This window comes from Carassius auratus, chromosome 28 (assembly GCF_003368295.1).
Source record: "Carassius auratus strain Wakin chromosome 28, ASM336829v1, whole genome shotgun sequence".
Classification (NCBI taxonomy): Eukaryota; Metazoa; Chordata; class Actinopteri; order Cypriniformes; family Cyprinidae; genus Carassius; species Carassius auratus.
This window is the reverse complement of record NC_039270.1, coordinates 9986575-10272387: the sequence shown is the minus strand read 5'-3', so window position 1 is coordinate 10272387 and position 285813 is coordinate 9986575. Positions and strand designations below refer to the sequence as shown.

The window sequence follows — 285813 nt, the reverse complement described above, 5'->3', positions numbered from 1 at the left end:
CAAATCCAACAAGTAGTGTTTTATCAAACTGATTCACAGCAACATCCTGGATTTTTAAAATAGTAATTTAAAGATCAATGTACCCCATTCATGAACATGTTCAGGGACATTTCATTTATAAAACTGCAGCAAAATGATCAATTTTATAATTCAGTTGTCTACTTTCTGCTTTTCAGTTTTATATCCTTTGAATTTATGTCCTTTCACTTTTTCTTTTCTTTTTTTTTTTAAAGTTAATGAAAATATACTGTTTTTACTTTTGTTTCAGGGTTTATTGAAGATAATGAGGAGAAAGAAGAATTGAGTGAATCTCAGGAGATAAATCAGGGCAGAAGTGTAGAAAAACCCAAACAGAAATATTTAAAGAAAAGGAAGAAGAAGAAATCTTCCACCTGCACTCAGTGTGGAAAGTGTTTCGCATACAAATGTCTTCTTAAGCGACACGTGACCATTCATACGGGAGAGAAACCATTTACTTGTGATCAGTGCGGGAGGAGATTCTCACGACCATCAAACCTTATGTTACACATGAACATCCACACTAGAGAGAAACTTTACACATGTGATCAGTGCGGGAAAATGTTTTTGTGTTTTTCAAACCTGACAACACACCTGAAACTTCATACAAAGGAGAAACCACATTCATGTCAATTGTGTGGAAAGAGCTTTCCATTAATACAATATTTGAAATTACATCAGAAAATGCATGCAGCTGTGAGAGAGTACATGTGCTTTGAGTGTGAAAAGACATTTACTTCAGCACAGTGTTTAAAAGTGCACCAGAGGATCCACACTGGAGAGAAACCGTACAAGTGTTCACACTGTGACAAGAGATTCAGTGTGTCAGCAAATCTGAAAACACATGAGAGGATCCATACTGGAGAGAAACCGTATCACTGCACTGAATGTGGGAAGTGTTTCAATAATTCATCTTCTCTACATAGACATACAAAAAACATTCACAGTTAGTAGATCATCTTCAGATCCAGCTCTTTTAGATCTGATGCTGTGTCCTCAACAAATGAGACATGATATTGTCTTTTGTATTGTATACTGTTTTATGCATGCATTATGATAATTAAAATAACCTCATCTATACCATGTTTGGTCTCTTTGAATTCTTGTTTTGATGATCTAAGTGAGAGTGTACATATGTTGATACGTACCCAACATGATAATGCTCCGAGAATCTTTAGTAGTTTTGCATCAACACCCAGTGCCATTAAATATGCAAAATACCATGCTGCGAAGACAGAGTCTTAAACTTTTCCTCCGAAAGTGTAGATCTCTGTTGGTACAGAAATGTGTTCGACTAGTTTGTGTTTGTGTTTAGTTAATAAAACTCTTGTTCACAGATTACATGAGTTTCTGATTGTGTCACTGCTTGAGAAAAATGTCCCTTTTACGAAACGATGTAGCTACATGCCCTAATGCATTAGTTCTGTAAGAAACTTATATTCTGTGGCCATGAAAATATCCTTTCTTGGAGTAAATATGAAATCACACTGAATGTTTGCTGGACAAACAGATTAGTTCATGGCAATTTAATTCTTTTACATTTACTACTGGCATCTGATATACATAAGGTTAAATAATCATAATTAATTGTAATTATTATATGCATTTCCCTTTTGAGCTGATTTGCTACAAAATCTTACCGATACGCATTCCCACTTGTAATATGAGTTACTGATTAAATGTAAACGTTTTTTTATTAATACATTGTTATTAATTCATAAAACATTGTAGGGGAGGGGGGGGGGACTCATTTACCCACAATCTATCACTTAAAGGGTTGGTTCACCCAAAAAAGAAAATTATGTCATTAATAACTCACCCTCATGTCTATCCAAACCAGTAAGACCTCCATTTCTCTTCGGAACACAGTTTGTGTACCCTTCATAACTATTACAGTGTCAGTTTCAGTTCAATCTACATAAAATGTTGCTTGATTGTTTAGAATCATGTAATGCATGTAGTGTGAAGTAAGAGAAATTGGCCTGTAATCACTTGGACTATTACCTTCTTTCCCAGCTTTATGTATTGGAACTACTACAGCTTCTTTCCAGCACCTAGGTAATTGTCCCTTTTCCCATACCTTATTACACAATAAAAAATGCTGGGTTTTTTTTTTTTAACCTAACCATTGGGTTACACATATTGTGTCAATGTGTTGGGTTATCTTAAAATTTGTTGGGTCATTTTTTTCCTTACTTGGGTTATTTTTAGTTATAACCCAACTGTTGTTTCCCGCTTCATTCCTGTTAAAATTTTAACGGTCCAGTCAGCGACTCGATCAGCGCGGACATCAGCGGCAGCCTGCCTGATTATGAAAGGTAAGTAACTGTTAATGTAATCGTATAATGTATATAACTGTTATAACATTAAGTAATCTGTCTGATACGTTCATTTTTTTTATTTTTTTTTAAACGTTAAGAAAAGTTTTAATTCCCTTTAGTCGGTTTGTTTACGGAGAATCAGATCGATTGTAAATTAATGCCATTCCTGTTTGTTCGCCAGCATAAATACATAAAAAGATTAGCTGCAAAACTGTTTAGATAAGTATAACTTAAAGTTAATAAAAATGTCTGGTGAAATGTGAAAGTTTGACGAAATCATTAGAATTAAACTAGAAAAGCCGCACGGACCATTTATAAGATTGGACCAGTGAAAGAAGCTGCTTGAGCAAGCTGAGCTCACACATCAGTCACGCCTGTATCACACATTCCCCATCTGCAGTGCGTCTGCAGTCCGTGTGTGTTACGTATGTGGTGCTGAAGCAGCACGGACTCATGTGCTTTCACACAGGACACGTTTGCAGTCTGCTACTGATCCGCGGCTGTTTAAGACACAAAATACAACATTTGAACATTATTTTGATATCAAATCATGTAAAAAAAAAAAAAAAAATTCAAAAAGCTTGTTCAGCTTTGTGATACTGTTTCATCACAGTACTGTAACAATCTTTCGTAGACATAAGTAAATTCAAATATAAACAGCGTATTACTCATGCATTTGACTGCTAGGTTTTTATAATAAGTTGCTGAAACAAGCTGCAACACATTTAAACACAACATTAGCCTACTTTTCTTGTTAGGCTATCACAAACATTTAAAATTATAAATCACCACTGACAGAAACAGTCGACTCTCGTGCCTTTGGCATTTAAATCTTTATTACACGCAATCCAACAGGTCTTAAATAACTTTGTTTTTCAGCCTCTATAAAAGTGCATATATATAATGTTGCCTTGTTTCTCTAAAGTTGCTCTTTTTCTTGTTTTAAATCTATCCAAAACCCATGTAGGCTTTGATTAGTAGGCTTTGATTAGTATACATTTATTGTGAAATGACTGCATTTCCGTGTCAATCCATGTTCATTTTTACCACGAACAATGCGTTGTCACTTTAATTCAGTACATGCATCACAGCAAAAATAGACTCGGTATATAAACGATCGCCGATCACTGCACTGCTGCAGACGCACTGCTCCTGGAACGCAGTGACGGACCGCAACCTCGTGCAGTATGAACACTGGAATCCGTTAACATGGGTGCGTAAAAAAATATGCAATGCATACGCACTGCAGGCGGATTATGTGTGAAATGGGCGTCATGCAACAAACAACTGACTCTGTGAGAATCGTTTGAAAAAAACGCAATTTTCAGTTATAAAAGTTCAAAACCCAGACAAAAGAAAAGAGTGCAGTTGTGAGACAATCCGCTCTTTCAGCTGAAATGTATACCAGTGCCCCAAATTTACATAACGTTAACATTACTCCTACAGCAAACCTTTAAGAGGGGAGCGTAAAACAGAAGCCATATTCGTCTTAGTGCACCAGCACTAATTAATTGTACAGTAAAAGTGTTTTTATGGTTTATTCATATTGAATATTGATATGCATCTATTAGAATACCCTATAATTACAGCAATTTTTGCAATAGAATTTCTGCTTGTTAATTGAAACATTTCAATGTAAGTAACCTATTTAAATGAATGATGCATACGTTTACACTTTTATTTAGACCTATGACTTGTGGTGAAATAAGTGTATTGCTGCATTCCATCCAACAAAGCTTACTTTCGTTTACAGTTTACTTTTGTTCCTCCCTACAAGTCCAAATCAGTCAAAGGGTAAAGGGTGTTACAATTAACTTGCATTAGCCTCAAATATTGCCACAAATTTTCTGGAGAGAGTGAAAACTGGCTTAGTCTGTCTCTTAGTGCAAATGATAGTATATCCCTACAAAGACTTAAAAAATTTAAAATGTAAGCTTAGTTATTTTTTTTATTTGTGCTTTTTTCTGTACTTTTGGCATTTAAAGGCCTATTGTGCAGAAATTGTCTCAAAAACCCTTCCTGCCATCTGCACCACACCACACAAATGGAAAAATGGTGTGCACATCATACATGGAAATGAAGCAGTCCTTTATTGACATTCAACCTGTAAGTAAAAGCAACACTTAAAATTACAGTGCCCTGTGTAGTCAGGTCACCTTTATTTATTTTGTATAAGACACATGTTGTGCACTACAAATTGTTCCAAGAAGATATTTTGAAAAACAAAATGATGACAGAATTTTCATTTATGGGTGAATTGTTGTCAGGGATCAGGCAAACCCGGTCTCAGCCAATCCACAATGCTCTAACCACCCACACCTGCTTCACATTAATGATCTCATCAAGGCACTATAAGACATTCACCCCAACTTCAGTTCACCGTCAAGCCTCCAACAGGAACAGACCATACGCAGTTTTCTCCTGAGCCCGACACATCGCTACCACCCAGACGTAACGTATACTCACCCTTTTGAAATACTAACCTGTGTCCTTGTTCCACTGCCCCCAGGATCCCGGAGCATTCTATCGCTACCTGTGATCCACCGGTCTCTGTAGTCTCCTGCGTTTATCCCGAGCTGGAATTAACTTTGGCATCTGTCAGGGAAGAGAACGAATATGAGAGATCTGTGGCTGTGACACTTCTGAAACCGATGTACTCACTTTTCTACGATCCAGTACCCTGTGATCATCGCACTGCCCGCACTTGAAACACAAAGTATTCACCATGCACTTAAATCACAATAAACACTGTGTACTGAATTCACCTACCTTTTGTCTCCTGTGCATATCCTGACAGCAGGCTTGACCAACACCAAAAATGAATTCAGCACAGCCTGAGAACAGCGCTTCCGCAAGCCCCGCTTCCACATTGGTGTACACGCCAAGCTCAGTTTCGCGACCAGCGCCCTTCTCCGGTCGGGCGGAAGATTGCAATGGGTTTTTATTACAATGTTCACTCTTACTTGAGCAACACGCACACCAATACCCCACGGAGAGATCGAAAATCTCATTTATTATACAGCAACTATCCGGACCAGCATTGAGATGGGCCGAAGCTCTGTGGTTTCAGGAATCCACGGTCACCTTCTTAAAGAATTTCATCGGCCACTTCAAGGAAGCGTTTGGACGCCCTGTGGGAGATTCTAATTTCAGGGAAATTCCAAGACCCATCGCCTCCAAAGAACCCGAACTACAAAGCCATACTCCATCTATGCAGTGACAGGCGAGATGATCAATAAAGGGTACATGACATTGCAGAGAGCACTAATCACCCTCTGTGTTGAGCATACCAACCAAGAACAATTCACCCCATTCATTCGCACTAATACCCGAGCTAAACTGATTTTAGGCCGCCCTTGGCTGATCCAACATCAGCCCACAATAGATTGGACCACGGGGAAAATTCTACAGTGGGGTTGTAACTGCCATGTCACTAAGAAAGCATGTCCCATACAATCTGTCGATGACCATCCAGTTTCCATGTCAGTAAATTCCACACCGATTGAGAGTCCCAAAGAGAACCTATCTGTCAATGTCCCATCTTATTATGCCTCTTTTGCAGACATCTTCAACCCCATAGCAGCCTCCAAACTACCGCCACATCGCCCCCTGGGACTGCGCTATCAACCTAGTCCCTGGAGAGACCATTACCAAGGGTCGAATTTACTCATTGTCCATCCCGGAACAAAACGCCATGAAAGAATACGTCGAAGAAGTATTTATTTTACAGGCATTTTCTAAATTATTACTGTCAGACACCTTCAATAAAGTGATAGTACTAATAGTTTTATAGAGAAATGCTGTTATTTTACAGGTTTTCCCTAGATTATAATGTCCAAACACCTTCAATAAAATGACTGCACTAAAGGTTCTAATGACAAACACCATTATAATTTAGAAAAGATCGGTTAAATAACAATCAAACACATTCAATAAATTGTGTGCTCAAGATTGTAAATTAACAGTTTTATTTTGGAAGACAACATAAATCTGTAAAAAAAAAACTCTATAAATTGGATTAAAATAATCTCTGTAAACATGTAATCTAAATAAAATGGAGTGATTCAGTTGATAAATTACAGTATATATTTTCAATTAAATACAACATTTTAACTCCTACCGTATTTTCCGGACTATAAGTCACACTTTTTTTCGTAGTTTGGCTGGTCCTGTGACTTATAGTCAGATGTGATTTATTAATCAAAATTAATTTGACATGAACCGAGAGGAATAAACCAAGAGAAAACATTACCGTCTGCAGCCGCGAGAGGGCGCTCTATGCTGCTCAGTGCTCCTGTAGTCTACCACTAAAAACATAGCATCAGTGCATAGCAGAGTGAGTGTGCTGCTTATATGTGTGTGTAAATGAGGTGCAGGTGTGGCAAGGAGATTGACTGAGGAATGATGTGCAGGTGTGGCAGGGTGATTGTGATGCAGAGACTCATGGGAAATGTAGTTAGGGTGTGGTGCAACAGATAAGAGGTGCTAGAGTACGAGTGACATCTGGTGGTGAGTGTGGAATTGTCCTGATTGGAGTGCCCTCTACAAAAGTTCATGGGCACTCCATGTAATGATCGTTGACTTTGCTCATGAAGATCGTTGGTGACTTGACTTGGTTCCTGATGATCAACTGTGACTTCCCTTGGCTCATGAAGTTTAACTGTTGTTTTACTTGACTCTTAGGTGTTAGAGGTGACTTGACCCATCTCTGGATGGTCAACGGTGACCTGACTAGAATCCGGGAAATCAACAGGGACCTGATCAACGGGGACCTGACTTGACTCTGGAAAGTCAATGGGGACCTGATCAACGGTGACCTGGCTAGATTCTGGGAAATCAACGGGGACCTGATCAACGGTGACTAGCCCTGACTCTGGAGGGTCAACAAACACCTGACTCGACTCTGGAGGGTCAACGGGCACCTGCCTCGACTCCGGAGGGTCCACGGGCACCTGCCTCGACTCCGGAGGGTCCACGGGCACCTGCCTCGACTCCGGAGGGTCCACGGGCACCTGCCTCGACTCCGGAGGGTCCACGGGCACCTGCCTCGACTCCGGAGGGTCCACGGGCACCTGCCTCGACTCCGGAAAGTCCACGGGCACCTGCCTCGACTCCGGAAAGTCCACGGGCACCTGCCTCGACTCCGGAAAGTCCACGGGCACCTGCCTCGACTCCGGAAAGTCCACGGGCACCTGCCTCGACTCTGGAGAGTCAATGGGCACCTGACTTGACTTTGGACTGCCTGTAGAGACGTGAGACGCATCGGCTTCGGGCACCGCCTCTGGAACGGCCTCGGGCACCGCCTCGGTAACGATCTCCGGGCTTTGAGCAACGGTAGACGCCCGTCTCCTCCTCCTCCGCCCTCTATGGTGGTGAGTCGGTGGCTCCTTGTCTGGAGGCTCAGGCGTTGAGTCGGCCATCTTGTGCTGTGGCGCTGGGCTGGCTGTCATCTTGTGCTGTGGCTCTAAGCTGGTGGCCATCTTGTGCTGTGGCGCTGGGCTGGCGGCCATCTTGTGCTGTGGCGCTGGGCTGGCGGCCATCTTGTGCAGCGGCGCTGGGCTGGCGGCCATCTTGTGCAGCGGTTTTGGGGCTTTAAAGTCCTCTGCCTCTCCCACAGTGAAAGGAGAACCACAGAACAAGAGCGAAAAGTCCATTATATCCCTTAAGCTGCAATTAAACTCCCCTCTAGGTAACCATGATTTTACTGGTTCATTGAGTCCAAAAACGGAATAAATCCTTAAACAAGATTTCATCGTCTAGAGGAACTCGATACACCAATTCACAGAACTGTTGAACATAGTCCTCAATAGATCGAACTCCTTGCTTAAGATTTAACAGCAGGTCAACTGGATCTGTGGTTAGGCTGGATTGGTGATATGCCGACATTGAAACAGAAACTGATACCTCAGTGACAAGGGGATACCGGGCTGCTGGATCCTGGTATGGCGAAGTCTTCTGTAATGATGAGACAGAGAGGTTCGGATCCATGTGCAGAACTTTTAATGAGAATGGTCAGACAGGCAATGATCAGAAACAGCGTGAGGTGTATATAGGGATAACCAGAATCGAAAACAGGAACAAGCAGATGTCGGGGGCAGGCAGCAGAGAATCAGAGTCAGTATAAACAATCCAAAGGTCAGGTACAGAGAGATCAAACACAAGGAAAACGCTCGGAAATGACAGACACAGCAAATCAAGACTTCGCAGAGAGTGAGAGTGAGTGTGCTGCTCATATGTGTGTGTAAATGAGGTGCAGGTGTGGAAAGGAGATTGACTGAGGAATGATGTTCAGGTGTGGCAGGGTGATTGTGATGCAGAGACTCATGGGAAATGTAGTTAGGGTGAGGTGCAACAGATAAGAGGTGCTAGAGTCCGAGTGACATCTGGTGGTGAGTGTGGAATTGTCCTGATTGGAGTGCACTCTACAAAAGTTCATGGGCACTCCATGTGATGATCGTGACACAAGTGCAATGGTATTACGCTGCGCATGAAAAATTAATGCCGGTCTTTTTGGAAGTTACCTAGCTGGGGACTATTTTCAGGCTCTGCGTAATATCATTGCATCACCCATGCACCGCAGCAAAGTGCATTGATTATTACGCAGGAATGAGAGTAAAGTTCCTAGTCAAATCGGCCTAGAAAATCGCAACTTTTACATTTAAAAAAATATAGAAACTCTTTAGTAATTTTTCTGAGCGAGATTCTAACTTTCTATTCATATTCAATTATCTATGCCAAGCTATGCTAAAAGTGGTACTGCCAGACCCGGAGATTGGCTGAATGGATTTGAAAACGGTAAAACTGTTTAACTCTGAGGAAGTTGGAGAATTTTCCTATTTCCAATAAAAGTGGATTGTTCCTTAACATTTTTAGTATTCTGATGTAAATTACCATTATAAACCAATTCTTCTCAAACAGCTCTTCAGAGGCCCCAGGAGGAACTGAAAAACTAAAAATATGATTTTTAAAGTGTCTTGTTGGTTGGGGTTCCCATCATGATTTCACATTTGAAAAGGGAGGTGAAAAAAACTAATTGTGCTGTTTTTGGCTTGTATTTTCTAAATCAGTTTTATATATTGTTTTCACAATATTCTCCTGACCTCTAGAGGCCATGCATAGATCTGATAATAAATATGCCTTTAAACAAGCTTAATAAATTGTATTAAATTGTCTGTTTGTCTAGTATCTTAAACTTTTGTCTGATGTGATAAAAAGTGCATCACCAAAAGGAACATGTAGATTCACAACAATGGACATTCTTTTCCAGGGGTATCATTGTGAAGTAAACACCTAAAAATGTAAATTTGTATTATAAAATAAACACACAATATTTGTATTAAATGGAGGTGTTTTCAGACTGCTATGATATTGGTAATGAGGGACTTTCTCTCAATATTCTCCAGGAAATAAATTTTTGTTCACTCTAAATCATATCACTCTCCACGTTTATCTAGATGTTTCAAATCTTCTACATAGTAAATTTGCCAGAGTAAAATTTACAAAAATTTAAGAAAATGTTACTCTATTTCAGATAACATTTTGTCCCTCTCTGAAAAGAGTAAAAGTTATTCTTTTGATACAGTTGTTTTTTAAGAGTTAATTTTGCTTAATATAGTGTTAATATTTTACTCTTTTAGTGTTATTTTAAATTAACCCTTATACTATTTTACTCAGCTCAGAGGTAAAATAAATTGACTCTACTACTTTTTAACTGTTCAGAGGACATTCAAATTTACTCTACCACAATTTACCTCCCCTCCAGAGTTATTTACCATCATTATGAGTGAACTTTAAAGAATAGCTAACTCTATCCAGAGTTCATCTTCTAAATTACACCCTTCATGTTTTATTCTCAAAAAGCCCTAAAATATAAATGGAAAACTGTAAATCTGAAAATAAAGTCGAAAACAAACTGTATACTCATGTCCCACAATTTTATTTTCAAACTCCTATTTATACACTATTACATTTAATTCACTTGTGATAATGATCACATGTATCATATGCAGTGTTTTGCAGAAACCTATACACTGCTCAATTCCTGGGTAGGGCCATAATGGCATCATAAGGCCTTACAGGGTAGGGCATGTTTGACATTTGCAATAAAAAAAGATTGGACCCTACTTCTCTTCAGCCCAACAACAAGTAGATATAGCTGGAGACACTCCAGTGCTATCTAAGTGCTCTGGGATACTGGTAACAATCTGCAAAAGGATGAAAACACATTAGTGCCAATATGACTTAAGAGTTAATGTTAGAATGCGGCATGAATAAACACAGTGATGTAGGGCTGCAGGATTCTGGATAAATTGAGAACCACAATTTTTTTGGTCTCGTATTGAGATCACGATTCTCCTACAATTCTTTTTCATTATTATTATAACTATTACTATTATTATATGTTTTATAATATTTTAATATTATTACTATTATCATGTTTTTTTGAACAGCAAATCATATTAGAATGATTTCTTAAGATCATGTGACACTGAAGACTGGAGTAATAATGCTGAAAATACAGCTGCGCATCACACAAATTACTAATTTATAATACCTTCAAGTAGAAAGTAAGTTATTTTAAATTGTAAAAATATTTAAAAACTGTGGATCAAATAAATGCGGGTTTGGTGAGCAGAAGAGACTTCACACATTACACCTCTTATGGTTCAAAAACTTTTGTCTGGTAGTGTATATATATAATATATTTAAAACCCCAGTTATTTTCTATTAGAATGATGAAAAAGTTGTTTAAATCACTGATTCAATGACTCACTCATAAACCTCATACACTTGTTTCATTACTGGATGAATCAGCGTTTTTGAACGATTCTCTTGAATGAAAAGTCATTCATTGACAAATAAATGAAGACACTTCTCGCCACCTAGTGGTGAAACAATGCAATCGACACAAACGTTATTTGAAGCGCAGTACTTTCAAAAGGGTGTTTGCTCTATTTTGATCGCTGTCATATAGACATCAATGTTTATATCTGAAATATAAACCATATCCCAGTATTTCTGTGATAATATAAATGACGGCAAGACAGAAATAATACTGTGTAGTTGAAAAGACCATTTGTGAAGATGTTTTTTAACCAAACATGGTAACTGTTCTCTCTGTGTCAGCAGCAGTGCAAGCACGGATTTGAATGATTCAGTAAGACTTTGTCAAAGGTTTAACAGACTGGGGAATCATTGTCTTTTAGAAATGAGATCGAGAGGGTGTCTGAATCGAGATCGCGATCTTTTAACGATTAATCATGCAACTCTACAGTGATGTCTGTCTTTCACCAAAGTTTCTCTTTAACATACTTCCAAAAGAAAATAATAGCAGAAAAAGGATTGTTCTTCCAAAAATTCCAAACCCATAAGACTGTCATTCATCTTCGGAACACAAATTAAGATTTTTTTATTTCCAAAAGCTCTCTGACCCTCCATAGACAGCAAGGGTACTACCACAATGCCCAGAAACAAAGGACAATGTTAAAATAGTTAATCTGACATCAGTGGTTCAACCGTAATTTTATGAAGCTACACAAACACTTTTGTGCACAAAGAAAACAAATATAACGACTTTATTTAACCAAGTCACTGTCCTCTACCATTTATGGGAGTATCAGGACACATGTTCATGCATGTTTGATGTCCGCAGCTTTACACACATACATGGTGGTATTCTCGATAATGGCTGAGGATGCTGACGTGAAGGAGAATAATTGTTGAATAATCGTTATTTTAGTTTTCTTTGCACACAAATGTATCATCGTTTAATAATGGTTGAAACACTGATGTCACATTAAATTGTACCAAATCACAGAAGTGAACCGCTATTAATGACATATGTGTTTCACTCACAAGCGTATATCTTTCCAGATGCGCTATATATCTCATTTCTGTTCACCTTCAGCATTCTTTAAGTGAAGTGAAAGTTACATACAGCCAAGTATGGTGACCCATACTCAGAATTTGTGCTCTGCATTTAACCCATATGCACAAACACACCATGAACACACACCTGGAGCAGTGGGCAGCCATTTATGCTGCAGCACCCAGGGAGCATTTGGGTGTTCGGTGTCTTGCTCAAGGACTCCTCAGTAATGGTATTGCTGGCCCGAGACTCGAACCCACAACCTTAAGGTTAGGAGTCAAACTCTCTAACCACTAGGCCACAACTTCCACGACTTTAGACCATTTGAAGTACATTCGATAGACAGATGCAAGTGGCATTATGTACTGAAGCTTTGTAAACAAAATGAACGGTTAAAAAATGGAAATACATGTGCATAGAGTAATGTTATGCATATGCCGCCTTCTCTTGCACCACCATTACTAAGCAACAGCGTAAACAGCTGCTGGCTTGATGACGCAAGCGAACCACGGTTCGGACCAATATAAAATGATATGAATGCAGTCCAGTGGGGGCAGGGGGAGGGGAGAGCAATTGAACTCTGCTTCGGACCAGGCAAGTGAACCAATTGTGAAAGCACCCTTACACTGCTGCCGTGGGTTATTATTCAAGTTGGTGATTCTAAATTCAAATAAATAAGCGCCAACAGCACATGACATCATGAAAATAGGGGGTAATATTAACAGTCAGTGAAATATCTACAGAGAAAATATAATTGTTATATTATATACCATATTTATTATATATTGTATACCCTCGGTGTACCCACTTGTTTTGTTGCTTCGCAAGTCCCTAATCTACCGGGATCGGGACATTTCTGGACCGGTGCACTGGTCGAGTTGAGACCAGATCGACGAGGCGAGGGAGACTTCCCCCACATTAGACACTAATTTTAATTTGCACCAAAGTGCAAAAAGCAAAAACTCAGAATCAGAATCAGAATCAGAATGAGCTTTATTGCCAGGTATGTTTACACATACGAGGAATTTGTTTTCGTGACAGAAGCTCCGCAGTACAACAGAATGACAGCGACAGAACATAAAACACATAATAAAAGAATAAAAAATACAAATATGTAGACAGTGAATGACAATATACAAATGACAATTGTAGGCAGGTATATTACAAAGTGAAGTTATGTATGTACATATATATTGTGTGCAAAATTTAAGTGTATACTAAGTATGTGTGTTAGATAAATAAAGTGTATGTGTATATAAATATAAAGTGTAGTGTGTTCGTAGTTATTGTCAGCTGTTCATAAGATGAATTGCCTGAGGGAAGAAACTGGTCCTGTGTCTGGTCGTTCTAGTGCTCAGAGCTCTGTAGCGTCGACCAGATGGCAACAGTTCAAAGAGGGAGTGTGCTGGATGTGAGGGGTCCAGAGTGATTTTGACAGCCCTTTTTCTCACTCTGGATAAGTACAGTTCTTGAATAGATGGGAGAGTTGAACCGATGATTCGCTCAGCAGTCCGGACTACTCTCTGTAGTCTTCTGAGGTCAGATTTAGAAGCTGAGCTGAACCAGACAGTTACTGAAGTGCAGAGGATGGATTCAATGATGGTGGAGTAGAACTGTTTCAGCAGCTCCTGTGGCAGGTTAAACTTCCTCAGCTGGCGGAGAAAGTACAACCTCTGCTGGGCCTTTTTCACAATGGAGTCAATGTGAATGTCCCACTTCAGGTCCTGAGAGATGGTGGTGCCCAGGAACCTGAATGACTCCACTGCAGTCACAGGGCTGTTCATGATGGTGAGTGGGGGGAGTGCAGGGGGGTTTCTCCTGAAGTCCACGATCATCTCCACTGTTTTGAGGGTGTTAAGCTCCAGGTTGTTGAGAGTGCACCAGACAGCCAGCTCTTTTACCTCCTGTCTGTAAGCAGACTCGTCACCGTCCTGAATGAGGCCGATGAGTGTGGTGTCGTCTGCAAACTTCAGAAGCTTGACAGAGGGGTCCTTAGATGTGCAATCGTTGGTGTACAGGGAGAAGAGCAGTGGGGAGAGAACGCAGCCCTGGGGAGCTCCGGTGCTGATTGTACGGGTGCTGGATGTGTATTTTCCCAGCCTCACTAGCTGCTGCCTGTCTGTCAGGAAGCTGTTGATCCACTGACAGACTGAGGTGGGCACGGAGAGCTGATTTAGTTTGGGCAGGAGGAGGTTTGGGATGATCGTGTTGAAGGCCGAGCTGAAGTCCACAAACAGGATCCTCACATAAGTCCCCGGTCTGTCTAGGTGTTGCAGAACATAATGCAGTCCAATGTTTACTGCATCGTCCACAGACCTGTTTGCTCTGTAGGCAAACTGAAGAGGATCCAGCAAGGGCCCAGTGATGTCCTTCAGGTGGGCCAGCACCAGTTTTTCAAATGACTTCATGACTACAGACGTTAGAGCCACAGGCCTGTAGTCATTTAGTCCTGTAATTTTGGGTTTCTTAGGGATGGGGATGATGGTGGAACGTTTGAGGCATGAAGGGACTTCGCACAGCTCCAGCGATCTGTTGAAGATCTGTGTGAAGATGGGGGCCAGCTGGTCAGCACAGGATTTCAGACAGGCTGGTGTAACACAATCTGGGCCTGGTGCTTTTTTCCTTTTCTGCTTCCGGAAGACCTGGCGCACCGCATCCTCGCTGATCTGAATTGCAGGTGTGGGGTAGAGGGGGGATGCAGGAGGTGTGAATGGTGAGAGTGCTTGATTGTAGAGGTGTTCAGGATGGGTTGCAGGAGCTGTTAATGGTGTCAACGGTAGTTTGGAGAGGCATTCAGGGCTGGTTGCAGGAGTTGTGGATGGTGTGAATGGTTGTGTGGGGAGTCGTTCAGGGCAGGTGATGGGTGTTCTTTCAAACCTGCAGTAAAACTCATTCAGATCGTCTGCCAGTCGTTGATTCTCTACAGTGCTGGGGGGTGGTGTCTTGTAATTGGTGATGTTCTTTAGACTTTTCCATACTGATGCGGAGTCGTTGGAAGTGAACTGAGTCCTTATTTTTTCAGAATAATTCCTCTTTGCCACTTTGATCTCCTTTTCCAATGTGTATTTAGCCTGTTTATACAAGACATTGTCCCCCTTCACGTAAGCATCTTCTTTGGCCTGACGGAGCTGTCTGAGTTTTGCAGTGAACCACGGTTTGTCATTATTGTAAATTAGTTGAGTCTTTGTAGGAATACACATATCCTCACAGAAACTGATATATGAGGTTACGGTCTCTGTGAGTTCATCCAGATCGGTGGCAGCAGCTTCAAAAACACTCCAATCAGTGAGGTCAAAACAAGATTGTAAATCCTGCTCTGCTTCATTAGTCCATCTTTTTACAGTCCTTGATACAGGTTTAGCTGATTTTAGTTTCTGCCTGTAGGACGGTATTAGATGAACCAGAAGGTGATCAGAACGTCCCAAAGCTGCTCGTGGAACAGAATGAAATGCATCCTTTATTGTGGTGTAACAGTGATCCAATATATTACTGTCTCTGGTGGGACAAGTAACATGCTGTCTGTATTTTGGCAGTTCACGGGACAGATTGGCTTTATTAAAGTCCCCGAGAATGATTAAAACAGAGTCCGGGTGTTGTTGTTCTGTCTCTGTGATCTGATCAGCGAGTTTCTGTAAAGCTGAGCTCACATGAGCTTGCGGATGGATGTAAACACTGACCAGAATGAACGAGTGAAACTCCCGCGGAGAATAGAACGGCTTGCAGTTAATGAAGAGAGTTTCGAGATTTGAGCAGCACGTCTTCTTTAACACAGTTACATCTGTACACCACCGTTCATTGATGTAAAAGCATGTCCCGCCACCACGCGATTTCCCCGTTGATTCTGTGTCACGATCCGCTCTAAACAGCTGAAAGCCCGGCAGATGGAGCGCGCTGTCCGGTATGGTGTCATTCAGCCAGGTTTCCGTGAAACACAGAGCAGCAGAGTGTGTGAAATCCTTATTAGTCCGAGAAAGCAGAAGGAGTTCGTCCGTTTTGTTGGGTAGAGAGCGGAGATTTGCCAGATGGATGCTAGGCAACGGCGTTCGAAATCCGCGCTTCCTGAGTCTGACGAGCGCTCCCGCTCGCTTCCCCCGTCTGCGCGTCCTGAAGCGCTTGATCAGCGCCGCCGCTCCTCCGATAACAACGTTCAGTAAAACGTCTGAATAATTGAAATCCGGTAAAATATCCTGTGGTGTGTTCTGCCGAATGTTCAGCAGTTCTTCCCTGGTGAAACTGATGGCAGGAATATAACTAAAGACAGGACAAACTAACAAAAACACAAAAACATATGCGGAGCTCGTCACGGAGGCAGCCATCCTGTATCGGCGCCAACTACCAACTCCCCAAAAACATTTGAAGCGGCACTATGCAATGCATCTGCCAGCCACATGCAAGAGCAGAGTGTCCCAGCTCTACGTTTGTGCCACAATGTAAGGTGATAAACAGCCCAAGTCACTTCATCCATTCAGATGTGACAGAATTATTGTTATAGTCTTGTCGTGAGATTATATGAAAACATTAAAGGTTCTGTAGTGGTGCTGGCAGAAAACAACCACGATAATGCAAACCGCATGAAGAGGTAAACCAGAAAACACCGACAGGCCTTCATAGGCTTGTCAATTCAGCACCATAGCAATATACCATGGATTTGTTTCTTGTGACCACCATCGTCATTAATTGGCGTACTAATTACAGTATAAGCAAGAACTTCTCTCTTTAGAGGTTCAGTTTTAATTAATCTGAATGGAAGTAAAATGTTGATTCAGTAAGAGCCAGATTAAATATAAATATCAGTGTCTTTTATAATTTAGTTGTATATTACAAGAATGTGTATTATTATATTATGCGGCAGCAAGATTAATTTTTAATGAGCCAAAAAGAATACATGTAACACCTCTGTTTATCAATTTGCACTGGTTTCCAATAGCTGCTCGCATAAAATTCAAGGCATTGATGTTTGCCTACAAAACTACCAGTGGCTCTGAGTACTTAGCCATCGTCAAGAATCAGCTTAAAACACATCTCTTCCATCTTTATTTGACCATCTAACTTTAACACTCAATTTGCCGTGTTATATAATATATATATGTGTGTGTGTGTGTGTGTGTGTGTAAATACCTCTTAACACTAGCTTGCTCTATTCTTTTTTTATTCTATCTGTTTTCTTTTTATTTATTATATTATTTAAAAGCCCATGCTACGTGTTCAGTACTGTGTTAACCTAACTGAGACTTGTTATAGCACTTATATATCATTGCTCTTTTTGTTGTTTTTGATTGCTTCTACTGTCTTCATCTGTAAGTCGCTTTGGATAAAAGCGTCTGCTAAATGAATAAATGTAAATATTTACACATTTTAAGAAAGTTCTTAAAAGAATAGTATACCCAAAAATGAAAATGACCGTCTACTCAACATAATTTCATTCCATATCTGTATGAATTTCTTTCTACTGTGGAACAAAAAAAAAAGATAATTTGAGAAATCCAAGACATTATTGTCCAAACAGTAGAAGCCAAGGGTATAAGCAAAATGGTTTGGTAACATTCTACAAAATACCGTCTTTTGTGTTCCCTAGAAGAAAGCAAGTCATACAGGTTTGCAATCACTTGAGGGTGAGGAAAAGATGACAGAATCCATTAGAAGAAGGCCTAATGTTTTAAATTCAGATGTATCTCTTATTTTCACAATTAATATAATTAAAAAGAAACATGTTGAAACTATAAAGAACTGTAATAATGTGTCGACAAATGGGCTGGAACAACCTGGAAAGCATGCTGTGGACTACTTGTAAAATAATCTGTTGATCAAATTTAGAGTGCACTGTATTGATATGACTAAATTGCTATTTAAATCACTATTGAAACCAACAACAATAAAAAAATATATTTTAAATTTTTTGTGGTGGCGGATTAAATTCATTATTTTCCACAAAATTCTATAATACACCATAATGAATTTACCACAGGTTGACTCCATACAAGTTGTAGAAACATCTCAAGAATGATCAATGGAAACAGGATGCACCTGAGCTCAATTTTGAGTGTCGTGTACATGTGATTTTATCGTTTTTTTTGTTTTGAATAAATTTGCAAAGATTTACATTGTCATTTGGCAAACTTACAAATGAGGACAATGGAAGCAATCAAAAAAAAAAAAAGAAAAAAAGATTTCAAACAAACTTCTTTCACGTTGTCATTATGGGATATTGTTTGTAGAAGTTTGAGGAAAATTATTAATTTAATTCATTTTGGAATAAGGCTGTAACGTAAAATGTGGAAAAGTGAAGTGCTGTGAATGCTTTACAGATGCACTGTAATTAGATGCACTTGATGACTAGTTTGACTAAAATTTTACTGGACACTAGAAGCTCTTACCATGTAAGAGAGTATTTTTGACAGAACTAAATATAAGGAACAGCTAGGATAATTGTGACTTTTTAAACTTAAAGCTTTGAAATGTTGACTCAAACATTTAGATTTTGTAAATATAGTGGATGAGATATATATTGTTTAATTAATCTATTTATTTTTTGTCCACAGTTTGACAGCCAGTGGTCAATGTCATTTTAATACAGCAGTTTAGGAATATTATATATTTAAAAGATTGAGAATTGTAATAATTTAGTCAATATAAATAAAACTTAATTGGTACTTCAGGTTTTGTTTTTGTTGTTACACTAAAAAACCTCTCATCTCTGTTTGAGGGACATTATGACCATCACAAGCAGTAGTTTTGTTGTTGACTAACATAGTATGCAAGTGTGTTAATCAGGAAACACATGACTTTGATGCAAACAATATGCAAACTCATGTGCATGCCCTAAGGCTGAGATTGTGTTCATGAAGGACATGATAACCTGTACAGGTGCTTCTTAATAAATCTGAATGTCAAGGAAAAGATCATTTATTTCACTAATTCAACTCAAATTGTGAAACTCATGATACAAAATAAATGAAATGCACACAGACTGAAGTAGTTTAAGTCTTTGGTTCTTTTAAATTGTGATGATTTTGGCTCACATTCAACAAAAACCCAGCAATTCACTATCTCAACGAATAAGAATATGGTGACATACCGATCTGCTTATCAACTCAAAACACCTGCATCCGGGCTCAAGGTTATGATGGGGTTGCGAACATGAGTGGGCACTATAGTCCAGAATCCCAAAGCAAAATCCAAAGGCTTTGTATGTGCACTGTCAGGCACACTGCCTTAATCTGGGATTGGTAGAAAGTGCAAAGTCAAACATCTGTTTTGTCAACTTTTTCAATCTGGCTGCAGCATATAGCATTGTTGATAAAGTTTTAAAGAGGCTTGCCTACAGCAGAACAGAAGAAGAGTTTGAGAACATTTATAAACAGGCTACAGAGAAGGCTGCATCAGTGGGTCTGGATCCTGCACCTGAGGTCCCTGGTCAAGCTAAGAGGAGGAAAGTGCCGGAGAAGTTAAAGTTTGCTGCCACATCAACTACGACTGACCATGCTTTCCCAACTTTGCTGGAGTACTACCACATTAAAGTGTATTACGTTTCTGTGGACACAATGATACAACCGCTTCAGAGACGCTTTAAAGGAGGAGAAAGTTCCAAGTGGGAAATCTTGCATGCCTTCCATTGCCTGGCAGTCCCAGAGAACTGCAAAACAGCAGCATTCCAACAGCAACATTCCAGGCTGTGAAGAAACTGTGGTTGTGCATCTCAACAACAAAATATGATCAAAGTGAAAGTATCCCCAAACACGCCATCTACGACAACGCATCTATGACAAAAATAATTTCTGCCTTTACTGTGAAAAGCCTTATGCAAAAATCACATGAAATCTGATACAGACACATTCTAGAGAGGTTGAAGTTGCAAAGGCACCGTCATGTAAGCAAGGCTCAGCCAAGCGTAACCTTTTTTTAACCAAAATAAGGAACATGGGAAACTACCACCATAATAGTTCAGTCCTATCCTCTGGAAAAGGGGAGATCATTCAAAAAAGACAAGCAACATCTGTGTCAACAGCAACTGGCTCTCTGACTTGCAAGTTTTTCTTGGCTATTTATATCAAAACAGACCTCTGGAGAAATCATAAGCATTGCAAATTACAGCGGAAGGTTCAGGCAAGCTGTTCCCTGTTGCCCATGGACACAACAATTTCCAGTGGACTTCAAAAATAATTGTAGACAGTACATATGATGATATAACACAGGTGGTAAAATCGGATGGAGAAGTTGGTCGATACCTGGGAGATATTATAAATAAGATGAGGCAACTTCCCAGACTTCTTCTGATGGCAATAGCCATTGACAAGGACATTGTTGCTTTAAAGGACTTTATTAACCCATCAAGGTTAAACAGAGTACTTGAAGCTGTGAAAAAGATGACCGGATTTGATAGCTCTACAAACAGATTCTCAGTTCCTTCAACAGCAACGAAACTGCAACATTCCCTTGTCAAAGTGTCATATATTTAGCAAGGAGAGGCTTTACGTCAAGAGGATGATGCTTTAAAGGGAAGAGCAGTGCACTTTAGCAAGTTAATTGAGCTGGAATGGACAATCTATATGTTACCAAATGCACTGAAAACATTATACCAGAAAAAAATGGAATAGCCCACAAACGCTGCATCTAACTGAAGACATCAGGAAGCTTCAGGATCATTTAAAGTGTCTAGAGAAGGTCAACAAAAAAGCACTCATTGACCATCCATCCCAAAGGTCATGGAGTGATCTCTCGCAAGTGACTCTGGCACAGCTCATTTTATTAAATTGACGTCGTGAAGGTAAGGTTTCTAGGATGGAAGTTACAACATATCTGAAGAGATAGCAACACAATATGCAGGATGAAATTCTGGAGAGTCTTTCACCTTTTGAGAAGAAACTATGTGAGAATCTCACCAGAGTAAAGGTACGAGGGAAAAGAGGTCGCAAAGTACCAATACTGTTTCCAATAAATGTAAAAGAATTAGTGGACCCATGTAATTAAAACTAGAAAGGACGCTGGGATTTCCCCTAGAAATCCCTACATAATCTTCTACGTCCTTATTATGGATCACAAGAGAACGTGTGGATGTGACAGCTTAAAGCGATATGTCGAAAGCTGTGGAGCGAAACATCCAGAAAATATATCTTCCACTTCCACATGTAGCCACAGTTTCTCAGCTACTCAACTTAAAAACGCATGAACTCGACCAGCTAGCCACATTCATGGGACATGACATTGACGTCCATAGGGAGTTTTATAGACTCCCTGAAGAAACGTTGCCAATAGCAAAAGTGAGCAGAATTATTTTTGCCTTGTATATTGCAATTTTTTAAACGAGCTCCACACTTTGTAAAACCTTTTCATTTAAAAAAAAAAAATGTACAGAGTATTTGATCATTTTGATACAGTTGAGGTGGATTCCATCTCAGAGGCAGATGATGTTAATTAAAAACAACAGACAAATCAAGAAGGTAAGTTTTATTGGTAATTTTTGAATTAAGAATTAAAAATATAGAATAAAAAGTAATTTCCATTAAATGCAATATCAGTTTCATCTATTCTGTCATTTTAAGTAAGTGCTGCTGTCCATGTGGTTTCAGGAAATAGTGACACAAATGATGATCTTTCTGAAATAAAGGCTGCCAACTAACGAAAGACTTCAGCCTTCAGCCTTGGATACATCCGTAAATCACGACTGCCTTTAATCAAAAAGGCATGTTCCAGTCACCAAAAAGAATACAGAAGATCTGAAGATCGTGGTCTTTTCATGTTGAGTATACATTACTGACATTACATTTTGTTCATTCATTCATATATTAATTTACAATATATATATATATATATATATATATATATATATATATATATATATATATATAGTACAGACTAAACTTTTGGACACACCTTCTTATTCAAAATTGTAGATTCACACTGAAGGCATCAAAACTATGAATTAACACATGTGGAATTATATATGGAAATATATAGATAACAAAAAAGTGTGAAACAACTGAAAATATGTCATATTCTAGGTTCTTCAAAGTAGCCATCTTTTGCTTTGATTACTGCTTTGCACACTCTTGGCGTTCTCTTGATGAGCTTCAAGAGGTAGTCACCTGAAATGGTCTTAAACAGTCTTGAAGGAGTTCCCCGAGAGATGCTTAGCACTTGTTGGCCCTTTTGCCTTCTGTCTGTGGTCCAGCTCACCCCTAAACCATCTCGAATGGGTTCAGGTCCGGTGACTGTGGAGGCCAGGTCATCTGGCGCAGCACCCTATCACTCTCCTTCTTGCTCAAATAGCCCTTGATGCCTTCAGTGTGACTCTACAATCTTCATAGTCATGAAAATAAAGAAAACTCTTTGAATGAGAAGGTGTGTGCAAACTTTTGGTCTGTACTATATATATATATATATATATATATATATATATATATATATATAAATATATAAATATATATATATATATATATATATATATATATATATATACACACATATATTTACACACACACACACACACAATTGCATAATAAATAAATAAAATTAACTACCTTTCTAATATTTTTGTATTCTATTTTCTTTTCTTTTTTAAGAATTAAGATGGTCAAATAAAGATGGAAGAGATGTGTTTTAAGCCGATTCTTGAAGATGGCTAAGGACTCAGCTGCTCGGATTGAGTTGGGGAGGTCATTCCACCAGGAGGGAACATTTAATTTAAAAGTCCATAAAAATTAATTTGTGCTTCTTTGGGATGGCACAATCAAGCGACGTTCATATATATAAAATGTATATATATTACCTCCAAAGATCCAAATGGACATCTGTTTGCTTGCCTTTACATTTAACAGTTTATATTTTACATTAAAGTTTTGCATATTTTGACTATTTCTGATTGTAATGTCAATGTTGATAATAAAAATGGAGCCCCTAAATCAAGTGCTGGTCTGAAAAATGTCAGTGTGTTAAACAACTAAAGTGCCAATTATTGAAGTGCCGTCCATACAAAACCTGACACTAATACACTTGTGGAGGTCAAAACTCGAATTGGGATTAGGGCCGGACGAAAAAAAAAATTACATTGCGATATAATTTTTCCCAAAGATATATATTGCGATATTGAGAGCCATCAATCCAGGCTAAAGTCAATAATTACCATTCTATGATATTAATAATTTCACTAATAAGCAAGCTTCATTACAAGTGACAAAAAGGTCACTTTATATTTTATTCCAAAATTAAAACATTTCTGTAAACACAAAAGCAGAACACATTTTAAAATAAAACAACAGCTTTACACCAACCACCCTGATTGGTTTACAACAATATAACTTAAAATAAATATTTTTTATAAAACAACTTCTAAGCATTTTGGTTCACAATCTTTTAAGTTAACTTTTCTTAGCCAAAGTAAAACAGTGTTGGTCATCATAATCATAGCCCCATTTTTTTGGCATTCTGAGATGAGACAATGTGATGGTAGATTGAGTTCCTTCTGGACTTTTGCCAGGGCATCGCTGGCCTTCCAGCTGTGAGAGAAGTGGCTCACCAGCTTCTTGCAGACTCCTACAGCACGATCAATGCACCCATCCTTTTTCACTGCATTTTCTAAGCGGAGAAAACAAACAAAACATTGCGAACTTTATTTATTGAAACACACTTTTATTTTAAACAATAAATGAACAGCTTTTTTCCAAAACGCAATAAAACGCCAATAATAATTTCCTTGTTTAAAATGTACTGCAAGATGCAGTTTCTTTCCAAACTGCAATAAGCGCCGAACTTATTTTTTAGCCTAAACGCGAATTCGGTGAACGTTCTATGCAATCCAACGTGGCTGCGCTTTTAACAGATGTTTAGGCTATAATTCCTCAAAATAAAAAAAAATAAAAAAATCTTATTCTCTCTCTTTCTCTAAGTTTTCGGTGCTGATGCAGTGACGCGTTCATGTAAACGGCACCTAAAAGCTGTCACAAAGAACCAGCAAAAGTAATGATTAGGAATATGTAAAATATTGCAATGATACATTTTAATTGTTTATTAATAAAAAGTGTTTTCTGTGTTGGCTGCAAAGATAAAGTTGACGATACTGACTCCCAATCTTCGCAGTAGTGAACGCGCCGGATAAATGCACATTTCATACAAATTACATAGTTTTATTTTGTTTTGAATGGTTCTGTTTAAAAGTAGAGATTTCTGTAGATAATAGAGATAACTTTTTTTTTAGGTGTGTGAGGCGAGTAGGCTGAATTTCGGTTCATGGATGATAAGTTCCAGTTCAGGCGCTGGTGCCTCCGTGTTGTGAATATCTATTGTCTGCTATTACTTTTTATTTATTAATAGGAAATTGGATAAATGAAACACTGATTGAAATTAAGAAACAATTAATACAAAATTAGCTTTAAATAAAGGCTTTGTGCTTTCTGTTTCAGGTCTCTGTAAAAGTTTTAGTGTCGCTTTCAGAGCAGTCACTTCCATTACGGAGAACTGTCACATAACATTATTTTTTCTCATAAATGCGAACATGGGAACCTAGGTGTGCTACTTGATCGCAATCTGTCCTTAGAAAGCCACGTTTCTAGCATTTGTAAAACTGCATTTTTCCATCTCAAAAATATATCTAAATTACGGCCTATGCTCTCAATGTCAAATGCAGAAATGCTAATCCATGCATTTAAGACTTCAAGGTTAGACTATTGTAATGCTTTATTGGGTGGTTGTTCTGCACGCTTGGTAAACAAACTACAGCTAGTCCAAAATGCAGCAGCAAGAGTTCTTACTAGAACCAGGAAGTATGACCATATTAGCCCGGTCCTGTCCACACTGCACTGGCTCCCTATCAAACATCGTATAGATTTTAAAATATTGCTTATTACTTATAAAGCCCTGAATGGTTTAGCACCTCAGTATTTGAATGAGCTCCTGTTACATTATTATTCTCCACGTCCGCTCCGTTCTCAAAAGTCAGGCATTTTCATAACACCTAGAATATCAAAATCAACTGCGGGCAGCAGATCCTTTTCCTATTTGGCGCCTAAACTCTGGAATAACCTACCTAACATTGTTCGGGAGGCAGACACACTCTTGCAGTTTAAATCTAGATTAAAGACCCATCTCTTTAACCTGGCATACACATAACATACTAATATGCTTTTAATATCCAAATCCGTTAAAGGATTTTTAGGCTGCATTAATTAGGTAAACTGGAACCGGAACACTTCACATAACACCGTACTTTCTACATCATTAGAAGAATGGCATCTACGCTAATATTTGTCTGTTTCTCTCTTATTCCGAGGTCACTGAAGCCACCAGATCCAGTCTGTATCCAGATCAGAGGGTCACTGCAGTCACCCGGATCCAGTACGTATCCAGACCAGATGGTGGATCAGCACCTAGAAAGGACCTCTACATCCCTGAAAGACAGCGGAGACCAGGACAACTAGAGCCCCAGATACAGATCCCCTGTAAAGACCTTGTCTCAGAGGAGCACCAGGACAAGACCACAGGAAACAGATGATTCTTCTGCACAATCTGACTTTGCTGCAGCCTGGAATTGAACTACTGGTTTCGTCTGGTCAGAGGAGAACTGGCCCCCCAACTGAGCCTGGTTTCTCCCAAGGTTTTTTTCTCCATTCTGTCACCGATGGAGTTTCGGTTCCTTGCCGCTGTCGCCTCTGGCTTGCTTAGTTGGGGTCACTTCATCTACAGCGATATCATTGACTTGATTGCAAATTAAAACAGACACTATTTCAACTGAACAGAGATGACATAACTGAATTCAATGATGAACTGCCTTTAACTATCATTTTGCATTATTGAGACACTGTTTTCCAAATGAATGTTGTTCAGTGCTTTGGCACAATGTATTTTGTTTAAAGCACTATATAAGTAAAGGTGATTGATTGAATGATTGATGAAAAAAAAAGACAAAAGACTTTTTAAAAAAGACAACCATCCATTTTTGGAAAAAAATGTATGGATTTACAGCATTTAAAAAAAAAAAAAGTAATTTTGAATTTATCAACAACAATACAGTTTGATTTAATAATAATTTTTCAACATGTTCAGACTGAGCAAAAAAAAAAAAAAAACACATTTTAACACGATGAATTGAATATTCACAAAATGTGTTGGTCTAGGTAAAAATTTAATTTCCCCAGAAAACTACTGAAATGGAATTAACGCGTTTTGGAAAAGAGCTCCTCAAATGTGCTCATAAATGTGCTCCGGGGAAAAATGCCGTCTGCAAACATCAACTTCTAAGCTCAAAGTCCTTTGTGATGAAATGGACCGTCAGACTCATGTAGGGCTCCGTTGTCCTGCTGGACCACAAGTCTGTTGCACAGTATTCTACGTGCGACAGTTCTGCTTCATTCTTAGATTTTGGTGCCAGTGTGGTCTGGTACCAGAAGACAACACACCAACACAACTTCAATTATAGGTAATTTTATTGATAGAGGGGACTGCAGGTGGGGCTAACCTCCACTTGAAAAGCCTTAGGGCAGTGTACCACAAATTCACTTCATCTGTGAAAATCCATAAAATCCACTACAAACCGTGACACTTCAAACTCAAATAAAACCACATGTCAAACAGGTGAAAAATCTGCTCCCAAACCATGCCTGTTTCAGTCTTACCCCCCTCACTTATCACCCTCTAATTTTACAAGAGACATAACTTTTTTAACCATAAACCATAAAACCACTTAACTTCCCCTACGGCAACACTCCCTCTTCGGGGGGTGGGGTGCTGGAGGTTGAAGGAGCTTATTGCTAGGGATGTAACGATATTGACGATATCGCGCTATCGCGGTGGTAAACGTGTCTCGATATCGTCGTGGTTGGGTTACAATATTAAAAGGACAGGTCTCCGCCAAAAAGCAAGAGGAATAAACACAGTCCCGCGGAACAAATCATTGTTAACTACATATACCATGATCCTTTGCGCTGCGTCGTCACAGCAACCGTTGTTAAGCCAATAGGATTGCACGCTGTCCACACAAGCTCACAGCATGGCCGACAGCGATACTGGATGAAAACAACAAAACCGAAGTTGAGATCGTGCCAGCCCCTGCAGCTTTTAAATCAGATATCTGGAAACATTTTGGTTTCGCCGTGTCAAAAAACGCAAAAGGAGAGAAGGTGGTGGACAGAAAATGGACTATGTGCAAGCACTGCCACAGTAAACTGCGATACAACACAGGAAACACAAGCAACATGAGTCAGTTTGGGGATCCCGAATCATTTGAATCAGTTCGGGAGTTCATAGCGGGTTCGCGAATCATTTGAGTCAGTTCGGGAGTTCAAAGCGGGTTCGCGAATCATTTGAGTCAGTTTGGGAGTTCGTAGCGGAAAAGAAAGTTTCTAAAGAAAAGCTTGAACATTAGCTAAAGGATAGTTAAGTGTTTTTCTGAAGGCTTTTTGCCAGACTGTTAAGGATTTGTTTTACTGTTTTTTTTTCCCTTCTCCCTTGCAATGTAGATATTTTGATCTTTCTGATGAAAAACGTGAACATAAGCTAAATGATAGGCCAGTGTTTATTTTTTAAAGGCTTTTTGACTGACTATTTTAATTAAGTTTAAGTTATGTTCCTAAATACCAGTTTTAAAAGACTGCTTTTATTTGCCTTGCACATTTAAACCTGACTTAACTTGTTCTTTGTTTGCACTTTAAGTGAATTCCCTATTGTTTACAATTGTTCTAGTTGCTTCTTAACTTGAACATTGCACAGAAGAATCAGTTATGCAACCAAATATTACAATACAGAATATTGATGTTCCTGACTACAACTTGCACTTTAAAAGCACTATGTGATCAGCGTTTTATGTTGTCATGGATCCATAAATACAACAATAAATCACCTGTTGACTGGCAAAAGCAGAATAAATGTCAATATTTTTTCGCTATTATCATCACAAACACTATCGTGAGCTATTTAACAATACCGTGAGCTTTTACACAATATCGCAATAAATATCGTACCGTGAGGTCAATATCGAAATTGTATCGTACCATGAGATTTTGATATCGTTACATCCCTACTTATTGCAGTCTGTGGAACTCTACTTGTTGTATTCCAATCAGTAAAGGCAAATACGAGCCGTGAGTCGTTACTTCAAACTCACAAGGACTTATGCACATATCAATCTCATCGGCAGAAACAGCAATCAGTCTGATCAGAATGGGATTGGTCCATACGCTAGCGTGCTCTGACCGTCCAGCAGTTTAATTAGACACAGCACGACGGCTCTCCTAACTCCCCGTCCCTAAACTTACTCTCATGCCGTCCCTGCTATCTATCTATTTTCATCGCCGGCGGCCCTAAACGACCGCGAATGACAGCCTCCCAACGATGTCTGAGTACCACTGTCCTATTTTGGCTTGTATATAGATCGACCGCCAGCCCGCTTTCATTCTCTCTTTTTTTTGCGGCGGATCCTCTTCGTCATGCATTTTAAGCCGTGAATGTTGGCTGTGAGCGGTGAACAGCGACACAGCGAACCAATCACTGTGCAGGCACACGGAACATGCATGTCACCCCAACAACAAGCCATACAACAAACTTGTGCTTACTGTGTGCTACCCTGGTGCTACCATTCTCTTAATACATCATGGGCTACTACGCTACTACCCTTCACATCACATATTCCGGCGATGTGACTATCGCTCATACGCACATCGCGATGTCGATTTGTTAAAAAATAATATCGTTCAACCCTAATTGGGATCCCAATTTGTCGGTCGTTACCGACATAACGTCGAGAGTGACCGACTGAAATGGAACTCCGTTTCACAAATTGAACATAGAAATAAACACATAATAACATAAAAATAATTGTATTAAGTAGGAACAATAAGTCAAAGTGCAAATAGAGCCAATTTTTTCAGGCAAAATGCAGATCTATAGACAACTACAAAACCTGTTATAACCTACATACTAATAACAGTCTACATATGTTATGTAGCCAAATTTGCGTGCATCAGTGAGTTGCTATCAAAATGTGAGGCATTAAAATCACTTTTAAATGCACGCGCACACTTCAATTTAATGATCGCGGGAACATTCGTCGATGCTGAGTGTACATTAGACATTACAAGAAATTAATTTTGTCAGACACTGCAACAAATCCTCCTTTGATATTTCCGGCCAGTGAGGGTCATTTTTATTTGTGCTGGGAAAAAAAAGTCAAATAATAGAAACAATTCCACACAGGCTAAACTGTACATGCTAATCATACACAGCAACAGGTATGTGCATTTAGTGGTGATTTCACTAGACTAAAGGACACTGGTCCCCTGTTATATGGTGAAGTGTGACGCCTGACCTTACATTTAACATTTTTTTCACATTCTCAATATCTCTGAATGCTATGGCAAGGTTGATAATACAATGTTACAATATATGTTGATTGTAACATTGATTTAGAAATTTAGCCAATTAAACATTTTCAAAGTCAACATATGAAATTGGCAAGAAATGTCAAAGCAACCAAAGAGATGTCGCAGTTTACCATTTAACAGGGGACCTAAGTGTTTTGATGAACATTAGCACTATGTGATGATTGCATTCATACACTGAGAAGTGTATTGGGGTTAAGCCAAGAAAATGTTAAATAAATGTTAAATAAAACAAATAATATTGTTAATTATGAGAGGCATTACCTCTGCCCTTGAACTGTTGCCAGCTGGCTGACTCTAATTTTATTACTATGATTATTATTATTATTATTTGAAAAATAAGTGTGTGTGTGTGTTTGACTAACTATAATAAAACTTCCCAATGTGTCAGTATTATATGTACATATAATGAATATATACATATGTACAGTAAAAACTAAATTTATTCAGACACCTTGATCATTTCACAGAAATGTTTTAATAAAAATGTTAAAATGTGTCTGAACAAATTCATCTTGATAATGTCAGATAGCACTTAAGCTAATTTGACTCAAGTCAAATGTCAGAATAAGTTTTGGTCCCAAATGTTTATCAAATTTACTGGTAGTCCACTGTATAAAGAATGTTTTTTTTTTATTATATATTGATTGTTGCATTTTAAATTTTCAGTTGGTTCTACAAATGTTAAAATACATTCAGTTCATGTAATTAACTGGAGCAAACTGAAGATTTTAATGCATAAAATAAAATAAAAAAATTGGCCTCCAAAGATCAAAACGGTCCCCAGTTAGATAGTGATAGTTAGTGAAGTGTGACATGATCTGTTTGGTTGCCTTTACATTTAACAAATTACATTTTATATTTATTTATTTATTTCTGAATATGATGGCAATGTAAATAATACCCTAAAAAAAATGGAGCCTCTGAAATGTGTCAGTGTTAAACAACTAAAGTGCCATGGTTAAAAGGTATTTTACTGAGCTCAGTTGAAAATTTTCAATGCAGCAAGTTAACATATAATACTATTTCTTGACCTCCATATTTTTTACATTATGTCTGTGATGCAAGAAGAGGTGGTTGAGCCTAATGGTGCTTTCACACCAGACATGAATGAAGCATTAAATGAAATTTTGCACCGCATTAACCAATCAGGAGCTTGCTCTAGTAGTGACGTGATTACGATGCAGCAAACAGAGGGAAAATCCAAAACAACAATGGAGGACAAAGTCATCGTCGCTGTATGTGGAGACCTGGAGCTGTATGATACTTCATATTTCTACAGAAACAGTAATAAAAAGGATCTTGCTTGGAATAGATTAATTGAATAAAGACCAAAGATTACCTGTTAGATTTACCCAAAACGGGTTATATTTTATCTCGAACCACTAAAGAGACATCAGAGCCAGTGGCAAACATCAGAAGGACTAGCTGAGATGAAACTTCTCTTAGTGGATACATGATCACTGAGCTCCCGATGATCGCATGGAGCTCATCTTCAAAATCGGCGAAACATATTTTTAAATAGTCGCTGTCTTAATAAATAAACCACGTATGAAGCTTATAAAACTCAAAATGTTCAAGCGTCCAACTATGTGCGAATAGCGCAATTTATTCACGTATGTCACGTCTGGTGTGAACGCAGACAAGAGACACAGGCGTCGCACTTCACCATCTGAGGACAAAAGTCCATTTATTTAAACAAATGCACTCTTTACTGTCAAAAGTATTGGATGCAATGGTTACCTTAAAGAGCTCTTTATATTACTTTATTTTTGCTATCCTCAAATTAACTATAGAGTCTTGCTTGTTTTGTCTTAATAGTTTTTTGTTTGACTGAATGTTATATACATATGTGTGTGTGTGTAATTGCATTCTTATATTGAGAAGTGTATTTGTATTGGTGTCAAGCCCAGAAAATATCTGCATGTCATACTAATTTATTGAAGAAACTGATCTGCTTGTGCGCAAAGTTAAAGCTGCAGTAGGTAACTTTTGTAAAAATATATTTTTTACATATTTGTTAAACCTGTCATTATGTCCTGACAGTAGAATATGAGACGGATAATCTGTGAAAAAATCAAGCTCCTCTGGCTCCTCCCAGTGGTCCTATTGCCATTTGCAGAAACTCCATCGCTCCCGGTAAAAAATAACCAATCAGAGCTGCGGTCCGTAACTTTGTTTGTATTCAAAATGTAGAAAAATGTATATAATAAGCGAGTACACCATGAATCCATTTTCCAAACCGTGTTTTTAGCTTGTCCTGAATCACTAGGGTACACCTATAATAAGTGTTTATATTCGGACTGTTTTAGATTGCTTCGGGGGTACCGCGGCAGAGTAACCCAGTACCTTTGTGATTCTTCATAGACATAAACAGAGAGAAGTAGTTCTGGCTACGATGTTCTTCCGCAAGACGCAAGCAGTTCTGTTTATTAACCGCTAGAGCGTAAAAAGTTACCGACTGCAGCTTTAAAGCGTGCGAGCAGATCCTCTACAGAACAAGCAGGAATCCACCAAAGCTCTGTGCAATGATTCAGTTAATATATATGTGTGTGTATTGGCATGATTGTTCAATTAATTAGCCAATTTCATTCATCATTATAAGTAGTAATAGGCTGAATTGCAAATAGGTAGCCTAATTATAATACATGCAATGACTATCCATCATTAAATTTGTATATTTATGTAGCCTACACAATACTATTCTTATACAATGTAATCCTTTTGTTTTTAATATTTGGCATGATTGTGTGATGCGCATCCCTGTGTGTAATAAGCAAAGTCAACGCACTCTGTGGACCCGCCCAGAGGGGAATTTTCTTCCGATGCGTTCTTTAAAAAACAAAATCATATTGTAGAGTTAGAGTCCTCTCTTAGGAACACATGTACGTGTATATCATACTGCAGGTCCTATAATATACTGACTTGCCTCTTCGAATTTAGGTATCTTTCTCTTCACTGCATATAGTATATGAAGAACTTTATTCTAGGACAGAATGAGATGCTGTTCCAGCATACAGTAGGTGGACAACCAGAATGGGTAATACCGCCGCCACAAAGCTGCGGTATTCACTGTAAGTCAGTTGCGTGTTAAAATAATTCGGTCTGGGCCTAATCTAGGCTATGTGTTAACGATTTACAAGTTTCGTGTGTTTTTATCCAGGTTTTTCTTTTTCATTGCATCTGAAAATTACTTTGCGCATCACATTCACTTTGCCTGCTCTGACGCAGAAACTGCCTCCAGCGTTGCTCAGTTTAGGATGATTTCATTACAATTTACAAGTTTTGTGTATGTTTTTATCCATTTTTTTCTTTTTCTTTTTCATTGCATCTGAAAACTTATTTTGCGCATCACATTCACTTTGCGTGCTCTGGCGCAGAAACTGCCTCCAGTGTTGCTCAGTTTAGGATGATTTCATAATTGATATAAAGGTTGCTGTCCCATTTTATACAGGAATCATTCTTCGGATACGATACAAGATACAAGTCCATTTAACATGCACTGTGACATTTTACAGTTTCAAACTCCATGAGATTTTAAAGTCAGTTTAATAGTATTGAAAATCAAGTTGAATCTAGTATAAAAAAGGTTTTAATTGCTTAAATTATTTCTATGATTTAATCATATATCTTTTTTTACAAGCTGTATTAGTTTTCCATTTCGTAAACCAAGCACCCACTTTTTCAATCCATTATTTACTACATATCTCCTACAACTGAGGGATTTTTTTTTTTAGGAAGGTGCCACCGTCAGGGGAGTTAAAGATGTAAAAAAAAAAAAAAAACTACATTATCATTAGAGTTGCCAATTAACTTTAGAAATGGGAAAATAAGGGCTAGTTGAGATTCTTTATTTTATTCCTTATTTATGTTTATTCTTGTTGAGAATAAGTGTTTATTCTTTAAGAAAATAAGGGAAAGAATAAGGGACAATGCAAATATAGTCCAATGACATAGGCCTATATCTGCCTGTAGTTAAAAGTTATATTTGTTTTGATTCACCCATTTATGTATGCTACGATTATTCGATTATATATTATATTAATAATATATATATATTTTAAATGCCATTGGCCTGAGTAAATTCTACCATCATAGAATTGTGACTTTACAAGGTTAGTAATTTAGGAGGTGAAAATTCAGTGAAATTTTTTTCAAATAGACTGAAAGTTTTCTTGTTTTGCTAAATGTTGGGCTCATGATCAATAAGTTGTTTTCACCTCAAACTGATTTTGTAATATCAAACCATGCACGGTGAAGCTCAGTCAGTGCGAGTCACGCTCACTGTGAGGCGGAAATAGTTGGCAGAGGATTCTGCTTGGTCTTAAACCCTTCCTAAATGCCTACGTTCACAAATAACAATGATTTTCGCAAAAATAATGATTAATTATCAATTCATAATTTGTTATTATTGTGGTCTAGTGAAAATAATAATATGGACTGTGGGAAAATAATGAATAAAAAGAGTAGGGTTTGATGTGAGTGCAGACAGCATATATCAGTAACATGACAACACACCGTTCCTCACAGCCAAAAAACAGACCGAGTTGAGTTCAGCCGGAGGGGGTTGGGGTTTTTGGGATAGTTCTGTATAGCTTGTGATATAAAGGGGTTGATATAAAGGTGAGAATCTTTTGCTCTTTCATATGGATCTTATGACAGTTTCGAACTTGCAGAACAGGTTTATGTTTTAGGACAACTTTGAAGAAAGGTTTTGATCCACTTCAAATTTTCAATACTGTATAGCGCAATATAGTTTATTAGTTATTATAACTTAATTTCAGAAGAAGTTGCCTTAACTCCATAAAAAATGATGTAAACGGTTGCATTAATTTTATTTGTTGCGTCCATACAATATTAGATATAAATTCTCACAGAATGTAGCCTATTCATTACCAATATATTGAACACTCTCTTTATGTTTTTCTAAATCCCAAACAGAGCCCACACATAAGTAAAGTATCCATCTATGATGTTTTATTGAGAATGAAGAGTCACATGCCGATTTGTGTTGATTTGTGCGGGGTCTTAGCCGGTTGGCCATGACGCTAGGAGACACTATCGGTTGCCAGGGGCAACACCTTCAGAACTTCACAGAGACGTGACTAAACATTTCAGAGCTCTTTCATTTTTGCGCATTTATTTTTTCGGTGGGACAGAGGCAGATCCACGAATACGAGAAAGAAAAGGAAGAAAGTAAAGAAATGCAAAAAGATAAGACGAAAGAAAAGGGACCTTACAGGAACATGCTCACACCAAGCGTTGTACTGGCCAAGGTGTAACCGTTTCTTCACATGCGTTTTAGTGTGTTGTAATTACATTGCATTTAGCTGAAACTTCTTGAGCAAAATGAAAAGTAATTAACTGCGACTTTTTCATAAACATTAGATGTTCAATATACACAAACGTTTCCAGCATGTTTTGATGTACACTAAAGCTGTGTATGTTTAGGTATTTAGTTGTTATTTGATTTTAGCCCAATGACACATACTGTACCAGGTTTTTGTGTTGGGAGCTGCAAAGTGGACAAACCAGTTCTGGTTTGGCTAGGGTAGTTAAATGTGTGATTGCAAGATGTAAATGTCCTGGTTAGATTAAAGCCATTAACAGTGTGAATGCAAGGTGTATGAGATTCAGATGAGGCTGCAGATTGATGCTGTGTTCATTTCGGTAACCTAAAAAACGATTCCATTGTTCCTATGTTTTCCATATGTATCGTGTGAGCAGTGTTTGCAATAACGCCGTTTAAAAGAACGGCGTTAGGTAGCGACGTTATTTTTTCAGTAACGGGGTAATCTAACTAATTACTTTTCGCACCGTTATAACGCCGTTAACATTACTGGACATTAAATGCGGTGCGTTACTTTGCTTTGATTTAATAAACTATGTAATCCGAACGCACCCCTGCCTCACCCAGCGAGTGAGCAGGTGAGTTAATAAAGATATAAGCAATTATGATTGGCTAAGGCAAAGTCATGTGTTTCATGGTAGCCAATCAGAGCCAGTGTTTTTACGCCAGCGGCGTCAAACACACACACACGCACGCACGCATGCGAGATTCGCAGCAGCAGCAGCAGAGATGGCGAGTCGGGAGCAATCCGATGAAAAGTTGGCATTTTCAAGGTGGAGATATACTGTAAGGACTAATTCAAATTCATTGTGGTCAAAGGCAAGAACGTGCATGTAATGTGTACATGTAATATGTGACACACGCATCTACAAAGCTAGTGGCCAAAAACACTTTTCTTACAAAGATAATACTTAGAAGTGCAGGATAAAACTCTTGCTGTCTGTTGACGTGTAATAAATATTGAAAGTTATGTACGAACACCTGTCTGTTCTACTCATTTTAACTGACTTGTGAAAACTGCTCCAAAAAGAAAAAAAATTAATCTTTAATATATAGCAACTTTTTTTTCTTTTTTTTTTTTTTTACAGTAACGCAAATAGTTACTTTCCCTGGTAATGAGTTACTTTTATTATAGAGTAATTCAGTTACTAACTCAGTTACTTTTCGGAACAAGTAGTGAGTAACTATAACTAATTACTTTTTTAAAGTAACGTTCCCAACAGTGCGTGTGAGGCACTGGAGCATATTTTAACTCAGCAGCATTGACTACCAGGCATGTTAAAACAGTGCGGAATTTGAAGAACCTCTTTTACTACCGAGTTAACAACACCCGTAAACAATCCTGTTTTGTCGCCGGAATCCTGCCAACATAGTGGAGAGGGTGATATCGAGGGGAGGGGCTCTGTACCATGACGACAACTCCTCACTCTCAATAGGCTATTTTAGATTTGGGAAACACACATGCATTACAGACGTGACAAAAAACTGTTTTTGGGAGACAATATATTTTCTAGATTTTCTGTGATTTACAATGCACAAACCAGAAGCAATAATATCTCCAGTGAAGGTTTGGCCATTCTCAAAACATCATAATCGTTTTTGTGTTTCAGAGGAAAAATCTATATTAAGGAATCTCTCCATTACAGATGCATATAAAATAGTTTAAAACTTTTAACAGAGATGTCTAGATGGTATTTAATAGGTCTGCATAGCCCTTTAAGAGAAAAATACAAAATATGCAGATCAGTAGGGCGTGAGGACTAGAACTGAGAACTGCTGACCTACCCCAACCCTAAACCTACCCTTACAGTAGGATAAATATAGTTTGGTAGCAAAATCTGATATGTAACATTATTTGTTAGAACGCCGGGACTCGACATCACAGTATGTTAAGGGGATAATCACAATGCACTGGATAGCTGGCCAATCAGAGTACACCTCGCTTTTCAGACCAATGAGCTTTGTAAAAATCAAAGTTTCAGAAGGCAGGGCATAGAGGAGGAACAATAATGTACATAATATGGAAAATAATGTGTTTTTTAACTTTAGACCACATAAACACTTTGCATTACACCAAATAAACAAAATAATGTTATTTTTTAAGCAACATCATATTACCTCTTTAAAATATCCTTAGAAATGCACACCTCAAATGAATGATATATATATCCCTGGACCACAAAACCAGCCTTATGTAGCATGGTATATTTGTAGCAAAAAAAAAAAAAAAAAAAAATGGTATGGGTCAAAATGAATGATTTTTCTTTCATACCAAAAATCATTAGGATATTAAGTAAATATCATGTTCAAATTGAGATATTTTATACATTTCCTGTCATGAATATATCAAAATGTAATTTTTGCTTAGAAATATGCATTGCTAAGAACTTCATTTGAACATCTTTAAAGGTGATTTTCTGGGGGAAAAAATGTTTTACATCACTGGAAAGCCTATTAATTCAGCTTTCAGATGTTGTTTGTGGTCCACGTTAATTAAATAGTTTTATTGGTTTTAGACAATAGAGGTAGGTGGCAACTGAAATACAGGTGCTTTTCAATAAATTAGAATGTTGAGGTAAAGTTAATTTATTTCAGTAATTCAACTCAAATTGTGAAACTCGTATTAAATAAATTCAATGCACACAGACTGAAGTAGTTTAAGGCATTGGTAATTTTAATGATTCTGGCTCACATTTAACAAAAACAACAATTAAATAACACTCAACAAATTAGAATACTTCGTAAAACAAATTTAAAAAACTTTTAGTTAATTGTTGGCCTTCTGGAAAGTATGATAATTTACTGTACATGTACTCAATACTTGGTACGGGCTTTTTCTGCTTTAATTACTTCCTCAGTTTGGTGTGGCATGGAGGTGATCAGTTTGTGGCACTGCTGATGTGGTCTGGAAGCCCAGAATTCTTTGACAGTGGCCTTCAGCTCATCTGCATTGTTTGGTCTCGTTTCTCATCTTCCTCTTGACAAAAGCCCATAGATTCTCTCTGGGGTTCAGCTCTGTTGAGTTTGCTGGCCAGTCAAGCACACCAACACCATGGTCATTTAACCAACTTTTGGTGCTTTTGGCAGAATGGGTAGGTCCCAATTACTGTAAATGAAATCAGCATCTCAAAAGCTGATCAGCAGAAGGAAGCATGAAGTGCTCCAAGATTTCTTGGTAAATGGGTGCAGTGACTTTGATTTTCAAAAAACACAATGGACCAACACCAGCAGATGACACTGCACCCCAAATCATCAGAGACTGTGAAAACTTAACACTGGACTTCAAGTAACTTGGGCTATGAGCTTCTCCACCCTCCCTCCAGACTCTAGGAACTTGGTTTCCAAATGAAACACAAAACTTGCTATCCTCTGAAAAAAGGAGTTTGGATCAATGGCAACAGTCCAGTTCTTCTTCTCCTTATCCCAGGTAAGACGCCTCTGACATTGTCTGTGATACAGGAGTGGCTTAACAAGAGGAATACGACAACTGTAGCCACATCAATTCCTTGACACATCTGTGTGTGGTGGCTCTTGATCACTCAAATTCTTGGATCGACTTTGCTTGACAATCCTCATAAGGCTCCAGTTCTCTCGGTTAGTTGTGCAACCTTTTCTTCCACACTTTTTTCCTTCCACTCAACTTTCTGTTAACATGCTTGGATACAGCACTCTGTGAACAGCCTATTGTCAATAATTTTTTGTGACTTACACTCCTTGTGAAGGGTGTCAATGATTGTCAGAGACCATTTTGAAGGCCCAGGAAATCTTTGCAGATTTTTTTAGTTGATTAGCTGATTGGCATGTCACCATATTGTAATTGTTGGGATCTTTAATTGGTGGGTTTTTGTTAAATATGAGCCAAAATAATAACAATTAAAAGAACCAAATACTTAGACTAGTTCAGTCTGTGTGCATTTAATTTATTTAATACATGGGTTTCCCAATTTGAGTTGAATTAGTGAAATAAATGAACTTTTCCTTGACATTCTAATTTATTGACCTATCATGACCTTCATGAACACAATCTCAGCCTTAGGGCATGCACATGACTTTGATGCAAACAATATGTGTTTCCTGATAAATACTGCAGTCACCTGGAAGATTGGACAGGTCATCTCCAGACACAAGAAGAACTCAAAATTTATGCTTCTAGAAGTATCATTGCATCACCAGCTGAAGAGTCTGGAGGATCTTGTTGTGTCATTTCCGCAAGGAACTTCATGACAGTTGGGAGGACCTTCACCAGAGTTCTAAGTGCACTCTCTCTACAGGTCAACAGAGTATCTGACAGTTTCTTCAGCTCCAGTGGATGCTGATCGGGGTGCTTCCTCTTCTGCATTTCAATAAATGCAGAGTGCTGTTTTGATGAGTTGGCCATAAAAGTGTAAAGTTTTTCAACTAGATTAAAAAAGATGACAAAACAGATGTTTGACTTTGCACTTTCTACCAATACCAGATTAAGGCAGTGTGCCTGACAGTGCACATACAAAGCCTTTGGATTTTGCTTTAGGATTCTGGACTATAGTGCCCACTCATGTTCGCAACCCCATCATAACCTTGAGCCCGGATGCAGGTGTTTTGAGTTGATAAGCAGATCGGTATGTCACCATATTCTTATTCGTTGAGATAGTGAATTGCTGGGTTTTTGTTGAATGTGAGCCAAAATCATCACAATTTAAAAGAACCAAAGACTTAAACTACTTCAGTCTGTGTGCATTTCATTTATTTTGTATCATGAGTTTCACAATTTGAGTTGAATTAGTGAAATAAATGATCTTTTCCTTGACATGCAAATTTATTGAGAAGCACCTGTACAGGTTATGATGTCCTTCATGAACACAATCTCAGCCTTAGGGCATGCACATGAGTTTGCATATTGTTTGCATCAAAGTCATGTGTTTCCTGTTTAACACTCTTGCATACTATGTGAGTCAACAACAAAACTACTGCTTATGATGGTCATAATGTCCCTCAAACAGAGATGAGAGGTTTTTTTAGAGTAATCAATAAAATAAAATAAAATAAAATAAACCTGAAGTACCAATTAAGTTTTGTTTATATTGACTGAATTATAAAAATTCACAATCTTTTAAATATATAATATTCCTAGTCTGCTGTATTAAAATGACATTGACCACTGGCTATACAGTACAGACCAAAAGTTTGGACACACTCATTCAAAGAGTTTTCTTTATTTTCATGACTATGAAAATTGTAGAGGCATCAAGGGCTATTTGAGCAAGAAGGAGAGTGATGGGGTGCTGCAGATGACCTGGCCTCCACAGTCACCGGACCTGAACCCAATCGAGATGGTTTAGGGGTGAGCTGGACCGCAGACAGAAGGCAAAAGGGCCAACAAGTGCTAAGCATCTCTCGGGGAACTCCTTCAAGACTGTTGAAGACCATTTCAGGTGACTACCTCTTGAAGCTCATCAAGAGAATGCCAAGAGTGTGCAAAGCAGTAATCAAAGCAAAGGGTGGCTACTTGGAAGAACCTAGAATATGACATATTTTCAGTTGTTTCACACTTTTTTGTTATGTATATAATTCCACATGTGTTAATTCATAGTTTTGATGCCTTCAGTGTGAATCTACAATTTTCATAGTCATGAAAATAAAGAAAACTCTTTGAATGAGAAGGTGTGTCCAAACTTTTGGTCCGTACTGTATATCTCATCCACTATATCCCTAGAATGACACTGATATATTAGTTTAATCATTTTTTTATTTGTCTTTGTGTACTTGAATTTGCTTGTCATTAGTAATGAATAATCAATGTAAATGTCCAAATGTTTGAGTCAACATTTCAAATCTTTAAGTTTAAAAAGTCACAATTATCCTAGCTGTAAAATACTCTCTTACATGGTAAGAGCTTCTAGTGTCCAGTAAAAATGTAATTATAATACTAGTCATGAAGTGCAACTAATTACAGTGCATCTGTAAAGTATTCACAGCACTTCACGTTCTACATTTTATGTTACAGCCTTATTCCAAAATGGATTAAATTAATAATTTTCCTCAAACTTCTACAAACAATATCCCATAATAACAACATGAAAGAAATTTGTTTGAAAGCTTTTTTATTATTATTATTGCTTCCATTGTCCTCATTTTTTAAGTTGCTTAAGATCAAAGAGTCTGCCTAATGACTAAATGCAAATCTTTGCAAATTTATTCAAAAAACAAAACAAAAAAACGATAAAATCACATGTACACGACACTCAAAATTGAGCTCAGATGCATCCTGTTTCCACTGATCACTCTTGAGATTTTTCTACAAATTGTTTGGAATCCACCTGTGGTAAGTTCATTATGGTGTATTGTTTTTAGAATTTTGTGGATAATAATGAATTTAATCCATTCTGGAATAAGGCTGCAATATAACAAAATGTGGAAAAAGTGAACTGCTTTGAATATTTTCCAGGTCCCATCTATTGGTCTATAAAGACTATAAAAGCTATAAAGTCTATAAAGCTATAGTCTTTTTGAAATTGTCTTTAGTAATCAAAGACTGTGTCTGAAACGCCATACTCCTTGGTACTCTACAGCCAAATCTCATTGAGTAAGAATGTAATCCATACATCCTCCGCCATGTTTACATTATGATATGATCTACGAAGTAATAACAAGCGCAAAAACTTAAAAGATATGAGTGACAGGTTTAATACCTCTATCTGTAAACATTTTGATGTTGATGAATTTTGCTTATTTTGTGAAGAAACAACTGCCCTTTCATTGTGATTGTAGTATAAGCAATACATTTTGGTTGACCCTAATAATATAACCCACAGTTTAATCCTTAAAGATATTTAATTTTTACTACGAAAAAAACCCAAATCATTAACTCTTGAAAATTTTAACAGTAGAACTGCCAGAGGTCGCTGTATACCTAAAACCAACAGTGGGTACATTTTACCCACGCACATTGGGTACACTGTATAAATATGGGTAAAGAACATAATATTTCACTGTATTATGCCATTGTCTTCACAAAGAAGTGTCTAGAGACATGAAATTATTATATCTAGTCATCAACTACAGGTGCATCTCAAAAAAATTAGAATGTCGTGGGCAATAATGATAAATAATAATTCACCACACCGCATAGGATGATGCAATGACAAATTCAAGCGCATAGAATTGCATCATATATATTGGATTTTTATTTAATTTTTCTTCTTCAGCAAATGGCCAGACTACAATAGCAACACAGTAGCAAACAATAAATGATATGGCAAGACAAAAATTAAACAATTAAACCAAAGTTTGACCAATTAGAGTAACTCTAGGTTTAAACATGTAAATATGATATCTTGATCACTGTCAGATGAGCCATCAGATGCTGAGTCGACCCAGGACGCATCAGACTCTCCATCACTCATGGCATTTAGTGTTTCTAACATCTACCTTCCATAAATCGCCTTTTTAGTCATTTTGACTTAATTTCTGAAACTGATAACCGCTAAATCAGTAAGTCAAAGGCGTTTCCTAGAAATGTACAATGTTAAAACGTAAGCTACAAGAAAATATATAGCGGGTAAATTTGACCCGCTGGTGCTTATAGGAATAAATGCCCTGTTTTTTATATCGAGCGCAGTGTTAGTTCAGTCAGGCCACAGAGGCAAGGCTGTGAACAGCTGATGCGGTCAGCTGTCAAATCGCTCCAATCACCACCTCTCTCCTATTAGACACAGGACATATATACGTGGCACTACTGCTCGGTAAGTATGCTCAATGGCTTGCAACCCTACCTCCCTCCCCATTATAAGCATGAGCACATTACTGCGCACCTTCTAGCAGTAGTCTAGTTTGTTTCAGATCACTAAGGCTTCCAAAATCTTAGCTGGTGGACCTCACTGCAGAGAGACACTCATCTTCATAACCAGGCTACGGGATAGGCATCCCACTGCCACATCTACATGATTATCACTGTTTGCTTTAAAGACTTTATTAAAAGTCTTAATTGTTATGTTTTTCTAAATTCATGTTTCCAGGGGGTTAATGTTAAAGCTCTTGTATGTTCAGTTATTCTGGGAGCAAGAAGCCCCATAAGGAACCATACCGCCAAAGATAAGTTGTGTTCAATAAACTCAAGTAAACTTGCCAAAGTGGTTCCTGTCTGAACTGGTTTTATCGAAATAATTTTGAATAACATTGGATTGTAAATTACATCATTTTAGTCAATGACTGGGAGACTGGGAGAATGTTTTATTTTAAATCTGTCATGTTCATTTGAAAAATAGCCACAGGTAAAATTCACCCCGTGGTGGTTCTAGTGTTAATTTATTTGTGTAAATTTGTTCATCTACATTGAAAACTGTCTAAATCTCCTATTTTTTCCTCTTTGTGTTGTTGAAATTCTCTTTAGTTTCATCCTTTAACCTTATAAATAACAGAAGTGTATATAATCTCATACTTTGATGTACGTAAACCTTTTTTGTCATTATGATTGTTCGTTGTTAAAGATACTACCATCTTTCTTTGAGCTTTTATGTAATTATAAGTTCTGCAGTAACAATAATAAAAAGAAAATGATAAAGGTGCACAAACACCTCTCAAAAAACAAAAACACCTAGCTAAACTACCAGTGAAGTTTTGTTTTATTGACTGAATAAAAAAACAATCCGTCTTTCAAATATTTGTTTCAGTTGGAGGTCATGGGAACACTTATTCACTATTAACTTTTCCCTCAATAAATTCCTAATTTGCTGATTAATAGTTAGTAAGGTAGTTGTTAAATTTAGTCATTGGGTAGGATTAGGCATGTAGAATAAGGTCATATAAAATAAGGCATTAATATGTGCTTGTGATGTGGTTCTACACCAGGGCCGGCCCGCGGCATAGGCGGTGTAGGTAAATGCTAAGGGCGCCACTCATCCGTATGGGCGCCAGAATGAGTGAACGAGTGAATTTTTTTTTTATTTATTTTTTTTTATTACATATATATTTTTTATAATAGGCTACTATTTAAAAACATTTAATTCGAAATACTACCAAATAAAGCAAAAAAAAAAAAGTCCGGCTCTTCAATCTTCCCCCGCCCATCGAGTGCTTGAAGTGCGTCAGAAACAGAGCGCGCGCACGATCAGTTGTTGGTAATTTGTTGTGTAGCGTGCCCGACGCCGCATCTAATGTAGACAGCACTGCTTTTGTTAACACACAGCTCGTAGAAACGAGAAAGTTTCCTGATTGTGACGGAAGGACGAATTTACATGACACATTATAAATGAGCATAGTCTGCGATAGATACAGTGCCAAAAAGAAGAGAAGAGGATAAAGACAGAGGTAAAGAGATGTAGTGAAAGAACAATTTATTGCATAGGAGTAAGATACTATAATTTCATGGCAGTTATTTTTACCTTAAACTTAATGTTAGCAGTTGTTCTGAGTTATGAGTCCCTAGACTGTGATTTTGTACAATCATGTCAGATTTAAGACGCATTTTTTATTATCACTTTTTTATTAATGTTTTACTCTACAGTTGTGTAGTTTTGGGGGGATACAGTACAGGCCAAAAGTTTGGAAACATTACTTTTTTTTTTTTTTTTTTTTTAATAATTCAAGTTTTTATTGTTTTTGTTCGGTACATGACAATATCATACAAAACAAAGAGTACAGATTTACACAGATACTGCATGTATGACCAGGATAAATACAGTGGCTGAGACTAACAGAGATTGGAAAGAAAAAAGGCAAAAAAATAAAAACTAAATTATAACGTTACATTGAAAGACAGCGTCACGTAAGACCAGAAATCCTCCCAAACCGGAAAACCCACAGTGACCCCTGCTCTGGTCTTATTATGTAGTTTGTTAAGCAAACGTTCATACGAAGATGTCATAGTCATTATGTTGACCCATTCTTTTAGCTCTGGGGTTTTGGGAGACTTCCAGTTTTTCAAGATGACTCTGGCCATCACCGAGACCCCCACCATGATCACTGCAAACTCTACATTTGTAATATTTGGCAACTGCTCCTTATCCCCCAGTAGACACAGCCTTGGTGATAATGGTATTGTACTTCCAAGCCATTTGCTCAGAATATTTAAAGTTTGTAACCATAAAGGCTGAATAAGCGGACATTCCCAAATACAATGCATAAAAGTACCTCTGTCTTTTTGACATTTCCTACAAACATTATTATTTGTCAGACCCATTCTATTGAGTCTGAGAGGTGTCAAATAAAACCTGTGTATGATATTATACTGTGTTAATTGACCTCTGGCTTCTCTTACAAATTTACCTGTATTTGACAAAATTATTTTCCACTCTTCGTCCCCAATTACAGTCCCAATGTCCTTTTCCCATATTGTCTTTAAATTAATGCAGTCATTACTGAACACATGGTTGGCCGTCCGGTAGAATATAGAGGATTTTTGTTGAGGATGAGGCAGTTTTAGAAAGTCCAAGATATGGTTTCCGTCGGTGAGCTTTGTTATTGTGGAAACACAATTTCTAATTTGAAGATATTTCCAGAAATGGTCTTTTCCCTTTAAATTATACTTCTGTACAAGATTATTATAAGACAGAAATACACCCTGCTCAAACAAATCTTTCACAGTACACAAGCCATTCAAATGCCATTTCTTCCAGTATATGGGTGATTTCCCGACACAGATAGCAGAATTATACCATAAAGAAGAGTATGGTTGCCTACAATGTGATAATTTGTGCATCTTGTGAATCTTTGCCCATACCTCTCTTGAGTGCTTCATGATAGGATTTGTGGTTGTGTTTAAACACTGAGACAAGTGCTCAATAGAACTGTATGGCCAAGATAAGGTCTTCTCAATAGTAACCCAATCTAATTGAGTATTATTATTCCAATGCTTGGCCAATTTGGCCATTTCAAAGTATATCTGATAGAGCCGAGGATCTGGTAGTCCTAACCCTCCCTTATCCCGAGAAGCACATAATTTATTAAGCTTTATCCTGGGCCTTTTCCCATTCCATAGGAAACGTTTAACCATCATATCATATTGATTAAAGATCAACTGTGGTACTGTTATTGGTAGCATCATAAGCACATAGTTAAGCTGAGATGAGACTGCCATCTTAATTATATTCACCTTTCCCCATAAAGTTAACTGAATTTTCCCCCATTTGTCTAAATTATTTCTTATGTTTTGTAGCAGTGGTGCCAAATTAAGCATAGGAATCTCTTCTAACTCCCTGCTTATCTTGATACCCAAATATTTTATCCCTCTTGGGATCCAGCTAAAGCCAAATTTAGTTACCATACTTGCATTACATATTCCGGATATAGGTGAGGCTTCCGACTTTTTCCAGTTAACTTTATATCCAGATACTTTAGAATATGATTGAACGGTCTCCATTAAGTGGGGTAAGGACTTATCTGGATCTTTCACCAAGGCCAGAATGTCATCGGCATATAAAAACAATTTGTGCTCTTTATTGCCTCCCTGAGTGCCTGAAATGTTTGTATTAGCCCTAATGGCAATGGCCAGTGGTTCCAGTGTGATATTAAACAATAATGGCGACAGCGGGCACCCCTGTCGTGTCCCCCTGGTGAGGTCAAAAGATGGGGAAACTTTACCATTAGTAATCACGCATGCCTTGGGTGTCTTATATAATGTTTGAACCCACTTGATGAAACAGGGCCCAAACCCAAAATTTAACAGAGTTGTGAATAGAAATTCCCAGTGAACCCGATCAAACGCTTTCTCTGCGTCAAGTGAGAGGGCAACAATTGGGTCGGTTTTTTCTCTGTTTAGCCAGATTAGATGAAGTAATCTTCTCATGTTATCTGTTGATGACCTATTCATCATAAATCCAACTTGATCAGGGTTTATAATATTGGATAACACCTTCTCTTACCGTAATGCAAGAATTTTACTAAGGATCTTACAGTCTACATTGATCAAACTTATTGGACGATAATTTGAGGGTTCGGTGGCGTCCCTATCTTTCTTAGGAATCACAGATATTAGTGCATCGTTAAAAGAAGAGGGGAGGGATCCGCTAGCACATGCCTCATTATATACTTCTGTTAAAGTGGATGCAAGTAAATCTATATACTGCTTGTAATATTCAACAGGGAGCCCGTCTAACCCTGCTGACTTTCCATTCCGCAAAACAGATACAGCTTTTCTGACTTCAAGTTCTGTTACTGGGCCTTCTAACTTATTCATCTCCTCTGGGGACAACTTAGGCATTTTGAGCTTGGAGAAAAAACTAAGCAATTCTTCTTTTTTAGGACTAATATCAGCAGTATATAAATCTTTGTAAAACTGTAATACATCATTTATCTCCTTTGTTGATGTTACTATTGTGTTTCCTTTCTTAATACCTGTTATTAAGTTACATGGATTCTTTTGCTTCAACTGTCTGGCAAGCAGTTTACCAGTTTTCTCCCCTTCCTCATAGAAAGTAGTTCCCAATCTAAATAAGGAATATTCCACCTTTTTATTATAAATTTCCTGGAGTTCAAATTTAAATTTACAAATATCTTGATACAATTGGTTTGAAAAACCATTTCCTTTTAGATGCATAAGCTATTATCTTCCCTCTGACATATGCCTTAGATGCCTCCCATTCAGTTGATCTTCTATCAGTACTATGTAAGGGAAACAGGTAAATTTAGCTCAAAGGGAATCATTTAAGATTTTAAAGGGAATTTGAACAGAATCACTGTTTCACGGCTGGTCACTTAGACGCTCTGCAGTTCAGTGAACGAGCCGTTTAACATCAAATCTGCGCTGGATACTAATATCCAAACTATAGTGAAACACTATCAATTAGCACAGTAACAAGATCGGCAGTTTAAGACATTAACTTGTAAGCACAAAACACAAGATACTTCTCTTTTCAATATGAATAAGGCTTTATTAGATAAATCTAAGACATATAAAATAATCTAACACATAAACGCACGCACTCACACATTCACACAAGTTGCAGGAAGATCGAAAGTTAGGAAAAGATGAGTTTAAGAGAATGAAAATATGGAATCCCAAGTTTACAGCAATACGTTAAATTGCATAGACATGAACAACCATCAATCACGTAATTAGCCCTCGCATTGAGTTCCTCAGTGAGGTTAAAATTATATTAGATACACCAGCAAAGGTCACAGTCTGGAGGTACCGTTACTTGCGTCTCCTGTGAAAGAGTCCCGGTAAAGGGCTATCCCGAGGTCGTTGATTGGCTGGAAGTTCAGTCGCTGAAGTGACGTCTTGGGGAGCCCATGCTTGGGCGTTGGCTGAAGCTGGAGTTGTGTGGCTGGTTGGAGTTGAAACGCGCAGACGAGGTTGACGTTACAAAACTTAACTCAGAACACGAAACTCTCAAACGGAAAAGAAAAGAAATAAAGTTTGACGAGACTAGGTTGTGTTCCTTCTCATCGTGGCTAAGTAGCAGGCGTGCAGGCCGACGCACGCTGCAACCGCGCTTAGCAGACACTAAAAGCAGACTCTGAAAGCAGACTAAAAAGCCAGATTTCATGGTGTCCAAAGTATTTAAAGTGGCCTGTTGGCCACACCTCAAATTTTGTCTTGACCAATCAGATATTGTGTTGGCTCGGGGGGGTATCATAAATCATATGTTTATCTTACCAAGCATGTGGTCCGAATGTTCCTGCTCTGGCAGGGTCTAATTTTCGAAATGATTCCTATAACACGATTATGATATATTTTACAAAAAAATGATTGTCAGGACAATATCAAGCAAGCCAATTCGATTATATCAATACTAGACATGACTATGTATCCTATAGTTATCAAAAGACATACACAATAAGTGATTATACATGATAGTCAAATGTGTGGTTTACACATAAATGAATATGGAGTTAAGCAATGGAATGATTCATTTATAAGTCTTTTTGAGTTCATTCTGGTCCATATACATGTACAAAAGAAGTTTCTTTGCCATTCTCTGGCAAAGGACTTTTCTGTGAAGACAGAGGTTTAAAGCCCTTCCCCCTTAGGAATTTCAGTCTGGTTCTGCTTGGTGGGGGGGAAGTCAATGTAAGTGTTTAACTCATGGGTTTCCATGTGATGTCCAGCGTTGCATTTCAATTACGAACAACAAATTTGACACCAAATTTCTCTTCTTCGAATTGAAATTGTAAATAATTGCTCTTGTGGTGTTCATGTTGAAAGCTGTTGTGTGAACAAGTTGGTTGGTCATCTTGCTTGGTTCTTGTGGCACTAGAACTGATTTATGACTTCCTGAGGAATTCGGCTCTCGTGTTTCAATGCATACAGCTTTGATAGACTCTTTAATTTGTCTGGTTCGACTCATTTCTGCTACAACTACCAGTATTAATTTCGAAGAAAGACTTTAAATCTTCCTTCAACGATGCCACAAAGGCCTCATGGGACAGCAGTGAGGTGTTTAATCTCCATCTGCCTTTCCTCTCTTTGTCGCAGTTAATATCAATGCCTAACTTCACGGCTGCATGATCGGATAAGGAAATAGCATTTATTTTGCAGTGTGTAACATGCTTTGTCATGGTTCTCGAGATCAGAAACATATCAATTCTGGAATGAGATTTATGACAATGTGAGTAGAAGGTGTATTCCTTCTCGCGAGGATTCACCAGGCGCCAAATATCCACTAATCCATTATCTTCACTCATCATGTGAATTGCCGTTCTGTCTTTAGGATATGTTTGCTCTCTAAATTTACTTTTATCTATAAAAGGATCCCAAACTTGATTAAAATCTCTGGCTAGTATTATTTGGGCATCCATATACCCCAAAGTCTTATTTAATTCATAGAAAAAATTAGGATCCCCTATATTTGGAGCATAGATGTTACATAGCACCACTGCAGTACCATTTATTGTGGCCTGTACACAGACCATTCTCCCCTCATCATCTTTGACCTCACCAGTCGGAATAAAATTTAAATTCTTATTCACTAATATAACGACGCCATTCCGTTTGCTGGAAAAAGAACTATGAAATACGTGTCCAACCCATCCATACTTAAATTTTAGAGCCTCTTCCCCTTTAAAGTGTGTTTCCTGAATAAATGCTATATCCACTTTGTGATGTTTCAAATAAGTCATAACTTTGCCTCTTTTTATAGGACTCTCACAGCCTTTTATGTTCCAAGACATGCATATTATATGATTTCCCACCATAGTGCACTATGTAATATTGATATCAGGGTAGAGGGAGAAAAAAAAAAAAAACACTGTATATTTGTGTATATTCACCTATATAGACATTGTTGCCTAGCCAATAAAATAATGATTTCTTACTAGTAAACTTTGTCATGACCGAACCTTTTTTTATGAAAAAAAACACAAAAACCAATACAAACTTAAAATGCTCCCGCAAAACACGAACTGGGAGCTCTGACTGATCTATGGTCTTTAAGCCAAAATATAAAAACACAAGTGTTGCAATTATAACACGCAACAACAGAAAATAACTCCTATTGGTCCGTGAGGCACCCCCCATGCAGCTGGTTATGTCGCTGTCCAGCTGCACGCTGCTCAGGCAGCATACCATCTAAAGCCCAAAACCCACTCGCGTTTGATTTCCACCCATGGTTGACTTTTATATGTTCCTCATCGTCCATAAGCATCACTGTCTTATAACAGCATACCTGTTTCTGTCGCATCTTTACGCAACGTGCTAATGAAGCGTTCTGCTTCCTCGGTGCTGGTGAAACTATGATTTCTACTTTTCCAAGTAAATCTCAGTGTAGCGGGGAAAGCAAGCGTGTATCTTAAATTTAGCTGTTGAAGCGCTTTCTTGGCAGGAAGGAACGTCTTTCTTTTTTCAGCCACGACAGTCTACGATCCTCCCACAAAAGTCCACGACACTCCCGCGCTGACTGCCTCAAAAACCTGATCAGCACCGGTCTCGGCGGTTGATCCTCACTTGGCATGAGGGCCAATATTTGATGAACCCTCTCAATTTCGAACTCCCCCTCCATATTGATCCCCAGACCTTCACTCAGAACCTTCTTCACACATGTCTCCAGGGTGCCATTCGTCCCGTACTTTTCTTTCAGCCCCACAAGCCTTACATTGTTCCTCTTGCTATGGTTTTCAAGCATTTGAACACGTTCCCACAAAGCATTTATCTTCTTTTCTTTGGCGTCTTTGTCTGTCATCAGCCCTCCTGTCACGTCTTCCAATTGTGAAATATGGCCTTCCGCCTCCTCCATTCTGACCTGCAGCCTGTTCACAGACTCTTTTAACTCCGTCATTGTCTCTTTAATGGCGAAATTGGTCAGGGCCGGCCCTGTTCTACACAGTCTTAGTAAGGAAGGAAGAAGACAGGGGTCGGCTTGAGGCTGGGACGCTCGTTTATTTGAAGATAAAACAAGTAACGGTGCCCTCTTGGCACAAACAGCGTACTTCTGCACAATCACAGTCAATAACTCAGAATTCTTTTTCTGCAGGTTTTCCCAGCACTGCACGAGGTCCCAGCGTGTCTCTCTCCCTCTCTCTCTGCGGTGTTTCGGCTTATAACCGGTCTCGCCACGCCAATTACTGCAATCAAACACACATGTTCATTATTTGCACTTGACCTACTTACGCCTCGCTCTGCTCCCTCGTCTCTCTCCCTCGTCTCTCTCCCTCGTCTCTCTCCCGTTGCAGATTCCGCCAAACTACAAACTACTATCTTACTTCCACTCGCCCAATTGGACACTTCTTTGGATTAGCTGTAAGCCCAGCCCTCCTCAGCGTCTTCAGGACCGCTCGCAAATGCTGCATATGTCGCTGCCAATCACCACTGTAGATGATGATGTCATCCAGGTAGGCGGCGGCATATGCAGTATGCGGACGGAGAATTTTGTCCATTAGACGCTGAAAAGTGGCTGGAGCCCCGAATAAACCAAACGGAAGAGTAACAAATTGGTGTAATCCGAACGGCGTTGTGAAAGCTGTTTTTTCTTTGGTCATGGGAGACAAGGGGATCTGCCAATAACCCTTAGTTAAGTCCAGCGTCGAATAAAAGCGAGCAGTGCCTAGTCGATCAAGCAATTTGTTCACCCTGGGCATTGGATATGCGTCGTATTTTGACACAGCATTCACCTTTCTGTAATCCACACAGAATCGCACTGAGCCATCCGTTTTAGGAACTAACACTATCGGGCTCGCCCAGTCACTGTTGGACTCTTCTATTACTCCCATTTCTAGCATCGCCCCTAACTCCCCTTGAACCACCTTTTTTTATGTTCGGTTAATCTATATGGCCGGCTGCGAACCACCAGTCCCGGCTCAGTCTCAACATGGTGCTGAATGAGATTCGTTTGAACACCTCAGCAAAATCTGCTTGAATGGACTTTATATCAGTGAGCTGCGAGGGCGAGAGGTGGTCTCCTCCAGGGGCCAGGGCGAGAGATTGGGATTTTGAACTCACTTCTGGACCGAGATCCTCCTCCCCACTCACTACCGTCGCCAGCATCACTGATTCAGCCTCAGACCAATTTTTGAGTAGGTTGAGGTGATATATTTGATGTGCCCCCTATCCGTTCGAGCTACCTCATAGTTGAGATCACCAACTCGCCGTGTGACTTCAAAGGGTCCTTGCCACTTCGCGAGTAACTTTGAACTAGACGTAGGGAGTAATACAAGCACTTTATCCCCCGGTGCAAATTGACGTAGTCTAGCCCCCCTGTTGTACAACCGACTATGCTTGTCTTGAGCCTGCAACAAATTCTCCATTGACAGCCGCCCCAACGTGTGGAGTTTTGTTCTCAGGTCCATGACGTATTGAATTTCATTTTTACTATTAGAAGGTCAGTCCTCCCAAGTTTCTTTAAGGACGTCAAGGACCCCGCGGGGCTGACGCCCGTAAAGAAGCTCGAAGGGGGAAAACCCCGTGGAGGCTTGCGGGACCTCCCGTACAGCAAACAAGAGGGGTTCTAGCCACTTATCCCAATTTTTTGCGTCTTCTTGTACGAACTTACGAATCACGGATTTTAACGTGCGGTTAAATCGTTCGACCAGCCCGTCTGTTTGTGGGTGATAGACGCTTGTTCGAATCGATTTAATGCCCAATAACTCATAAAGCTTGCGAATAGTACGTGACATAAAAGCCGTGCCCTGATCGGTGAGGATCTCCTTTGGGATCCCCACCCGGGAGATTGATTGAAACAGTGCACTCGCCACACTCTTAGCGGAAATAGAACTAATTCCACCAGAACTAATGCAAAGCGATGTCCCCATGCTGACCACTCTAATGGCCCGATGAGGTCCATGCCAATTCGTTCGAAGGGGACCTGCATTAACGGTACGGGGCACAATGGTGCTTTTGGGGTGGCCGGTGGATTCACCAGCTGACATTCACGACAAGCCGCGCACCACCTGGGGGGCCACCCTCGAGCCTCTAACGACTTTTCGAAAAGGTCCAGGAAGGCCTCCGGATCATCGTGAGGCCCCATTTTGTTGAGCGGCAGAGGAGATGTGCTATCTTCATGCTGGAGGAGTGCCTCGAAGCGTTTGTCCTGCTCCTCCTCGATCGCCAGCATGTGTTGGTGTTGTTCCTGATGAAGACCGACGAGCGACTGGATGATGTCCGCAAATGGTGTACCTGACGGAGATTGCATGGCGGCGGCGATCTTCTTCCTTCCCGGGTTTCGGCACCAGTGTGATGTGGTTCTACACAGTCTTAGTAAGGAAGGAAGAAGACAGTGGTCGGCTTGAGGCTGGGACGCTCGTTTATTTGAAGATAAAACAAGTAACGGTGCCCTCTTGGCACAAACAGCGTACTTCTGCACAATCACAGTCAATAACTCAGAATTCTTTTTCTGCAGGTTTTCCCAGCACTGCACGAGGTCCCAGCGTGTCTCTCTCCCTCTTTTCTGCGGTGTTTCGGCTTATAACCGGTCTCTCCACGCCAATTACTGCAATCAAACACACCTGTTAGTTATTTACACTTGACCTACTTACGCCTCGCTCTGCTCCCTCATCTCTCTCCCGTTGCAGATTCCGCCAAAACACGCCCCCCTCGCCACAGTGCTTAATTAGTACTAATAATTGGCTAATATTCTAGTAATATGTATTCTAATAAGCCACTAGTTGAGAGACCCTAAAGGTCACTTTTATGTCAGCACATTCAGTACAAGCAAATATATTGTGCTTGAAGTTACATTAAATTCAAAAACATAGTTTGTTAAAACTTATTTAATCTTATTTAAGGTTACTCTTAGATTAATCTACAGAGACATATATTTCTATCCTTTTATAATTTTTCAAACATGCATTTGTCATCATCATATATAATTTGATGTACTTGTATAAAGCAAGTCACTAGTGGAGGACAGGGGCAGTGTTTCTGTATATGACATTCTCCCTGCTGTTTCTGCAAAGTCTTTATTTATTCAGAAAAACAGAATTAGTTTTTCAGTTTTTGGGGGGGGCTAAAGAGTGGAGATTCAAAACATCAGAATAGTGGAAAACCAGTGAAACACTGGGTGGTCTGCACTGCAGAATGTTCAGCAATGTCACTGATTGCAGTAATTTAGCTTAAAGGGGAGGTGAAATGCTCATTTTCACTCAATATCCAGCTAATCTTGAGTACCTATAGAGTAGTACTGCATCCTTCATAACTCCAAAAAGTCTTTAGTTTTATTATATTCATAAGAGAAAGATAGTCTGTACCGATTTTTCCCGGAAAAACACGACCGGCTGGAGGCGTGACGTGTGGGCGGAGCTAAAGAATCACGAGCGCCAGTAGGCTTTTGCGTTGAGTGCGTTTGGAAGCTGTGCCTGTGACATTACTGTGAGGACAAACCAACCAAAACAAACCATGGCTAACAGTCAGATTCAGCGTATATTTATGATCCAGAATCAGATCCAGAGGCTGAAATTTAACAAGAGCAGCATCAGCAACGACGTCTTTATGTGGTATGTACTGAAACTGTATATATTTGCTTAGCGGTTTTGGAAAATGGTTTTTTTTTTTTTTTTTTTAAGCTGTACATGTGGAAAGTGCAGTTTGATGACAACATCGCATGTTGTTTACTTGATGTGCTTACGCGCCGATAGCTAAGTTAACAACACAGAGATATTTGAAGCAGTTTTACTCACCGCATGCGGTTCCAACACACGATCGTGACCCTTTTTCGTTGGGACTGCATTATCCTTAAGAAATAAACGATGTGCAAATCCGGCGTCAAACTGGGCCTTGTTTGTAAAACAAGCATCTTCTAAATGCAGGGAACAAACAAAAACACTTGCACAACTCCGTTGATGCTCTGTAAAAATAAACTCCATCCACTGGTCCCTTAATGCTGTTTCTCTTTTGGTAATCTGTGCAGGGTTGTCTTGCCCTGGCAACCAAAAACACACTCCTTTTGTGACTTTTCGCGACGCTCTCGCTCTGATCAGTGAATGTCTGTGCTCAGCCTCTCAGTGCTCTGCTATACGGGAGCGCGCGCTCTTCCGGCAGAAGTGCCCTTAGGACCCATATAAGGAAATTCCGCTCCATGTAACGTCACACAGAGCCATACTCGAAAAAAACTTTCCGAAACTTGTGACAAACCGGAAGGAGTATTTTTGGAACAGAAATACTCCTTCAAACGTGCAACTTAATTTTTGAAACTTTGTCCATGTTTAGCATGGGAATCCAACTCTTTAACAGTGTAAAAAAACTCAGTATGCATGAAATAGCATTTCACCCCCCCTTTAAAACAGGGTAAACTAGCAAAACAAAAACAACTATGTAGTACACACCACTGTGGTAGCCATCTACTGTGCCATCTTGGATGTTTGTATCAGAAAGGAGTGAACAAAATGAAGTCAACGAATTCAGATGATAATGCATACACGTGAGATTTGGTTAAAGTCCCTGTGAATATCCCCATGTTAACCTTAATGTTATCATCTATAAGCTAGTGTGCTCCAAAACAATGAGGTAAAAGGAGGAAGTAAAATAAACAATAACATTAAACATTGTAACATCTTTAAAAAAAAACATTTATTTATTTTACTGTGAGTTAATTTCAAAACGTAGGATAGTCTTAGGCTACAGTCCAAGTCTAAATTAAAAGAAGACCTTTACACAAAGGATCATATGTATGCTATTGTTAATAAACAGTAAATAAATATATATATATATGTGTGTAGTAAGTTCGTGAAAGGAAAGGAAGAGGACAAAGGGGTCGGCTGGACAGCTGACGAATTTATTAACTCAAATTCAAACTCAAACTTTATAAACACCAATGGTGACTTTTACTCTGACATCAACACAGAACTAAAACTATCGGGCTCGCCCAGTTACTATTGGATTATTCTATTACCCCCATGTCAAGCATTGCGCCTAATTCAGCCTGAACTACCTTTTTCTTGTGCTCAGGTAAGCGATACGGCTGGCTGCAAACTACCAAGCCCGGCTCGGTCTCGATACAGTGCTGAATCAGGTTAGTACGGCCCGGTAGGGGCGAGAAGACGTCGGCAAACTCTGCCTGTAATTTAGTTAAATCAGTGAGTTGGGACGGCGAGAGGTGATCTCCCCCTGGGGCCAGGGCGAGGGATTGTGGTTTGACATTCACATCTGGTCCGAGATCATCCTCCCCGCCAATCACCGTTGCCAATATCACTGATTCCGCCTCATTCCATTTTTTTTAAGAGGTTGAGGTGATAGATCTGACGGGCCCCGTTCCTATCGGACCACATTACCTCATAATCGAGATCTCCGACTTGTCGTGCGACCTCAAACGGTCCCTGCCACTTAGCCATTAATTTAGAGCTCGACGTTGGGAGTAATACAAGTACTTTCTCTCCCGGTGCATATTTGCGTATTCTAGTTCCCCTGTTATACAGCTGGCTCTGGCGGTCCTGGGCTTTTAACAAATTCTCCATTGATAGCCGCCCCAACATTTGGAGTTATGTTCTCAAGTCCAGCACATTCGTTATTCCAGCTGAATTTCGTTATTGCCCTGAGATGGCCCTCCTCCCAAGTTTCTCTCAGTACATCCAGCACCCCTGGGGGCTGACGTCCATAGAGAACCTCAAAGGGGGAAAACCCTGTGGAGGCTTGTGGGACCTCTCGCACAGCCAATAACAAGGGTTCTAGCCACCTATCCAAATTATTGGCGTCTTCTTGAACGAATTTACGGATCATGGATTTAGGGCCACTGCTTCAGGATATCGTGTTGCATAATCAACTATGCATAGTCAAACTCAAACTTTATAAACACCAATGGTGACTTTTACTCTGACATCAACACGGACACGTTTCCAGTTCACGTCAGCAGTCCGTCTCTCTCTCGACGGCTTCTGTCTCTCCTGGCGTTTTATACTCTCTCTGCACCAATTACTGAAACAAGAGACAGATGTTGATAGTTTTTGCCCAAACCACTCACTTACCACTCGTCTCCTGATTCTCTCTCCTGTTGCAGACTTCGCTAAACCACGCCCCCCCTGCCACAATATACATATGGATAAAAAGCTAAACGTTTTCATTTCATTTTCATTTCAGTTCATTCTTGGTTTAAAAAAAATATTCAGGTTCCATATGCAGAGCGAAATGAGAACGGTCCAGCATTTAGCAATAATTATTATTAACTCTTGATTTATTCTTGATTTTCGAATTATGCCTTTATTATGTGACCAAAAATTGAGTACTTTCTGCTTCTGCTGTTTGATCGTGCTGGTGCCTAGCGCATATACTCATTGGAAACAGCAGTCATTCACTGTGACATTCAGCGCGAGCGGTCCACTTTGGCATATTGCTCATTATGATTTTTTTTTCAGTTGATACTGAAACACGCATGAACTACACAGCCTATTTTGCCTCATGAGTAATAGTTACACTTCAAATGGGCAACATCACGAATATAAAAACGTTTGTATTTCTCCTGAGTGAGAGAGCCCAACCTTACCTTATGCTTAGCTTTAAATTATTATTATTTTTTGTTTGTTTATAGCTAAGCCTATATTATCATATATTGCAATTATATTTATCCATTAGAATTATATATTTTTAATTCTTGTTTTGTTCTGATAAATTTGTTCAATTTAAAGGATTTGTTGTAAAGTTAAGGGAACTAAAAATGTCCTCTTGGTACATTATAACATTATTAGGCCAGCCGTTATTATTTCTAAATGTTATAAAATGCAATATATACATGGCTTATATATTTTTTCCTCTCACAAACGTAATTTATTTTTTAGCGTGTTTATAAAAAAAAAGAAAAAAAGAAAGAAAACATGCAGCAAATGAAAAGAGCCGATTGATTGGTTAAAATGTGTTACTTTGGGTTAACAGTAATTATAATTATTATATACTTCAGAACAGAGTCTGGGCCTAATCTAGGCTATCCAGGTTTTTTTTTTTCTTTTTCATTGCATCTGAAAATGACTTTGTGCAGCATATTCACTTCGGGTCCTCTGGCGCAGTTCCGCCTTTTAAATTTTTTTATTACTTAAATTATTTTTATGAATTAATAATATGTTATCATGTTTATTCTTGTAGAAAATAATTGTTTATTCTTTAAGAAAATAAGGGGAAAAATAAGGGATGATCCAAATATTTGTTTTGCTTCACCTATGTATATATGCTACAATTACTCGAAAAAATATATAATATATATATACAATAATAAAATAATAATAAAAAAATGCCATCGGGTAAATTTGACCATTATAGAATTGTGACTTTAAAGGTTAGTGATTTAGTAGGTGAAAATACTGTGAAATTACAAATGGCATTGGATTTTAGAGCATAACATCTGAAGGTCTATGAAACGTTAGCCAATAAAGCATCTTTTCAAACAATGGAACTTAAAGTTGTGAACTAAAATATTATTTCAACCATATAGCATGTGAATAAATGGTGGTGTTTGGATTTGTACTTCAATATAATGAGCTCCAAGTTTAAGAATAGCCCTAGACTAGGTTTTCTCTCTCTCTCTCTCTCTCTCTCTCTCTGTTTAACTCTCTATTTAACAGCATTAGCTTAATGAAATTCGTCTTTCTTCAGGCAGACTGAATGTTTCCTGCCTTGCTAAATGTTGGTCTCATGATCATGACATACTTTTCCCCAGTCTTTGAAGCATTTCCTATATTACTTATTATTTTATTTTTTTTCTCAGTCATTTAATTTGAATTTGTATTTGTATTTTTTCTGTTATTTTAATTATTTCATTTATTAAAAAAAAAAGAAAAAAGAAACAGAGTCATAAAGTGTACAATAAAGCACAATCAAATCTTTATATTATAATCACATTGCACTTGAATCAAGGTAAAGGTGTAATCTGCTGATTGTCCTGCAGGTGACTGCATAAATCTGTCTTCTTATCATGCACTTAGGGCTTTACGATTACTCCAGGTACCCTTAGATCTATGATTTTCAAGTGCTACTTAAGTTACGATGCTTTTGGGAAACAGACTGTAATATTAAGATCAGTCGTACAATCGTTTTTACGAACTTCTTAGGGTTACAAAGCTTTTGGGAAACTCAGCCCTGGGTAAGTTTGACCATTTAAAGATTAGTTATTTAGGAGGTCAAAATACTGTGAAATTACAAATGGCATTGGATATTAGAGCATAACAACTAAAGGTCTATGACACGTTAGCCAATAAAACATTTATTTAAACAATGGAACTTAAAGTTGTGAACTAAAATATTATTTCAACCATACAACATGTGAATAAATAAAATGTATACTTTTCAACGAAAGAACAGAGTGTAGGTTGCTTCTGGTGTTTGGACTTGTTCTTGAGATCCAAATTTAGTAATAGCCCTTGACTAGGATACGTCTTCCTTCAGGCAGAATGAATGTTTTTCTGCCTTGCTAAATGTTGGTCTCATGATCAATAATGTCACAGTGTCTGGTCTGTGTTTCCCTGGGTGTCCACTAGTGGTCTTACTTTCACATAGTCACCCCACAGCAGGCACTATATTTCCCACAAGCCTTTGTCCCATTCATTACTGTTAATTGCACACCTGGTAATTGCACTCAGCTGTCCCCACTTCATCGTTTTCACCTGTCCATATAAACCGGTCTGTTTCTATCTGTTTCATGGAGTCCTTGGTCTTAAAGCCTTCCGCAAGCATCTACCAGGCGTAGGTATGTTTCAGCCCAGTAACATGAAAACACATCGTTCCACACAGCCAAAAAACAGACCGAGTTCAGCCGGAGGGGGTTGTTTTTTTTTGGGGGGTAGTTCTGTATAGCTTGTGGGGGTCGAGATAAAGGTGTGAATCTCTTGGTCTTTCATATGGACAGTGTTTTATGAGGGTTTCAAACTTGCAGAGCAGGTTTAGGTAGGACTGGTCATATTGGTTATACACAGGGCTGTCACAAGTGTGGTGAAAGGTGGTGGCCTGTGGTTGGAGGGGGGGACCTCTGGCGACCTCAACCGTCTGGCTGAGGCCAGTCTAAAAAGATGCTTAGGACAGTTGACAGAACGCTGCTTCGTGTCGTCATGTAAACGTATCGTTTTCACATGTAAAGCCTTGCCACTTGCCGATTTAAACATTAAAAAGAGTTTAAAGCATTCAAACACAAGATGCGGAAAAGCTCAACAGAGCAGCTGGTTACTCGCGCGTTACTCTCGGGGGCGCATGCGGAGAAAGAGCTGCATCTCACAGATAGCAACACTGAACCGAGCTCTCCTTTGCGAAGTTCTCCTCGAAGTTCCTCCTGCACCTGAACGAACAAATACAAATCCCAGTTTGAACAAACAGAAAAGGATGTGAAAGAGCCCAATTCAGCACCCACAGTTTTCTGGTGTTCAGGGTTCACGCAGAGAGTGGCGGCTTAAAACGCTTGAACACCGATTTTGCCTCTTTTTGCTCTTGTACCATCAAATAGATCCAAAATATGTAAAAAGTCTTGTGTTGGAAAGTATGTTCGAAAAAACTGTCAGTTATGTCTCATTGTCTCTTAAAGTGACCGTGCCAAATTTAGCTAGTAGATGCTGTAACGTTAAAGCTGCAGTAGGTAACTTTTGTAAACATTTATTTTTTACATGTTTTTTGAACCTGTCATTATGTCCTAACAGTAAAATATGAGACAGATAATCTGTGAAAAAATCAAGCTCCTCTGGGTCCTCCCAGTGTCCTATTGCCATTTGCAGAAATACACCGCTCCCGGTAAGAAACAACCAATCAGAGCTGCGGTCCGTAACTTTTTTTGTGTTAAAAATTTACAAAATGTATATAATAAGCGAGCACACCATGAATCCATTTTCCAAATCGTGTTTTTAGCATGTCCTGAATCACTAGGGTGCACCTATAATAAGTGTTTATATTCAGACTATTTTAGATTGCTTCGGGGGTACTGCGGTGGAGTAACCCAGTGCCGTTGTGATTCTTCATAGACATAAACAGAGAGAAGTAGCTCCGGCTACAATGTTCTTCCGCAAGACGCAAGAAGTTCTGTTTATTAACCGCTAGAGTGTCAAAAGTTAACCAACTGCAGCTTTAATTGAAGAAAATAAAAGAAAGAAAATTACTCACTGCTCTTGACTGAATTGCTTTGTACTGAATTGCTTTTCACAAGAATTAACGCACAGTCAAACCAACAATTATTCAGATACCAGATATAATTTTTTTAAATATATTTTTTACTAGTAGGTGCATGACACTCTAATATATTTGATTATAGTATAATAAAGCAAACTGTGACATATTATATTTGACATATTATTTGTGACATACTACCATAACAAAATTAACAATTCATCTAACTCTCGCATGCTTTTTAAAACAATTTCCTCACTTCTTTGTCCTCCTCCTCCCCCTCCTGCTTCATCTCTAATAGCTGACGACGTTGCAACGTTTTTCATTAATAAAATTAAACACATTAGTGCACAATTTTCCACACCACAATCAGTCAAGCTCATATCACCAGCAAACTTACACTCATTTACATCCTTCTCTTCACTCTCTGAGGCAGACGTCTCAAAACCCATTCTAAAAAATTCTAATCACCCTACTACTTGCCCGCTTGATCCTATTCCATCTCATCTCCTTAAAATCATTTCTCCTACAGTTATACCTGCACTCACTCACATCATCAACACTTCCCTCCACACTGGTGTTTTCCCCTCATCATTTAGACAGGCACGTATAACTCCAGTACTTAAGAAACCCAACCTCAACCCATCTCTTTTAGAGAACTACAGACCAGTTTCTCTTCTTCCTTTCATTGCAAAAACACTTGAAAGAGCTGTGTTCAAACAAGTCTCTACATTTCTCACATACAACAATCTCCTTGACAGCAACCAATCTGGCTTCAGAAGTGGACATTCAACTGAGACGGCCTTGCTCTCAGTTGTTGAACCTCTAAGACTGGCAAGAGCAGAATCCAAATCTTCAGTACTTATCCTGCTTGATCTGTCCGCTGCTTTTGACACGGTTAATCACCAGATCCTCCTATCAACCCTACTGGCAAATGGCATCTCAGGAACCACACTTCAATGGTTTGAGTCTTACCTATCAGATAGGTCCTTCAAAGTATCTTGGATAGGTGAGGTGTCCAAGTCTCAACATCTAACTACTGGGGTGCCTCAGGGCTCAGTTCTTGGACCACTTCTCTTCTCTGTCTACATGGCATCATTAGGTTCTGTCATTCAGAAACATGACTTTTCATACCACTGCTATGCTGATGGCACTCAACTCTACCTCTCATTCCATCCTGATAATCCGACGGTAGCTATTCGCATCTCAGCTTGTCTAACTGACATTTCTTCCTGGATGATGGACCATCACCTTCAACTCAACCTTGCCAAGACAGAACTGCTTGTGATTCCAGCAAACCCATCGTTCCATCACAATTTCACCATCAAGTTAGGCACTTCAACCATAACTCCTTCAAAAACAGCTAGAAGCCTTGGAGTTATGATTGATGATCAGCTGACTTTCTCAGACAACATTGCTAAAACTGTCCGATCCTGCAGATTTGCTTTATTCAACATCAAGAAGATCAAGCCCTTTCTTTCGGAACATGCTGCACAACTCCTTGTTCAAGCTCTTGTTCTGTCCAGGCTGGACTATTGCAATGCTCTCTTGGCAGGTCTTCCAGCCAATTCTATCAAACCTTTACAATTAATTCAGAACGCGGCAACAAGATTCATTTTTAATGAGCCAAAAAGAATACACGTCACACCTCTGTTTATCAATTTGCACTGGCTTCTAATAGCTGCTCGCATAAAATTCAAGGCATTGATGTTCAGACTTATGTGCCCTCTAGAAGCTTGCGTTCTGCAAGTGAACGTCGCTTGATTGTGCCATCCCAAAGAAGCACAAAGTCACTTTTACGGACTTTTAAATTAAATGTTCCCTCCTGGTGGAATGACCTCCCCAACTCAATCCGAGCAGCTGAGTCCTTAGCCATCTTCAAGAATCAGCTTAAAACACATCTCTTCCATCTTTATTTGACCCTCTAACTTTAACACTCACTATTCTAATTCTATTCTTAAAAAATCTAACTACCTTTCTAATCTTTTTGTATTCTATTTTTCTTTTCATTTATTATGCAATTATATATGTGTGTGTGTATGTGCAAAGACCTCTAAATAGCTTGCTCTATTATTTTTTTTATTCTATCTGTTTTCTTTTTATTTATTATATTATTTCAAATCCCATGCTACGTGTACTCTGTTAAACTAACTGAGACTTGCTATATCATTGCTCTTTTTGTTGTTTTTGATTGCTTCCACTGTCTTCATCTGTAAGTCGCTTTGGATAAAAGCGTCTGCTAAATGAATAAATGTAAACATAAATGTAAATGTATATTATACCAACATATTCTTCATACAGTGGACTACTAGTGAAACTGATTATTATTATTATTATTGTGTATTATTATTATTATTATTATTATTATTATTATTATTAATAATAAAATTGGGACCAAAATTATTCTGTCCCTATATAAAGCAATAATGTTTTTTTCTTAATTTATGCGATCTGAAGAGCTAAAACAGCTAAAAGAGCTAACAATTACTCTCCTCTTATTGATTCGCGTCAGCTATGACGTCAGTGCAATATCATACGTTTGTAAAGCTGTCAATCATCTCACGTGAACCACGTGACCAAAAGGATGTCCATCTGCAATGAAGCTGTCTGTGTCATTGCAGTCTGTGTCATTGATAAAATATATGAAAGACAAAAGTAAAAAAATATTTGATTCCAGCTTGTTAAATGTGAATATGTTCTAGTCTCCTCTGTGACAGTCAACTGAATATCTTTGAGTTGTGGACAAAACGAGACATTTAAGGACCATTCCTGGGCATTTGGGGAAACACTGATCTACACTTTTCTGACATATTATAGACCAAACAACTAACCGAATAATTGAGAAAATATTCAACAGATTAATCGACTATGAAAATAATCCCTAATCATTACGTACAAGTGCATTGCATTGGAACCCCTGGATATAAGCCTCCCTCTCTATTCCTCTTTAAAAAAATTGTTCTCTCTGTTTTGTCATTTAGTAAACTTTATAAATTTCAACTTTATTATTCCTTCTTGAGTCTCTTTAACAAGAACTTAGATTAATGTATGAATTGAATAGTGATTGTGTGACCTATATGAGGGAACAACTAGTGATACCCTTGGTAGTAATATCAAATGATAGCCTATAGCGATGTCATCAGGATACACATACACCGGTAGGCAGTGGCCCACCTTACCGTGACCACGATGTGGTCACCCATAATTTATAGTTTACCCACCTCTTTTTTTACCACTACACCTCTGACTGTAGTGTGATGTCATCAAAATTTAGACACACTTTTAGCGCAGTGGGGTGGGGCGGCACAACCAGATGGAAATCTAGACTAGAAAATATATTTACACTTGCTCTGTCTTCCGTCCATGACACTGATTCACTGCGAAGCTTCCAGTTTTATTCTGAACAGCTCTTAACGCTGAGTGGATGATTAGATGCAGTAACAAAATAAATAAATAAATATATAAAATAAAGGTCTTTCCAGCATTAAGGTAATAACATTACACAACATTTTTTTTACTGTTTTTTTTTTTTTATCATCTTGTCTCAGTTATAAATTTGACTGGTAAATGAATGATAAAGAACTATATTAAAACTTGTTTTGAAAAATGTCTTTGTCATTTGAATATTGATTTTAAAATAAATGTAAATCATACATTTGATTTTTTCTGGAAAAATCAGGGAATTTTTTTTAGGCCATATGCTATTGCCCAGCCCTAAAAGCAGGTAAAGAAGGCTTTTTTTTGTTTATTTGTTACTCGTTTTAATTAAGCCTACATAATGGGAGCAAAATTATACAGTGCCTCACATTTTACTAAAATAAAGGAAATCATTTATAAAACACGCAACAATTTCTTAGTCCGTGTACAGACAAATATCTTTTCCACAAGATGTTATCCGTCAGAATAAAGGACAGGTAACTGTAACCTGCACAAGGTTACTGGAGTGCAACTCTCTACCCTGCCTGTGGGTGGCGCGCACACCCCAGGGAATTTACTAAAACACGCCTATCCTCCGGTGAAGACACTGCTAGACAGCAACAAGGGCTGGTTGAAGTCCTTGTTGGAGAAACTACATTTTGGCGGGAGAAACTACATTTTGGTTGGCCACCTACTGTACACTGTTAAAATGTTGAGTATAAATCTTGAATATCGAAATCATGGTCTGCTATTCTAAACGAACATTAAATCTATTAGCTAGAATTAGCTTGAACATCTGTATGCATGAAAATATTAATCTTTATTACTCACCAGATGAAGCATGTTTCCAGGTCGCAGAGAAGACAAGATGTTTCCGACATTACAGGAAAAACTCTTCTCTTGACCACATCAACAGTATAATACTATGTAAACAACGGAAATCATTTATAGTGTAATCTGATCATTCCCCTTATTTTAGAGATGATATGATGTTCCAACTCCATTCTTCTTCCATCTCTTTCTGTCCGTCTTCTTTTGCTTTTTAACTTTGCGGCTCCAGTCTTTTTGGATTCCTTGGATAAGTAAATTTCTAGTTTACTTGGTTCACTGAGAATTGATCAGGGGATTGCATATTTACTTGGGTAATCTGATTTCAAACTTGTAACGATAAGAGCTCCCCAATCTCACCATTAGGGAAATAACAGGACAGATTTGATGGTAATTAAACGTTCTTGCTTCCAACATTGTCTTAAAATTTGTTTGCTGAAGACAGCAACCACACGACTGGTGCGAAGCGTGCTGTGAAACGTCACATACGTCACATGGATCTATATCACAAAACAGTGCATGCTGATAAGTGTTGTAGTTTAAATAATTGTTTAAAAGCTAAATAAATAAATAATAGATACATTATTGTTTTCCTTACAAAATGTCAGGCAACGATACAAATGATATCCATCTGAACCGGTTTCGAATGGTCCAGAGAGCACCATTTACTTAAAGAGCCACACAGATGGGAAATCAGAAATTACCTGTATTACAGTGTATGATGTAGCTGTCCATCAGTGTAAACAATGTGCAAAGTAATTAAACCAAAAAGTATACGATTTATAAAGTTATTGGCTTCTAAAGTAAGGAGTCGATTCTGAATCGCTGAAACGAGTCGTTATAGATTTCAAATCTTTTGCCCATCTCTATGTACGTCACTAGGAACACTTTGCATAATAATCTCCGCCTACCGTCTTGGGAGAAACGAAACTCTGACCTGCCCCACCCCCCACACAGACGCTCTGGTTGGTGTGATAGCATCATGTCGAGGAGACAGTGTGTTTTTAATTGTAAAGGCAAGTTTGTTTTATTTTCACTGCCAAAGAATGAAGATCAGAAGAACCAATGGCTAAAACTCATTTTTTCCACAATACCAGAGCAGTACAACAAATCCTTGTTGTGTTCACAACATTTCACTGATGACTGCTTTTCTAATCTCGGTGTGTACAAGGCGGGGTTTTCAAAGCGTTTGGCCATAAAAGAGGGTTCATTACCAACTTTATTTAGACCAACGAGCATCTCCGAATCACAAGGCGAAGTATGATTATGAAGTTACGTGTTTGTTTTCTCCCGAGCGTCTTATAAGATTGTGTGCTGTCTGCAGCCTATCTGCGCTGATCTTCATTTACAAAAACGTCATTAAAATGAAGTGTAACTCAACGAAGAGACATGAGAGAGATATCTATAGAAAGCTTGACATGTCTACTTTAAAACTAAACAAGTGCTGCCGAAAACAGATATTCAGTGATAAAGTAATCCATATGAAAACAACGCGATGTCTGTTTTTCACGCCTCCCTTCGTTATATCTAATGTGACCACGCCCCCGCGCTGAACGCGCTATTCAGATTCAAACTGAAGCACGCGGCTTGAATACACCCACACAGAAGAAAAAGCAGCGAGACTGTTCAAGTTTTTTATTTTACTGTTTGCTTCGCGGTAAGAGGAATAAGACATAATTCACCCCAAACAGATGCTAACGCATTGTTTACCGTGAAGTTGTGTGCGGAACAACCAATCAAAACTATGTCAGTTGACCAATCAGAACACAGTATGCAACCGAAAGGTGGGGTTTAAGGAAACTGAATCTTTTGAACCGCTTCGCGCAAACCGTTTGGGGATCTCTGAGAATTGAGGTAATTTTAAAATGATATTTTGACAAAATGACAATGTTTTTTAACCTTTGATGGATTTAAACCTAATGTACAGGACTTATAAACAGTGATAGGAAGCTTAGAATTTTCATCTTACTGGCTCTTTAACACCCCAACACACTGTATTTTCATATTATCACTTTAGTTAATACTACATTATGAAATAGTATAAATGAAAGTGTATAATTACTACAGTTTTTTTCGTGAGGGATATGACCTTTTATGGCACTACCATTTTTTGTTTATGCACTAGAGGGCTTTTGCCTGTGAGAAACATTCTCAGCTAAATGTTATTTAAGAGTGTGTTATAATTAAATTAACAGTACATTTCGATATTTTGTTCAAGTACTGCGTCACTTCATGTACCCCAGTTTGAGAATCACTGTTTTAGACTATGACAGGACACAAGATATATTTTATTTAAATACTCTTGATTTTCTTGATGTTTTTGAAAGACACTTGATTTTCAAGAAGTGACACTGGTTAATTATATATTTATTCATAAGCCCCTGGGTAAGCAGGACGTGGCAGCTGTGAAAGTAGCAGAACATTTCTACCAAATTCAAAAACTTAAGCCCTTTTCACACTGCAAGGTTGAGCGTCACTGTTGCTCAGGGGTGTTAAACTCAGTTATTGAAGACCACAACTCTGCAGAGATAAGATGAGCAATGTGTGAATGCACTCATTTGTTAATATGCACGCTGAAGAAACTATGTGCTGCTCATGCTTGTGGTGTGAAACCAGCCTTAAAGTAACTTCAACTAAAGAATAAAACTAGAAAGTTATATTTTTGGACTCCATAATGTTTAGGACTGAAAAGAGAGGAAGAAATTTGAGCATGATACTTGCTGTCATTCTCAATTCCCAGGGAATGCATGACCTGATGAAATGTAAACCCTGTTTGCAACTGAAATTAGTTAGTATAAAAATGTAGTCCACTCAGAATTAAAAACTGGAGAGAACTGAAGGAGAAATTAAGTTCCTACCCTAAATCACTTTTTGTCTTGACAGGGAACTTACTAAAACAAAGACCTTTGGTCTGTGAGAGCGGATCTCTCAATGGCTACACAGAAGATAAACTTCATCACCTGGAATGTAAATGGACTTAGACAAAACAGAGAACAGAAACTTCACGAACTGCAAAGTGCAGATGTTGTTTTCTTACAAGAGACACACATTGGCATAGGAGATGAAAATATTGTAGAAGCCTATAAGGATGAGTGGTACATTTTCTTCACAACGTACACCTCCTCCAGCAAGGGAACAGCCATACTAGTGAGGAAAGAACTAGATTTTGAACACACAAGTAATGAGAGGGATCATTGTGGCGCTTATGTTGTGTTGAAGTGTAAACTGGGAGGTCAGCTGTACACTCTGGTTAGTGTTTATAATCATGAAACAGACACAAAAACTCTTGATAATCTTTCAAGATACCTGCAGTCAATGGCCACAGGGCTGCTGGTGATCGGTGGAGATTTCAACACGGTTCTCAATCCATTTATTGACAGACAATGTAACACCAACATAAATCATAGGAAGCTGCTGTCTCTGGAGAGGTTCATGAAATCTCTTCAGCTGGTTGATGTGTGGAGAAGAAGGAACCCCATGAAGCAGGATTGTACGTACTTCATAAGAGACTCTCCTGTGTCCAGGCTGGATTACTTCTTTGTTCCAGAAGAATGTATGTGGCGTGTCAGAAGTTGTGAAATCAGAGACTCAAGAATTTCAGACCATCGGCCTGTGTCTTTAGAGCTCAACATCCCTGCAGAGCCTTTTAAGGAGCATCTCCAAAAACAAACAAGCTTGGAACTGCTGAATTTAAAAAAGGATCTTTTGCCAGAAGAGATGGGTTTATTATTGGAAGAAGAAAGCTCACATGCAGTCAGTGAAGTTGACATTGTGTCAGCTGTAAATTCTCTTCAGGTGTCAGACACATCGAGACCAGATGGCATCCCAGTTTCCTTCTATCGAGACAACATTCAGCTCATAATTCCATACATAAAGATGCTCTATGAGGGAATCCACAGAGGTGCATTTAACTGTCCTGAGAGATATTTTAATGAATCTCTGAAAAGTATACTTAAAGATAGTCATCACTTTTTTAACGTCGACTATCTAATCATCGCAACTATTCTGGCAAGATATCTAGATGATTTCTTGAAGCCTGTTTCAAAGGGGAAGCTAAAAGATCCAGCTATTGTCATGATCACTTCTAAAACGCCCTGCACTCAGAGAATGCTGTGCCATCTTAAGGATGAGTTAGAGGAGCAAAACCAGTCAAATTCAACTCTTTATCGAGACTTTCTTACTGTGGAAAATCTCCTTAGAGATTCAGAAAAGTTTTCTGCTCAGGAAGACAACTTGCTGTGTCAGGGCTGCCCTTTGACCCCAGTACTCATACCTTCAACACTAAAATGCTATGCATTAAAGCTATGCAAGGATTTAGAAAATTATGCAATTCATGTTTTTGAACCAAATGTGATAGTCTGCATTCCACCCGAGGACCTAGATAAGGTAGTTACAATGGGAAACGGGACCAATGAAGAATATTATATTGAAACACTATCCAGCGGAAAAAGAGATAAACTGCATAATGAGTCTCCAGGTGAGGAGTGTGATGAACTGAAGGAAGATGAAGACAAAAATTTTCCTGAAAGTGAAATGGAGAGTCAGGAGTGTGAAGAAAGTGATTACAGGTCTAATGGACATGAGAAAAAATATAAATCAATGGATGGAAGGTGAGGATTGCGTATCAATTATCAAGAAGATAACTAATAATATTTGGTGGACTTAATTATTAGAGAAATAAAACACCCAATGTGTGTGTTCCTGTATTGGACAAACATTTTTTATTCTCACCTACAGTAGGTGGACAACCAGAATGGGTAATACTGCACAGGTGTTAACTGCAAGTCAGTCGCGTGTTAAAACAATTTGTGAAACTGCCGCCAGGTGGCGCAAAGGGGGGATTGGAAACTGAACCTAATTGTAAATGTTGGTTTGTAAACGGAGATGAAAGGACGAAGTAAAACAACAATAACATTATAATATAACATTGTAACATCCTTAAAAACCATTAGAACATTTACAGTTAGTCAATTTCAAAACATGGGATAGTCTTAGGCTACAGTCTATGCATCAAAAGATTAAAGAAAGACCTTTACACAAAGGCTATATATATATATATATATATATATATATATATATATATATATATATATTATATATTATATATATATATATATATATATATATATATATATATATATATATATATATATATATATATACATTCACCTAAAGGATTATTAGGAACACCATACTAATACTGTGTTTGACCCCCTTTCGCCATCAGAACTGCCTTAATTCTACGTGGCATTGATTCAACAAGGTGCTGAAAGCATTCTTTAGAAATGTTGGCTCATATTGATAGGATAGCATCTTGCAGTTGATGGAGATTTGTGGGATGCACATCCAGGGCATGAAGCTCCCGTTCCACCACATCCCAAAGATGCTCTATTGGGTTGAGATCTGGTGACTGTGGGGGGCATTTTAGTAGAGTGAACTCATTGTCATGTTCAAGAAACCAATTTGAAATGATTCGAGCTTTGTGACATGGTGCATTATCCTGCTGGAAGTAGCCATCAGAGGATGGGTACATGGTGGAAAAAAGGGATGGACATGTTCAGAAACAATGCTCAGGTAGGCCGTGGCATTTAAACGATGCCCAATTGGCACTAAGAGGCCTAAAGTGTGCCAAGAAAACATCCCCCACACCATTACACCACCACCAGCAGCCTGCACAGTGGTAACAAGGCACGATGGATCCATGTTCTCATTCTGTTTACGCCAAATTCTGACTCTACCATCTGAATGTCTCAGCAGAAATCGAGACTCATCAGACCAGGCAACATTTTTCCAGTCTTCAACTGTCCAGTTTTGGTAAGCTGGTGCAAATTGTAGCCTCTTTTTCCTATTTGTAGTGGAGATGAATGGTACACGGTGGGGTCTTCTGCTGTTGTTTCTCACAGGACTGCTGCATACTGGATGTTTTCCCTTTTCACACCATTCTTTGTAAACTCTAGAAATGGTTGTGCGTGAAAATCCCAGTAACTGAGCAGATTGTGAAATACTCAGTCCAACAACCATACAACGCTCAAAATTGCTTAAATCACCTTTCTTTCCCATTCTGACATTCAGTTTGGAGCTCAGGAGATTGTCTTGACCAGGACCACACCCCTAAATGCACTGAAGCAACTGCCATGTGATTAGTTGATTAGATAATTGCATTAATGAGAAATTGAACAGGTGTTCCTAATAATCCTTTAGGTGTGTGTGTGTGTGTGTAAATGTATATATTAAAAGCTAAATGTTTTCATTTTGGTTCATTCTTGGTTAAAAAAAAAAATCTTCAGGTTCCATTTGCAGAGCGAAATGAGCACGGTCCAGCATTTAGAAATAATTCTTATTAAGTCTGTTATTATTCTTGATTTTTCAAACTGCTAACAGTTTGCATTTTTGAATTATGCCTTAAATGTGTGACCAAAAAAATCGCGCTGGTGCCATGCACTTTGCAGACGCAGCGACAGCACTCGCGGTGGCAGAACAATCATTTTGGTTGGCCACCTACTGTACATGCGAAAGTTGCACTTTATATATACAAGTGCTGGTCATATAATTAGAATGTCTTCAAAAAGTTGATTTATTTCACTAATTTAATTCAAAAACTGGAACTTGTATATTATATTCATTCCTTACACACAGACTAATATATTTCTAATGTTTATTTCTTTTAATTTGGATTCTGACAAGATTCTACACTGACAAGATCTAAAGCACTGAAAAGTCTGTATGCCCTCTTTGAGAAAATCTTTGAATCTAAAGATTTATTTTGAAGAACGTCAACGCTGTTATCACAATATCAAAGGAAAATGTACTTCTGATCACAAATTGGCTGATTTAAAGGTATTTTTATCATGATTTCATTAGTGTCATGTCCTCTTAGCATTTATGCTAAGGGTGAAGGGCTTGGCAAAAAAAAAAAAAAAAAGTTTCAATTCAGTTACTATCAAACTCTGTTACTAAGGTAGAGTAAACAAAGCTGACAACAGTGTAACAGAACTGACAGTCCATCAGATAATTCTTTAAATTCAGTTACTTTACAGTTCTGTTACTTAAAAGATCAACTCTGTTTATGAACTATTTTCACAAAAAACTATACAATTGTTATTTAAAATCTCATAAACATTATTGAGATATAATGCACCTTTATGATATCTTAACAACATTTCTCTTTTTTATTGGATATTGTATATAATACATTTTCAGATGAAAAATATTTGCTCCAAACAGACAATTCTGTTAAGACATAGTTATTTTTATTTTGCATAGGTGAAATATTATTTCAGTACCAAATGTTGGAATGTAAGAACCGTTTGTCTAGTGATACAAGGATTTTTCATGTCATGATGTATTGTTATTTCTACACATTGCCTAATTTGGCCGTAATGGAGTCGACAAAAATATCATAAAGACATTTTTTTTTTTCGTTAAAAGTAAAAAAAAAAAAAAAAAAATGAAGTAACTTGTGTTTGGCAAGCACTGGATTATTAAAACTGAATATGTTTTCAATAAGATACTGGAAAGAATTTCTATTAGTGAAGTTTTTTTTCTTAACTTGAGAAATGACAAATGACAAATGTATCTCCAATTATAGGATCACCCATACACACACACACACACACACACACACACACACACACACACACACACATATATACATATATATATTCTTTTGTTCAGATGGCAAATTTTGTACAGCTTTTGATTCATTGATTGACTGATTTAGTTGCTTGCTTACTCATATTTAATTCTTTATTGCAGGACAACCATGTATGCAGTTGTTATCTTGCATGACTCAGATGAGTTGTTGGTGGCACCAACAAACTGGTTGAGCGAAGACAAGAAACAGTGTTACTGGCCCCCATTCAAATCACCAGAGAAGTGCATGGAAGCTGTTGAGAACCGTCTTGAGCCCTCAACAGGAGAGAAACCATGGGAGAAATTAGCTATTCTGTTTCGATCAGAATATGGTAAGTTACTACCTTAACTATCTCTCTCTCTCTCTCTCTCTCTCTCTATATATATATATATACATAGATATAATTTTATTTTATTGTAGGCACTTATGAGCAGGCCAAGGAAATGCAAGCAGAAATGAGTGAGCAGAAAGAACAGTATGTAATAAACTCTTATACATATAATATAATAAAATAATATATAGTTATTTGTTAGTTATATTGTTATTTTACGTAAACAGACCTGTAACACAAAACAATCAAGTAATAGAAACATCTCCACTTTCTCCTAGGCCATCACAGTCTGCTCTGTCAGGAATTTTCTCTCATGGTAAGCCAACTAATTGTGTACTATCAGTTTAAATGAGAGATTGTACTTTTCATTTTTATATCCCTACAACTGATTTTGCACAACTGATTTTGTTTTAAGAGGGGAAAGATTTTCAAATTCTTAAAAAACAAAAAACAATCGATGTAAGGTGTTTCTTTTTTTGTTGTTGATTTCTTTAGGCATTTTGGCCAAAAACATTCAACCCATAATGGCCTTTTATCAATAAAACAATTATTGTGCTGTTGATTTAATAGAAAATTGATGTGTATGAATTATCTTACAGGTACTAAGAGAAAACTTGAAACATGTGATTCACATACCTGTGCAAAGTTACATCCAGGCAAGTCATTCTGAGTGTGTAAAAAAAATCTGAATCCGATTCTGATTTATCTCTTATCTCCCATTTATATATATATATATATATTGGTATTCGTATATTAAAAAAGACCAGAGTCGTTGTAACACATGATTAGAAGTAATCTGCCGGTCAAGGCATTTAAGTAAGAGGGGTGAAATCAATATTACACATGATATCCATCCTCCTGATGTGACAGGAGAAGCTGTAAGTCTGTGTGTACAAATCTAATGGATTTACAGGACTAATCATGTAGTCAATTTTATTTTGTGCCTATTAATGATTTCTTATATTTTAACTGAAACCAAACATGAAAAGGCAAAAATCAATGGATTATCGAGATATATCATACATTGTACTTAGACATTCTTAGTGAACTTTCAGTGCTTTTCCATCAAAAATTAAATACACAAAAATGTGACTTGGGCCTGGTGGGGGGGAAAGGGAGGAGGGAAAAGAGAAAGCGAGCTTCAGGATAAGGGGAGAAGTTTGTGCAAGGCAGTATCTTGCTCTTTCTGTGAGATCCTCTCTCCATTTTAGTGAGATTTATTGCAGCCTGTTTGCTTTTGTGTTGTGTCTTAGCAGGAAACCCATCCTTTAAACAGAATACAGATATGTTCATATTGAAGAGTGCGAAGCAGATCATGATGGAAGTTAAAATTAGAATTCAAAATATTAACAGCACAGACCAAACATCAATTGAACAAAAAAACAACATATTGTAAGTACTTGTGAATCATTATGTAAAAAATATATATAATTCCAAAGCAGTGTCCAGTTACATTTATTTTCTTCATGATTTAGAGATGCCATTGCAAAAATGGACAAGATGGATAAAGACCAAAGAAGAAAGGAAACCATAGGTGTTTTTGGAAAGACAGGACAAGGAAAAAGCTCCCTATTAAATGCAATCTTGGGATTAAATTATTTCCTGCCATCTGGTAGTTTTGGTGCCTGTACATCTGTTGTAACTCAGGTGGAAGCAAATCTGATCGATTCCAACTACACAGCAGAGATTGATCTCATCTCTAAAGAGGTTATTTATTAACCTTTATCTTATCATATGTATGTATTAGGGGTGTATGATATACGAATTAATTTGAACCATTTGGTACGAGGCTTTAGGTTCGGTACGCATTACAAACTGAATAATTAATTGGACTAATCCTATTACATTTGTACATGTACATGTATCTGCCCAGTGGTGTAGCAGACAGGCACGCAGGGCACTATTACTATTATAATTATTAGAACTATTATTATTATGAAGTTACTTTTATTATTAATTTAAAATTATAATTAATTTGCCCCGCAATATTACCGCATAACTGACACACTGCGAGGACAACAAAATATTAAGCTATTTACTTCTCTAAATGTTTTTCCAAAAGGTCTTTTTAAAGCAGGTTTATTATACAATAAATTAAAGGCTTATCATTAAAAATTTAACACTGCAGTCATCCATAAAAATCTATGAAATAAAAAGTTTTAGCCTAGTTCAAGCACCAACTTCCAAAAACAACCTGTTTAACACAAAACAGAAATATGCTTCTTCTAATTTTTTTTTCACAATGTACTACGGCCACAAGAGGAAAGTAAAGGGTATAAATGAAAACAGTAAGCTATATACTGTTATCAGCATTTGTTGAAGTATACAGATAATATGCAGCGTCAGATGCCGATAGCTCAGTCATTACTCAGTCGATCCGTTTTTACTTTCACTTTCTGCATTGAATTGACTGAAATTAATATGCACACCTGCATAACTCTTGCCTTCTTGAAGAAATAATTATTCTGGTTAAAAGAAATATTACCCACATTGCGACATAGTCCTAAGCAAAAACAATTACAACCCCCCGACATACCAAAAATATTTACACACACACACATATATATATAATCAAAAGTTGGTCACACAATAAATATTAAGATTTTTTTTCCCCTGGTAGTCTTTCAAATAATTATGAACATTTTTATTATATTTAGATACAGAAGAACTTTGAATATAAAAAAACTTAAACTCCAAGTCTGCCAATCAAATCAACTGTTCCTGCTCCTTCCTAGACTGGATCTCTTCTCTCCACTTTCCCTAATTGCAGATTCAGTTATTAGCTCTGTCAGCATTAATATTTTTATACTTAGATTTTTTGGGGGATGGATCAAACTGTAACACCGTTTGTCCCAACCAGACGTGATGCGAAGCGATATCTTTTCCATGTAGTTTTTGTCCTAACCACCCCTGGGCTACACCCCTAGTATGTATATATAAACACATTGTGAAGGAAATAGTCTTTTGTTTGTTTTGCAGGAATTGGAAAATGAGATTACTTCAACTGACAACAGGACCGAAACTGTTATAGAAAGAATCACTGCACTGTATGGAGCTGATGCAGTTAAGAAAACACTGGAAGAACTGAAGAGAGATGACAAATATGCCAAAATTGATAACTTTTTGTCTACCACGACAAAAACTATTTCACACACTGAAGTAAGAGCTGAATATATATGGAGTAGTCATATGGTCATATGGCACCTGGTCAAACTTTTAGTCCATTAAATATTTCTCAGGTTTTATTTAATTTAGCAGGTTAGGTACATAGGCACTCAGCTTGAAGTCATTGCTATAAGAAAAAAAAAAACGATTAAACTATTAAAAACTAGTAAACATTTACACCGATATAATAGTTATGACTAGTGATGCCACGATACCAAAATGTGTTAGTATTTGGTACCAATACCACTGAAAATCCACGGTTCTCTGTACCAATTTTGGTACCAAAGCAAAAGACAAAAACACTTTAATTTAGTCCAAACAGCATTCATTTCAATTTGACATTCAAATTAAAATATTTAATAATATTCATAACAGAATGTGTTTCCCACAGCCTTGTAGTCTTATTTGTGCTGGCATACATATATGCAAATTCATTCTCTGCCAGCAGGAGGCGCTTGTACAGCGCGAGATAGAGGTTTCCCTGGTAACGGCTGTAATCAAATAAGTGCACAGCCTGCAGCTGCTCAGGCATTACAGGCAAGATGAAGTCAAAATGACATCCATCATTTTCTGAAGACAGTCGGATTCCTTCAGAAATACATTGATATAAAAACAACCGCACTGGGTTTAGACTTTGACTTGTGCAGTGCTCCTGTTTATTCAATAAAGTCAAAGCCTTTTGGAAAATCTATTTGTGGCGGTGAGTTTTGATATTGTGGCAGACGCCTCAAATAAATCATTGTATGGGAAACACAATGAAACTTACCTGTTTGAATGCTTTCATTTGATCCAGGTGTCTGTCTGTATTTTGGTGTGTTTCCTCCTGATTTCATCATCTCTAAGTGCTTTATGAAGAGAGCGCATCTGCACACCTTCCAAGAAGCTGGTTAACTGGGTACTCAGTACCATAACATTTACATTTTTTTTAGAACCGACTTGGTACCGAAGTACTGGGTCTTTTGACATCACTAGTTATAACTAAGCCTTTTATTGTACTATAGAGGTTGTTATGAGGGGAATGGAACGATATTATGTACTTTTGTGCAAAATTTTAAAACTTATGAAGAAACAATTCATAATTGGGCAAAACTGTGTGGATGATAGCATTCACAAGGATTAATCAGATTTAAGAGAGAGATGATTTAGATGCTTTATAGCAACATAAAACTGCCGTTATAGAAGACACACATTTGTTTGATTGGAGCTTAAAAACCTTTTTTAACACTGCTGATAACTAGCCCCATCTTCCTCTATTTTCATATATAAATAAAATAAATATAAATGTTTTCTGACTATTAAATCAGCGTTATTTACTTGAACAGGTCTCCAAGGAATTTACCAATGATGTTGCTCATTACATAAAACATGGTGACTGGTACTGGCCTCTTGTGAAAAGTGTGACAATCAAGATACCAAACCGTCGTGAACTCCTGGAGCACATTGTGCTTGTTGATCTTCCTGGGACTGGAGACTGCAACAAAATTAGAGATGACCTGTGGAAAACTGTAAACCCTGCGCTCTTTAAAACTATGAAATATGTAAATTCTGTCATGATTTACTCACTGTCACCCTCATGTAGTTCCAATCCAGTACAAGATCCTTTCTTCATTCAAATTTACATGATGAGCTCTGATTCATGAACAAATTATTCTGTTGAGTCATGACGATGATGGTATTAGATGGCAAAATTTTCATATTTGGATGAAGAATTTCATTAACAGTGGAATACATATAAAATTCAACCTCAGCAATGTGCAGTTTAAAGCACTACTACAGGTTTGCCAGGTATATTTTACTCAGTTTTTATCTTTCTAATTCCACAGAAACTGAGAGAGTGCTCTTCTGTGTGGATTGTAAGTAATATCAGTCGAGCTATTGATGACACAGACCCCTGGAGTATAATACAGCACTGCATTCAAGACCTGGGACCAGGAGGAGAGTGCAGAAACATTGACTTCATCTGTACTAAAACTGATGACATTGATCCGGAAGAATATATAGGGTTAGAATAAAGAGATCCTTGTCAAGAATCTGCATTTCTTGTATTAAAATAGGAAAATATTCTAAGTAATGTTTTTACTTTTTTTTAAATTATTTAATATATCTTACATATTTATTTCAGATCTGTACCCCACCCTGAAGAACAAATGTCTTTAGACAAGGTTTGGTAAATTTACAAGCAAATGTATAATATGTTTTTCTGTATTATTTTAATGCAGTCTTCTAAAAATTCAGTGCACTTTAAAAGGCTAATAATTAACAATGGATTGCTCTACAAAGTTTATACATGCCTGATCTGACTTACTGGCTAATACATATATAATAATCTTGCACACTTTCATCCATTTAATTAAATATCACTGGATTATCTGATTTGTATATATATTGTTTATATTTTTCAGAACCCAACATGGTGCATAATTCACAGGAACAACCGTGCAAAGGAACTTGTGAAAAATAAGTTTAAAAATCTTGAAATCATGGTATATATGTGAACTCAAACATTCTTATTCTTATTCAAACATGTACGTATTCTTATTCTTATTGTTATTCTTATTCAGAAATCAAAAGCCAGATTCATTATTGACGTCTTCACTGTCAGCTCCAAGGCATACTTAAATAAAATTCCACATCTGGAACCTGCTGAAACAGGTAATCAAGTGAATTTTTGTTTGAACAGTTTGTGTGTCTTATTACTCCTGCTCACTTAAAAAATTACATTTTGCCAATAATCTGTAGAAATCAAAAAGCTGCAAGACTTTCTGAAGAACACTAACAGGAGAATTAACCGAGAACTGACCAGAGATTATGTCAATGAAGCAAAGGGAGTTTTATCTTTCATTCAAAGTGTCCAACTAGATACAGATGAAAAAATGGTCTGAATTATTGATATTTTACTTGTCTTCTGAAATCAGCCAATAGGTTTGTTGAGAAATTTACTGCTACATTGCTTTGTGTTTTAGGTGGAGAAAAAAGCTGAAGTCCATGAAGCTTTGCTGAAGAATCTAGAAGAGGCACTGAAGGAGTTGGATTGTCAGTTGGATTCACTTTCTAAGATTTTGGATCAATGTCTCTCCAAAGGAGTGGAGGAATCAGTGGAACAGTGTGTTAACACTAAAAACTCCATGATTGCATCTGTAAGTGTGATTCTGTTGTATGTGAAATGTAGAAATGTTTGAAAAGCCATTTTTTTGGGCTTTCTATTGGGAATGATATTTGTGCTTTCTGAATCAGGTTGCACCTCCTGATAAAAGGGGATTCCATAGAACCCTTCAAGCATTGTACAAGAACAAAGGATTCTACTGGCCAAAGAACAGGGATAAACCGCTAGATCTAAACATGTGCTTGGCCAAACACATGCACGACAACATCTTTGAGAAATTTAATTTAATTTTTCCGTAAGTTCTGCTGTCATTCCCCATCCACTATAACTTCAGTTGATAAAAATAAAACAGTTTAGAGTGTTAGATGAGCAGTGTATTGGAATATATGAGCACATCTATATCAGCTAGTGGTATATATCTGAGCCTGGAGCACAAAACCAGTCTTAAAGGCCATTGGCCATAAGGTAGCCTCAGCCTAGTATGAAATGTGGCATACCCGTAACCCATGTTTTTCCAACCTTAAACCCATGAAAGTGCACTGGAATGGCAGTCAAACCCATGAACTTGTACTAGATTGATGTACTCCGAGTTCCGACGTCACACAGCACACGAAATAACGATGGCAGCCCCTACGAATAATACTGCCTATGGATGCAGTGTTTATGCAGGTGGTACACGTTGAAAAAACGATTTTAGGTCAATGTAACGTTGCAATAAAATTAATAATCTAGCTACATTTCCTTGCGCTCAGAAAGTTTTACATAACTTGCCTAGAATGGTACAAAGTCGTTAGTAGTGGTTACGAGCATCAGAACTAACGTTATAGCGACTGACTGGGATGAGGAAGAGGTGGCAAGAGCCAACATGTATGATGGCCCACAGCCGTGTAATTTCGATCGAGCCAGTCGTGAGAGGGCAAATGAGGAATTGCCAAGAACTGATGTCCGTCAAAGCCTATGCATGGTCCGAGGAGAATGAGTGGAGAGTTGGAGAAGAGTCCTGGTGAGATGCTATCATTTAGCATCGCAGCAATGAGCACTGGAGCTAGTCTACGAGCAGCAGTGCACAATAACGACACAATTTTTTTTTACTGTCATTGAGTAGCACAGAGTGAAAAAAATCAACGTTTTCTTTATATCTAGTGGCAGTGATCCTGTTGTTAGTTCAGATAAGTACCAGTAACCTTTGTCATAGTGTCATAGAACTGATAAACTTTGTCTTTGTCATCTAGAAATAGAAGGCATCATGCTAGCTATATGGACGTTTCTACACGTTTATCTCTTCCTCCGGTGAAAATGTTGTTGCAAACGTAGCCGCGTGTGTGTCACTGTGTTTGGCAGGTGCTTGTGTGGGCGGTGCTGTCCATGGAAACTGCGCTGAAAAGCTTGTGCTGTAGGGAAGTGAGTGCGTTTGGGTCGCTGTTGGTCGATATCTCTCTATCTATCTGTCTGTCTATCTATCTATATATCTAATCTATCTATCTATATCTATCTATGTATTCATCTATTTATCTATAATCTGCGCTATCTGAATACTCTCGTCTACTACTCGTCTCTAGTCACTGTCAAAGCTCTCAATGCGGGCTTTGGTAAATTCTCTCCCCAACGTGACATAATGCAATGCATTGTGGGGGAAAGGAGAATCGTTGCAAACCGCTGTAAGATAGTACCTACTTTTTCATATTATATTCCGTTTTGTACCCAACAACATAAAATACAATGGATTACAGTTTAAATGTTTATTACCAACAAGCAAATTGCACAAATTCATTAAAAAATTAACCCTGCAACATGGCCTTTAAGTCGCTGGGGTGCATTTGTAGCAATAGCCATGTATGGGTCAAAGTTATCAAATTTTTATGTCAAAAATCATTAGGATATTAAGTAAAAATCATGTTCCATGAAGATATTCTGTAAATTTCCTACCGTAAATATATCAAAACCTAATTTTTGATTAATGACGGAGCAAATTCCGGGGTTTTCGCACCGTGGTGCTTGGGCCCTAATAAATTGAAACTTATGACTGGTTTTGTGGTCCAGGGTCACACATACTGACACAAACATTTTATTTATATATATATATATATATGTGTGTGTGTGTGTGTGTGTGTGTGTGTGTGTGTCTATATATATATATATATATATATATATATATATATATATATATATACCCAAAAGTTTGGAAACATTACTATTTTTTATGTTTTTGAAAGAAGTTTCTTCTGCTCATCAAGCCTGCATTTATTTGATCAAAAATACAGAAAAAAATGTAATATTGTGATATATTATTACAATTTAAAATAATTGTTTTTAAATTTATTATACTTTAAATTGTCATTTATTTCTGTGATGCAAAGATGCATTTTTAGGATCATTATCACATGATCCTTTAGAAATTATTCTAATATGATGATTTATTATCAAAGCTGGAAACAGTTCTGCTGCTTAATATTTTTTCAGAACATGTGATACTTTTTTAGCATACTTTGATGAATAAAAAGTACAAAAATAAAAATAAAAATAAGAAGCTATGTTTTTAAAATATAAATATTTTGTAATAACAATATACACTACTGGTCAGTAATTTGGGGTCAGTCATTTTTTTTCTTCTTTTTTTTTTTTAATAAAATCAATACTTTTATTCAGCAAGGATGTGTTAAATTGATAAAAAGTGATAGTAAAGAAAATATATTATTAGAATATATATTATTAGAAATGTTTTTTTATTTTGAATAAATGCAGTTCTTTTTAACATTTTATTCATCAAATATATTAGACAGCAGAACTGTTTCCAACACTCATAATAAATCAGAATATTAGAATGATTTCTAAATGATCATGTGATAGACTGGATGTTACATGTGACACTGAAGGCTGGAGTATTGATGCTGAAAATTCAGCTTTGCATCACAAGGAATAAATTATTTTTTAAAGTATATTCAAATAGAAAACTATTATTTTAAGTTTTAATAATATTTCACAATATTATTGTTTTTTCTGTATTTTTGATCAAATAAATGCAGGCTTGATGAGCAAAAGAAACTTTCAAACTTTCAAAAACATTAAAAATAGTAATGTTTCCAAACTCTTGGTCTGTACTGTGTATATATATATAATATATATATATATATATATATATATATATATATATATATATATATATATATATATATATATATATTAAGGATGTAACGATATCAAAATCTCACAATATGATTATATCCCGATATGAAATCCATGATACGATATTGTGATGGTTAAAAAAAAACAAAGACAAATGAAGATTTGAAAAAAAAAAAAATACATTTTGTATATTTTAAAGTTATTTTATCTAATTCTCTTTGATAAGAGCTCCAACCCATGTTCTTAATAAAACTTTAGTTAGAAAAAAGTAAAGCACCTGAAGACTCTTTTTTTATTTGTGATATACTGCTTCAGTCTAAATTACATTCACACTGGTGTTTTAGGATGCCAAAAAAAGTAGAATATAGTAATAATAATGACAAAAATTACAGTAATAGACATATTGTAAAACAATTGAAATGTAAAATAAATTACAGTTATTATTATTTATTTTTATTTTTTGCACTTTACACATCAGTAGAGAAATTACAATACTTCTTTCCTAATTTCTATACTTGAAAGAGATATTTTAAATTTGGACTGAATTTAAACCACTAGATGTCAGCAATTCATACTGCACTTTTAAGCTTTTATTTTGACAGAAACAGCAGTAGAGCTTTTATTTTGAAGGAAAACTCCAGCTTCAGTTAAAATATTTTTTTTGCATTCTGATGTGCAGAAATCACCGGATCATGAGCTGTCACCTGAATGAAGTGTGTGGCGAAAAAACAGACTTGGTTTTAGTTCATTTGACAGATACCGTGCCAAAGCATAATGGCCCAAAACACAACTTTAAAGACCTTTTATGTTAGAATAATAAGTTTTAAAATATTTTTCAAACAACATTTTTGCCCAGAAGACCTATCGTTTTTATATCCTCATGTGACCACGATAATATCAAGACGGTTTTGCTAATGTGATATCATGATATTGATAATATCGTTACATCCGTGTGTATGTGTATATATAAGGTGGGTGCAAGGACTGGAATTGAGAACCACTGGTCTAGGATGACCTATCAGAACACATTTGGTCTTGTGTTATTTAACACTTTTTTTCTTCATTACTAAAGTGTTGATGACAATATGAAAACAGGAAAATCAGTGCAGGAACAGATTGATAAATTCAGTATCATCCGAAATGGCAGTGCTTACTCATCATCTTCCATGCTATACCACATGGAAAACTTCATCAAAACAGAGGCAAGTTGTCTTTATTTTATATAAAGTTGTCTTTTATTTTATTCTATTTTATACTTTCATCTACAGATAACTCTATTCCAATGAATGATAACTATTTTGCAAGCAACAGAATTTGTTATCTTTATACATCTTTTGCATTGTCTCCAAAAATATAATTGCCAAGTTTAAAGTGTCAAAATGCAAAGGCCTTCTGAATGCAGAAAAGCTATTTTCTGCTAAATAATTTCCTCCTGCATATGTATTTTAATAATTATCTGTGTTTACCTTCTCATAAGGAAACCAAAGTGAAGGTATTGCTCAAAAGAGAAGTTGTTGTGAGAAAGAAGAAAATCTTCTCATCAATCGAAACAACTATTCAGAATCGAATGACTGCTGGCTATGAGCGTAAGGAAGCATTTAAAACAACACACACTAATTTCAGTTTATTTAACTTTTGCCTACCTGAGGTTGCACAAATCTGTTAAAAGACCACAAATGAAACCAGCCTTCACATTTTTGTCCTTATATAATTAATTATAGTTTTTCTCTCAGAGACATTCTATGTGTGTATTGCATATAATAAATATTAACAGAATATCAATTAATATTAAATGTTACCTATTACAGAAGCTGCAAAGTTGAAAGGAGATCAAGCAATGAAGAGGAGGGAGAATAAAATAACAGAAACAATTGATTTGTTAAAACACAGCATGTTCGAAGATGCAAAAATGGAAGTTCTGAATCAGTTCAAGGATTTAAAGGTATTTGTATTTCACAAAATCAACACAAAAACTGTCTTCTTTTTCTATACCTTGACTATGTATTTTCTGTTGTTTCTTTCTAAAGGAGCATATATGCAAGACCCTTGAATCTGAGCTCAAGAGATCAGTGGAACGCTCACTTTCACAAACCAGCAGAACCCCTCTGATTGGTAAGAGAGAATATAATAACAAATTATTTAGACTCACTTTAAAATCAGGCTCAACACCCAGTGATATTTCTTTTCTAGATGTCACTGGAGAGATTGAAAGGTTGGAGAGTCTGTCAAGATCTGTCATCTGACTCATCGTTTAAAAGCAGCATGTCAGCATTTTTCAGTGAAAGTTATTTTTAAGATAATTTTTTTTCTATTATAAAGCATGCTTAAAGCTCTATTATTATTATAATTATTTCCAGTCCTTTAATTTGTTTGACTAAACGTTTGATTGTGTAACTAATCGCATAAGAAAAACAATTTTTAAGTGTAGTCTACAGCAGTTATTAACAAATACAACTAAACGTAGGCTGAAGTAGAATATGTTAGTCGTTGGGTCAGTGGACTCAATAAATAAGGTGCACTCTCGTGACCAGTCCCCAACAGGAAGCCTAAACGGAGAACCAGGTAAACTAGAAATTCATCTTGGATGATTCACATGTACAAGTTTTACAAAGAAAATGGGACAAAGATATCAAGAAACAAAAGACGGAAAAATGAAGAAAGAAGAAGGACAAACCAGGAGCATCAGGAGATCACTTCTAAAATAAGAGGAATGATAAGATTAATTAGACAACAGGAAAGAATAAATAAAACATTAATTAGGGTGACCATATGCGCCGTTCATATGGGACACGTCCCAGCCAGGATTTTAATATTGCCTAAAATATCCAGGTTTTGGCTATTTGTACTGTGCAGATTGATTGTTGTGAATCATGAGAGCTATCATAAGAGCAGAGCAGACGGCTCCTTATGCTTTTGAATCGCTTTTACGTGTATGTTCGTTCGTTTGACTTGAAGGATTGTGGCGCACTTTGTTTTTGTTTTTTTTTGGATTTGTGCGCAGCGACGCTTCAAGTCAATCGAACGAACAAACATGTGCGCATATTTGCATAGCTTTGATTGTTCCCTCTAGATCTCACCTTCTCACACGCAGCCCCACGATTGGTCGACTACGTACAATACCTGCATGTTATTGGTCAAGCTGCTCTGGATGTTTAAGGCATTATTAAAATTCTGGCTGGGTATGTCCCGTATGAACGGCGCATATGGTCACCCTAACATTAATGATAATGTTAAAAGGAATGACTGTGTGTAGTAGATTGTATTTTGAGAAGAGAAGACGAGATTGACAAGTTTTGTTAAATGAGATCGAGGCCCCAATGCCGTCTCTGGAAATAGCACTTCTTACCAGACCTCCAGTCAAAGTGAGAAAGAGAATAGGTGTCTGGCTTGAGGCTAACAATGGTTATAGAAAAATATGATTAAATGTCTCGCTTTGCAAGTACTTAGGTGTTGCATTTGCAAAATGAAAGCCTTTGAAATTGCAACCTGCATATATATCTTGTGTTTAGGTGACAATAGCAACAAAGAGGTTACTGCAGAGTTAAAACTTAGTGGGTGTGTGTTAATCTTATCATGTATGTACATGTATGGAAATTATTTGTTGTGAAGCAATACTGTGTAACCAAGGCAGAACTATAGGGTGAAGGTATCTCGCTGTCATGTTGTGTTGATTTATTATTCTGAATTTATTAAAGCGAAACCATTTCAAATGGTGATGCGTTTAAACCTGTCTTAAACAAGATCTAAGAGTAAATTATTTTATCCATAACACTATTATCTGAACCTAATTACTTATGTCAAACGAGCCTTAAGAAGACCAGACCTGATTGATGCTGGAAGGACACTGCACAGGGTTTCTAGACACACCAAATCTGAAGGACAGATCATGGTACCCAATGTGTGAGGGTCGAGTAAAAAGGGAGAAAAGCTTGAGGGATAATAGAGAGATAAGCATAAATGTTACAACTGGTCAGAGACGTTCTGATCCATATGCAGTAATTTATTATAAAGAATGGTCAAACATGCAGAGATCAGACACAAAATACCAAAGTCCAGAGTGGAGTCCCCACTGCTGGCACCATATAGCCACAGCCATAAAAAAAGTTCAGAGGAACTGAATTGAAAGTGTGAGCAGGCATGAGAAGACATGTAAAAAGAGAAAAGACCCTCAGAACAGGGTGAGTTAGAAAAAAAGAAAGGAAAAAAAAAACCTTAAAAAAATCAAAAGTGAAATGATGGGCAAATGGTTACCATTGATCTAGTTTCTCAGGATATGAGGGGAAGACTATAATGGATTAATGGCATGCAGTGTAGATGCGGGTCCAGTCAGATACCATGGGGAGAGGTTAGGGTTATCGCCTCCATAGTAAATCTCAGAATATAGGTGCCGACCTTCATTTACTCTAATAAAGGAGGCAAAGATGGATCTCCCAAAGTAAGAGTTTTTGATGAAGCAGGGAGAGAAGGCATGCCAACAAGAGATTGGGCCACCCAAGCTGAAGTTGACCAGGGAAAAGGATCTGACAGGGGTTCAAGGGAAAATGAATTTGCTTATAACCCCAATAGCCCAAGTGATGAATTTTCATCAGAGGATGAAGAGTCACTCAGGATTTATTTTGAAAAGGGGGAAAAAATATTATCTTGAAAGAATAGTGTTTAGGTGTTTAGAGCAGGAGGAGGAAGCTTGTGTTTTGGTAACTGCTGCCAATAAACTTCTTAGCCATGGGGCTTGGGTGGCTGCAGCCCTTAGAAAACGAGCAGAACAAAAATTTCAAGAAGAATCAGATGGACTGATAGAATGTAGAAAGAACACCCTTAGAACGGGAGATATAATCCTACAGAAAATAGGAAGGCCAAATGGCAAACCAGTAATACATGCTATTTAGTATGAAAAAAAAAAAGCAGATGTCAGGAATCATTATTGACCTTGGACTAGAGGTTTAAACAGATCCAAAAATTCATAACCAAACCCAAAGAGACCAGTAAATATGCTACACTGAACCGACCCGGACCCATCTATAATTTTGAAAGTTGGACCCAGGCCCGTGCAGAACCAAAAAAAAAAAAAAAATGTAGGCTACTACCTGGAAACCGATGCAGACCATCATTTATTTTAAAGCTGGACCCGAACCTGGCCGGGAAGACACAGACCCAACTGGACTGAACAAATCAATAAACATTAAATTAAAAATTAAATTAAACTTTTTCTCTTACCTAATGTAAAAAGCCATCTCCCTTGTACCTGACTGTGATGCACACAATCCTCCTTGCCAAGAAAGTTCAATCCATGTTATTCCTCTCTTGCCAATTAAAATGCTTAATCGCTAGGTTTAACCTCTTTATATTAATTTTCTTTTAGCTTTTTTCTCACGACTCATGAAGGTATCCACGCATGTGGATTTACTCCGCCCACTCTTATTCTGATGACATTGCTCGTGTTTTTTGTTTCTTTCACCTTTTTTCAAATTATAGACTCACACTTTTATCATCCTAATTTTACAAGTTGAAAATAACAAAATAACACACACACAGCATTGATTGACTCTGATAACGCCTGGGTGTTCCCCGGGTCTAATCGACTCGGGTATTACACACAATGTTAAACAGACCCAAAGTAATAGATTGGGACCCGACCTGGACCCGGCTGACCATTTAAAATATAGCCCCGAACCCGTACGGATCCTGAGTCAGGTCCTGGGTCCTCAGGTCTCGGGTGCTTCGTGTAGACCTCTACCTTGCACACATTAACCCCTGAGGTTGAAGCCCGCACCAGTTCGATCTGTGTGTATTTTTCTTTATACTGCGAAAAAAACTAAGAACTTTTGATTGTACAGATAAGAATAAGGTATGGTTTGAAACTGCAAAGGGTCTACTTTTATTTGTGTATAGTCATAATAAAAACAAAACAATGTGCTTTTGTAAAATAAATAAAATAAACAGGCTGTGTTCTCGATCACCTCTCTTCACAGATACACAAATAAAACATGAATCTCCACAAATACTTGCCTCAAAGACATGAAAAATATGTGTATAGCGCACATGTAAATGTCCACATTTTGGAAGAAAATGTGCTGAGACGAATAACCCTGAATTTATCTCACAAGAACACCACAATGCAATACGTCACACAGCTAGATCCAGTGGAGAATATCATTCTGATGAGTTGCCTTTGTTTGTGGTTATTGTTACATAACTTGGACACATTTTACATGTTAGACTTTTTCCAAACTATAATTCCTGACTACATAAATGAAATCAAGTGAAACATTTAGAAATATGTGTAATTTCATTGTCTAAATGTCTCACAATGCCAGGATGTTTGTTTAAAGAGCAGGTCATATGGTTTTTTTAAAAATATCACATTTGCAGTTTATAACATAGCTATTGTAACGATTTCATAGGAAGGGAAGGAAGCAAGTGCCAGTTAAACAGTATTTAATGAAGGTACACAAACAATGAACATGAAGACAGGGGAACTGGAGATTCTTGACGGGGAGGGGGATGCACAGTCCAGGAAGAGGCGGGTTCTCAGATGATCTGGAGTGCGATGGTGAACTGGCTGCAGGAGAGTGTGACACAGGAACTGCGGGGGAGCGAGCCGTGAAGGTAAGTGGTGTAATCCAGTGATGAGTTGAGTGGACGGGGTTCCGGGAAGACAGGACAATCCAACGATGAGAAACAAACACAAGGAAGGCAGACCATGAGACACGTAAAACAATCAACGCTCTGACAAACACAAGACCCTAGACAGGGCAATATATAGGGAGAGGTAATAAGTGGCAGCTGGTGCTGATGAACAATTAGCGGAGACGCCCACATGAAACAATCAGTGCTGACGCGAAACTCCACCCACATAGTGCAAAACCCGAGATCATGGTTTAGCAACCGTGACAGCTATCCTTAAATGAAAATAATCTGTAAAGTTGTTAATCAAAAAAGTGCATGATAAATAAAGATATTGTCTCTCAAAAGAGAGTCTATTCAGAATTGCCTTAACCAGTGATTTTTGCATCTTTCGCCTATGCTAATGAACTTTAGTAAATAAGCCAGCGTGAACACAGATTTTGGATACAATATTTGTCATTGTTTGCAGACAGTAACACCATCCAAACAGTGAAACCACATAATAAATAACCGATCTACAAACATTTCAAAATTTTCACATTTCACATTTTTTTAGTATTATTGGTAAATTAATCTATTTTATATAGTCTATTGTTAATTCTACAGTAGCCTATTGAAAAATGCAATTATTAAAATTAGTTACGTTGTTTATTTGCTTCACTTAGGTACTATATTTTATTATTAAATATATCTATCTTATCTCTTATTAAAATAATGCTTATGTGTCTGAATGTACACCTTAACTGTAATAAACAAACCGCGCTAACACTTTGAAATAAGGTTCATTAGTTAACTACATTAATTAACATTAACTAATAATGATCTGCACTTATACAACAATTGTTCATCTTTTTTCATGTTAATTTCCACATTTAATAATACTTTATTCAAATCTTGTTAATAGTAGTTAATGCACTGAACTAACATGAACAGTGAACAGCTTTATTTCTATTTCTAACTAACATTAACAAAGATGAATAAATACTGTAACAAATGTATTTCTTACTCATTGTTAGTTCATGTTAGTTCATACACTGTGTTTCATAAATGAACCTTATTATAAAGTGTATGAATGTTGTTCTCCCGAGGCATGCTGTCGTACATCTGAAAAGCCACCGTGCGCAACAGAGAACACTCGCCGACAAACTGTGCTTGATACTCATTTCCGCTGACACTTTCCAGACAAGTATTCGATTCCACTCTCGTCGGTACTTTTGCGTCCGCTTTCATTTCAGCCATAGGTTTCAGCGCTGGACGCGGTGGGGTATCTGGGGCAGCCTCCACCATTCTTTCAAATCCACTCTCTGCCAAGAGACCCGCCCTCCTCTGACTCTGATTGGCCGTGAACCTGAAACAAACCAATCAATCCAACGATGGCAGTGAGTATTACCCAATCAGGGGCAGAATAGGATGAGTCTTCACAGAATGCCGGTGGGATGATCTGCATTAGACGCTACATTGAAGACAACTCCAAAAATACAGAACAAACCCCGTCCCGTATTGATACAAAACAGGACGCGCTATTTTATTCACAAATACGGGACGATTCCATATTTTAAGGGACGGGTGGCGACCCTACCTGTGATACAGCTGTTCTGCGCTCTGATTAAAAGTTAAGAGACAGAGTGCTTTTGTCTGTCGTTCTTCAAACATTACAGTACTCATATTTTGGTTTACAAACTGTACTGTTTCATCGGTAAGTCAAGTTAGCACTCGGCTAACATATCCACCATTATTGTTTTAAGTGTTTACAGTTTAGCAGCTAAACATTAGCTGTGGCCACAATTCGCTTGCATAAGTGTTTTTGTATTTTATGTCATTATTATAAGAACTGATTGGCGCACTATATTATTGTTTTATGTGAAGGTGCTTTGTCAATGGAAGCACTGGCTAACTTGCTCAAGGACTCCTCTCTGTGCCAATCACAACTTCCCAATCAGAGTAGCGTAGGCTCATGTAAGGGGGGGGGGGTGGGGGGGGGGTGGGTTTGCTCCGAACTTGCTTGGAATTAATTGTTTCAAAGTCATTGGCAAATGACTCTAATATTAAATGTATATTCTGAAAAAAATTACAATGTTTTCTTACCTTAGATGCATTTAAACCTGTTGTAGGGGACTCCAATGCAATATTAGGACACTTTAAAATAACAATGACCTGCTCTTAAATGTTTTATAACATTTAAAACCACAAGATATAAAAGCAGTTTGAGTGTTAGCACCATGATGGAATGTTTGTTACTGTTCAATTCGCAGTGTTCAGATCAGTATGTTCAATCATGAGTCCTTGCCCATTGTGTATATTTTTATTATACTGTATTGCAAATAAAATACAAATAATAATCAAAACCCCACATTATTGTATTCTCCTCACACACTTTCTTACCTGTCTCAGCTCAGTCACTTTCATATTGATGGCCCATTTTCGGAGGCCCTTTGTCTCTCAGATGTGACTAACTAAATATGCTTACAAAATGTTAAATCAATATTGCTTTCTGTGAATGAGTGAACAGGGTAATTTTCACATCATTTTGTAGCAAAAACACTAGTCTAGCCCATCCAGTTCTCAAAAGTCTTGTGAACAAATGTTCTTTATGTATCTCATGGCCTAATTCACCCAAGGATCACCCATGCATCATAGTTGTAAGTAAGATAAAACCATAATGATTAAATAGCATAATATAAAGAAAAATAACACAATAGAGAAATCCTTGTGGACACCACACTGACTCATAGGGTAAAGAGGGCAATTATAGCATGGAAAGACCTGATAAACAAAGCAGCGTTAGAAAGTATAATCAGGGACAGTGTAGGCAGCAAAGATGAATACTATTCTAAAGCAGGGGCAGTGACAAGGATCAGTCAGATTCAGACTATGCAGAGTTAATAGCAGAAAGGAAAGAAAGGACTTTGACCCCCAGTTAGAATGCCACAGACTATAACTTTGAGAATAGATTAACGGCGATATTTTTTTTATCGCCCGATAAGAGTCTCGCGTGAACGCAGCACGTTAACGGCGATAACGGCCCACCACTAATATATATATATATATATATATATATATATATATATATATATATATATATATATATTATATATATATATATATATATTTATATATATATATATATTTTTTTTTTACTATTTGTTTCTATGCTCTAAACAATGTGATGACATGGGGGGAAAAAATAAAATAAATAAATGTTTTTTTCCGGGTCTAGGAGGATATAGCGTGTAATGACAGACATTAAGTGTGTAAGAGCATGTTTATGTAACCCTTCTATTATGTTTTGAGTCAATTTGACCCCAGGCTGTTTTAGCTTTATAAAACATTATCCTATGTTCTTTTGATTTCAAATGCAGTTCAATTGCAATTTCAGGGGCACTTCTAAAATATTTTGGAGCATCCTCTGCCACTGGTCAGGATGAGCCAACCACCTCCTCGGCTACACATGTCTCCACAAATATCTGATATTGTGGATGAAGACCTCTTTTACTCTACTTCTCCCCAGCATGAGCTTTCAGGTGTGCATATCGTGTGTGTTTGTGTGTGTGTGTGGGCTACAAGACAACTGGACAACTGCAATTTAATGTAACTTTAATATTTCTGATAATTTATGAGTAGGACTGTGTTTTTTTCACTGCTATGTGTTTTGAGTAATATGCCAATATGCCGTCTGATAAAAATGCCTGGATCTGAACCCCCACTTAGTCCCACTGGTGAGGATGAGTCTCTGTCAACTGACCCTGCTAACTGTCCCTCACATTGGGGGGGGGGGTGCTCGAAAGGGGTCTCGCCCAGGGTGTATTTCAATGTAGAACCGCCACTGTCCACTTCTAAAAAAAACAATACCGTAAGAATAAGAAAAAGCCCTAATTGGGTATGATAGGAAGACTGAAAAATTTCAAGAAAATAAAGAAAAATCCAATAACAAAAATAGGCAGTCTAGAGATCGAACTAGGAGATCAAACTGTGACCACATGTAACCATACAACCGCCATGAGACAGGAAACAGGCCCCCCAGCATGCCTAGAGCTCAGGGCAGACACAAAATGGAAACAAGGGGAAAATAGGTCAGACAGAGAAAGTCCTAGAAACCCCAACCGTGGAGGTAATATAGGGATCACTTTTTTATTAAAGTGAAAATAAAAACAAGGGGCGCTGTGCATATGGTGACCAGCAGTGGAAGTAGAAAGCAAATGACATGTTTGTTGTGTCATGTTTGTAGTTTGTCTTTTTTCTTTTTTTGTAAAGTTGTTTAAAGTTTATTTTGTCTTTGCGTTTGCTCTGGACTTTGTTGTTGAAAACAAACAAAAGCCAAATGGATGTGCTGTTTATTGCTCTATTGTGGACTTTATCCCTCCTTCCCTTCTGAATGCATCACCTGATAAACAACCAGTTCTGCCGCGTTTCCACCGCAGGAACTTTACCCTCGTCACAAGCATTTCAATGCCCAGTTTTCCCCAGTGTTAACTATGCAAATGACAAATAAATGCCTCTTGACTCTTGACCCAGGAACTAGGGACTTTGGCCTGGTACTCGGTGTGTTTCCACCACAGGAACCAGTAACTAAAAAAAGTTCTGGGTAAAAAAAATGCCCCTCAGAAAGTCCCTGCTGGCAAGGTGGTACTTTCTCAAAGTTCCGGAACTTTCGGGGGCGGGACTTGGGCGCTAAACATCCTGATTGGTTGAGTTCACGCAGCATTGGTTGAGTTCAACCACCATTTATTTTAGACCATTTTCAAAATATTACTGTTATTGTGTCATGAAATGTAATTTTAAAAGTATTTCAGGTGAGAATGTAGTTGTTTAAAACTCAAATCTGTGGTTTATTTATAAAGACAGAGCCTGTAGGAGCCATATCTCAATTTTTGATTAACTCTAATTTATTTTGTGCTTATATATATGATTTAAACATTATGATTTAAATAAGAGGAAACTTTTTCATATTATGCACTAATTTGTCATGTGAATGGATTTGCTTCTCCTCCCTTATGTGTCATTAGGGCACACAGGTGTTAATAGGGAAGCAGCATTGTTTGAGAAAATGGAGTTAGAGGGTGGAGAACAATAGTTTCTTCGATCACATTCAAATGGTACAGCTTTTAAGTTGTTATACGTTTTTTTTTTTTGTGTAATCTTGTTTGGAAAGTAAACCGGAGATTGTGATTAATAAACCACAGGATTTGTTGTTGAAACTGCATCTCTGTGCGTGCTTTATGGACATGTGCATCGGGAATGACTCCACTGCTAACCTCAAGGGGCTAAAAGACACTTGTTTGGAATATTGGCCTTACCAAATATCAAAGAAACTTGCACAAAAGATCGATGAAATTCAAGGGACTGCACGATGGATTGACTCCTCACGAAACTTGGAAGATTTGCTGTTTAGCGGGGCAAGTGGAAGGATGTGCTTTGATGAATGGATGTAAGAGCCGTGAGTACAAGATGCAATACAAACAAACAACTAGTAATTGAATTCAAGCTCATATAATTGTTTGAGTTAACATAAGTGCATAAACAGGTATCTAACCTGAACAACAAGGAAAAATAGTTGTCAAATGTGTATAATGTGAGTTTCAAAACGTTAGGTGAAACAGCTAGTTGATTGTTTATAAAATGGCTGATGAGGATGTCCAGACGGCCGCTGAGGCCGAAAAGCTTTTAAAATCACGCATTGCATCGCGAAGAGGCAAATTAAGAGTGTGCACAAGGAAAATGAATGAAATTAAAGCTCTTTTGGTTGAGGGTGGAAATGTTGAACATGTAGATGATTGCATGGCGACATTATTACATTTTATCAGTGACTTCAAAAACGTGCATAAGGCAGTGCAAGAACTTTTAGTAGGAGGAGAAAAGGAAGATGATCATGCTGATTGAAGTAATAATATTTTGAGTTTATTTTGTAAAATCTGAGAAAAAACCTGTGTTGCAAATGAAACGTAGAAATTGGAATGTAAACAGTTAGCCAGTGATGTAGTATAACGTAATTTGATTGGCTGTTAGATTTATTATGAAAGAAATAGAACCCTATGAAACAGTCAGAAGCCACTGGACTTTTGGAGCAACACAGTCTTTTGACCTATGCAAAACTGCACAGTTAATTTGTAAGAAAAGTACATATCCTACGTTTTTTATGTTTTAAGATTTGTAATTAAACAGTCAAACGAAGAACTTTGGATTCAAGACTTTTATTCACTGACGTTTTGTGTTGAGTACAAAAAGAACTCTGAAGTCCTAAGCTAGTGAGTCGGCTTGTTGCGCTCACATTAAAAGTCAAAAGACTGCTCGACATAGTCAAAATATCGAGTAAATTCAGAAGATTGCTTGAGGAAGCCACGAGCTGTGTGAGAAGATCGCTGAAAAAAAAAAAAAAAAAAGTCACCCGTGATGACGGCGAACTAATCGATCGAGCGGCTCTGAGGAAAACCTGTTAGCGGCTGCTGTCAAATACGATAGACCATTTCGGACCAAAACTTTGTTGCAGAAAAAAGAATACAGAAAGATAGCCGAGAGTAAGTCGTCGCCTGAATGAGACATTCCCTGGAACAGGTCTGATATTTTATTCATGACTCTATTCGTCGTCTAAAAGTGACAGCCAAGTGTGTTCACTGGATTTCATACTGAAAGTCATAGAGCTTGACATAAATCCTGCACATCAGTGACTCTTCTAAATGAGTGTTTTTAATAAGATTAGAAGCTGTGGAGAATATTAAGAATTGTGACAGTTTTGTGTGAAGATTTAAAAGTGACAAGACATGGCAGATGAAAGCGCAGCTGCGTGTGATGACCAAAAGAGGGCGCCAAAGCCCACAGAAAAGGCTGTAGAGGAGAAAATACACAGGCTGAAAGGAGAACGCAAGGGAAAGTTGGCACAAATAACCAAACAGAAGAATCATTTAGCCAAATTGAAGGAAAATGAACAAAATGTTAATTTCATTAAAGATGAAGAATTGTTGCGGTTTGAAAGATGCTTAAAGCAGTATGCACGGATTAATGAAGAGTTGTGTGAGTTAATAGATGAGGATGATAAGAAAGCAGATCAAGATGCTTATGATAACAGATTTTCGGAATTTCAGCAGTTTATAGAAGACACAAATAAATGGATTGCAGATGTTCTAAAAGATGAGGAAGATGATATTAGGCCACATGATAGTGTATCCAAAGCTAACTCCGTGGTAAGCCAGACTTCCAGTACTACTTCTGCAAGGCTGAGAATTAAAGCTGAACGTGAAGCACTGTTGGCAAGAGCTGCAGCATTGAAAAAGAGAGAAGCAATAGAACAGGAAGAAACTCGCTTGAGAATTAGAAAAGAGCAATTGGAGCTTGAAACTGAGCTTGCTGCTTCAGATGCCAAACTGAAGGTATACGAAGAATTTGAAGATGTTCATGAATCTAAACATGATTTATCAGTGCTACCTTCAGGACCCAGATCTGAATCTCTGATGTGTAAACCAGAAAAACACAGTGTAGATGATTACATGCATCGTGGAGCTGGTAAAACACCCCTTACATTCAATCCAAAGCCAGCCACTCAAGTTGGTGCTTCAGTAAGAAGAAAGTCATCGTCAAGGTATGATGCTGTCAGCAGCACGCCACATCTTAATCATCATGATCACACTGATTTTTCTACAGATAGCCTGCACGAAGTGTTACAGCGTCAAAACGAAGTCACTGAGATGCTCATTAAACAACAGAATTTGTCTCAACTCCCTCAAAGAGACATATCAACGTTTACAGGAGATCCTCTGACTTACAGATCTTTCATAAGGGCATTCGAGCATGCTATCGACAGTAAAACCGACAGTCATCAGGACCGGCTGTACTACCTTGAACAGTTCACGAGTGGAGAACCACTTGATCTCATTCGGAGCTGTGAGCACATGAAACCCGACAGAGCTTATAAAGAAGCCAGAGAACTGCTTGATCGTCACTATGGAGATGAAATTACCATCGCTACAGCTTATATCAAGAAGGCTATGGAATGGCCTCAGATAAGGCCGGAAGACAGAAAAGGATTGAATGCTTTTGTTTTGTTCTTGGTTGGATGTTGTAACACAATAAATGATGTGGACTACATGGACGAAATGAACAATCCTACCAACATGAAGTCCATTTTATCCAAACTTCCATTCAAACTGAAAGAAAAATGGAGAAGTTATGCTTATGACATTCAAGAAAGAACAAGAAGAAGAGCCAGATTTCCTGATTTAGTGGAATATGTGTACCGGCAAGCAAAGGTTGCCAATGACCCACTGTTTGGAGATATTCTGGACTCCACTTCAAGTAATCCGAAAAGCTCAAAAAAGCAACCAAGCCTTAGAAAAAGTGAGTCTAAAAGAAGTAGCTTTGCTGTTAATGTGTCTGCTACCGAAAATAATGTCAGTAAAAGCCAACCAGAGAAGAAAGCTTTTGCATCCAAGTCAACAAATGTTTTTCAAAGTCCCTGTCTTTACTGCCAGAAGAACCATGCACTGAATGCGAGCAACAAGATTTGAGAACAGCCTCTGAAAGAAAGAATTCAGTTTTTGAAAACGAACGGCCTTTGTTTTGGGTGTCTGACGGCAGGTCATATGTCCAAGGACTGTAAAAAAAGGGCCTCTTGTCCAGATTGTTCATTCAAGCACACAGCTATCTTGCATGTTGTTAAGGAAGATGCTTCATCAAAGAACAACAGTGCAGACGACAGGTCACAAAGCATGAGTGAAGTCACAAGTGCTCTCGTGTCTGCAGGGTGCAGAAAAGGTGACCATACTGGGGCCGGGAACAGTGAGTGTATTCTTCCCATCGTACCTGTGCAGATAAAACACAAGAAAGACACAAAGATAATCAAGACCTATGCTTTCCTGGATCAAGGAAGTACAGCGACTTTCTGCACTGAAGAATTGGCGAAGAATTTGAATATGCGGGGCAAAAAGACAGAGTTCCTGCTTCGTACTATAGCGCAAGAACAGAAAGTGTATAGTTATGAACTTACCGATCTGGAGGTGTGTGGCTTAGAGGAGCAAAATTACATTCAGCTTCCCAATGTGTATACTCAGCCGGATATACCTGCAAAAAAGGCCAACATTCCACAGAAGAAAGATTTGGAGAAGTGGTCATACCTGAGTCAAGTTCATCTCCCAAAACTTGATGCCGAAGTTGGTCTGCTCATCGGTGTCAATGCATACAAAGCAATGGAGCCATGGGAGATTATTAATAGCCAGAACAACGGACCATATGCTGTGAAGACAGCTCTTGGCTGGGTCATCAATGGGCCAATCAGCAGATGCCAAGAACAGGAATCAGATGATGACAAAAAACAAAGTTTCCTTGTCAATCGTATTTCTTTGATAAGCATCGAAGACATGTTGATGAAGCACTATAATGCAGATTTTCCAGAAAGAAAATGTGACGACAGACGGGAACAGTCGCAACATGACAAACAGTTCATGTATAAAGTGACAACATCAGCTCAGCTCGTGGACGGTCACTTCTGCATTAAGTTGCCTTTGAAGGATGACAAGGTGAAGATGCCAAGCAACCGTGGTATTGCTGAACAGAGGCTTAACTCTTTGAAGAGGAAGTTCAGTAGGAATTCACATTTCTTTCAAGAGTACAAGGCTTTTATGGACAACATACTGGAAAAAGGCTACGCAGTAAGGATTCCAGAAGAACAGTTGATTCGCAGTGATGGAAGAGTATGGTTTATTCCACACCATGGAGTTTACCATCCAAAAAAGAGGAAACTCAGAGTCGTCTTTGACTGTGCGGCAACTTACCAAGGTGTGTCGCTAAATGACCAGTTGTTGCAAGGGCCTGACTTAACTAACACCCTCATCTGAGTATTGTTGAGATTCAGACTGGAGCCTGTAGCCATGATGGCAGATATAGAGTCCATGTTTTACCAGGTGCGGATTCCAGACACGGACGCGGATGTGCTGCGCTTTCTGTGGTGGCCAGGTGGTAATCTGAATGTGGAAGCAGAAGAGTACAGAATGTGTGTGCATTTGTTCGGTGCTACATCATCTCCTAGTTGTGCATCATATGCATTAAGAAGAACAGCGGAAGATGCTGCATCAAAGAGTACCCCAGAAGCCACACAGACAGTCCTCAAGAACTTCTATGTGGACGACTGTTTGAAGTCTGTAGCCACAGAAGATAAAGCGGTTGCTCTTGTGAAGGAGCTAATGATGTTGTGCGCCAGTGTTGGTTTCCATTTGACCAAGTGGGTCAGCAACAGCAAAGCCCTGCTGGGTTCCATTCCTGACCAAGAACGAGCAGCTGAAGTCAAAGATCTCGTTTTGGAGCATGATGAGTTACCAGTAGAACGGACATTAGGCATGCAGTGGTGCACGAGTTCTGACAGCTTCAGGTTCAAAATACATCTGCCGGACAAGCCATGTACAAGAAGGGGCATTTTATCTGTAGTCAGTTCGGTTTATGACCCAATGGGTTTTTTGGCACCACTCCTACTACCCATCAAGCTCATTTTAAGAAATCTCTGCCAGGAGAAGAAAGGTTGGGATGAAGAAATCCATGAAAAGGAATGTCGGACATGGATGAAGTGGCTGACAGACTTAGACAAGATTTCAGAGCTACGTCTGAACAGATGTTTCAAACCTGCCGCATTTGGGCCCACAAACACTGCTCAAATTCATAATTTCTCAGATGCTAGTCAAGATGGATATGGCGTTGTGTCGTATCTCTTGCTGTCGAATGACCGGGGTGAGAAACATGTATCATTCTTGATGGGAAAGTCCAGACTCGCTCCACTCAAACAGATTACGATCCCGAGAATGGAGTTGACAGCAGCAATGGTTGCAGTCAAGATCGATCGGATGTTGAAAGAAGAACTTGAAGTTCCCCTGATGGAGTCAGTCTTCTGGACGGATAGTACAAAAGTACTAAAGTACATTGAGAATGATGCCCTTCGTTTCAAAACGTTTGTAGCCAACCGTGTCTCTTTCATTAGAGAAGCGACTACATCTTCTCAGTGGAAGTATGTCAACACCTCACAAAACCCAGCAGATCAGGCTTCCAGAGGTTTAAAGATCCAGAGCTTCATGGAAAGTAAGAGCTGGTTTCAGGGGCCTAGTTTCCTGCGAGAAGAAGTTGAATGGCCGAAACAACCTGAACAACGGCCTTACCTGACTGAAGATGATGTTGAGGTGAAGACATCCGCTGCAGTGTCATGCACAAACTCAAATTAGTGCACATATCCACTGAATCAGCTCTTTGAGTATTACTCCAGTTGGCATAAGCTAAAAAAGGCAGCAGCCTGGATTTTGCAATTGAGAAGGACGTTGCGGCACCTGAGCGAGAAGAGAAAAGAGTTTGAGCAGAACATACAGCAGAATGAGAATGATCCAGAGAAATGCAGATCTATAGTTGAACAGCAAATGGTGATGTACAAGAAAAACCTGGAAAAAACAATACTTACCGTGGAAGATCTATCCAGAGCTGAAATTGAACTTGTTAAATACAGCCAGAAACAAACTTACATGGAGGAGATACAAGCTTTGCAGCTGGCAGGCTCCCGTGTGAAAAAGAACAGTTCTATTTTCAAGCTGGATCCATACTTGCAAGGAGATGTGTTGAGAGTAGGAGGACGTTTGAACAGATCGGCGATGCCTGAAGAGGCCAAGCATCCTGCCATTCTGCATAAACATTCATCAAGAGTGTGGACATGGAGGTAGGAACCATGTCTTAGCCATATTACGACAACGGTATTGGATACCAAGAGCCAATGCAGCAGCAAGAAAAGTAATTTCAGAGTGTAACCTCTGCAGAAGACTGCATGCCAAGGCAGGAGAGCAGAAAATGGCGGATTTGCCTCAAGACCGTCTGCTTTAGGGCTGGGCGATATGGAGCAAAAAATATATCTCGATATATTTTGCTATATCTCGATATACGATATATATCTCGATATCTTTACAGGAAAAATAACCCCCAAAAAACTACTGCAAAAACAAATATGGCAAATATTACATGTTAAGGGGCCTATGAAACATTTTATTTTTTTCTTCACCATATGTTTTATTGTTACCTAATTCTGTGTTTTAGCATGTGCAATTATTTAAATGCATAAAAACAACTTAATTAGTTAAAAACAATTCTTAAAATAGCCTTATGTGAAATGTTTTTTTCCCTTCAGAAATTCTGTGTATTTACATTTTTCTGATTATCAAATGAAGGCATAAAACATTCATTTAATTTATCTTTTAATTATTTAAAATTAAGCAAACTTTATTTTTTGGTAAACAAAGGGGATTTACTATTAAAAATAAAACATGGGAGAAATGTTGTGTGATTATTCCTTATAAAATTATGTTCGTTTCATTTTAATAGTAGTAGTAGTGGGCTATGTACATTCTGCTGAACAATAGTGATAGATTTCTGTCAAATACTTTTATTTTGACGGGTTTACCTTTACAGTTCTGTGTATGTGATACTACAGTCTATGATGTGATATATGAGGGTAGTTTTACTCAAATCAGACGGTTAGATGCTCATGAAGTGACTCTGTGCAGTTCTGGAGATGTTCCTCATGTGTTCACGTCTTTATTTAGAGAGAGGAAAGACAATGAAATCAGCGCGAGCGTTATGCGAGCTTCAGTGTTTAATGAATGAAGACGCGCTTCTGCTCCATTCGTTGACACAGACACGCAGAACATGCAGGATTCATATTTAAATAGACTTTTCCGGGTTAATATTTGCAGATATTAGTCCATTTCGCGATTTGATGTAAGTGCATGACCGACTTTTGATTAATTCATTTAAAATTTGACCAATTCCGTGACATTCCGCGTTAAACTGTAAATTCCATTTTTATGACTGGATTCCGCGATTCCGTCCGCGTTTCATTGGGCCCTACAGTAGACATCTGCCTGCCGTTCGCCCTACGCCTTAAAACTGAAGTATCTCCATATAATGGAGCCAGTTGTCTTTTTTTTTTGACTAGTTCTCTACACGCGAGGTGAGAAGGGACAAAAGCAAGGAGGCGGGGGGCTAGCGAGCGGGGGCGAGCACAGCACAGGGAAGGCAAACAAGCAAAGTGGCGGAATCAGAATATAAACAATATATCGATATATACGATATGTCAAAATCCATATCGTGTTTAAAAAATATCTCGATATATTTTAAATATCAAGATATCGCCCACCCCTAGTCTGCTTCCTGATAAACCACCCTTTTCCAACACGGGTGTAGACTATTTTGGACCTTTTGAGGTCAGAAGAGGACGTGCAAAGGTTAAGCGTTATGGAGTGCTCTTTACATGTTTAACTGTTAGGGCAGTGCATATAGAAGTAGCCCATTCTCTTGACACTGATTCATGTATTAATGCCATACGGCGTTTTCAAGCCAGAAGAGGCCAAGTGTCAATTATTCGTTCCGACAATAGCACCAACTTTGTCGGCACTGAACGAGAGCTGCGTGAGGCATTGGCAGAGCTGGATCAGTCTCGCATTAATGAAGTCATGATGAGAAAGGGTGTGCAATGGATCTTTAACCCGCCTGCTGCATCTCACCACGGCGGTATCTGGGAACGTCAAATTCGTACAGTGCGAAAAGTGCTGAGCTCTGTTGTGAAGCAACAACTCTTAGAAGATGAAGGACTACACACTCTCTTATGCGAAGTTGAGAGCATCATCAATGGGAGACCTTTAACCACAAACACAGATCACCCCAACGACCTCGAGCAACTGATGCCGAACCATCTGCTCGTGTTGAAAACACAGCCTAGTTTTCCACCTGGTGTGTTTACTAAGGAGGATGTCTACGCCCGCCGGCGCTGGAGACAAATACTATATATGGCAGATCTGTTCTGGCGAAGGTGGACTCACGAATACCTACCGCTTCTGCAAGAGCGGCAAAAATGGCTCGGCTTAAAGAGAAGTTTCAAGGTTGGAGATGTTGTCCTCGTCGCAGATTCGTTCCTGCCAAGAAACTCCTGGATGTTAGGCAGAATTATGAGGGTGATGCCCGATGCCAAAGGCATTGTCAGAAGTGCTGAAGTTCGGACGAAGACCAGCATCATTCAAAGACCCATAACTAAACTTTGTTTGTTGCAGGGAGAAGACTGAAGAAAGAAGAGAAAGACTTAAATAGAGTAGAAACTATCAGTTGAATAGTCTGTGAGAAGTATTTAGTTGTTTATACTTACCAGTTAATGTTTACCTTTACATACTTTCCTGTGAAGAGAAGAAGGTTCTTGCTAAAAGGAATTTACAAAGTGTTAAATGTAAGAGTGTAAATGACTTCAGTTTAAAGTTTAAGTTGATAATTGATATGTTAAGGCCTAGTCAATTAGGGACCGGGATATGTTGAAGCCATTTCTATGGAAGTAATAATATTTTGAGTTTATTTTGTAAAATCTGAGAAAAAACGTAGATGAAAAATGAAACGTAGAAATTGGAATGTAAACAGTTAGCCAGTGATGTAGTATAACGTAATTTGATTGGCTGTTAGATTTATTATGAAAGAAATAGAACCCTATGAAACAGTCAGAAGCCACTGGACTTTTGGAGCAACACAGTCTTTTGACCTATGCAAAACTGCACAGTTAATTTGTAAGAAAAGTACATATCCTACGTTTTTTATGTTTTAAGATTTGTAATTAAACAGTCAAACGAAGAACTTTGGATTCAAGACTTTTATTCACTGACGTTTTGTGTTGAGTACAAAAAGAACTCTGAAGTCCTAAGCTAGTGAGTCGGCTTGTTGCGCTCACATTATTAAGGAAGTATCAATATGGAAAAAAGAGCAAAGTATACAAACATCAGTCGAACCAAAGGAGAGCATTTCTAACGTGTCTGATGTGTCTAAGAGGTCAACATCATCTAAAGCTTCTTCTGCAGCTAAAAAAGCTGCTGCTGAGAAGGCTTCTTTGGAGGCAAAAACTCTGCCTGATATACAAGCTTTACAGATGGAAGAAGCCATTATAAAATCTAAAATTGAAATGGCGGAATTGCAAACAAAAATAGCTGCGGCAGATGCAAAGATCAAAGTGCTGAAAAATGATGCTGAAACACCAGGTGATGGTATGAGTGAATATTATGAGGAAAATAAGGAAGATAATGTTGAAGCCACATTCACTGAAACCTCTGCATTAGAATTTGCTCCTGTGTCCACATTACCTATGACCCCACTTCAGAGGGTAGTTAGCCATGTACAAAGTAACCCTCGAGCTGCAAGTAGTTCATCTAGCCTAGGATCAGAGACCAGTAATGATTCACATAAGAATTTAAGCTTAATGATTCAGAAGCAAAAGGAAATTACAGATCTTATGATTAGACAGCAAAATCTTTCTTTATTGCCTAAGTGAGAGGTGCCTGTTTTTGGAGATCCACTGTCTTATCAGTCTTTTATTCATGCCTTTAAATATCTGATTGAGGACAAGACGAGCAGTAATCAGGACGGGCTCTACTTTCTTGAACAGTTCACTGCTGGTCGAGCCAGAGATCTTGTTCATAGTTGTCTCCACATGGACCCTCACAGAGGATACACTGAGGCTCAGAAGCTCTTAAAGCTGCGGTAGGTTACTTTTGAGTCTCTAGCGGTTAATAAACAGAACTGCTTGCGTCTTGCGGAAGAACATCGTAGCCGGAACTACTTCTCTCTGTTTATGTCTATGAAGAATCACAAAGGTACTGGGTTACTCCGCCGCGGTACCCCCGAAGCAATCTAAAATAGTCCGAATATAAACACTTATTATAGGTGCACCCTAGTGATTCAGGACAAGCTAAAAACACGGTTTGGAAAATGGATTCATGGTTTACTCGCTTATTATATACATTTTTCTACATTTTGAACACAAACAAAGTTACGGACCACAGCTCTGATTGGTTGTTTTTTTTACCGGGAGCGGATTAATTTCTGCAAATGGCAATAGGACCACTGGGAGGAGCCAGAGGAGCTTGATTTTTTCATAGATTATCTGTCTCATATTCTACTGTCAGGACATAATGACAGGTTTAACAAATATGTAAAAAATATGTTTTTACAAAAGTTACCTACTGCAGCTTTAAAGAAACATTTCGGTGATGAAATTAAAATTGCAAATGCCTATGTGGAAAAGGTGCTGAATTGGACTGCTATTAAAGCTGATGATGGAAAATCACTTCAAGCCTATGCTCTGCTGTTATTTCAGTGACACGAGCGGATGAACAGACAATCAAAGAGGCATCTAAAGCGCAACCAAAAACTAACACCCATGTTGCTGTTTTGACTTCATGCAGTTTTTGCCAAGGTAAACATGCACTAACTGACTGCACAGCATTAAAATCAGAATCACAGGCCAAAAAGGTTAAATACCTTAAAAGGAATGGTCACTGTTTCGGATGCTTAAATGCACAGTATGCGGTCAAGACTGTGCTAGGATGGGTGGTTAATGGTCCACTTAATTCTTGCTTAGGAATGAAAATGGATCAATGTCAGTGACTGTTAATCGCATCTCTATGGAAAAACTAGAGAATCTGCTTATTAGGCAGTACAATTACGACTTTCCTGAAAAGGATTATGAGGAGAAAAGAGAAATGTCAGTTGAAGACAAAACATTCATGAGCATAGAAACCTCTTCAGTAGAGCTCAAAAAAGGGTACTACCACTTGCCGCTACCCTTTCGTGATACAAAAGCAACCTTGCCAAACAATTATGAAATGGCAGCTCAGCGCACGTTAAACCTCGCTAAAAGATTCAAGAAGGATCCTGCTTACGCAAATGAGTACAAAGCATTCATGGAGGATGTGCTGACAAAGAAATATGCCAAAAAGGTGCCACAAGAGCAATTGCAAAGGAGTGATGGTCGTGTATGGTATATACCACATCATGGTGTGAACCACAAGCAGAAAGCCAAACTTTGTGTTGTTTTTGATTGTTCATGTTCATATAAAGGTGAATCTCTTAACTCCAAACTTCTCCAAGGTCCTGACCTGACTAACCCACTTCTTGGTGTTTTACTTAGATTCCGACATGAAAGAATTGCAATAAGGGCAGGCATTGAAGCAATGTACTATCAAGTACGAGTTCAAAATTATCATCGTGACTTTCTTAGATTTCTTTGGTGGCCGCAAGGGGATGTTGACCAACCATTGTAAGTTAATAGGATGAATGTTTATCTTTTTGGTGCAGTATCATCGCCAAGCATTGCTAAATTTGCTTTCACTAACAACAGGCCACACCACAACTATGCAGATAAAACTTTATTAGGATCAAGTCTGGGATAGGAAAAATAGGGTGAGAAAGGGAGTTATGATCCTTCTGAACTGGCTGACCAGGGTGCCTTGATAGGGAGACTCAGAGTGGGGGCTTCGTCTCTGTAGATAATGCGGTAGGTTACTAGAAGACCCCCCTGGATACAGCCGGGTAATGCAGTGTGGGATGTAAGGAAATGAGGGGTTTGAAGAGGGATGAATGGATGTGTTAGAAGGGGAAGGGTGGGTGGGGAACGAGAAACTGAGTCAACAGATCAGAGAAGGTTGGTCTAGCATAAATAGCTGACGGGGAACGAGATGATTGGTTGAGGCGTGGCCTTGTTCCCGAACTTTAGTTAACTTCATTAACTCCATTTCACTAACAACAGGCCACACCACAACTATGCAGATAAAACTTTATTAGGATCAAGTCTGGGATAGGAAAAATAGGGTGAGAAAGGGAGTTATGATCCTTCTGAACTGGCTGACCAGGGTGCCTTGATAGGGAGACTCAGAGTGGGGGCTTCGTCTCTGTAGATAATGCGGTAGGTTACTAGAAGACCCCCAAAGGTTTGAATGAACTGATGTGGGCTTGGGCTTGATAGAGATCGTTGAGACTGTTGCGGATGTAAAGACGATATGCTTCCAATGACCAGCGGCCCATGATTCTTATGGTTTTGTCCGAGATGCTTGCGCTGGCGGCCGTTGTGGCTGCTCCGATCCGAAAGGAGTGTATTGAGTAGTGTTCGGGAGACATGCCTGAGGCGCTGAGAACCTTTTGAAAGTGCTTGTTAAACCAAGATCTTGTGGCCATTTTCCCCTTTTCGTTAAGGAAGAGGGGTTCTTGAGGAGATGAATTATCGGCATATCTGGAAGCAACATACTCCGATAGTGGCTCAAAAGGGCTGATGAAGGAGTTGAAGCGAAATATGTAGATGGGAAATGACTCTCCTAATTGGTCGGTTTTGCTTTTCTTCAGAGTGAATATGAGAGACTCTGGAGTGTGAGCTGAGATGTCGGAGAGGCTGGGATGAATGACTGGATCGAAAGCAGAAGTCGAGGGGGCCATTTCTGAGCACCTCAAGAAACCAAAGAATCCGAGAAGAAACATGCACTCTAATGTTCGGTCTATTGAAGGACTCGAGTAGCTGGAGCGCAATGTGAGGATACATTGGCTCAGAAGATCTGCGGTTAGTGGCAAGCGATTAGTTTTGGGAGCTGATTCTTGTTACTGTAGCCCTTTAATTAGCATGGAAACGTGGGAATGGGAAACTGAGTGGCACTGCTTGCCGGTCGCCAGCTTGTGGATGAAGTTGATTCCTGATAAGTAAGACTTGATGGTGGAGGTTCTGATTTTTTGATTTAGATGAGCGTGCGAGACAAAGTTGCAGATTGACCAAGCGTCTATTAGAGGAAAAGGAAGTTGGTAGTACGAGTGGTAAGCCTTAAAGCACTTCCATCCAGTTAGGTAGGTGGAGAGGGTCCTAAGGGCGAGACTGTTTAGGATAGCTTCTCGCGAAGCACGTGAAAGATCTTCCAGGCGGGGATTTAATTGAAGATTGTAGCTGAAAACGGTGGGACTGGCGTGGGACGGATGTCTGACTCTGGAGCCAAGATTCTGAACTTCTGAAAAGAAAGACGAGACAAAGAATCAGCTATGTTTTTGCGGTAGCCCGGAATGTGGGCTGCTCGTATTACAAACTGGTGTTGAGCAGATATTAGAGTCAGTCTGCGGACGAATTGCATGATGGCTGGGGAACGAGATCTGCTTTTATTAATGATTTCAACTACTGCGGAGTTGTCAGAGTGGATAAGTATAGTGTGTTTAGACCATTCATGCCCCCAAAGGATGGCTGCAATAATGACTGGATAAATTTCATGAAGAGTGGATGAGGGCGAGACTGATTGCTGAACGAGATGGCTAAACTCGGGAGGCCATTCGGAAGCGAACCAACGACCGCCATAGTACCCCCCAAATCCGGTGGAAGGTGCTGCATCGGTATACAACTGGATGTCTTCAGGCTGAGTAATGTAGTCGTTATAGAAGAAGGATATACCGTTCCAAGAAGACAAGAATTTCTGCCAGAGGTGTATCTCCATCTTACAGCCTTCGTCCAGATTGACTTTGTCATGGAGGGAAGGAATTGAAGCTGTTTTTGATAGAAGGAAGGATAGAAAAGACTTCCCTTGGGAAATTATTCTAATGGCGTAGTTGAGGTGACCGAGGAGGACCAAAAGCTGCTGCTTTGTGCACCTATCTACTAGAAGGTAATTTGATAGCAGAAGAGAAATACGTTGTACTTTCTCTGGAGGCAGCGATGCTTGGAAGGACATGGAGTCTAGGGTGATGCCTAAAAACTCGATGGAAGTGCATAGCCCAATTGTTTTCTCTTTTGAAAGGGGAACGCCCAGCTCCGAAAAGACTTTGATGAGAGTAGACAGACCTGAGTGTGCAGGTGAGGATGGAGGTGTAATGATGAGAAAGTCATCGAGATAGTGAAGGACATAGGGAAGCTTGTGGTTGTTGATAAGGATCCAACATAAGGCCTCAGCGAGAGTGTCGAAAATCTTAGGGCTGCTTTTGCAGCCGAAGGTCAGGCGTACAGCGAAATAATACGCTCCTTTCCAGGATACACCAAAGAAACGCCAGAATTCTGGATTAATGGGCATGACTTTAAAGGCATTGGTGATATCAGCTTTTGAGAGCCACGAGCTGTGGCCTGCCTGGCGGATGAGAGTGATAGCTTGATCGATGGTAGCATATTTCATAGAGAAATCAGGGGCAGGGATGATGCTATTAATGCTAGGAATAAATGAGCCATGAGGGGAAGAAAGGTCAATGATTAATCTCTTTTTCCCAGAATATTTCCTGGTAGCGATTCCTATAGGACTGATTCTAAAAGGAGAGAAAGGAGGTTCTTTGAATGGACCAATCATAAATCCTTCTTGAACTTCCTTCGCTATTAGTGCATCTACAGTGTCTGGCTCAGAGAGAGCGGACTGAAGGTTGTTGGAGATATGAGAAGTGTCTGGCGTGATATCTAAACCTGGATGGAACCATTTAGTAAGCCATTGGTAAGAAAATCTACAAACTCTTTATCGGGGTGGTCTAATAAAGCGGAGGTTAGGCCTTCAACCTTAATCGGAGTGCTGAGGTACTTTACTAGTCATTGAGGTAAGGTGGTTGGACTGTGGGGGCAGGAATTCCTAGCGTGGGCGCCGCCACAGAAGGAGCAGACGTGGAGTAGTCTGCAGCTGGAGAGCGAACAGCCAAGGTCGTTGAAATTATTGCAGATCATTCTGCCTCCTTGGTATAGAACCGGCCGACCCCTTTTATCAATACTTTTGGGAATTGGGATGTTGACTGTGGGACGTACGTCGAGGGGCTTTGGAATTAAAGGAGGAGGTGGAGCAGCTGGAGACAGTCTGTTGAATATGGGTGTCCTGCGGGAGGACAGCAGCTGAGACTTCAAGGGGGTTATAACCGTGCACGTGGAGGCAGGATGTGATGGGGCTCCGCAAAGCTCGCAGGAAAGCGAAGAACGGGCTGCAAAGATGCGGCAGTAAAGCTCTGCATCGAGAGTGCCCCAGTATGTTCCTTGGTTAAACTGCTGTAACCGACCTGCTGCTTGGGTAGCGAATAAAATGTGGTAGTCATAGAAGCCTGTCCCTCCAAAGCGGACGGCCATATCTAGAACGATAGACAAATAATCGTCTAGCTCGGACCTTCGGTCCAGATAAACGGAACAAATTATGTCTCTGAAGATTGAAAAAGCTAAAGCGAATTCGGTAGGGGTAAGATCTTTTGAACTGGAATTTAAGGTATGGCCAAGCTGCATGAGCCCTTGGCTGGTTTGAAGCTCTCTGGGCTGGTTAAAATTTATGAGCGACGGCTGGAGAAGGTGGGCTAGATCAGTGTAGTTACCGGATAGAATCTGAAGACGTAAGGCTTGGGAGGCGGGGGAAGGCCGAATAACTGATGAAGCTGGCCGGGGAGGAGGTACTGCTGTGGCCAGGGTAAATGTGCTGCTGTTAGATGGCATGATATGAGGGTAAATGGAAGGGGAGGGGCTAGGGGAAGTGAGGGATGAGTAAGGGTAGGTGAGGGAGGGGAAATAGGATAGGTTAGTTGGAAAAGGAGAAGGTACTGAAGGAGGCAGAAAAGGACCACTGGTGGGAATTAATCCGGAACTAGAAGAAACAGAGGCCGTGGCGGCTGAAAAATGAGTAGAGGAATGGATGATGGGATGAGAGGATGAATGAGTATTAGGATTTGTGGCAGTTTGTGCACCCAAAGAAGAGAGAAATGATGTAATTATCTGAGATAAATCAGATGTAGAAGGAGCTGGGTTGAAAGGCAGTTGCATTTGGCCGCCACTAGGTGGCGCCGACACTGCTTGCTGAGGTCGCTGACGAGACTGAGTGGTGACGTCACGGGTGACGGCGGGGAAGCTCCGAGAGGATGCAGTTGGCCTCTGGTCGCCACTAGGTGGCGCGGCTTGAGGCCGATCCCTAGGCTGAGTGGTGACGTCACGAGTGACGAGGGAGGAATTCCGTGAGGATACCGGAACGGCTGAGGCCTCCGTGTTTGCATTTGGAGCGGCATTGATGGTGTAAAGTTGAAATAGCCTTAATTTATTATCAGTGCGGCTAAAATGAATACCTTTATCCTTGAGAGCGCGCTGGAGGCGAGCTACGGTCCAGTGCTTGATATCAGACTCTGATCCGGCGGACTTGCCGGGAGTGTTTGGTCGAGGATTACCGGCGGATGGTTGTCGATGCTGTTGGCGGAGAGAGCGGTCGCGCTGACTTCCATGCCTGAGAGATCCATGGCGATCGCGGACAGAATCCCTCGAGGGTGGCGGAGAGCGGGCGTGTGGCCGAGTCCGGGCCGGAGAAATCCCGGATGGTGAACCTGCGCGAGAAGGCTCGCGGTCGCGGGACCGAGAGATTCGAATGGCGGAACGCAGCCGATGCGAAGATCGGCTGCGTGAGGACCGGTGGGAAGACTGGCTGCGAGAGGACCGGTGAGAAGATTTGCTGGGTGAGGACCGGTGAGAAGACCGGCTGGGTGGAGGGGAATTGCCCCTGAAAAGATCGTCATCTGAGTCGGAGGGGTTGATCTGCAGTTCGGGATCCATGGCGAGAGGGACCAACGAGAAACTGAGTCAACAGATCAGAGAAGGTTGGTCTAGCATAAATAGCTGACGGGGAACGAGATGATTTGTTGAGGCGTGGCCTTGTTCCCGAACTTTAGTTAACTTCATTAACTCCATTTAAAGCAAACAGGAACTGATCATTCTGACCAGTACAGCTCACAAGTCATCGACACAATTGAGCATAGTTTTTATGTCGATGATTGTCTCAAGTCTGTGGCCTCTGTGAATGAAGCAATCAAGCTCACTAAAGACCTCAGGGAAGCGTGCACCCTCGGAGGATTTACTTTGAATAAGTGGGTGAGCAACAGCTGTGAAGTCCTTGAAACCATTCCACAATGCCACAGAGCCCCTCTTGTGAAACAGCTTGACCTGGCTCATGAAGAACCTTTGCTTGAGAGGGCACTTGGAATCCAGTGGGATATCCTAAAAGATGTCCTTACCTTTCGGGTAGCTGTTAAGAACCAAACTCCCACAAGAAGAACAATCCTTTCTATAGTCAGTTCCATCTATCATCCACTAGGTTTCCTATCCCCCTTTGTTCTCAAGGCAAAACAAATCCTGCAAAGGCTCTGTCATGAAAAGTGTGGGTGGGATGAAATAAACCCAACTGGAATGATAAAATCTTGGCAAAGATGGCTTACTGAGTTAGAGCAGCTTAGCAGATTTGAAGTGGACAGGTGCATGAAGCCTGAAAATGTTGGTATAATAAAGACTGCTGAACTGCATCACTTTTGCGACGTGAGTGAGACTGGTTATTAGGGGTGCTCTGATCACGATCGGCCGATCGTTATGCGTTCTCTTCAGTAAAGCCGCTAACGTGTTTGAGACAAGATATTGCGGAGATTTTTAAAACCGAACTCCGAGCGGCACTGGGAGATGACCCATCTACAATCAGAGCGGACTTGCAAACCGTGAAAACCCAACTGGCAAATGAAAAAGCAGCTGCGGATGCTGAGTTAGCCTTACTCAAAGGTACTGTGGGTGAAGTGGAGGTATCCCTTTCATCATGTACTGACGACATTGTTGATCTGAACGCTTAAGTTCTGAGTTTTCCAAGTGGGAAAATAAGTGCAAGGACCTCGAATCTAGATCACGCCGCCAAAACATAAGAATCGTTGGTGTTTCTGAAGACACGGTTGTTAACACTACCAAGGTAGCCGCCATGCTAATGGAAGTACTTAAGTAGGATAAAGAGCCGCTATTAGATCGAGCACACAGATCAGTCCAGCCGAGGCCCAGACCAGATGAGCGACCTCGTCCCATTATCGCCAGATTCCACTACTACACTGATTGTGCAGATGTTTTGCGAACACGCAAGAGAGGGCCAACGGTTAGGTGTGGGTAACGTGAGGATTAGTATTTTCCCCGATCACACTGCCAAGGTAGCCCGGGCCAGGGCTCCCTTCAATTAAGTTAGGAAGCACCTGCGAGGCGTTGAGGGGGTCCGCTACTGTCTTTTCTACCCGGCCCGGCTGCGGATCACCTATGGAGGTGTGGAAAAGGACTATGGAGGTGTTGAAAAGGACTTTGTTTCAGTGGACGATGCTAAAGCTTATGTCGAGAAGATGAACAGTGGGTAATATTTACAAGTGGCATCTTACAGTCATATCATATCAGTTTACATTTAAATACTGTTTACATCCTGTGTTTATATATTTAACGTTAGGTTAGGACTGTTTATTTCTTAATTCGAGATTCCTTCCTTGTTTTCACACTTGGAATATACGAGGTATGAGCAATCCTGTTAAAAGATCCAGGGTTTTTACCCATCTTAGCCAGCCAGCTTAGCGCTGACATTGTGTTTTTGCAGGAAACCCATCTTAGACTTAAAGACCATCATAGGCTCCGGTCTTCCTGGATCGGTCAGATCCACCATTCCAATTTTAACTCCAAAGCCAGAGGAATTGCCATTTGAATTGGTAAAAAAGTTACATTTCTATCTGGTGAGGTTATTGCAGATAAAAATGGCAGATATCTAATAGTGGCAGGCATATTAATGCAGACCAAGGTGTTGCTTGTTAATGTTTATGCACCTAATTTTGATGATGTTGATTTTGCCAATAGACTACTTAGCAGCATACCTCATTTAAACACCCATTTGTTGATTTTTGTAAGGTGATCTGAATTGTGTGTTTGACCCAGTGTTAGACAGATCTAGTCCCCGCACAATATCCCAATCTTCTATGTCCAGATCCTCCGCTGATTTCATGACTCAGAGTGGTTTGGTGGATCCTTGGAGGCATCGTAATCCCTCAGCTAAAAAGTTTTCTTTCTTCTCCCAGGTACATCAGTCTTACTCAAGAATTGATTACTTTTTTGTAGATAACAGTATTAATCGTTGTGTTGTTTCCACTGATTATTTAGCCATTCTAAAATCCGATCATGCTCCATTGTTTATTGATGTTCAATTATCCATACATAAATGTACTGCACCGCTTTGGAGACTAAATTCTTTATTACTGGGAGATAAAACATTTTGTGATTTTTATTTCCAATTCTATTGATGAGTTTCTTTCTTTTAATCAGAATGAGGATACATCATATTCACAGCTTTGGGAGTCATTGAAAGCATTTCTCAGGGGACAGATTATCCCATATTCCTCCTACTCCAATAAAAAACATAAAACAAGGCTGTCAGAACTTTTAGTAGCTATCGGTAACCTTGATCAAGAATGTGCATCTGACCCCACCCTGGAGCTATTTAAGAAGTGTCTTGATATCCAGACAGAGTTCGATCTAATTTAATCTAAAAGGCAGAGCAAATGTTATTACTAACTCGTGGTACTTTTTATGAACACGGTGATAAAGCTAATCGGTTATTGGCACACCAGTTAAAACTCCAATCCACCTCGCGTCTCATACCCCAAATTAAGAATTCTTCTGGTATACTTGTCACAGATCCTAAGGAAATTAGTGCGTCGTTTAAGTTATTCTATTCTGCTCTGTACAAATCAGAATTTCTGACAAATACCACTAAGATGAATCAGTTTCTGGATAACCTTGAAAATCCTACTATTGATTTGCGATCTTGTGAAGGAATTGGATGCTCCTCTTTCCCTGGAAGAATTACTGCTTTCTATCAAAGCAATGCAGTCAAAGTTTTTTAAGAAATTCAGTGATAAATTGGCCCCTTTATTTTTGCAGATGTATAATGAATCTTTGGAAAACGGTTTACTACCTCCCACACTTACTCAAGCATCAATATCTCTTCTCTTAAAGCCTGATAAGGACCCTAACCTCTGTGGCTCTTATAGACCTCTTTCCTTACTAAATGTTGATGTAAAGGTATTGGCTAAGACTATTGCTCTTCGTTTGGAAAAGGTTTTGCCTAGTATTATTTCGGAAGAACAGAATGGCTTTATTAAAGGACGCCATTTATTTTATAAGATTAGTACTCTATTAAACATAATTTATTCGGCCCAAACAACAGATTTACCTGAGCTTGTAATATCATTAGATGCTGAGAAGGTTTTTGACAGGGTAGAGTGGGGATATTTATTCACAGTATAAAAAAAATTGGCTTTGGAGATAAATTTATAAATTGGGTGAGATTATTATATACATCACCACAAGCTTGTGTTCAAACAAATTATATCCGCTCTGAATATTTTACATTAGAACGAGGGACGCGTCAGGGTTGTCCCCTGTCACCATTTGGAAAATAAAATCAATGATATAAAATCATATAGTGTCTTAGTATTCTAACCTAATGTATTGATCAAATTTAAGAATTTGACGTAAATGGTGACAGGTACATTTAATCAGGTTAGGAAAATATTGTCCTTCATAAAGTTAAAAAGTGTAACAGCAATCAATTTAAGGCAAATATCACAAATATGCTGATTAAAAGTAATACCTGATAGAGCACTGATGAGACTATTGCATTAGAATACATTTGCATCAGAAAAAAAAAACCTTTTTACCCCCGGACAAGTACATGTGAAAGCTTAATGTCTTGCCCTGTTGAGCTTCTTGTTGTTACGAGGAGTCAGAGGCGTTCAGATCCATGTGCAGAAATTTTATTAAGAGAATGGTCATACAGCCAGACATCAGGAACAGTATCAGGTATGTTAGGGATATCCAGAATCATAAACGGTAACAAGTAGAGATCAGGGCAGGCAGCAGAGAATCAGAGTCAGTTTAAACAATCCAAGATAATACATGGGAAGGACAAACACTAGGCAAAACACTCAGAAATGTCAGACAGGCTAAACACGACTTCGCATTGAGTGAGAGTCAGTATGCTGCTTTTATGTGTCTGTAAATGAGGTGTAGGTGTGGCAAGGTGATTGTGATGCAGTAACTCGTGGGGAATGTAGTTCGTGTGTGGTTCAACAGTATGAAAGGTGCTAGTGTCCAAGTGATGATATGGTGACATCTGGTGGTTGATGGGTGGAATGGTCCTGAGTGGAGTGCCCTCTACTGAAGTTCATGGGCACTCCATCTAATGATCGTGACACTTGTATCGTATAGTTTTTGCATTTCATTCGACTTTGTGGTTTGAAGCTTTTTGTTTTCTAAAACAAGTCCCAAAATGTAAAGCATGAAGAAAAATACGTCACTGAATAAGAATATGTGAATAACTAAATTTTGACACAAATGTCAGATTGCACTTTCTACTTTTAACCAAAGTTATTATCTATGAGAAAATTTCAATAGTTTCACAGGCAAGGATGAGATTGATCTGAATTTCATAAGCTCTTAAGCATGTTGTTAATATCCTTCCTGTAGTTTCATTCAGCTTTTCCTGGAGACTGCTGTTATGACCTCTATGATCCTATTACAGAAAAACATATTTAGTGATTTAAGAAGACATTTAAGATAAAATTGAAGTTAATGCAGTTAAATTATATCAATAAACAAAATGATGCTGAATAGTGTTTTGATGGACACACCTCTCTGCTTCAACTTCATGTGCACAAAGACGAGCAAATACATGCATTTGTGACGAGGCGATATGGAAAAGTGTGAAACTCTCGTCGTCGTCCCAATCAAAACAGGTAGCCCTGAAATGCTCAGCTACTTTTTTGAGTGCATGTAAATCCACCTTAGAAGGATCTTCTTCCAAATCATCATGTTTAAAATCAAAGTGCTGACTGATAGCTTCAACTTTTCTTTCAATCTTAGCTTTAGCCTGGAAGATAATGATACATGTATGAACACAAACACATTCTGATAAATAAATAATATTGATCCCAACACATCATTTAATTTAACATTATAGGATATTCAAGCTGCACGATTTGATGTCATAACTGTATTTTTAAACTCTATCATGGCAGAAATGTACATTAAACATGACATTTATAGTTTGTTGTACCATGGGGCTGTGGAATGCTTCATTCTGATTGGCTGACAAATGTTATAAGTTTTACATTATTTTTCAGTAGTGTAACTTTGTCGCATTTAAATGTAGCTAAGTAATGGTTCTTTTTTCTACTGGTGGCCCAAAATATAATACTGTCTAGACATAGATTTAACTTGCTAGCTAATGTAACTTCCTTGTTAATTATTTTGTTTGTTATCAGATATAATCTCAACTCTACAGGGACTCTGTTATTATTGATTCTTTACAGAGGTGTACCGGAAGTAAAGTTTGGGCCTAATGTTTGTTTATGTTGTTGCCATTGAAACTGTCTATTGGTTTAATATTTTTGCGACTGCAGAAAATCTTGTAGGTGACCTTCCAAAACTTTAGTTTTTTTTTGGTTTTGTCATCACTGACTGAAGTCAAGCTGATCGTTGTATAAACCTGTTTTCGAATCTGAAAATAAATCTGTTTACATTTTGTTTTTAATTCTGACTCCTGGGCTTTCTTATGTTGCGAACCCATCTTTATATTAAGCTAAATGAGTTCGTAACAGTTACATATGATGTACTGTATTATATAGACATCAAACCTGATGAAGAGCTTCAAGTTTTCTTCTCAGACGTTGTCTACTGCCTGCATCAGTTTCTGTTTTAATTCGGTGCTCCAAGATTTTGAATGGCACTTCATGGTTAGAGGTCAAATGAGTTAACTCAAACCCCTCATCCCTGTTCTTGGCCCGAAGACTTTGAGGGGTGTTATTCACAAGCTCACTAATCCAGTGTCCACCCATTGTCTAAAGAAAAGTCAAAATTAATAACACTAGAAACTACAAAATACAATACTGATGTAATCCCATTAAACCTTGTATTGGTGACAATTACGAGAATTTAATTTAGTGTTTTATTAAATTATGTTTTGTAAAGTATTTTTACCATGTCCCCAAAACGACAGGAGTGAGACTTCTCCATCTTTTTCTGAAGATAACTAAACTGATCCCGGAATGTTTTCTTATTAAGGTCATTCTGAGAAACAAATATTTGTAATTTATAGTCTTATTTGTTAACATAATTCTATATTTGATTCAAATCACACTTCGACAAACCGTTTCCATGTAGTACATCCAAAGAGCTGAGAATTCATCAGAGAGAAATGTTTTCCTCTCATTGTCAAAATAACAGGCATAACTGCTCTCATCTGCTCTCGCTGCAGTCACAGCATACACTAGAAAACACAGTGTGTATGTATATACAAAATACATAATTTCATTATAGTTTAACAGAATTACCCTTCTTACCATGAACATTGTTGGGAAGTTTGGTGAACATTGATCCGGAATGACAGGATTCCATATATATCACCATCTGCAAAAAAAAAAAAAAAAAGCATTGGAGAGGTATTTAGAGGTGTAATAAAACCTTAAAAGCTAATTTGGAAGGGAAAAAATATATTATTTTGCATCTTTCAATTTACAAATTTGAACTTTCAGTAGTACTTAAATTTATTACAAATACTTTGTAATACATTTTAATGCCTTTTACTCCACATAAGCATCTCTCATTACTATGATTTTTTTTTAGCTTGCTTTATTATTTTGCAAAAAGAGAACATTGCGCATGCCACAGCTGGAAATTAATGAGGGATTGCATTGTCTATTAAACATTTCAACAAATGGCCAACATTTCTTATATATAAAATAAATAATTATCAATAATGGTCAAATTAATTGGTTCAAATGGCCCAAGAATGGGTTTAAATACTTAGGCATCTTTATTCCCTCCTCTTTGGCCCATTTATATGATACAAACTATAAAAAAAAATAATTAGAAATATTAGTGAAGATTTAAATCGTTGGACTGCTGTCCCTCTTTCTCCGATTGGCCGTGTTGAATTTATCTGTATGAATTTCCTGCCAAGATTACTCTATTTGTTTCAGATGTTACCCATAGATTTGCCAAAATCTCTTTGATTAACTTAATAAAATAATTTCTAAATTTGTTTGGCAAGGAAAACGGCCAAGAATAAGGTTTAAGATAATACAATCACTTAAAACAAAATGTTTAAAACTTTAGGTTTTACTTCTGTGCAGCTCAATTGAGGCCCCTGGTTTCATGGATGAGAGAAGACACACAAACCGGTGGATCAGTATTGAAAACTACCCTTTTCCAGTGTATCATTAAAAAACTCTTCCATGGGCGAATGGACCAAAGTTACTTTAAAAATTTCGATAACTACACAAAGATCATTGGGGCTGTCTAAGAAAATCTCATCTGCAGCTAGCATTATTTATGCATCTTAATGACTTTGCACCATCTCGTACAGACGTAGGCTTTGAAAAGTGGTCTCAATATGGACTTGATTATCTGCACCAATTATTTCATGATGACACACTTAAATCATTCGAACAAATAAGAAATGGATTCACACTCCCAAGGTCTGAATTTTAGATATTTACAAGTGAGACATTTCCTTACAACTCATAGGGTCCTAGAAATGATTAAAAAACCCTCCCCAATAGAAGTTTATTTTAAAGAAATAAAAATAATTTCTAACGGATATCTTAATATTTTTGACTAAGTAATCAAATAATATATTAGATCAAGGAAAAAATGGGAAGCTGAAATTAATGAAACCGTTCCTCTTGAAACTTGGGAGGAAGCTTGTGGAGAGGTACATCTTGTAACCAATTCTAATGTCTGGAGGGAATTCAAATGGAAGACAATTACCAGATTGTTCCGAACCCCACAGATAATTGCAAAATGGAATCCATCCTGCTCAGACAAGTAAGTGCTGGAGAAATTTGGCCAGCATGTTAGTAACCACACTGGACCGGTATTCTGTAATGCAATATATTGCGGTGATTAATATGCACAATATTGTTATTGTGGGAACTTCTAAATACCGTGAATAAATATACATTACAAATTATTCAGAATTTGGAATGCATTTTAAGAATAGTATTCTCATCATCTGCTTAAAATGCACAACAGCGCTGTATGCTGCGCTGTTATAAAGATAAAGATACCTTGACCTTGACCTTGTATGCTGCTTGAAAGAGTGCATGCACTCTGATGGAAACAAGCACGTATGAGAAGCACATGGAGGAACACGTGAGAGACGCGCTGAATGAAAGCACATTCACTCTCTGACAGCAGATGGTGCTAAATGCAGCACTTACCCTGGAAACATAAAAATAATCTTAAATAGCCATTCAGATTTGTGTTTTCCCTATGGTGTTTATTACAGAGCAAACTACTGAAATATTTAGACTTAATAGGCTATTTATCTTCAAACATTCATTTTTTTTCTTTACATTATGGCTTCATTGGTTAACATAAACTGCCAATGAAAAAATTATTCTGAACAGTCATTAATCTTAGGTATTCCAATATTTAATAACACATTGTTAAAGTTGAAAGTTGCAACTGTGTTATTTAATGAGCTAACATGAACTAAGACCTGTATTTTTAAACAAAGATTAATAACGTCTATAGTAAATGTAGCTATTGCTCATTATTTAGCTGTGCATTTATTGAATGAGCACTATGCGATGTCCGAACTGATTACACTATATTTTATGTATTGCACTGTATTTTATGTAAAATCATTTTCTATTTTTTAACTGTCTTAAATTAATTTTAAGTACATTTTTAAATCATTTTCGAGTTCTTTAATTGCTTTTTATTTTTGTGATTATTTTTTTCCATGACTTTTTTTTTTTTACTTTCTTTTTGAATTACCATTGTGTACGAAATGTGCTATATAAATAAACTTGCCTTGCCTTGCCTTGAATGTTAATGCATTAACCATGGTTAACTAATGAGGTCTTATTGTAAAGTGATACCTTTATAGTTATTTTGCACTTTATATATCATTTTATTTATCCAGCGCCCGGGGAGCAACTGGGGGTTCAGTGCCTTGTTCAAGGGCACTTCAGGCATGAGTATTGAGGGTGGAAGAGAGCACTGTTCATTCACTCCCTGACACCTACAACTCCTGCCAGCACAGAGACTCGAACCAGTGACCTTGTTGTAACTAGTTTGGCTCTCTAACCAATAAGCCACAGCTGCCCCATAACACATTTGCATTACGACTTCAGAAAGTCGTAAGTTTTCTTAAAGAGGTGGGCCCCTATAATGCCTTTAATACTCCAGTGATCATATTTCTTTATTTTTATTTATTTTATTATTTTCATTATTATTATTATTATTTTCTATTTTTTCTCTTACTACTAGGTATATTTGTTTTCATTCTCTGTAAAGTATGTACAATATAATTACGTTTTGAAGAATTGCCAATATTGTTGAAACATATTGGACTAACATGTTAAAACCCAATGACATACTTTATTGTATGTAATGCTGTGGCTCTAAATAAAAAATAAAACAATTTGTACAGTCCTTTAGGGCATGAGTCGAACATGCCCACCAAGTTTCGCTGTGATCGACATCCGTTAGCCTTGTTTAATGGATGCTTAAACTTTTTTGAGCAATGTTTTTTTGAGTTATTCAAACATCCTCATAGACTCTTGGTCCACTTTGGACCATTTTTCAAGTTGATTGGACCAACGGTTGCATAGTTTTAGCAGTTTTTACCACCTTATAGCACCATAAAGTGGCCAAACTCAACAGTTGTTTTTTTTTTTTTTTGACCAAAGATTGAGTTCTTACACATGTCTACCAAGTTTGGTGAAGATACCTCATTCCATTCAGGAGTTGCCATTTTAGTAAAGTGGCCCCGCCCCTTAAAACTTTTTGGCACCCCTTTGCGACCACGATTCAAAAATGCAACTTTGTTTGATAATTATTGATACTCACTGTCCAGAGAATATTTCTACAGGGGTTTAGTTCCGATCGGGCGAAAAACCTAGGACTAGTTTGCAAAAGTTCACAAAATCCAAAATGGTGGAAAATTTGTGTATCGGATTTCAATGATATAAGAAACTTGAGTCCAGTAAACAAACGGTCTAGTAGATATGAGCAGTTTCACCTTTACGATTGCTGTAGCACACCTCATAGGCCGATTGGGATGAGTCTTTGCCAGAATCTCCCCTCAGGGAGCTCTACCATCTGGCCAAGTTTCAGCTTACGGTTTCTTCTTTATGATCAATTTTAGCAGAGAAATATAATAATAATAAAAATTCAAAAAAGTACAATAGGGTTTTAGCACTATGCCCTTGAACCCCTAATTAGGCAACCAATTACAAATTAGACTACAATAGTACTTGAGTTCTTTTTCCACCACTGGTGTTCTGCGGAAAGAGCCCATGCAATAAATTGACTATTTTTTAATTGGTGTATACAAAGGTTTGTATTTACCTTTGAGAACTGGTTATTTCTTGCCATTTTCTTGATCGTTTCAATGAGATCGTGGGCATGAAGCTGCAGGAAAAGGATTGAAATAGATCACCATAATATAAGCTGTTAAATACTGTACAATGTTTTAAGTTTTAAGTACTTATCTACACTTTGGACTTAGTAAATTTGCAAGCCAATCATAAAAATACTGTAAAGTTACTTGTTTACAATATATGAATGATTCCAATTCTTGCTTTGAATTGTCATAAAGAATTATAGCTCCACACATTATTTTATGACTACAGATGTATACAGTGTATTGAGGTTTACTGGCTCAAAATCATTATACATGTATATATTTTTAACCATAGAGAGAACCAAACTTACAGTGCTGTTTGGAAAAGTAAATGTGCCTGAACCACCATGATCTGCCAGGTAGATGAATATTGTGTCATTTCCTCCACTGTGAGACACAAAAAAAGATAACCTTTATATATTTTATTATAATTTAAAATTAAACATCATTATCTTCCGTCTTCATCCGTATTTGTATCAGAACTGTAATTGACTAGTAAGACAAACCTTGTAATGATTTTTTTTTTTTTCACAGATTTTCTGTCTCCTTTGAGAGCAGCCAGGAAGTTTCCAGGTGTTACATCCTGTAAGACAGTCAGTGTTGTGTTTACTGCAGGTATAGGATGAAAAGATTAATTGTGTTTGCCAAAAAGAAAATTACTTTTCCAGTGTAATCTTTTGGAACGCCTGGATACACATTCAATCCTTTTGGTTTATTGATAATTATTCCAGGATAAGGGTTTCTGTAAAGTAAGATAAAACATTATATGGGATATTTTGTATGGCAAAACACTTATGTCCCATCATACGCATCATAACACATTGGATATAATATTAATAATGCATGATTTTGAAGGAACAGCATGACAGGAAAGATCTATGTGAATATTAAATCGCTAAAAATGTACATTAGCAATGAGCAACATGACTTTCAAAGTCTGCAGGAAGCCTTACTTCTCATTATAAGCGATGTCATCATACATCATCAAAACAATCTGATCATCAGGAATCCCATTGTGATGTACTATCTGATATGCGTGACACACATCAGCCTAAAATGGACGTATCATTTTTTTACAAACTGCAAATGATTAAAACTCAACTGGTAGGACATTGTGCTAGCAACCCAACGTTAACAGCCCAGAGTAAACGCATACTCACAAAATAAATGAATGCACTGCAAGTCCAAATAATAAATATAAGCCACAAACCTGGTGCCTGTAATTTTTCCATGTCATTGAACCAGCTACAAGCATAACCCAATGTTTTCCATTTGCTGCCGCCATCTTAAGCAAAGCAAAGTCTAATTCAGTTAGAAAAAAAGTGTGTTAATGTTATGTATCAATTGTAATATTCATTATAAATACATTATAAATACATATAATATTTAATAAAAATATAGTAACAGCCATGTATAAACTGTGCTTTTGTTTACAAGGTTACATGAGTACCTGGATGGACAGTCAGACTTTCGTTGCCAGCTGCACTTATCATTTCAAACATCATTGTTTATATACTGCAGACTACACACAAGGTGACTAAAATCAACCAATCATAGACCTTACTCCAACCCCAACCTGGGAATGTTCAATTGTTCAATAGGAATGTTGATCCAAAAGTGAAGTAAACATACTGCACCAGTTCAGAATGCATTCAAGGAAAACAGAGAAGGTGGCAACAAATCACCTAGCTTAATCATAAACTTTCTGTCTAATAGATAACTGAAACCACTTGAGAACTGTGTCTGTTAGCCCCATTCATGACTCTAATGTATTGCTTGGTGTAGTGTGGTTAACCACATTAAATGCTGCAGATAAATCTAAAAGGATAAGGACCACAGGACCACCGGAGTCAGTAGCTAGTTAAATATAATTTAACACGCTCAGGAGAACCAATTCGGTGCTATGGGCAGCCTTAAAGCCAGATTTTTAATTCTCAGTCTATTGGCATTGAGAAAGGACTGAAGGTGGTCAAACACATTTTTTTTCCCAAAACCTTAGAAATACTAGGTAAAACAGAAATTGGATGGATGTTTTTAAAAATAGATGAATCAAGTGAAGGCTTCTTGACTAGAGGCATAATAGTAGCCACTTTTAGAAAAGCGGGAATGGAACCAGTTAAGAGACATTTGTTGAGAAAGGACACTAAACTGGGCCCAAATGACTCAAGAATTCATTTGAAAAATCTTGGGTGAATGACATAGTGAATAGAAGGAGGGTTTCAACTTACATTTACATTTAGTCATTTTGCAGGGTTTTTGACAGCAATTTGATGATTTAGAGCATGCTAGTTTATAATCTTAAGGCTAATATATTCATACTAAAAGCCAAATAACTTCAAATTTCATGGGGACTTTAAATAGCTGGAATTAAATATGTTAATTTAGAGGCTTTAGAGGAGCCATCACATCTAGTGCACACAACCAGAAAGGTGTTTCATGGAAATCACATTAAGCTCTTTTTTTCTCTTAAGCAGTTTAGACCGGTTTGGCTTGTTACAGTTTATGCTGTATCTTATGAATTTCACTTGCATGTAGTGCTGAAACTAAGCTGGCCATCAAATGACTTCAGTTTATTTTCAAAACACAGATTAAGATAGTTTGATGAGGTCTAAGAGCTTTCAGACTCCCCCATAGACACCAACGTAACGTACAATCAAAGCACAGAAAGTTAGTAAATTTAAAAACATTGTTAAAATAGTCCATGTGACTCGAGTGGTTTATTCTTATTTTTATGCAGCCACAAGAATACTTATTGCGCACAAACAAAAATAATTAACTTTATTTAACAATTTCCTGACTTCTATATGCCTATACATCTATTCAATATTATCTGCCTATACAGTGTGAAGAAATTAAATGAATTACTCATTGGCAAGTAAATGGGCTCAGCAACCCATTAAGGAAGGTTTTGTTTCATTTTATTTTATGCATCATCGTGAATATTATGCAGTTAATCCCGTATGGGGGAGTTGAGGTATGACTGAACCTTTCTTATACTGGAGTTCCTGTTCATTTGCATCAGTGCATACTTGCCAGACTGCATTCTCAACTTTCCTGGAACAGGAAGTACTGTAGTACTGCAAGTGTGTATCAGCCTGATGCTGAAACTTTTACATGCTAACTACTACAGTTATTTTGTTCCTTTGACCAGCACAAGTAACATTATCATAACTACTTTATTTAAATTATTTACATAGGAGGATTTACATTCCTCTCAACTAATCATACAGAAGGATAGTGGAAACATAATAATCAAGGTTTCTCCTGGATAAATGTATTATTACAAATAAAAACCATTTAATAGTACTTTTGAATACTGCCATGTAAAATCAGCCAGTTCATAAAAACTTCCTTGGCTAAAAATTGTGATTCATTGGATGAATATTTACTAATATCCAATATTTTCTAGAGTTAGATCTATTTTTTGTTAGAATCATTGCTTTGTTACTTGTCAATGGTGGCAGTTCAAAAATGAGAAAAAGCACATTTTTATTAATTTTTTTTGGATTTAAGTTTGCATGCCTGTAACTCAAGAAGTATTAAAGGTATTCCTAATATAATTTTAGATTCTAATTCTTTAAAACCTCTTGTAAACTAAATGAACAAGACCCTATATGGTACAATTCCAGAGAAATAGAGAACTCAATGTGGCTTCATGTGCAAATTGTACTGTATATTAAACCTGTTATCATTAATCAAAAACCAAATATGGGTCAATTTGTATATAGCTAATAATTGATAACAGAAGAGAAAATTCTGAAGGACAAATAATGTTGAAAGAAAATATGAAACATTAACTAATAGCCAAACACACCCTTAAATGGTTGAGGCTAAAGGTTTTCCTCATTCCATAAAGGGATAGTTCACCCAAACATCATTTCTTCATTCCATGTCATGTTTAACCTGTATGACTGAATTTCTAATGCAGAACACAGACGATACTGTTAAAAAAACCAAAACAACAACAAAAAAACAAAAACAAAAAAAATGCTTAAAACAGTCTAAGCTGGTTGACTGGTCTTAGCTGGTTTAAGCTGGAAGTAGCTGGTTTTAGCTGGTCTCCCAACCTGTTCATCTTAGACCAGCCTAAAACCAGCCTACTGACCAGCTATATGGATCAGACAAAGGCAAACACAACCAGACCCATATAGGCGGTCTACATGGGCGAAACGTGGTACCCACATAGTTAATCTTTATATGGGTTCTGAATGGGAAAATACATATGAGAGAGTGATGGGTTATTCATGAATGATCCGTTCACTGTCTGTCACATGACAAATGAAAGAAAGACTCGGAAGGTAAAGTAATTATTTATGTTCCCTGTAAATTATCTTTGGCTGCATTATAATGATTGTGAACATGAATATAATGAATGAATATGATCAAGATTTCACAGGTGGATGTATTTGAGGAAATTGGCTGTTAAAAGTTTAACATTTAAAGCTACTTAAAACAAATTCACACTAAATGACTTAAAATATCGGCAGATTGCTGTGGTGTTCAGACTGTATGACTTGTCTTGAAGTCAATGTGGTGTATACATGACACAACGTAAATGGTACGCAAAAGGGAATCACATACCATACAATGTGACAACAACTCTTTCACTCAATGACTCTATATAGTACTCAAAACGCGTTTTGTCACAAAATCACATGTGAGAAGTAGAAAGGGAATGAAACAAAACAACACGTGAAAAGGTTGTTGTTTATTAGAAATGAATAAACAATATTTTATTATTATTTTATTAAACAATATTTTGTTAATATTTTATTAATTAACAATATTTTATTGGATGAGGGGATCTTGAGCAGCTTTTGATTTCCAGAGCGGAGCTCTCGAGTAGGGTTGTAAGGGGAGATGAGTTCAGATAGATAGCTTGGGGCCAGATCGTGCACACATTTGTAGACGAATAAAATTATTTTAAAATTTACGCGATACTGAATCGGTAACCAGTGAAGGGCTCGGAGTAGCGGGGTGGAGTGGTCATATTTACGACCATTTTTTAGAAATTTCGCAGCAGCATTTTGGACTAATTGAAGCCTATCTAATTGTATTTTTGAAATGCCGCTATATAAAGAATTACAGTAGTCCAGCCGTGAAACAATAAAGGCGTGGACTACTGTCTCAAGCGAGCTAACAGGCAATGCGTGTTTGATTTTTGATAACTGACGGAGCTGGAAAAAGCTAGACGCAACCACTGAGGAGATGTGTTTGTCTAGAGTGAGTTGACAGTCCAACAAGACACCAAGATTTTTTGCACACTTTGTTTGGTGAACTGCCAGGTCATCTAGAATAGATGTATCAATTTTGGAGACATTTGAGGAGTTAAACACAATAACCTCTGTCTTTGAATTGTTGAGGGATAGAAAATTATTTGCCGGCAGGGTTTTTGGCAGGTTCTAGTATTCAGTGATTAAAAAAAAAAAAAAAAAAAAAGGTCAGAGGGGCGAGACGGCAGCGCTGTGCGGGCTGGAGAGGGGATAATCAGTTCTTCTCCCCGATATTGGTTTTGCGGCTCTCCTTCTTTTTTCTCTCAGTGGTAAGTCAGGCATAGGTGTCGATTAGTGGATAGAAGAGGCCAAAGCCTGTATGCATGCTCGATACCTTACCCCAGCCGATCAGGGATTCTTTTTGGTCGACCATCTAGAGGTGTCAGAGACCTGGCCATTTTGCCAGGGAATGTGACGGGACGCGGGTTTCCCATCACACTCAGCCTTCCACTGCATTAGGCTCATCGGTAGTGCAGAATAGCCAGCCCCCTCCTTCTGGTCCATCGGGAAACTAATTCCCCCCGAGCCACATGACCGAGTCATGGCTCGGGTGGGGAATTTATCGGCTCAGAATTAAGTGTCCTGTGTCAAGATCTCGTCTACAGTCCCTGACAAAAGTCTTGTCGCTTATCTATTTTGTAGAAACACCTGCTGTTAACCTGACTTGTAATTCATCAATTGGTGTTAGAAATAGCTTATATGAAAAGCTAAAACCCTCCCAAATGATGTTTAATGCACTGAAATAAATTAGTTTCACTGAAAAAAGATTTATCATTTAATCAAGACAGAAAGGTCCAATTTTGGTAAGACAAAAGTTTTGTCGCCTATAGAGAAATTGAGCAAATTTACTGCAAATACAAAAATATTTCAGCAAATTAAGTAGTACTGCTGTGAGATCCAAATATAAGATCTTGTATGACTTCCATGAGCTTGAATGACTGCATCCATGCGGTTTGGCAAGGATTCATACAATTTATTGATGAAGTCATCAGGAATAGCAAAGTAAGCAGTCTTGCATGCCTCCCAGAGTTCATAAATATTCTTTGGTTTCGTCTTCCATGCTTCCACTTTCATCCTACCCCACATATGCTCAATGAGGTTCATGTCTGGTGACTGGGCTGGCCAATCCTGGAGCATCTTGATCTTCTTCGCCTTGAGGAGCTTTGATGTGGAGATTGAAGTATGCGATGGAGCACCATCCTGCTGCAGAATTAGGCCTCTTTTATGGTTGGAAATATAAGAGGTAGCTGAGATTTCTTGGTATATTAGACTGTTGATGTTGCCTTCCACCGTGCAGATCTCTTGCACACCCCCATACTGGACGTAACCCCAGGCCATGATTTTGCCGCCAACAAACTTCACTGTTTTCTTGGTGAATCTTGGATCCATGCGGGCTCCAGTAGATCTCCTGCAATATTTGCAGCGACTGTGGTGTAATTCAACAGAAGATTCGTCTGAAAAATCCACATTCTGCTACTTTTCCAGCGTCCATCCTTTTAGCAGGCTGTGGGCCTTGGCAAATGCCACGTTTTTTCAATTGTCTTTTGTTTAGTGCTGGCTTCTGGGCACTGATTCGACCATGGAGGCCATTCCGAGACAGAATCCGACAAACCTTTCTGGTTGACACAGGGACTCCAGGCGACCAGGTCTTGTGGAGCTCTGCTGCAGTGGAAAATGGGCTGGCCTTGGATTTTCAAGCCAACAAACGGTCCTCTCGAGCAGTTGTCTTGCGTGTTCTGCCTGACCTGGGCTTGTCAAAAACATCTCCAGTGTCTTCAAATGTTTTTTTTATCGTCTGTACTTGATGCTGAGACACATTGAAGGTGTTTGCCACATCAGCAGTGGATGTGGTCTTCAGCCTCTTGATAATCAAAACTTTAGTCTCAGGGTGAATCTTAGGCATGTTTGCAGAGGCCTAGTTGCAGTTGATGTGAAGGTCTACTGTACTGGGGTTGTTTTTATACACACCGGAGACCTAATTGATTCACTATTAGTCAAAGGGGAAGCTCATATGACAAGGCGACAACACTTATGTCTTTGCAAAAATTGACTCAATGGGCTTTACCAAGCTGTGAATATTAGAATACTTTTTGACAGTTTTGTTTTGCACTGAAATATTATTACAAAAGCTGTTGGGATTAAAATGAGCCATTTCTTGTAGAACAATCTTGATTAGAAATATATTTCAGTGGCACTTCAGGTCAATTTGTACACAAGCGACAAGACTTTTGTCAGGGACTGTAATGTCATCATGCCCTTATCTCATTGTTTCAATTGGAGGTGTTTCAGTGTCATGTCTAATAGATACGGGTCTATGGTGTCTACCATTACAGAAAGCTGTTTCCTGTAGCACTTTGAGCCATGGGGTAGAGAGAAGTTGCAGTCTTGTCAATGGCTGCAGCTTCGAGCGGCCAATGGCCTCCCAATTCCTTATATCAGGTATATGGAGTTGGATATCGTGTTATGTGGGTGATTGGTCTTGGGGTGTGGGGTTCTTGTTGTTCGAGATCCCCCTGATGGGTTACGTGACCAAGCACCGGGTGTTTTGGGGATGAATGTCCTAAGCCAGTGTTATCAGGGGCTCTTCGGACAGCATGGCCCTGCCCTCTTTGATTTGCCTGAGGTGTCTGAAGCCCCTTGTTTCTTGTCGCAAGTATTGCATGAGTGCCAGGCCACCGGTTTTAACAGCCGCTTTGAGGGCCGAGGTCCTCACCCGTCTCCATCAGCAACATGGGCATCAGGGCGTTGAGCGCACAACGGAACTGTTACGCCAAAGATGCTACTGGCCAGGTATGTTATCAGCAGTGGTGGAATGGTGTCGGTGGTGAGCACTAACCGGTAGCTAAAGATACTCAGCCATTAGCGCGGGAGTTTATGGGTCATGTGTTGGCTGCAAGACCCAATGAAATGGTGGCCATTGATTTTACGGTGTTGGAACCAGTTCATTCGGGACATGAAAATGTCCTAGTCCTGACCGTTGTATTTAGTAAATACACTCTAGCCATGCCCACAAGAAATCAGCGGGCAGAAACTGTAGCGCAGGTGCTGGTACTTTAGGTTTGGGGTGCCAGCTTGGATTCATTCCGATCAGGGTTGGAACTTCGAGTCAGCTCTTATACGTCAGCTCTGTAGCCTTTATCAAGTTGAAAAATCTCAAACCACTCCAAATCACCCCGCTGGTAATGGTCAGTGCGAGAGGTTTAATAGGACTCTTCATAACCTCTTGCGCACCTTGCCTATTTCAAGGAAGTGTGACTGGGTCTCTTGCTTGCCTCAGATGTTATTATGTTATAATACCACCCCACACCAGTCTACAGGCGTATCATTGCACTTCTTGATGTTTGGCCTAGAGCCAAGTCTCCCTGTGGATTTTCTGTTGGGAAGGGTCCCAGAAGTCTTTCGAGGGGGCCCGTGAATCGTTGCAGATCGAAGCAGGTAAACGCAAAGCTCAGCATGACAAGCGCATCAAGGATGTCCCTTTGGGGGAGGGTCAATTGGTGTACCTCAGGGATTATAATCGGAGGGGTCGGCAGAAGATCCAGGACCATTGGAGTTCTGTAGTGTACTGTGTTATCCAGGCCCCCAGTGAAAATGGTACGGTTTATACCACTGCCCCAAGAGGTGACCTCGGGAAGGTAAAACGGGTGTATCGCTCATTGTTGAAGGTTTGCATGTGTAGGGACCCTCCTGTGGAAAATTCTTCTTATGATTAATTTTCCGGTTGTCTCATGACCGAGCATGAGGAGCTGCCTGGGGATGAGGAGAAAGACTTATGGGTTGTTGTGTCGCATGCCCCACAGGTCACAAGAGTACCTAAAAGCTGGTGGCTTGTAATATATTTTTAGAGTGCAAGTCCCTAGATGGTGTAGTCGACAACCAAAATTATATCAGTAGCCTAATTATTTCTGTAGTTTAGGCCGATTCCTGTCTTGCTGGTACGCGTTCGGTCATATAATGATAAATCTATAACAAAATTTATGCCACGTCTTTGTTAACATGTCAAGACGGGACTATAATGTTATTTGAGTACTACCGGACATTTAAAATGTGAAAAAAGGGAGTTCGCATATCTAGTAAAGGTATGGTAGTTGCAGTGGATGCATAGACTATTTTAAAATTATCTGAAACGATGGCCTCAGCAGCAGCACCCGAAGGGGTAGGGATAATAACATATTTCCCGGGAGTCACAATTCATTGTTGAATAGTTTAAAGTTAGTGAAGGCAGGATAGGCGAAATCACGCTGATAGTAGTGCTCGCGCACTCTCCACTTCTTCAATTCAATTCAAGTTTATTTGTATAGCGCGTTTTACAAAACAAATCGTTACAAAGCAACTTTACAGAAAATTATGTTTCTACTATATTTAGTAGTAGCTAGTAGTTTGTGCACATTTGACAGGATTTTAGAAAAAATAAAAATACTACAAGACGTAGTCAGCTAGACGATGAACTATCAATATTATTAATTAAGTTATTATATGATTCAGTCACACATTTAGCAATAATTGTTAGTTCTGTTTGTTGATTCAGGGTTAGCATCATCTGGGGTCCTCTGAGGGTCATCATCATCTCTTCTCAGGTGTTCTGGATCCAGACTGGAGCTTGTGTAAATCCTAGATACCACGGGATGTAAATCCCGTGGCGAAACATAGAAACAAAATACAGACATCATTAGCATAGCTGCTGATCCATCAAAGTAAGATTAGTTTAACCCAAGCTAATGAATAAAAATGCACCTTTGATCAGATGCAACTACACTCACAATTAAAAAGATACATTATTCGAATGCTTGGCGAATGAGATGTGTTTTTAATCTAGATTTAAACAGAGAGAGTGTGTCTGAACCCCGAACATTATCAGGAAGGCTATTCCCGAGTTTGGGAGCCAAATGTGAGAAAGCTCTACCTCCTTTAGTGGACTTTGCTATCCTAGGAACGACAAAAAGTCCAGCGTTTTGTGACCTTAGGGTGCGTGATGGGTTGTAGCGTGGTAGAAGGCTAGTTAGGTACGCAGGAGCTAAACCATTTAGGGCCTTATAGGTAAGTAATGATAATTTGTAACTGAAACGGAACTTAATAGGTAGCCAGTGCAGAGACTGTAAAATTGGGGTAATATGATCATATTTTCTTGACCTGGTAAGGACTCTAGCTACTGCATTTTGGACTACCTGTAGCTTGTTTATTGACGAAGCAGGACAACCACCTAGAAGTGCATTACAATAGTCCAGTCTAGAGGTCATGAATGCATGAACTAGCTTTTCTGCATCAGAAACGGATAATATGTTTCTAAGATGGAAAAATGCAGTTTTTGTAACGTTGGAAATATGATTTTCAAAAGACAAATTGCTGTCTAATATAACACCCAGATTTCTGACTGTAGAGGAAGTAACAGTACATCCGTCTAGTTGCAGATTGTAATCTACAAGATTCGGTGTAGTGTTTTTTGGTCCAATAATTAGTATCTCTGTCTTATCTGAATTTAATTGGAGAAAATTATTTGTCATCCAATCTTTTACATTTTTAACACACTCTGTTAGCTTAGATAATTGGGAAGTTTCATCTGGTCTCGTTGAGATATATAGCTGAGTATCATCAGCATAACAGTGGAAGCTAATTCCGTATTTTCTAATAATATTACCAAGGGGCAACATGTATATCGAAAATAGAAGGGGACCTAGGACGGATCCTTGTGGCACTCCATATTTTACTGATGATAAATGAGATGACTCCCCATTTAAGTAAACAAAATGGTAGCAATCGGACAGGTAGGATCTAAACCATCTTAGAGCCTGCCCTTGAATACCTGTATAGTTTTGTAATCGATCTATGAGTATGTCATGATCTATGGTGTCGAACGCAGCACTAAGATCAAGTAAGACTAGAAATGAGATGCAGCCTTGGTCTGACGCAAGGAGCAGGTCATTTGTAATTTTAACAAGTGCAGTTTCTGTGCTATGGTGGGGCCTAAAACCTGACTGAAATTCTTCATACAGATCATTTTTATGCAGGAAGGTGCTCAATTGAGCAGACACAACTTTTTCTAAAATTTTAGACATAAATGGAAGATTTGAATTAGGCCTATAATTTGCCAGTACACTAGGATCTAGTTTTGGTTTCTTAATAAGAGGCTTGATAACCGCCAGCTTGAATGGTTTTGGGACGTGACCTAAAGATAACGACGAGTTAATGATATTGAGAAGCGGCTCTTCAGCTACAGGTAACAGCTCTTTCAGTAATTTACTGGGTACAGGATCTAATAAACATGTTGTTGGTTTAGATACAGTGATAAGTTTATTTAGCTCTTCCTGTCCTATGGTTTTAAAGCACTGCAGTTTATTTTCGGGTGCGATGGATGAAACTGAAGGATTAGACGCTGTAGAATCTACATTCGCTATTGTATTTCTAATGTTATCTATTTTATCAGTGAAGAAATTCATAAAGTCATTACTATTCACCGTTGGTGGAATATTTGAATCAGGTGGCATCTGGTAATTTGTTAACTTAGCCACTGTGCTAAATAAAAACCTTGGATTGTTTTGGTTATTTTCAACGAGTTTGTGTATATGCTCTGCCCTAGCAGTTTTTAGAGCCTGTCTATAGCTGGACATACTGTTTTTCCATGCAATTCTAAAAACTTCTAAGTTAGTTTTTCTCCATTTGCGTTCAAGACTACGAGTTACTTTGTTGAGAGAGTGAGTATTACTGTTATACCATGGTACAGTACGTTTTTCTCTAACTTTTTTCAATTTGATCGGGGCAACAGCTTCTAATGTATTAGAGAAAATAGTGCCCATGTTGTCAGTAATTTCGTCTAATTCATGTGTATTTTTGGGTACAAATAGCAGTTGAGAACGATCAGGCAGGTTATTTGCGAATCTTTCTTTAGTGGCTGGAACAATAGTTCTGCCCAGATGGTATCGCTGCGACATATAGTTAATATCAGTTATACACAGCATGCAGGATACAAGGAAATGGTCTGTAATATCATCACTTTGAGGTACAATATCTATAGCAATAAGATCGATTCCATGTGATATAATTAAATCTAGTGTATGATTAAAACGAAGAGTGGGCCCGGTGACATTTTGCTTGACTCCAAAGGAGTTTATTAGGTCAGTAAACGCAAGTCCTAATGTATCGTTTGCATTATCAACGTGAATATTAAAATCTCCCATGATTAGCCCCTTATCAACTGTAACTAGAAGGTCTGAGAGGAAATCTGCAAATTCTTTTAAGAATTCTGTATACGGCCCTGGTGGTCTATACACAGTAGCCAGAGCAAGAGATACATTAGATTTCTTTTGCATGTCTGACAGAGTAACATTTAGCAGAAGTATTTCAAAAGAGTTAAACCTGTATCCTGTTTTCTGGGTAACATTGAGAATATCACTATATATTGTTGCAACACCCCCGCCACGACCAGTCTGACGGGGCTCATGCTTATAACAGTAGTTTGGTGGAGTAGACTCATTTAGACCAAAATAATCATTTGGTTTTAGCCAGGTTTCAGTCAAGCAGAGTAAATCAAAACTATTATCTGTGATCATTTCTTTTACAATAACTGCTTTTGGTGTGAGTGATCTAATATTTATGAGCCCAAACTTTAAAAATTGTTTTTGTTCATTTACTTTACATTTTTCTGGTTTAATTACGATAAGATTTTTTCTAGATCCTACATTATATTTATATTTTGACCTCACTATTCGGGGAACAGACACAGTCTTAATAGTTTTTACAGCGCAAGTACTTTTATCATTTAAGCAGGTGGAACAAAACTCATCATAATGGTTATTTGAGAATTGTCTTACTAGTCACATGGAGCGAAGTGTCCTGGAGATGTTGTCAGAGAGAAGTTCCGCTCAGATTCTGCTGGGGTGTAATCCATCAGTGCGAAACAGCCTTGGACGCTCCCAGAAAAGATTCCAGTTATTAACAAATAGCAGTTTCTGTTCTTTACACCATGACAACAACCATTCATTTAAAGCAAAAAGTCTACTGAACCTTTCGTGTCCTCGTCGATACGTGGGCAGTGGTCCTGACACGACGATCGTCGCCGCGGGCGTCGTGCTGCGAACCGTCTCGATCAGGCTCCTGAAGTCCCTCTTCAGCGTCTCCGTCTGCCGCAGTGTGGTGTCGTTAACCCCGGCGTGGAGCACGACCGCTCTGGGGCTCTCGTCGTCCCTCAGGATCGCGGGTATCTGCGCAGAAACATCGAGAACACGAGCACCAGGCAAACAATGAGTGTGCACTTTACCTTCGGCTAACGTAGCACTTACGTGTCGGACGATGGAGTCTCCGATGATTACAGCGTCGCGTCCTGTCTCGCAGAGGGGAGCGAAGCGGTTCTGGATGGAGATCTCGAAGGCAGGAGGGGGAGAAGCCGTCGCCGTCGCCCGGGACCCGGCTCGTGTCCTCCGCTGTGGATGCACCCAGGGTCCGTGGTGTCCCAGCGTCGCAGTGAAGGACATCTGGGAAGATCGCGTCCTGGGTGCACCGGGCCTGCGCAGAGAAACACACGGAGTAGACGTGGTGGGACTGTTAACAGCACGCTGTATACTTACCCCGGACTTGTGAGCGTCAGCCCGGGATGATTCCAGCGCGGCTCTCCGCTCTCTCAGCTGGGCCTGCTTCTGTTCCAGGTCGCGAATCTGCTTCCCCACGGCCTTGAGCTCGAGCTGCACAGAGTGGAGACATTCATCCGCCATTAAAGCAAGTAACAGTGAGTACAACGGTGGTAATGTGTGTGAATAGAGTAGTAGCAATGTAAGCGCAGTTAGCAGCAACCACGCTTGCTGATGTTAACTGGCTAAAAGCTAATAGCGGACCCGGGAGATCAAAGTAAAACTAGTGATAGCGAGGCGCTCTGATTGTTTTTGTTGTAGAATACAATAGAGGGTATATTCACACGTTATATAAACGGAAACGATGATGTATAAAATTGATTAAGTTAAAAATAGTCAATGAAAAGAATATAGTGACGGAGCTCAAACGCAGTACAGCCGTCAACAACAAACAGGAACAATTTTGACCATTTTCCATGGACTTCCTCCGAAGATAACTGGCTTTGTCTTTTGTCTATTCTCTTAAGCTTGCAGCCTCAAATCAAAAAGCTCAGATGAACCCCGTTGCTAGAGAACTGGATATATATTTCTCCATGGCCGCCGTCTCTGGAATAGACAAAGAATATAACTTGCCCTTAGGCAGAGAAGTACCTTGCAATAACTCTATCGCACAGTCATAGGGACGATGAGGAGGAAGAGAATCAGCCCGAGACTTACTGAACACCTCCTTCAGGTCGTGGTACTCCGCGGGCACGTTAGCCAAATCCACTGCTTCCCCCTGAAACACAGACTCCGAAACATTAACACCAGCAGACAAAAGACAAGACAAATGACACTCCTCGCTCCAGCTAACCACAGATCCGAGACGCCAATCGATCCTGGGGTTGTGTTTATGGAGCCAGGTGTGACCGAGAACAATGGGAGATAGAGGGGAGTCCATGAAGAAAAATGAAATCTCCTCCGTATGGTTACCAGATGTGATGAGAGAAACAGGTAAAGTGGTCTGTGTGATGACTGGCAGTCTGTGTCCGTTGAGTGCAAAAGGTGCAATGGGGTGTTTGAGGGAGGTGAGAGGAATGTTGAGCTTACTAGCAAACTTGAAGTCCATGAAACTACCCTCGGCCCCAGAATCCAACATAGCGTGATGATCGAATGCGTGGGTGGACCACCGTATACTCACCGGAAGGAGTGTCGATGTAGATGAGGTCTTCCTAGCAGAGATCCCACCCGATAGTAGCCTCAGTCTTACTATCGGGCTTGGTCTTTTACCGGACAGCGCTGGATGTGATGTTCTTGGCTGCCACAGTATAAACACAGTCCCAGGAATCTCCGCCTGATCCTCTCCTCCCGGGAGAGCCGAGCTCACCCCACTTGCATGGGTTCAAGATCTCCAGGTGGGCTGACCGCAACCTCTGAGCGCTGACGCTGAGCCTCTGGTCTCCCCCTCCGTCTGTCGGCTTGGTCGAGTCGGTTGTCTACTGTGATGGCGAGGTCAATCAGACCATTGAGAGAAGTGGGGAGTTCAACGGCGCGGATCTCCTGTTGGATGCGGTCAGCCAACCCATGCAGGAAGTGATCCCACTGCGCCTCTTCGTTCCACTTACACTCCGCCGCCAGGGTGCGGAACTCGATAGAATAGTCAGATACGGACCTGTCTTCCTGACGTAGGTCCGTGAGAAGTCTAGCCGCCTCCCTCCCGGCGACAGAGCGGTCGAAGACCAGTCTCATCTCCTCCGAAAGGGCATGGAACGAGGCACAGCAGCTGTCTTGGTTCTCCCACACCGCCGTCCCCCAGAGGGCAGCCCTCCCCGTCAGTAATGACAAGACGAATGCTACCTTCATCTCCTCGGTGGTAAACGTGCGGGGCTGCAGGGCGAAGTGCAGAGAACAATGTGACAGAAATGATCGACAAAACTTTGGCTCACCCGCATATTTCTCTGGAATGGGGAGGCGTGGTTCGGACTGGGAAATCCCCCGACCCATCTCATCTATCGCCTTGTCTTGGCGATCCATACGACCAACGGCTCTCTGCAGAAATTCCTCCCAGATGAGATGGGGAACGATCACCTGCTGCTTCCATGATGGTCAGATCCTACTGTGACGGCTCGTAAAAGAGGAGGAAGCAAATGCAGGCAATCAGAAATGATTTATTGAAGATGGTAGTAAAACACAGCAATGAGTACGATGAAGACTGAGTCCAGAATGTAGGCAATGGTGATAGAAGGTCTACGGTGGCGTGAGAAGTGCTGGATGTTGAAGTCGGTGGTGAATGTGAAGACAGTCAATGGATGAACCCAGAAACAGACCGGAACACTCACACGAAGACGACAACACGAACACAATCCAGAACACGAACACGGGAGACGGTAATCCAACTTGTGAGGCTGTAACATGAATGAGGATCTGACAACAGACAGAGAGATGAGTGAGTATAAGTAGCTGAGTGGAGATGAGGATCAGCTGGAGCGAGACAATCAACACCCAGGTGACAACAATCAACCAAACGAGCACATGGAGACTACGTGAGTACGAATACAAACACAAAACATGACACGGAGGAAACAATGGATTTCCTACCGTGACACTAACAGTCCCACAACGTTTACTCCTTGTGTTTCTCTGCACAGGCCCGGTGCACTAGAGTCCTATACAGGTACGGATGACCCGCAAATTTGGCTGAAACGGGGTGAAAAATATCCAACTGTGTCAGATACGGGTGCGGGTTGGGTCAGACACAGGGGAAACATGGGTCTAAACACGGGTCTAAATACTGGTTCAAAACAGTCACGTGCAAACGTAAAAATAGGCCTACATTCGACTTTTTAGAGTCATTAGTTAACAGACGTAAAAGATCAGCCAGTTTTTTTTTTTCGTTGTTTTTGTTTTCTGTTTATATATATATATATATATATATATATATATATATATATATATATATATATATATATATATATACAGAAATGTGTTTGATTTAAGCCTACATTTCAAAATTTGTGTCATGAAATTATATTGAGCATACAGCTCAACTAACGCGATCGTTATAAAGGTGTTTAAACAACAATACACTTCCACTTGCATGTATTTGACAATCAGAATATCAGATATTTAATTCCATAGCTAACACATGTGTGAATATGGGCCTAATCTAGGCTATCCAGTTTTTTTTTTTTTTTTTTTTATTGCACCTGAAAATGACTTTGTGCAGCTCATTTACATGCGTGCTCTGGCGCAGATCCTCCTCTCGCGATGCTCAGCTGTGAACGATTTAAAAATGGGTGCGTTCGACTTGAAGCACAACCTCAGACGGTGGTATGAATCGCTCTTTTGTTGTTCTGTTTTTGTTTTGTTTTTTACATTTTTAATTTAAGGCCCACCCACAATTGGTCTGGCCCATCCAAAACTGGAATCCTGGTGCCGTGCCTGGGCCACACTGAGCCCTGCGTAAAACCCACATGAACTGCGGGGAAATAGAGTTCTAGGAAAAACACAGACATCCAACGCAGACAACACTAAAGCCGACGAATAGGGTAACAACATTAAAAAACGATCTCACAAACACAAGACGTGAGACAAGCCAATATAAAGGGAATGAGTAATGAGTGACAGCTGTTGCTGATGACAATTACCGGAGACGCCCACAAACTAATCAGTGCAGACGCGAAACACACAGACTTCACCACAAAGTGCACACACCCCGAGATCACGGTTTACCAACCGTGACACCACAGACGTGAAGTGAATCAGACAGATGCTCTCCTGTACTGTCTGAAATGGTTAACTCTGTGGCGAAGCAAGTGCAAAACAGATTTAACTAATCATGAAGTCAATCAGGATACATAACACAGCCTACTATAGGCCTACACCCAAAATTGTCTGATGTAGGCTAGACGAAATTACATTACTCAGATTTGTGGTAACAAAGCCATGTTCTTTATGTACCGGCTTTTTGACAGCTTAGGCTGAGGTTTGCCTTGTGTTAATGCCAAAGGCCGTGTAATAACTTCTGTATGACCTGGCAATAAAATTTGAAAAAAGTGTGTCTAATGTGATTGGCTTAACTGATTTGATTTCGGGTGCGGGTCGGGTGTCGGTTCTATTTTAAGCAGGGTCGGGTGCAGATTTTAATTAGTGCTGCAGTCGGAAAACGGGTTGGATGCGGTTTTAAGCACTGTGGGTATGGGCGGGTGTGGATTTACAAAATCGGACCCGTGCAGCTCTCTGCGGTGCACCCAGGACGTGATCTTCCCAGATGTCCTTCACTCCGGCACTGGGACACCGTGGACCCTGGGTGACACCACGCTACAGCAGACGGAGACATGGGCACTATTTTTTCTAATACATGTTGCCACCATCAAACTGAAAAAGGTTAGAGAAAAACAGTAATACTCACTCTCTCAAGAAAGAAACTCGTAGTCTTGAGTGCAAATGGAGAAAAACTAAGTTGGAAGTTTTTAGAATTGCGTGGAAAATCAGTATGTAATACAAGAAATACAATGGCGAATGTAGATTCTACAGCGTCTAACACTTCAGTTTCATCCATCGCACCCAAAGATAAACTGCAGTGCTTTACAAATATAGGACAGGAAGAGCTAAATAAACTTATCACTGTATCTAAACCAACAACATGTTTATTAGATCCTGTACCCACTAAATTACTGAAAGAGCTGTTACCTGTAGCTGAAGAATCGCTTCTCAATATCATTAACTCATTGATATCTTTAGGTCACGTCCCAAAACCATTCAAGCTGGCGGTTATCAAGCCTCTTATTAAGAAACCAAAACTAGATCCTAGTGAACTGGCAAATTATAGGCCTATTTCAAATCTTCCATTTATGTCAAAATGTTTAGAAAATGATGTATGTACGAATTATGTATTACTCTTACCTTTATGAGCAAAAATGACAGTTATTTAAGTTGTCACTTCCACTGAAAAAAAAAGCACGTGATCGCGCTGATGCCTCCATGTCTTTCAAAGTGGGCTTCAGCTTACACTCTCTGCACAAATGATTGGATATGTGCCTAATAGCGCACATTTATCTAGGTTTAACATTTAAACTAACGTTGTTATATGATTGAACTGTTTCATATCTATTGATTTTATTTTAAGCAAGTCTTGATTCAAGAAGGCTAAATTGATCAAACTTGTGATCAACTTACTGTCTGCTGCTGGCCGTTTGGTCATTATATAAAAAAACAAAAACTTAGGCTATATTCAATAAACAAAAATTTCTCCAAAGGTTTTTCTAAATTAACTTAAAAAATACGAAACAAAATATAATCGCTTTGCCATTACATATGTGGTGAATACCAGTTCGCCGATAATTAAGCGGTACCTCAGTTGGTATAAAAGCGGCATTTCCAAGCACAGAGGCACGTCATTTGATTGCGTCACGGCGTTGCTGCCGCTTCCGGGATTCCACCGCTCTGAGTTGGAGGTATGTGTGTTTGGCGTTTTGCCGATGGCTGGCAGGTGTATGGTGAAATTACTAGGTTTTCTGTGCAGCTAGAGTTGGCCCGCGGGAGTTTATATGACTGTTAAAAAGAAGGTTGATCTTCCTCGCGATGTTATTTTGACAACTGGAAATAAAGCGACCATATATGGGTGTTGGACAACAGACTGTAGGTGATTTGCTTCTCCCCGGATTCGGTAAGTGGTATTCCCATACCATACCCGTACTGATCAAATGAGTTGGTGACGATTGAATAACGTGTTTTCTCCTTCCCCAGTGATCAGCATAAGGGCGATCTGGGTGCACGCTTAATTAGTGATATCTGAAGTAGCCATTCAAGGGGCATGCTTGACGGCATGGCCTAGCCGCGACATTGCTGTTTTGCTTTAGTTTCATTTTTTTGATTTCTTTTTCGCTTCTTTCGGTTTTTTGTGTGAATTGTTATATTTTTGGTTAAATTCGTTTGCCTGTAACCTTTATTGATTTATTTTCATTTATTTTGTTTCTTTTCATTCTTGTCATTGTGTATTATTCCTATTGTTGCTTATCATTTTTCCTTATCTTTAAAAAAATAATAATTATTTATTATTACCACTATTATTCCTGCGGTTATTGCTGGTATTTATTTGGTATTTTGCTTTGTATCGTTTTTTTCTGTTATTAGTTTGTTAATTGAGCAGTAATCAGCCCAATGCTGTGTGTTTTATGTTTAAAGAAAAAATGTTTTATTCTTTCTCTTCCCTCTTTCTTTTGACTTAGGAGTGGGGTGTATCAGAGTGGCGGCTATCTAGGGTGTGGAGGTGGTCTTTTGTCAAAAGTGTGGGGTGTAACTTATGTTTGTAGTGTAATTCCACTAGAGTGTCTTTTGAGATTGAAACCCACAAGGGAAGGCTGCTTTAATTTGGGCTGTTGTGATGCTCCATGTGTGGCCGACCCACTTTCTGAGACACCCCAGTTCTATGATGTAACCTTTTGAGTTAACCCTTTTGATTTAGTCCTGTTGTTTTATCGCTTGTGGCTCTGGCCATTTATTCTGAACTACTGGTGTTCATTTTGGTCATTTTTACCTTTATGATAATAAAGCTGTATTCTTATATTGATTCACGCCTCATTGGTGGATGCTCTGTGGGAGCGAACGAACCGGTGTGCTTTGCTTTAAGTGTTATTTTCCCCAGGCGTTTAGCCAGGGGTGGCGTAGTCGCTACTACTGATAATTAGAGCTCCGTTACCAATTCCCCCGCAACGCCACATTTGGCGTAGTCGGCAGGGTTTGCTCTCAGTATGAGACATCAATTTGAGGCGTGGATGTTTTTATTCTAGCTGTTTTTGTTTCCCTGGATTTTCAATTTGCGTTCTAGCTGTTTTTTTTTTTTTCATCTTTTCTTGTGGTGTTGTTTTTCTGTGTCTAGTACAAGCAAAACAGCGGTGTCCATTTGGTTAGGAGTGTCTGTTTGGGCTGAATTCCTTTACCTTGGTAAGAGGTATTCCTTATTTTGTCATCATTGAAGACGAGTTAAGGGAATTACGAGAACTTGTAGCCCAATTAAAAGCCGATAATTTGAAGCTGCGTCAGGAGCAGGCCCAGGCCAGTGTACCTGGTCCTAGCAGTGACCATGTACCAGAGTTCCCTGCAGCAACGCCATCTGTTTCAGCTGGTGTTGCCGTAGCGGAGCGGTTTGTATTGGTACCTAGGGACAGAAAATGCCCCAAATTTAATGGCAGGTCTGGCTTGGGAATTAATGAATGGGTTGAAGAAGTGCAGGCTTGTATTCGGGCCCGACACTTATCTACGGCAGACCAGTCATTCTTTTTGTTTGATCACCTGGAGGGGGAGGCACGTGAGGAAATTAGATATAGGCCAGCAAGTGAACGGGAGGATCCAGGTAAGATCATTGCCGCCTTAAGGGAATTGTATGGGGATACCCAGTCCTATGTCTCCTTGCAAGAAGCCTTTTTCTCCAGAAGGCAACAAGAGGGAGAGACTCTTTTAGAGTTCTCTCTTGTCCTGATGGGCCTCCTGGAGAGGGTGAAGCAGAGGTCACCGGTTATGTTGTCCAATGCAGAAACTTTGTTGCGCGATCAATTCGTGGAAAACGTCCTTGATAGTACGTTACGTTGTGAGTTAAAGCAATTGGTCCGCCGTCAACCCGAAGTAACATTACTGCATGTTCGTAGTGAAGCTATTCGATGGGAATGGGAGGGTTTGCCTGGGGGTACAAGAAGCCGTAGTCATTCCGTCCCCTTAGCCCATGGCTTTCAGTATGGGGTTCAAAGCAGTGCACCTTCATGGGTGGACCAACCTTCTCCATCTGTAGAAATGAGTGAGCTTAGAGAGATGTTGAAACTGCAGCAGGAACAGTTAACTCGGCTTACTCAAAGTGTTGCTCAGTTACAAAACCCGTCACGCAGTGTTCGAGCAGTAGGTGGCCCTGTGACCTGTAGGAGGTGCCAAAAACCTGGTCATTTTGCGAGGGATTGCGATGGGGAAAGGGTCCCACCCCGCTCTCCCTCTGTCACCCGTCCTAATACTAGGGCTTTAGTAGGGGCATTCCCTCGTTCAGGTGCGGAGTCGGGAAACTAGTTCCCGCCGAGTTGTTGAGCCACAGTTCGGTAGGGGGCCACTCTGGCTCTGATATTCCAGGTAGAGGTGATTCCGTGTTGCAGTTAATGTCGTCTTGTCCTCATTTGATGGTGGTAATGGGTGGTGTGCCAGTTCCTTGTTTAGTTGACACGGGATCCATGGTTTCCACAATCACTGAAAGTTGTTTTCGGGAGCATTTCGAGCCTTGGGGTCAGGACCGTCTTAAGACTTGTCAGTGGTTACAGCTTAGAGCCGCCAATGGGTTGTCTATCCCTTACATAGGATACATGGAGTTAAGCGTTGAACTATGTGGGAAGTTGTTGCCAAAATGTGGTGTCTTGGTAGTCTGGGACCCTCCTGGTGGTATTTGTGCCCAGGCACCAGGTGTCTTGGGGATGAATATCTTGGGTCGTTGCTATCAGGAACTTTTTGGGCAGCACGGGCCTTCCCTTTTTGAGTCTCCACTAGTATCAGCTGTGCCCAAGTTAGTCTTTCAGGCGTTACAATATTGTCACCAAGCGAGTACTCAGCCTGCTTCTGGGAAATCTGGTGCAGTGAGGGTACGTGGTCCTCGAGCAGGTCGTGTCCCAGGTGGCACCATTAAATTGGTAGCGGCCACCTGCTCTGAGCATTACTCTGACAGTGTAGTACTTCTTGAGCCCCCCGAGGGTGGGCTCCCCATGGGGTTATTAATCTCCCCAGCATTAGTCAGAGTGATTAGGGGTACAGTCTATGTTCCTGTGGTTAATGTGGGGACTACAGATGTTCTGTTGTTCCCTCGTCGTGTTATAGGCTCATTGACGAGCGTATCTGTTGTTTCATTACCCCCTGGGGTCTCAGAGGTTAAGCCTGGTACTGTCTGTTCTGTTTCTTCCCAGACTGGTGTTTCTTATGCACAGGATCTGCTGGATACAGTAGATTTGTCTCTTTTGTCGGGGGAAGATCGGGTTAAGGTTAAAGATCTCCTTCGGAAGTGTCAGTCTGTGTTTTCCACTTTTGAAGGAGATTTAGGATGTACCGACTTGATCTCGCATGATATCCCATTACTAGATGATGTTCCTGTTCGGCAGCGGTATCGCCGTGTACCTCCAACTGATTATGAAGCAGTACGGGCACACATTAACCAGTTTTTGGAGACTCAGGTCATCCGAGAAAGTTGTAGCCCTTTTGCCTCTCCAATTGTGCTTGTAAAGAAAAAAGATGGGAATTTACGCATGTGTGTAGATTACCGCCAGTTGAACGCCAAGACGAGGAAGGATGCTTTTCCCTTACCTCGCATCGAGGAGTCTCTGGATGCCCTAACCGGTGCACACTGGTTTTCGACTCTGGATTTAACCAGTGGGTATAACCAGGTTCCTGTTAGGGAGGGGGATAAGTATAAGACCGCTTTCTGCACCCCCTTTGGCCTATTCGAGTGGAATAGGATGCCATTTGGGCTCTGCAATGCGCCTAGTACCTTCCAGAGACTCATGCAACGTCTGTTTGGTGATCAACAGTGCCAGTCATTATTGTTGTACCTGGATGACATTGTGGTCTTTTCTTCTTCTGTCGAGCAGCACTTGGAGAGGCTGGAGGTGGTTTTGAGTCGACTGGATCGGGAGGGCTTAAAGGCTAAGCTGGAGAAGTGTGTGTTTCTTCGGTCTGAGGTGAAGTACTTAGGCCATGTGATTTCCTCTAAGGGGGTGGCTACAGACCCTAGTAAGATCCAGGCGGTGGCTCAGTGGCGTTGTCCGACTAATGTTACAGAGCTGCGCTCTTTTCTCGGCTTTGCTAGCTATTACCGTCGGTTTGTGGAGGGGTTTGCTAGGATTGCAGCCCCCCTGCATAAGTTAGCGGCAGAGTTTTCGAGTGCTAGGGCTAGGCCTAGGAAGCAAGTTGGATTGGGTTTTATGGTGGCTTGGAGCGAACTGTGCCAACAGAGCTTTAAGGACTTGAAGGATAAACTCACTACTGCCTCCGTACTTGCTTACGCAGATTTTTCCCAACCCTTTATCCTGGAGGTCGATGCTAGCCATGGTGGCCTGGGAGCAGTCCTTTCTCAGGAACAGGAAGGGAAAATACGTCCTATTGCGTATGCTAGTCGCGGTCTAAGGCCCACTGAGCGCAACATGTCTAACTACAGCTCTATGAAGCTGGAGTTTCTGGCGCTCAAGTGGGCCATGACTGAAAAATTCCGGGAGTACTTGTTGGGTAGTCGGTGTGTTGTCTTCACGGATAACAATCCCTTGAGTCATTTGTCTACAGCAAAATTGGGGGCCACCGAGCAGCGGTGGGCTGCCCAGTTGGCTGCTTTTAATTTTCAGTTACGGTACAGGTCGGGAAAAAGTAATGTGAATGCCGATGCTCTTTCCCGCCAGAATTTTCCAGAAGAGGGGCCATTGCATGCATTAGCCCCGGGAGCAGCAATACCAGCATTGCTGCAGCAAGTAGAGGAGGTCAGATCAGTTGTCGAGGTACAGCAAGCAGCTATCACTACTTTACCTGGTCCTTCTGGTGTTGATGTCTGTTTATTGCAGACGGAGGATCCAGTTATTTCGGAGCTCCTGCCATTTTGGAGGCGGAAGGCCCGTCCCAGGGTTGAGGAGAGGCAGGGGCTGTCTGTGGAGGCATTGAAGTTACTCCGCCAGTGGGACCGTTTTGTAGAACAAGATGGGACACTGTACCGTAGGGTTCAGTGCCCGGAGGGCGGAGAGGAGTTCTTGCAGCTGATATTACCATCTGTTTTGAAGACCGAGGTGCTGACACAGTTGCATCAATGTCATGGACATCAGGGCATTGAGCGAACTGCCGAATTAGTTCGGCGAAGGTGTTATTGGCCCGGGTTAGCATCAGATGTGGCCCGCTGGTGCCAGGAATGCGAAAGATGTCAGTCTGATAAGACACACGGCCAGTGGCGCAGAGTTTCATGGGTCATTTGTTGGCATCACGGCCTAATGAGATTCTGGCCATTGACTATACGTTGTTAGAGCCTTCGACCTCAGGGGTAGAAAATGTGCTGGTAATGACTGACGTCTTCAGCAAATATACTCTTGCTGTTCCTACACGGGACCAGCGGGCTGAAACTGTTGCTCAGGTCTTGGTCAATGAGTGGTTTTACAAGTTTGGTATTCCAGGCCGGTTGCACTCAGATCAGGGACGGAACTTCGAGTCCGCACTTATTCGCCAGCTGTGCGGCCTGTATGGAGTGGAGAAGTCTCTTACGTCCCCTTATCATCCGGCAGGTAACGGTCAATGCGAACGTTTTAATCGGACGTTGCACAATCTGCTACGTACTTTACCAGTGTCCAGGAAGAGGGACTGGGTGTCATGTTTGCCTCAGCTTCTCTTCTATTATAATACCACCCCTCATCAAGCCACTGGTGAGTCACCCTATTTTTTGATGCTAGGACAGGAACCACGATTGCCTGTGGATTTCCTGTTGGGTAGGGTACAGGAACCAGTGGCTGGTAGTATACACGAATGGATTCTGGAGCATCAAGCCAGGTTGCATACGGCTTTTGAAGGGGCACAAGGGCGATTACAGGAGGCAGCCAAGCGACGGAAAATGAAGCATGACCAGCAGGTACGGGATGTACCTTTGGTGGAGGGCCAGCGGGTGTACCTGCGAGAATATGGTCATAAAGGTCGGCATAAGATCCAGGATGTGTGGAGTTCGATTGAGTATCAGGTAGTGCGGGCTCCTTCGGAAGGTGGTGGGGTTTATTCCATTGCTCCCAGGGACGATTTGAGTAAGGTGAGGAATGTACACCGTTCCTTATTGAAAGGGCGGGTACAGGGTAGTGATTTTGCGGTAGAACCACCACAGCAGCAGTTAGAGTTTAGAGAGGTGCCTATGCAGGAAGAGGAGGAGGAAGAGGAGATTGATTTGGTACAAGTAATAGCTGGTGGTTCCAATGTATTGAGCAGGGAGAGTGTGGTGCCTAATTCATCGGCATGCAACGAAGATCGGTCACCAGAGGGGGTACTAGACTTGGCTGATCCAGTGAAGTAGAGGTGGTAGAAAGTCATCCTGCCCCGGTATCAGTTTTAGGGTTGGAAGTAGTTGAAGGGGTGAGACGAACAGGGCGAGTAACTGCCGGTCACCACTCCAACCTTCACCACCTCCCTCGTACGGTGATCGGGACAGTGGCTTCCGGGTCTAATTGTATAGGGGCTATTTTTAGACCTTGGAATTAAGGTGACGGGGTTGTTATTGGCTGGTGCATCGTCGGGTGGGCGATGCAAAAGCTGAGGGGGGTAGATTGTGGTGAATACCAGTTCGCCGATAATTAAGCGGTACCTCAGTTGGTATAAAAGCGGCATTTCCAAGCACAGAGGCACGTCATTTGATTGCATCACGGCGTTGCTGCCGCTTCCGGGATTCCACCGCTCTGAGTTGGAGGTATGTGTGTTTGGCGTTTTGCCGATGGCTGGCAGGTGTATGGTGAAATTACTAGGTTTTCTGTGCAGCTAGAGTTGGCCCGCGGGAGTTTATATGACTGTTAAAAAGAAGGTTGATCTTCCTCGCGATGTTATTTTGACAACTGGAAATAAAGCGACCATATATGGGTGTTGGACAACAGACTGTAGGTGATTTGCTTCTCCCCGGATTCGGTAAGTGGTATTCCCATACCATACCCGTACTGATCAAATGAGTTGGTGACGATTAAAAAACGTGTTTTCTCCTTCCCCAGTGATCAGCATAAGGGCGATCTGGGTGCACGCTTAATTAGTGATATCTGAAGTAGCCATTCAAGGGGCATGCTTGACGGCATGGCCTAGCCGCGACATTGCTGTTTTGCTTTAGTTTCATTTTTTTGATTTCTTTTTCGTTTCTTTCGGTTTTTTGTGTGAATTGTTATATTTTTGGTTAAATTCGTTTGCCTGTAACCTTTATTGATTTATTTTCATTTATTTTGTTTCTTTTCATTCTTGTCATTGTGTATTATTCCTATTGTTGCTTATCATTTTTCCTTATCTTTAAAAAAATTATAATTATTTATTATTACCACTATTATTCCTGCGGTTATTGCTGGTATTTATTTGGTATTTTGCTTTGTATCGTTTTTTTCTGTTATTAGTTTGTTAATTGAGCACTAATCAGCCCAATGCTGTGTGTTTTATGTTTAAAGAAAAAATGTTTTATTCTTTCTCTTCCCTCTTTCTTTTGACTTAGGAGTGGGGTGTATCAGAGTGGCGGCTATCTAGGGTGTGGAGGTGGTCTTTTGTCAAAAGTGTGGGGTGTAACTTATGTTTGTAGTGTAATTCCACTAGAGTGTCTTTTGAGATTGAAACCCACAAGGGAAGGCTGCTTTAATTTGGGCTGTTGTGATGCTCCATGTGTGGCCGACCCACTTTCTGAGACACCCCAGTTCTATGATGTAACCTTTTGAGTTAACCCTTTTGATTTAGTCCTGTTGTTTTATCGCTTGTGGCTCTGGCCATTTATTCTGAACTACTGGTGTTCATTTTGGTCATTTTTACCTTTATGATAATAAAGCTGTATTCTTATATTGATTCACGCCTCATTGGTGGATGCTCTGTGGGAGCGAACGCACCGGTGTGCTTTGCTTTAAGTGTTATTTTCCCCAGGCGTTTAGCCAGGGGTGGCGTAGTCGCTACTACTGATAATTAGAGCTCCGTTACCACTTCCCCCGCAACGCCACACATATAAAACTGAACTATTTTAATATAATAGTTCAGTAACAGAAACAGTACCATTGGAAGAAGGGGGCAAAAAAAAAGAAGCAGGGGCTCGGGTTGGACACAGGACAAGAATTCTGATAAGCTGTCAGACACAGGCCTGAGCATCTTGGGCTACGGCTTATATATTTATATATATAGCTGTCATATTAATTAATTAATTAATTAATCAATTTGAGCTGAAGCCCAGGATTCGTTGGGAAAAACATTATTAAAATGCACCTACTACGAAGTGCAATAAGACAGCATTATAAAATAAAAAGGCAAAACTTGGATTTTTTTATGCCGAAGATGTGCTCACCCACAGACATCGTGTACTGTTTTTCACGGAACTTAGATGTCTTCGTACAAATCATCTGTTCATAATTGCTGCTGCTTCTAGCAGATCTCTAAAAATGATTAGCTGACAATTTACACTTGTTTATTTTCACTACAACCACTTCCAAATTGGGTAAGCTGAGACTCTGTGCCTTGCCAGTTTTAACATTTTGATACAACATTACAGTTTTAAGAGCATGCACTAAACTACACTTTCTTAAGTGTCTGTTGTGTTTAAATGGTCAAAAATACCCATGGTACACAAACACAGTTTGAGTTTTGTCTCAATCATATGTAAACATCTGGAAAAGAAAGTGCATGTGCATCAATGTACAGATCTGTTCATCAAATTGGCATCAAATACTGACATCCAGTGGTGAAGTGCAGGGTATACACACTTCTTTATCAGTCGGCTTTGCGTATACCCTCTGCTAAATCCCTTCTGATGCACATCATTCAGCAGTGTCTGCATTAGCCAAATCATGACAGTCCAGCACGAGTAGCCAATCCAATCGCATGTGAATAAATGCAAATATTTCCTAAAAACATCCAGTAAACACAGTAAAGTGGCCAGGACAGATATCATCTGAGACGTAAAAACTCTCATGTAGTGTATGTTTCATTCATTCGCAAAGTTGGAGGGTGCTCTCGCACAGAAAGTGTAAAACGAACGATCATTTATGACGTGCAGACATCCCTTAATATCCAGCTATCTGTAGCCAAAGCTAAGCTGAATAAAAAGAAATGTGAAGACAGTAAACACATGATTGCGACAATAAATGTGTGTCAACTCCAGGTAATAAAAAAGCATTTAAAAAATGCAGTTGGTTATAGATACTATAAAATATATCTTTTGCCTTTTTCTGTGATAAAAATTAAAAAAAATATATATATAATCAAAAAATCATAAAATTGCCATTAGGAAAATATAGGAAAAATATAAACCTATATAAAATATAAACTATACAAATTATTGATTATTGTCCAGCAGTGTATTAGTATTTATCAGCCAACTTACAGTATTAATATTTAATAATACTAATAAAACCTGTCAGTTAGACAGTTATTATATTTTACATTTCTGTCCCCCGACTTCTGAAATGATTCTGAATTTTTTGTTTTTCAAATAGAGATCACATATCTCCCACTTTTCTGAACAGACAATTCTGACACTGTGGCTCCACATTTGTTTGATCATGATTATTTGTAATTAGAGATATTATATCACATACATTTACATTAGATTTATATTTAGTTATTTAGCATACACTTTTATCCAAAGTCACTTACAAATGAGGACAAACAACAAGATTGCTGTCTAGACAGCTTTATTTATTTATTTTTGCAGCAGTAGGTCTGTGCATGCATGTATATGATGTAAATGGTTGAAATTTACAAATACATTAGCATGCATTTAAAAAACAGGAGTAATTGCTGTCAGTGTTGTAGTTTTTTTTAATACTTAATGATTTACGAGTTTACTTACATTCTTTTAATGTGAAATGTAATATTGGTTATTTCAGTACTGTTGTACTTTTATTGAACAATTTTATTCAAATTTGAACTATTTAAAAGTGAGCCAGAAAAAATGCTTTTTATATGTCAACACAGTATTGTTGCTAGTGTGCCATGACACTGTTCTATGAACATTTCTATGCACGTCTGTAATGTTAGACGTTCGTTTGAACGGGACTTTTATATTGGTGTGGCGCTGTGACGTCACAAGGCTGCGCCGCGCTCCTGCATTTGTTGTGATTCGACTGAAGAACGGTTTGTGGTTTTAAGCATTTAAAGCGTTTAAATCAGTGCTCCTCAGACGGGCTATTTTTGTTTTTACAAATTATGTAAAATGGCTTAATTATTATTAAATTGTAACACAGCAATGCTTTTATCTAACATGTATAAGCTTTACACATATTCAGAAGCGCATCCACACGCGTTACAGAAAAGATGCGTCTCATTTCGTTCCTTTTATCGTGAATCGTGAGTTAATAATAAACATTAATTCAGTAACTAGTACGTAGATATGAATGAATTGAACCAAATAATGCTGATTAACGTTCATCTGGGAAAACGGTCCATGTTTATTTCACTAGATTTGAAACGTAAATGATTTATAAACCTTTGACAACACAGGAGAATTCATCAACATATTTCTAAGTATGCGATTTCTTGTACATCGCGATTTCAAAATAAAAGTTAAAACCATCGCTCTACGTTTGCATAGATTTAAACGTCCTTGAATCACGCTGTAAAGTGATGCATGGCATTGTCATTGGCGCCCTCTGCAGGTATTTGTTCTAATCTAATTTTATTTTAAACATTTAAATTGGTTATGTTCGTATTTTGTGTAGGCATATAACATTATGTAGGCATATTTTTTCAGGTTGTTCAATAAAACCATGTTATTTTTGATACTTTATTTGAACCAATAGGGCTTGGGCATCGAGTGCATTCTGGGGACGTGGCAGCCATGTTGATGGCCTCGCGAATGTAAACATACAGCAAGTTGAACGAGAAGAAGCAGAGTTGGAAGAAAGAAAAAAAGATGTTAAAATCGGGAAAAGGTTGTGGGATTTATAGGGATACGCTAAATAGCAATGCCAGGGATGGGTATGTGGACAAAATCTGCACTATTAACGGTTTAGATCCATATGAAATTCCCAACAAAGAGTAGATATCTTCGGCTACCTTGTTTGTTTTGTGAGCGCCTACACTTCAGAATAGTTCCGAAGCTACAAGTCATTGAAGTCTCAGGTACAGTTCACAAATGGATAGGTTCAGGTGCTGCAGATCATAAAGCCGACAAACACTATACAGTAATTCGGACAAAGGTAAACTACGCTCTACCTACCTGCTTGTTTAGTGTTAACTGTTAGTGCTAACAACCATTCACACGTGGACTTTTAACTGTATTTCAAAAGTGTAGTTAGTAGCTGTCAACCCTCATGTTATTTCGAGGTTCTCACGTATTTGAGCTCTTTTCCCGCTGTCTTCCCGTTTTAGTATTTTCCTATAAAATATCCCGTTAGCCCCTCCATCAGACCTGTCAAGTCTTTGTGTTGTTGTCCTGTTGCTACTCCTTGCCATTCCAATGAAAAGATGTTTTCAAAGCATCGTTTTGATTACTTGAAAGCAACCTTAGCGTGATGTTGGGCTTTTTAAGATAGCGTGGTTGTTGTGAGAGCACGATTTCACGCCAATCTGTAACTAAAGTCACGTTAGACCTAGCTTCACAAATCGCTTAAAGTTAGTTAATGCAGAAGTTTTGTAATACGAATTTTTGCTGTCAGCAGAGGGATAGCAACAAAAAGATGAATGTTGAAATTTCCCGTATTTTCAATGTTAACTTAAGCTATATAAATTAATATTCAGATGTTATGGTCTCCGTAGTCGCGCCTCCAAGCAGGAAAGCAGTGTTAATCCATTCTCACTTTATTTTCCCCATGGCGATTATATGTTGCGCTGTTACACTCCACAATACAGCAACGGTTTACCATGGTTGAAATAGATTTACCTGGTTGAGAGGGAGTATGTCTAAACACTGCACAGTTGTCCGAGTAGCAGTAAAGGAGGCTATCAACATGGCGGCCACGCCAAGTAATGAAGTCACAACGCCCAAGCCCTATTATTATTACCTCATGTTAGTTTATAAATAGCCATAGTTTTTAAATAGTTTTTCACTTCTGTCTTTTAGTTTTACTAAAAAATATTAGATTGTCAAAATAATCAGATTACCAAAAAATTATTAGTTACAGCCATAGATTAGTTAAAATGTTTCAAAATACAACTGCATTGTTTTATGTGGGTGAATAAAAGACAAATACTTTGTAATTTAAAAAAAAAGAATCTTATCTTATATTGTCTTATTCTAGTGAACCAAGTATCTGTATATCTCCTGAGCTAAGTGTATTATGGTTATATAGCTCATAATTTCCCTAGCGTGTGATACAGCATTAATTCTTAAGGTCAGTCATATTCATGAAAAAACAAAATCAGTTTGAACAAGGAGAGCGATAACTTTGCCATAATATCCTTTCAAATGTTAAAGTTGCCACAGTCATTGCATGCTTTTGTGCTGCACTTTATTTGTGCCATTCAGTTTTATAAGTTCATTAGAATTTGAAAGATAATAACAAAATAGTTTCATAAGCTATCTTATTTTAATCCTTGAAAACCAAAAAAGTGGTGCTTGAAAAGTCCTTGAAAGACCTCCAAAGTTTCTGTACGAACCCTGTTTAACATAGTCGCTACTGAAGTTGATCAGCAGTTTCTAGCCATGCAGCCTTTCTCTTAGCTTTTATGACTGCTGTACCTTTTATGGTTACAGTAGAACATTAAAACATTACAATCTAAAAAATTCAGAATTATTGTGCTATAATTCTATTGCGTTCCATCTGTTTAGTGCGCAGCAGCGCTCGTTCACTTAAACCTCGCTCTCTCCTGACAGGAAAATGTACATTTCTTCATGACTTTGTAACATTTACAGATGAAGAATATACCTGTGACATGTTCGTTGTACTCTGTCCGGAAAACACAAGGTCTCAAATGCATTAAACAGCATAAATATTCACTGTTTTCCGTGGTGAATGGATTTGATCCATGATCGACATTAAAAGCTGCTTTAGAATAAGCATGAACATCAAATAATGTTGTCTCATTCAACCTGGATCAAACTATTGAGATTGCGTTACCTTAAATTGTCATTTATGAAACTGCTTTAGTCCCGATTGAGTTGTTAGGTTATTTCAAGTCAGGTTTTGTACTTTAATCCCCGCTTTGCTAAGCGTCTTTTTATTTGGTAAACTTGTTTTATGAAACAGGCTCCTGATGTTATCTTACAACATGACAACATGTTGCTGTTTTGATTATTTGTCTTTTTCGCTTGACTTGCAGTTCACAACAGCACAACCTTGTCTTTGCAAAGATGTCCATGTGTTCAAGTTTTACGAGGTGTGAGAATGTGAAAAAGCTTGGTCAGACTGAAACAGATTTCCAGGATTCGATTTGAATAGGGCTCCAAGTAATTCACTCCCATTCAAACTATCTAAGGGTGTACTCACACTGCCAGTTTGAACCGTGCCCGAGTGCGTTTGACCACCAAAGCGCGGTTCGTTTGACTAGTGTGAGTGCTCCGAATCGTGCCCGGGCGCGGCTCGATTGGCCGGCCCTGGCCCGCTTGGAAGAGGTGGGCCAGGGCACGGTTCAGTTGGACTCGGGCGCGGTTCGCATGCAGTGTGAGCGCTAACCGTGCCGGAGCACGAAAAAGGACGCTTTGCATCACGGTTTTGCGACGCTCCAAAACCAACATGGTAGGGAAAGGGTCGATTTGGTCTAAGGCAGAGGTGCAAAATGCATAAAAACTAAAAACTGCAAAGTCCTTGCTGCACTTCAGCTGGTACCTTGCAAACATCCTCATACGAGCAGCACGATTATTACGCGAAAAATTTCGCGCCACTAAGGCGACACATCTGTTTAACAACAGGCTGTGGACCAAACAACACAAAATTATCCACAAAGAAAACAGAGCGATGCACTCCATTGTGTTCAGAGAGCGCCACTCTTCCTGTTTATCCCGAAACCGTCGCACCATAATGACATAAGCGTGCTCCGGCACGAATGCTGAAACCCTATATGTGAGTGCAGGCCAGAGGGGGAGTAGGGAGGGGGGACAATCGTACTCGGGTCCGGTTCATGGCAACCGTGCCTAGTGTGAGTACACCCTAAACATGATCTGATTTAAATTGGATTTAATCTGACAGTCTGAACGAGGCTTTAGTTTGAATTTATTTTTCATTTCTGTTAATTATTATTATCTTAATTGTGACAGAGTGTCGAAGAACATCGAAAGTAAAGCTACTGAGATCCATGTGACGTAAAGATGGCGTCTATTAAAGAGGAGAGTGAAGACATTGAGATTGAAGATACAATCAGTGTGAAACAAGAAGATACTGAGGAACAAACAGGTTGGTTTTCAGTCTCAAAGCAGAACGCACTTATTTGATCCTTATTAAAATCTTACTGCCAGGTTAAAGGGATACTCCATCCTAAAATAAAAATTTTGTCGTTAATCACTCATTGTTATTTTCGTTTTCTTTGCATACAAAAAGTATTCTTGTCGCTTCATAACGTTACGGTTGAATCACTGATGGCAGATGGACTATTCTGACGATGCTTGAAGCCTTGGTCCAAAATATCACTTCCCTAGTAGCAGGTATTTTGCTCTGCATGAGCAACGATATAGACTAGCGTTCCCAAACCTTTCAGCCGACGACGCCCAAAATAACAGTCTCAGTACCTCGGGACCCCCACTTTCCTCTGAGGTGGTTAAAGTATACAAATGTTTTGCACAACGGCGCACATGGACTTGAAGCATATGACAACACAAAGGAACACAACAGTCTTAACAGCAATAATATTATTTTATTATAACTTAGTCATTACTTGCATTTCAACATTAATCCTACCTAAATAGTTGGGCGGGCACAGAGCCAATCCTCCCTATACTCAAAATACACAAGCTGCAAAGGGCCCCCGAAACACCAAGGGGCCACCTTGACCTCAAAGATGATTTCATTTCAGTTTAGTTTTTGAATTTGGCCAGGGAAACATCAATGATCATTTCTTTTTATGTGGTGAACTGTCGCATTTTCCACACAAAAATCAGTCAAATCCTGTAGTGTGAATGTTGTATAGTCTTGCTCGAGACTAAAAAAATTTTGTTGAAAGTGTACCGAGATGCAGGAGTGACACTTGTTTCTGTGAGCACAATTTGAGACGGAGTGAATCACGTACAAATGCCTTTCATTCATTTGTTCATAACCACTCATACCCCACTTCACTAGATTTGCATTTTTCTATTAACTTATTCCCTAATCGAACACCTGTATGTAATTTTCTAGCAGTTTTGTAGATATAGGGGCTGTTTACATCTGGTCACTTTTCTGAACGTGAAAAGATCAGGGTTCTCATGTATAAAACTTGATTTAATCCTAAATGTGTGTGTGTGTGTGTGTGCGTGCACAAAAGCTAGATTTTGCGTACGTACAAAAGTTTTCAGATTTATAAAGCTATGCATACTTCAGAATCTGCGCAAAATTCCTTTTGTATTACCCAGTCAGCTGAAGATTGTGTGTGAATCTCCACCTCATCTCCTCTCCGAAATAACCATTTATGGAGCTTAAAACACCTACCGTATTTTTCGGACTGTAAGTCGCACCGGAGTATAAGTTGCATCAGTCCAAAAATACGTCATGACGAGGAAAAAAACATCTATAAGTTGCACTGGACTAGAAGTCGCATTTATTTAGAACCAAGAGAAAACATTACCGTCCACAGTCACGAGAGGGCGCTCTATGTCTTCAGTGTATACTACAGGAGAACTGAGTAGCATTAGAGCGCCCTCTGGCGTCTGGAGACGGTAATGTTTTCTCTTGGTTCATTTCTCTCAGTTCACGACAAATTAATTTTGATAAATAAGTTGCACCTGACTATAAGTCGCAGAACCAGCCAAACTATGGAAAAAAGTGCGACTTACTGTCCGGAAAATACGGTAGTTTTAATATGCATATGTTTGTCACAATATTTGAAAGAGCACAAAAGGGGCGATAACTAGGCTGCTGACTGTGCGTGACACACCTGTGAACATAGGTTATACTGTCATCAGACCTTTTTAAACCAGCTAATGGACTCTTTGATTAATGAGCCATCCTTATGTCTGTCGTTACCATCTGTGTTTCAGAGCCATCATACGAATCATGTTCAGCTCAGTGATTATTAGTTGTGCAAAAATAGAAAGATTTGTTTTGAAGTTTTGATATTTTGAAAACAATTTAAAGTGGAATTGTTATACACCAAGCAATCCTCGCTGTGATTAAAACATTACATCTCAAACCACAGAAAAATAGTTTGAAAGCAGCACATCCACTGCAAATATTTCTGTTAAAATTTATATTAAATATTGTAATTTCTAGATAATAAATTTTGTCTAATGTAAAACACTTTAAAATCATTCCGTTTGCTTCCTTATTTCGCACACTCCAGTAAAAGAGTGCGTACGCATGGCTTAGAGTGTCCTTACGGTGTGCACATTTAAGCCTAGTTTATTTTTTATATATCCAAATATGTGCGTTGAAAATTGTGTATGCACATTTCCATGGCCATTTTCTGCGTATGAAACGTTTACACATCAGGCCCCAGGTGTAAATAACCTCTGAAACGCATTTGAGATTGATATGAATCCGATCACTTAAACCACTTCAGGAGGTGGTCTGGTTGTTGTAACCACAAATGTAAATTTTACTCTTCCCAAATTGTTAAAATATAATAATGATATTAATTAATAATGTTAATAATAATAATACTAATTTATTCTAAATAATAAACGTGTGAGAGCGTGTTATAGGCTATATGGCATGTTATTGTCATATATGACTGTGCTTATGTAACACGAATCACTGCCGACAAGTAGCTGAGCATCTCTTCAGCGAGCCGATGCGCATTTTGAATTATGTTAAACATAAAATTATTGTGGGAATTGAAGATCAGAATTTTATCCATTTTGCAACAACACATATATGTGGCCAAGTGTATATGGAAACATTTGAACAAATCAAGATATCCGATCAGCAAAAACACATGAAATGACCGGGTATAAACAGGCCCATAGGCTGTGTGGAGCTAAACTCATCCCTAAATCCCTCATGCTTTTTAAACACAATGGCCTGGGGCGGTTTTTCAAAAGGTTTAATCCAGATAAAATTGATCTGGATTTAGTAATCCTTTTTTTGCGATCCGTGATCACGTAATCCAGCTTACTTTTGGAACCAGTTTTTTAAAGCAACATCGGATTGGATCAATCTGATCCGGACAGGAACTTTTCAGAATCACCAAATCTGGATAACCAGTGCTCAAACAGGATAGGAAATCACCAGTGTTGGTCATCGTACTTTAAAAAAGTAATTAGTTACAGTTACAAATTACTTTGTGGGAAGTCGTGGTCATAAAGTCAGCATAAATGGCTGCCCACTGCTCCGGGTGTGTGTTCACAGTGTGTGTGTGTGTGTGTGTGTTCACTGCTCTGTGTGTGTGCACTTCGGATGGGTTAAATGCAGAGCACAAATTCTGAGTATGGGTCACCATACTTGGCTGAATGTCACTTTCACTTATCCTAAAATGTAACTGAGTTACGCCCGTTTCACACATACTCCGTCTGTGGTGCGTTGCGTATTTTTTTATGCACCCATGTTAATGGATTCCAGTGTTCACACTGCACGTGGTTGCGGGTTTGTCAGTGCATTCCAGGAGCAGTGCGTCTAAAGCAGTGCTGTGATCGTTTACGTACAGAGTCTATTTTTGCTGTGCTGCATGGGCTGAATTAAAGTGACAGCGCATTGTTCGCAGTAAAAATGAACATGATTCACACGGAAATGCAGTCATTTCACAATAAATGTATACTAATCAAAGCCTACTGTGTTTCACACGCAACACATGGGTTTTGGCTAGATTTAAAACAAGAAAAAGAGCAGCTTTAGAGAAACAAGGCAACATTATATGTATGCACTTTTATAGAGGCAGAAAAACAAAGTTATTTAAGACCTGTTGGATTGCGTGTTATAAAGATTTAAATTTAAAAGGCACAAGAGTCGACTGTTTCTGTCAGTGGTTAGTTTTAATTTTGAATGTTTGTGATATCCTAACAAGAAAAGTAGGCTAATGTTGTGTTAAAATGTGTTGCAGCTTGTTTCAGCAACTTATTATAAAAACCTAGCAGTCAAATCCATGAGTAGTAATACGTTGTTTATATTTGAATTTAAATATGTCTATGAAAGATTGTTACTGTAGCCTACTGTGATAAGAGTATCGTAATGCTGAAAAAGCTTTTTGATATTATTATTATTATTTTTTTACATTATTTGATATCAAAATAATGGACAAAGCTTGTGTTTTACGGTTTAAACTGCCGCGGATCAGTAGCGGACTGCAAACGCGTCCTGTGTGAAAGCACAATGAGTCCGTGCTGCTTCAGCACAACATACGTAACGCACACAGACTGCATACGCACTGCATACGCACTGCAGACGGATTATATGTGAAACAGGCGTTAGTAACTCAGTTACCACATTGTAAAAGTAATTAGTTACTCAGCAAAGTAACTGTGACGTTATTTCTTATGTTCCATAATGCTATTATGTCATATAACATCTTTAATATATAAGATGTTTATATGAACTTATTGAAGAATAAAAACACTAAGTATTTTAGAATTTTTTTATTTATTTGAACTCAATAGATTGCAGCCTGCCATATGATATGCATAGAAATAAAATGTATAAAAAATAAATGTTTGAAAATAAAATTCAAGTGCAAAATTAAGACAAACAAATTTAAACCTGGGTAAAAAGAAAAGGGAAACCTGGCCATTAATGCAAATCTCTGTAACTGTATATTAGGCCTAACGTTACTGCACAATGAACAGAACACTATCCAACTCTTATGGTGCGTTCACACCAGACGCAAATAGAGGGTCTGGCGCGAGTGATTTTAATGTTAAGTCAATGCAAAGACGCGAATAGACAACCTCCGACTATCAGCGAAACACATTCTTAAATAGACGTTGTCTTTATAAATAAACTGCATATTTGAGTTTAAAGACGTGGATAAAGTATTTTTACCTGGGCATACCGTGCATGTTACAGTAACATTCTTGCCTTTAATTCCCGGTACTTCCAGTTCGAGAACGCCATTATCGCTGATGCCATCTTGGATTTAGTGGTTGTGGGAGCGTGCAGTGAGACAGCGTGAGCAGGGCACCGCCCACCCAGCCAATCATCATCGGATTTGCAACGGTGTCAGGCAGCTGATGTGCATCCACTAGCCAAAGCGTGGCACCGCGCGCTTTATTCAACCGAACTGTAGTAACGCGACACTTTCAGTAACGATAATTACTCCGTTACTGAAAATTTAACTCCGTTAGTAACGCCGTTATACCTAAACGCTGTTACTCCAACACTGGAAATCACAATGTACAACAATAGATATGTAAAGAGCAACAAGTAGAATAGCCAGTCTGGGGTCAATATATGTGTATTTTTATATGAAATGAAAACCCACACATTTTTTTTAAAAAACTAAAAACAAGAAAAACCCCACCCATCATCTTACAGCAGTCCGCTCACATGAGACCTACAACACAAAAATTGTACAATGAGGATATTTATAACAAGTATCAATTATAGATGTATTGAATAATAAAAAAAACACTTAATGTGAAATACTCCACAATAACTTCAGACTTCCTCATCTGATGTGGAGAGACCAGCTTGTCTGAGCGTAGCCTTTAGGAGGCGGATCTCAAGTCTGACCTTGGTTTGCTGCAGTTTGGTCAGAATCAGTTGTTCCTCTGCAAGACGAAGCTGTGCTTCTGTCCTTTCACTTAGGGGTGCACCGATAAAGATCGCCGATCATCAATGCGCATCTGTTACTACACAGAGCCACTGTTAACTGAGAAGATGCACAAATCCACGTTCATTATCAGCGTTTATTTGCGCAGCTAGTCAGTTAACAGCGGCTCTGTAGTAACAGCTGCTCTATGTGAAATCACGCACCTGATGGAATTTATCGCTGATTAGAGAACCGGCTTTACTGACAAGATGCGTATTAATGATCGGCCGATCTTTATTGGTGCACCCCTACTTTCAGTCTCTTTTTGCAGAATTGCTTTGTAATCATCATCTTTGTTTGATGAAGGGGCCTTCAAGCCTTTCCTCTGAGATCCTGTGGCAACCTCCACTGGCTCAACCAATGAGGATCCAGCGTTTTCCTCCAGAACAGAGCTGAGATTCAATATAAATATGCTCTCTGCATCAGCCTCAGGAGGAACTGGCAGATTCTTCTCCTCCTCCTTAATCCAAAGCTCGACATCCCCTACAACACCTTGAATACCATGGAGAGCTTGCGACTTCTCACCTCCAATGATGTCGAGGACCACATCTGTGTAATCTCCCCTCTTAAATGGCTTGTTGCCTGTTTGTGGGTTTTTAGCTTAGGCCTGGTCCTTTGTTGCCCTGGCCTTAAGATTCTTCCACCGCAGTTTGATTTGGTCGGTGGTCCTCCTCTGGCCAGACCCTATGGCATTCACATTTTCTGTGATTAAAATCCAAACATCATTTTTCTATTTGTTGGTATCCTTAGCAGAATTAAAACTTCCCACTATTGTTCCATAATGGCACCGAACACCCTCTATTAGTGCATTGGTTTCAGCAGCAGTGAAGTTACAGCTTCTTGAGTCCATGGTTCCGTTGCTTTACTATAGTGAACATTGTTCATCAATTATAGGCCTTAGTTCCAATTGCTTCAATTGAACGCAAGCCAAAACTAATCAGTTGTAATAGGTGTGTTTGAAAATACCAACTGGTTGTCCACCGCCACCACCACTTTGCCAGGAGAGGATACTGTCAAAGGGTGTATGTTGAACGTACCAAGCCACTGGAGCAATACACCACTGAGGAGCTGTATGTCCGCTTTCGCTTTGGGAAGGCTGATATAGAGTACCTTGTGAACCTTCTCAGGCCAAAACTTTAACACAGAACCCAAAGGAGTCATGGTCAATATGCCCAAATACTATTGGAGCAATCGACTGCACACATGTGCATATACAAGCACCTCGTGAGAATGAATGGGAGTTTATAAACAGAAAGGGGAGGCACATCATCAATGTCCAACTTGTGTGATGCTGACCTCATCATCACCAACTGCGTTGTCAAGTGGCCGGGTTCTGTCCATGATGTACGCATTCTGAGGGAGAGCGCTCTATATAGAGACCTCCAAACCAACCGACCGGATGGCACAATATTAGGAGACAGTGCCTACCCACTCCTACCATGGCTGATGACTCCTTTTCTAACAGCAAATACACCGGCGCAGGCACGCTTCAACACTGCTCATTGCAGAGCAAGATGTGCAATTGAGCGTTTAAATGGAGTTCTTAAGAGGTGCTTTGCATGCCTTAACTACCTGAGAGCAGAACCACAGAAAGCATGCAACATAACCCTTGCCTGTATTGTCCTGCTCAACATCAACCTGAGCCCCTTGGAGGCCAGAATGAGCAAACAGGACGCAATAGACTCTATTTCTGATTTGGATTTGTTTTGGATTTCAATAATCAGTTATTGCCATTCTTTGCATTTTTTTGGTTATTCTGTAATCATTTCATGCATCACTAATAAATATTCTGAAAACAAAAATATTTTCGATTGTGATGAATATATATATTAGGGCTATCAAATGATTAAAATTTTTAATCAAATTAATCAGAATTTTCAGTGGATTAATCAGGATTAATCACTATTTGTAATTACACCTGAATCCTAACCATTTCTTTTCTGAAATGCATACCAAAAGATAAATAACAGGACATGGATACATAATTTTCATGTATTGATTCATCAATATGTGGTTCTTTTTTTCTGAATTTCAAAAGTTTAATGTTTACTTAGATCAAATTTACCTGAGCACTATATCAAACCATGCCATTTAACTACAGATAGTGTAAGAGTTTTAGGTGAACCAGTGGTTAAATATAGCCACATATATATGAAATTATGCATAGAGAAACTCGAAAGAATGAACTCAGAAACACAAACATGTACCACCGTCACATAAGCAGAACTCTGGGCACTCGTTTTTGGGAGGTGTTCATTTGCTCTGCCACAATACTTTAGGATCGATATTTTCACGTTCTGAAGGCTTCAAGTGCCAGTAAAACCAAGTAAAAATGCATATGCTTTTCCAAACAGCTTTAATTTTTGCTGCATTAAATGTAGGTGTTCTGCGCATGCGCAGTGTGAAACACAGGACGCTATAACAGGAAGAAGCTCCAGCGTATCAACTACCGAAGTCGTCTCTTGAGAGTAACTGGGGTAAAACTTTTAAGCTTCTTCTGTGTTTTCGTCGCGGTGCTCGCCGCTGTTTTTTACTATCTTAAGAATTCAGAGATCGACGAGACTTTCCTGACCTGAATAATTTGTCACACTGCGCATGCGTGAAATGTAGGGCTGGGATAAACGATAATTTTTTAAACGATTAATCTAGCGATTATTTTTTCGATGCATTCATTAATCTAACGATTAATTATAACATTGGACAGAATGTTGATCCGGCCATCGCGTATATTCAGCGCACATAAGGTAAACGTTTTGCAAACGTTTTTTAGAGAAATAAAAACAGGTCGATGAATCGATGCGCATATTTTGCGTCGACGTATTTTTTTACGTCGACGTCATCGATGACCTCGACTCGTTGTCCCAGCCATAGTGAAATGCGTTAAAAAATTTGACGTAATTAACAACAAACAACTAATTAACGTCGTTAACGCGCTATTTTTGACAGCCCTAATATATATATATATATATATATATATATATATATATATATATATATATATATATATCAATTAGTGACAGAATAAAATTTATTGTTTTTGGTCAATTTTGACAGCTGTTTGGGGGATTATTTTATGAGGCCAAACTCTTTCTACTTTTTTGTAGGTACTGAAAGGCTGAATACGTTAAAGAGCCAGTAAGATGAAAATTCTAAGCTTCCTATCACTGTTTATAAGTGTATATTTAAATCCATCCAAGGCTATAAAACATTGTCATTTTGTCAAAATATCATTTTAAAATTACCTCAATTCTCAGAGATCCCCAAACGGTTCCCGCGAAGCTGTTCAAAAGATTCAGTTTCCTTAAACCCCACCTTTCGGTAGCATACTGTGTTCTGATTGGTCAACTGACATGGTCAGGTTTGATTGGTTGTTCCGCACACAACTTCATGGTAAACTATGCGTTAGCATCTTTTTGGGGTGAATTATGTCTTATTCCTCTCATCGCGAAGCAAACAGTAAAATAAAAAACTTGAACAGTCTCGCTGCTTTTTCTTCTGTGTGGGTGTGTTCAAGCCGTGCGCTTCAGTTTGAATCTGAATAGCGCGTTCAGCGTGGGGGCATGGTCACATTAGATGACATGAAGGGAGACGTGAAAAACGGACATCGCGTTGTTTTCACATGGATTACTTTATCACAGAATATCTGCTAGCAGCACTTATTTAGTTTTAAAGAAGACATGTCAAGCTTTCTATAGATATCTCTCTCATGTCTCTTCGTTGAGTATTCACAGCGTTACACTTCATTTTAATGACGTGTTTGTAAATGAAGATCAGCGCAGAAGAAAGGCTGCAGACAGCACACATACTGATAAGACGCTCGGGAGAAAACAAACACATAACTTCATAATCATACTTCGCGTTGTGATTCGGAGATGCTCGTTGGTCTAAATAAAGTTGGTAATGAACCCTCTTTTATGGCCAAACGCTTTGAAAAGTCCGCCTTGTACTCACCGAGATTAGAAAAGCAGTCATCAGTGAAATGTTGTGAACACAACAAGGGATTTGTTGTACTGCTCTGGTATTGTGGTAAAAATGAATTTTAGCCATTGGTTCTTCTGATTTTCATTTTTGGCAGTGAAAATAAAACAAACTTGCCTTTACAATTAAAAACACACTGTCTCCTCGACATGATGCTCTCACACCAACCAGAGCGTCTGTGTGGGGGGGTGGGGCAGGTCAGAGTTTTGTTTCTCCCAAGACGGTAGGCGGAGATTATTATGCAAAGTGCTCCTAGTGACGTACATAGAGATGGGCAAAAGATTTGAAATCTATAACGACTCGTTTCAGCAATTCAGAGTCGACTCCTTACTTTAGAAGCCAATAACTTTATAAATCGTGTACTTTTTTTTTATTTACTTTGCACATTGTTTACACTGATGGACAGCTACATCATACACTGTAATACAGGTAATTTTTGATTTCCCATCTGTGTGGCTCTTTAAGGCCTACCTAATCACTGTAGCCTGACGGATGAACAAATACAATTGAAACCTTATGATTAAATAGGATATCTTGTAAGATACTGCATGATCCAAATAAAGTATTATTTGATACAGTACAGATCAAAAGTTTGGACACACCTTCTCATTCAAAAAGTTTTCTTTATTTTCATGACTATGAAAATTGCAGATTCACACTGAAGACATCAAAACTATGAATTTACACATGTGGAATTATATACATAACAAAAAAGTGTGAAACAACTGAAAATGTCATATTCTAGGTTCTTCAAAGTAGCCACCTTTTGCTTTGATTACTGCCTTACACACTCTTGGCATTCTCCTACATTTACATTACATTTATTCATTTAGCAGACTTACAGATGAAGAAAGTGGAAGCAATCGAAAACAACAAAAAGAGCAATGATATATAAGTGCTATAACAAGTCTCAGTTAGGCTAATACATTACACGTAGCATGGGATTTTAACTAATATAATAAATAAAAAGAAAAAAGATAGAATAAAAAAATAAAATAACAGAGCAAGCTAGATAGAGGTCTTTACACATACACACACACACACATACAATTGCATAATAAATGAAAAGAAAATAGAATATAAAAAGATTAGAAAAGTAGTTAGATTTTTTAAAGAATAGAATTAGAATACTGAGTGTTAAAGTTAGAGGGTCAAATAAAGATGGAAGAGATGTGTTTTAAGCCGATTCTTGAAGATGGCTAAGGACTCAGCTGCTCGGATTGAGTTGGGGAGGTCATTCCACCAGAAGGGAACATTTAATTTAAAAGTCCGTAAAAGTGACTTTGTGCTTCTTTGGGATGGCACAATCAAGCGACATTCACTTGCAGAACGCAAGCTTCTAGAGGGCACATAAGTCTGAAGTAACGAATTTAGGTAAATGGGTGCAGAGCCAGTGGTAGTTTTGTAGGCAAAAATCAATGCCTTGAATTTGATGCGAGCAGCTATTAGAAGCCAGTGCAAATTGATGAACAGAGGTGTGACGTGTATTCTTTTTGGCTCATTAAAAATTAATCTTGCTGCCACGTTCTGAATTAATTGTAAAGGTTTGATAGAATTGGCTGGAAGACCTGCCAAGAGGGCATTGCAATAGTCCAGCCTGGACAGAACAAGAGCTTGAACAAGGAGTTGTGCAGCATGTTCCGAAAGAAAGGGCTTGATCTTCTTGATGTTGAATAAAGCAAATCTGCAGGATCGGACAGTTTTAGCAATGTGGTCTGAGAAAGTCAGCTGATCATCAATCATAACTCCAAGGCGTCTAGCTGTTTTTGAAGGAGTTATGGTTGATGTGCCTAACTTGATGGTGAAATTGTGATGGAATGATGGGTTTGCTGGAATCACAAGCAGTTCTGTCTTGGCAAGGTTGAGTTGAAGGTGATGGTCCATCATCCAGGAAGAAATGTCAGTTAGACAAGCTGAGATGCGAATAGCTACCGTCGGATCATCAGGATGGAATGAGAGGTAGAGTTGAGTGTCATCAGCATAGCAGTGGTATGAAAAGCCATGTTTCTGAATGACGGAACCTAATGATGCCATGTAGACAGAGAAGAAAAGTGGTCCAAGAACTGATCCTTGAGGCACCCCAGTAGTTAGATGTTGAGACTTGGACACCTCACCTCTCCAAGATACTTTGAAGGACCTATCTGATAGGTAAGACTCAAACCATTGAAGTGTTGTTCCTGAGATGCCTTTCGCCAGTAGCGTTGATAGGAGGATCTGGTGGTTAACCGTGTCAAAAGCAGCGGACAGATCAAGCAGTATAAGTACTGAAGATTTGGATTCTGCTCTTGCCAGTCTTAGAGCTTCAACAACTGAGAGCAAGGCCGTCTCAGTTGAATGTCCACTTCTGAAGCCAGATTGGTTGCTGTCAAGGAGATTGTTGTGTGTGAGAAATGTAGAGACTTGTTTGAACACAGCTCGTTCAAGTGCCTGTCTAAATGATGAGGGAAAAACACCAGTGTGGAGGGAAGTGTTGATGTGAGTGAGTGCAGGTACAACATCAGGAGAAATGGCTTGAAGGAGATGAGATGGAATTGGATCAAGCGGGCAAGTTGTAGGGTGATAAGAAAGGATGAGTTTTGACACTTCTGCCTCAGAGAGTGAAGAGAAGGATGTAAATGAGTGTAAGTTTGCTAGTGATATGAGCTTGACTGATTGTGGTGTGGAAAATTGTGCACTAATGTGTTTAATTTTATTAATGAAAACGTTGCAAAGTCGTCAGCTATTAGAGATGAAGCAGGAGGAGGAACAGGAGGACAAAGAAGTGAGGAAAATGTTTTAAAAAGCATGCGAGAGTTAGATGATTTGTTAATTTTGTTATGGTAGTATGTCCTTTTAGCAGAGTAGACATTAGCAGAGAAAGAAGACAGGAGTGACTGATACACAATAAGATCAGTAGTGTTTTTGGACTTGCACCACACCCTTTCAGCAGCTCTAAGCTTAGAACGGTGTTCGCGTAGAACATCAGATAACCAAGGGGCAGAAGGGGTGTTACAGGCTGGCCTGGAAGATAAGGGGCAAACAGTGTCTAAACAAGATGTAAGAGTGGAGCAGAAAGTATCAGTAGCACTGTTAGCATCCAAAGATGCAAACAGTTTAGGGGAAGGAAGTGAAGATGAAACCATTGCAGATGGTTTCGTGTATAAATAAGGTCCAGTTGGTTGCCTGGTTTGTGAGTAGCAGTAGTTGACACTCGGTTGAGATCAAAAGAGGCAAGCAGAGTGTGGAAATCGGCAAACAGAGGTTTATCTAGATGAATGTTGAAATCTCCAAGCATAACTAGGAAAAGGTTGAGAGCAACACATCTAATTCATCCAAAAAGTTACCCAGTGGTCCTGGGGGTCGATAGACAACTAAAAAATGTATTTTAAAAGGGTAGGTAACAGTAACTGAATGAGATTCAAAGGATCTGTTGATACCCAAAGATGGTAAAGGATTAAATTTCCAATCATTAGAGATGAGCAGACCAGTCCCTCCACCTATTCCAGTCAAACGGGGAGAGTGGGAAAATGAGAAATTATTGGAGAGTGCTGCAGGTGTAGCAGTGTCCTCTGGTTTGATCCAGGTCTCTGTTAGGGCCATGAGATTAAGCTTGAATGACTAATAATAGAAGTAATGAAATCGGTTTTGTTTACAGCAGACTGGCAATTCCAGAGACCAATAGGAAAAGAAAGTAGTGTATTAGCAGACATAGGCAAAGTATGCAGGTTGTTAAGATTGCGCTGTCTACATTGTGTGTTGCATGGTTTACGAGTGGTAATGATAGTAGGGATCTGGAAAAACATAGTAAGATTTGGTTATAAACAAAAAACAACTGAAACAGAAATGAAACAAGGAAAAGGAAAAAGATTAATCAAAACAATACTTATATCCCCGGCCGGTGTCCCTGCCCGGTGGAGTCGCACGGTAGAGTCGATGGTCTTTACACTCTTCGGTCTTCACACGAGGAGGGCTTAACTGGAGGGCTGCTGCGACCGCTGCCGCGGTATACTAATCTTTTTTTAAACCCGACAAAACGGAAATTGAATTCAGCTGAACGTACTTTACTGTTTATCACAACAAAGGTCTAAGCAAGCGCACAACACTGACAACGTATGTGATAGAGTACGAGACCAAACGCAGCACGTCTCAACACCGTAAACAAACAAGTGTTTCCTAGCAACGACAACTGCGCTAAACACTAATGAGACAAGAAATAAATACACTTACGATCTGCTTTTAACTCCTGCTGATTTAACTGATTTTAACTATTCTCTTGATGAGCTTCAAGAGGTAGTCACCTGAAATGGTCTTCCAACAGTCTTGAAGGAATTCCCCGAGAGATGCTTAGCACTTGTTGGCCCTTTTGCCTTCTGTCTGCGGTACAGCTCACCCCTAAACCATCTGGATTGGGTTCAGGTCCGGTGACTGTGGAGGCCAGGTCATCTGGCGCAGCACCCCATCACTCTCCTTCTTGCTCAAATAGCCCTTGATGCCTTCAGTGTGACTCTACAATTTTCATAGTCATGAAAATAAAGAAAACTTTTGGTCTGTACTGTACATTTTTAAAGTTTTCATTACATTTTGGCCATGAAATCCACGCTGAATCCACCCTTCTGATGGGATCAGTTTAATCCAGATTTTTTGGATCAAAGTTGATCCAAATCCTACAAAAAAGTTCTAAAAAAACAAACAAACTAAAGGTTCAAAACCAAGATTGGATTACGTGATCTAATCCAATTATGTAATCTGTTTTTTTATTTTGAAAAACACATTTTCAAGATTTGATCCAATCCGTTATCCAATTTCCTAGTGAATTACTTTTGAAAAATCGGGCCCAGGTTTCACAGAAAGTGCTTTGATTAAGCCAGGATTAGGACATAGTTCAATTAGGACATATAACTAGTCTTTATAAACGCGTCTAAGAAACTAAAAACAACTTGAGCAACTTGAAACTAAACAATGGCACTGATTTATTTTAAGATCAGTCAAGTTTCTTTCAATTGTAACAGCTCAGATATTTTAATATTAAACCTAGTATGTAAAACTGGGAGAATAAGTATCAACTGTATGCAAACCACATTTGGTTTTGTAGTCACTGTGAGATTCCTGTATCTCTAGAATCAAAAAGAAAAATTGTATCTAATGACATTTTTTCCAAAATTTACCATTGGTAAAGATTTTGCTAAAACAATTACCAATCTCTGTGTAAAATGAACATTATGATGTTGCCATCTTTCTAAAGTCAATGTACCCCTATGTAATTTGGCTCCAAATCTGAGATGCAGTATTAGTCAATAAATACTTATGCATGACACTGTTTATGTTTGTCCTTCTTATAGAAAAAAAATAAAATAAATTCAAACATTTAAGCCTGGGTTGGTGTGACATGGAATGACCATTTTGAATGATTTAATCAAAAACTTGATTGAAAGTTAAAAATAAATAACTGTATTAGAATAATATGTTACCTTTATATATTATTCTAATATGGTTATTATACACTCACCTAAAGGATTATTAGGAACACCTGTTCAATTTCTCATTAATGCAATTATCTAAACAACCAATCACATGGCAGTTGCTTCAATGCATTTAGGGCTGTGGTCCTGGCCAAGACAATCTCCTGAACTCCAAACTGAATGTCAGAATGGGAAAGAAAGTTGATTTAAGCAATTTTGAGCGTGGCATGGTTGTTGGTGCCAGACGGGCCAGTCTGAGTATTTTTACAATCTGCTCAGTTACTGGGATTGTCAAGCACAACCATTTCTATGGTTTACAAAGAATGGTGTGAAAAGGGAAAAACATCCAGTATGCGACAGTCCTGTGGGCTACAACAGCAGAAGACCCCACCGGGTACCACTCATCTCCACTACAAATAGGAAAAAGAGGCTACAATTTGCACAAGCTCACCAAAATTGGACAGTTGAAGACTGGAAAAATGTTGCCTGGTCTGATGAGTCTGGATTTAGTTGAGACATTCAGATGGTAGAGTCAGAATTTGGTGTAAACAGAATGAGAACATGGATCCGTCATGCCCGTTATGCTGCTGGTGGTGGTGTAATGGTGTGGGGGATGTTTTCTTGGCACACTTTAGGCCTCTTAAATGCCACGGCCTACCTGAGCATTGTTTCTGACCATGTCCATCCCTTTATGACCACCATGTGCTAGGGGTGTAACGGTACGCAAAAATCAAGGTTCGGTACATACCTCGGTTTTAAAGTCACGGTTCGGTTCATTTTCGGTACAGTAAGTGAAAGAAATGCAAACATTAAACTGCAGGTTGTTTATTACTATAAACTCTTTTTTAACAATTTGTTTACACTTTTTAAAATACTTTTTAATAAAATATATATAAAATAAAAAAAGAATAAGAAATAAAATACTGCTGCAAAGTTCTCCACTAAATAAAATACTCTCAGTCTCAAACCAATATCATATAATCAGATATAATGAAAAATAGAAATAAATAACTATGATTACAGTGCAGCATTACCAATCCCAGCTTGTAGGCCAGCTCATATTTAAAAAAAATATATAACCTTTCCAAAGTGTAAAATGCAGCATCAACAGTTTGTTTTTAGACTTGCTCAGATTTCATTATTGCGTTGGACCGATCAGAATTAAGAGCAAAGGTCTGTTTAAATGCCGACGGGAGCTGCGTTTGAATTACAATCATTTTTTTTCCTAGTTGTAGTGATGTTCACACTCACGTGATGCCTTTTGAAAACCTTAGGCTAGTGACACACTGGCATATTGCACCTGTCAAACATAGTCTATTTTGCCGTCAATACTGTTGATGGTGTCCTTTATCAGTAGGCTTTATATTTATGCTCAACATGAAGTATAGATGTTGTTGTCGTGAAGACAAGAGCCTGGTCTGTCGGCGGCATCCCTCTATGTCACCCAGAGTAGCAGCAGCGCGCCAGCGCCACGTCAGGTATGATTCTGGTGTGTAAAGACACAGAAAACGTGAAGCAGCCGTCACGCAAATGACACGCTCAGAAATGCCACGCTCACGCCACGCAGCCAGTGTGTCACCAGCCTTAGAATCAGCTGCAGGGCGGGATTTGCGCTGAACGCTTCCGCCACTTAATATGTTCGTTTGGAAACAAGAATATTTACCTATGTTCTGCACACAAAATATTGCATTCGGTCATTCGGTACACACTTGCACCGTACTGAAAGCCCTGTACCGAAACGGTCCGGTACGAATACACGTACCGTTACACCCCTACCATGTACCCATCCTCTGAAGGATACTTCCAGGGGGATAATGCACCATGTCACAAAGCTTGAATCATTTCAAATTGGTTTCTTGAACATGACAATGAGTTCACTGTACTAAAACGGCCACCACAGTCACCAGATATCAACCAGCATCTTAGAGATAGAGCATCTTTGGGATGTGGTGGAAAGGGAGCTTCATGCCCTGGATGTGCATCCCACAAATCTCCATCAACTGCAAGATGCTATCCCATCAATATCGGCCAACGTTCTAAAGAATGCTTTCAGCACCTTGTTGAATCAATGCCATGTAGAATTAAGGCAGTTCTCAAGGCGAAAGGGGGTCAAACACAGTATTAGTATGGTGTTCTTTATAATCCTTTAGGTGAGTGTATTTATTATACTATTCATAGCTTTCAGTCACATGACCGGCTAAAAGATCTGGAGGGCAAAACATCCATAGAATTGCAGCATATTTTTCAAATATTTATATCACCTCTCAAAAGAATAAAACAAAGGTATGTGAACAAAATGCTAGTTTTGGCCGTTTGCAATCCGTATTAAGCACCCGCTGTAATATTTCAATCATTAAACAGTGTGACAAAATGTTATAAAAAAAACATTTAAGTGCCTTTATGAATTTAAAACCGTAATATTTTTATAAAAATTTCAGGGGTGCCAACAATTTTAGCCATGACTGTAAGTATATTACAGAACTTTATAGACGGTTTCAACGGCATCAACATAAACAAACGTTAATGCGCGTGAGCGCTTTTGTGGACCTAACTTAACTTCCGGTAGACTCCAAATAGAATCAATAACAACAGCCCCTCTAGAGTAGATAATTTTTGATAACAAACAAAATGTGTTTTCTGTGTGGATCAGGCGGACTTAATGAAAATGCCAATTCATTATTTGCCAGCAGGAGATGTTTTAAAGCAAAGACATAAAGCGCTAGAAATAGAGGTTTCCCCAGTAACAGCTGTAAACAAAGCAGAGCTACGCTCACACGCTGCTTTATCAGGAATATAACATGCAAGTCTTCTTTCAGAAATACAGCGATATAAAAGCACCCGTGCCTCGTTTTGATATTTAAACATAAATGTAAGGAATTATTATTATTAAACGTGCAGTGTGTTACGTTACGTTACTCATGTTTATTTAACGAAGCCTTTTTGAAAATCGATCAGTTTAAAAATTGTCTCCAAAAATAAATAAATGTATGGGAAACACATCCCGCAGCACAACCACCTGAGCCCAACTTCAGTCTACTCAACACCTTGCCTTTAACTGCGTTTGTAGATGGCACCGCAGCCAGACCGATATACACAACACAGACCGGAAGTTAACTTAGGTCCAGGTGTGTGCGACCGATGAAACCGTCTATTGTAATAATATATAAAGTTGTGTGTAATGTCACGCCAACTGGAGTTTTTTTTGTTGTTGTTGATGTTTTACAGAAGAAAAGTAAAAATTGTTGTCTCTGTTGCTTTGTAACATTAAACTGGAGTTAACTTGTTTTTGTCTCTTTTCACTTTAGATCTGATGCTGCTGAAAGAGGAGAGTGAAGAACTTGATGGAATGAAAGAAAAAGATCAGTGTAAAAAAAATCATGATAATGTAACTGAAGAAATATCTGATAAGACTTCCTCACAAAAAAGTAATTTCACCTGCCAACAGTGTGGAAAGGGATTCTCTTCAAAGGCAAGCCTGAAACGCCACATTGAAGCTCACTCTGGAGAGAGGCCTTACACCTGCCAACAGTGTGGAAAGGGTTTCACTTCAAAGGCAAGCCTGAAACGGCACATTGATGCTCACTCTGGAGAGAGGCCTTACGCCTGCCCGCAGTGTGGAAAGTGTTTCAATAAAAAAGCAACCCTACAAGAACACATACGTATACACACTAGAGAAAAGCCTTATACGTGCCCTCAGTGTGGAAACTGTTTCACTCAGCATGGAAACTTTAACAGGCACATGAGAGTTCACACTGGAGAGAAGCCTTACGCCTGCAAACTGTGTGAAAAGAGCTTTACAACAAAACTAAACCTTAAGGATCATATAAACAGTCACACTGGTGAGACGCCATTTACATGTGATCAGTGTGAAAGAAGATTCCGATATAAGATAACCCTTAAAAGGCACATGAAGATTCACTTAAGAAAGAGCAATTTTACATGTCCTCAGTGTGGAATGAGTTTCTCAGACAGCAAAAACCTTACGAATCATGTGATCACTCACACTGGAGAGAAACCACATATGTGCCTTCAATGTGGAAAGACTTGCTCAAACAATACAAATCTTGCTGTTCACATGAGAATTCATACTGGAGAGAAGCCTTTCACCTGCCCTCAGTGTGGAAGGAGCTTCAGATTCATAGGAAACTTTCAGACTCACATGAGAGTTCACACAGGAGAGAGGCCTTACATCTGCCCTCATTGTGGAAAGAGCTTCAGATTTATTGGAAACTTTCATACTCACATGAGAATTCACACAGGAGAGAGGCCTTTCAAGTGTCTTGAGTGTGACGAGAGTTTCTCGTATCAGAGAAACCTGAAAACCCATCTGCTGACTCACTCTGGAAAAGAATTCTAGTGTTTCCTCAGTGGCAAGAGATTTACAAAATAGAGCAATTTTAAAAAATCAGCAGCTCATTCATTCTAGAGGTGGTACTTTTTCAAAGTTCCGGAATTTTCGGGGGCGGGACTTGGGCACCAAACATCCTGATTGGTTGAGTTCACGCAGCATTGTGATTTCAACCACCATTTATACAGATCATTTTCAAAATTTTACTGTTACTGTGTCATGAAATGTCATTTTAAATGTATTTCAGGCGAAAATGTAGTTGTTTAAAACTCAAATCTGCTGTGTATTTATAAAGACAGAACCTATTTAAAAATGTGTTTTGCTGATTTCAGAGACGGTTTTGTATCTTCTGAAATTTTGTCGCTTGCTCTGATGTCTCTTTAGTGGTTAAACATAACAGGTAATCTTTGGTCTGTATTCAATGTATATGTTAAATTCAGTGTTAAAATGAAAATAAAGAGGCAATTGGTATATTTAGTTTTATTGTAATGTATCAATACACATTTCCCTGAACTAAGTACATTTCTGCGCCTATTATGTTTAAATGAATATGAAAGGAGGCAGTAGTATTTGATTAGAGATGTTCCGATACCCTTTTTCTCTTCCCGATACAGATTCCGATACCTGGGCTCAGGGTATCAGCCGATACCGAGTTCTGATCCGATACCTGGGTGTTTATCGGTATATACAGCTATATATACTACTAGCCCTGTGTAAATTGCTAGAATTATTTTATGGTGTGCTTGAGACTTATCCCTTAATAAAACATGAACAAATACATGGTGAACTACTGTATTTGTTACAGTATTTTTATTGTCTGACATGAATTTGACAGTAATATTATTTATTTTCTTAAGCGAAAAATAACTTAAAATGCAGCCAAAAATCTTAACACTGCAAACTAAAAAAAGGTATTTTAGTTTTACAATATAACTGTCACAGGCCAGAGCGGACCACCAATTTAACGGGTCTCGCTCCTCCCTCTAACTTCCACCTCGAGGAGGTCCCACAACTACCCCAATGAATGGACGGACAACCAAGATTAAAATTTAACAATTTTATTTATTTAAAAGTTTGGGGAAAGGGGTAAGGAAACTTTAAAACTATGATGACTCGAACTATTCTTTATCCACACATACGGATTCCAGTCTCAAGAACACTCCTCTTCAGCCCTTCCTCGACAACACTCCACTTCAGCCCTTAATTTCCCGCCGAACTCCACTCCAGGTGAGTTTAAAGCAAGAGCTAGGCAGTTACCGTGCAGGGGTTCTAGCTCTCAGGTAAATACAGTGTTCCATACACAGGTAAGTATTCACAGGGCTGAGCTGTTAGCGTGCAGGGGTTCTAGCTCTCAATGTAAGTACAGTGTTCCATACACAGGTGGGTATTCACAGGGCTGAGCTGTTAGCGTGCAGGGGTTCTAGCTCTCAAGTAAGTACAGTGTCCAATACACAGGTGAGTATTCACAGGGCTGGGCTGTTAATGTGCAGAGGTTCTAGCTCTCAATGCAAGTACAGTGTTTAATACACAGGTGAGTATTCACAGGGCTGGGCTGTTAATGCGCTACTCACCACTGAAGATATTCAGAGGTCTGTATTCCAAGCAGATACGGGTTTAGTCGATGACTGACGGCTGGTGGGCCTTACAGATGAAACTGCAACCAATACTGGGCTTCCCGCCCAGCTTGACAAGGGGGCACACGGGGGAGGATCGGCTGTTGTCCTTCGCTTCCCTCGTCAAATAAACAGCACAGACGACACGCACAAGGCCGGTGGTTGCCGACAGGGCCAAGGACACAACGTCACATGGATAAAAAAAGGATAAGGCTTTGATTTAAAAGCTTACAGGGATTGCTGCGTGGGCAACGACATCCAACCTCCTCCAGAGGCGCCTCCAACACGTCCGAGCTCCAGCTTACTTAAGGTAAAGACTGTGGTTGCCACCAATACACTACTCCTCTCCGTCAGGCCTCTTCCTACGACCAGGGACACAACCACGGACAAACACCACACACCACAAAGGCACTACAATTCTTCTCGTGTGTACACTTCAATATAGCAGCACTCACCACACTCCACACACTCAGTGAAAGAAGATCGGTGGTGTATTCCCGTTTCGGGCTCAGAGTCCTGACAGGGCGGGTCAGATGGACAAAGGCAGGAGGGCAGACCACAGCAGGCAGATATATCGTACACCGGAGTCTCTCCGTCTTTCCCAGCGATCTCCAACGCAAGGCACTACTATCAACACTGAGTAAACACACAAGCACTGAGGATTATCAGATCAACACAAGGGGGGGGGGGATTTTCCACTGCTACGGAGAGATATGCAGTCGGAATCCTTTCTTAAAGGCGGTTAGTCTCCCTCCACATCCGTCATTCACTCTCCACAATGTACAAGAAATGTTCATAAAGTCTTCACCCACCAGTGCACAGTGTTGTCCTCTCCCAACACGAATTCAATGATCTCCTTCACTCAGGGGCCTTCCAAACGTAGGATCGCTCCTTCAACTCAATCCACAATAAGAGGTAAACACAATATACAAAAGGTCGATCACTTAACTTCCTCCGCACTTCCAATATCCATTTTCCTTGGATTCTCCGTTGCAGCCCGTAAATCGCAACATCCACGCCACACCAGCCACTTCCGTCTCCCATGAAACAACAGCAGAACAAAAACCTACTCCTGTTCATAAACCAGCCCCTTTTATATCACTGCATCCTTCCCGATCCTCCAATCGGTATCCAACACGTCCTCTTCCCACACCTGACATGTATTTTGGATAATTTCCCCACCTTGGTCCAACCGGAACAGAACTTATGTTTCACTTAAATTGGTCCGGGCGGAAATATTTCCCACACTACAGTTCCGCCCGGATTAGTCACCCAGTGACAACTGTATAAAAAAAACTGCAACAAATACTTCTAGGAATATAAAAAATGATATATTAATCAGATAATCTCTTTACAACAAAACAAGTAAAAAACAAGCAACCGTCTAGGCATAATTATTATTATTCAATTCATTCAATTCAATTCAAGTTTATTTGTATAGCGCTTTTTACAATACAAATCATTACAAAGCAACTTTACAGAAAATGTTTCTACAGTATTTAGTAGTAGCTTATAAGTGGTGACTGTCAGTTTGTGCATGTATGACAGGATTTGTAGAAAAATTTATACAAGACGTAGTCAGCCAGACGATAAACATTATTAATATTATTAATAATTATTATATGATGCAGTCACACTTGTAGCAATATTTGTTAGTTCTGTTGTTGATTCAGGGTTAGCATCATCTGAGGTCCTCTGAGGGTCAGCATCATCTCTTCTCCGGTGTTCTGGATCCATACTGGAGCTTGTGTAAATCCTAGTTACCACGGGATGTAAATCCCATGGCAAAACATAGAAACAAATAGAGACATCATTAGCATAGCTGCTGATCCAACAAAGTAAAATTAATTAGGTTAACCCAAGCTAAAGAATAAAAATGCAAATTTGATCAGATGCAACTACACTCAAAATTTAAGATAAATTATTTGAATGCTTGGCAAAAAAGATGCGTTTTTAATCTAGATTTAAACAGAGAGAGTGTGTCTGAACCCCGAACATTATCAGGAAGGCTATTCCAGAGTTTGGGAGCAAAATGTGAAAAAGCTCTACTTCCTTAAGTGGACTTTGCTATCCTAGGAACTACCAAAAGTCCAGCGTTTTGTGACCTTAGGGTGAGTGATGGATTGTAACGTGGTAGAAGGCTAGTTAGGTACGCAGGAGCTAAACCATTTAGGGCCTTATAGGTAAGTAAAGATCATTTGTAACTGATACGGCATCAGTAATTAATAGGTAGCCAGTGCAGAGACTGTAAAATTGGGGTAATATGAACCTACATCTGTTATTAATATAGACATATAATTATTACTACATAGAGACATAGCTAAATCTACTGTAAGCTACAACAGTAGCTTAATATATGGTTAGTTTACTCATGTTAAACTGAACATTTATTTTGATGGGTTGCCATGAAGATCTTTGAGTGTCTGTGTTTAGGATATGACAGTTTTCTCAAATTAAATGGTAAATTCTCATGAAGTGACGGTTTATGTGTTCGTGTTCTCACATAGTGAGAAACGCATCTGCGCCCGTCACCCACAGAGATGTAGAATTTGCAGGAGTAATATTTAAATAGTATTTTGCAGTTTAATATTCACAGACACATATATTCGTCTACAGTTTGGAGCCCAGCGCTTAGACTAACACGGAAGCGACTGAACACAGCTGCGGTTACCGAATATACTCTGGAGTCAGTAACTCACTACCAGCGCTACAGAGACGCTGGTATCATCACATTTTTACATTTTCAGCATCGTCTTGGTAGTGAAGTGCCAGTACTTGTGGCATCCCTAGTCGCTGTTTTACTGTCTGGATGGTCCAGTCTGAAATACTGCTAACCTCTGATCTATAATAAAGAAGCGGCTTCACTGTCTGTTGGCAATAATTTGTATCCCCCCCCCCCCCCCATTTATTCTTTAATCCTCCAGAATAAGAATTACAGGTGCTTCTCACGGAATTATAATGTTGTGAAAAAGTCACTACCAATTCACTATCTCAACAAATTAGAATATGGTGACATGCAATAAACTTATCAATTCAAAACACCTGCACCAGGTTTCCTGTGCCTTCAAAATGGTCTCTCAGTTTGGTTCACTAGGCTACATTATTATGAGGAAGACTGCTGATCTTACCAGAAGACAATCATTGACCCCCTTCACAAGGAGCCACAAACATTCATTGCAAAAGAAGCTGGCTGTTCACAGAATGCTGTATCCAAGCATGTTAACAGAAAATTGAGTCGAAGGAAAAAGTGTGGAGAAAAAAAAGAGAGATCTGTGATGATTTGGGGCGCAGTGTCATCTGCTGATGTTAGTCCATTGTGTTTTTTGGAAACCAAAGTAACTGCACCCGTCAACCAATAAATTTTGGATCACTTCATGCTTACTTCTTCTGACCAGCTTTTTGTAGATGCAGATTTCATTTTCCAATGGGATTTGGCACCTGCCTACACTGCCAAAAGCTCCAAAAGTTGGTTAAATGACCATGGTGTTGGTGTGCTTGACTGGCCAGCAAACTCATCAGACCTGAACCCCAGAGAGAATCTATGGGCTTTTGTCAAGAGGAAGATGAGCTGAAGACCACTGTCAAAGAAACCTGGGCTTCCATACCAACTCAGCAGTGCCACAAACTGATCACCTCCATTCCACACCGAATTGAGGCAGTAATTAAAGCTAAAGGAGCCCCTACCAAGTATTGAGTAAATGTATAGTAAACTTTCCAGAAGGCCAAGAATTCACAAAAAAAAAATCTTTTCATTGGTCTTATTAAGTATTCTAATATGTTTAAGATAGTGATTTGTTGGGTTTTTGTTAAATGTGAGCCAAAATCATCACAATGAAAAGAACCAAAGACTTAAACTACTTCAGTCTGTGTGCACTGAATCTAATACACAAGTTTCACAGTTTTGAGTTGAACTACTGAAATAAATGAACTTTTTCACAACATTTTAATTCATTGAGAAGCATCTGAATATTGTTGGTTTGTTTCCAAATTATATAACAAATCTTATATGTATTTTTATTATAGAAATACCTTATAGAAAATATAGATACATAATGTGAGTGGATAATATAAAATACACATTTTAAGGATAATAAATATATTACCTTATATAACACATACATACACACAAAATAATGTATAGCCTGAATGCACTGTAAGCTGCTTTGGATAAAAGCGTCTGCTACATGCAGAATTTAAATGAATATATTACTTTTATAAGTGCTTTATAATTAAATATGTGTATGTATTGTATAGTATATTACGTAACTATATTGTAAAAATTACAATAATATTTAATACTGTACATGATCTGTCATGCCCACTGGAGTCTCATCGTTAGGTGACGCATGTTGATAGCACTGAAGTGAACAAACCCTAGAACATAACCTACTCCAGGGCAGATTATGTTCAGAGAATAACTTGCTATGGCTACTTACATACACTGGACGTTACCTCTGATTTTGGAACCAAAATCTGAGTTTATCCGCTTGCTTACCCTAACCTTGCTTACTCTAGGTATGTGGCTCCAGAAATGCATCCAGGAGTAAGTTCATTAAACTCAGAGTATGTTCCTGGTTAAGACTCAAGACATTCTCAAATTTCTCAAAAATATTCACAAATCTGTCTAAATCTGTGTTAGTGAGCACTTCTCCTTTGCCGAGATAATACATCCGTCACACAGGTGTGGCATATCAACATGATGCTAAGACCGCATGATTATTGCACAGGTGTGCCTTAGGCTGGCCACAATAAAAGGCTACTCTAAAATGTTCAGTTTTACTGTATTCCGGGGGGTCCGGGGGGTCAGTACCTGGTGTGCCTCATGCAGTGGAACTCCTCTCCGTTGATCAGGTTGTTGATTATGGCCTGTGTAATGTTGGTCCACTTCTCTTCAATGGCTGTGCGAAGTTGCTGGATATTGTCAGGAACTGGAACACGCTGTCATATAGGCCGATCCAGAGCACCCCACTGCCACCATGGGCCACTCGATCCCCAACGCTGACATCAGCAAACCGCTCACCCAAACAACATCATAAACGCTGTCTGCCATCTGCCCTGTACAGTGAAAGCCGGGATTCATCCATGAAGAGAACAACTCCAAAATGCCAGACGACAGATGGTTGGATGTACTGCCAAATTCTCTGTAACACCTTTGGATATGGCTTATGGTAGAGAAATTAACATTTAATTGACTGCAGGCTGGCCATTTCAGTTGCAGGATCCTTCTACTATGCAGCCATGATGTTGTAATTGATGCAGTATGTGGTCTGGCATTGACATGTTGGAAAATGCAAGGTCTTCCCTGAAAGAGATGACGTCTGGATGATAGCATATGTTGTTCTAGAACTTGGATATACCTTCCAGCATTGATGGTGCCTTCAAAGATGTGTAAGCTGCCCATGCCACACACAATCATGCAACCCCATACCATCAGAGATGCAGGCTTCTGAACTGAGCGCTAATAACAACTTGGGTTGTCCTTGTCCTCTTTAGTCCGGATGACATGGTGTCCCAGTTTTCCAAAAAGAACTTCAAATTTTGATTCGTCTGACCACAGAACAGTTTTCTACTTTGCCACAGTCCATTTTACATTAGCCTTGGACCAGAGAAAACACCTGTGCTTCTGGATCATGTTTAGAAATGGCCTCTTTTTTGACCTATAGAGTTTTAGCTGGCAACGGTGAATGGCACGGTGGATTGTGTTCCAGATTCTCTGAATCTTTGGATGATGATATGCACTGTAGATGATGATAACTTCAAACTCTTTGCAGTTTTTCTCTGAGAAACTCCTTTCTGATATTGCTCCACTATTTTTCACCGCAGTATTGGGGGAATTGGTGATCCTCTGCCCATCTGGACTTCTGAGAGACACTGCCACTCTGAGAGGCTCTTTTTATACCCAATCATGTTGCCAATTGACCTAATAAGTTGCATATTGGTCCTCCAGCTGTTCTTTATATGGACATGTAACCTTTCCGGCCTGTTATTGCTACTTTTTTGGAATGTGTAGCTCTCATGAATTCCAAAATGAGCCAATATTTGGCATGACATTTCAAAATGTCTCACTTTCAACATTTGATATGTTATCTATATTCTATTGTGAATAAAATATAAGTTTAAGAGATTTGTAAATTATTCCATTCCTATTTACTCACAATTTGTACAGTGCCCCAACTTTTTTGGAATCGGGTTTGTAATTTCCAATAGTTGTTTTTCGGGTCTGGTTGAGCTGGGTATCCTGGCACGTTTTGGCAGCAACTTTTTTGTTTGTTAAAAAAAACTTATAGAGTTTAAGTTGCTGTTAGAGGCCATTGCCTCCACTCTCCACTGCTTTTATCACTTGTGTCATCATCTTTTTATGTGGTGATGCAGTTTTTTTTACCTACTTACTACGGGATTTTGATTTTATTGATGTTGGCCTGGAGGCTTTCTTTCAGCTATGTGGACATACAGGTGTGGTAATTTGGAGCTGGTGGTGACACGGCTTCAACAAACATGGCCTTACCATAGACTGTATAAAAACATGAACATAGTGTTCGTAACATCACCCGTAGAGTTCTGAAGAGCATTTTTGAAGCTTAAAGACTGCAAAGCAGGCGTCACCCCCAGATCATGGAAAATGGACAAAAAGGTGGGAGCTTATAAAAACATTCATCCCCCTCACAGTTGTCATAAAGGGCAAATAAGCTATAAAGATCAAAATATTTTTTTGTAAATGTTTTTTTCATATCTGCCATGTGAGTTGCATTGCACTGTAGTGATTGCCAGCCCTTTAAATGCTGTGTTATTAAATGTGCGCTCTGTGAACAATAAAGCTTTTCTACTGTCAGATTTTATCATTGACAATAATCTGGACTTGTTGCTTCTTATTCTTATTCTTCTTATTCAGCAGATCTACAGCCTGGAGCAAACATCAGTTTCTTAGTTCAAAGTTTCTTAGTGCAAAGTATACTTAATGTATCATTTAATAAGACTAAGTTACTTGATACTTGCACATCTCGCCTGTTTAAAAAAAAAAAGAGTCCTGATGCTCTGGGACTCCAGTAGGTTGGCTGGAGTTAGGTGATGAGAAAGAACCATTTTTGAGTCAGAGAATCTTGATGAATGTAAAGTCAAGGCCGATGGCCTGCCAGGAACTTAGAGTGTCCTCAGAAGCGTTCTAGCTCACATCCTCACTTCTCAGAATCTAACCGTCCCACAGACTGCCTGAGCTATGTGTTGTGGCCCACCGGGGCATGCCCACACCAGCTTTCCACACGGACACAGAGGATTTAGCAGAAGAACTGGGTGGAACTTTGTATGAGCCTTTTAAAGTCTAAGATGGTTCAAGCCTCTCAGGATGGGCCTTTCCAATGAGAAAGCCTGAAATTTCAAGTGGGAGGTTGGAAATACTGGGGAGTTTTACGGCCCTTTGTCTGAAAGCATGGCAGTTTGCAAATGGAACTCAATTAGGTGTTGAGGCAAAATTACTAAAGATTCTTAGAACATGAATATATTGCCTATGTACTAACATATAATATACACTCTTGTTTAGATCATCAGAAAACGAATTCAGAGATACTAAACATGGTAAGATTATATATATATATATATATATATATATATATATATATATATATATATAGGTAAGATTACATGAATGAGTGGTTCTATCATAAGCATGCATAAAACAGTCAAATTCAACAGACAATATACAAGAACAGCAGTAATATACACAATGACCTAAAGGATATGTGTGTTCATTCAAAGAGAGGTTTTCTTATGAACTTATTAGAGAAGAGTCCATTGTGTGTCTTTCCTAAGAGGAAATTGAATGAGTCTTGCTCTAAATATAACAAATAGTTGTGTGTCTGATTGGTCCAAATCATCAATGAATGTTATCAGGAAAGGCCTGTCTGCATTTAAATCACTATGGTACACCTATAATAAATGTTTATATTCGGACTATTTAGACTGGTTTGGGTAGGTACTGCTGCGGAGTAGCCCAATGCCTGTTTGAATCGCCTTAAACACAAACAGAGAAGTAGACGCATGCAGTTCTGTTTATTAACCCCATACAGCCCCAAAAATACGGTCTGCAGCTTTAACAGTAATTTACTTTTAAAAGCCCCAATTGCTGAAGGGTTTGCACAACATTTTTGTACAAGTTCAAGTTTCAGTGTTCAAAATACCTGTAGTAGCACAGCAGTGCATACCTGTTTATGTTTTAATAAGGTGGACTAGATTAGACTGTAATACAAATAATTGAGTTTGCCAGGTGCATACTGTCAGTCCTGTGTCTTGTGTTTTCCTCCCCCATGTGCTCCATTTACTAGTTTCTCCCTCGTGCCTGATTATGTTAATTAGTCCCAGATGTGTCTTGTTATTCCCTTAATTGGTCCCATAATTTAAGCCCTGTGTGCTTCAATGTCCAGTGTCCGGTATTGTTTGTCTATCCCCTCTGTTACATGTGCGTGCTTTGTTTTGGTTAATAAACACCTTTTCTTCACGGAATCCCTCTGTTTCCTCGCTCCTTCAAAGTAGCAGCAGCACTGTGAAAGAATTCCTGATCTATAAAGAGAAGGATGACAGCAGCTGAGGACAGGCTTTGGCGTTTGCAACCGGGCGGTCGAAGGTTGGAGCGATATGTGGAAAATTCCTCGAGCTTGCTAACTGGGTGAGCTGGCACGATGCTGCTCTAGGTGCGTGTTTCCAGCTGGGGTTGATGATGAGACTATCCACTGCGATCTCCCCCCTTGATCGAGCTGATTAACCTTGTTCTCTATTTAAATGGTTTCCGAATTAGAGGTAGAGCTAGTAATGGACCTTCCTCATCCAGCCCCTTCTGAAAACCACCGGGCCTCGACAGCTCACCCCACGCCAGGATCCTCCACATGCCCGGCCAATGGCTTCGACCACCCAGATCCTCCCAGCATCATCCCAGTACTCAGACTAGAGAAAGTGGCCGTTCCTCAGTGAAGCCTGTCGGTCACGCTGAAGTCAAGACCGCCAGCCACTCAGCAGTCAAGCCCACTGGCCGCTGCACTCTCAAGCCAACTGACTGCTCTGAAGTCAAGCCTGCTGGCCGTTACTAGGACAAGCCGACTGGCCAGTTCACTCCCAAGCCCTCAGCTGACAGCAGTCTGATACTCGACCCCAAACCAAGGGAGGAACCTAAGGGCGACTGTTGGCTCGAGCCTATGAGTCCGCTCTAGTGTCGGCTCCAGCCCCTGAGGCCACTCCAAGTGTTGGCTGCAGTTCCCACATCTAGCCCAACGAGGGCTCCAATCACCAAGTTAAGCCCAGGGAGGGCCACTGCACCTGCAGCATGTCAATGGATGGCCTTCGAAGCCAAATATTGGCCAGGTCGAACTGCCTGCTCCGCCATGGCTCCCTGGTCTGCCGGATCTGCCATGGCACCATGAGCTGCCTGATCCGCCATGGGTCCCATGTAAAACTGCTGTTGTCACTCCCGTTTAAAAAAAAAAAAACTCTGATGTGAACATTCTTTGATTTTCACCTGATCTTAAATCTTCCATTCCTGCCTAAAATCTCATAGGTTGTGGTTGCGGCCCAACTTAATTAACACTTAATTGAAAAAAAAAAAAAAGAGACTAGCTGGTTAAGGTCCTATCTTACTGAACTCTGTCATCTGTGTGTCTTCTAAAAGCATTCTGGTTTAGGATTGCTTTTACTTTATCATTCATTTTATTTTTGCATTGTATATTTATTGTGTTTAAAGTGTATTATTATTATTATCATCATTAAGAAATCATAAAATTTCTGTCCTCTAGCATGTGACCAAAGGAGCACTGAATTCTGTTGTTTTATTTGCTCAAGTGAAACCGAAAATAAACAGAGCTCTGCAGAAAAAAGCCCACATTACAGGAAAAGATATCATGGGTGGGAGGGTGTGTGTGTATTAGAGAGGGAGAGAGAGAGAGCGAGAGAGAGAATGATTAACTCAATACTAACTTACTTTATCTTTTCATTTATTTAGATTTTATTCATTATTATGTATGTTGTTGTTATAAATGTTAATGCTTTGGGAACATTGTGTTACAAAGTCATGCTAATAAAGCCTATTGAATTGAGAGAGAGAGAGAGATTGTTTCTTTTGAATATATTGTGATAATATAATGTGATGTACATTAGCCTACTCCACTCCATTCTTTGTGCTTTTGTTGCGGTTGTTTCCAATTCTGTGACACTTAAACGGTTAATATATAGATCTTGGCCATGTTGAAATCATAAAGAAAATGAATGCTGCCCAAGATTTGCAGCACATCTGTTATGGTCCCTATATTCATTAAATCCTAAGAAAAGTTAATATGGTATATAATACCACATGGTGATTCATCTGAGTATGTGTCAAGCACACAAACCTTTCTGTATAAGATTCAGTCATATTGGGTTATTTAATTTAGACTGACTCCAGGCTTACATGCCTTTGCCATTCAGTTTTGAATTTCAAAATATTTAAAAAATAAAATAAATAATATTAATAAAAACCCTATTGTGGTTGTATTCATGTGTCTTCGTTTCCTTTGCAATACATCAAAGTTGACTCTCATGCTGTATCTATCCAGCGACCAATCAGTGCTCCGCAGGTCATTGGTGCCGCCCACTGAACTGATGCAGAGATGAAAGCTGTACAGCAGTCTTTGCTAACGGTGTGTGCGGGACAATAAAGTAAGTAGCAATCTACTATTCTCTACTAGGTTTATGAATGTTTAACTGCTCAGTGTGTCCAAGTTAAGTGTTAAGTGTGTATATTTACATACTGGATTTACATATATCTCTGTTATGTTTAGATGACATAATCTTCTGTATTTATTCGTTATATGGTTTATCAAATATACATTTCTAAGAGTCAAAGTACTTATCTGGCACATGCGTGCTAATAGACAGAGCAGCTTCATCTCTGTCCAGTTTTCTATTGTATTAATCATTGCATATGTATTATACAGTATATTCATTGTGGGATTGTATTTGTTGTGGTAACTGTAATTTGTTATACTTGTATATTATTTGTATATCTTTATTTTATAAACAAACCACACACAGACATGCGTAGCAGAATTTCTTCAGTATACTGAGTTGCGGTGACAATAAATGGGTTATTCCCGCCTATTTGATGCTTCATAGCGTGTGTGTTATCAAACATTTAATTCACATAAAAGAAAGAAGAGCTAGCAGTAGCAACTCATTTTGACATTTTCCTTTATTGTTTATTGTTCTAAACTTGTCTTTACAGGCACAGCGGTCACACTGGTAAATTCCAGAAATATTTTGCCTCTTCTGTTATTGAGCAAGAGTGAAACTTGGAACGTTTGATTAGCTCAGCTTGTTGCGCAAGGGTTAAATGTAATATTGAAAAAAAAACCAGCTGTCTTGTTCTTGTTTCCTCAATCTGCATACACTGTTTAAACACATTAACTTTCACCAGGCTTGGAGCTGGTGCAGCTAGTCCTCAAAAGGATATTTCTTCAGCGTATAAAACATTTCAGAAAAAATAAATATTAATCCTGCAAGGAAAAGGAACGCTGTGATTTGTTTTTATGACCACATTTGTGTATGAGTGTGTAAGAGACATCTGCACATGCTCAGACCTGAGAGACCTTGCCTTCAAACCACATCCTGATTCACACAAGATACAAGATCAGCTGTAAGATCTGAGGATTTTACCAAATCAGCTCACCTGTTCAAACAGATCACTTCAAACTCCTAGACAAGCCATGGATTTTGAGAACAGCAAAGAAGGATGTAAAAACTGCCAAAAGAATTGTAATAACAAATGCCAATGTCATCGTCATACAATAACCCAAAGTCCTAAACCTAAGCAAAGGACTGAGGAGAAGACGTCTGAAGGGCCTTCAAAAGAGTGCGGCTTCTGTGATTGCGGCCTCTGTTATTTTGTCCCCTTTGACTGTGGCTCCTGTGATTGTGGCCCCGATGATGGTGGCTCTGGTGGTGCTGGTGATGGTAGCTCATGTGATTGTGGACCCTGTGATTGCGACCCCTGTGATTGCGGCCCCTGCGATTGCGTTTCCTGTGATTGTGGCTCCTGTGATTGTGGCTCCTGTATTATTCAGTGAATATTTGCAGGATGTTTGTCAGATGGGTGAGAACCATTTGTCTCTTTAATAACTAATTATAAAAATATGGACATTTTACAATTTGTATCTAATTGTGGCCGTCAAATGTGCTCTGAACATTGTAATCTTAATATTAAGATCCTTATCCATTTTTATGATTGTTTTGATTTTTTTTACCTTGTTAAAAAAAGAAACTTCACTTTTTTAACCCCGTTTTTTTGTTGGAAGGTATAGCAAATGTCAGCTCCAGTGAAGAACATCATCAACACAAAGACAACAGCACTATGATCTACAATAAACATCAGGACATCTGTAGTGCCATCGTGGATGTTAAACATCATAAAGACAATATTATCTATACATATAAATACAGTTCCAACCAAAATATCAAAGTCAATTAAATAGCAAATCAGTTAAGTGCTTAATGTTTTTTCTGTATTTATTAATAATATTCCTAAATAGGTTAACTATATCCTCAAATATGAGTAATAGGTATTACATCTTACTTATTCTTTAAAAGTCTTACAATGCAATTTGCCTTATACATTTACAGAAAAACCAGAGTACAGGCAGTTTTAGTTTAAAGCTAAAAAGATTATAATCGCTAATTATAAATTATAAAATTATAAGAGCCTATTTGAAAAATACTGTTCGCTGATGCTAACTGGCAAGTTAACTAGCTACCTGATGCTAACTTGAGGTAATTTTAAATAACTACGATGATTGCCCAGACTATTTGAGAAAAAAAATATGATGTCATTCTAAATATATTTATATGTTTCTTAAATAACATGTTCTATGGACCTAGTGTTTTCATAACTTATATAACTGTGATTTTCTACAAAACAAACTTTAAAACACTTTTTTGTGTCTATTACTCCTGAAAATTAGTTCATTTACTGTGAAATGTATTGTCTCTCAAGGTACTTCACCAGTGTAAGCTTTGTCGTGAATACTTCTACGTCCCTCTTGTCAATGCAGTTACATAGTGACAATAAAATGTATCTTGACTTGATTTTGTATTTATTTTTGGAGAGAAACGTTTTACCCCACTTTACACTTTAGAAAAATCCAGGCTGCTTCAACTAATTATTATTTAGTAACTAGTTGCACAGAAACTTTACGTTCTGTCAATTTCTGTCTTCAAAGTGTTATCTGAATTTTAATTTTTTAGTTGGCTCAACCTTTACTGAACTAGCTTTATAGTTCATTCAGCTAAATATTTTAATTGGCCAAACATTTAAATGTCAATAAACAAGTAACCATTTACTCCATGCAATTTAAATGTAACCTTGATTGAGATTTATTATTTAGGCGTCATAATTTGCTATGAAACTATGATTTCATTTTATAGGTTTTAATAGTTTAAGAAAAATATTGAAAATTATTTACTGTTGTCTGCCTATAAGTAAAAATACACACATTACAACAAATAATAGCCTTTATTTAATAATAATCTGCATTTATAAAAATTTTCACTCAGACTTAATTTTCACACTTTATACAGGCTTGAAAAAAAAAAAGTCTCCAGCATCTTAGATGGCCTGAGGGTCAATAAATTAACAGCAAATTTTCATTATAGGGTGAACATCTTTGGTTACTTATGCAACCCATGTTCCCTAAAGGAGGGAATGGAGACGTTACGAATGGGATCTCGCCCAAGAGCCCAATCACCTTCGAGTGGTACAAATCAAGCCAGTGTTACACAAAGTATCTTGGTCTGCGGAATTTGCATCCCGAGCTCCGCCCCACAGAGCGGTTATATGAGGAGCAGCGCGAGCAACTTGTATTCAAGTATTTGCTGAGGAGCTGAGCCAGTGACCCGGCCGTTCAGCGGAACAGCAATGTGGCAAGGGGACGTAACGTCTCCGTTCCCTCCTTCAGTCGGTCACGTTCGACGTTATGAATGGAGTCCCTTACAAAACGCCACATGGCTGTCTTCCAGCGACCCGTGTGAGTGATAGCACCCTGTCGTGAGGCCAGCACGAGTGAGGGCCTATAGCTTACACAGAATACACTGGGTAGCTTATTCCAGCTGGACGTATGCTAGCAGGCTGCAGGCATCCACCAGGGTGGTGATATATAAGAACTCTGAGGTACCCAGCCCGCAGGGTGGAAGTTTAAAAGTAAAAGCTGGACTTTAGCTGGAGGGACCGGTTCTATCATGCCCTTTGCCAGTAGGGTCGTGACCTCCGCGCGCATGATAGGGGCATCTTTGCCCACCATTGTTGCGCGGACACCCCGAAACCTGGGGGAACGCCGGGTGAACTGAATCGCGTACCCGAGCCTGAGCGTCCGGATGAGCCAGCGGGAAGGCCTGGGGCGCTCTAGCCAGGCTCCCAGAAACCAAACCAGCGGGATCGGTGGGGCACCGTGAGTAAAGCAGAGTTTTTTTTAAAAGGTGTGGTTCCCTTTTAGGCAAGTTGTAAATGGAATTTTATATAATGATGAGTGTAATTGGAAATCCAATGTAATACATTTATTTATATATATATATATATATATATATATATATATATATATATATATATATATATATATATACACACATACATATATACAGGAGAGCACGGAGCACTACCAAGACAGGACGCCGAGCACCGAACACCCAAACCACCTCACAGCACCGGCAGTTCTCACACGGATTCTTTAATAAATGCACCCTTCGGGGAATTTACCCTCCTTTACGTGTTGTGTCCTACTTCACCCCGCCACAATGGTGGAAAATGCGTGCAACTTAGTGAAGTGGACACCGATGACACTACCCCTCACCACGTGCAACGAGTCAATTGGTTTGGATTTCTTTGTTCGTTTGTTTTTTCCACTCACAGTCTCTACCTGACAAATTTTCTCTGGTTCCCCAGGTGGCGCACCTCCCCCGACGACGGAAGAGCTGCTAAAACATGTCACCGTGGTGAGCATCCGCCAGCAACAAATCATGGAATACATGGGCGCCCGGCAGGGGGAATCCGAGCGAGAGTTGGCCATGCTCCCCCTGACCGGAGCCCCGTGCACTCCGCTACCAGACCCCGTGTCCAAGCAACCCAGCTGCTGCCCAGGATGACTGCCCATGATGACGTGACCCTTCGAGGGGATTGGGATGGATTTGGTCGGGCCGCTGCCAAAGTCCGCCTGGGGGCACGAACACATCCTGGTAGTTGTGGACTATGCCACCCGTTACCCTGAGGTTATCCCCCTCCGGAAGGCGACAACCAAGGCTATAGCCCAGGAGCTCTTCCTCCTTTTCAGCCGGGTCGGCATCCCGTCACAGATCCTGACTGACCACGGTACCCCCTTCATGTCCCGGATGATGGCAGATGTCTGCAAGCTACTGAAGGTACAACAGCTCCGCACCACGGTGTACCACCCCCAGACCGACGGGCTCGTCGAGTGTTTTAATCAAACCTTGAAGAAGATGCTGCACTGAGGGGCAGCCGAAGACAAAAGGGACTGGGACCAGATGCTCCCCTACGTGCTCTTCGGCATTCGGGAAATCCCTCAGGCCTCCACGGGCTTCACCCCCTTCGAACTGCTCTTCGGCCGACAGCCCCACAGACTGCTCGACGTGGCCCGAGAGGCCTGGGAACAACAACCAGCGGTACACCGAACCACCATCGAGCATGTGCGTGAACTGAGGGAACGGATTGATAGAGTGATGCCCGTCGTCCGGGAACATATGGTGTGAGCACAACAAGTGCAGCAACGCAGTAAATCGGGCGGCCCAACCACGGGAGTTCCAGCGGGGAGACCACGTCCTGGTCCTTGTGCCCACAGCTGCATGCAAGTTCCTAGATACCTGACAAGGCCCTTATACAGTCACAGAAAAAGTTGTCCTCGTTATGTACCATGTGTGGCAGCCCGGTAGGAGAAGATAGGCTCAGCTGTATCACATTAATCTGCTGAAGAGCTGGTCAGTCAGTTTCTGGATGTGTTCTCTCCCCAGCCTGGGTGGACCCACGTACTGGAGCACGATGTCCGCACACCACTGGGAACCATCGTCCGGCAGCGGCCCTGCCGTGTCTCGGAGGCTCTGTGACACGCCATCGAGGAGGAGGTACAGGAGATGCTGAGGTTAGGGATGAACGAACCATCGCACAGCCCATGGTCCAGCCCCATCGTCATGGTCCCGAAACCCGACAACACCCTCCGCTTCTGTAACGACTTCCGCCGCCTGAACGAGGTCTCCGAGTTTGATTGCTATCCGATGCCCCGCGTCGATGAGCTGCTGGACCGGTTGGTAAGGGTTGGTTGGTTCATATCAACTCTCGACCTTACCAAGGGCTACTGGGAAGTCCCACTGACGGAACAGGCTAAACCTAAGACGGCCTTCTCCACCCCAAGCGGCCACTGGCAGTACCGGGTCCTTCCCTTCGGCCACGGGGCCCCAGCCACCTATATATATATACATTCATTGTGGAAGTTACTCTAATTATATTTGTTTTGATTACAGTTAATTGTTATACTTGAATATTATTTGTATATCTTTATTTGGTAGAGACACCACACACACATATGCGTAGCAGAATTTCTTCATGACATTTTCCTTTAGTGTTGTTCTATGATTAGACTTGTATTTACAGGCACAACAGTCACACTGGTGAATTTCACAAATCTTTTGCCTCTTTTGTTATTATTATTGAGAACTGGTGCAACTTGTCCTAAAAAAAAGCATATTTCGTAAGCTTCTAAAACATTTCAGAGAAAAAAAAATTAATACTGCAAGAAAAAGTAATGCTGTGAATTGTTTTTTTAAGCTTTTAGCCAGTACCCCCATTCCCATGTGTTCCATGGGACACACAGCTGAAAGTGCTCTACCTAACTTATAATTGTAACAGTTACCTACTTCAGTGTGTTACAAACATAATTTTGGTGTCTTTGGAAAAAATACCCTTTAGGTTTTACTTTTTATCAACCAGATTTGATAATGCTCAAAAATATTACAAGTTTTAGACACATACATAAAATACATGAAATGAGTCCTAGAGCATCCTAGAAAAGTAATGGTTTGAAAGTCACGTCTCATGAGTTTCTTTTTCAAATCTGAAGAAGATATCATGATAAATGAGACTCCTGCAAATATTTTTATGAGACTATGTCAAATCAACGTAAAACACACTTTAACATATATAAAAACTGTTGAAAAATAAAACAAAGAAAAAGGCGATCGCTATAAGTACCGCCTCCATCAGCTGACAGGTGCGTCAGAGCGCATCACGAGGGAGCAGCAAAATTCAGTGGACCCTTAGCTTTCTAACGGAACCGGGATTTACAGCTGTGGATGTGTTTATGACTCGTTATTACGACGGATCTGGTAATACTGTCTTTATAAGCTTTCCATTGAAAAACAGCGATCTGTCGTCGATGCTTGAGGCTTAAATCTTTTTATAATGATTCATAGTTTGTCAAGATTAAATTTGTCCCGTTTCATTTAATCTATTCGTAAACACTGACACGTGCGAGTTTAGGGGCTTTCAGGACGCCCGCATTCTGGTGCTGGCTAACAGGTTTATCACATTTGTGAATGAGACAAGCCTTCTGCACATGCTCAGACCTGAGAGACCTTGAATGCAAACCACATCCTGATTTGCTCAAGATACAAGATCTGCTGTAATATTTGAGGATTTTACCAAATCAGCTCACCTGTTCAAATAGATCACTTCAAACTCCTAGACAAACCATGGATTTTGAGAACAGCAAAGAAGGATGTAAAAACTGCAAAAGAATCGCAAACAAAAGAAGCATCCCAAACTAAGCAAGCCAAAGGCAGAAGTGAAGAAGAAACCTCAATCTCCATCCACATGAAAATGCAAACGCATGCTATGAAGCACAGTCAAGAGCATGTCAAACCAACAGGTGGCTATATAAGCTCAACCATAAAGCCATGATGGCCAATCAGAAGCCTGAAAAAGTAGGTGGAAGTAACAGTAGGGTCCAATAAAATACAATTTTCTCCAAATTCTATTTTTTCCGTTTTATTTTTTCTTGACTCTTTTTAACGGTAAAATTGAAATTGTATTAATCAAAAAGCATGTTTAATTAATTAAAATAATGAAACTTTTACATTTTCACAACAATTTATTCAATCTTTATAAAAAGTTACATGTTTAGTGCCCTATGAAATGTTAATTTTTTCCTTTCTCATATGTTTTATTGTTACTTAATTCTGTGTTAAGTAACTTATGGGGTGCTGGCACTGGAGGGTCAAGCACAGCAAAGCACTTTGGGGATGGCATGCTTGACTGAGGAACTGTCGGCGGGCTTGCCACATAAATGACTGGCTGATTTGATTTGGGAACAGCCGGCAGACTCGACACGGGAACGACAGGCTGATTTGACTGGTGAATGGCCGGCAGATGGGTCCTTTATCAGAGGCTTTTCAGACACCGGATGACTGCCTCCTTCCAGCCGAGGACCATGGTTCGTTCCTCTATTTCATCTGGGAGGTATGAACGGGAAAACCAAAACACTTTAACAAATGAAAAAAAAATGGAAGGAAAACGTGCAGCTTACTTTCAGTTTGTGCCGGCTGTTCTTTCAGGATACACAGGAGCAAGGAAATAGGAGAAGCAGGAGTATTACCATCAAACAGTCTTAAATCACAGACGTGGAATCACATGGAGAGGAGGGAAATTACATATATAACAGCCGACAAAGAAGCTCTCATCTCTGAACACTATTTATACACAGGATATGATGGGAAGACGAAGAACACCTGGAACTAGTGTTCCAAAGTCTTTCTGCTGGGAGACGTTGGGCTTTACATTCTGCAGGAGGGAATCTGCAGTTTGGAAAAAACAAAACAGAAAGATTACTTAGAATGGCTTACATATAGTTATCTCTACTTGTTAATCCGGGGTAGGATGGCACAGAAAAAGTGGTAACACTTTAGAACAAGGAACACATTCACTATTAACTACTAAATTTGCATAATATGCATGCTAATAAGCAATTAGTTAAGGGATCCTACAATAAACTGTTGCCGAAAAAGTTATACCTCGGATTTAATCCTTAAGATTAATTCTAGACACAGGTAACATTTTAAAGACAAAAAAATAATTAAAATTTTGCAAATTGTCATGCTATCATTAAATAGTTGGCAACTTACCATCAAAAGAAAAATGCCACAGCTTGACCCATCTGTTTGGACTGTAACATGAATCAATTCCATCATCTAATGGTCCACATACATCAGTACTTGACATACAAAACACTATAATGTTGAGAGTCAACAAATAATAATAATAAAAAAATCTTAACATTACAAAATAAGCAATACAAATGGGTAAAAGTTAACCAAAAATAAGTTCAGTAGCACCAATAAAACCAACAAGATTAAAGAAACTCCAATGCATAATCTATTCATGCCGCACTGCATGCTGGGTACCTTCAAGTCAAGTCAAGTCACCTTTATTTATATGGTGCTTTAAACAAAATACATTGCGTCAAAGCAACTGAACAACATTCTTTAGGAAAACAGTGTGCAATCAAGTCAACAATATCGCTGTAGATGAAGTGACCCCAACTAAGCAAGCCAGAGGCGACAGCGGCAAGGAACCAAAACTCCATCGGTGACCGAAGTGAGAAAAAAACCTTGGGAGAAACCAGGCTCAGTTGGGGGGTCAGTTCTCCTCTGACCAGATGAAACCAGCAGTTTAATTCCAGGCTGCAGCAAAGTCAGATTGTGCGAAAGAATCATCTATTTCCTGTGGTCTTGTCCCGGTGGTCGTATCTGGGGCTTTAGTTGTCCTGGTCTCCGCTGTCTTACAGGGCTATAGAGGTCCTTTCTAGGTGCTGATCCACCGTCTGGTCTGGATACGTACTGGATCCGGGTGACTGCAGTGACCCTCTGATCTGGACACAGACTGGATCTGGTGGCTATGGTGACCTCGGAATAAGAGAGAAACAGACAAATATTAGCGTAGATGCCATTCTTCTAATGATGTAGCAACTACATTGGGTGTTATGCAAAGTGTTCCCGGTTATGGTTTACCTAATTAATGCAACTTAAAAATCCCAAACGGATTTGAATATTAGAAGCATATTAGTATGTTATGTGTAAACCAGGTTAAAGAGATGGGTCTTTAATCTAGATTGAAACTGCAAGAGTTTGTCTGCCTCCCGAACAATGTTAGGTAGGTTATTCAGGTTATTATTAAACCATTCAGGTTTAAAAATATATATAATTATTTAATGTATTGTTTTTATACTAGGGTAGGTGTTACATCCTTAGGGACGTTTAGTGTTTCTGTGTGTTTTGTTTTTCTCTTTTCTGTGTTTTTTTGCATCCCTCTTACTGTCACTAACAGGATGTTACTGATTTGCTGTTTTACCTGTCAATAATCTATGATGAGTTGATTGGCTGTGCCCTGTGAGGGCATGATCCTCATCATCCAGATGCTTGACACCTGGGGAAACGCTATTCAAGGGAGACGCTGCTATTGCAAGGGAGAGACTTTTCGCCTTGTGATGTGGCCTGTTTTGCTTTGTTTGATTTATTTTTGTTAAGCAACTTTGTTATGTGAATATTGCCTGTTGTGACTGCCCTAATAACACCTTATGTGTGAGCTTTGAAAGTTTTAAACCGCTCTTTTAAGTTGGGAGGAGAGGGGCTTAGATAAGCATGTCACATGACATACATTTACACATGGAATTTTGTCTATGCACACTAGTTTAGGGATTTGTTCCACCCTCTGTATTTTTGGTTTGGTTAGTTAGAGCAGCTTAGTTTTTATTTTCTTTGATCTCTTAATTTTAGTTTAGGAGTAGATGGAAATGGTTTCGATAGTTTAATTTTTGATTTTGTTATTTTATTTTGTGTGGCACAATCCAGGTTTCCCTTTTGTTCTCCTCAGTTCCTAAAAAAAATATTTGTGTAAATATTATTTTTCTTTATTCCTATGTAAAATAGTTGTTTAACATTTATTAAATTAACTTTATGTGAATATTTCGTGTCTCTCGTTTTTCTAATTTCATTCAGTGATAGTGTTGACAGGTGCCTGGACTGGTTTAATGTTCCCCTTCTCAATCCCTAGATTGTTAACAGCCGAAGAAGGGTCGTAACAGTAGGCATAAACAATAAAGTAGGTTCTACACTATCAAGTCAGCCCCTGAATATTGAATCAGTTTATAATAACTTGAAATAACCAGTTAATAGTCATTAATATTCAGTAAGAATACAATTGTCTAGATTGGCAATATGCAGGTAAAAATACGTTTTTTAAACATTACTTTAAAACTACATTTAAGCAGTAAAAGTACATTTAAATTTAAATGTAGAAGTTTCATTCATGAATATAACATGGAAAATGAGACATGGTTAACAGTATGTCTCTTGGTTGAAAACAAGAACACTTCTAACATAAAAATGACATTAAATTATCACAAGGGATTTCCAGTAGATGGCAGCAAAGGACCAATCATTAGCTTATTTGCTATATCCACTCCCTTTTATAATTGTTTTAGTGTGTTTTAGATTTTTTTTGGACTTAAGCATAGCAAGAGTATGAAATGTCATTAAATCTCATGATATTTAGATTAACTTTTAGATGTATTTACATGTACTTCCGGATGATGGCAACGCGTTCACAAGCAGTGGCTTCTCTCTGTCCCGTCATGGTGTTTTTTTGTTTTGTGAGTTTTGTATGCCTTGATCACGTCTACTTGTATTTATGCGCACAAACAGCTGTGATTGTTCTGCTCGATGGCAGCAGAAAACTCTGCACACGTCGAAGAGCTGCAGGACCTCAGTCTGCTCTGGAGGCCTTCACCATCACCGATCCCCGCTGCTGCATCTCGCCCACAGCAGAAGCGCCACAAGTGGCTTGAGAGGAAGCAGAATAGGGGTAAGTGCGGAGGTATCCGGGCTAGGCTAATTGCTAACCCACACAAGCCAGCTATCTCCACAATCATACTGGCTAACATACACACTTTGGACAATAAACTGGATTATATCCGATTACTTCACTCAACTCAGAGGACTGTAAGAGACTGTTTTGTTTTTGTTTACAGAAACATGGCTTTGCAACATGGCTGAGCTCCCTCCTCTTCACTCTGCTGACCCATGACTGCACACAGTCACACAACTCCAACCTCTTCATTAAGTTTGCACATGACACGACTGTGGTGGGTCTCATTAGCAGCCGACAAAAGACAAACTACAGGAGCGAGGTGTGCCACCTGGCCGGGTGGTGCAGGGACAACAATCTCTCTCTGAACGTGGAGAAGACGAAGGAGATTGTTGTAGACTTCAGGAAAGCACACACTCTTGCGTTCCTGGGTGTGCAAATCATAGAAGACCTCTCCTGGACTGAAAACACCACAGCACTGGCCAAGAAATCAAATCAGCATCTCTACTTCCTCCGCAAACTGAGGAGAGCCAGAGCCCCACCCCCCATCATGTACACCATCTACAGAGGCACCATCGAGAGCATCCTGATGAGCTGTGTGGTATGGCACCTGCAATGTGTCCTGCCGAAGACCCTTCAACTCATAGTGAGGGCAGCTGAGAAGATCATTGGTGTCTCTCCCCTCTCTCCAGGACATTTATGGAACCCATCTCAACTAGGGATGTCAACGATTAATCGATGATCGATTAATTGTCGATAAGAGATGCAATCGATTAAGGCTATGGATGGTCGGTTAACCGATTCAATGTTGGGCTGCGTGCGGCTCATGCGCACTCAACACGTGCGAGCGGCTGTGAGTGACGGTGACGATATATAAAAGCATCATCATTCATTCACAATGTACAAATTAAGCTTTTAATGTGATTTAAACTTTAAAGTACATTAAAATAGAAACAACATAAAAGTTCTTCAACATTAAATGCAATAGAAATGTAGTTACTAATCATTTCATCAGATAACTGTTTTATATCGTGCGCTTTGCAGGGCTGCGGGACACAGTGACAGGACAGGTAGTCTATTCATTCCTACAACTTGTTAATTCATTCCTACGAATTATTAATGTGGCAATTGTCCATGTTTCATTAATTTTGTTCCCTAAATAACCCATGATTTAAGTGAAATAAGGGAACAAATTAATAAATCGAACGAATTCTTAATTCATGAAATCTTTAATTTCCCTTCGCATGTTTACCACAGTAAGAGATGCGAAAACAGTTATTAAAAGCGAAAGATAATAAAATAAACCTGGGAAATTAGAGGGTTAGACTATGAAGATTTAGGAAAAGAAACGATGCCTAAATATACTGAATTTGTGGAAATTCGTGACCAACCGGCAAACCAGAACAAAGCCGCGTAAATGAAGACTATGGGGTCCAAAAGCATGGTCGCGATCTAACATTTTCCAGTTAACCTATTATTCCTCTAATAAACAAAGCTTTTATACCACACTTGTCATAATCAGATCTTATCATTTCTAAATAAATAATTGCTGGATTCAAAACAGCGATTAATAGGCGCTGTGACCGACACATTCCTGGAGCGTTCACTGCTGTCACTAAACGGTGACGCCGAGCATCGTTCACAAGTTTCTGCATGGACCTGACTAGGGCACAGGTTCTAAGCCCTGGGACAAAATGGGATGCTTTAAGGAAAATTTATAGCCTACTAAGTAATAGGCCCAACATAAAAATAACAATTTGTTTTCATGTTTTTTTTTTTTTTAAATAGGCTATGCGAAATATATCCGACTTAAATAGGCTAATTAAGATTAACGGATTTAAAACAGAAGTGTGGGCGCTCCATAAGTTCACAAAAAAAAAAAAAAAAAAAGGATGACAACGCATTCTGTTTGTTTGCTTTATTTTAAAAGAGCACAAATCTTCTGTTTTTATTGTGAGTGTGCACAAATGAAAGTAAACACTTTTGCGGAAAATATATATATTTTTTAATGTCTCAGCTGTTTCGATCGCCCCGGAGCCTGCTGCACACGTATATTCTAGCGATTCAAAGTTACATCGCAGTCTGTTCATTATCAAAATAAAATGTCAACTAAACATTAAAAGGTTACACTGGTCAGTTTAAATAGACCGTAGTATACCGGTCCACTCTGCTGTTATGCCAAGGACGTTTTTGCTCATATGAAGAGGATCATCTTTTCCGTCTATATGCGAATGCGTGTTAAGTACAAGCCTAGTTTACATTATAAATAATAGTATAACATTCAAATACATTGCGAATATGGAAACATTTCGATTTGTGCCGAATGAGACATGAGCAATAACCTCCAAATAAATCTAGCCAAAGCTGCGCTCGCTCATCCTCGTCTGCACGCATGCACTGTCACGATCTAATGCGCTGTATGCCGGATTTTTAAAAATCTGACATTTTCTAGGACCGAATCCAGCAGGATCAAATTAATGTGAGCAACTGTGTTTTGGTGCAGCAGCGCCGATGTAGTTCACTTAATGTGCAGCGCAGTCACACGCGCTCCACATTTCGGATAATTTTATACAATAATGTCAGTTGAAAACATTGCAATTGTGCTTTAAAATACAACAACGAGCACCATAAAACCATTTAAAGAGGCACGTTCAGCGTTCTCCGTGCGGGATTGGAAACTGTCAACAAAGTAAAATGACCTCAAAAGTATGGCGCGCTCTCTTCATTTTATCAAATGATCATAATCGCATCTATTCATTTTATAATCCTGCTACTAGCATTTTATTCAGACTAAAACCTCTTTAATTCAAGTGAGAAAGCGTTTTGTGTGTGTGTGTGGCTTTTGCACATCCTGTCATACCGCTGACTGCGTGCCTGCAATAGACGCATTTTGCAGTATTATGGTTAACGATTAATCGATTAATTGATCGTTAATTTAAACGACGATCGATCATGGAAATAATCAAAATTTGACATCCCTAATCTCAACCATAAAGCCCTCTGCATTGCAGGTGATCCCACACACCCGCCACACAGCTTCTTCAGTCTGCTGCCATCAGGGAGGAGACTGCGTTGATATTTGTTGTTTCAGCCAATGAACAGTATTAATATTTAATAATACTAATAAAACCTGTCAATTAGACAACGTTATTATATTTTACTTTTCTGTCCCCCCACTTCTGAAATGATTGAGAATCACAACTTTTTTTTTCAAATAGAGATCACATATCTCCCACTATTCTGAACACACAACTAAACAAAATAAAATGTAATTTACTAAAATGTCAATTGATGCAGTATATTTATTTATTTATTTATTATGCAAAATCTGCACCTATTCTGTGGATAATGAGATTTCTTAATTCAGTTCTAATTTATTTGTATAGAGCTTTTTACGATACAAATCATTGCAAAGCAACTTTACAGAAAATTAAGTTTCTACATTATTTAGTAGTGGCTTATAAGTGGTGACAAAACAGAGAAATTATCTTTACTGAAGCAGCAGAAGCTAAGTAACAGAGTGCAAACACTTCTGGACCATTTTACAGTGAACTAAATATGCAAGACTGGTTTTACATGTCTCTGTTTATAACAGGGTGTTCATCCTTTGCTGGGCTGTTTTATAAATAAATGGGGGCATAAATTAAAAGTATACCCACTTCTCCAGGCACCACTACACGACTGCTAATGTCAACTCAATTTATATTTTCAGTCAGAATGCAACGTCTGTTTGACGTCATGATCCAGCGTGCTCGAGTGTCTGCTGCTGACACTGTGGCTCCACATTTGTTTGATCGTGATTATTTGTAATTACAGATATTATATCACATAGATTTACATTACATTTATATTTAGTTATTTAGCATACACTTTTATCCAAAGCCACTTACAAATGAGAACAAACAACGAGATTACTGTCTAGACAGCTTTAATAATAATAATAATACATTTTTTTTGTAATGCGCTTTTCTTAAACCCAAAGCGCTACAGTAAAAAAGTAATAAATAAAATAAAACAAAACACCAAAAGCAACACAACAATTCATTAAGGAAAGTCTTGAATAAATGTGACTTAATCAACTTTTTAAAATCACCCAACGTTGGTGCATTTCTGACGTGCAGAGAAAGTACATTCCATAGCTTAGGGCTTTATATGAAGTCCCATGAAGTGCCTTGTATGTTAAAATAAGAATTTTAAAATCCATTCTCGCATTTACGGGAAGCCAGTGTAATTGTGAAAGAACCGGTGTAATGTGTTCACGAGGAGAAGTACAAGTGAGCACACGTGCGGCAGAATTTTGTATATACTGAAGCTTGCTCAACGATTTAGCTGGAAGGCCAGAGAACAAGGCATTACAATAATCTAATCTACTTGTTATGAAGGCATGTATAAGCCTTTCTGTGTCTGCAAAAGAGAGAAAAGGTCTAAGTCGAGCTATGTTTCTCAGGTGGAAAAATGCAGTTTTAGAGATGTGTTTTATGTGTGCTTCAAATGATAATTGTGGATCAAAAATGACACCAAGATTTTGCACCTGTGAAGTGGGGATTACCGTACAGGAATCAACAATCAAACTGACCTGCTCGGCCTTACGAGTAGCTGCCACTGTACCAATCTGCATCAGTTCAGTTTTGGAGCCATTCAGCTTCAGGAAGTTGTTATGCATCCAGATACTGATCTCTGCTAAACAACCACGCCAAGCTATTAATGAGCAATGGACATCAGGACTAGTGGTGATGTAAATCTGTGTATCATCCGCATAGCAGTGATACCCAAGACCATGTTTCCTAATGATCTGCCCAAGTGGAAGCATATAAATATTAAATAATATTGGACCCAATACTGAACCCTGAGGAACTCCCTGTCGAACAGGCACGGTATCTGATTTGTAGTTACCCAAGCCAACAAACTGGGCACGATTTGTTAAATAAGACCAAAAACAATTGAGGACAGCTCCAGAAAGACCCAACCAATTTTCCAGCCTGTCAAGCAGAAGATAGTGACATATAGTGTCAAAAGCAGCACTGAGGTCTAACAAGACCAAAATACTGCATGCACCTGAATCTGCCGTGATAAGAAGATCATTTACGACCCTTATTAAAGCGGTTTCAGTACTATGACCTCTTCTGAACCCAGATTGAAAAGGTTCAAAGAGACTGTTCAGAGCTAGGTGATTATTTAACTGAACAGCCACAACACGCTCAAGAACTTTAGCCAAGAATGGGAGGTTAGAAATCGGTCTGTAATTGGATAAATCAGATACATCACAACCAGTCTTCTTAGGGACTGGTGTAATGGCAGCTATTTTTAGTTCTGGAGGAACAATTCCAGAAGTCAATGACAAATTCACAATTGAAGTCATAAAAGGGCAGATTGATAAAATCTGATTTATATATTTGATACCAATATTGCAGCCAAGCCACCACCCTTACCCGAAGCTCGAGGCACGTCAATATATTTATATCCAGATGGGGCACACATGTTCAAATTAAGATAGTCATTGTCTTTATGCCAAGTTTCACTGAGACAGAGAATATCAATTTTCTTGTCAAGGATAGTGTCAGTGATAAGTGCCGTTTTATTGTTTATTGACCTCGTGTTGAAGTGAGCAAGTCGCATAGTGCTACAGCACACATTCGCCGCGGGTTTTTGAGAGAGAACTTCTGGATAGCGTAGGTTACCATGGCTGATTCCACGGCAACCAGAAGTACGACGCAGCGAGTGCCTGCGGTTCGACCAAAATGCTGTGATTCCGGCACCGGCAGTAGAGCGACTCTGACGAGAGCCTCTATGATTATAACTAGGCCGGCGGAGGAGCTGCATGGAACTCAAAGTTTGTATGACGCTCATATCTGGACGGCCATGGTGTCCCAGGGACAACAGATCAGAGAGAGAGTACCTCAGCATGGTGAATTCCAGAAGTTCGGTCCACTGCTTTACGCTGGTTCCTGATCAAATCAGATCGCAAATAATCCAGGTGATCATATGAAGTTGCATGATACCAACCAAGAAATGTTACACAGCCATTGCACACGGAGAACTTGACGCAACTCCAGTGACCCGTTTGATCTCACATGGAGACAGCAGCAACAGGCAGAGACAATGCAGGTGAATCACGACAACCAGATGTGAGCAGCAGCAGATAGACCAGGGGGAAACACTAAAACGCTGGCTCAGAAAAGGTAAGTATATGGAAATCCAGCAGCAAGTTAAGACTCAGAAGAGTTTAAAATTAATTAAAATAATAAACAAATAAAATACGGCAGGAGAAGTGGCAGCCAAACGTGCGCCAACGTCCTCTCCGAAAACCGAAAAAGCTTTGTTAATTTATTTTTGCAGCAGTAGGTCCGTGCATATAATGAAAATAGTTAAAATTTACAAATACATTAACATTCATTTAAAAAACAGAAGTAATTGCTGTTAGTGTTGTAGGTTTTTTTTTTTTTTTTACACTTAAAATGATTTACGAGTTTACTTAAATTTTTTTAATGTGAAATGTAATATTGGTTACTTCAGTACTGTTGTACTTTTGTCTATCTCAACAAGGTTTAAAAGTGAACCAGAAAAATGCTTTTTATTTGTCAACACAAAATTATTGCTAATGTGCATGACACACTGAATTATAAAAAAAAATGATAAAAAAAATAATTTCTATATAAATTATTCTATGAACATTTCTATGCTGTGAATGATAGACGCTCGTTTGAACGGGACCTTTATTTTGGTGTGGCGCTGTGACATCACAATGGTGCGCCGCGCTCCTGCATTTGTTGTGATTCGACTGAGGAAACGGTTTGTGGTTTTAAGCATTTAAAACGTTTAAATCACTGCCTCCAGACGGACTATTTATGTTGTTACAGTTGATGTAAAACGAAGCGCATCCACACGCGTTACAGAAAAGACGTGTCTCATTTCGCTCTTTATATTGTGAATCAGTTTATAATAAACATTAATTCAGTCACGGGTAAGTAGAGATGAATGAATTGCACCAAATGATGCTGCTTAACGTTCATCTGGGAAAACAGTGCATGTTTATCGCACTAGATTTGAAACGTAAATTGTTTATAAACCTTTGACAACACAGGAGAATTCATCAGGTCTTTTTGTATTACTATAAAATCAGCAGTTTCTAGCCATGCAGCCTTACTCTTAGCTTTTATGTCAGCTGTACCTTTTATGGTTACAGTAGAACATTAAAACATTACAATCTAAAAAATTCAGAATTATTGTGCTATAATTCTATTGCGTTCCATCTGTTTAGTGCGCAGCAGCGCTCGTTCACTTAAGCCTCGCCCACTCCTGACAGGAAAATGTATATTTCTTCATGACTTTGTAACATTTACAGGTGAAGAATATACCTGTGACATGTCCGTTGTACTCTGTCCGGAAAACACAACGTCTCAAATGCATTAAACAGCATAAATATTCACCGTTTTTCATGGTGAATGGATTTGATCCATGATTGACATCAAGGGCTGCTTTAGAATAAGCATGAACATCAAATTATGTTGACTCATTCAACCTGGATCAAACTATTGAGATTGCGTTAACTTAAATTGTCATTTATGAAACTGTTTTAGTCCCGATTGATTTGTTAGGTTATTTCAAGTCAGGTTTTGGACTTTAATCCCCGCTTTGTTAAGCGTCTTTTTATTTGCATCAGCCCCCTGATGTTGTCTTAAGTCGGGCGTACATGGTGGATCGTAGGTCCACGCACACGTCACAAGTAAGTTTATAGACGCGTTCGACTTGAAGCATCGCTGCACAGAAGGATCCCTGTATGCCATTAAAGTAACGCGAGAGCGATAAGAGAGCATACGGATCCAATGCATTCGAATCACTCTTACGGTACTTTGATGTCATACAGGTGATCATTCTGTGCAGCGCTGCTTCAAGTCGAATGCGCCTTATATAACTGCTCTCTCATAACTGCATATAAAATATTGACACAACAATAACAGCAATACATGGTTCTGTTTCATAAAACAAGTTTACCAAATATCCAGACTTAAATCTAAGTTATTCTGACTTACTGTCACATGAATTGCTTTGATAAAGCATAATTACTATATCTCCAGATCAACAATGTTCTGTACAGGTCTTTGCAAAGATGTTCATCATGTTTTCAAGTTTTACGAGGCGTGAGAATGTGAAAAAGCCTGTTCAGGATTCGAATTGAATAGGACTCCAAACCACATACGAATGTAGCTCGAAATGGATTTGTACAAATCAAATTTCAAGTATTTCACTCCCATTCAAACTATCTTAATATGATCTGATTTAAATTGGATTTAATCTGACAGTGAGCAAGGCTTTAGTTTGGATTTATTTTTCATTTCTGTTAATTATTGTCATCTTAATCGTGACAGAGTGTCGAAGAACACCGAAAGTAAAGCTACTGAGATCCATGTGACGTAAAGATGGCGTCTATTAAAGAGGAGAGTGAAGACATTAAGATTGAAGATACTGAGGAACAAACAGGTTGGTTTTCAGCCTCAAAGCTGAACGCACTTATTTGATCCTTATTTAAATGTTACATTCTACAGAAATGAATGATTATTGAAAATTTTCATGAGTGTTTTTTTAAGTAGACACTCATATGATAAAAATTATACATTAGTAGCCCAAACAAAGCAAAACATTCTCAATTCACTCAGCCCTCCAATACCATTGTCATGATGCGGTTGAATACATAGGTCTTAAACCATACTAATGCTTGTCCACAAATGCTAGCATAATTTTTAAGCTATTATCCAAGATAATATTGTGTTGCATGTTACCAAAAGATCTAATGGCACTAGATGAGAGAAATAACTTTTAGCACATTTTCTGTGTAAAGATGGATATTAAAATTTGACTGAATTGACAAATACAGTTTCTTTGCAGAACTGAACAGTGACACTGTGTAACAGAGAACTGAACTGTGAGATGTTACTTTTTTGAAGTAAGGTTTGAAGCCTTGGTGTAAAATATAACATCAATAGTAACAAATAACGATTTTCACAAGTCCATATGATGGGCATAAAAATTTGATTGTCTTGCTTATGAAACACCCATTTCAGATTTTGAAGTGTCTAATTATGAAATGTGGACTTGAATCAGGTAAGTTTGATTAGAGAGACGACTATTATACAGTGTTTGAGCTCCAGGATCAGGTTTGGGAACCGTAGATCTTACATATTGTAACATAACCATGTCAGTTAACTAGATTTGCATTTTCCAATTAACTTAACAATGACAGCGTACCTTTAGCACATCAAAAATAAAAAAATCATATTTATAGTCCATCACTAATCAGACACACACACCTTCATGTAATCTTCAACCAGTCCCAAAGATAAAGGGGCTGTTCACACCTGGTGTAAATGCTTTCGAGACTGATTTAAATCTGATTGCTTTTAAACCACTTCAAGAGGTGGTCTGGGACACATTTCAGATCAGTGTAAACTGGAACAGTGTAAATGCATCTGTTTGTTGAAACACATATATACATTTTACTCCTTCCAAAATGTTAAAATAAATGTGTGAGAGTGTGTTATAGGCTATATGGCATGTTATTATGTGCTTATGCATTACGAATCACTGCCCGATATGTAGCTAAGCATCTCTTCAGCAAGCCGATGAGCAAACTGCCGTGACTGAGACTGAGAGTAAGATGCAGACACTCACACAATCATCTTCATTAAAAGTAGTAAGACAAACTTATCTTTCCAGTGCTGATGCCGAGCTGTCTCCTGTTGTGGCTTTTGATCTTGAAATGAGCTGATAATTAGTTATATTGCAGTACTTATCTTTTGATTTCATTGACTCGGTTAAATTTAAATATAGCAAAGTGTAAATGGAAATATTTTAACAAATCAGATATCTGATCAGTAAAAATGCATGAAATGACCAGGTGTAAACAGGCTCATAGACTAGGTCAGTCAGTGCTAGGATTGATTAGCTGGGCCGGTGTGTGCTGTGATTGATTAGCTGGGCCGGTGTGTGCTGTGATTGGTTTGCTGGGCCAGTCTGTGCTGTGATTGGTTAGCTGGGCCAGTCTGTGCTGTGATTGGTTAGCTGGTACAGTGTGTGCTGTGATTGGTTTGCTGGGCCAGTGTGTGCTGTGATTGGTTTGCTGGGTCAGTCTGTGCTGTGATTGGTGAGCTGGGCCAGTGCGTGCTGCGATTGGTTAGCTGGGTCAGTCTGTGCTGCGATTGGTTTGCTGGGTCAGTCTGTGCTGTGATTGGTTTGCTGGGCCAGTCTGTGCTGTGATTGGTTAGCTGGGCCAGTGCGCGCTGTGATTGGTTAGATGGGCCATTCTGTGCTGTGATTGGTTTGCTGGGTCAGTCTGTGCTGTGATTGGTTTGCTGGGCCAGTGCGCGCTCCGATTGGTTAGCTGGGCCAGTCTGTGCTGTGATTGGTTTGCTGGGTCAGTCTGTGCTGTGATTGGTTTGCTGGGCCAGTCTGTGCTGTGATTGGTTAGCTGGGCCAGTGCGCGCTGTGATTGGTTAGCTGGGCCATTCTGTGCTGTGATTGGTTTGCTGGGTCAGTCTGTGCTGTGATTGGTTTGCTGGGCCAGTGCGTGCTGTGATTGGTTAGCTGGGCCAGTGCGTGCTGTGATTGGCAGCACTCTGTGCCTCGTCGGGAAATGTCATGCCTTTTATCATAGTCGCCTGTTTCGAGCTTCAGTTTAAATATTGCATCAAAATCAAATTTTCATCAAATTAAACCCGGAAGATTGTAACTTATCTAAGCTCCTCTGGCTTGGGAAAGCTAGCGTGTTTCCGACTTAGTTATAACACTCATTGTGCGTGCTGCGATTGGTTAGCTGGGCCAGTCTGTGCTGCGATTGGTTAGCTGGGTCAGTCTGTGCTGTGATTGGTTTGCTGGGCCAGTGCGTGCTGTGATTGGTTTGCTGGGCCAGTGCGTGCTGTGATTGGTTAGCTGGGCCAGTGCGTGCTGTGATTGGCAGCACTCTGTGCCTCGTCGGGAAATGTCATGCCTTTTATCATAGTCACCTGTTTCGAGCTTCAGTTTAAATATTGCATCAAAATCAAATTTTCATCAAATTAAACCCGGAAGATTGTAACTTATCTAAGCTCCTCTGGCTTGGGAAAGCTAGCGTGTTTCCGACTTAGTTATAACACTCATTGCCTTCTCTAGTGCAGCTCAACAAGGTCTCTTCCCATTCATTGATCTTTGTGATATCACAAATCCCAGAAAATATGCATTGTAGTCCAAACGAGTCATTGGTTGTAGTTTTTGAAAGTGATTTCTGTTAAATTAAAGATCTCCTTTTGAATCTAACTTTGAGCATTGTAACTGCAGATCTTTTTTATGCTCAAACAGCAACATTACAGACTAAAAGTTGAAAAAGTGAAAAAAAAAATAGTAGGACCCCTTTAAGATCAGTCAAGTTTCTTTCAATTGTAACGGCTCAGACATACATTAAAACTAGTATGTAAAACCTGGAGAATAAATATCAACTGTATGCAAACCACATTTGGTTTTTGTAGTCACAGTGAGTAGGGCTGCTCACGGCCGATCGTTAATGCGCATCTTGTCATTAAAGCCGGTTCGCTAATCAGCAGTAAATTCCCTCAGGTGCCTGATCGTGATCAAAGCAACCCTAACAGTGAGATTCCTGTATCTCTATTTTTATTTTTATTTTCATAAAATTTCACTATTCACTATTGGCAATTTCACTATTTAAGTGCCGTAATGTATTGAAAACGGTCCGTCAGAGCGTTTGAGCAGTGCGTCTGCAGCAGAGCAGCAGTCTATTTTTGCTGTGCGGCACGCGCTGAATTAAAGTGCCCATTGTTTACTGTAAAAATGAACATGGATTGACAAGAAAGTGCAGTAATTTCACAGTAAATGTATACAAATTAAAGCCTACTGGGTTTCACATGCAACACATGGGTTTTTGACAAGGTTTAAAACAAGAGAAAAGGGCACCTTTAGATAAACAAGGCAACATAATGCCTTGCACTTTTATGCCATATGCATATGCCATATGCACTTTTATGGAAGCAGGAAAACTAAGTTCATTAAGACCCGTAGGATTGCTTGCAATAAAAATTTAAATGCAAAAGGCACAAGAGTTGACTGTTTCTGTCAGTGGTGTTTTAATTTTAAATATTTGCGATATGCATATATCTTGCATATATTAGCGCCGACAGCCATATCACCCTGGAGCCCTAGACCGGGCTAAAATGTTTCCATTTACACTTTGTGATATCAGGATGTCTTTCGAATAGAGTAGAGGTGTGACCTCGGCATCCTGGCTAAATTCGCCCAATGGCCTCTGACCATCATGGCCTCCTAACAATCCCCATATCTACTGATTGGCTTCATCACTCTGTCTCCTCTCCACCAGTAAGCTGGTGTGTGGTGGGCATTCTGGCATAATCTGGCTGCCGTCGCATCATCCAGGTGGATGTTGCACACTGGTGGTGGATGAGGAGATACCCCCTTCTATATAAAGCGTTTTGAGTGCCTAGAAAAGTGCTATATAAATGTAAGGAATTGTTCATTATTATTATTATTATTATTATTATTATTATTATTATTATATCTTAACAAGAAAAGTAGGCTAATTGTTGTTTAAATATTGTGTCGCTTGCTTGAGCAGCTTATTATAGAAACCTAGAAGTCAAATGCATGAATATTATGTTTATGTTTATTGAGTTTAAACTAATATGATTATGAAAGATTGTTCCTGTTCTTTTATCGTTTTTCAAACGGCTCGTGGTTAATCGTCACATCCCTAATGTATATAAAATATATTATAGAACTTTATCGTGGTAATATACAGGTCCTTCTAAAAAAATTAGCATATTGTGATAAAAGTTCATTATTTTCCATAATGTAATGATACAAATTAAACTTTCATATATTTTAGATTCATTGCACACCAACTTAAATATTTCAGTTCTTTTATTGTTTTAATACTGATGATTTTGGCATACAGCTCATGAAAACCCAAAATTCCTATCTAAAAAAATTAGCATATTTCATCCGACCAATAAAAGAAAAGTGTTTTTAATACAAAAAAAGTCAACCTTCAAATAATTATGTTCAGTTATGCACTCAATACTTGGTCGGGAATCCTTTTGCAGAAATGACTGCTTTAATGCGGCGTGGCATGGAGGCAATCAGCCTGTGGCACTGCTGAGGTGTTATGGAGGCCCAGGATGCTTCGATAGCGACCTTAAGCTCATCCAGAGTGTTGGGTCTTGCATCTCTCAACTTTCTCTTCACAATATCCCACAGATTTACTATGGGGTTCAGGTCAGGAGAGTTGGCAGGCCAATTGAGCACAGCAATACCATGGTCAGTAAACCATTTACCAGTGGTTTTGGCACTGTGAGCAGGTGCCAGGTTGAGCTGAAAAACGAAATCTTCATCTCCATAAAGCTTTTAAGCAGATGGAAGCATGAAGTGCTCCAAAATCTCCTGATAACTAGCTGCATTGACCCTGCCCTTGATAAAACACAGTGGACCAACACCAGCAGCTGACATGGCACCCCAGACCATCACTGACTGTGGATACTTGACACTGGACTTCTGGCATTTTGGCATTTACTTCTCCCCAGTCTTTCCTCCAGACTCTGGCACCTTGATTTCCGAATGACATGCAAAATTTGCTTTCATCCAAAAAAAGTACTCTGGACCACTGTGCAACAGTTCAGTGCTGCTTCTCTGTAGCCCATTTCCTGCACATGCCTGTGCACGGTGGCTCTGGATGTTTCTACTCCAGACTCAGTCCACTGCTTCCGCAGGTCCCCAAGGTCTGGAATCGGTCCTTCTCCACAATCTTCCTCAGGGTCCGGTCACCTCTTCTCGTTGTGCAGCATTTTGCCACACTTTTTCCTTCCCACAGACTTCCCACTGTGGTGCCTTGATACAGCACTCTGGGAACAGCCTATTCATTTAGAAATTTCTTTCTGTGTCTTACCCTCTCGCTTGAGGGCGTCAATGATGGCCTTCTGGACCGCAGTCAGGTCGGCAGTCTTAGCCATGTTTGCGGTTTTGAGTAATGAACCAGGCTAGGTCATTGTTGAACAGGTGCTTGTCATCTCTGATGTGGTGCACCAGGTGATCACCGGCCTTCCGTTCTGTCGCTGGTCACAGCGAGCATGACTCAACTTTGTGGTCATATGCATGTAAATTGTCTTGAAGGAACTCTCTCAGTTGTTTCATGACTTGTTCCATGTTTTCTGATGGTAAGCGGTCATGTTCTTGTGCATACTCAGCACTGTGCATGTCTGAGTGGTGCTGAGGTGGGTTTTGTTGTTGCTTACCCACACAAGTTGCTCTTGCATGAGTCAGGTGATCTGGTTAGGTTTCCAGATGTTCTTATCCTTTTGGTTTCTTGAGAAGCGTGGCTGGTCCCATGGATTTTTCCAGCAGTTGGGCTGAAAGCGGTCGTGGATATGGGCGTCACGTTCTCTGTGCTCTTGATGGAAGACTAGTGTTGTGATGCCACTGGGTGTTGACTTAGTTTGACTGGGCTGTCGATCTAGAAAGTTTCGTACCTCGGGACTGGACGTGGCTCTAAGGAGGTATAACCAGTCTCTGTCAGTCACATGAGGTCTCACTTCCAGATGAAATTGATATCTCGCAGGTAAGCCAGGATGTCGGGGCTCTCGGTGGAGTCTGGGTTGAACCTGCTGATGTTTTCAGACAGCTTGTTGAGGTCTTTGATGGTCATCCCGTGTGCAGCTCCAAGGTCTTGAACGGGAGGTTTTCTTTCGTTGGCAGGAAAGGGTTGTGTGGCGAAGGCAGGTGCGGTTTTGGGTTGGTTACTTCATGGCACAGCAAGTGACTGGTGGGAGGTTGCTCGCTCTTCAGTAACGACATGGAGTGAGTTTGAGACTTTTTTTTTGTCCGCTTTTCTTTCTGAAGATTATGAAGACGAGCTGGCTGAGAGAGTACGTACTAGATTGCAAGGAGGAAAAGAAACCATAAGAGACTTTGCTTTCACATATAGAGCACTCTGCAAAAGATGGAAGCCCACTTTGACCGAAGTAGAAATAGTTAAAATGATTCTTAAAAACATAAAGCCTTACCTAGCCAGTCAGTTACGCGGACGTGTAAGCACCGTGGAAGAGCTGGTAAAGCTAGGACACCAACTGGAGAAAGACCATGAGCTGCAGTTGCAATATGAAATGTGCATGGGCCGAAAACTACAATCTGAAGTGTCACAAAAAACCACCAGTAACAAGCAACCTGAAAAACCACAAGTTCAATGCTGGAGATGTAAAGGAAACCACTCACCTGGTTACTGTCCAAATTATGCCTCCCTAACCACAAACCAATCCGCAAAACAACACCAGTCCAATCCACGCCCGTTTCAGCCTCATAAACCTGGAGGTCAAGCCACAAACAATTTTATCACGGCCACAACCAACCAAACATCAAATTCTAAGAATTTACGGAAAACACCCTCTAAACCAGCCCCTGTCCCTCCTGCTATCATTCCTCAACAGCTTATCGTTCCAGTTAGTATTGGCAGCTGGTATGGAAAGGCCATTCTAGATACAGGTGCAAGCTATACCATGATCCACGAAAGCCTGTGGAGAAAGCTCTTCTTGCCAGGAGAACTCAAGCCTTGGTCACTTGGTCCACTGTACCTAGCAAATGGTGAAGCAGAAGTCCCATTAGGATGGGTTCAATTGCAAATCAATATGCATGACCAAACTTTTACTCTACCTGTTACTATCTTGTCCCCCCAAGCACTTGCATACGCTGTGAATCTCGGGTTGGATTTCATTTACTTCAGTGGCTTACAAATAAATGTCATTGATAGAAAATATTCATTCAAGATTACTCCACAAGAGGAGTATCCTTTTCAACCTGGTAATGCCAGTGTACCTGAAGTTCCTTACTGCATACCTAGCCCTTCAGGCCAGCAACCAGAGCAGCCTCCGAGGACACTTAACCCATCCCTCTCACTATTAAGTTCTATTCCTCCCCCCAACCTGCATTCATAGCGGCATCTGTTGAAGCAAATGTACAAACGCTAATCGACACAGCAGTAAGTGAAGCACATCTATCTCCCCTTGACAAACAAAAGTTAAAGACCATCTTAGAGACCAATACCCAAGTGTGTGTTGTACAACCTGGACGTACTGATGTTCTGAAACACTGTATTTATACTAACCATCAGGTCCCTATCAAACAGCGTCCTTACCGCATGTCACCTGCCAAGCAGTTTGTTGTAAAAGAGCAGCTGGAAGAAATGGTGAAAGCAGGAATTGTGGAACCATCACACTCTGGCTGGGCATCGCCTGTCGTGTTGGTCCCCAAAAAAGATGGCAGCCTTAGATTTTGTGTTGATTACCGAAAACTAAATGCAGTAACTGAGAACCATGCTTACCCAATTCCAAATATAACTGAGATACTCAAATCACTCTCCGGTTCAGCAATCTTCACAACCATCGACCTAAATAGTGGCTACTGGCAGGTGGCCATGGAAGCCCAAAGTAAGCATAAAACTGCATTTATTACACCTTCAGGACTGTACCACTTTAATGTAATGCCTTTTGGTCTGAAAAATGCCCCCGCCACATTCCAGAGGCTAATGGAGACTGTACTGGGAAAATTGAGAGGAAAAATATGCTTTGTCTACATTGACGATATTATCATCTATTCACCATCAGTGGCTCAGCACTTCAACGATCTCCAATCAGTCCTTCTTAAGCTTCAGGATGCTGGACTGACTATCAACCTGAAAAAGAGCAAGTTTTGCCTTAAGGAGATTACATTCTTGGGTCATGTTGTTAGCATAAATGGTATTACTGCAGACGCAAGCAAAGTTGAGGCCATCAAATCTTACCCTGTGCCATGAGACATCAAAGAGGTCCAGCGCTTCCTGGGACTAGCCGGTTGGTACCACCGCTTTGTTCCTAATTTTTCTCAAATTGCTGAACCCATAAATGCGCTAAAGAAAAAAGGGCACTCGTTTCACTGGACACCACAATGTCAAGAAGCCTTTGAACAAGTAAAAACTCACCTTACTTCACCTCCCATCCTGAGCCATCCAAACCTTCAGTTACCCTTCATGGTGCACACTGATGCCAGCGACACAGGTCTTGGAGCTGTGCTAACACAAAGGAAGGACCAGGGAATGGAAGTAGTTATTGCTTATGCAAGTAGAGCACTGAATAAGGCTGAAAGAAATTACACCGCAACAGAGAAAGAGTGTCTTGCAGTCATATGGGCACTTGAAAAGTGGCAGCATTACTTGGAGTATCGCATGTTCACCGTAGTTACAGACCACATGGCTCTCCAGTGGGTTATGAGCTCCCCAAAGTCCACCAGTCGCCTCGTCAGATGGGCCTTAAGGTTGCAAAAGTTCGATTTCATCATTGAATACAGGAAAGGGAAACTTAATGTGGCACCTGATGCTCTTTCTAGAGTTCCCAGCATACCAGGATGTAACCTATACTCCAGCCAGACGGACACTGATGAATTGCCAGTCACTGCTGCAACCATCTGGGAAGAGCAACACATGGATTCTGAAATCGTAAAATTGCTCAAAGCCTTGGCACAAGACAACAGCACATGGAAAGACAAGTATGAGGTAGTCGAAGACAAACTTTATCACAAGACTTACCTAACAAAGGACCAAGTCCACTACAGAGTGTACCTCCCTCGCAGTCTCATTCCATCTGTCCTTCAATACTACCACTCCAATCCTCTAAGCGGTCATGGTGGCATATTCAAGACCTACAAACGATTGCATCATGTTGTTTTTTGGCCTGGAATGTGGACCGATGTAAAACACCATGTCAAGTGTTGTGAAAAATGTCAAAAGCTTAAATATGAAAATCAGAAACCAGCTGGCAAACTACAACCAATTACAGTGTCGCAACCCAACAAGATGGTAGGAGTGGACATAATGGGACCTTTGCCAAGTAGTACTCGCAGACATGAATACCTTCTAGTTTTTGTGGATTATTTCTCTCGATGGGTTGAGCTCTTTCCAATGGGCACTGCAATTGCGAGCACCATAGCAACGATTCTCCGAACGGAAATCCTCACCCGATATGGAGTACCGGACTTCATCTTGTCTGACCGGGGAACTCAGTTTGTCTTCCATATTCAAAGAACTGTGTGAGAAATGGAGTGTTACCCCCAAATTAACAACTGCCTATCACCCACAAACCAATATGACGGAGAGAGTTAACCGCACTTTGAAATGCATGATTGCCTCCTATGTGGATGAAAACCATAAAAAATGGGATCAGTATTTACCTGAGCTTCGTTTTGCTCTTAACTCAGCCGTTCAAGAAAGCACTGGCATGTCCCCTGCGGAGCTCCAGCTAGGAAGAAAATTACAAGGCCCCATGGACAAGATACTTCAGGGTAAAAATCTCTCACCATCAAATCCATCCTATGATGTGGTAAATCAACTAGCCCAGTTAAAATCACAAGCTGAAGAATGCTGTAAAAAAGCCAAAAAACGACAGCTGAGAAGTTACAACAAAAACAGACGAGACGTGTTCTTTAAAGAAAAGGACAGGATCTGGTTACGGAATTTTCCACAGTCCAAGGCACAACAACATTTCAGTGCAAAACTAGCCCCCAAGTGGAAAGGTCCTTACCGAGTGCTGAGAAAATTGGGACCGCTGAATTACCAGATCGCACTGGAAACAACTGGGGAGGATGTCAGAAGAGCGCACGTTTGTAATTTGAAACCGTGCTACCCAACAACGGAAGAGTTAGAGCTAATTGAAAAAAGAAAACTCATTAAGATTTTCGAACAGTCCTCTGATGAAGATGAGGAGTTTTTGGGCTTCTAAGAGAAACTCAAATATTAGTTGTTTTGCCAACCATGGTTTGTTTGTCCCAGCGGGGGGGAGTGTGGCGATGTAAAGAAAATCTGCCCCTTCCGTGCTCATATTGGGATGTGGAACAATTAAGGCAAAATTATAAAAAGGAAAAATCGCTTGGAAAAAGGGGGGGAAATGGTAAACGCGAACGCCAAGTGGTAGGTGAGCAAACCAAACAAAGGAGTTGATCGGCGGGAGTGAGACGCACGCTGTATTGGGTCAGTGAGAGTGCGGAAATAAAGATTCACCAGGCTGCAAAGAGTGTAACGAACTGCTGAAGGAACTCACAAGATCGTCATTCCGTTGGGGTTTGCTAATCCGGAGAAAACGCTGCCTCCCAAGGATCTTTTCCCTGCCAGACATGGTCAGCGATATTGCACACACGCGCACACACACACTAACGCACTTCATCGCACGCACTTCCTCCACCCATTCGCGGGTCGCTTTGAGTGACCGATGTATTTATATTACTGACTTTCATTTAATTTCCCTTTCAGTATATCTATGACTTTGGTGGTTCAAGAGAAAAAATATATACTAATCCTGTGTTTTTTTTTTGTTTGTTTTTTTTTTGTTTTTCTCGCTGGACCGCTGATGAGTGTTTTTGTTTGGAGGAGAAAGCCTCGATCTGCTGATCTTGTTTACTGGGATGTCTGAGTTCATTTAATTATGCCTGTATGGAAAACCTTGTCGTTTACAATTGTTTTTCTATACATTATTATCATTATTATTATTTTTTTGGTTTTGTTTTGTTTATTATTGTTCGTTTTTGTTTTTGTTCCTTTCCTCCTGATTATATGGGGTTTTTGATTTGTGTCCAGAATTGTGTATAAAGAAGGGACAAATATATATCAATGAATTCTTTCGAACTGCAAGTTGTTGTTTGTCTTCTATTAACTACTGTACAAGCAACCCATGTAGTTTTTGAGTAACTGTGGTATTTTAAAAAAATCTCCCTGGGTTATCACGGGATTTTGATATTTAATTGGTGACAGGCCAAAATCCTGTCTGGCGCCCAAACTATGAAATAGATACTGTTTCTAAAAGGTCACTAGGGCGTGCCACCGTTACGAAATCATACGAAATGATCTGAGAGGGAAATTTTAAATGATTCAAAATAAATTTAATGTTTCAATTAAGTTTCAGTTTGTCACAATTAATAATGGTGAGTTAGTATTTCCCTTTCTAGTAAAATGAAAATAAGTGGTATGGTGAGAAAAGAGAGCAATAAGTAAGAGAAAGAGACCAACAAGTGTTAGTTAAGATGTTAAAAAGGGTTAAATCACGTCAGCGTCGCCAAAACACACACTATTCATCCAGTGGATTGTGATGCTAACGGCTAACCTTTGAGACTAGTGGCTTTAGCATAGACTTCACTGTAAATGCAACAGTTTCGTTAGCTTAGCAACACCGTGGAGTTTGTTTACAGTAGTGTCGATGCGCTGCACGTGCACAGTTCAGAGTTGCTCCAGAAGTACGTTAAGGCTTCCAGGTCAAGGTCGTCACTGTGGCAACCAAAACACACTCTAGTGGATTAACGTTAGCACATGAATCGTTGCATTGTTGCAAATACAGTTAAGCATGTTACATGAAATGTCGGCTCATTTCAACACTGTACAAATAACAACACCGCCTTCAGTTGGTTTTGCGATGTGGCACTTAAACTCAGTTTGTACAGAGTTAAATTTATCTAATTTCAAATAGCAGCTTCGTGCTGTAGTTAAAGGGAACACAGTGATGGCGATCTGAATCTCGGTGCCAGTTTCACTGGACACAAACACAAAAGGTTTCCTTCGCTGATGGTACACAGTTAAAATTTACTTGATCAAGCTTTTAAAACACTCCCATTCAAATTACTCTCGGGCACACGCAGTGTTACGCGAGATTGCATTCACTTTGTGAACGGATACAAACGGGCAAACATTGTTGTCTAATGTTTAACGTTAACTTAGGGGATTCAAATATCAAATTTGATTCGGCAGTGGAACACGCACTGGCAATCAAACTATATGAAAAATGAATACGGGGGCTTTGATAAATAGATTGAGGAACACGCTCAAAACTATTCTTTATTCACCAATTTATATCCCTTTTGAAACACTAACAGTTTAGCTCCGTTCAGCAAACAGTGACTGAGATAGCTTTTGAGAGACTGGAACACGCAGTGAAATCAAATCAGCTATAAAACAAGGCATTACAAAAATGAGGAACACGCTCAATTTCTACCTTATTGTACGATCTCAGATGTTTACTTTTAAGTTCACTTACTGCTGTTAACAATGGAGAGGCGGACTTGAGTTCTAGCTGCTTTCATTCATTTGAGGGGGGCGCGCGCTGCTTACGTCACGGGTCACACAAACACACACGTCTTGCTAGCCTCTCATCTTTCATTCCTTAAGCAAAATCAAAGATTAAATAACTTGGTTTATAATCACAATTTAGATTAAACTGCCCGCATTATCTCCACCATAATAAAATGTAACAGAAACAGGTCAATTTAGCTCAAAGGGAATAATTTAATAATTTAAAGGGAATTTGAACAGAATCACTGTTTCACGGCTGATCACTGAGACGCCCTGCGATTCACTGAACAAGCCGTTTAACATCAAATCTGCGCTGGATATTAATATCCAAAGTATAGTGAAACACTATCAATTAGCACAGTAACAAGATCGGCAGTTTAAGACATTAACTTGTAAGCACAAAACACAAGATACTTCTCTTTTCAATATGAATAAGGCTTTATTAGATAAGTCTAAGACATATAAGCTAATCTAACACATAAACGCACGCACTCACACATTCACACAAGTTGCAGGAAGATCGAAAGTTAGGGAAAGATGAGTTTAAGAGAATGGAAATATGGAATCCCAAGTTTACAGCAATACGTTAAATTGCATAGACACGGACAACCATCAATCACTTAATTAACGCTCGCACTGAGTTCCTCAGTGAGGTTAAAATTATATTAGATACACCAGCACAAATGTCTTAGGATACATTGCCTTGGTTTCCTGTGAAAAAGGAATTCCGTTGAAAGGGGTATCCCGATGTCGCTGATTGGCTGGAAGTTCAGTAGTCGCTGAAGTAACGTCTTAGGAAGGCCCGTGGTGGGGCGTTGGCTGAAGGTGCAGTTGTGTGGCTGGTTAAAGTTGAACGGTCAGGCATCGGAGGCTCGACGTTACAAAACTTAACTCAGAACACGAAACTCTCAAACGGAAAAGAAAAGAAATAAAGTTTGATGAGACTAGGTTGTGTTCCTTCTCATCGTGGATAAGTAGCAGCAGGCGTGCAGGCTGAAGCAGGCTGGAACCGCGCTCAAAGAACAGTGATGACTAAACAGCATGGCTAGAAGCTAAAAGCTAAAGCTAGGTAACAAAGCTACAAGCTAAAAGCTGAGAGCAGGCATGACTAATAGCAGCAGCATAGCTAGAGACTAAAAGCCACATGACTAATAGCAGCCTAGCTAGAGACTAAAAACAAAGATTTTATGGTGTCCAAAGTATTTAAACTGGCCTGTTGGCCACACCTCAAATGTTGTCTTGACCAATCAGATATTGTCTTGGCTCGGGGGTATCATAAATCATATGTTTATCTTACCAAGCATGTGGTCCGAATTTTGGACATGATTCCTATTACCAGATTATGATATATTTGACAAATAAATGATTGTCAGGACAATATCAAGCAAGCAGATTCAATCACACACATACCAAACATAATTATGAATCCTTAAGCTATCCCAGAGTTATTAAACAAAACATACACAATAAGTGATTATAACATGATAGTCAAATGTGTGGGTTACACGTGAATGATTATGGAGTGAAGCGATGGACTGATTCATTTATAAGTCTTTTTGAGTTCATTCTGGTCCATAAATCTGTACAAAAATCAGTTTCTTTGCCATTCTCATGACAAAGAGATGTTCTGTGAAGACAGAGGTTTAAAGCCCCTCCCCCCTTAGGAATTTCAGTCTGGTTCTGCTAGGTGGGGGGAAGTCAATGGAAGAATTCAATTACGAACAACAAATCTGACAAACTCTTCTGCGAATTAAAATTGTCAATAATTGTTATAGTGGTGTTAATGTTGAAAGCTGTTGTGTGAACAAGTTTGTTGGTTGGTTATCTTCCATGGGACTTGTGGCACAGAATGTTTTATGACTTCCTGAGGAATTCGGCTCCGTGTTTCAGACACAGCTTTGATAGACTCTTTAATTTGTCTGGTTTGACTCATTTCTGTTACACTGGGTTCAGGAATGGGTTCAGCCTCAGGAATTTTTGGAGATGTTTAGAGTTAATTAGTTGATTCAGATGATTAGGTAAATAGCTCGTTTAGAGAACCTTTTCATGATATGCTAATTTTTTGAGATAGGAATTTTGGGTTTTCATGAGCTGTATGCCAAAAACATCAGTATTCAAACAATAAAATACCTGAAATATTTCAGTTGGTGTGCAATGAATCTAAAATATATGAAAGTTAAATTTTTATCATTAAATTATGGAAAATAATGAACTTTTATCACAATATGCTTATTTTTTGAGAAGGACCTGTATACTATTGTGTGCATTCTGTCACGCCCACCAGAGGTTTTTGTTGTTGATGATGTTTACATGTCTATACATTTTGTTTGTTGCTTTGTGCCCATTAAACTTGAGTTAACTTGTATTTTTCTCTTTTCACCTTAGATCTGATGCCACTGAAAGACGAGAGTGAAGTACTTGATGAAATCAAAAATCATGATATCGTAACTGAAGAAATATCTGATAAGACTTCCTCACAAAAAAGTAATTTCACCTGCCAACAGTGTGGAAAGGGTTTCTCTTTGAAGGCAAGCCTGAAACGCCACATGGATGCTCACTCTGGAAAAAGGCCTTACGCCTGCCAGCAGTGTGGAAAGTGTTTCAATAGAAAAGGAACCCTTGAAGACCACATGAGTATTCACACTAAAGAAAAGCCTTACACATGCCCTCAGTGTGGAAACTGTTTCACTCAGCAAGGAAATTTTAACAGGCACATGAGAGTTCACACTGGAGAGAAGCCTTACGCCTGCAAACTGTGTGAAAAGAGCTTTACAACAAAACTAAACCTTAAGTATCATATAAACAGTCACACTGGTGAGACGCCATTTACATGTGATCAGTGTGAAAGAAGCTTCCGATATAACATAACCCTTAAAAGGCACATGAAGATTCACTTAAGAGAGAGCAGTTTTACATGTCATCAGTGTGAAATGAGTTTCTCAGACAGCAAAAACCTTACGAATCATATGATTACTCACACTGGAGAGAAACCACACATGTGCCTTCAATGTGGAAAGACTTGCTCAAACAATACAAATCTTGCTGTTCACATGAGAGTTCACACTGGAGAGAAGCCTTTCACCTGCCCTCAGTGTGGAAGGAGCTTCAGATTCATAGGAAACTTACAGACTCACATGAGAGTTCACACAGGAGAGAGGCCTTACATCTGCCCTCATTGTGGAAACCGCTTCAAATTTATTGGGAACTTTCAGGTTCACATGAGAATTCACACAGGAGGGAGGCCTTACAAGTGTCTTGAGTGTGACGAGAGTTTCACATATAAGAGAGACCTGAAACACCATCTGCTGACTCACTCTGGAAAGGATTTCTAGTGTTTCTTCAGTGCCAAGAGATTTACAAAATAGAGCAATTAAAAAAAAATCACCTGCCATTCTGTCTAGAGAATAGCAAATTGTGAAATACAATTTGGCTCTGCAATTTAAATGGGACTAGAAAATACTAGTAATGCTGTAAAATGTCAACAAGTTTCAAATATGAATAGTTGTGAGTAGGGATGCACAATATTGGATATTTGCCGTTATTTTTCAACTACCGTATTTTCCGGACTATAAGTCGCACTTTTTTTCATAGTTTGGCTGGTCCTGCAACCTATAGTCAGGTGCGACTTATTTTTCAGAATTAATTTGACATGAACCGAGAGAAATGAACCAAGAGAAACATTTCTGTCTACAGCCGCAAGAGGGCGCTCTATGCTGCCAGAGATGCTGCTCAGTGCTCCTGTAGTCTGCACTGAAAACATAGAGCGTAGACGGTAACGTTTTCCCTTGGTTCTTGTTTCTAAATAAATATGACTTATAGTCCAGTGCGACTTTGTTTTTTTTTTCATCGTCAAGAAGTATTTTTGGACTAATACGTTAAATGTAGCCGATGCCAATGTATTTTAATTTGTTTGTAAACAACACTAAGGCTCTCCTGTGCATTATGTACGAATTATTCTTTTTGTTGTTGTTTGTTTTTAAAAACTCTTATTAGAATTAAATAACCATGAAGATATTTTATAATTACAGTACATTGAGAGATTAAAAAATAACTGAATTAACTAAATCAATGGCTGCATTTGTTTTTTTAGATGGGAGGCAGTGGTAACCCTAACATTTTTCTAACAAGATTTAACATTTGTACATGGTCTAAAGCAAAAGAGAGGCATAAATTAGAGGTTAGATTAATAGGAATAGTTCACTCCAAAATGAAAATGTCATTTTCTCACCCTCATGTCATTCCAAACCTGTATGAGCTTCCCCATTGACTTCCATAATAGGGAAAAATACTTTGGAAGTCAATGGGGAACAAGAACTGTTTGATTACCAGCATTCTTCAAAATATATTGTTTTGTTTCCAACATAAGAAACTTATACAGGTTTTGGATTGCTTGGTAATCTATAAAAAAAAAAAAAAAAACATTACTCATCAATGTACAAATCTGTATATATCATAAGTGTCAGATTTGTGATGTAATTTAATTTTAATCATGTAAGCTATAGCTTCTGACCTTAAAATCAGAACATACTTGTAATAAAAATGCTAGTAACTGATGTCAATTGTTACTAAATTACAAGTAGGCCTGTAGTGCCCCCAAAGTAAATAAAAGACCTTAGCAGGCATTAACTACAGACAGGCAAATTTTGTGTATGCATTCTCAAAATAATCTAATCACCATTCAGCAAAATGTTCACTTCAAGAATGTTCACACTGCTGATATGATCTTATAGCTAGCACACCCTGAGCATGTGACTTATTTGTCTTATCGGCAAGGTATTTCGTCATAATTTTTCATACCAGGCCGATGCCGATAATTACTTTTTAAGCCATTATTGTCAAAGTCCGATAACATTCTGATAATATCGTGCATCCCTAGTTGTGAGATAGTCTATAATTGTGATTGTAAAGAGGTGTCTTTCATATATTTGATTCAGTTTAATATTTTGGAATAAAAATTTTCAAACAAAAACTTTGCTGTGAAATGGCAATGTAACCTGAATTAAATAATGAACATTGTGGTGCGTTATTTTAGCGAGAGAGTTCAAATAAAAGCACATGTTGTCAGTCTGGACTTTAATATGGATATTGTTGGGGCTCATCTGAGGTTTATTCCAGAAAGCAGGTTTCACTTACCATCTACTAAACCCTGAACTCTCTGATTAACCCCAAATCTTCCAAATCCCCAAAAAAACTTCTGTGTTTAAATTCATTCAACCCAGATTATGTTCCTAGTTAACGCGCAAAACATTCTCAACAGAGTGATGAATCGACAAGATATGTATTTTTATTGTCGAAATACATTATAGAAAATGCAGATAATCCATAATGTGAGATGATAATATAACATAAAAATGTATAGGATAATAAATATATTACTTTATGTAACACATACTGGTTTTAAAAAAAAGTATACCCTGAATGCACTGTAAGTCGCTTTGGATAAAAGTGTCTGCTAAATGCATAAATTAAATTAAAAAATTACATATATTAGTGCTTTATAATTATGTGTGTGTGTGTGTGTGTTGTATAGTATATTACATAACTATATTATAATAATTGTAATAATATATAATACTGTCCGTGATCTGTCATGCCCACTGGAGTCTCATCATTAGGTGACGCATGTGCTGATAGCACTGAAGTGAACTAACCCTGAAATATAACCTACTCCAGAGCAGGTCATGTTCAGAGAATAACTTGCTATGGCTACTTCCATAGCGTTACCTCTGTTTTTGGAACCAAAAGCTGAGTTTATCCACTTGCTTAAACATACCCGTGTATGTCACACAACCTGCTTTCGGAAACACCCCCTGGGGTGTATTCCAGAAAGCACAGTTAACTTACCTACAGCAAAACCCTGAACTTTCGGTTGATTAACCCAAACCTTGCTTACTCGAGGTATGTGGTTCCAACAACGTGTCTGGGAGTAAGTTCATTCAACTCAGAATATGTTCCTGGTTAAGACTCAAGACATTCTCAAAAGAGCGACAAATCGACGAGACACTATGGAAATGGACACTAAGAAAAAGTGCGCCATGTTGTTTGTTTCTTCTTTTTGGGATGTTTTCAGCTTCCGGGAATTCTGGTCTGGTACAACGACAAACTGCAGTCAGGTCGAGACCACGAAAAGGAAGATGAGCATGCAGATGAGCTTCCATGAGACTGTTTCTGACACTTTGTGCAGTAATTCTTTGGTAATGCCAACCGATTGTTGCAGCAGCTGTCTGGGTGTTTGGTCTCAGATGATCTTGGAGGTGAAGATGCTGGATGTGGAGGTCCTGGGCTGGTCTGGTATACGTGGGTCTGCGGTTGTGAGGCCGGTTGGATGTACACCCAAATTCTCAGAAACACCTTTGGAGACAGCTTACGATCGATAAATGAACATTCAATTCATGGGCAACAGCTCTGAAGGACATTCCTGCAGTCAGCATGCCAATTGCATGCTCCCTCAAAACTTGCGACATCTGTGGCATTGTGCTGTGATAAAACGGCACATTTCAGAATGGCCTGTTATTGTGGGCAGCCTAAGGCACACCTGTGCAATCATCATGCTGTCTAAGCTTCTTGATATGCCATACTTGTGAGGTGAATGGATTATCTCGGCAAAGGAGAATATATTTATATTTATATATGAATAATAGACCATGGAACTCCTTATTCATGCTGAAGCTTAGAACAAAATGTTCACCAGCTTACCCCAGGTTCACACATACTCTGTATGTGGAGCATATTTTTTTCCGGGCCCAAATTAACGGATTGGAGCATAGGTCTTCAACTCTGCTCCTGGGCACCCACCCACTGCCTTCCATTCGGAAGGGCTCGTCCCTACATCCTAATCCCTTCAAAGGGTCCTTTGAAGTTGCAAGGCGGCCATGATTGTTTTCACTCCGAAGTGTTTAGAACTCACCCACTTTCTTGCCGAGTTCAGCTCCAGCCTTAATCATACACACCTTCAGGATCACATAAAAAATATGAACATACAGACCATTTTTATGGGACGTGTCCTTGGCAGGATTTGTAGTGTTATGGCAAAAAAAATTTTTTGTTAATTTTGAATTGATTGCATTAATTTCAATTATGTATCTTTTTAAACATACTATGATCAAGGTTGTATATAGTCCACCACCATAGCTCAGCACCACCACCACCATCATTATCTGCTCACACAAATCAATTAAACAAAGTTATCCCGGACGAGCCCCCAATGTATGTTATAAAACCCTCTTTAGAACTGGTAGAGAAAAGGGTTGCACAACATAAAGGACACATCAGACCTAAATGAAATGCTAGAACATTTATTTCACCCCTATGCATTGTTGGGGACATTTTCGTCCACTAGGGGGTAAAGTTGAGTCTTATTTTGGCCACAACTTTCTCTGTGTTTCAGCAAATTGAATGATTTTTGGTGACAAATCTCCTTTTGACATATTTTGGGAAAATGCTTTGAAAAAAAAAAACCCTGAACTATACACTGTGGGCAAATTCACTACCCTTTCGTCAAAGGGATGACAGCATATAATCATGCATTCTTGATGGTTGGTGGTTTTCCCTCATCATTTCCTTCGTCAGTAAAAAATACACAAATATTAAAAATTAAAAAATGTAACCTTTTCAAATAGTACAATGATGTCCCTTGGTTTTATTTATCTAACACTTTCATGATTTGTTTATGAAGGGAATACACATGCCTAAGTGTAATTACATCTGCTTATGACCATGTTGTTATACTATACGACAAGTGAGGGAGAATCAAAATATATACTAGAAGAAGTGCAGCTGATTCAGAGAGTTTGTGCCTGATGTTTTTAAAATTATTCAAATTGAATTTAACATTATTTATAACCCTTTTTACTTGTTTTTAAAAGAAAGGTGTTTGTCTTACTATTCCTAAATATTTAACGTGTCATAAATATTATATCTGGATTCACAGTTTTGTTTTCGTGCAGTGAAATACGTGCATACAGTTTTACTTACATTTTGAGACAAACAAGACTCATGCAGCCAATTTGAGACTTTCACCATTGCAGATGAGAATTTGTTTGCAACTAGTTATTTTGTTCTTGCATGAGTTAAAAACACAGTATCATCTGCATACATCCTAACATTTACACTTGGACATACTTGAGGCAGATCATTAATATAAATACTTAAAAAAATCGGTCCTAAAATTGACCCCTGAGGAACCCCCATAGGAGAACTAGCAAATGAGGAGCATTTATCAGACACTCTTGTGCATTGACTTCTATTGCTGAGGTATGATTTCATCCACATCAAGGCAGCATCTAATAAATAAAAATTCTGAGGTTTTGACATTAAACAGTTATGATTCACTGTGTCAAATGCCTTTGCTAAGTCTAAAAACACAGCTCCAACAACACCACCTTTGTCAAGTTGACTTTTAATTTGTTCGACAAAATAACAATTAGCAGTTTCAGTAGAATAATTTTTTCAAAACCCAAATTGCATTGGGTGTAGATTCACTTCACTTCCGTTTAAATAAGAAACGAATTGATCACAAACTACTCTTTCTGCAATTTTTGATGCAATTGAAAGGATACTTATAGGTCTATAATTTGATGGAAGAGTCCTATCACCTGCTTTAAAAATATTTGTCACTACTGCCGCCTTCCAGCAATTTGGAAAATAGGAGTTTGTTATTGACAGATTTATCAAGTGTGTTAGAGGTTTGCAAAGAATTGATTTATAAGTTTAAAAAAAATGGTGCATCAGTATCATAAACATCTTTAGACCTAGACCCTTTTAGATTATCAATTATTTTCAATGCAACGGATTTGGAGTCATTTTCAATAGTGAAGACAGGCGTTTCATTGTTTATAGGTTAATATAAATCTCCTAGCCAGACTCTGTACAGAGATTCCTTCTTCAAAGAAGAAGGAATAAAATTTTTTAGCTATTTTTCTTTATCTTCTATTAATTTCAATTGATCTGGTGAACTGGTTCAAGAAGAACCGGTTAAATCGAATGATTCGTTCGCGAATCAGACATCACTACACTGCAGTGTTGTGAATGCACTCAGAAGTCGTAGTTTTTGTTATTTTTGGACAAAAATGTATTTTCAATGCTTCGACAAATTCTAACTGACCCTCTTATGTCACATGGACTACTTTGATGATGCTTTTATTACCTTTCTGGACTTGGACAGTATACCGTACATACATTTTCAATGGAGGGACAGAAAGCTCTCGGACTAAATCTAAAATATCTTAAACAGTGTTCTGAAGGATGAACGGAGGTCTTGCAGGTTTAGAATGTGGAACGACATGAGGGCGAGTCATTAATGACAGAATTTTTGGGTAAACTAACCCTTTAAGCTTTAAAATGAGCTTGTCTTTGGGACAAGTAAATGATTCATTCACTTGTCTGAGTTGAAAGATTGTTACATTCGGGAGCCCAGGGAAACACTGGAGACGAGAGATCCAAACGCAGTGTGAGTTTAATGGGTAATCCAATATCAGAATCCAACAAGCAGGGGGTCAAAAATAAATCCAAAACAAACAAACAAACAGGGACAGGAACAGGAACTCGAATTTAGGAATGCGAGGAAACTGGGTGACGGAAAGTAGGGACTCCATGAAAACAAACAGAAACAGACCGATTAATATAGGCAGGGTAATGACAATCAAGTGAAGACACATGAATGCAATTAACATGAGTGCAATTACTGTGATGAAGGGACAAGGCTTTGTGGGAATTGTAGTGCCTGCGGTGAGGTGCCTATGGGGAAGTGAGACCACTAGTGGAGACTCAGGGAAACAGAGACCAGACACCGTGACATTACCCCCTCCTCCACGGAGCAGCTACCAGATAATCCACCCGAACAGGTAATATAGGGAAACAGAGACAAGAAGTCGGAGGGCCACCTAATATAGGGAAACAGAGACAAGAAGTGCAAAAAAAACAAGGAGACCATAGATGGAAACAGAAAAAAAAAAAAAAAAAAAACACAAGTCCAGGAGGGAACAGAAAGTTCAGTGGCCCAGGGCCGAACCGACAGGGCAGGAATCCAGAGTGGAGCAAGGTGGAATTGGAGCCATGCGGTCGAGACAGAAGCCCACCAGGGCGGCGCAGAAGACCACCACTTCCGTGCGGTCGAGACAGAAGCCCACCAGGGTGGCGCAGAAGACCCCCACATCCATGCGGTCGAGACAGAAGCCCACCAGTGTGGCGCAGAAGACCACCACAGTGGGATCAATGACACAGGAGAGCAAGTCTGGTTAGGCAAGTCTGAAACGGAGAACATGAACAAGTTAAGGGTGGCCTCCGTGGCCACGATAGGATCAGTCGAGCGCTCAAAGAGTTTGGCTGAGACGTGACGAGGCTCTGGAAGTTCCGCAGAGACGGGGAGAGGCTCTGGTAGTTCAGCCGAGACGTTGAGAGGCTCTAGTAGTTCAGCCGAGACGTAGGGAGGCTCTGGTAGTTCAGCAGAGAGGTGGAGAGGCTCTGGTAGTTCAGCAAAGACGTGGAGAGGCTCTGGTAGTTCAGCAGAGACGTGGAGAGGCTCTGGTAGTTCAGCAGAGACGTGGAGAGGAATCAGGAAGCTCAATGGTGACTTGACTCTGCTCATGAAGATAGTCAGTGACTAGACTTTGCCCATGAAGAAAACTGGTGACTTGACTTTGCCCATGAAGATCAATGGTGACTTGACCTTGTCCATGAAGAACACTGGTGACTTCACTTTGTCCTTGAAGATCACCAGTGACTTGACTCCTTAGGTCTATCTGTGGTAGTGCTTAACTCTTGAGTGTCGACGATGACTTGACCTGACTCTGGAGTGTCGATGGTGATTGACCTGATTCTGGAGTGTCGACGGTGATTGACCTGACTCTGGAGTGTCGACGGTGATTGACCTGACTCTGGAGTGTTGACGGTGACTTGACCTGACTCTGGAGGGTCAATGGGAACCTGACTCGACTCTGGAGGGTCAACTGTGGCTGTCATCTTGTGCAGAGGTGCTGGACAGGAGGCCATCTTGTGCCATGACTCTGGACCGGCAGCCATCTTGTGCAGTGGCGCTGGGCTGGCGGCCAACTTGTGCTGTGGCGCTGGGCCCGCAGCCATCTTGTGCTGTGGCGCTGGGCCCGCGGCCACCTTGTGCTGTGGCGCTGGGCTTGCGGCCATCTAGAGCTGTGGCGTTGGGATGGCAGCCATCTTGTGCTGTGGCACTGAGCTGGCGGCCATCTTGCGCCGTGATGCTGGACTGGCGACCACCTTGTGCTGTTGTGGGATGTTGTAGGTAGAACACAAATTCCCAGAAATCAAAAGCGTCCAACTGATCCATTTCCTTTCTAGGCACTGGGTCATCCAGACCGGTGTTGAAAATGTCTTTTAGGGCTGCATCATTATATCCCATACCATTCGCCAGGGTCCAGAACACTCCCCTCTTGGCAGAGGGTGGTTAATTTTATGAATTTTGTTTTCCGCTCCACCATACTGGCTGGGGAACAGGAATGAAGTCCCACACCGCTGGATCTCGACATGATGGAGTCCTTCTGTTACGATCGGGAACCCATGAAAACACAGGAGATGAGAGATCCAAACGCTGTGTGAGTTTAATGGGTGATCCAAAATCAGAATCCAACAAGCATGGGGTCAAAACCAAAAATCAATTCAAATCAAACAAACAAACAAACAAACAAACAGGGATAGGAACAGGAAATCAAATTTAGGAACGCAAGGAAACTGGGTGACGGAAAGCAAGGACTCCATGAAAACAAACATAAACAGACCGGTTAATATAGACAGGGTAATGACTGTCAAGTGAAGACACCTGAGTGCAATTAACTGGAGTGCAATTACTGTGATGAACGGACAAGGCTTTGTGGGAATTGTAGTGCCTGCGGTGAGGTGCCTGTGGGGAAGTGAAACCTCTATTGGGGACTCAGGGAAACAGAGACCAGACACCGTGACAAAGATTAATTGTCCGGGGGAAATTTTTTTTTTTTTTTTGGCACAAATGTAATTTATTCTGAAGCGGTCTCATCAGTGCTCTATCAGGTATTACTTTTATCAGCATATTTTTTATATTCCTTAAATTGATTGCTGTTACACTTTTTAACTTTATGAAGGATAATATTTTCCTAAAATGATTAAATGTACGTCACCATTCATTGAATTATTATGTTTGATCAATACTTTAAGTTAGAATAATAAGACATTATATAGTTGTAACTAGTGTTGTCACGGTCCCAAAATTTCAGTATTCGGTACCGATACCAGTGAAAATCCACGGTTCTCTGTACCAATTTCGGTACCAAAGCCAAACACAAAAATATGCTAATTAAAATTAAAAAACATTTTATCACTAAAAATAAAACCAATGCCATTCTTTATACTTATTTACAATTTTGTTTAAAGTTTTTCTACAAGTTTTGTAATTATGAAAAACACTAAACAAGTTTCACCCAAATTTAATTTGTCTTTTAATTTATGAAATTTAAACACATTTTATTTTTGGTAAATAAAGGGGATTTGCTATTAAAATTAAAACATTTATTTTTTTCAACAGTAGTAGCAGTATCACATACATTTGACTAAATAATAGTAATATTTAGTAGCACAATGCCTTTATATAAAAATGAACTTTTAATGAATGCATATTTGTCATTTTAATGACTTAAGACTGGTGGTGATGCTTAAGATATTTTTAGTCATTGAGGGTTTCTGTAAAAAAAAAAAAAGTAATAGATCATATATGAATTATTATTAAAAGATAATACTGCTACTTATTCTCTTACCATACTAACAATATACATTGCACTATGGATTGATGAGCTGCTGGGTTCATGAATATTAATCACGTTGTATGCATTCGGTCAAACTGATTTGCTGAAATCAAAACAGGGACGTTAATAGTGAACGCCAGCCAATGAAATTGCCATTTGCGCATTAGCTCCGCGCACTACTGGAAAAACCGGCATATCTTCTTCTTGATATATGTAAAAATATATATAAATATATAAAAATATGAATAATTCTAAATGAACATTATTTTGACAGGAGAAAACAACAAAGAATATAGTTTACATGTAGCATGTCGATTCAGCGTGGTAAGACTCTCGCTCTCTCTCTCTTTGCATGTGTGAGAAACAGCGCTATCAGTAAAGCAACGGTGAGTGTGCGCCTTCACAAAGAGTTTACAGAGCATCAAATACAAGTGCGCTGTGCATCCATTGAGATGAACTGAAAAGTTCAGATTGCTTGATGGAGAGAGAACTCTGAAGCTCAGATGCTGAAATTAATGCAAGCGTCATGCGCTTCAGTCTATGTAGTAAACAAACCCGCACGTCTCTGCCATTCATTAATTCACACAGAGACGCGCAGAACACGGATTCATATTTCAAACAACTTTTGCGGCTTAACATTTACCGATATTGGTCCATATGGAGATATGATTTGATTAATTTATGCTAACTTGGACAAATTCCGTGACTGTCCATATTTTCATACTTTCATTTTTATGACTGGATTTTGGGATTCCATCCTCTTTTTCTGCTTCGCGGAAATCATAGCGATGTATGTGTCAAGAACCGGGTTTGAACGGGACCTCGGTACTACCGGTACTTAAAGAAACCTGGTACCGTCACATTTAAATTTTTTTAGTACCAACTTGGTACCGAAGTACCGGGTCTTTTGACAACACTAGTTGTGACTATTTAAATGAAATCAGTATCAACAAAATCCATCTGTCCACTGCAGATAAAACACAGAAACTGTGACATTTAGAAGTATTAACTCAAGACTGTTGAATGAAGATAGGTTCCATAAATTAATTTACTCAAAATTGCAAATGCATAAATAATGTTATTAGATTAATGTTTTACCTTTTTGACATACAAATATGAAATGTTGGCAAAATTCAATGATACTTTTAAATATGAAATTAAACCACCAGTATGTGGTGACTAGCCACTGTCTTGGTGACTGTTTATTTGAATTCTTGCCTATATGGAAATAAAGACCAGTAATGGTAAAATAAATCTACAACAATAAGCAATTTTAACATCTGGTGTGGACATTCCAGTTAATAGTAATGCAAGCGTGCACATCCATTACAAGCACCTTCCAGCATCCCTCAGCAGATTAAAGTATTAGACTTGGCTGCTTACATGAATATTGAGTACTCCTGCCCTGAGTGCAGCACATAGTTTAGTAAAGTAACAGTAATATGAATACCGAGTACTCCTGCCCTGAGAGCAGCACATAGTACACTAAAAACAGTAATATGAATACTGAGTACTCCTGTCCAGAAAGCAGCGCATAGTACACTAAAAATAATATTAATATAAATATTGAGTTCTCCTGCCCTGAGAGCAGTGCTAATGTTAATACTAATGCCAACTGACTGATGAAATGTCACAGGAATATGAACGAGTTCTGTTATTGCTCATATCGATTTCACAGATGGCGTGGAAGCATTGGAAAAGCATGTTTTACTCCAGTGACACAAATAAACAGTTTTGGTGCAAACAACTGATGAAGGAGTCAAGTGAAAATGGATGCTATATGATATTTAGTACATGGTTATTTGTTCTATGTATATTTGTTTGCCAATTTGTCACGGTTGGTAAACCGTGATCTCGGATTGTTTACACTTTGTGGTGAATTCTGTGTGTTCCGCGTCTGCACTGATTAGTTGTGGGCGTCTCCATTAATTGTATCAGCAACAGCTGCCACTCATTACTCATCCACTATATAATGGCTTGTCTCACGTCTTGTGTTTGTGAGATCATTGTTCTATGTTGATGTGTTTTCCCCTTCGTCTGGCTATCAGTGTTGTTTTGCGTTTGGATGTCTGTGTTTCCCCAGAACCTCATCCACTCTTCGCACGGTCACTCAGCCACGGACACTTACCTTTGGCTCTATTCCCCGCAGTTCCTGTGCCACTCTCTCCTGCTGCCTCACGCCGTCTTCATCTGGATTACTCACCTTCTCTCCACCATCATCTGGACTTCTCACCGCTTCACCATCCCCTCGGAGTATCGCTGTCTCATCATCATTGTTTGTTTATGTACCACCGCTATATCATCTCATTAAAACTGTAAACTTGCTATTGCTTCCAGACTGTCCTTTCACCAGTCGTCACACAATTATCTTACTAAATGCTAAAGATGTGGTGTCTTGTACAGCTGGTGTGTTCATCTGCTGCTGCATTTCTGTCAGCTTAGTATGGGCAAGTTTACTTCTCTTAAAATGTTCCACCAAGGTCCTTGCAGCTCCCAAAGCTTTGCTGACACTGGTCTCTTTAAGAGAAATTTTACAATAAGCTGAAGTGTGTCCACTACAATGGACAGAGACCCAATTATGCTTCTCTGCCAGCACTTTCACTGCAGCCACAACATTTGATCCAGTGTCATGAACGACTGCTTTAATATTTTTCATTGAAATGTTGAATTTTGTGTCAACGTTTTCCAGCCATGTTGCATATGTCGTTCATTAAGAGGCATTGTTACAAGTGTGGGGCTTCATTTTCCAGTCCTCAAGGATAATGTGCACCAAGGAATGCTTCTGTTGCAAGCTAATCCAAATGTCAACTGTCAGTGCAATGAAGCTTTTTCCTTCCTGAATAGTTTCCTTAACTTTTAAAAGACATCAGAATATTTGTTAAAATGTTTATTCATTTTATTTTATTAACTAACATTAAGTAACTGAGCAGTACATTTGTCACAGTATTTATTCTTTTTTAATGCAAATAAATTAAACGCGTTGAATTAAACATTGAGATTAATAAATACTGTAGACGTATTGTTCATAACTAGTTCATGCTAATTAATGTAGTTAACTAACGTTAACTACTGAACCTTATTGTAAAGTGTAACCGTAGATTGTTCCTAAAACATGTATTTGCAATTTTACATTGTGTAGGTTTACTTGACATCTCCTTTTGTAAGTCGTCATGAATATAAAACAAAATAAAGGCAAGTAATTATTAGGGCTGTCAACTTTAGTCGTTTAATCGACTAATCAGTCGATGCCATGTCAGTGGTAACAGACAACGCTGTCAACATGCTCTTGGTGGAATTACTGAAGGGATCCTATCATTGGCCAGACGTGAGCTCCTCACTTTGCAGTTAAAAAAAATCACTTAATTTTCAAAGAATTGTGTTATTATTATAGTTTTATTTATTATTGATGTTTTTTTGTTGTTGTTTTATAAATACTCTATGACAGTTGTTTAATAAATGTTCAATCAAAATGCAAAACAACGCGTCTTTTTTTTTTTTAGTCGACTGATGGTTGCGCGGACAGGACTTTGGTTGACTTAGCATTTCTTTGGTTGCCTACAGCCCTAGTATTTAGACTAATCACTTAACTTTCTTATAATCACTTTGCTCTCCTATAATACTTAAAAGTGTTACAATAATCAAAACAGTCATGATTCATAAGCTCAATAAAGCTTTATTCTATGCACAAAAAAAAAAAAAGTTTTTTTCACACCTTTCCGCCTCCGCTCTGTGGCCAAAGTATTTTTATTATGTTGAAAATATCACAGTTCTGTTCATAATGTTGTTTCATTTATCTTGCAAAGATTACTGACACAGGAACTCACATGCTTTATGTATTGTTCTTTTCTTTCTTACCACCTTACATTTTAACCAGAATTGGAGTTTCTATGCTTTTTGTTTATAGTTGGAATCTCTGTATGAAATTACTGATTTCCGTAATGAATGAATCATCATTTTTATTTTATTAAAGTTATATTCAGGATGAACAAGCTCTGAATGAAACATGTAAACACCAGATTACAAAGAACAATTATGAACAGTTACCATTCCACAACACAGTATGACAATTTTTCAGTTTGTTTATAACCTTTTAACAAAGAAATGTCTTTAAAGCAAACAGGGGAAAAAATCAGATTTGTAGCATTTCTAAAATGTTTTTTTTAAGCCTTTGCCTTCAGGAGTAAGTGTGCTCCACTGTGCTGTAACAATATTTCCTGCAGTGGAAAAGACACTCTCTGCAAAGACACGTTGCAGGAATGCATAAATACCATTTTGGAGAGCAGTGACACCTTTTTGAGATGCCACCAGCTAAGGGGGTTTTCAGACAGAGAGAGTGGTGGGGTACTACGATATCTGGTAATCTCCTCTTCAGCTATGGCTAGAATCTACATGGTGATTGATGATGGGGTGTAACTGAAGCATCAGAGAAGGTCTGTCCCAGCAGAATCTGAAGCAAAGATAAAGCTCTTCTTTTCAAGCAGAAGAACAATATATGCACTGCTGTAAATGGAGTAAAATCATACGCTAAATTTTGTCATTTATTTTCACAGATACTGAAGAATTACCTCTTGTAAATTTGAAGCTTCAATAATCACTGTTTTGTATGTTTCCACTCTCTTTCCTTCGGAAAGAAAGCAGTCTTTTAAAGCGTAGTTCAAGAGCTGCACATTTTTGAAGAAGACTTGTTTACTGCTCATTGGTGTAACTTTTGCTGATATCCTCACTGATGACCCCCTTTATCTCCCTGATCACTGATGTCCCCTCAGTGTTTTCTTGTCCTGGATCAACTTTAAATGCAATGGAGCAATCAGACATATTGTGGAACTGCTCTCTGCTGATATTAGAAGTGTGGCATCTTGAACAAAAGCCGCAAGCTTCCACTCACCAGTAATACAGTGTGCCATAATGGTGACATACGATACTGTTGTAATTGATGTCCAGGCATCACATGTTATTGCCAACCTTTTGTCTTTTAAGACAGGTTGATTCAGAATAGTTAAAAAAAGAATCGTGATGAATATATATTTTTTCAAGCGCAAGTGCCTTCAGCGCAGCTCTAAGAGTTCTGTGTTCAAAACTCATTGTAGTGGAGCGGCTAAGTGATATAATCGTTCAGTTTATGATACAAGTGTGAAAATTGGCATAAGCAGTCTCCATGGGTCACTTGACAAAAAAATTGTCCGAGCCACTTGAAATTTCAAAATGGCGGCCATTTTTCAAGATGGCGACACCTTAGTGGAGCAGTTAAGTGATCTAGTGGTTTATTTGGAGATACAAGCATGAAAATTGGCATGAGCAGTCTCTGGTGGTCTCTAAACAATAAGCCAGCCACAGCTAATTGAAATTTCAAGATGGTGGCCATTTTTCAAGATGGCCACCACCTCAGTGGAGCAATTAGGCTTAAGAAATCATTTAGTTGGTGTCAGTGGTGGTGGTGTCACAACCACTGAAGGCATGGAAGAAGAGGATACCACATGTTTTCTTTGGTCCTATGGCTGAAACCACCTCATGTATAGGGATCCATCTTGTCTTCTCTCCTTTGACAAACGTTACCCACATTTTCTCCAGGCCAAGTTGCATCAAAGACGGCATAACAGAAGTGGCTATGATTAAAATGTCTGTGTCATTGGCATCAATCATCAGGGATTTGTGTCCTTGTTACACTGCATGCTGGGCATGAAGGAAAATACGCTTGTCTGCCTCTTCATGACTACACGGGGCTACTGCATCCAGGTTATTGGCTGTTTTCATTTCTGTTACTTTATCAACAATAAAATTGAATAATTCCTGCTTGTTGTTTTCATCCCGTAGGAAGCTTTGCCAGTTTGAAGGAGTTTTGCCTGTGCCCGTTACTTTCCTTCTGATTGCTTTTCCCCATTTTGACCTTGCCTCAGACTTCAGACTGGACTTCCAGTAAACATCGAACACAATGTCCGTCCGCTTGTATGTATGGCTGTATGTCTCTATTTTTGGAAGTATGTAATTTATTACGCAGTGTATTCACCATAGCTGATCCATCCACTATAAGAGCATCTGATTCTGTCTTTTTTTCTGGCAATGTCACTTTCGCTTGTAGTAAATTAGCCAGGTGTGATTTGGTACACGTGTGGAGTTTCCCTCCATCACTGAGAGAGGCGGGAGCTGATTGGTTCTCATGCATGAAGAACTCTTGTAAGTCACACTGCCTGTTCTGGCAAGAGATGAATAGTCGGGAGAAAAGTTGGTAGTCACCCTTAAGTTCCATCATCTTGGAGTTTGTTCCACCTACAACTGGCTTGTGCTTGAAGAAAGTTGCCATATTTTTCTTGATAGGCTTGTAGAAAGAGCATGGACTGTCAAGGCTCTGTAGATCTGTCACAAAAGACTTGAACTGTTCTTTGCTTTGCTGGTGATGTACTGCTATCAGCTCAGCTGAAATTACATCAACAATGTCCTTTGTGTCCAACACAAGCAGATAATCTGTTTCTTCCATGAAAGGGTTACCCATTTCCCGCATCACTGATGTGAGTCGTTTCACTTTCTCAAAAAATGCTTTTTGAGCAGCCTCTGTTTGTTCATGGTGATGATTACCTTTCTTCATATCTTTAGCTCCTGACGCAGCTTCATAGTTCGCAACTAGACGGCTCACTTCTGGACCTGCTAACATCCATCTTCGAAGAGCTGATGGGTTCTCTGTCAGCCCGACTGCTCCCCATCACCTTTGATCACAGCATTGAGCCATTCATGAGTTTGATCAATTTTCACTGCAGAGAAAGCCCTATCTGACTTATGTACTACAAAGTTACCCATGTGGAACTCTGCAGCCACTTCTGGGGGTTGCTCCTCAATGCACATCATGTCTTGAAGGTGTATTGGAAGCCATCGAGAATAATTTACATTGTTGTTTGCAAAAAAGTATGGGACAAGTTCAAATAGTGACTCACAGTACAGTCTAAAGTTACCTTCTCGAAATGATCTTATCAAAATGAGAATGGTCAGCTCCATCCTATAAATAAGAAACCAGAACTTGAACTGTGGACTTTTCTGCTCCGTGCACGACACCTCAAAAGTGGTGTAAGTGTTGTCAGGTATCTCCTCCTTGTACGCATTGTATGCATCTTTCATGAGCTCATACAGACTGCATACTGTTATCTGATGTGCATACCGTGTTCTAGTTACACTTGATGCTGAAAGAAATTAATCTGCTGTACCAGGTGAGGCTACCCCCGCCTCAACGAGAGCACTAGTCCATCCACTGTCTTTGAGTAGCGTTCCGATAGATTTAAACGCTGTCATTTCAATATGTAGACCTCCAAACATGATCACATATTTGTCTTGTCCATATTGCTCTGGCCAGTGCCATTGGATCTGCTTTGCAAGAGCATATAGTGGCTGGTCAGCAGCTATGACTGGCGTTTGTCCTTGATTCAGGAATGCTACTGTATCCCTAACTTTGTCCATAACATGTTTTATTGTTGCGACAGAGTGGGCTTGGTCTCGGAAGAGGAGAAGTAGTGATGTAATGCTGACATTAAATCCCTGGCTCCTCCTTTGGGATGCATGGTAGGCTGACCATGTTATAGTGGAAGAAGCATTGACTTCTTGGGTTAGGCTAACCTTCTCCAGCCATTCATATTCAGGTGCAACGTTTCTGCTGAATACAATGAGGGATACCAGTAAAAAGCTGAGCTTTTGAGGCTCTGCTCTTGCTTGATGGCATTGAGATGGTCTCGCTCTCTGTTGTACAGTCCAACGAGACAGGCATTGTGGTATTTAAATTCCTGTGCAACAACATCACCAACAATAAGCTTTGCAAGGAGCTTCATGTCGCTTAGATTCCTGGCACATTCATTGACTCTTTCATTAAGTTTCATCGTCATTGCTTCTCGTAAGGGGGACATTGCACTCTTATCTTCACATATAAAGCACAAAGCTTTCGAGGGCTGGGATCCTCTTGGCCTCTTGACATGGATATCTTTGGTATCTTCAGTGTCTTTAGCAGCACTAGATGCTCTCTTTTGGGCCCTTTCCAGCTGTGTGTTATTGAACATAAGTTTACAGCTTGAATGATATTTTTCTCTGTTTCTTGTCAATGTGTTTTCTATGCCATCACCTTCATCTAGTCGGGTTGGACTAAGTAAGATAGGCAGAGCTTATTGATCTTATGAAATAATGGAACATTTCTTGCAATGGTATCATAACCAGTACGATCATGCTCTCTGTTGAATAAACTTGGATGAATTAGTTTTTCCCTGGTGTCCTGCTGAAAAATGAAACATCTGTTCCAGTTAGTTATCTTAACAGTTATGATGGCTTCTGCCATGTTTGCAGCAAATGTATAGGAAGAGGTCGAGGGTTTATCCTTTTAGCAACTTTTACTAAGCACTTTGATGTATGGGATACAACTAAGTTCATGCCTTAACCCTACACTTAGTCCAATCGTTCATCCAGTGCCATTTATATCCTGTGAGATCTGTACACCATCCGGTTAACTAAAACCCCATTAACCTTGGCTTGGCTGACAAACTGTCAATTCAGGTGCGGCTATCTAACTGTTTTGGGGTAGATTAGAAATCATTTGGGATACTAACTTTACAATTAGCTGACATTGAACAGCATTCTGAGTTTAACAGCAGTGATATATCACCAGTGTGCCCTGGTAGTGCAGATGTTCACACTTGTCTAATCTATCTATAATCAACAAATCAACACAACTGTATTTTGATGCCTTAAAAGTTTCTCTTTAGAATACCAAATTGTACTTAATGAAAAAAAAACAATACATTTCTATTGGAAAATTGATCTTTTGAGGATCCAGGGGTCGGCCATCTTGAAAATAGAAATTTCAAGTGGCTGAGAGTGTATTCTTGTCAAGCAACCCTTAGAGACTGCTCATACCAATTTGCATGCTTATGTCATTAACTAAACAATTATATTGCTTAACTGCTCCACTAAGGTGGTGGCCATCTTGAAAAATGGCCACCATCTTGAAATTTCAAGTAGCTGTAGGTGGTTTATTGTCAAGTGACCCACAGAGACTGCTCATGCCAATTTTCATGGTTGTATCACCAAATAAACCACTATATCACTTAACTGCTCCACTAAGGTGTCTGCCATCTTGAAAAATGGCCGCCATCTTGAAATTTCAAGTGGCTCGGACAATTTTCTTGTCAAGTGACCCATGGCGATTGTTCATGCCAATTTTCACGCTTGTATCATAAACTGAACGATTCTGCCAAACATAAGCACTTAGCCGCTCCACTATTAGGCTAAAGCTTGCTGCAAAAACTCAGCAAAAGTAATTATCATGAATGTGTTGGGGGGAAAAATAGGAAATTGATATTCGAATTGTTTATTAAGTAGTGTTTTCTGAGTAAGATGCGCAAGGATGAACTTGCCGATCCTGGCTATCTCCTCATTGGACACACCTTTAGAGAGAAATGCATGTTTACGGAATGCATAATGAAAGAATTTTTGTTTTTGATTTTTGTAATTCTTTTGAGCTGTAATATAAAGCTCTCTCTCTCTCTCTCTCTCTCTCTCTATATATATATATATATATATATATATATATACATTATGTCTGTGAGGCATGTATTCGCTGAGTTTCAGTTCAGTTTTGTGATGCGCTCCTGTTCAAGAATGTGATGGCAGAAAGTGCATCATGATTGTTTTCTTTATTTTACAAAAGCACAATGTTTTGTTGATTATTGCTAGGGCATACAAATAAAAGTAGACTCTTTACAGTTCCGAATGATTTATTACTCTTACGAGCAAAAATAACAGCATATTTAAGTTCCACTGGAGAAAAAAAAAGTGACAGCACTGGCGCCTCCATGTCCTGCAAAGTGGACCTGAGCTTCCACTCTCCACACAAACGATTGGATATGTGCCTAACAGTGCACATTTATCTAGGCTTAACGTTTAAACTAACATTGTTATATGCTTGAACTGTTTTATATGTATATAATTTATTTTATAGCAAGTTGTGATGGTTCGAGAAGGCTAAATTGATCAAACATAGGCTGTGATCAATTTACTGTCTGCTGGTGGCGCTTAGTTATTACTTTAAAAAACAAAAACCTAGGCTGGATTTAACAAACAAAATATTATCCAAACATTTTTTCTAAATGACAAGGCCAAGAATTCTGATAAGCTGTCAGACACAAGTGTCTCGTGCTTGGGCTTATATTTGAGTATTGCAGTTTTAAATATAATTAGTATTGTTCTTAACATTCTTTTTTATTATCTACTTTTGTTTTTTGATAATTTATTGTAAAACTCACATTTTAGATAACAAATTGCAATTTTTCTGATTATTTGTGTGTGTGTGTGTGTGTGTGTGTGTGATTTGAAATGGATAATTTTCCCCAAATCACACCTGTGCTTTCCATCAGAGCTGCAAGTGAGCGGTTTTTCAGAATAATTTCTTGCCATAATCTGCTATCTGTCACACAGTATTTCTGAGAAAATGCTTCTGTTATTGCAATGCTAAATTTCCTGGCAAGGATGTGTCCAGGAAAAATGGCACAAATAGTCACCCTAGGTAACTAAATATGCAGTGGTAAGTATTGCCATGCTTCTTATTCAGCTCTATCTAGATCAGGGGTGTCAAACTCAGTTCCTGGAGGTCCGGAGCCCTGCAGAGTTTAGATTAAACCCTAATTAAACACACCTCTCCAACTAATCAAGTCCTTGGGGCTTATTTGAAAATGGCATGGTATATGTGTTGCAGCAGGGTTGGAACAAAACACTGTAGAGCTCCAGACCTGGGGTCCGTTCTTCGTACGTCGCTTATTACATCCGAGATCAAATGACACATCCAAGATGATATCATCGTGCTAATCCTGATCCGGCTAATTGGGTTCTTCGAACACACCTGTTGTGTATGATTAGTATCGCTGGATTGAGTTATCGGAGATAATTGCGCGTTCATGTGTTGGCTTAAAAAAGGAGATACAGTATTGTTCAAAATAATAGCAGTACAATGTGACTAACCAGAATAATCAAGGTTTTTCGTATATTTTTTTATTGCTACGTGGCAAACAAGTTACCAGTAGGTTCAGTAGATTGTCAGAAAACAAATGAGACCCAGCATTCATGATATGCACGCTCTTAAGGCTGTGCAATTGGGCAATTAGTTGAAAGGGGTGTGTTCAAAAAATAGCAGTGTGGCATTCAATCACTGAGGTCATCAATTTTGTGAAGAAACAGGTGTGAATCAGGTGGCCCCTATTTAAGGATGAAGCCAACACTTGTTGAACATGCATTTGAAAGCTGAGGAAAATGGGTCGTTCAAGACATTGTTCAGAAGAACAGCGTACTTTGATTAAAAAGTTGATTAGAGAGGGGAAAACCTATAAAGAGGTGCAAAAAATGATAGGCTGTTCAGCTAAAATGATCTCCAATGCCTTAAAATGGAGAGCAAAACCAGAGAGACGTGGAAGAAAACGGAAGACAACCATCAAAATGGATAGAAGAATAACCAGAATGGCAAAGGCTCAGCCAATGATCACCTCCAGGATGATCAAAGACAGTCTGGAGTTACCTGTAAGTACTGTGACAGTTAGAAGACGTCTGTGTGAAGCTAATCTATTTTCAAGAATCCCCCGCAAAGTCCCTCTGTTAAAAAAAAGGCATGTGCAGAAGAGGTTACAATTTGCCAAAGAACACATCAACTGGCCTAAAGAGAAATGGAGGAACATTTTGTGGACTGATGAGAGTAAAATTGTTCTTTTTGGGTCCAAGGGCCACAGGCAGTTTGTGAGACGACCCCCAAACTCTGAATTCAAGCCACAGTACACAGTGAAGACAGTGAAGCATGGAGGTGCAAGCATCATGATATGGGCATGTTTCTCCTACTATGGTGTTGGGCCTATTTATCGCATACCAGGGATCATGGATCAGTTTGCATATGTTAAAATACTTGAAGAGGTCATGTTGCCCTATGCTGAAGAGGACATGCCCTTGAAATGGTTGTTTCAACAAGACAATGACCCAAAACACACTAGTAAACGGGCAAAGTCTTGGTTCCAAACCAACAAAATTAATGTTATGGAGTGGCCAGCCCAATCTCCAGACCTTAATCCAATTGAGAACTTGTGGGGTGATATCAAAAATGCTGTTTCTGAAGCAAAACCAAGAAATGTGAATGAATTGTGGAATGTTGTTAAAGAATCATGGAGTGGAATAACAGCTGAGAGGTGCCACAAGTTGGTTGACTCCATGCCACACAGATGTCAAGCAGTTTTAAAAAACTGTGGTCATACAACTAAATATTAGTTTAGTGATTCACAGGATTGCTAAATCCCAGAAAAAAAAAAAGTTTGTACAAAATAGTTTTGAGTTTGTACAGTCAAAGGTAGACACTGCTATTTTTTTGAACACACCCCTTTCAACTAATTGCCCAATTGCACAGCCTTAAGAGCGTGCATATCATGAATGCTGGGTCTTGTTTGTTTTCTGACAATCTACTGAACCTACTGGTAACTTGTTTGCCACGTAGCAATAAAAAATATACTAAAAACCTTAATTATTCTGGTTGGTCACATTGTACTGCTATTATTTTGAACAATACTGGATGTATCAATACTCGAAACCATGATCAGCAGTGCAGCAATTGGCTGGTGGCAAGACGGCAATGTAATGACGTCATATAATTTAAACTGACACCCAACTAAAAACTTGACAAATTTCTGGACTTTTATAAGGAAACAGCCAAGCAAACAAAACTACATAAATGTTATATTAGATACATGAAACATATAATAGATACATGTTTTTATTTTATTCGATTTTTTTTTTCATTATTCCCAATTATTTAGATTCGCAATTTATAATAGTTGTGCAGTCTTTACATTTTTATTTCAATGTAGAAATTATCTATTCATTTCATTTTATATTTGGACAGATTTGTTACGTGACGGCATTAATGAAAGTTTCTAAAGGGTCAATTTCATGATATCTGCATCTCCTGCGCTCCATCAAGCCACTCGAATAATAGCAGTCATCACTCAAAATAATGCACGACTCTATTATCTGTATAGCATGTGTGTAAGACTCTAATACAATTATGAATTAATAATTTCATGACAAATAAATATTTCAGTGAGTAAAACTGGCTGTCTAGTAGGCTGTTATGGACTACACAGTATTTATATTATTTTTAAATATTCTTTTAATGATTATTATTTTAAATTATTGTCCCTGGATCAGTACGATACTCTTGTAATGAAGTAGCGGTGGTAGAAGACATATTTTGAGTATCAGTTCTGGTTGAAAAGAAGCGATCTAATCCTGTTTACATGAAATAAGCTGCTCCCGAGCAGGTTTAAACTAACGGACCTGTTGCTATGACAGCAGCTACGGGATGAGCTTCGAAGAACCAAATGATTCAAGATCACGCCAACATTCAAATCCAGCTAACTGAGTTAGCGACGTACAGAGAACAGGCCCCTGTTTGAGTTTGGCACCCCTAATTTAGATGAACATGTTGATGTGATTGTTTACCAATAGAAATTATTAAATTAATTGGTGTTTGCCGCTGACAAATTTCTTCCAATCTTTGTGACAACATTCTGTCATGTCCGATCGGACGTAAATAGCCTCTTTTCATTCCCGTCGAGACACGTTACTTCTGATTGACCTGGGGGTTCCCTTTTGTTTCCAACATGTGGTGATTTGACTGCGGCTGTGCGCCAGCTTTTGTTTGCTCCTGAAATGGTGATTCCTTTTGCTTGTTTCAGGCGTATGTAAATCAGTTCATGCGGCACTGCAGGATCAAAATGAGACCAAGCAATCTAGAAGTGTTACGGTTCAGTGTGCTTGACTGAGTTTATCGTTGGGTAAGCCTTTATCATAGGAAGTTATGGGTACTGTGTGTTTAGGCACTAATCTGGAAAGTGGGCATGCTTTTAGCTTGTTTCAGGCATATGCCAACCAGTTCATGCATATTTGTTTTTTTTTGGTTTATTATTACTATTGTTTTCTTGGTTGTTTATATTGACTTGATCTATGCTTAATTTATTTTATTATAATGATTTTGGCTTTTGTGTGTCTGTGTGTGTGCGTGAGTGATTGTGAAGTTCTTTTGCGAGATGCTGAGGACTTCAGCCAGGAATCCTCCCTTGTTTTCTCCGAGTGTTGGTGGTGGTTTGAACACAGGGTGCTGGGTGCAGTGAGACACGCAGATTTTGTGTGTGAGTGATAAGAGTTTACTCCAGTGTCTGGTTGTATTTCTTTAGTCCTCAGCCAAAGCCTTTGAATGTAGTGTTTTTTGTATGTTAATTTTGTAGTGACTGACTGTTGAAAGACCGTATCTCTTCTCTGATAACATAACATTCTTTTATGGGGTTAGTTAAATCGAAAAATCTAAATTATGTCATTAATAACTCACCCTCATGTCATTTCAAACCCGTGAGACCTCCGTTTATCTTCGGAACACAGTTTAAGATATTTTAGATTTAGTCCGAGAGCTCTCAGTCCCTCCATTGTAGCTGTGTGAATGGTCTACTGTCCATGTCCAGAAAGGTAAGAAAAACATCATCAAAGTAGTCCATGTGACATCAGAGGGTCCGTTAGAATTATTTGAAGCATCGAAAATACATTTTGGTCCAAAAATAACACAAACTACGACTTTATTCATCATTGTCTTCTCTTCCGTGTCTGTTGTGAGAAAGTTCAAAACAAAGCAGTTTGTGATATCCTGTTTGCGAACAAATCATTCGATGTAACCGGATCTTTTTTAACCAGTTCACCAAATCGAACTGAATCGTTTTAAACGGTTCGCATCTCCAATACGCATTAATCCACAAATGACTTAAGCTGTTAACTTTTTTAATGCTAAAAATCAAGATAATGAACAAAAGATCGACTCATCGGTTTTCGGATCACCAGTAGTTCTTTCGGACAGTTCGATTCAATAAACCGGTTGAAGAAAACGGTTCACCAGTTCTTTTGCACTCAACGTAATGGCGTCATTTGCGATGATTGCCCTTGATTCAAGCCTTCGGTTTACCCGCGCTCATAACACTAGCACAGAATCAGTTCAGAATCAATAACCAAAAGAATCAGTTCAGTTCAGACACTCTGTGTGTCGGTCTGCTTCACGCTGAATCACACATGCAGTATCATCAGCTCCTCGGTTCACGAATCGGACGCGTCTGACAGAAACGGTTCTTGACTCGAGAACGAGTCAGTCTATTGTACAAACTTGTTGAAGTAATAGTTAATGACGTGCAGGTAATTCTTAATATGGATACAGACATCCAGCTAAATATAGCCAAAGCTATCTGTACTGTTGATAAGCCGAATAAAAAGAAATGTGAAGATGGTAAACAACACACGATTATGCAAATAAATGATTTATGTGTTTCATCTCCTGGTAATAAAAAAGCATCTGAATAATGCAGTGCTAACTGACATAGCATTTATTACAGTTAGCTATAGATACTATAAAATATATCTTCTGCCTTTTTCTGTGATACAAATTGGGGGAAAAAAGTAGAATATAATTATAAAATCACAAAACTGCCATTAGGAAAATATAGGAAAAAATACAAATACAAAATATAAATAATACAAATTAGCAGTAGAAGTTAAGTAACAGAGTGCAAACACTTCTGGCCCATTTTAGAGTGAACTAAACATGCAAGACTGGTTTTACATGTCTCTGTTTATAACAGGGTGTTCATCCTTTGCTGGGCTGTTTTATAGAAAAATGGGGGCATAAATTAAAAGTATACCCACTTCTCCAGGCACAACTACACCACTGCTAATGTCAACCCATTTTTAATTCTCAGTCAGAATGCAACGTCCGTTTGACGTCATGATCGAGCGTGCTCGAGTGTCTGCTGCTTACACTGTGGCTCCACATTTGTTTGATCGTGATTATTTGTTATTAGAGATATGATATCACATAGATTTACTTTACATTTATATTTAGTTAATTAGCATACACTTTTATCCAAAGCCACACAAATGAGGACTAACAACAAGATTACTGTCTAGACAGCTTTATTTATTTATTTTTGCAGCAGTAGGTCTGTGCATGCATGTATATTATGTAAATTGTTTAAATTTACAAAGACATTTCTTTACACTACATTAATTACAAGTTTACTTACATTGTTGTAATGTGAAATGTTATATTGCTTTAGTACTGTTTCTATCTCAACATTTTTGAACAATTATAAAGTGAGCCAGAAACTGCCTATTATTTTCATAAATTATTTTTATTGCCAACACAGTATTGTTGCTAGTGTACCATAACACTGTTCTATGAAAATTTCTATGCACTTCTGTAATGTTAGACGAGCGTTTGTACTGGACTTTTATTTTGGTGTGGCGCTGTGACGTCACAAGGCTGCGCCGCACTCCTGCATTTGTTGTGATTCGACTGAAGAACGGTTTGTGGTTTTAAGAATTTAAAGCGTTTAAATCAGTGCTCCCTTTGCGGGATGTTTTTACAAGTGATGTAAAATGGCTTAATTATTATTGCATGTAACACTGCAATGCTTTCATCTAACATGTTTTAGCTTTACACATGTGAGTGAAGCGCATCCACACGCGTTACAGAAAAGACGCGTCTCATTTCGCTCCTTATATCGGGAATCAGTTTATAATATACATTAACTCAGTCACTGGTAAGTAGAGATGAATAATATGAGCTTTTAGGATCTTGGATGGAATTTAACCAAATCAATTACCCCGCAAAATGATTAAATGATTCAAATCGCTCGATTCACCGCAGACTGACGGCATCTGCTGCTCAAAACCCTGTAAATACATCAACTTTAACAAACAAACTGGAGATGTTTTTATTTAAAGTATCAAATGCGTTCTACAAATGAATAAATGCCTAAAGTAAACCACATCTGTGCGGACTGCTGGACACAGGAGCTGATTGAGATGCGCCAGAGAGTTTAATCTCGTTCAGACTGTAAGAGCAAATCTGATTGTGTTCATCTAGAGTGAATCTGATTTGAGTGACTGATTGTGCATTGCATCTGTTCATATCCTATCTGTGTGTTCAGAAGCTCTTCGTTTTACAGAATGTGCATTGGTTTACATGGCAATGCTGTTGCTTTGTTATACCTACGCTAAAAACAGCAATACAGGGGCCTGTTTCATAAAACAAGTTTACCAAATAAGTCTTATTTCAGTATACTACAGGGCAGTTGAATGCTTGAATCTGATTGGCTGACGAACGTTCTGAGATCTGCAGTTATTTTCAGGGAAAACAGGCAGCTCTCTTGACCGCATTACAGATCCATATCACTTCGCTTAGTTAACAGTATTTACGGTCACGCAGTTTTGCACAAAAACTGATGATTTTATCTGTTAGTTACGTGCCGATTTGGGTTGATCTGGGAGGGGTCTGAGCCGGTTGGCCATAACGGTACCGAGAACTGGACAATTTACCTCAATGCACACATATGGACGGTGTGAATTATCTTGTTTTTGGTGCAAGTCAACGTGCATTCACAATGTTAATGGCTTTAATCTAACCAGGACATTTGCATCTTGCAATCACACATTTAACTACCCTAGCCAACCCAGAACTGGAAAACCTGGAACAGTATGTGTCATTGGGCTAAAATCAAATCATAACTAAACATACACAGCTTTAGCCTACATCAAAAACATGTTGGAAATGTTTGTGTACATTGAACATCTCGTTACAATCTATTGTTTACAAAACATTTGCTATTGATTACTTTGTCATTTTCGTCGAGAAGTGTCTGCTAAATGCAATGTAATTACAATACACTAAAACGCATGTGAATATACTTACTTTGGCCGGTACAACACTGTTTTCATCACCTGCTGTAGATGGACCCAGCCACAGCAGAAAGCCTCGTAACTTTCCAAAGACTTGTGGCCTTTAAACTCCTGCATTGTGTAGTAACTTAAACCAAAAACAAGATAATTCACAATATCCATATGTGTTCATGGATGTAAATGGTCCAGGTCTCTGTGCCATTCAGCTGCAGGGAGCTCGTGTGGGTCGATATTTTGGATGCATGAGAGCTTCTCTTATTCTTTTCTGTCATGCATTGTTCATCGAGCTCATTAATTGCAGCGGTGCCTCAGGTGTTGAAATAGATTTGTTATGCATTATACAGGTTCACACATACTCCGTTGGCAGTGTCAGGTGTATACAGTATGTGTCTGCAGTGCAGAAGCAGCAGCGAGAGTGCGTTATTGTAGCATGAAAGCACATTAAAATAATGCACGAGCGCGAATCTCTCTGTTCGCACGCAGATTTCCTTTACTCTGTCACAAAACCAGACGTTCTTGCTCGAATACACGCTGCTCTCGCCCGGAGAGAATGCACACTTAAAACGTGTCTCCTCTCACTTAAACTGCGTCTTGTGCACTCACAACTCTCTCTATGCTCATGTGCTAGATATTCATTATGTTTGCATGTTTTTATTTCTATCCTGTTACCACGTGAAGTGTGAACGCTCTGATCCGTCAGCATGGGCTCGGAAGAGAGACGCATCACAGACAGAGTGTGAACCTGGAGTTAGGCAGATGCCCAGTCTGTTCTGTTCTCGTGATAGGTGCGTTGCTGCATTCTGATTGGATCAGATAGCATACTGCGGGAGGTCAAGGCCGCTGAAAATCGCGATATAAAGTTATTTAGAAATCGCGCACGCCCAAATAGTAATTGGCAGCCCACCTGCAATACCACAGGTTGAAAACCACTGGTGTGAGGTATTGGAGCAGTTTTAACGCAGCAGTGGTTCGGTGCCTTGCTCAAGGGCACCTCAGTCGTGGTATTGTCGGGCCAAGACTCAAACCCTAGGGTTAGGAGTCAAACTCTCAAACCAGTAAGCCACGACTTTCCCTTTAACTTATATTTTGTTCTAATACATAAAATCTTTAAATTGGTTATGTTAGTATTTTGTGTAGGCATATAATATTATGTAGGCCTATTTTTTCAGGATTGTTCAATAAAACCATTTAATTACTTGGTTTTGATACTTTATTTGAACCGATTATTATTACCTCATGTTAGTTTATAAATAGTCATTATTTTTAAATAGTTTTTCACTTCTGTCTTTTAGTATTACTAAAAATATTAGATAACTCAATTGTCAAAATAATCAGGAGATTACCAAAAAAGTATTATTTATAGCCATAGATTAGTTAACATGTTTCAAAATACAACTGCATTGTTTTATGTGGGTGAATAAAAGACAAATACTTTGTAATTTAAAAAAAAAAGAATCTTATCTTATATTGTCTTATTCTAGTGAACCAAGTATCTGTATATCTCCTGAGCTAAGTGTATTATGGTTATATAGGTCATAATTTCCCTAGCGTGTGATACAGCATTAATTCTTAAGGTCAGTCATATTCATGAAAAACAAAATCAGTTTGAACAAGGAGAGCGATAACTTTGCCATAATATCCTTTCAAATGTTAAAGTTGCCACATTCATTGCATGCTTTTGTGCTGCACTTTATTTGTGCCATTCAGTTTTATAAGTTCATTAGAACTTGAAAGATAATAACAAAATATTTTGATAAGCGATCTTATTGTAGTCCTTGTAAACCAAAAAAGTAGTGCTTGAAAAGTCCTTGAAAGACCTCCAAAGTTTCTGTACGAACCCTGTTTAACATAGTCGCTACTGAAGTTGATCAGCAGTTTCTAGCCATGCAGCCTTTCTCTTAGCTTTTATGACAGCTGTACCTTTTATGGTTGCAGTAGAACATTAAAACATTACAATCTAAAAAAGTCAGAATTTTTGTGCTATAATTCTATTGCGTTCCATCTGTTTAGTGCGCTCGTTCACTTAAACGTCGCTCTCCTGACAGCAACATTTATATTTATATATATATATTAGAGGTGTAACGGTTCACAAAATTCACGGTTCGGTTCGATACGATTCACTGGTGTCTCGGTTCGTTTGGGTACGGTTCGGTACGTTTTAGATACAGCAAAAAGAAAAAATTTTGCAGATACAATTCCTTGATAAAAAAAATATATATATTTATTAAAACTATTTTTTTTTTACATTGAACAATGATGGAGCTATTCTTTACCCATCTTCTATGGTGTTTTCTTAGCAGCATACTGTATAAAACAAAAACAGCTCCTTATAAAAAAAAAAAAAAAAAATGTTATATTGTTGTAGTAGTTATGAACAAATAAAAAGATGTAACTTTTTATATGGAACTCTATAACTTTATATTGAGTGTGTTTTTACTCAATTGGTGCTCTATAGGGCTTATGTTTTTTGGAACAAAGCAGGAATTACGCTCTGGCTGAAATGGGCTCGTGAAGGAATATTGTAACGGGGCTCAATTACATTAAGCATGTTCTTAAAACCTGCGTTTTCCACTATAGGCGCTCGCTCACTCAGTACGTGCTGAAGGCTCGTTACAAAATGACTAAAGGGTCTTTCACACAGGACGCGGTGCGTGGCGCTGGACTATGCCAAAAGCAAAGTAGGTGGAGTTTTCAAAACTGCCCGTGCATACGTTCTATTTATAACAGTTCTTATATCTAATAAAGTGCAGGCCTGCTAATTGTATTGTACTGCTCAGGAAATTCCGACACAGTACAGTACTAGTCCATTTTGATTCCCGTGCTTGTTTGGATGCCCCGATCGATTGGTAAAGTGCACCCAAACACCAGACCTGTTGGTTACTGGAGGATCTTCTATTTCTGGTCTGTTAAACGCATTGGCCATTTTGCAATGAGCCTTCAGCGCGTGCTGAGTGAGCGAGCGCCTGACTGAGTAGCCTAACATAAACATAAGTTGGTGTTTTTTTCTTCTTCGGGGGTGTCAGGGGCGTTGCCTGTTACGTCGTTTGGGTTATTGGGCTACCTTGTTGAACGCATATAATTATATTTCACAATTTTTTATTTATTTTCCAAATATAATTAATTAGTCCAACGAACAGTTCGGTACATAATGCGTACCGAACCGAAAGCCTCGTACCGAACGGTTCAATACGAATACGCGTATCGTTACACCCCTGATATATTTATTTATTTATTTCAAGTCAGGTTTTGGACTTTAATCCCCGCTTTGCTAAGCGTCTTTTTATTTGGTAAACTTGTTTTATGAAACAGGCTCCTGATATCGTCTTACAACATGACAACATGTTGCTGTTGTGATTATTTGTCTTTTCCGCTTGACTTGCAGTTCACAACAGAACAACCTTATCTTTGCAAAGATGTCCATGTGTTCAAGTTTTACGAGGTGTGAGAATGTGAAAAAGCTTGGTCAGACTGAAACAGATTTCCAGGATTCGATTTGAATAGGGCTCCAAGTAGTTCACTCCCATTCAAACTATCTAAACATGATCTGATTTAAATTGGATTTAATCTGACAGTCTGAATGAGGCTTTAGTTTGGATTTATTTTTCATTTCTGTTAATTATTGTTATCTTAATCATGACAGAGTGTTGAAGAACATCGAAAGTAAAGCTACTGAGATCCATGTGTCGTAAAGATGGCGTCTATTAAAGATGAGAGTGGAGACATTAAGATTGACGATATTGATGATACTAAGGAAAAAACAGGTTGGTTTTCAGTCTCAAAGCTGAACGCACTTATTTGATCCTTATTAAAATGTTACATTCTACAGAAATAAATGATTATTGAAAATTATCATATGAGTGTTTTTTAATTTAAAAGTGGTTTTATTTGGCCTGGAGCGGGTGGACAGACGTGTTGAAATCACATGACCAGACAAATACTAATGCTGCCTCCAAGTACAGCTGAGAAGATCCTACTGCTATGTTCAGCATTTGTTGTTGTGACATCACACATTAATTTAGGGGGGAAAAATTATACACTAGTAGCCCAAACAAAGCAAAACATTTTCAATTCCCTCAGCCCTCCAATACCATTGTCATGATGTGGTCGAATACATAGGTCTTTAACCATACTAATGCTTGTCCACAAATGCCAACATAATTTTTAAGCTATTATCCAAGATAATGTTGTTTTGCATGTTGCCAAAAGGTGTAACAGCACTAGATGAGAGATAAAAATTTGACTCAATTGACTTATACAGTTTCTTTGCAGAACTGAACAGTGACACTGTGTAACAGAGAACTGAACTGTGAGATGTTACTTTTTTGATACAAGGTTTGAAGCCTTGTTGCAAAATATCAATGTGGCGTGTGGGGCGGGGCCGAGAGCCGTGGGAACGGAGCAAGGCCGGTGGAGTGATTGGAAATGAGCGACACCTGCTCGACCCACCGGTCTCAAGTCCCACGCACTGCTAAAGATCCCTCGCCGCTGTGGTGAGTCTGCGGGGCCATCGAGCAGGGCCAGGAAGTGTGCCGCCATGGACGCTCGAGGCGGTGGGCTGGAATGAGTTGCCGGGGACAGATGAGCTCGCTGCCGGCCGCCCGCGATGTGGAGGGGCGGCAGCCATCCGTGAGGGAGCGGAGGAGTCGGCGCCATTCGCCTGAGTGCCGGAGCCTGCTGCCGTCTGCCTGAACGGGGAGGAGCAGGGCATGGGGGACTCCTGCCGGCTTCCCAATACTGGAGGAGCCATCGCCGTCCACCGAGGGCCGTCCAGTGCCACCGCCAGGCACCACGGAGGAGTTCACCCAGCTGGTGGAGGGCCAAGTGGCAGTGTGTCTGGGAACCGTAATTTTTTTTTCAAGATAAGCCCATGCGCAATGAAGCATCCTCCTCTCCTGGACGACCTTGGCTGGCGGGCTGCACCGTGCACACAGAGAACGCGCTGCGGGCGGAAGTGAAAATAAACGGCCACCCGTTCCTCGCCCTTCTGTTTTCTGGCAATGCGGTCAGCCTGGTCAAAACATCGACTGACCAGGGTACCCCTTAATGTCTTGGATGATGGAGGACATCTGCAAACTGCTAAAGGTCCAACAGCTCTGCACCACTGTGTACCACTCCCAGACCGACAGGCTCGTCGAGCACTTTAAGCTGATGTTGCAGATGTTGTAAGATAAACGGGACTGGGACCAGATGCCTCCCTACGTGCTCTTCGCCGTTTGAGAAATACCACAGGCCTCCACCGGTTTTACCCCATTTGAACTGCTCTTCGGCCGACAGCCCCGCGGTCTACTCGACGCTGCCCGAGAGGCCTGGGAACAACAGCCGGCGGTAAACCGAACTACCATCGAGCATGTGCGTGTGATGAGGGAGTGGATTGACTGAGTAATGCCCATCGTTCGGGAACACCTCGTCAAGGCACAGCAGGTGCAGCAACGGCATTACAACTGGGTGGTCCGAGCGGGGACGGCCAACGCAAATGCCGACGGACTCTCCCGCTATGGTCAGCTTGCGCAGGTCTGTCAGGCTCTACTCCTCACCTTCCCCCAATCTCCCCGCTTCTCCAGAGGAACAGGACAACGCTAAGGGGGGGAGGGTGACACGTGTCCCGAGCTCTCATCAGCGTCGCCCTGGAAACTGAGCATGCACACCTTCACATCTTCATTAAGGTCATCCTTAAAAATTATTTGGTTTGCAGTAATAGTAAAAAACAACAAAAAATCGGCGAATCTAGCCCGAATCTGTATCGGTATGCATGAGACTGTCTGAATATCGGCTTTGGTGGTTGAGGGGCCCGCCATTTTTTTGTTGATATCTGTGGGCTTGCAGTGAATGAGTGAGAGAATTTTGTCCCAGCATACACCAATTCCTCAATTTTCTGTGAGAAGCACAGAAGTGGAGATGCTAGGGAGAGGGGTAATGTGTCTGGTGAGCGGGGCTGTGTCTCTGGTGTTTCCGGTGGCTGTGATATGTTGTCCTGGCTTCCCTAGCTGTTTTCCAGAAAGTCATCCTTGGGTGCTGAATCTTGTAGCTGTTTCGATACATCACAGTCTGTCTGTGAGGAGCTCTGTGGGCAGGGTTCAGTCGGGATAGTGTCTATCAGTAGTGCTTGTTTTGGCTGTATGGTGTTATCAGTGCCCTTGTGGGATATGTTAACCAAATGATGACTCGGACCTGGTGTGTGTGTGCTGAATGGATTGACACACTCTGCTGAAGGATTCAATTCAATTCAAGTTTATTTGTATAGCACTTTTTACAATACAAATCGTTACAAAGCAACTTTACAGAAAATTGTTTCTACAATATTAAGTAGTAGCTTATGGTGGTGACTGTCAGTTTGTGCACGTTTGACAGGATTTTTAGAAAAAAATAATACAAGACGTAGTCAGCTAGACGATGAACATTATTAATATTATTAATTAATAATTATTATATGATGCAGTCACACATGTAACAATAATTGCTAGTTCTGTTTGTTGATTCAGGGTTAGCATCATCTGAGGTCCTCTGAGGGTCAGCATCATCTCTTCTCCGGTGTTCTGGATCCAGACTGGAGCTTGTGTAAATCCTAGTTACGCAAAACATATAAACAAAATAGAGACATCATTAGCATAGCTGCTGATCCAACAAAGTAAAATTAGTTGAACCCAAGCTAATGAATAAAAATGCACATTTGATCAGATGCAACTGCACTCACAATTTAAAAGATACATTATTCGAATGCTTGGCGAAAGAGATGCGTTTTTATTCTAGATTTAAAACTGAGAGAGTGTGTCTGAACCCCAAACATTATCAGGAAGGCTATTCCAGAGTTTGGGAACCAAATGTTAGAAAACTCTACCTCCTTTAGTGGACTTTGCTATCCTAGGAACTACCAAAAGTCCAGCATTTTGTGACCTTAGGGAGCGTGATGGGTTGTAGCGTGGTAAAAGGCTAGTTAGGTACGCAGGAGCTAAACCATTTAGGGCCTTATAGGTAAGTAATGACAATTCGTAACTGATACGGAACTTAATAGGTAGCCAGTGCAGAGACTGAAAATTGGGGTAATATGATGATATTTTCTTAACCTTGTAAGGACTCTAGCTGCTGCGTTTTGGACTACCTGTAGCTTGTTTATTGACGAAGCAGGACAACCACCTAGAAGTGCATTACAATAGTCCAGTCTAGAGGTCATGAATGCATGAACTAGCTTTTCTGCATCAGAAACGGACAACATGTTTCGTAGCTTGGCAATGTTTCTAAGATGTTTTTGTAACATGGGAAATATGATTTTCAAAAGACAAATTGCTGTCTAATATAACACCCAGATTTCTGACTGTAGAGGAAGTAACAGTACATCCGTCTAGTTGCAGATTGTAATCTACAACATTCTGTGTAGTGTTTTTTGGTCCAATAATTAATATCTCTGTCTTATCCGAATTTAATTGGAGAAAATTATTTGTCATCCAATCTTTTACATTTTTAACACACTGTTAGCTTAGATAATTGAAAAGTTTCATCTGGTTTCGTTGAGATATATAGCTGAGTATCATAGGCACAACAGTGGAAGCTAATTCCGTATTTTCTAATAATATTACCAAGGGGCAACATGTATATTGAAAATAGAAGGGGACCTAGGACGGATCGTTGTGGCACTCCATATTTTACTAATGATAAATGAGATGACACCCCATTTAAGTAAACAAAATGGTAGTGATCGGACAGGTAGGATCTAAACCATCTAGGAGCCTGCCCTCTAGCACCAAGGATGACGGAGGGAAAAGTAGATATTGTCCTTAAACACTGTAGCACCAAGTTTGTTTGGGTGGAGGCCATCCGGTTTAAAAAGTTGTCTATGGCCCCAGAAAAGATTGAAGTTGTCAATGAAATTCACATCTTTTATACTGCATAATCTTTTTAGCCATGTGTTCAGTCAAAACAACCGTGAAAACATATGTGTTCCCCTTGCTGGGAGTGGTCCACTAATGAATGGCTGAACTTTGAGTCTTCGAAGTGTTTCAAAGAGTTTACTGAAGTCCTTCTTAAGGAGTTCTGACTGCTCTTTCCGAATATCTTTCTTCCCCAATTTTTAGTCTTGTGCTTCATCAGAATGTTCTGAAGTTCCTTGTTCACATCAAAGACCGTTGCTTGAGGAAGACAGGATGTTGTAGTCCTGCTACTAATGTTTCTGTTAATAGAGTCACCTTCTATCAGAGTCCTGGGCTCGGCTGAGCTCTGAGCTGAATGCAGGTGTCTGCTCGACCTTGAGCACCTGTTAGTAGCGGTGTTAGCTGCTGGCTGATCCGATCCATGTTTAATCTTATTTGGGGATTCCTCACCCGCATTCATTAAAGGGTTAGTTCAGCCAAATATAAAAATTATGTCATTAATAACTTACCCTCATGTTGCTCCAAATCCGTAAGACTTATTTTTGGACCAAAATGTATTTTTGATGCTTCAAAAAGTTCTATCTGACCCTCTGATGTCACATGGACTACTTTGATGTTTTTCTTACCTTTCTGGACATGGACAGTATAAAATGTGTTCTCGAGATGTATAGGGGGAGTTAGAATACTGGTATTTTCAAGCCTTGTCATAGTCGAATCTGGGGTAGAGGAAGCTACGGCAGCAATACGAGAAAGTATTATATCTCGTGAGCCCTTGCGTGTCGCTCCCTGTTTGAGCCATCGATTAGTGTGGCGATCAGTTTCGGCTTGTTCCTCTACACTTGGTATAAACTGTTGAGATTCAGAAGATTACTGGTACTCACAGACTGTATGCTGAGAGGGTCCATGACGTTCTGATGAGTGTTCCGCCTGTTTTGAAAGTCCAGCAAGTAACTTTGTATCAAGTATCACAATCCTTTGTAGAAGTTTGCAGCAGTTCATGCAACAAGTAAATCCAACAGGAGGCATTTTCTCTCTCTTCTGTTTGAATGTAGGAAGTTATCCCATCTCCGGAATGTAAGCTGCTGGCAGTGGGAAGCAAAGTCTTCTTTTTGTAGTATTATTCCAGTCCCAAAGTTTTTAGTTTTAGCATTTGTGCCAAAAATCTGTTGTCTGAGCAATGAAGATCCGCTGAAGTAAAAATCTTAGAAAAATCACAGAAAAGTACAGAAATAAGAAGCAAAGTGCAGAGCAGTAAGCTAGAACGTCTGAATGGTAACAAAGCTGGAAGCTAGCAAAGTGTAAATGGAAACATTTTAACAAATGAGTTATCCGATCAGCAAAAACGCATGAAATGACCAGATGTAAACAGACCAATAGGCTGTGTGAATGGAGCTAAACTCATCCCTAAAACCAATGTGTTTGGTAAGCTGGGCCAGTGTGTGCTGTGATTGGTTAGATGGGCCAGTGTGTGCTGTGATTGGTTAGCTGGGTCAATGTGTGTTGTGATTGGCAGCACTCGGTTCCTGGTCGGGAAATGTCATGCCTCTTACCATAGTCGCCTGTTGCGAGCTTCAGTTTAAATATTGCATCAAAATCAAATCAATTTGAATATGATTTAAACCTGGACGATTGTGACAACTCTTAGCTCGTCTGCCTTTGGAAAGCTAGTGTATCTCCAATGTAGTGATAACACTCATTGCCTTCTCTAGTGCAGTTCAACCAGATTTCTTCCCATTCATCGATCTTTGTGATATTAGGGATGTGACAGTTAATCGTCACATCTCTAATGTATTTTAAAGTATATTTTAGAACTTTATTGTTATAATATATACTATTGTGTGCAATCTGACACGCCCTCCGGAGTTTTTTTTTGTTGTTGATCTTTTACATGTCTATTTAGTTGTCTTTTGCTTTGTGCCCATTAAACTGGAGTTAACTTGTATTTTTCTCTTTTAATTTTAGATCTGATGCCGCAGAAAGAGGAGAGTGAAGTACTTGATGGAATGAAAGAAGAAGGACAAAGAAAGAAAAATCGAGATACCGTAACTGAAGAAATATCTGATAAGACTTCCTCACAAAAAAGTAATTTCACCTGCCAACAGTGTGGAAAGGGTTTCTCTTTAAAGGCAAGCCTGAAATGCCACATTAAAGCTCACTCTGGAGAGAGGCCTTATGCCTGCCAGCAGTGTGGGAAGTGTTTCATTAGAAAAGGAACCCTTGAAGACCACATGCGTATTCACACTAAAGAAAAGCCTTACGAGTGCCCTCAGTGTGGAAACTGTTTCTCCAAGCGAGGAAATTTAAACACACACATGAGAGTTCACACTAGAGAGAAGCTTTTTGCCTGCAACCTGTACACTGGAGAGAAGCCTTACGCCTGCAAACTGTGTGAAAAGAGCTTTACAACAAAACTAAACCTTAAGTATCATATAAACAGTCACACTGGTGAGACGCCATTTACATGTGATCAGTGTGAAAGAAGCTTCCGACGTAAGGTAACCCTTAATAAGCACATGAAAGTTCACTTAAGAGAGATCAGTTTTGCTTGTCATCAGTGTGGAATGAGTTTCTCAGACAGCAAAAACCTTACGAATCATGTGATCACTCACACTGGAGAGAAACCATACATGTGCCTTCAATGTGGAAAGACTTGCTCAAACAATACAAATCTTGCTGTTCACATGAGAGTTCACACTGGAGAGAAGCCTTTCACCTGCCCTCAGTGTGGAATGAGCTTCAGATACAAAGGAAACTTACAGACTCACATGGGAGTTCACACAGGAGAGAGGCCTTACATCTGCCCTCATTGTGGAAAGAGCTTTAGATTAATTGGAAGCTTTCGGGTTCACATGAGAGTTCACACAGGAGGGAGGCCTTACAAGTGTCTTGAGTGTGACGAGGGTTTCACATATCAGAGAGACCTGAAAACCCATCTGCTGACTCACTCTTGAAAGGAATTCTAGTGTTTCCTCAGTGGCAAGAGATTTACAAAATAGAACAATTTCAAAAATCACCTGTTCATTCTGTCTAGAGAATAACAAATTGTGAAATAAAATTTGGCTCTGCAATTTAAATGGGACTAGAAAATACTAGTAATGCTGTAAAATGTCAACAAGTTTCAAATATGAATATTTGTGAGTAGGGATGCACAATATTGGATATTTTCCGTTATTTTTCAACTACTATATTTTCCAGACTATAAGTCGCACTTATTTTCATAGTTTGGCTGGTCCTGCGACTTATAGTCAGGCGCGACTAATTTATCAAAATTAATTTGACATGCACCAAGAAAAATAATTACTGTCTACTGCCGCGAGAGTGCGCGCTATACTTCTCAGTGCTCCTGTAGTCTACACCTGAAAACATAGAGCGTCCTCTCGCGGCTGTAGACTTTAATGTTTTCCCTTGGTTCTTGGGTCCAAGTGCGAATTATATGTTTATTTCCTCGTCATGACGTATTTTTGGACTGATGCGACGTGTACTTAGGTGCGACTTATAGTCAGAAAAATACGGCAAATGTAGCCGATGCCAATATATTTTCATTTGTTTGTATGTAAACAAACCAAGGCTCTCCTGTGCATTATATACGAATTTTTGTTGTTGTTGTTTGTTTTTAAAAACTCTTATTAGAATTAAATAACCATGAAGTTATTTTATAATTACAGTACATTGAAAGATATAAAAAAATAACTAAATCAATGGCTGCATTGTTTTTTTTTTTAGATGGGATGCAGTGGTAACCCTAACATATTATTAAAAGATTTAACATTTGTATATGGTCTAAAGCAAAAGAGAGGGATAAATTAGAGCTGCTTGAATTTAAAGTAATAGTTCACTTCAAAATGAAAATGTCAGTTATCATTTACTCACCCTCATGTCATTCCCACTGAAGCTAAGCGGGACTGAGCCTGGTCAGTACCTGGATGGGAAACCTCCTGGGAAAACTAGGTTGCTGCTGTAAGAGGTACTAGTGAGGCCAGCAGGGGGTGCTCACCCTGTGGTCTGTGTGGGTGCTAGGGCCCCAGTGTAGTGATGGGGACACTATACTGTCACCAAGCACCGCTTCGGATGAGACGTTAAACCGAGGTCCTGACTCTCTGTGGTCATTAAAAATCCCAAGATGTCTTTCGAAAAGAGTAGAGGTGTGACCTCAGCATCCTGGCTCAATTCGCCCATTGGCCTCTGACCATCATGGCCTCCTAACAATCCCCATATCTACTGATTGGCTTCATCACTCTGTCTCCTCTCCACCAGTAAGCTGGTGTGTGGTGGGCGTTCTGGCGCACTATCGCTGCAGTCGCATCATCCAGGTGGATGCTGCACACTGGTGGTGGATGAGAAAATACCCCCTGTCTATGTAAAGCGCTTTGTGTGCCTAGAAAAGCGCTATATAACTGTAATAAATTATTTTTATTATTATTATTATTCCAAACCTGTATGAGCTTCCCCATTGCCTCCATTGACTTCCATAGTAGGGAAAAATACTTTGGAAGTCAATGGGGACCAAGAACTGTTTGATTACCAGCATTCTTCAAAATATATTGTTTTGTTTCCAACATAAAAAAGAAAAGTAAACAGGTTTGGATTGCCTGGTAATCTTTTTGAAAGAAAAAAAAACATTACTCATCAATGTACAAATCTGTATATATCATAAGTTTCATACTTGTAATGCAAAAATGCTAGTAAACTGCAAAAACAACATTAAGATTGTGTTTATGATTTAAAATAGTAGTAACTGATGTCATAAAATCACAAGTAGGCCTGTAGCGCCCCCAAAGTAAATAAAACACCTTAGCAGACATGCAAATTTTGTGTATGCATTCTCAAAATAATCTAATCACCATTCAGCAAAATGTTCACTTTAAGAATGATCACACTGCTGATATGATCTTACAGCTAGCACACTCTGAGCTTACTTATTTGTCTTATCAGCAAGGTATATTGCCATAATTTTTCATACCAGGCCTATGCTAATATTTACTTTTTAAGCCATTATTGTCAAAGTCCGATAACATTCGGATAATATCGTGCATCCCTAGTTGTGAGATGGTCTATAATTTTGATTGTAAAGAGGTGTCTTTCATATATTTCATTCAGTTTAATATTTTGGAATAAATGGCAATGTAAAAAAAAAAACCTGGATTAAATAATGAACATTGCAGTGGGTTATTTTAGTGAGAGAGTGCAAACATAAGCACAAGTTGTCAGTCTGGACTTTAATATGGATATTGTTGGGGAATATTTGAGGTGTGGTGTATTCCAGAAAGCAGGGTTAACTTAGCATCTACTAAACCCTGAACTCTCAGTTGAAATATATGACTTTATATAACACATACTGGTTTAATAAAAATGTATAGCCTGAATGCATTGTAAGTCGCTTTGGATAAAAGTGTCTGCTAAATGCATAAATTAAAATATTACGTATATTAGTGCTTTATAATTATATGTGTGCGGGTGTGTGTATTGTTTAGTATATTACATAACTATATTATAATAATTGTAATAATATATAATACTGTCCGTGATCTGTCATGCTCACTGGAGACTCATCATTAGGTGACGCATGTGTTGATAGCACTGAAGTGAACTAACCCTGAAATATAACCTACTCCAGAGCAGGTCATGTTCAGAGAATAACTTGCTATGGCTACTTACATAGCATTACCTCTGTTTTTGGAACCGAAAGCTGAGTTTATCCACTTGCTTACCATTAAACATACCCAGGTATGTCACATAACCTGCTTTTGGGAACACCCCCTGGGGTGTATTCCAGAAAGCATAGTTAACTTTCAGCTAAACCCCCGAACTTTCAGCTGATTAACCTAAACCTTGCTTACTCGAGGTATGTGGCTCCAAAAACGTGTCCAGGACTAAGTCACTCAGAATATGTTCTTGGTTAAGACTCAAGACATTCTCAAGAGCGACGAATCAACGAGTCACTATGGAAATGGACGCTAAGAAAAAGTGCACGAAGTGCATGATTCAAAATGCCATCAATAAAATCCACCTGTGTTCATTGTCCATAACATACGACTGTCCGTACCATAACCACACCACCAGCATGTGTCACTCAATCCAAAATGCTGACATCTGCAAACCACTCACCCACACGACACCATACACGCTGTCTGCCATCTGCCCTGTACAGTGAAAACCAGGATTCATCCATGAAGAGAACACCTCTCCAAAGTGCCAGGCACCATCGAATGTGTGCATTTGCCCATTCAAGACGGTTACAACGACAAGCTGCAGTCAGGTCGTGAGCATGCAGATGAGCTTCCCTGAGACGATTTTTGACAGTTTGTGTAGAAATTCTTTGGTTGTGCAAACCCATTGTTGCAGCAGCTGTCCGGGTGTCTAGTCTCAGACGATCTTGGAGGTGAAGATGCTGCATATGGAGGTCCTGGGCTGGTGTGGTTACACATGGGTGTGCGGTTGTGAGGCTGGTTGGATGTACTGACAAATTCTCTGGAACACCTTTGGAGACTGCTTATGGTAGAGAGATGAACATTCAATTCATGGGCAACAGCTTTGGTGGACATTGCAGTCAGCATGCCAATTGCATGCTCCCTAAAAAATTGTTACATCTGTGGCATAGTGTTGTGTGATAAAACTGCACATTTTAGAGTGGCTTTTATTGTGGCCAGCATAAAGCACACGTGCAATAATCATGCTGTCTAAGCATCTTGATATGTCACACCTGTGAGGTGGTTGGATTATCTTGTCAAAGGAGAAGTGCTCATGAACACAGATTTAGACCGATTTGTGAACAATATTTGAAAGAAAAAGGCCTTTTGTGTCCATAGAAAGTCTTAGATCTTTGAGTTCAGCTCATGAAAAATGGGGTTAAAAACAAAAGTGTTGCATTTATAATTTTGTTCAGTGTGTATGTATATATAATATATATATAATAGACTATATTACATATTGTAATAATATGATGTGCATCTGTCAAGCCCACTACAAGTAAAGTCACCTTTATTTATATAGCGCTTTAAACAAAATACATTGCGTCAAAACAAAATACATTGCGTCAAAGCAACTTAACAACGTTAATTAGGAAAACAGTGTGTCAATAATGCAAAATGACAGGAACCACCAGGGGGTTATTCCAAAAAGCAGGTTACCTGACATACACTACAAGAAACCTACCTACAAAACTACAGTACTGTGAAAAGTTACAGGCACTTGTGTAAAATGCTGTAAAGTGAGGGTGCTTTCAAAAATAATGTCATAAATAGGTTTTATTTATCTAAATAACTAAATCAAATCAACATTTGGTGTGACCACACTTTGCATTTAAAACAACTTTTGTCCTAGGTGCACTTGTGCATAGTTTTTCCTGTAGCTTTACAGAAAGGTTTCATTTAGCATCTTGGAGACGTTGCCACAGTTCCTCTGGATTTAGTCCGTCTCAGTTTTTCCTGTTTCTTCATGTAATCCCAGATAGACTAGATGATAATGAGATCAGATCTCTGGGTGGAGCACTGGTTGTCAGACTCTTTGTGTATACAAAAATGTATTACAATTAATGTTTTAATGTTTAAAATTAATGTTTTATTACAATTAATGGCAAAAGTAATGCTTTTTTTATTGGTGAAAATAATAATGGCTGTACTGTATACATATAAATAATAGGCTACATAACATATTGTGATATTTTATAATGCATGGTATCTGTCACGCCCGTCAGTTGATCACATGTGCGCTGAAGTTAACTAACCCTGGAATATAACCTGCTCCGTGAGCAAGTTACTATGGTTACTCTGGTTTGGTTACCGTATTTTTCGGACTATAAGTCGCACTTTTTTTCATAGTTTGGCTGGTCCTGCGACATATAGTCAGGTGAGACTAATTTATCCAAATTAATTTGAAATGAACCAACAGAAAACATTACCGTCCACAGCCGCTAGAGTGCTCCTGTAGTCTACCACTGAAAACATAGAGCGCCCTCTCGTGGCTGTAGACTTTAATGTTTTCTCTTGGTTCTTGGGTCTAAATAAATGCGGCTTATAGTCCAGTGTGACTTATATATGTTTTTTTCCTCGACATGACGTATTTTTGGACTGATGCGATTTGTACTTATGTCACAGGGGCCGATAACTGGTCCCCCACCAAATGTACCACCTCCACTTCCTCGGTCCAGGAATTGTACAAATTGGAAAGAGACTTTTTCACAGCTGCTTATCTTCTAAATATATCAGTGGATCTTAGAGCAGACAATGATTAAATCGACTCACTCCACGACCTCTCTTCAAAGTATTACAACAGTTTATGGAACAGATGGTAGTATGAGGTCGTCACACACAGCGGCTTCCCTTTAGAGCAGACAGCAGAATTATCCACCCACACTCGTGCCTACAATTGATCACTTCAAAGAATCACACGTGTTCACTTCACACTAGGCACTGCAGTCCACAGCAAACTCACAGCGAATATAGCTCTCGCTCACGGTCACCGCCGGCATCTTCTACCATCTAGAGCTTAAATCTTCAACATTATGAGGAATATTATGAAGAGATTTCAATCCATGTCTTGAACTAATGTAGAAACGCTATCCACTGGCAATTGTACCCACAAATATAAAAGACAAAAGTGCTTCACAGAAGAATATCCAAGATCCACCTAACTGCTGTATAGATGATAAGCGTGTCCAGCCGCTCTCCAATACTCATCCAGTTCACTGTCACACTGTGACTTTTTGGGGGCGGAACCAAAAGTGGCGAAGGTTGGTTCCGCCCGAAGATGGTTTCCGCCCGGCCCGTATATTACAAACACCGGAACTTCCGGGAAACTCCGGGGGGCAAATTGGGCTGTACGAGGCACAGGTGAGGACAATAAACGCGGCGATCGTGGATTGGACAATGGAGAGAACAGGAAGGGTATAAAAAGAGTCTCAGAAATTCAAACAGGAGTTCAAGTTGAATCGTTTCAGGCCGATCCGGCGGGCAGTGTAGAGGTTTGGGCAGAGTCAGCATTGGTGAAGGCAGAGGATCTTCATGGGGTGAAGAAGGAGACAAGGACACTAGTAACTGGGCTGAGTATACAACATTTATTGATGTTTGATGAAACCATCTATATATAAACTACTGATGTGTTGGAGTCACAGTCATAGGAAGTACTCACCGGAAGTAACGTCAAAGGCGATCTCCAGCAACGGAAAACCGATGGTGTGAAGAGGATTGGACAGCTAGAAGGAGAAGGAGACAAAGGAAGAGTGTTATCGTTCATTTGTGAGTACTATTGGACAGTGCATTGTACATCATTGGGGAGAGTGCATTATCCAGCGTATGTTGTGAGCATCTGGTAAATAGGCCAGCGGCCCCATTACGGAGCAGAGTTTTGGGTGAGCCGGGAAGTACGAGTACAGGAAGCCGCAAGCAGTCGTGACGGCAACGTTATTCCTCTGGCCCTTCATCTATCAACAACGCCCAACGAAACCCCAGGATAAGTCCTAGTAAACCGTGGTTCTGACCCTATTTCACGTAGAGTGTGTGGAGTGCAGTGGGTGAGTCCTTGTCTTTGCTGTGAGTGTGTACACTTGAAATCTTGCAGTGGTATGCTGTGGTTGTGATGTCAGTAGCCACCCTGGACTGGATGAGTCGTGGGGGGAGACCAGTGACCGTTGAGGCTGGTGAAGTGCCATTTTCATCTAAATGCCATTTTGCGACCCCTGCATGGAGACCCAAATGTAACGTCCTGTCTGGACCCTTTCAGAATACCCTGGCTCTGTGGAAGCGGTGGTGAAGAATACACGTAAGCAAGACTGGTGTGAGTAAAAGCCAAAAATTATGCCTATATGCAAGGAGGAAGTTTTACTGTTGCAAATTAGCTGTGTGGATTTACTTTACCTGTTGTGGAGCCTCTTCAAAGGTTCACCCCGGTCCAGATCCCTTAAACTGCAAATAGAAGAGAGGAGAGGGAAGCATTCGGTCCGGTGCGACAGTGTTTAACTTTCCCCGACGCACAGGAAATCCCTGTGGAGGCCTGCGCTACGACGATTTACTACTCCAGGTCTGACAGTTCATCTACTTACTGTATCGCAGTATTTCACCGTAAGCCCACCGCCCAGGAGAAGTATTCTAGGAGAATAGAGCCCCAGTTGCCTGTGGAATACCTACCTTTGTCCATTGCTGTGAATCACTAAAGTGAGAACAGAGCCCCAGTTGCCTGTGGAATACTTACCTTTGTCCATTGCTGTGAATCACTAAAGTGAGAATAGAGCCCCAGTTGCCTGTGGAATACTTACCTTTGTCCATTGCTACGAATCACTAAAGTGAGAATAGAGCCCCAGTTGCCTGTGGAATACTTACCTTTGTCCATTGCTACGAATCACTAAAGTGAGAATAGAGCCCCAGTTGCCTGTGAAATACTTACCTTTGTCCATTGCTACGAATCACTAAAGTGAGGATAGAGCCCCAGTTGCCTGTGAAATACTTACCTTTGTCCATTGCTACGAATCACTAAAGTGAGAATAGAGCCCCAGTTGCCTGTGAAATACTTACCTATGTCCATTGCTACGAATCACTAAAGTGAGGATCGAGCCCCAGTTGCCTGTGAAATACTTACCTTTGTCCATCGCCACGAATCACTAAAGTGAGGATAGAGCCCCAGTTGCCTGTGAAGTACCTACCTGTGTTGTCCCCCGCAGTTTGAGTGACCTCTCTCTTGCAGTGCCATTGGAGTTCTGTGTCGCGGGTTGGCGTTCACCTCGGAGTGTGCAGAAGGGGAGGCGCCGCCCGAGCACCCTGTACGAAGAGATCGGAGGAACAAGTCATTTATCAGCCAGTCGTATGGACCCAAGTAACAGGTAGCCACTCTCGACGGATCAATTATTCATCGTGTGTTTCACTCTGCCTTCAGGAGAAAAGAAGGGCGCCACGAGTCAACCAAAGCCCAAAGAGGAAGACTAGGGGTTTTCGAAAGGGACGAAGGAGCTCCGTCCCCCTTTTCCCTCTGTGGACATACTAACCCTCGCCGCATAGTCCTCCTCGGCCCCTTCCTCCTCCTGCTGAACAGAGACGATAATTTTAAGATTTACCTCCCCCTCCCTGAACTATTTTAATTAATTTAAATAAAGTTGTTTTAATATTACTTACGCTTGGTGTGTCTGGTCATTGGGGTGGCTTTGGGACCTCCTCGAGGTGGAAACTAGGAAGGGGCGTGACTTGCAACATCTGTGGTCCGCTCCGACCTGTGACATCACTCTGTTGATTCGTTCCTCAAATCCGTCCGTTTCGTCCCGTCCCCGCGGCACTAATCTGTCTGCTCCGTACCGTCCCCGCAGGACTAATCTGTCCGTCCTGTTCCCGTTCCCAATCTGTTCTTCCCCTCTGTTCCTGTCAAAATGTCCCTTTTATATTCCACCTAATCACTCTGCATCCCAATCGCCGTTGACTTCCCTCCTATTGCACAGCTGAAACTCATCCCTTCATTACATAGTGGCGCCCAGACACAATACATGGGGGAAACTCCCACAACCGGCCCGGTGTCACACCAAACTGCTCCCACCCGGAAACATTTCCCGGGACAAAAGTTCCTCCCTGTCTGTCGTCCCGTGATATTTAGGTGCGACTTATAGTCCGAAAAATACGGTACTCACCCTAAAAGTAACCTCAGAATTTGGAACTGAAAGCTGAGGTTTTCTGCTTACTTATCCTCAAAAATTCCTGGGTATGTCATGTAACCACAGTAGGAACCACCCCTGGTGGTTCCTACTGTGCGTTTTGCAATAGCAAATATTCTAGCAGTCTTTATGCTGATCCTAGTTATTTGTAGTTATTTGTACCAAAGGGTCCTTTGAAATGGCAAGTTTTGAGTACTTCAGTTTGGAACGACCCTTCAAAACGGCGACCATGATTGTTGTGATATATCCAGTTGGGAACTCACCCACTTTCTTGCCGAGTTCAGCTCCAGCCTTAATCATACACACCTGAACCAGCTAATGAAAGTCCTCAGGATCACATAAAAATATGATGAACATACGGACCATTTTTTACGGGACGTGTACTTGGCAGGATTTAAAGTGTTATGGAAATTTTTGATTTTGTTAATTTTGCATTGATCTCATTGAAGTATCTTTTGAAACATACTGATCAAGGTAGTATATAGTGCATAGGGACATTGAGTTTTTTATGTAACTTGTGCACGTAACTGCTTTCGGTTGAAAACAACATACTGTATAAGGGGAAACTGTGTACAAGGGACGGGCAGTTTTGAGAGTAACCAGACATCTACCATGAAATTTGGATGAGATGTGCATGTGTTATGGGGTGATGTTGTGACGGCTGGTGAAAGGACAGTCTGGAAACAATAGCGAGTTACAGATATTTAATGAGAAGATATGAAGATGGTACAAAGACACACAAGGACGATGATACAGCAACACTCCAGAGGGATGGTTGTGGCGGTGAGAAGTCCAGACGGTGGTGGAGAGAAGGTGAGGAATCCGGGTGTTGACGGCGTGAGGCAGCAGGAGAGAGTGGCACAGTAACTGCAGGGAACAGAGCCGAAGGTAAGTGTCCGTGGCTGAGTGATCGTGCGGAGAGTGGATGAGGTTCTGGGGAAACACAGACTTCCAACGCAAACCACACAGAAGCCAGACGGGGGTAAAAACAACGACATGAAACAACGATCTCACAACACAAGACATGAGACAAGCCATTATATAGTGAATGAGTAATGAGTGGCAGCTGTTGCTGATACAATTAATGGAGACACCCACAACTAATCAGTGCAGACGCGGAACACACAGAATTCACCACAAGGTGTAAACACACCGAGATCACGGTTTACCAACCGTGACAGTACCCCCCCCCCTCTAAGAACTCCTCCTGGAGTTCCCAGAAGGGCCTACCTGCTGATTGTAGTCATCAATAAGGGAGTGATCCAATATCTCCCTAGCAGGTACCCAACTCCTCTCCTCCGGACCGTAACCATCCCAGTCCACCAGATACTGGAATCCTCGTCCCCTCCGTCTCGAGTCCAGAATGTGATTAACCGAATATGTCGGTTCCCCATCTACGAGACGCGGCAGCGGGGGAACCGGAGTAGGCGGATTAATACGTGCATAAAACAGGTTTAATTTTGGACACATGAAAGGCGGGGTGTATCCTCTTGTACGCAGGAGATAGTTTGAGGCGGACTATCACCGGACTGATGATCTTGGTGATAGTGAACGGGCTGATAAATTTGGGAGCTAATTTATTAGAAACGAATCGCAGAGGAATTTTACTGGTAGAAAGCCACAATTTTTGACCCACGGCGTAGACGGGGGGCTTTGACCGGTGGCGATCGGCCTTGGCCTTTGTGCGCTCCCTCACCCGGAGCAGAGTCTCACGGGCTCTGGTCCAGGTGCGGTGGCACCTCTGGACAAACGCGTGAGCGGAGGGGACCGCGACTTCAGATTCCAGACTGGGAAACGCTGGTGGCTGGTACCCTACACTACACTGAAACGGAGAGAGGCCCGTAGCTGACACTGGCAACGAATTGTGGGCGTACTCCACCATAGAGAGTTGTTGACCAAACATCTCAACGTCCTCTTTAAATTTTGGTTGGCTCGCTCAGATTGTCCGTTGCTTTGGGGATGATAACCCGATGACAAGCTAACTGACGCCCCTAACAATTTGCAAAACTCTTTCCAAAATTTGGATATATACTGAGATCCCCTGTCTGAAACCACGTCTACTGGGAGGCCATGAAGCCGAAAGACGTGATCTAAAACAGTAACCGCTGTCTCCTTGGTAATTTGGGCAAGGGAATGAAATGTGCCGCCTTCGAGAACCGGTCCACTACGGTCAAAACGACCGTCATGCCATTAGAGGGCGGGAGGGCGGTAACAAAATCTAGAGCGATATGGGACCAGGGTCTCGAAGGGATAGACAGCGGTTGAAGAAGCCCATCAGGAGGGCGGTTAGATGACTTACCACTGGCACAAACTGAGCAAGCCAAAACAAAATCGCGGACATCGCGAGCCATACATGGCCACCAGAATTGTTGTCTAACCAAACCATTAGTTCTACTTATCCCTGGGTGACAAGCCATGTTAGAACAATGACCCCACTGGACCACTTCGGACCTTAAGTCCTCCGGCACAAATAAACGGTTCGGTGGTCAACCGGATGGAGGCATTACCCCTTCTAAGGCCGTCTTGACCTTCGACTTGACCTCCCATACGAGTGCTGAGACCACTAATCTCTCAGGCAAAATACACTCGGGAGTAACGGGACGGGCGGAGGGATCAAACATCGGGTTTGACATTTTTGGAACCCGGCGGTACGATAGGGTAAATTCAAAACGACCAAAAAAAAAGTGCCCACCGAGCCTGCCTGGAATTGAGTCTTTTGGCAGTTCTGATGTATTCTTAATTCTTGTGATCGGTCCAAACAATAAAGGGAACCCCTGAACCCTCTAACCAGTGGCGCCACTCCTCCAACGCTGATTTGACCGCCAACAACTCTCTATTGCCAATGTCATAATTACGTTCGGCAGGAGATAATCGATGTGAAAAGAACGCGCAAGGGTGTACCTTATCGTCCGAAGCAGCACGTTGGGATAACACTGCTCCTACCCCCACCTCTGATGCGTCGACCTCCACCACGAACTGCCGTGTGGGATCAGGGGCCACAAGGATGGGAGCCGAAACGAAGCGGTTCTTGAGGTTAGTGAACGCGTTCGACCACCTGAACGGAGTACTGGGGGAGGTCAAGGCTGTCAGAGGTGAGGCTAGTTGGCTGAAATTAGGAATGAAACGTCGATAGAAATTGGCGAACCCCAGAAACCACTGTAGGGCCTTACGGGAGTCTGGAGATGGCCAATCTATCACAGCCTTAACTTTGTCAGGGTCCATACGTATTCCCTCAGACGAAACGATATACCCTAGGAAGGGAACAGACTGCATGGAATACGCATTTCTCCGCCTTGACAAAAGCCCATTCTCAAGTAACCTCTGGAGCACTCGTCTGACGTGTTGAACGTGTTTCTGGAGAGATGAAGAAAAAATCAGTATGTCATCCAGGTAAACATATATAAACTGATCTACCATATCTCTCAACACGTCATTCACGAGTGCTTGGAAAACCCCGGGTGAGTTGGAGAGCCCGAACGGCATCACCAAGTACTCAAAGTGCCCTCTAGGGGTATTGAAGGCGGTTTTCCATTCATCCCCCTTCCTGATGCAGACCAAATGATAAGCGTTACATAAATCCAATTTTGTGAATATGGATGCTCCCTGCAACCTCTCGAAAGCTGAAGACATGAGTGGTAAAGGATAAGTATTCTTAATCGTAATGTTGTTCAGCTGCAAGGTCGCAGAGAACCATCCTTCTTACCCACAAAAAAGAACCCCGCCCCCGCTAGAGAAGAGGAAGGACGGATGAACCCAGAGGCTAAGGAATCAGAAATGTATTTCTCCATGGCCTCCCTCTCAGGAATAGAAAGAGAGTATAACTTGCCCTTAGGCGGAGACTTACCTGTCTTTGGCACAGTCGTAGGGACGATGCGGAGGGAGAGAAGCAGCACGAACTTACTGAACTTACTGACTTACTGAACACTTCCTTCAGGTCCAGATACTCAACGGGCACGTTTGGCAAAACCATGGTCTCCTTCTGAAAGACAGAAACAGGAACAACAGGACAAGCAGAAACCAGACAAGACTCGTGACATCTTTCACTCCACAATGTGACAGTGTTAGAACCCCATTCCACTCGTGGATTATGTTTGGACAACCAGGGGTAACCTAATACAATGGGAGCAACAGGGGAGTCCATGAGGAAAAAGGATATGGTTTCTTGATGGTTGCCAGATGTGATGAGTGTGATGGGTTCTGTATGGTGGGTGACGTGAGGCAGTTCCTGGCCGTTGAGTGCGGTGACATGGATGAGGAGAGACACAGGAAGGACAGGAATGTTCAAGTGATGTGCCAGTGATGTGCCAGTCTACCCACCTGCATGGGCTCGTGATCGTTGACAGAACTGACCGTGTTCTCTTGACTCAAGCGCCCCCTACCAGGAGAGAAGGGAGGCCTGGAAGGACTGTGTTGGCGGCCCAGATCCAGATGCGGGCAAGACGGAGCCTAGACAGCGCAGTTGGGAAACATCTGGTGACGTCACTCCCTCTCACTTGCAAACATTCATGAGAACCCAGACTGGGACGGAGGAAAACTGGGGACAGCCTCCCAGCCACAAAAGGGGTAAGTGACTTCCGTTACTGTCATTTTACCCTGTGGTTGGTTGAGGCCGTCACTAAAACCCGGTTTCTCTATCCCTGTTCCGGTGCGCTGCGAGAGGGAGGACCGCCCGGAGAGGAATCCCCGCCCACTCCGACCGTTTGGAGCCTGTTTGAGGATGGTAGCACTCCCGTGTGGGCGGCGCCCTGATGACGGGGATGTCGCTTGGGAGGGGGAATGTGACGAGTCAGCTGCCTCCTCCCAGATTGTCACCGGCACCCCGTCCTTAATCGCTGCCCTTCACCAGGCTCCCGACTGGAGTGGGTGTGTGAGAGGAGGGGTGCTGGACGAGTCAGGGCTGGTGGCGTGTGATGGGGCACACCTGAAGGAAATGAAGCCTCATCACCGCCGCTGTTTAAAAGCCCAACGCACCTCTCCTCGGGAGACCAGTCTCTTCCCCGTGCATGCACGCTGGTGTCCTCGTGGGTCCAGGAAGGGTGCGTTGAGGGACTCCCGCGCCACAAGAGACATGAGCTGCCGGACCCGCGATCCGGAGGAGAGCCGCACCCGTTTACACGGCCTGTCAGAGCACTGAAAAGGAGAAGGAATTTGAAGCAGAAAACAACAACATTAAATTGCAATTGTCTTTGCAAGAAACTGAATGAAAAAGCTTTAAAGCACAAATTGGCACATTTAAAAAGAAAACTCTAACACCTGAACTTCTTCAAAGCAGTGAAATCCACAAGATGTTGGAATACAGTACAGGGTTTACATATGAACGATTCAATCAACTGTGCACAATATTTGACATTCCAAATGATCCACACACCACTCAAAAAAATGTACCCCTAAATCACAAGCAAAATGATTGGAAAATAGCAGAGATGCCCCTCCGTACCCAGTTGCTGTTTGTTTTAATGAAACTCCGCAACAACGAAGACTTCAAAAGCCTTGCCTTCACATTTAATATAAACATGCAAGCAGCAAGTAATATTTTCAATTCTTTGATTCATTATATGTTTGATGTATTAAGTGAATTACCAATTTGGCCTCACAGAGATGTCATAACACCAAACATCCCAGAAACGTACAAAGTAGACTACCTGACCACATATGCAATATTAGACTGCACAGAGCTAAAAATGGAAAGGCCAACATCACTAGTACTTCAAAGCCAGAGCTAATCAAACTACAAAAGTACAAACACACTAAAATAACTAGTTGCCTGTGACCCCTGTGGTGCGTCACTTCCTGTTTGTTGTTGACGGCTGTACTGCGTTTGAGCTCCGTCACTACATTCTTTTCATTGACTATTTTTAACTTAATCAATTTTATACATAATCGTTTCCGTATATATAACGTATGAATATATCCTCTATTGTATTCTACAACAAAAACAATCAGAGCGCCTCGCTATCACTAGTTTTATTTTGATCTCCCAGGTCCGCTATTAGCTTTTAGCCAGTTAGCATCAGCAAGCGTGGTTGCTGCTAACTGCGCTTACATTGCTAATACTCTATTCACACACATTACCACTGCTGTACTCACTGTTACTTGCTTTAATGGCGGATGAATGTCTCCACTCTGTGCAGCTCGAGCTCGATGCCGTGGGGAAGCAGATTCACGACCTGGAACAGAGGCAGGCCCAGCTGAGAGAGTGGAGAGCAGCGCTGGAATCATCCCGGGCTGACTCTCACAAGTCTGGGGTAAGTATACAGCGTGCTGTTAACAGTCCCACCACGTCTACTCCGTGTGTTTCTCTGCACAGGCCCGGTGCACCCAGGACGCGATCTTCCCAGATGTCCTTCACTGCGACGCCGGGACACCACGGACCCTGGGTGCATCCACAGCGGAGGACGCGAGCCGGGTCCCGGTGTCCTGACATTTTATCCTACCCTTTCAGATTTTCCTACCCGGGTTTACTGCACACACGAACATCAATATCGCGTCCGTTGTCTCATGCTAATCAAAGATATTTAATGTATCTGGATTACTGTAAGGCTATGTTTAGGGTTGGGGTAGGTGTAGACTTTAATAAAAACGCTATCTAATTGGTAGAAAACAATATTTATTGTTGGTTTCCTGACGCTGTATCCCTTCTAGCTACAACCGCGGATATAACACATAATTACTGTATTTGCAGTACTGTAAGGGTATGATTAGGGTTGTGGTAGGTGTAGACGTTAATAAACCATAAATTTACAGTAGCGTTTTTGGTTGTGGAATTGTACTACCCACTGTTTTAGTGGAAGGTAGGAAAATCTGACAGCGTAGGCCAAATCGACAGAACACCGGGCGACGACTTCTCCCCCTCCTGCCTTCGAGATCTCCATCCAGAACCGCTTCGCTCCCCTCCACGAGACAGGACGCGACGCTGTGATCATCGGAGACTCCATCGTCCGACACGTAAGTGCTACGTTAGCCGAAGGTAAAGTGCACACTCATTGTTTGCCTGGTGCTCGTGTTCTCGATGTTTCTGCGCAGATACCCGCGATCCTGAAGGCCGACGAGAGCCCCAGAGCGGTCGTGCTTCACGCCGGGGTTAACGACACCATGCTGCGGCAGACAGAGACGCTGAAGAGGGACTTCAGCAGCCTGATCGAGACGGTTCGCAGCACGACGCCTGCGGCGACGATCGTCGTGTCAGGACCACTGCCCACGTATCGACGAGGACACGAAAGGTTCAGTAGACTTTTTGCTTTAAATGAATGGTTGTTGTCATGGTGTAAAGAACAGAAACTGCTATTTGTTAATAACTGGAATCTTTTCTGGGAGCGTCCTAGACTGTTTCGCGCTGATGGATTACACCCCAGCAGAGTCGGAGCGGAGCTGCTCTCTGACAACATCTCCAGGACACTTCGCTCCATGTGACTAGTAAGACAATTCTCAGATAACCATTATGATGAGTTTTGTTCCACCTGCTTAAATGATAAAAGTACTTGTGCTGTAAAAACTATTAAGACTGTGTCTGTTCCCTAAATAGTGAGGTCAAAATATAAATATAACTATAATGTAGGATCTAGAAAAAATCTTTATCGTAATTAAACCAGAAAAATGTAAAGTAAATGAACAATAACTATTTTTAAAGTTTGGGCTCATAAATATTAGATCACTCACACCAAAATCAGTTATTGTAAATTAAATGATCACAGATAATAGTTTTGATTTACTCTGCTTGACTGAAACCTGGCTAAAACCAAATGATTATTTTGGTCTAAATGAGTCTACTCCACCAAACTACTGTTATAAGCATGAGCCCCGTCAGACTGGTCATGGCGGAGATGTTGCAACAATATATAGTGATATTCTCAATGTTACCCAGAAGACAGGATACAGGTTTAACTCTTTTGAAATACTTCTGCTAAATGTTACTCTGTCAGACATGCAAAAGAAATCTAATGTATATCTTGCTCTGGCTACTGTGTATAGACCACCAGGGCCGTATACAGAATTCCTAAAAAAATTTGCAGATTTACTATCAGACCTTCTAGTTACAGTTGATAAGGGGCTAATCATGGGAGATTTTAATATTCACGTTGATAATGCAAATGAACTATTGTTCCAGCCACCAAAGAAAGATTCGCAAATAACCTGCCTGATCTATCTCAACTGCTATTTGTACCCAAAAATACACATGAATTAGACAAAATTACTGACAACGTGGGCACTATTTTCTCTAATACATTAGAAGCTGTTGCCCCGATCAAATTGAAAAAGGTTAGAGAAAAACGTACTGTACCATGGTATAACAGTAATACTCACTCTCTCAAGAAAGTAACTCGTAGTCTTGAACGCAAATGGAGAAAAACTAACTGAGAAGTTTTTAGAATTGCATGGAAAAACAGTATGTCCAGCTATAGACAGGCTCTAAAAACTGTTAGGGCAGAGCATATACACAAACTCATTGAAAATAACCAAAACAATCCAACGTTTTTATTTAGCACAGTGGCTAAGTTAACAAATTACCAGACGCCACCTGATTCAAATATTCCACCAATGTTAAATAGTAATGACTTTATGAATTTCTTCACTGATAAAATAAATAACTTTAGAAATACAATAGCGAATGTAGATTCTACAGCATCTAACACTTCAGTTTCATCCATAGCACCCAAAGATAAACTGCAGTGCTTTACAACCATAGGACAGGAAGAGCTAAATAAACTTATCACTGTATCTAAACCAACAACATGTTTATTAGATCCTGTACCCACTAAATTACTGAAAGAGCTGTTACCTGTAGCCGAAGAACCGCTTCTCAATATCATTAACTCGTCGTTATCTTTAGGTCACGTCCCAAAACTATTCAAGCTGGCGGTTATCAAGCCTCTTATTAAGAAACCAAAACTAGATCCTAGTGAACTGGCAAATTATAGGCCTATTTCAAATCTTCCATTTATGTCTAAAATTTTAGATAAAGTTGTATCTGCTCAATTGAGCACCTTCCTGCATAAAAATGATCTGTATGAAGAATTTCAGTCAGGTTTTAGGCCCCACCATAGCACAGAAACTGCACTTGTTAAAATTACAAATGACCTGCTTCTTGCGTCAGATCAAGGCTGCATCTCATTTCTAGTCTTACTTGATCTTAGTGCTGCGTTCGACCCCATAGATCATGACATACTCATAGATTGATTACAAAACTATACAGGTATTCAAGGGCAGGCTCTAAGATGGTTTAGATCCTACCTGTCCGATCGCTACCATTTTGTTTACTTAAATGGAGTGTCATCTCATTTATCATCAGTAAAATATGGAGTGCCACAAGGATCCATCCTAGGTCCCCTTCTATTTTCAATATACATGTTGCCCCTTGGTAATATTATTAGAAAATACGGAATTAGCTTCCACTGATATGCTGACGATACTCAGCTATATATCTCAACGAGACCAGATGAAACTTCCCAATTATCTAAGCTAACAGAGTGTGTTAAAAATGTAAAAGATTGGATGACAAATAATTTTCTCCAATTAAATTCGGATAAGACAGAGATACTAATTATTGGACCAAAAAACACTACACAGAATCTTGTAGATTACAATCTGCAACTAGACGGATGTACTGTTACTTCCTCTACAGTCAGAAATCTGGGTGTTATATTAGATAGCAATTTGTCTTTTGAAAATCATATTTCCAATGTTACAAAAACTGCATTCTTCCATCTTAGAAACATTGCCAAGCTACGAAAGATGTTATCTGTTTCTGATGCAGAAAAGCTAGTTCATGCATTCATGACCTCTAGACTGGACTATTGTAATGCACTTCTAGGTGGTTGTCCTGCTTCGTCAATAAACAAGCTACAGGTAGTCCAAAATGCAGCAGCTAGAGTCCTTACGAGGTCAAGAAAATATGATCATATTACCCCAATTTTACAGTCTCTGCACTGGCTACCTATTAAGTTCCGTATCAGTTACAAATTATCATTACTTACCTATAAGGCCCTAAATGGTTTAGCTCCTGCGTACCTAACTAGCCTTCTACCACGTTACAACCCATCACGCTCCCTAAGGTCACAAAACGCTGGACTTTTGGTAGTTCCTAGGATAGCAAAGTCCACTAAAGGAGGTAGAGCTTTCTCACATTTGGCTCCCAAACTCTGGAATAGCCTTCCTGATAATGTTCGGGGTTCAGACACACTCTCTCTGTTTAAATCTAGATTAAAAACACATCTCTTTCGCCAAGCATTAGAATAATGTATCTTTTATTTGTGAGTGTAGTTGCATCTGATCAAAGGTGCATTTTTATTCATTAGCTTGGGTTAAACTAATTTTACTTTGTTGGATCAGCAGCTATGCTAATGATGTCTCTATTTTGTTTCTATGTTTCACCACGGGATTCACATCCCGTGGTAACTAGGATTTACACAAGCTCCAGTCTGGATCCAGAACACCTGAGAAGAGATGATGCTGACCCTCAGAGGACCTCAGATGATGCTAACCCTGAATCAACAAACAGAACAATTATTGCTAAATGTGTGACTGAATCATATAATAACTTAATTAATAATATTGATAGTTCATCGTCTAGCTGACTACGTCTTGTATTATTATTATTATTTAGATTTTTTCTAAAATCCTGTCAAATGTGCACAAACTACTAGCTACTACTAAATATTGTAGAAACATCATTTTCTGTAAAGTTGCTTTGTAATGATTTGTTTTGTAAAAAGCGCTATACAAATAAACTTGAATTGAATTGAAAACTTGAATTGGTGCTGTGATTTTTTTCATCTGCCCTGTTCACTGGAGCAATGTCAGACAAGGAGCTAGTCAGGCAGTCTGGCATCCTCCCACTACTAGAGAAACTTATAGACAGTAGCTATTTGCATAGAGGGGATGGCATTATGGCTTTAATCGAGGAAGAGATGCAGGAACTTGGACTGAAGTTAAACCTGCCACCGTTTTCAAGGTCTAAGAGGCAAATGCCAGCTGGGGATGTGCTGGTGACAAAGTACATTGCAAAGCACAGGGTGCATGTAGAGAGGGCCATCGCTAAAATAAAAAAGTTCAAGATAGTGTCAGGCAAATTTCCTAATACACGGTCAGGGATTATAAATCACATCTGGTATGAGGTAAGCAAGCTTTCAAACTTCAAGCCACACATACTTAAATAAGAATCAGTCAGGGAAAGTAGTAGCAAAGCAGGAAATCAAAGTAATGCAACATCATATATCTTTAACTGTTTTAACTGTTATTTTTACTGCATTTTGTAAGCCTGCAATAGTAAAGTCCTATAAACAGATTTATGGATACTATGTAGTTCAATCCCTGTTTAATGTGTTTTTGTGTCTGTGTATATAATATGTCAGGCCAATGATTATTTTATTTTTACAACAGTAAGTAATGCTTCTATTGATTCTGACTGGTTTGTTTACATCTTTGATTGTTCATCTTACCTGGTGGCTTAGACCCCACCCCAATGCATATTTCCTGCCTTCAATTTCTACCTCTGGTGCAATTTCAGTAGCTATGTAGCTTATGGGTGCATCAGTCATCTCCCTCAGTAGACCATGTACTCCTGTCCCTAACTGTTTCCTATAACAATACATGCTGGTGAGTATTGTCATGTGACAGTACATAGAAATATATTCAGAACAGTGTGGTGGTACATAATAGTGTTGATGTAGAATACATGGAAAGTTGGTGGGGGGATTCTGTTTTCAGAATCAGAATGTTTTATATCCATTGTTGAACATAATTCACAACTAGGTAATATCTTTGGCTTAGTTAAAGGTACATAACAGATAATAAAATAAAATGGATGTCTGAATGCCTTATTTTATTTTATGTATTTCTTTTTATTATTTTATCTGTTATGCACCTTTTAAGCCAAAGCAATTTTCTATTTGTGAATTCTGTTCATCAACAATAGAAATAAAACATTCTGATCCTGATTCTCAAAACAACAGAGAAATGTTGGTTAGCTTTGAATGGCTTTGACACACATGTAGGTTTGGGTAGCTAACATACCCTTGTATTTGAACAAAATCGCTACTCGCAATAGACAATAATAGACCATAACATATGAAAGAGAACTTACTCGGCAGTGCAAGAGCATGACTGGTCTACAAGGCGGTACTGGTTGCATTTGAGGTACAGGTCATGGGGTTTCTCTGATTTCGCTTGAGACTGGTAAACATTAGCCTCGATAGTAGTCGTGTCTCCTTCGTCGCATAATTTTATATTTTGAATGTATCCCTCCACTGCATACCGTAACCCCTTTTGCCTCGATCTGGAGGATATCGCGGATGTATTGCTCCAAAAAAGGTCACTGACACACACTGGTATACCTCTTCCCGTCATGGCAATATCTCGCGCTGGTCGTGTTTGACCATTTGTTTGTCGGAGGTAGCAACAGTAACTAAGGGGGGGTGGGGCTCAGGGAAAGGCTAATTGAGAGGCAAGCCTCTCCCCAGGAATACCTCCAAAAATAACAAACTAAAATAATAAAGAAAATAATAAATCAGTAAACCATAGTGAGAACCGGTGCTAAGCACGGTCCCCCTGGTTTACTCTGCCTAGCCGGAGTTCGCTCAGCACCACCACCATCATCATCATCTGCTTACACAAATCAATTAAACAAAGTTATCCCGGACGAGCCCCCAATTTATGTTACAAAACTCTCTTTAGAACTGGTAGAGAAAAGGGTTGCATAACATAACGAAGGACACATGAGACCTAAATGAAATGCTAGAACATTTATTCAACCCTTATGCGTAAGTTGGAGATGTTTTCGTCTACTAGGGGGTAAAGTTGAGTCTTAATTTGGCCACAACTTTCTCTGTGTTTCAGCAAATTTGATTTGTGATTTTTGGTGACCAATCTTATTTTGACATATTTTGGGAAAATGCTTTGGAAATTAAAAAAAAAAATCAACAATACACTGTGGGCAAATTCACTACCCTTTCATTATGTTTGTGGATGAAAACATCCACTAAATTAAACTGCTGTAAAAAATCTATCAGTTAAATATTTTTTTCACATTTTTTGCATAAATCTATTAATCAACCTCAGTCTTGATCAAAACTACCAAATGTAAAAAAAAAAAAAAAAATCCAAGATTTTAACTCTTTAATTACCAAGTCCATATATTATGTCACTGATTTGGGGAGGGAAAAAAAACACAAAAAATGACTTATTTTCATTATAAAAAGTAATTGTGGACTGGATATTTTTTAACCTTTTATCACAGTCTTGGTCATGTCAAAGATTAGTAACAAGATTGGCTTTGATTAGGGCTGGGACAACGTGTCAAGGTCATCAATGACGTCGACGCAAAAAATACGTAGACGCAAAATTTGCGCATGGATTCGTCGACCTGTTTTTATTTCTCTAAAAAACGTTTGCAAAACATTTACCTTATGTGCGCTGAATATATGCGATGTCCGGATCAACATTCTGTCCAACGTTATATAACCAATCCAGGGTTTTTTTCTGCATTGATCTTTTTTTTTCCAGCCATTTTGCAGATGTTGTTCATTAAGAGTCATTGTTACTAGTGTGAGTCTTCATTTTCCAGTCCTCAGTGATAATGTGCACCAAGGTATGCTTCTGTTGCAAGGCTAATCCAAATGTCAACTGTCAGTGCAGTGAAGCTTTTTCCTGCCCAAATAGTTTCCTTATCTTTTAAAAAGACATCAGAACATTTGTTTAAATGTTTATTAATTTTCTTTTATTAAATAACAATAAATAACTGAGCAGTACATTTGTCACAGTATTTATTCTTTTTTAATAAATAAATTAATTAAACACAATGTAAATGTTGAAATTAACATTGTGATCAATACTGAAGACCAGTGGTTTTCAACCTGTGGTCCGGTCGCGGTGGTATTGCAGGTGGGCAGCCAATTACTATTAAAAGAAATAATATTGTTAATATATGTAAAAATGTCTAAGTCGTAACATCATTTCATATATATATATATATATTAAATTAAATAACAAAAAGAAATATTAAACTGTTACTATGCTTCCACTATTAATGGCTGTTGTGTTTCCTCCTGACTGCTTGCTCCAGTGACTATCTACCCACTGCCGAGCCCTGCCTGGATCTGGTTTTCCCGTTTTGCTGAGCGGTGCCAGCCAGAGTTATTTTCTGTTCATTTCCAGTCCATTCTAGGGCTGTGCGATTAAAAGAAATCGTCATAAAAATCACGATTTGAGCGTGCATGATTTATAAATCACTTTATAGCACGATTTTCAGCGATTTTATGCTCATCTAACACATGAGCATAGAGACAGTTGTGAGCGCAGTTGTGAGCACACAGGACGCAGTTCAAGTGAGAGGAGACTTTTCTCCGGGTGAAAGCAGCGTGTATCTGAGCAAGCACGTCTGGTTTTGTGACAGAGCCAAGGAAATCTGCGTGCATTATTTTAATGTGCTTTCGCGTTATATTTATACGCTCTCGCTGCTGACCGCATACACCAGGGGTGCTCAACCCTGCTCCTAGCGATCGACTGTCCTACAAAGTTTAGCTCCGATCCTAATCAAACACACCTGAAGCAACTAATTAAGGTCTTCAGGCTCACTTAAAAATTAACGGCAGGTGTGTTTGATTAGGGTTGGAGCCAAACTTTGCAGGACAGTCGATAGCCAGGAACAGGGTTGGGCACCCCTGGCATACACATACTGTATACACACTGCAAACACCGGAGGCACTGCTACAATTAATGAGCTCTATGAACAATGCATGGCAAAAAAGAAAATAAAAGTCCCTGGACACACAGGATAAAGTCTGTACATTTTGTTACATCTTTTCTATTGTGATAATTTTGACTTATGTTTGTTCTAGAGACGTTACAATTTTTCTTTTATAAATTTTTTTTTTTTTTTTTTTTTATATGTTTCAAATTAATCTTGAATACATTTATGACTGTAAAAGCATATCACAATTGCAATCGTGTCACAATCGCAAAATTGATCAAAGAAATCGCGATAGTTTTTTTTTTCCCATGTCGCAAAGCCCTAGTTCATTCAATAAATACAGTTAACAATCTAGCTTTTGAATACTTAGTTATTAACCCAACAATTTTGGGGTCAGTTAATTTTTCTGAAGTGGGCCGCACAAACGTATGTGTGGGCCGTGAGATGAAAAAGGTTGGGAACCACTGCTGTAGACATATGGTTCATTATTAGTTCATGTTAATAAATGTAGTTCTGTAAGGTCTATTAAGTCAAAAAAAAAAAAAAACAGGTATGATATTCCTGAAATTTAATTTCAGTACGGCTGTGTTCAGGGAGTCCTCTGAACTTTCATGAGCACCATGAAATAGCAGAGAGTCAGAGGACAGCAGCAGCAGCAGCAGCAGCAGCATTGGGGAACACTTACACAGTTTAGAGCTGAAATATCTTCCCTGTGAACAGGGCAGGCAACATGACATAAAGCAAATGCCACATTATAAGGAGGAGCGAGCAGCAGCCTGTATGAGCAAACTGAATGTGCTTTACATAGGGTGCCTTGTTTGAGCTTTGGCCATTGAGCAGCGAGGGGAGTTAA

At 39.6% G+C, this 285813-nt stretch overlaps 5 protein-coding genes and 1 long non-coding RNA gene across 17 annotated transcripts; 4 read left to right on the top strand and 2 right to left on the bottom strand.

The window, feature by feature from the left end:
• The first annotated feature begins 41152 nt into the window (after nt 1–41152).
• On the top strand, nt 41153–85880 carry LOC113047353 (nuclear GTPase SLIP-GC-like). The gene is made up of 21 exons (XM_026208715.1): nt 41153–41221; nt 73325–73533; nt 73623–73677; nt 73812–73849; nt 74133–74189; nt 74727–74925; nt 75009–75240; nt 76513–76692; nt 78021–78203; nt 78522–78700; nt 78821–78860; nt 79101–79181; nt 79260–79350; nt 79438–79574; nt 79662–79835; nt 79933–80096; nt 83997–84126; nt 84402–84510; nt 84733–84866; nt 84952–85036; nt 85115–85880. The coding sequence occupies exons 2-21, from the start codon at nt 73332–73334 to the stop codon at nt 85165–85167; spliced, it is 2523 nt and encodes an 840-aa protein (XP_026064500.1). The 5' UTR covers nt 41153–41221; nt 73325–73331; the 3' UTR covers nt 85168–85880.
• A 21046-nt stretch (nt 85881–106926) lies between these two features.
• Nucleotides 106927–109771, bottom strand: LOC113046764 (uncharacterized). The gene has a single exon (XM_026207721.1). The coding sequence runs from the start codon at nt 109654–109656 to the stop codon at nt 108268–108270; it is 1389 nt and encodes a 462-aa protein (XP_026063506.1). The 5' UTR covers nt 109657–109771; the 3' UTR covers nt 106927–108267.
• Nucleotides 109772–115895: 6124 nt separating this feature from the next.
• LOC113046765 (legumain) lies at nt 115896–124026 on the bottom strand. The gene is made up of 13 exons (XM_026207722.1): nt 124010–124026; nt 123770–123861; nt 123513–123610; nt 123220–123301; nt 123066–123142; nt 122871–122946; nt 122505–122567; nt 118484–118550; nt 118292–118410; nt 118122–118211; nt 117779–117982; nt 116774–117012; nt 115896–116655 (listed from the first exon to the last, which is right to left on the bottom strand). The coding sequence occupies exons 2-13, from the start codon at nt 123842–123844 to the stop codon at nt 116616–116618; spliced, it is 1230 nt and encodes a 409-aa protein (XP_026063507.1). The 5' UTR covers nt 123845–123861; nt 124010–124026; the 3' UTR covers nt 115896–116615.
• Nucleotides 124027–152123: 28097 nt separating this feature from the next.
• LOC113046766 (gastrula zinc finger protein XlCGF8.2DB-like) lies at nt 152124–262346 on the top strand. 8 transcript variants are annotated; one of them, XM_026207724.1, is made up of 4 exons: nt 152163–152191; nt 155318–155444; nt 156252–156387; nt 174585–176418. In XM_026207724.1, the coding sequence occupies exons 3-4, from the start codon at nt 156303–156305 to the stop codon at nt 175634–175636; spliced, it is 1137 nt and encodes a 378-aa protein (XP_026063509.1). In that variant the 5' UTR covers nt 152163–152191; nt 155318–155444; nt 156252–156302; the 3' UTR covers nt 175637–176418. The 8 variants fall into 8 exon arrangements, with proteins under 8 accessions (XP_026063508.1, XP_026063509.1, XP_026063514.1 ...); XM_026207723.1 differs by lacking the exon at nt 155318–155444 and having other exon boundaries at nt 152124–152191; XM_026207729.1 differs by lacking the exons at nt 155318–155444; nt 156252–156387; nt 174585–176418 and adding exons at nt 254430–254550; nt 260614–262346 and having other exon boundaries at nt 152172–152191.
• On the top strand, nt 187788–190331 carry LOC113046770 (uncharacterized). The gene is made up of 3 exons (XR_003276154.1): nt 187788–187911; nt 188477–189343; nt 189546–190331. It is a non-coding gene; the product is annotated as an uncharacterized LOC113046770 (long non-coding RNA).
• Nucleotides 205888–224600, top strand: LOC113046768 (gastrula zinc finger protein XlCGF8.2DB-like). 5 transcript variants are annotated; one of them, XM_026207733.1, is made up of 3 exons: nt 205888–205951; nt 207529–207640; nt 222672–224600. In XM_026207733.1, the coding sequence occupies exons 2-3, from the start codon at nt 207580–207582 to the stop codon at nt 223616–223618; spliced, it is 1008 nt and encodes a 335-aa protein (XP_026063518.1). In that variant the 5' UTR covers nt 205888–205951; nt 207529–207579; the 3' UTR covers nt 223619–224600. The 5 variants fall into 5 exon arrangements, with proteins under 5 accessions (XP_026063518.1, XP_026063517.1, XP_026063519.1 ...); XM_026207732.1 differs by having other exon boundaries at nt 205911–206123; XM_026207735.1 differs by lacking the exon at nt 205888–205951 and adding an exon at nt 208046–208103 and having other exon boundaries at nt 207626–207640.
• Nucleotides 262347–285813: the final 23467 nt, after the last annotated feature.

Excerpts from the sequence above, each read along its gene's own strand:
- LOC113046768 (XM_026207733.1), top strand. The coding sequence starts at position 207,580 with ATGGCGTCTATTAAAGAGGAGAGTGAAGACATTAAGATTGAAGATACT. Across the intron at positions 207,641-222,671 it reads AGATACTGAGGAACAAACAG|ATCTGATGCCACTGAAAGAC; the intron begins GTTGGTTTTCAG and ends TTTTCACCTTAG.
- LOC113046766 (XM_026207723.1), top strand. The coding sequence starts at position 156,303 with ATGGCGTCTATTAAAGAGGAGAGTGAAGACATTGAGATTGAAGATACA. Across the intron at positions 156,388-174,584 it reads AGATACTGAGGAACAAACAG|ATCTGATGCTGCTGAAAGAG; the intron begins GTTGGTTTTCAG and ends TTTTCACTTTAG.
- LOC113047353 (XM_026208715.1), top strand. The coding sequence starts at position 73,332 with ATGTATGCAGTTGTTATCTTGCATGACTCAGATGAGTTGTTGGTGGCA. Across the intron at positions 79,836-79,932 it reads AAAACTCCATGATTGCATCT|GTTGCACCTCCTGATAAAAG; the intron begins GTAAGTGTGATT and ends TTTCTGAATCAG. Across the intron at positions 85,037-85,114 it reads CAGCAGAACCCCTCTGATTG|ATGTCACTGGAGAGATTGAA; the intron begins GTAAGAGAGAAT and ends TTTCTTTTCTAG.
- LOC113046765 (XM_026207722.1), bottom strand. The coding sequence starts at position 123,844 with ATGGCGGCAGCAAATGGAAAACATTGGGTTATGCTTGTAGCTGGTTCA. Across the intron at positions 118,551-122,504 it reads GAAATAACCAGTTCTCAAAG|ATGGTGATATATATGGAATC; the intron begins GTAAATACAAAC and ends TTTTTTTTGCAG. Across the intron at positions 116,656-116,773 it reads CATGAAGTTGAAGCAGAGAG|GATCATAGAGGTCATAACAG; the intron begins GTGTGTCCATCA and ends TTTCTGTAATAG.
- LOC113046764 (XM_026207721.1), bottom strand. The coding sequence starts at position 109,656 with ATGATTGGTCCATTCAAAGAACCTCCTTTCTCTCCTTTTAGAATCAGT.